The sequence below is a fragment of the Chiloscyllium punctatum genome, chromosome 8 (genome assembly GCF_047496795.1).
Source record: "Chiloscyllium punctatum isolate Juve2018m chromosome 8, sChiPun1.3, whole genome shotgun sequence".
Taxonomy (NCBI): domain Eukaryota; kingdom Metazoa; phylum Chordata; class Chondrichthyes; order Orectolobiformes; family Hemiscylliidae; genus Chiloscyllium; species Chiloscyllium punctatum.
The window spans coordinates 38843464-39131821 of record NC_092746.1 but is presented as its reverse complement, the minus strand read 5'-3'; the positions used below and the strand labels follow the sequence as shown (position 1 = coordinate 39131821).

Genomic DNA, 288358 nt, shown 5'->3' with positions numbered 1-288358 from the left:
GATGTTGTTAAACTTGAAAGGGTTCAGAAAAGATTTACAAGGATGTTGCCAGGGTTGGAGGATTTGAGCTATAGGGAGAGACTGAACAGGCTGGGGCTGTTTTCCCTGGAGCGTTGGAGGCTGAGGGGTGACCTTACAGAGGTTTACAAAATTATGAGGGGCATAGATAGGATAAATAGGCAAAGTCTTTTCCCTGGAGTCAGGGAGTCCAGAACTAGAGGGCATAGGTTTAGGGTGAGAGGGTAAAGATATAAAAGAGACCTAAGGAGTAACTTATTCACACAGAGTGTGGTACGTGTATGGAATGAGCTGCCAGAGGATGTGGTGGAGGCTGGTACAATTGTAACATTTAAGAGGTATTTGGATGGGTATATGAATAGGAAGGGCTTAGAGGGATATGGGCCGGGTGCTGGCAGGTGGGACTAGATTGGGTTGGGATATCTGGTCGGCACGGACAGGTTGGACCGAAGAGTCTGTTTCCATGCTGTACATCTCTATGATCCTGTGACTTTATTACCTTGGTACTGTTGCTAAACAAAGATACCTTGGAGTGCAGGTTCATAGGTCCTTGAAAGTGGAGTCACAGGTAGATAGGATAGTGTAAAAGGCATTTGGCATGCTTTCCTTTATTGGTCAGAGTATTGAGTACAGGAGTTGGGAGGTCATGTTGTGGCTGTACAGGACATTGGTTAAACCACTATGGGAATATTGCGTGCAGTTCTAGTCTCCTTCCTATTGGAAAGATGCTGTGAAACTTGAAAGGGTTCAGAAAATATTTAAAAGGATGTTGCCATGGTTGGTGGATTTGAGCTGTAGGAAGAGGCTGAACAGGCTGGGGCTGTTTTTCCTGGAGCATCAGAGGCTGAGGGGTGACCTTCTAGAGGTTTATAAAATTATGAGGGGCATAGATAGGATAAATAGGCAAAGTCTTTTCTCTGGGGTGGGGTAGTCCAGAACTAGAAGGCATAGGTTTAGGGTGAGAAAGAAAAGTTATAAAAGAGACCGAAGGGTTAACTTTTTCATGCAGAGGGTGGTACGCATATGGAACGAGCTGCCAGAGGAAGTGGTGGAGGCTAGTACAGTTGCAACATTTAAAAGGCATTTGGATGGGTATAAGAATAGGAAGGGTTTGGAGGGATATGGGCCGGGTGCTGGCAGGTGGGTCTAGATTGGGTTGGGATATCTGGTCGGCACAGACAGGTTGGACCGAAGAGTCTGTTTCCGTGCTGTACATCTCTACAACTCTACCCCGTGAATTAATATAAAACTAGATGCTCCCTTTTCTATGACTTGATGAACTGATTGAAGAATGAAATCTGTGATGCTGGGTATCTCTGTTGGAGGCTGAGATGGACCTGAGTGCACCTGGCACTTCTAGCTGAAGATTGTTTCAAGTGCTTCAGACTTATCTTTTGCATTGTTGTGTTATACTAATTCATCATTATGGATGGCTGGAGATGGACCCACCTCCTCCTCTTCCTGTGAGTTCTCTCATTGACCACCATCATTCATGGCTGTTATTTCAGATATTGGTGGACCTGGCATGCATTTCAACTATTTTTGTTTTTATTTCTGATACCAGCCTTTGTCATTTATTTATTTATGCGTGTTTAGTGTTGCACTTTGAGATAAACCGTGTGCAATTACTTTGCCTGAATAAAGTGCAATAGCAGTTGGTTAGCTGAGGGATTCAAGTGTGATTGAATCATTGCTTTTTAAAATTAATGTCATAACACATGTGTTGTAAATGCTTTTTGCCAAATCCATGAAAATAAACTGAGTACAGAGTTGGCCACCAGAGTCTGACTTCAATGTGTTTAAGTTCACAAAGTTAAATATCACACAACAGCAGGCTATAGATACTTGATGAAGGCGCAGCGCTCTAAAAGCTAGTGATTTCAAATAAACCTGTTGGACCATAACCTGGTGTTGTGTGATTTTTAACTTTATCCACCCATGTCCAATACCAGCAATGCCATATAAAGTTCACTCACATAGATGCAAAACCAGCCCTTGAAGTGATCCACCAGTGTGATATTTCATATCAAATCAACACTGTCCCACCTTATGCTCCTTCTTAACTAAAGTTTGGAACAGCTGATCAAATAACAATGACCATAGAATACTTTTTATGTCATGCAGTTATTGTGTTTCAGGTAATTAACATTCAAAGTTCTGACTAGGAAAGCCACATGGGGAAGTTACATTATTGTAAAATTGAATCTTAAATTCTTGAGTGTGCTGGACTTTCAAAATTGAAGAGAATAATTTGTTGGAGTACAGTTAGCAATTTTCACAAACAAGCCAAAACAAAAATTAGTCATATTCAATAATTAACAAGTAGATAATATGACACCAAAACCTATCAGAAAAATAGTGATTGATAGCAGTCCTTGCTTGGCACCACAGAGTCGGACACTCACTCTTTCCATCATCGATGCAATGTAGGACTATGTGTAATATCTATAAGATGCAGTGCACAAATTCACCAAGGCTCCTTAGACAGCACCTTCTGAACATAGGACCTCCGCCATCTGGAATGACAAAGCTGATACCATGGGAACATCAGCACCTGCAAGTTCTTCTCTAAGCCAATCACAACTCTTACTTGGGAGTGTATTGCTATTCCTTCAGTGTCATTGGGTTTAAATCCTTGATCTCCATCTCTAACAGTATTGCAGGTCTACTTACAGCAAATAAACCGCAGCAGTTTAAGAAGTCAGCTTCTCAATGGCAACTAGGGATGTGCAATAAATGATGGTCCCCAGTGAATGGTGCCTACATCTCTTGTATTTTAAAAAAAGTCATTAGTTTCTGTGTTGGAAGTAGTTATCCTTTCAAAATAGTGAAGTTACGGAAAGTGCAATGGACTATCATGAACATAGTGATATATGCCATGAAGTTTTGTAGGTCTTGGCAGATTTTCCCAGGCAGTGGAGCCATTGTTTGAGAATGGCAATGGCCTGGTCCACAGAGTCGTTGTTGGCTACATGAGTTTCATTGTACAAACACTTTCCTTGTAGAATCTGATTAGCAGCCTTTTACAGAGAGGACAGCCCTTGTCTCTAAATAGCACTCACTGATTCAAGATCGCAGGATGATAGACTGTTTCAAAGTGATGCGAACCTGACACAGGCATCCACTGGTGTGATACTTTATGAATGGTCAGATAACAATGGCACATTGATAGAATGAAAGCTTTCACAGTTCCTGTGCTTCTCCTTGTCCACATGTGGGGCCTTTACAGTTGCGTGTAAGTGGTTCTGAAGTCTGTGCAGCATTGGGAACCTTGATGAGGTGGACTACCCTTATGCTCACTTACATTGCTCCAAGAGAAAACTTTGAAAATGCCTCAATTTGCATATGAGGGCCTCTCAGATCCAGGGATCGTTGAATAGACTGGATGAGATTCACTACGTCTCCTAAGGCAAGGAAATCAAAGGAAGTATGTAAAGTATTAATTATATAAATTTGCAGAGCACTATTATACTTTGGAAGAAGTCTGTGTGTTTGTTCTCCAGGGTGTCACTGCTATCCCTTGTGTACCCACTCAAATTTACCTCCGAAGATTTATTCTGAAGGCACCCTGCAGCTTAACAGCACTTTCTGAAAAATATTTAAGGATGAGCAACAAGCCAGTGGTGTTTGCATTCCACAAAAGAATAAAAGAAAAAATGCCAGTCACGAATACTGCTTGGGTCCTGCAGAACCTTCACCCTGCCAGCAGCTGGCGTCACACTTGGCTGCAAAATAGTGCAATCACAATAAATAGGAAACAGCTGGAGGCTTGGGTCTTACCAGTCCCAAAAGGACAGAGTGCAGGGAGTTCAAAAAACACAATCCCCATACCCCAAAACAAGTACAAGCCACAAGCACAGGGTAATTTGTTGAACTAGACTTGCTGCAATTAAGGATGAGATTTTCATGAGCTCAAATTTATGGAGTGTGCAAGCTGGAAAGCTGTCTGGAGGTGTTGGACTATTTGCGTCTGGAGTTGGCAAAAGCAAGAATGGAGATTTCAATAGCAGATGGGCTGAGGCTGCAGCAGGCATACATGATAGTGCAGAGCTGGAAATAGGCAGCCTTTGTGACCGAGAGGACATGGTGTCAGAATAGCCTGCTGACAGTAAAATAGGACTCCAAGGTTGTGATGTGATGAGTTCAACTGTGGCCAAAGAAGGAAATAAAATCAGTAACTAGGGAACTGAAGTTTTGGCACTGTGAATACAATGGCTTTAGACATTTTGATATTTAAGTAGAAGGAATTGAATCTCACTCAGATCTGTACAACTGATGGGACAACATAATAGTAACAGAGGGGCTCGGGAATGTGTTGATGAGGTAGAACTGGATGTTGTCAGTGAATGTGTGAAACATAAAGTTGGCCCCAATATTAGTGTCGGGATGTGAAGGGAGAAGAAGACTGAATTTTCTCAGAAGGAAATGAGTAGAACTTATTATCAACTTGCGACTTCAATTCTAACCCTGACTTTGGTTAAATTGGCAGGCTGGTTTGGAAATCAATGGGAGGGAATGTTTGAGCATTATCCTTGGAGAAGTGGGAAGATTAGCAATTGGATGGTAAGGGAGAAATTGGCAATTGGGAGAATGAGGAACTGACGGCAGGTGGAGAAGAAGAGCTACCTACAGGCAGATGCAGATCCATAAGATAAAGCACCAGAAAGTAATTGCATTCTTCAGGCAATGAAAGCTGTAGGACAGGATTTGATGGATTTCACTACTTTAGTGAAATTTGTAATCTGCCATTGTCTTACCAATGCTGCTCCTGATTATCCTGACAATGCAAAAATAGGAGGAATGCCATTATTGCCATTTATTGTCAAGACATGGGATTAAAAGAGCTGGTGGTTGATTTTGACCAGCATGGATGAAATGGGAGGAAGGGCTTTCTTTTGTGCTGCACACCTCTATGTCTTTAAATTTATAAGTAAATAATTCCAGTAGCTGACTCACGTGTAAAATCCTTTGAACATAATCTAGCAAATAAAAACCTGAAAATAATTTTGAATATGAATCAAAAAACTATTACACTTTCAAGAATACTTCTTCAAATAGAATGCCCCTTACCAGACATCCTACTGTAGATGTCATCACAATGCATCATAATTTTAAAATGTTTCCGACAAGAGCTCCAAAACTCACTGTTGACATGGTCAATAAGCAGCAGCGATCAGTTGGACATCCAGTAAAGTGGAAAACTGCCTGATTAGTCACCACCTCAGTGTCGAATCTGCCCCTTTCTCACCAATGATGTTGAAAAGAATATTTTTCCTATTACAGAAGTCATTAAAAACGAGAATTGAATCCATATGGTGGCATTTGTGAGCTGTGTTTGAAACCTCATGTGGAACAAATTTATTTTATGCAGCAACTTAACACTAAATGCAATACATTAAGCATGAACTTGCCGAGACCTATATTATGATCAAGGACTAGAAAGTGTTATACCTGAGATTTTGCAGGAATCCCTTCACTGAACAATCCTCTGGCTGATAAACATAAGGCCACCAGTGTTTGAACCTTTGCATAAATGAAGTGACTTAATGAAAATGGAAGGTTAAGTACTTAGCTGAAGGAGTAGGTGGGTGGGATGATGAATGAGTGAATGAGTGAGTGAGTGAGCCATCATGTAAGCTAGTGAGCGATTGAGTGTGTGAAAAAGTGAGTGAATATATGAATAAGTGAATAAATAAATCAGCGAGAAAGTGGTTGAGTGATTTAATGAGAGAGTGTGTGAATGCCTGAATGGGTAATTGAATGAGCAAATGACTGGTGAAGGAATGAGTGAATAATTATGTGAGTGAATGAATGAACAAATTACGTCAGTGATTGAATTAATGACTGCAATAAACAAGTGATTGGTGGGCAAAATCTAGTTGGAGAATTCTGATAGCAGAACTCAAATTCGGAAGTTCAAATATGCTCCATCATGTTCATTCCTTCCATCCCCTTCCTTCTTACAATTTATAATGCAATTCCTCAAATGGAGTTACTTGCTTGACATTTCAGGTTCTTCCTCCCTTTAGACTAAATAGTCTTATCATGCAGCTGACAAGCAAAATTGAGATGTTTGAAGTTTCACCAAGAGGTACAACACTACTGAATGATTATTCACAAACCAACATTGTGGAGGAGGAAAAATTATTTTAAAGAGTTTTTTATTGTGCTGAACTTTCTCAGGTCGCCAAACTATAGAAATGCTTGGTTGTACAGAACTTAAACCTTGTTTAAACATTTTTTTTCAAGCCTGTTTCTTGCATCCTAACTTTATGAGTACAAGATGAAAAACGTCAATGTCTTGTCTGCTTACAGCATTAGTTACCGTGCAGCAGGAAGCCATTTAGCCGATTGTGTCGGTGCCACCTCTCCAAACAAAGAGTTTGTTAATGCCTTCTCCGATAAAGCCTGCATATTCTTCCTTTTCAAACAACTGCCTCTTTCCCTTTTGAGTGCTGTAATCAAATCTATCCCCATTGCATGCTCTGGCAGGGCATTTTAGATCCTAATTGCTTTTGAGAATATATTTTTCCTATCGTTCATTTTTCTACCAGTTACTTTAAATTTGTACCCTTTTGTTCACAATCATGGCATCCCCACAGTGTGGAAGCAGGTAATTCACCCCAACAAATCCACACCAACTCTCTAAGGAACAGCCCACCTCGACCCACCTCCTCAACCCTGTATTCCCCATGGCTAACCCACCAAGCCTTTGGACTCTATGGGCAATTGAATGTGGCCAATCCAATTGGTGTAGTTGGCAAGCAGTGATGGGAATGTTGAAGTCCCTAAGTCAGGAAGTTGTGAAAGCAAATTAAATAGACATATTGAAGGGGACATTAGAGAAACACCTAAGAGATAAAATAATCTAATGATATAATTATGTAAGGTGGGAGAAGTTGAAGGTAGAAAATAAACATCAGCAAAGACTGCTTTGGCTCTATTACCTCTCTCTATGTTGTGGAATCCAGCAAAGGTATAGAACTGCAGGCTTGGTGTAATGCTTTGCATGAGACTATAGTAAAATATATCAGGTTTTCTCATTTGCATACACTTGTCACCCACTTGTGAATAAATGGAGATACTATAACTTCAAGAGCTTTTTCTCTTGAATCAATGAACTTCCTTGTTCCTTCTTCTACTGACCGAATTGTTAGTTTACAGTTATGCTTTATCTCAGTTCCTCCCAGATCTACTGTACTACTCTCCTGAGGGAAATATGACCTGAAAATATTACAAAGGTAATCTTTTTCTCCATTCAGTCATAGGATGTGGGTGTCACAGGTTGGGACAGTATTTATTGCTCACCATAATTGCCCTGGAGAAGGTGATAGTGAGCTGTCTTTTGAATTGCTGTCGTCTTAGAGATGACAGGGCATTCACAGTAGTAAAAAGAAGGCAGTTCAAACATTTTGCCCCAGCAATAGTGAAGGATAGCAATATATTTCCAAGTCAGGATTGTTTAGGGTATGGAGGGGAGCTTGCAGATGGTGGTGTTCTCATTTACCTGCTCTTCTTGTCTTTCCAGGGGGTAGAGGTCATGGGTTTGGAAAGCATTGTTTAAAAAGCCTCAGTGAGCTTGTTGAAGTGCACCTTATTGCTGTCACACATTTCTGCCACTGTGTGTCAGTGGTGAAGGAGTGTAAATCTTGAAAGCATTAGATATTGTGCCAATCATGGGGGCTGCTTTGTCCTGATATTAAAATTCTTAAGTGTTGTTAGAGCTGCACTTATCAGGAAAGTGAGGAATATTTCATCACTTGTGAATGGTAGACAGGCTTTGGTAAGCCAAGTCATAGAGATTTACAGCAAGGAAAAAGACCCTTCAGTCCAACTCATCCATGCTAACCAGATATCCTAAAATAATCTATCTGGTTACATTTGCCAGCACTTGGCCCATATCCCTCTAAACCTTTACTATTCATATACCCATCAAGATATTTTTAAATGTTGTAATTGTACCAGCCTCTTTCACTTCCTCTGGCAGCTCATTCCATACCCGCACTACCCATGGCGTGAAAAAGTTACCCCTTAGGTCCCTTTTCAATCATTCCCCATACCTATGTCCTCTAGTTCTAGACTCCCCCAACCCAAGGAAAATACAGAGTCTATTTATCCTATCCATGCCCCTCATAATTTTATAAATCTCTGAAGTTCTAGGGAAAACAGCCCCAGCCCATTCAACCTTTCCCTATACTCTCTGTTGCCTCCAACCTTGGAAACATGCTTGTAAATATTTTCTGAGCCATTTCAAGTTTCACAACATCCTTCCTAGAGAAGGGAGACCAGAAATGCACACAATAACTCAAAAGTGGCCAAACCAATGTCCTATAAAGCTGCAATATGACCTCCCAACTCCTATACTATATTGACTTTGGCCAATAAAGGAAAGCATACTAAACACCTTCTTCACTATCCTATCTACCTGCAACTCCACTTTGAAGGAGCTATGAACTGGCACTCCACGGTCTCTGTTCAGCAACACTCCCCAGGGCCTTAACATTAAGTGTATAAGTCCTGCCCTGATTTGCCTTTCCAAAATGCAGCACCTTACATTTATCTAAATTAAACTTCATCTGCCACTCCACAGCCCATTGGCCGATCTGATCAAGATCCTGTTGTAATCTAAGGTAACCTTCTTCGCTGTCCTCTACACCTCCAATTTTGGTGTCATCTGCAACTTGTTAACTGTACCTCTTACACTCACATCCAAATCATTTATATAAATGACAAAAAGCATTGGACCATGCATGGAATGTGCTGCCAGAGGAAGTGGTGGAGGCTGCTACAATTACAGAGGAACCTCAATTATCTTTGTGCACACCACTGGTCACAAGCCTCTAGTCTGAAAAACAACCATCCACCACCAATCCTCTGTCTTCCACCTTCAAGCCAGTTCTGGATCCACATGGTTAGGTCACCCTTTATTCCATGCGATCTAACCTTGCTAACCAGTCTCCCATGGGGAACCTTGTCAAATGCCTTACTGAAGTCCATATAGATAATCTCCACTGCACTCCCCTCATTGATCCTCTTTGTTACATCTTCAAAATACTCAATCAAGTTTGTGAGACATGAGTTCCCATGCACAAAGCCAAGTTGACTATCCCTAATCAGTCTCTGCCTTCCCAAATACATGTAAATCCTGTTCCTCAGGATTCCCTCCAACAACTTGACTACCACCAATGTCAGGCTTACTGGTTTATAGTTCCTTTGCTTTTACCTACCACCTTACTTAAACAGTGGCATCACGTTAGCCAACCTCCAGTCTTCTGGCACCTCACCTATGATTATCAGTGATACAAATATCTCAGCAAGGTGCCCAGCAATCACTTCCCTAGCTTCTCAAGGAGTTCCAGGGTACACCTGATCAGGTCCTGGGTATTTATCCGCCTTTATGCATCCAGCAACTCCTCCTCTGTAATATGGACATTCTTCAAGATGTCACCACCCATTTTCCCACATTCTATATCTTCTATGTCCTTCTCCACAGTAAACAATGATGCAAAATACTCATTTAGTACCTCCCCCATCTCCTGCGTTACACACATAGGGTGCCTTGCTGATCTTTGAGGGGCCCTATTCTTTCCCTCATAACCCAGTGAATTACCGGCTGTAGAATTAGAGTCATAGAGATATACAATATAGAAACAGCCCCTTCAGTTCAACTAGTCCATGCCAACCAGATATCGTAAATTAATCTCGTTGCATCGGCCAGCATTTGGCCCATATCCATCTAAACCTTTCCTATTCATATATCCATCCAGATGCCTTTTAAATGTTGTTCAGAGGAACCTCAGTTATCCAACATTCGATTATCCGAATTTCAGATTATCCAGACAAAATACTTCTCACACATGTCGTTCGGATAATTGAAGTTCCTCTGTAATTGTAGCAGCCTCCACCACTTCCTCTGGCAGCACATTCCATACATGGACCACCCTCTGTGTAAAAACGTTACCCCTTAGATGCTTTTTAAATCTTTCCCCTCTCACCCTAAACCTATGCACCTTAGTTTTGGACTCCTCTACCCTGGGGAAAAGATCTTGACTATTCACCCTAACAATGCTCTCATGAATTTCTAATCCTCTATAAGGTCACCCTTCAGTCTCCGATGATCCAGAGACAATAGCCTTAGCCTATTCAACCTCTTCCTATAGCTTAAACCCTCCATGCCTGGCAACATGCTTGTAAATCTTTTCTGAACCCTTTCAAGTTTCACAACATCTTTCCAATAGCAAGGAGACCAAAATTGAATACAGTATTCTGAAAGTGGCCTAACCAATGTCCTGTATAGCCACAACATGGCCTCCCAACTCTTATACTGGAGGGGACTGAGAGACATCAGTCAGTATACAGATATCTCTCTGAGGGAAAGATGGACTGAGAGACACCAGTCAGTGTGCAGATACCTCAGTCACCCTGAGAAAGACAGGAGAGGCTGAGAGACATCAGTCAGTGAGCAGATATCATCCTCAGAGATAGCTGGACTGAGAAACACCAGTCAGTGTACAAATATGGGCTCTGCTGACACCTCAGCTAAAAATGTAATCGTACAGACCTGTAAATAGGAATGATTACTCTGTTTTCGGTATGCAAACAAATGGAATGTTTACATATGTATGGCATGTCCAACTGTACAGACCATTAAAGTATTTTATGAATAAAATATATTTTTGAAATAAAAAAATCTCACTGAGAGAAGGGGTACTGAGACACACCAGTCAGTGTGCAGATATCTCCCTGTGAGACAGAGAGAGAGAGAGAGAGAGAGAGATAACCCAGACAACTGAGAGGCATTAGTCAGGGTCACATATTGCCCTGAGAAGAAGAGAAAAAGGGGCGGGGGGAGGATGGTGTTGGTTACTGAGAGACATCAGTCAGAAAAAGATATTGTCCTGAGAGAGATGGGATAATAGTCAGCTTGCAAATGAGAGGAGCCAGGGAATTGAATAACAAAATGGAATTGTTTCAATTTTTTCCAACAAACTGAAACTGGAAATTCAAGTGAGTGAGCCTGAGTGAGTCGCAGTCATGAGATACTTACGTTGAAGTCACAGGCAGTATATTCCCAGATATTGTGAACAGTCAGTCTTTCAAATATTTAAGCCAGGGTCAAGCCTTTGTTTTTACCAACATGAAAGACGGCTTGAAAATGTTTCAACAGATGTTACTTAATAAATCCAGCCAGCAGTCTGACATGCCAGGTCCCAGTATCTCCTCAGGGAATGTCCCAGGGTTGGACTGGCCCTGAAACTGCAATCACACCTCCTGAAAGCTGACCCTTCACAGCACGACACGCAACAGTAAAACAGGGAGCTGTCCCGGGCCATGTGGTTACATTCAGTACCCTCCCCCCCACCCCCCACCCCCCTCAGGATACAGCCCTGGAACCAGCTCACCTTCCTACACTGTCCCACAAAAGCTGTAGATTCACAAAATAAACCACACCCTCTCTCTGCACAGCACAAGTTTAGATGCAGAGTAAATCTCCCTTTATAATGAAAGTAAAGTCTCCCTACACAGACCCATTAAACACTTCCAGGACAGGGACAGCATGGGGTTAGATACAGAGTATGAATGAATCTCATGGAAGTAGATTTTTTTTTGTTTCTGTGATGGGATTATTGGATGATGGGAAATGCTAAGTGCTGTGAACAGGTAGCTTCATGTATCAAGCATTTCCTGGGGAAGTGTTGTAAACCCTGCTGAACCCAGCTTATTGCATCAACAACAGTCAGGCAGAGAAACCAAGGGACAAATGTATGAACTTGAGACGCAGCAAAGAAAGGTGTAGCTTAGAGGATGGGAAAAGATTGGAAGGGTCAGCAAAAGGAAGATAAGGGAAAGACAGACAGAGTGTGGCACTGAATTAGAAATATTATGATCATCAGACAAAGAGTTAAACCAAGAAAATGAGAGAGTGTTCAATGGATCAAAAGATACAGGGGGAAACATCAGGCAAAAGGGACAGACTGAAAAAGGAAATATTCAAAGACAAACTACCAGCAGATTAATTAATTGATAAGAAAAGCTCATTCTGGAATTTTTTCCAACCGCACATTGTCATTAGAATCCAGAGCCTGAATCTTCCAAGGCAGACTGCTGTTGTAGTACATAAGCCACAGAGCAGTCTTACAAACTTCTTGCTTTAATTTGCAAGACACATTGACTTCCTATGCTATCTACTCTTAAAGGGGCCATGCCCTGGGCTCAGACAGTGGGACATTTGAAAAAGTACAATGACGGACCGGAGGAGGGGAGATGAGGCCTAGCTAATTCACAATAGAATCAGAGACAAGAACTGGAAAATGTAGACTAGAGGCAGATGTTTAAAGGTATATCCACATCTAACATTGGGAGCTTTTTAAAGGCCAGTTGATCAGAGATCAGGACCAGCATGTTCCTGTGAGGATGAAAGATAAGGATTACAAAATTGACGATAAAGAACGAACTCATTAGGGATTGTCAGCATGGCTTTATGTGGGGGAAGTTATGTCTCACAAATGTGATTGAGTTTTTTTTGTGGAAGTGGCGAAGATGATTGACAAGGGCAGAGCAGTGTATTTTGTCTACATTGACTTTCTAAAGCATTTGACAAGATTCCTCTGTCAGCTGGTCCAGAAGATTAAGTCACATGGGATCCATGGTGAGTTGGCAAGTTTGATACAAAATTGATTTGGTCATAGAAGGCCGAGGGTAGTTGTGGAGGGTGTTTTCTGATTGGAGGTAACTGGGAGGTCACTGGGTGACCAGTGGTGTTCTGCAAGGATCAGTACTGGGACTTCTTCCCCAGCCTCTGACCTGCTGTTTTAGTATGTATATGGCTAGTCTATTTCAATTTCTGACCAATGGTAACCCCACGGAAGGTGATAGCGGGGAGTTCCTTCTTTTGTCCTTTTCCTGCAATATTGTTTAAGTAAAATATTTCTCTACCGCATCACTTCATTTTGTGTCCTTTATTCCTCCGTGGAATGTGGTCATCACCTGCAGGACTAGCAAACCACATTTATGTGGATCTGGAGTCACATGTAGATCAGACCTGGTAAGGACAGCAGATTTCCTACTAAAATGGACATGAGCAAACCAGACTGATTTCCCCGACATCAATGATAATTAATATGGTTGCCATCATTGAGACCGATTTTTATCCCTTGTAAACTGAATTCAAATTCTACCCGCTAATGTGGTGGGATTTGAATTGCATTTACCTGGACCTCTGGATTATTGGTCCAATGATATTGCCAGTGCAGCATCGTCTCCCCTCAACTACTTTTTGTGGTAACACAGAAACTTCTTCTGAAGTTAATGTCTTCTAAAAGGCGGGATTAACTTTTTAAACAGCTGCAATCATTTTCAAATCCAAATTCCATTGTGCAATCTGTAGGGGCTGTTTGGATATTTGTCTTATTCAAGCATGGGGGAAGATGCTTAATATATCTTTGACCTTCCTGTGGACATTTACCCCTGCAACACAGGCATCTCCTCTACCACAAGCACTGTATCCCAAAAAACATCTCCTATGGCCCCCAGAGGCATTTCTGCACCCCTTTCCCCATAAGGGCTTTAACATTCATATCACCCCTCCCCCCCACCCAAGAGACAGTTCCAACCCCAGTCCAGCAGGTAAATCAACACAGAATCAATGAGGCAAACGATGGACTGCATGCAGTTTTCATCCTTGGAGCTTTGCTATCATCAAATCCTTCAAAATCCTTAAGTATGCAATCAATTAAATTTATTAACCGCCAGCTTTAGTTTCTAATAGTATGTTGTACATAAAGAGATTGTCACAGAGCATATTGCAAGGTAGATGGACATCAAAAATTAGAAACAAATACATTGGATATGAAAATTGTTGCTATTTCTGCCCTGTGGTTTATTTACAGAAGGCCGTAATCGTAATTACCTTAGGTTCACCGATTAGTTTGAGTTTTATTATTATCTGTATTCAAATCTGAAAACTCGTTTTATGTTTACTTGCAGAGAACTTGAATACTTTTCCCAAGTATTGGAAAGACCACTTTCACTCTTTGTGGGCTAAAAAATGTGAAACGATACTGCTTTATGCCAAGACGCAGAGGAAGATAATGCTGCAGTCTTAAAAAAAAATCAGAAGACATTGTGAGTTTTATTGACAATGCTGTCTTATTCAAGCATGGGGGAAGATGCTTAATATATCTTTGACCTTCCTGCAGACATTTACCCCTGCAACACAGGCATCTCCTCTACCACAAGCACTGTGTCCCAAAAAACATCTCCTATGGCCCCCAGAGGCATTTCTGCACCCCTTTCCCCATAAGGGCTTTAACATTCATATCACCCCTCCCCCCCACCCAAGAGACATTTCCAACCCCAGTCCAGCGTCTGTTTCATGCATCTCCACTCCCCCTCACCCCTCTCCATAGACTTTGCTCCTCAGGCATCTCCCCCACATTGAGAGGCAGTCCAGTTCCTCCCTCCAAAAAGTATAAAGGCATCCTGCACTGCCCCTCACTCACAGAAGCATTTCCCCCAATTCCTCTCAAAGACTCTTCTTTCTCTGTACCCCTCCCCTGCTCTTACAGGCATAGGATCTTGAAGGGAAAATGGAGTACTGCTGTAAACTATACACACAATATGTGTCCGCCAGTGTTCTTCTATATATTTCCACTGACTGTCTTAGACTGAATCTGAGTGTCTGCCTGATCTCATCTCTGGAGATGGTGCTAATCACATGCTTCCCAATAGGATCCCTTTCGGACACATATATGATGGTGGCAACAAGGTGACATCTTTGTGACTTCTCTGAATATGGGATTGTTGGGATTATTGATTGCCTTGAAGAGGAAGAGTGGGAAACTGAGGCCTTCAGTCTGCCCAGTGTAGTGGACTTCTGGTAAAGGATGCAGAGACACATTAGCACCTACTGAGAGGGGAGTAACAATGGGAAGTTGCTTCTAAGGACAATGCAAGAGAAATGGAGAGACCAGAGCGCATGGGATTCATCCTTGTAAGAGACAAAAGGTGGAGAGGGAGGAAAGACTGGGCAAAACCAATTTCACTGCACCATCTGCAGGAGCAGCAAGTTGGCAATGTTGGTTATGTTTGCATAGCAGCCATGAAGAGCCTATCCATGACAGAACACAGACCTCAAATGTTTGCAACTGCCCAAGAAATGGTATTAATGAAGACTGCAGCCTTCAAGAGAAGCCATAACTGGGTGATACACCATGATGTAGACTGAGTTACCCCTCATAGGCTTCGGTAGCCACCCAATGGACATAGTCTCGAAGATCAAAATAGCACTCAACGTTTACAGATCTAGATCTTCTCAGCAGCCTCCTGGGGTTATGTCTGGTACCTTCTAGTCTGCAGCCTGTTACTCCATCAAAGAAGTGACCATGCCTTGTTCACAATGAGCAGGGAGGAGAATGTGAGGACTGCAGATGCTGGAGATCAGAATCGAGAGTGAGGTGCTGGAAAAGCACAGCAGGTCAGGAAGCATCCTCATTCTTGATGAAGGGCTCATGCCTGAAACATTGATTCTCCTGTTCCTCGGATGCTGCCTGACGTGCTCTGCTTTTCCAGCACCACACTCACCACCAGATGTGGACAATTGAATAGAAATAACCATCGGCCTCAGGATTATCACTAAATTCGTGCCGGTTCATGCAGCTATCAAGGTTCTGCTGGACTAACCAGTGGCCTTCAATAACAAGAAAACTTTCCATTCCTTGAATGTCCAATTGTTCAGTGTACACCAAAAGGTATGTGTCTGTTTTCCAGGATGTAACCATGATATCTAAATACTTGGCCTAGTCCTGGATACTGCAGCTTTTCCAATTTCCTCCGCACCTTTATGGATGGATTCTGATTGAAGAGATGACTGCTTGTACCTGTGAGGGACACACGCAGCAGCAGAAGAGAGATACAATACCACCTGTGGGCCCACCCGATAACTATCAAGCCAGTCAGTGGGGCTACTGAATATTAGACTCAGGTACTTCAACCGATCCAGTATGCTTCAACAAAGATCTCATGCAAAGCGATGATCTCCAGTGTCCTGAATAATCTAATAATGCATGAGACAGAGGCCTTGTATAACGTTCACATCATCAATTGTCATTTTCATCCACTGAAGCCAATCTAGTTAAAGTTGCTTAAAGGTTGTTGTATGGGTCGCCACCAATATCTTTTAAATGGGTTAGTTTTTGAGGTACGTGTGTGGCCTGGTGTAATAAGATTGTAATGAATCTGACAAATACTCCACAGTAATACCCATAACAATTCTGTTCCTTATGAATTTTGAATTTATGGCACCATTGTTGTAACTCTCCACCAGTCTGTAGAGATTAATAATGAAAACATCTATGAATTCTATTGAATGTTGTATTCTTCTGTTAAACATTTTTTCAGCAAGAGTTCATGAGTTCTGAAGCTGAAATAATTGTTGGAGGCTTTTGGAGCTTTTTGAATCTGTCCAGTTCTTCTTCTACCCCGTGGTGAGCAATAACAAAACTTCCTTCCTTCAACTTGTGTGGAGAAGTATCGTTCCTTTTTTAGCTTCTTATTCTAGTTTAGAAATTGTTGAGTCTTTCTGACAATATGGTTTTAGATGTCATGGCTTCCAAATGTGAATTGATATTTAATATTCTGTAAAGATGTTTATTTTTCACTGATGGCTGTTCTCCATGCTTTGGTGCTGTCTTGGAGAACTTTAATGGAGGACTATCATTTTTTGTAACAATAAAAGAGGTTCCTCACTCTTCATTGCTTTATTGGAAGATTTCCCATCTTTTGCATCGATAATGGAATACCCAAAAGATTTCTGCATTTAACCAGAATTACTTACTTCTTTAAATTGCCCATAACTTTTCTGCTTTAAATGACTGGCCTCGCAATTTCCTGGGTTTTCCGCTCCAGGATTACACTAGTTTCTCCTTTGATCCTGTTTGTTTTTTTTTAACCTGTGCCTCATGGTCTGTGCCCACTATGGTAGCAACAGCCAATCTGAGCTGCAACTTATTTTTTAAAAATTCTCATCCTTTCTGCCTGATTTACTGTAATGGTTCCCTTTTGTAGTAGGCATTTCTAGTTTTGACTGGGCCAGACCGTCTGTTCACTTAACAGCTGAACTGGGACTGGCACTGGTCACACAGACAAGCAGCTCAGGGTACGGCTTGAACCATTGCATTGGACGGTCAGATTTCTCCTGTTCTAGTATGTCTTTGATCAGGTTTGAAAGTCTTTCTGCCAGATATTTTCAGGTACATTTCAGTGTTGTGTGTTGCCACAAGGTTTCTTCGGATGGTTTGTTGTCTTCAGCAACCAGTAGTATCTGTACTCCTAAAGGTCTTTTAAGTTACCAATTGACTTGCCCCTTTGCGATTGGTGCTGCTACATTATATCTGCAGATCCCACACTGATCACCATATTGTGCTACCATTCATATTTTCTTGGTGTGTGGGTTCTTTGGGGATTTACATAGACGAGAGTGTATGAGGGTAACCACCTTTTGGACTAGCCAGAAGAGTCTTGCAGAGTAAATGGTGAGCTGAAACTGCCAGAATATTATTGAGTCAGAGATTTTTATTAGGCAGAACAATCAATATATATTTGGGGATAGATGAAAATGTGGAATTTAAAGTGGATCAGCCACGGCCTTATTTAATAATGAAGCAGGCTTGAGGCCCCAAGTATTCTGCTTCTGCTAAATTCATATTTGTGTTTGTGTGCAAATCAGATTTAGTTTATTGTATCTCTGCTTCCATTTACAGGTCATAAAGAAAATGTTAATTCCAGTTGCTTCCTGAGGGTGCTGGACCTGGCCATCCACAGCAGACATCGACCTGTCTACGAATGCAGACAGATAATTGCAATATTGGCTGCATTTTTCCATCTTCTGGGCAGTGAGGGTGATTGCACCCAGATTGCCTGTCTGAAGTCCATTGTTGTCAACACCACATGTCCTTTCCTGCCTGGGGCAGAGGAGGCGGCTGATGCCAGTGGCCTGGTCTGTGGCCAGTAGCCAGTGGCCACTATGCTGAGTGGCCTAGTCTGTTTCCTCTTTGACCAGAGTGGAGTTTTCATAGATGGTGTTCACCAGATTGTGAACCCACACACTCTCCATGCCCACGCTTCTCATCGAGGTGTCAGTGTCTGGGCTGTTTGGTGGTGAAGGAAACAGCCAGGCTGGTGTCTTGGTATTCTCACCCACAGTGATCCCCAGGGCAGTTCTTTCAGATCCAGCATCATCTCTGCAGACATCACCAGAAGGGCTCCAGAACCTACAAGACAAATGAGAGAGAAGGTGTCATGGCTGGTGGTTAGAAGTGGTGTTCAAGACTTGAGAGAGAACTGGGGTGGACACAGACAAGGAACCTGATAAACTTGAAAGGATAGAATCCTCATTTGAGGGAAAAGGAAAGCCTCTTGATTGCTGATTCCTTGTTTTACTCATTTTTCCCAACTTTGAAATCCATGGCTGTGTTAAATTCTGTGCAGCAAGTGGAAACTTGGGAGAATTATCCCAAGAGAGTAATTCTGGCAAATTAAAACACATATTTTTAAGTTCTGAACTCACAACGATTCAATGATTCTTTCCAAAAATCTTTTCCTTTTAGCCAACGTTGTCTGAATGAAATACTGAATTACGAAAAACAATTGGTCAAAAAGAAGGAAATGAGATATTCATTATAATTCCTTGTATCTATATTGCAAAGGTAGTACACGTGCTGAATCTTTCCTTTGTCCAAGAGGATTTGTGATAGAGCTTGACTTTGGCAACAGCAATGAATATTAGACTGTTGATTAACTCTGCTTCATTTACTCTGTTAAATAATGTCAAAATTTACCCTATTGTCTTTAAGGAAATGTGTTCAGTTGATCTTATTTAGTTAGAGATGAAGAAAAGCTGGAATGATTGCATATTGTTTGTATCATGTCAACATCACTCTCAAACAAAGCAACAGTGCATTTCGGCATATTTAGCCACCATCTCATGTATGTCGACAAACTAATGCCAGTTTCCGAAACAGATTTTCTCATGGAGGCTGATAAGGGCAAAGCTGGCAGTTAGTCAGTGCTGCAAGTGAAATCATTAAGTTAAAAATCAATTACAGGCCATTCAGCCCATGAATTTGCCCATCGACTCAGATACCTACAGTAACCTACTGTACAACCCCTACTATAACCATTTTTCTGAAATGATTCCAGAAGCTTCTATTTTCACCTTCTTGTCTTAAAGATGCTTTCACATTTGAAAAATGTATTGCGAACAAGAATTCCTCAAAATGGGCCTTCTCTCGATGTGAACCCTTGTTCTATTCCAGGAGCTTAATTTAAAGTACATATCCAGGTTCCCTTGATTCTTTTTCAAAAATCATAACTACTCTTATATACTAAAACAATCAACTTTCAATTCTCTGTTCTCTAGTCTTACTTGCAACTCAGACCCCTGAGCTGAAGATAAACATTGTAGCTCTTCTCAGCATTATTCCAAGCACCTTAATGGCTCCCTTCTCAGTGAAAATGAAAATGAATGTTCAAAGAACATCTGACATGACTTAGAGTATCACTTAGCAGTGTTTTTCTGCTATCTGTTGATGCTAGATGAGATTTTCCAATGCAGACATATTTTTAGAAAATTTCATTGGAAACCTGAAATGAGAAAAATAAACAATTCCCCCACAATAATATCCTTTGCAACTATGAGTACAAAGGTTCACACCCATACACACAATAAGTTCCCTTTGATTTTATTGTTTGTTCAAGTGCATTGCTAATTGTTAAGAGATTTGGTTACATAAATCAAATCAGGACAGTCGGACAATACTGCGAACCAGAATAGAACAGAATTAATGAAGCCAGTTCTTGGAAATACTGAAATGCATAATCATAAACAATATCAAAACACATATGCCTGGAATTCTGAAGAGATTTGCACATTCCACCATTATGAATTTGATCAAATTCTGATGGAATTGTCATGGAATGTTGGCTTGCCCCATCCAGTGAATTGATTGTAGCAAAGCAGCAACAGCTCTGAGGGAACTCCTGCCACATTTCTCTGATGCCACAACAATGGAAAGGGTTGTGATGCAGATCAGTGTGATAATGTAAAGTGAAGACAGAGGTGGCTGCCATCCTATTTAAGGCAGCTTAAGGGGAGGTGGTAACCCATTGGTATTATTGCTAGACTAGTAATCCAGAGACAAAAGCAGAAATTGTTGGAGAAACCCAACAGGTCTGGCAGCATCTGTAGGAAGAAAGCAAAGTTAATGTTTTGAGTCTGATGAAGAGTCGCTCGATTCAAAACATTAACTCTGCTTTCTTCCCAGAGATGCAGCCAGTGATATACTGTCCTCACCTCGTCTAGCCTTTGTGTGACTCCAGACGCACAGCAATATTGCTGACTCTGAAATGGATCAGCAAGTTACATTAATGGTGTAGCATGATAGCTCAGGCGACTGTCCATGTGGAGTTTGCACATTCTCCCTCTGTCTGCGTGGCTTTCAGCTGGGTGCTCCAGTTTCCTCCCACAGTCCAAAGGAGTGCAGATTAAGTGGATTGGCCATGTTAAATTGCCTACAGTGTTCAGGGAGATGTAGTTTAGGTTCATTAGCCACAGGAAATGCAAGGTGATAGGGTAGGGGGATGGATTTCGGTAGGATGTTCTTGGGAGGGTCATTGTGGACTTGTTGGGCTGAATGGCCTGTTTCCACACTGTGAGGATGATTCTGCGACTCGCTAGACAGGAACAAAGGAGTGAAACCAGAAAGACCACCTGGCATTGCTTTAGGCCCTGGAAATGGGAATGGCAAACCTTCCAAGGGCACATAGGAGGCACAGGAGACACAGCATTGGAAATAGAATCTCACATCTGTAAATATATATGCACTTTAAATCAACAAAGCCACAGGACGGGGTTAGTTGGCTACTATAGCAGAGTGATACAGCCTCTTCATTGATATTGCCAAATCCATTTGAGATGGGTTCACTCATTCTAGTAGTATTGGAAATGGAATAGCTTCTCAGGGATATAATTCCTGAGCAATTGTACCACATAAAATGAGGCCATGATACAATAGGACTTGGTGGCCTCCCAGACACCAGGGTATGACTTGGTTCTATTTGAGCCTCTGGGACATTGCACTTAATGTATATACACACAACACAAGTCTACTCGCTCAAATGCATTGGGTTGTCATAACTGTGGTTAGAGTGCTATCATCTTGTCTCACATCTCTCTCCAAATCCCCCATGAAATGCAATATGAGTATTAGGGCCTGTGTTCTCAGGTACTCACAGTATACTGCGAGATGAAAGCATCTCTATGTCCTTATGTAGCTTTAGACATTTGGAAAGTGTTTGAGAATTGTCGAATCATTTCTGCTTATCAGAGATTACTAGGATTAACCTGTCATAACATATTCATGATTATCTGTCACCAGGACTGTAATATAAATCATAGAACAATGCATGAGCTATACATGCAGAATCATTTAATATATAGGCCAAATGCGGGCAAATGGGACTACCTCAGTTTAGGAAATTTGGTTAGCATGGATGAGTTGGGCCAAAGGATCTGTTTCTGTGCTGTATGACTCTACGATTCTATGACTCCATGACTCTATGATTCTATCCAAGCACTCTCCTCCTCTAACCAAAAAAAGGTTCTGTGCGCCGGATTGGTTAGGTGATTAGTTGATTTTTTTTCCAGTTTTTCAACATCTCATTGGGAATTTAGAATAGTGGGAATGGGGATTAGGGCAGTTGAATGTTCTTCCTGCAGAATGTGGGATGTAAGGGTCACCACTAGTGTCCCTGCTGACTGCATCAGTGGGAAGTCCTGACTCCAGCTTCTTGAAAACCACATTAGGGAACTGGAGCTGGAGCTGGATGAACTTCAGATCATTCGGGAGGTGGAAGGATTGAGAGGAGTTACAATGAGGTAGTCACACCTCAGGTAAAAGAAGAAGCTAGATGGGTTCCTGTCAGGAGAAGGAAAGGGAGCTAGCAGGCAGTGCAGGAATCCCTGTGGCTGTTCCCCTCAACAATAAATTGACCATCTTGGATACTGTTGGGAGGGAATGACTTATCAGGGGTAAGCAAAGAGGTACAGAGTCTATCCCTGTTGCTCAGAAGAAAAGGGGGAAGAGCAGTAGAGCATTAGTCATTGAGGACTCCATAGTTCGGGGACAGATAGGAGGTTCTGTGGGAACGAAAGAGACTCATGGTTGGTGTATTGCTTCCCAGGTACCAGGGTTTGTGATGTCTTTGATCGTGTGTTCAGGATCCTCAAGGGGAAAGGGGAGTAGCCCCAAGTTGTGGTCTACATCGGCACCAACCACAGAGGTAGGATTATTATGGTAGCAGAAAGGACATTTGAGGATTCATCTACTGAGCTGGTATAAGTTGAGGTTAGAAACAGGAAAGGAGAGGTCACACTGTTGGGAGTTTTCTATCGACCTCCAAATAGTTCCACAGATGTAGAGGATAAGATAGCAAAGATGATCCTCGATAGGAGCGAGAGTAACAGGGTAGTTGTTATGGGGGACTTTAACATTCCAAATATTGACTGTGAATACTAAAGTTCAAGTACTTTAGATGGTTCAGTTTTTGTCCAATGTGTGCAGGAGGGTTTCCTGACTCAGTATGTAGACAGGCCTACAAGGGGCGAGGCCACATTAGATTTGCTACTGGGTAATGAACCCGGCCAGGTGTTAGATTTGGAGGTAGGTGAGCACATTGGTGATAGTGACTACAATTTGGTTGTGTTTAATTTAATGATGGAAAGGGATAGGAAGATACCGCAGGGCAAGAGTCATAGCTGGGGGAAAGGCAATTATGATGTGATTAGGCAGGATTTAGGATGCATAGGATGGGAAAAGAAACTGCAGGGGATGGACACAATTGAAATGTGGAGCTTATTCAAGGAACTGTTATTATGGATCCTTGATAAGTACGTACCTGTCAGGCAGGGAGGAAGTTGCCGAGCGTGGGAGCGGTGTTTTACTGAGAAAGTTGAATCTCTTGTCAAGAGGAAGAAGCAGCTTATGTTCAGATGAGATGTAATGGCTCAGTTAGGGCACTTGAGAGTTACAAGTTAGCCAGGAAAGATCTAAAGAGAGAACTAAGAAGAGCCAGGAGGGGACATAAGAAGTTGTTAGCAGATAGGATCAAAAAAAACTCTAAGGCTTTGTATAGGTATATCAGGAATGAAAAAATGACCAGAGTAAGTTTAGGGCCAATCGAGCAGAGTAGAGGGAAGTTGTGTGTGGAGGCAGAAGAGATAAGGGAAGTGCGAAATGAATGCTTTTTGTCAGTATTTACATTAGAAAAAGACAACGTCGTCAAGGAGAATACTGAGATACAGGCTACCAGACTAGACGGGATTGCGGCTCACAAGAAGGAGGTGTTAGCAATTCTGGAAAGTATGTAAATAAATAAGTTCCCTGGGCCAGATGGGATTTATCCTAGGATTCTCTGGGAAGCCAGGGAGGAGATTGCTGAGCCTTTGGTTTTGATCTTTATGTCATCATTGTCAACAGAAATAGTGCCAGAAGACTGAAGGATAACAAATGTTGTCCCTTTGTTCAAGAAAGGGAGTAATTATAGACCAATAAGCCTTACTTTGGTTATGGGTAAAGTGCTGGAAAGGATTGTAAGAGATAGGATTTATAAACATCTAGAAAGGATTTAGTTGATTAGGGATAGTCAACACAGTTTTGTGAAGGGTAGGTCATGCCACACAAACCTTAATGAGTTCTTTGAGAAGGTGGCCAAACAGGCGGATGAGGGTAAAGCAGTTGATGTGGTGTATATGGATTTCAGTAAGGCATTTGATAAGGTTCCCCATGGTAGGCTATTGCACAAAGTACGGAGGCATGGGATTGGGGATGACTTAGTGGTTTGGATCAAATATTGGCTAGCTGAAAGAAGACATAGGGTGGTGGTTGATGGGAAATATTCATCCTGGAGTTCAGTTACAAGTGGTGTACTGCAAGAATCTGTTTTGGGTCTACTGCTGTTTGTCATCTTTATAAATGACCTCGATGAGGGCATAGAAGGATGGATTAGTAAATTTACAGATGACACTAAGGTTGGTAAGAGTTGTGGATAGTGACAAAGGATGTTGTAGGTTACAGAGGGACATAGATAAGCTGCAGAGCTGGGTTGAGAGGTTTCAAATGGAGATTAATGCAGAAAAGTGCAAGGTGATTCACTTTGGAAGGAGTAATAGGAATGCAGAATTCTGGGTTAATGGTAAGATTCTTGGTAGTGCAGATGAGAAGAGGGATCTTGGTGTCCATATACATAGATCGTTGAAAGTTCCCACCCAGGTTGATCAGGCTGTTAAGAAGGCATACGGTGTGTTAGCTTTTATTGGTAGAGCGATTGAGTTTCAGAACCATGAAATCATGCTGCAGCTGTACAAAACTCTGGTGTGGTTACACATGGAGTATTGCGTGCAGTTCTGGTCACAGCATAGGAAGGATATGGAAGCCTTGGAAAGAGTTCAGAAAGGATTTACTAGAATGTTGCCTGGCATGGAGTGAAGGTCATATGAGGAAAGACTGAAGGACTTGAGGCTGTTTTTGTTCAAGAGAAGAAGGTTAAGAGGTGATCTAGTTGAGACATATAAGATAATTGGAGGTTGGTTAGGGTGGACAGTGACAGCCTTTTTCCTCAGATGGTGATGGCTTGCATGAGGGGACATAGCTTTAAATTGAGGAGTGATAGATACATATAGTAGGACTGTGGAACGTACTGCCTGCAACAGTAGTAGACTCGCCAAATTTAAGGACATTTAAATGGTCATTGAATAGGCATATGGATGAGAATGAAGTAGTGTAGGTTAGATGGGCTCAGATTGGTTTCCACAGGTCAGTACAACATCGTGGGCCTGTATTGTGTTGTAATGTTCTAAGTTCTAGGTTTTATGTTCTGTGTCTCTATGACAGATCAAAGTCTGTTATACATCATTGAATCTATGGAAGTGACATGGGTAGGGCTCACAATACCCACCAATGTACTCAATGCCTGCAGACAAGAAATAACTCCGCCCACAGTGAAGCCACTGGCTGCTTTTCAACTTTATTATGTAATTGAGATTTGATGGAAACTGGGCAGTACCCTGACTGAGCTCTTGAGACTAATTTCCAGACTTTGTCTGAAAGTTAAGATTTCCTCCACCCTTTATGTTCACATTTATCTCGCTGTCCCTGTCAACTCCACCAGCTTTCAGGATCCTCACGTTGCCATCATGTTCCCATGTTTAACTATAACTTTCCCTCCTTCCCCCCTAAAATTAAATAAAGAACTGCAGATGCGGGAGATATAGGACAAAAACAGAAATTGCTGGCAAAGCTCAGCAGGTCTGGTCGTAACTGTGGGAGAAAGCAATGTTAACATTTTGAGTCCAGTGACTCTTCATCAGAGCTGATAGTAGCTCAGATAAAGTGCTACTTCAGCTGAACGTGAGGTTGGGGATGGGTGTGGTAGGAAGATGAGCAGATGTTTGGGGATGGAGCTGTAAGAGAGTTATAGGATAGGCAAATGAAGGGACTATTGACAATGGACCAGGACAGAAGAGAAGCTGAGTAATTAATAATGTGAACTGAGAACAGGAGAGAATAAGTAGACTGTGTTGGTGTGGAAACATGGTGGTGTGTTGAATTGGCAGGCAACTGAAAGCTGGGGTCATTTTTACAGACCGAACATAGATGTTCCACAAAGCAGTCACCCATTCCCCTGTTTCCTGATTCAGCCATGGCATAGTGCAAAGTTATGCCCACTATCATTACTTACTGCACTGTGATTGAAGTCAAAGCAATGGTGACTTTCTGCTACACCACCCCTCTAGTGCCCCTTGATTGCCCTGCTATTTCAAATCCCCCCATTATGCTTGGAGTTTCACCCACTTAACTGTCATCACCCTTGTACCATAGTGTTCTGGCTTCAAATCCCATTTGAGTTTCCGACTTTCCCTAACCAAGCAAGAACACAATGGGCTGAATAGTCTACATCTGCTCCAATGTCTTGTAGTCTTATAGTCTTAAGGTAACACACAACTTTCCACTCAGGAATTGGTGTCATCTAGTTTCTCAACAGTACCTGGGATAATTGTATACTTTAAGTGAGGTGGGATTAGCTAATAATAAATTGTAAATGAATTAAAATATGCCCTCACCACTTAGTAGTGAGAGTCTCATGTAGCTATTGAAATCTCAAAGGGAAAATTTGACTTTTTTTTCTCAAAACTGAAAATCTTATTTTTCCATTCTGGACATATTCTCTCAAATTTCATGCCATTACCCATGCCACTCAAGGCCTGGAAAAATTCTATTACATATTCTTAAATTTAAAGGAGGGTAATGATAATAGTTTAAGAAGGAGGTTGCTGTGATGTTTGGAAAAAGTACATCAAAGAGATTGGCAGTGGCTAGACAACGGATAGCATGTCAGGAACTCATGTTTGGTTGTCAAAAATACTATATTCCCACGTGGCAAAATTATCCAACAGGAAAATCAACTTAGACCCGACAAACAAAGGATGTTAAAAATAACATCAGATGAAAAGGGAATGCTGATAAAGTTGCCAAATATGTGGTCAGACTGAGGTATGGGGGAATTCAGCAAGCAAGGAACAAATAGCTGACATAGGAAGAGAAAGTAGAATGTGAATACAAACTGTCAAGAAGCACAAAAATAGATTGTAAAAACTTCTCTAGCTAGGTAAAAAGAAAAGCATTAGCAAAGACAAATAGGGATCCCTTACAGGCAGAGAGAGTGAAATTTATAATAGGAATGAGAGAAATGGCAGGGAAGCTGCATTTGTACTTTATGCCTGTCTTGACAGGGGAAGATACAAGTCTCCCCAAAACAATTGAGATTCAAGGGACCAATACAAGTGAGAATCTGAAAGCAAATACTACTACAAAACGAGTAGTTTTGGGAAATTATGGGGTTTGAAAATTGACAATTCTGTAGAACACAGTGACCTTCATCCTAGAGTGTTAAACAAGATGGCTACAGAGCTGCATTGATGACTGTCTTTCAACATTTTATTAATTCTGAATTATCTGTAGATTGTCAAGTTGTAACTTTGACCCCACTGTTGCAGGAAGTGGGAGAGAGAAAACAAGGAATGACATATCTTTTAGCTCGAGTCAGTAGTTGGGAAAATAATAAATTCTCTGATAAAGTACATGGTTACTGGAGATTTAGAAAATAATCGACTGATTGTGTAGTCAGCATTACTTTATGGTGGGAAAATAATGTTTGATAAATCTTTGAGAGTTTTATTTTGAGGATCTTATGAGTAAATTTCATGAAGGAGAACCAGTGGAGGCAGTGTATTTACATAGTCAGTAGATTATTGATAAAAGTCCATTCAAGAAGTTGATAAATGAAATTAGACTACATTGTTCTTGGTGTAATATACTGGGTGGATAGAGGATTGGTTAACATGCATAAAATAAAATAGGAAGAAATGAGTCATTCTCGGGTTAGTAAGCTGTGACCAATGCGATCAACGCTTGTGACCAAACCTTTCACAATCTGCATCGATGACTTGAATGTGGGGATCAATTGTAATATTTCCAGGTTTGTCAATGACACAAAACTTGGTGAGAATGTGAGTTGTGAGGACAATGCAATGAGACTTGAATGGATTTAGAAAGGCTGATTCCTGGGATGGAGGGATGGTCCAATGAAGAAAGATTGAGGAGACTGGGGCTGTATTCTCTGAAATTTAGAAGAATGACAGGTGATTTCATAAAAATCAACAACATTCTTAAGGGTTCAACAGGATAGATGCAGAAAGGAAGTTGCCCCTGCATTTGGGGTCAAGAGCCAGGGGACACACTGTCAGAATAAAAGGCAAGCCATTTTGAACTGAGATGAGGAGGAATTTCTACACTCAGAGCATGACATATCTTTGTAGTTCTGGTGAAAGTTCAGTCATTATGTAAGCTCAAGTTGTATATTGATATATTTCTAGTGACTAATGACATGAAGGGATAGGGAAATAGCATAGCACAGAGGTAGATGATCAGCCATGGTCTACAATGACAGAGCAGGGTTGAGAGATGAATTACCTCTCCTGCTCCTATGTTCCTTTGCAGCTCTCATTTTCATTGGACTTTTACTTAATAGAGTTATGATCATGTCATGTAGGTTCTCATCATGCCCACTATCTGTTTCTGAGTAGCAAACCCAAAAGTAAAATGCTAATGTACTGGCTGAGGTAAAATGTCACAGGTATATTGAAATTACTTCGTGCTTCTTTTGTGATATCAGAAAGCCCCAGCTCTTCTATTGCTAATAAACTTCCAAGAAATTATCAGGGACAAAGCATTTGAAATGGAAACAGTTGAGGGAAAGATCTATGAGGCGTATTGTAAAGAAGCCTACAATATCTTGACTATGCTTCTGGGATCATTGTATGTGCTGTGCAACACTGCTTAGAGAGATAAAGGCTGCACTTTCTATCTTTGCTCCTTCTGCCATATAGCTTACACACCCTCTTATGACTTTTCTGCTCACTAACTCGCAATTTGCCATTTTCAGACTCTCGGGTTTGCATCTTCTGATACAGCTGACATGTACCTTAAAGTGACCAAAATACCACATCCGTGACAATAATCTCTGCAAGCACCGCCCCAAACTTGTGACTTTTAACAAGTTGTGACAATCTGATATCCTGGTTCACGAATTGCTCATTAACATATAAGGCTCTTGTGATGGAGAACGCCCAGCATCAGGTTTTACTCTCAACAAAAAGGGTTTATATTAACAATTCCAAGAACTGTGGGTGATGTAAAAGTACAATTAAGTTTTAATGTTTGGTGACAAGAGTTTTCAGTGGTTGAGACAAATAATTTAAGTGACAAACACATACCAATTGGACAGTCTAATGTGTTTATTAATTATCTCTTGATGAACATATTGAAAATGTTACTCATTGTATTTATGTCATTTTTCAAGATTCCATGAATTCTCAGAAGCAAGTTCTGGCCAATCTCTGAATGTTGTCTTTTACATAGAATTAATACAATAGCGTCCTGTAAGCTTTTGAATATTGCCTTCTTTTAGGCCAGCTAGACGTAGTAGCAGAATTACACCATTTGGTCCATGAATCTGCTTCACATTCGATCATGACTGATATGTTTTTCAAACCCATTCTCTTGCTTTCCCCCCATAACCATTGATCCCCTTACTCAGCAAGAACCTATATACGTCCTAAATACACTCAATGTCGTGGTCTTCACAGTATTTTATAGCAATGTGTTCCACAGATTCATCACTCTCTAGCTGAAGAAATTCCTCCTTATCTCAGTTTGAAAGGGTCGTCACTTTACACTGAGGCTATGCCCTCAGGTTTCCAGCCTTTCCTACCAATGGAAGCATCTTTTCCATATCTTCTCTATGCAAGCCTCTCTGTATTTTGTAAGTTTCAATGAGGTTCCCCCTCATCCTCTTTATCTCCATTAATTATACACCCAGAGTCCTCAATTGCTCCTCATAAGACAAGCCCTTCATCCCTAGGATCATTTTTATAAACCTCCTCTGGAACCTCTCCAAGGTCAGCACATGGTCCTTAGTTATGTATCCAAACTGCTCACATTATTCAAAATATATTCTGATCATAGCATTTTATAGCCTCAGTAATACATCTCTGCTTTTGTATTCCAGACCTCAAAATGACCACATTTGCATTTCTGACAGTCAACTGAATCTGCATGTTAACCTAAAAGAATCCTGAACTAGGACTTTCAAGTCCCTTCAGATTTCTGAAACCTTTGTCCATTTCAAAAATAGTCTATGCCTCTATCCTTCCGACCAAAATACATAACCTCACACTTTCCCATATTGTAATCCATTTGCTACTACTTGGCCCACTCTCTTAGTCTGTCCAGGTCCTTCTGCAGCCTCCCCACCTCATAAACACTGCCTGTCCCTCCACCTATCCTTGTGTTATCTGAAGACTTAGAATGTATTCCAGCTGAAGGATAAACTACAATGCCATCCAGCTGCAGACCACCACTCACCTTCAGCACCCTTATTTCTCCACCCCAGAAGATGCTGCTTCAAGTATTGCAGCCATTCTCCCTCTTGCAGTCAAGTTACACTTTAACTTTTGAATGTTTAGATGTAAGCAGTGAAGGTAAAGTTTCTGTCGTTGCAGAGAACTATAAAGGTGCTCTCTCATTAGGGAGAGATGACTGATGGCGAGATTAACCTAAGGGTCACAATGTCTTCGGCAACATAAGTGGTTGAGAAAGTTAGACCTTCATGATGACATCAGCTGTACAGGAATTGAACCCCCACTGTCAACATCAGTCTATATTTTAAATGAGCCATCCAGCCAACTGAGCTAACTAACCCTCAATCTCATTATGTTAAAAGCCAAGTACAACAGATAATGAGAGAACAGAATTAGAGAACTTCTATGTCTAACCACAACAATTCTTACATTGACTGTAAGGTAATTTAAAATATCTTTAGGACATTCGTGCAAATCCTTTCATTTTTTTTTAACCTCTATGCAGAATTAAATCAAAACTTTCTATACAAAGGATTTTTTTAAAAGAATGAGTATGCAACGTGTCAGGTCTACTCATGAAAATGTAGTTGCCACACCTCAATTTGATGTCAAAGCCAGAACAGCAATGTTATACATTCCAGATACTAAACCTTACTACAAGTTATATATCAGAACACAATTTATGTCGCAGCATTACTTATCTATAAGCAAATATGAAACATTGCATGAAATTTTGTGTCTGTAGCAAGTTGGAGAAGCTGGGAGTAACTACAAAATAGTTACTTTTGTTGTTAGCTTGTGTCTATCAAGCAACTAATTGCCTGGTTTTGAAGATCCAATCTCCTGCAGTACGCATATATTGCCTCCACGACCTGTCGGCCAATTCAAAGGCTGGCAGTTTTTCAGGTTCAGAAGTGCCAGTAGAAGGGTTGGTCACCACTGGTCATGCATGTGGCCAGAACCCAGCAATATGATGGATGAAATGGAACCCATGTAATCCAGTTCAGTAGTGCCTGTCATGCAAGCTTTGGAGGAAAATGGTGGAAAGCATTATTGTTGAGGACAGGGCATTGTGCTGACACAAGGTGGGAAATCCATGAGTTCAATCAGTGGAGCACCTCCTAATTTCAATAGGAAGTGCTCAACGGCTACAGGGATTTCTGCACACATGGCATACCACATGCTGCTGGTAGAACAATATATACAGTAGAATAAGAATGGGATGAGGTCACTTAAGTGTTTGAATTGGCCACTTAGTGGGTATATCATTCTTGACCTTTTCCACTTTTGATTGGATCAGATGGCATCTGCAAGGCGATGGACGCTTCACCCCCTCAACTCCCTCCTAATTCTACAGCGCCCTTAACCCCCCAGCCTACTCCAGCAAATGCAATTATGTTCTGCCCTTTGCTTAGCCATCCATAAGCAACCAAACAATTTTCAAAAAATATTTTTATTGTGCTCTTTAAAATAATTTCTGGGTTACCATCAAGTAAATAAAAGAAATTATAGCATTATAGTTATTTTTGAAGATTGGGACTGAAATGGATAATACTTGATTGAGTGCCTTAAGCACCATCTATTGTGATGATGTCATGGAGACTTGATCAGAGTAAAGAAGGAACTTGTGGTAGACAGACCTAACAGTACTTCTAACAGTCTCCAAGCAATGGTGGTCAGTTCATGTACTTTGGAAATTATGGCAATAATGCAATGAACTCAGATTGTTTAGTCAATATGACTTTTCTACTTAGACCAGAAAGGTGGCTATCCATATTCAAACTGGACCTCTGCAGTTTGAAGGAACTCTCACAATGGTTTTGATACCAGACAAGTGAACCATGTCTGAAACAAATCATTTGGCAACATCAATTCCACATCATGTACAAAGACACGAAAGGATATTGCAAATCCTGAAAAAGCAATGTTTTCCTTTTGTTTAAAAATTGATTTTGCTGGATGTGACTGCCATGATCACATGACTTAAAAGTTGGCCTAATAGTGGGAGCTTCTAAATGTGAATTGAGGAGGGATATGGTTAAAAGTGGAATTTCTCATTTGGAAGCCATGAGAATGAATATAGCTCATAATTCCTGCCTTCAAGTCTGCATTAGCAACAAAAGACATATCTCAAAAACTCTTGTGGCTAAAACAACCGTTCATCCCCTAAGATGTTCAACAATTTGAATAAGATGAGATGTAAGCTCCTTCATTAACAGCTCATTGATAACCATCCATTATCTATTGATGGCCAGCACCACGTGATTGCATTTTTATTCAAATTTTGCATTGCTTTAATTTTGAATTATTGAATCAGTCTGCTTTTAACATTCTGTACAGAGAGCAGCATCAGACCTCTTGGCTAACATCCATGCACATTTCAAGTAACAACTGAGGGGAAAGTTAAAACCTCTTCAAAATTTGTTTCCAAAAAGGAATTCTAAATTCAACTTGAGGAACCAATTTATCCCCTGTGCACTAACCTCACAAGAAACTGATATCTTGTCTTCGTGCCATATCACCAATTCTGAAGGCATTCAACAAAAAATGATTCCAAACATGTGGCAAGGAAGACTCCTATATTACCAGGTCCAGATATACTGACCTACCAAATTTCATAGTGGGTTATGCAACCTTCCTTCATTTTGCTTTGACTAATTTTTCATTTGAGGACACATTTCATCGCCCAAAGTTTAACAATGTGGATAAATCCTCACTGTCCTCTGAAATGCCCTTGCAAAACTTACAACTGTATGAAACTATTTCAGAAAATTTGAAGAAAATTAAGACTATACAGACCACCCATCATTTGTCCAGGGAGTACAGACCATATGGCAGTTTAAGAAGAAAGCCATATCCCATAAACAACTATTTTTTAAAAAAACGTACCTTCAGGGTCATTGTTAGTAAAATTCAACCCATCAATTTGTCCCTAATTTACATCTCAACTCAAAGTTCAGTGTAAATCAGTTTTAGTTCTTGCTCAATCAGGGTGATAAGATTACTCCTTCAGGCTTCTTTTGATCTTATCTATGAGATAAACTGCTGAGATCTTCTTTTACAATAAGACAAAATAGCAGAAATACACCATTGGGCCTCAACGTGTGTACTGCCATACACTAAGATTATGTACGATCTGATAATGCTCAACTCCACTTGCCTTTCGTTCCCCATAACTCTTGATCCCTTTACTGTTTAAAAATCTATCTAGCTTTGTCATGAATATACTTAACGACCCAATCTTGACAGTCCTCTGCGGTAAAGAATACCACAGATTCAATACCCTCTGAGAGCAGAAATTCATCCTTATCATTTTTTAAATGCATCGCTCCTTAATCTGAAATTAAACTCTTTGGTGCTAGTCTCCCAAAGGGGAAACTATCTTTCCATATTTTTCCTGTCAAGTCCCAAAGAAATTTGTGCGTTTCAATAAACTCACTTATCATTCTTCTAAATTCCGTAAATGCAAGCCCAAACTACTTAAGCTGTAGAAATTTAAGAAAACATGCTTTATTTCTTTATCTCTGTGATTTTTTTTCAGTGTTTTGTGAATGGTTTTAATTTTAGCTACTGTACTTCCTTGACTAGCATGTTCTTTTCAAAGAGCATTTCTTAGTACAACACCATATTTTCAGCTTCTGGTCAAAATAACCTCCCATGGATGAAAAATTTTGTCATGATTTGGAGATGCCGGTGTTGGACTGGGGTGTACAAAATTAAAAATCACACAACACCAGGTTATAGCCCAATAGGTTTAATTGGAAGCACTAGCTTTCTGAGTGCTACTCCTTCATCAGCACTCCGAAAGCTAGTGCTTCAAATTAAACCTGTTGGACTATAGCCTGGTGTTGTGTGATTTTTAACTGTGAAAAATTTAGAATTGCATTTCAATTACATAATGTGAAAGGTGACCATTATATTTGAGTAGCTTTTGTATTTGTTTTAGCGAAGGGCTATGAGAGTTTGAACTTAACATACAGTCATCCTTGATCAGCCTGAGATTAAATGGAAGAAAGGAATGATGATACTTTAGTGAACACGAACAAGCAAATGAACATAGTGAAACAAAGATGGTGTTCAAGGAAAAGCTAGAAGTGTAAATATATTAACGTAATCAAATGCAAATCAGAAAGTATTGAATGATAAGTAATCTTAATTAGGAGCAGATATGTCTCTAATTGCTCCTGTAATGCCTTCTACTCTGTTTCTTTCTGTATGCTTACTTATTCACATTCAGGTTTTTTTTTCTAGCTCACTCTTCTCTCTCTCTTTCTCTCTCTCTCTGTCTCGGCATAGGTTTTACACACTTTTCCCATTATGGAGTCTGTATTTCTGTTTCAGTTCACTTTCGCTATCGACCTTTGTGGTTATTTATTTGTTCTAATGGTCTGGAATGACGATTATCAATTTTATGTCAGGCAAGCGATGCATTCACTTGATGGTGAGGATGAAAGACAATATGCTGTTTCAAGCTTTCCTTCCTCTACTTTCCTCTTTACTGAGTGTCCTGTGAAGTTTTATCACATGTTCCTCTAACATATTTTCATTTCTTTAAATCCCAATGAATAATGCAAAATAGTTAGAGATGGCCATTGGATTCAGGCGAGAACAGGCTTTTCTGGAAGCAAAGAAAGATAAGCAAATAAGTCAGCAACTGATCTGTGGGTAGTTATTGGTGCTGGAGGGACTGGAAGGAAAGCATACGTTGGTCATTTACATGACACATTTGTAAGTAGATCCAGCCATCACTGAATGATGAACTGAAGTTGGGTATAAATGTACAGAAACTTTCAGAATTGCCTGAAGTTTAGCATGGGCAGACAAGAACATTGCAGTAGGGGAGAATAAGAAGAGAGCTATGTTTTCACCAAGTGTGAATATGTCAGATATCTGCGAGTACATGACACTCAGTTGACCTGAAAAGCTAAAGAAAAATTAGGAGGATATGGAGATTATATGTGTGGAATAGACATTATTTATGTATTTTGTCTAAGACTTGATTATGTATATTCATAAATTGTGAGGGTTGGGTAATAGTGGCTCTTATTAATTCTCATGCAGAAGCCAAGGAGTCTTCAAGAAATATAACGTTGGTGACTAGTTTAAGAAACAAATATGTGGACAAAGGGCAGAGCTAAGACCATGAAAGAAGGAAAGTTTGTATATGCTTTGGAAAGTGTTATTCCTAAATATCATGTTTTTTTACTGAATTGTTGACGTTTAGTTTCAGGAGTGGATAAAGGTATGTTTAGCACCCCCTAGTGTTGCAATGATTCAGGTATCAGCATAAAAACTGCATGTGAGAGGAGGATAGATCATAACCGTGGATCATCTGCAGATATATCAGACTTCAATTTTTTTGGAAAGGACATACAGCCAAAGGTGGACTGCAGATCTACATTCAGTGGCTGCCTAGAGAGAGAGACTCTGGTGCAGTGTCACACCTGATGTAGTGTGAAGGAAGTTTCAAATGGAATAAATGCACAACAAATTGAATTTGCAATCTCCGGGGAGTGTCTGAGACTTGGAACATGACATTGAAAAATAGACACCAGTCTGGGAAAGACATATTTGCACTTTTTCAGGAATTGTACTGGAGGCGAGTATAATACTGGATATACTCTTGGGCAGAAATCTGGCACCAGTAGTACTTGTGCCTTCTCAGCGTGGAATCAGATGGCTGTGCACTAAACCTCATATTGCCTCTTCATGTCATCATGCATGCTTGTATAGAAAATCCATTTAAGAGTCATGTTCGTTGACACATTCGACTTTAGTTTTATTCTTAGATAGCTCCTGTGCTTCCTGACTCCCAGCATTATATCCACTGTTCCCATCTCTCCCCACCCTCACAATCCCTAACCCCCACAAGCCCCACCCCCAGCCTCTGCCCCTCCTCCTCTCCCCCATATATCCAACCTTACAGCTGGCTCTCCCCTTAGAATACCCACCCACAGCTCCTGCAATCCCATCTCCTCACCACCTCACAGTTCCTGCATTCTCCAAATTCCCCACCTTCCTATGTTTCACCATCTGACTGTCCATGTTCTCAGATCTTGCTCCTTCACTCCAAGTCTTCACAGCTCCTGCTCCACCCCAACCATACTTCACTCTTTTTCCTGAGTATAGTGTTAAACTCTTAATTAAAACCTATCCGAGCTGCATATTCATTGCTGTGTTTTCCATGTTACTGCACAATGAAGATTTAAGGAAATGTGTTGAACTGCCAACAAATCATTCACACTGTGCTGTCTTTGTGTATTCATATATATTGGTAATTATCAAAGATGGATTGATGATGCTCTCAGGATCAATAATAAAGCAATGAAGACATTGCACATCCATGACAATGATCTCAGACCTTATTTGAATCTTGGGCGTGTCCATTTACAGTGACATCCACCAATCATTCTGTGGCAATCACTGCAAGTGGGGAGATTCCAATTTAGTACATTGTCAAATCACTTTAAACTTTTTAGTCCCACAGTTATAAGGGTAACTTATTGTTTCCTAATAAAGAGCTAATGCTCGAAATGGGTCGATTCTTCTGCTCCTCGGATGCTGCCTGACCTGCTGTGCTTTTCCAGCACCACACTCTCGACTCTGATCTCCAGCATCTGCTGTCCTCACTTTCTCCTAAATTAATAGTGTGTACAGATTAGAGAAAGTGGATCCCAAGGACAGAAATCTGCAATGTCACATGCCCAGATAAAGTCATGTAATCAGAGAAATATACAATGTAGCACATACTTCTGAGTTTCATTTTGGTACAGGCGGCTACTGCTTATGCAGTAGGCATTGCCCGGATGAGATAGATGCCTGTAAAGAGTTTTAAACGTAGAAGAATACATTCTGGTTTATTATATGTTTCCATCAGGATCCGCCTGGCTCTGCTGCTTGATTCGCTGCAGCTTCAGGTTCAAATTGTGGTACATCCTGTTACTGACCATTCCCATCTTCGACCTTTGTAAGTGGCCAGGCATGTTATTCTCTGCTGCAACACGCCATCATCCTCCCTCTGCCATGCTTCACAGATTTCCTGGTGTTCTTCAACATCCAGTGGGAACTCACATTCACAGGAAATGCTTTGGCTTTTGCACTTTTCAGAGAGAATTGTTTAAGGACTTCAACCATTGTGGCCATTTAGTGGTTCTGTCCCAATTACTGACCCAGAAGCTCTAAGTTCAAGTTCCATTCTGGGACTTTAAGGTAATGGGAACACAGAGTGGTCTAAACACAGAACCCTAGCCATTCCACTCAGTCCAATGGAGACTAGGTTGTATGAAAGGATCAGGAACACATGGTGGACTCTGGACCCAAGGAATCCACTTAAAATCTTGTTAAGGTTGTATAGAGGAGATAGTGTAGCTGGGCTAGCAAATGCACAGCTTGAAACATCATAAGTTGTGGCTTGCCAGGAAAAATAGAATGTAAAAGCTGTTAATTTTTTGAGGAAAACTACCCACCCTGGTTTGGCCTCCTCAAGACTTACTAGGCTTAGATAGAGTAGATACTGAAAAGTGAAAACTAAAATTGCTGGAAGAACTCAGCATGTCTGGCAGCATCTGTGCACAGGAAGCTGAGTTAACATTTCGGGTCCAATGACCCTTCTTCAGAACATTCTGATGCCCAGCATTCACAGTCCTCTGTTTTGTTTTTGCTTGTGTAGATATTGAGAGGCTGCTTCCACTGGTCAGAAAAGGTAAAACACAGGATCGCAATCTTGGGATATAGAGTAATTGTTTAGAACTGAGATGAAGAGAAATTACTTCCTCAAAGTGTTTCAAATCTTTGTACTCCCCCACCTCCGTGGAGTATGGATGCACCATCAGTGAATTTTTTGAAGCTGGGATATACAGACATTTGCAGTTAGGACTTTAGAAGAGTGAGGAGGGATCTTATTTATAGAAACTTATAAAATTCTAAAGACCAAGACAGAGTAAATGCAGGAAGCATGTTCCTGATGGTCTGGGAGTCTAGAGCTAAGTTTCACAATCGAAGGATATGGACTGAGCCATTTAGGATTGAGGTGAGGAGAAATTTCTTCAACTAGAGAGCAGTGAGCCTATGAAATTTTCTACCACAGAAAGGAGATAGATATAGTTATTGGGACTAAAGGGATCAAAGATTACAGGGAGAAGGCAGGGACCAGGTACTGAGTTGGATGATCAACCAAGATCATTTTCAATGGTGGAGAAGGCTTGAAGAGCCAAACGGCCTACTCCTGCTCATCTCTTCAGTGCTTCTATCTAACATAACTCCCTATGTTTTAAGGGGGGAGGGATACAGCAGTGATGACTTTAAATAAAAGGCAGCTCCCCCACCCCCAGCAAAGGTGGTTGAACCTGAGTGGCAGGAAAAGCAGCCAGGACTCATACAGATCGGGGTAGAAAAGATAGTCATTGGGCAGAAAGAGAAGGCCCTGAACCATGAACCGCAGGAGGTCACAATCATGATCCATCACCTCTCGGAAAAATAGAGAACAGTTGCAGATATTCAGTTACCACCTCCATGAGTAACCCCCAGACTGCATGCAGTGTCAGCTGTTGCATTGGCACTAACATCGATTGCAACATTGACTTCTTGCTTCAGATCAGTGTGCAATATCCGGGTAAGAAGAGAATAAATGACTTTCTTTCTTTTGTCTCCTGCTGCAGCATGACCTCCACAGACCATGGATCAGTCAGTTAAGTTAGGCTCTGTCCAGATCAGTACAAGTGGCTGAGAACCCTGTGCCCCCAACGACTGGCACAGGTAGAGAATCCAGTGCCCGAGCAGAGCTCGCCCCCTCCCTCCTCCATACTCCTCCCATTGGTTAGATGATTATTATACTTACTCACATTGCACCAAGTAATGGTTTGTAAAGCACTGCAACATCGGTGGGATAAGGATAATATTGTCTCAGCCATCTTCCAGCTTTAAAGCATGTCTTCTGTCTGCATGTGCGAAAACTGCTATGTCTTTTTCTCCAACAACTGTGCTAGCAGGCTTGCATGGAGATAATGGGACCAACCGTTCTCAGTTGGAAGAATAGCTCAATGTTTGTAAACAGCCTGACGGTTACTGTAGGGAACACTGAGATGCTGTGGAGCTGATTCACCAGTAGCAGGGTTTTTTTTTGCTTGCTTCACCAATGCGACAATCCTCTGGAGCCAAAACCTGCACTTTCTCCAGTTAGGCTAAGTCTTGTTCAAGGTGAGCTTGTAATATACAAGAATAGATTTTATTTACACGTTCGCCAACATATCCTTGATCTTTTGCAACATTTTTGATTTATAAAGCAGTTCTAATGTCCCCGCCACCATGTGACTTTTCTGTGCTATGTAATTATTCTTGCCTCTGTTTTCCTTATCCACATCTTGCTCTGGCCACGAGCTACACTCCAAGATGTCCACAATTATATGTTGGTAAAGGTAATCATGCGTGTGTGTGTTCTGTGTGGGTGTGTGTGCATGCATGAGTGTGTGTGTCTGTGTGTCTGTGCATGAGTGTCCTGTGTCTGTGTGCATGTGTGTGTGTGTGTGTCGTGTGTGTACGTGTGTCTGTGTGTGTGTCTGTGTGTATGAATGTGTGCATAAAAAAGTGTAAGAAAGGTGTTGTGCAGTGCCTTCTCCTGATGCGTCAATGCTATCAGAATGGAAGTACATCCCTGCCTTTCTGACAGAGGCCTTACACCCAGTTAATGTACACAGATAACTCCAGTAGCTTAAAAATAATCAGCAGGTCAGAGTGTCTGTTCACTATCCCTGAGGCACTGTTGAACATCTTACTGCAATAATAAAGCTCATGTCGATGCTTTTGAAAATTTAGCAAGTTTGAACTCACTGAGACAAATAATCTATAAGACCGAAAATAAATCTTGAGGAAAGTGTAAAAAAAGCTCGAAATAGACAGGGAAGTATTTTAATGCAAGGGTTGACCCATTTATTTTAATTGCCTCTCACAGGGTCATTACCAGTGTTTCCCAGTCTGGCAGCAGTGAAAGCTGGAGGATACTGGATTGGCCCATCTATTGATACCTTGCGCTATTTTCTTTCCCATTTACTTGAATGATTCTCCTTGATTTTAATTATTGTCAAAAGCTAAAATTGCCTGAGCGATTCGAAGATTTAAAATGGAAAACGCTTGAACATCCAAAATGGAAACGGTGTTCTTGCTTATATCTGAGGCTATAACAGAAATTAATTCCTAACTCATTTTTTCAGCAATATTGAGACGGCGTTATCTTTTCTGAAACTCCATGAAACGAGTTTGCAGTAACTCCTGAAGTATTGACTTGTCTGTCTCTTGCAAATGCTGAGTCATTTACCAGCTGTTTCCAATATACCTTGTTCCAAATCTTCAAATAAATGATTTAATTAAAATTATAAAATGCTCATATCCTTGGTCTGGCAACTACCCAACTGCCACTCTGTTGCTGAGCAATTTAAGACAATGGCAACCAGACTTGTCAAATGCACTGCTGGTTAGGATAACTGTATCAACTTTAACTTTCTTATTTAAATGATCTTTAACCTTATGACAAAAATCATTATTTGCCTTAGAAAACAAAATTACAATGAGCAACAGAAAGCAATAGATTTCATTACAAAAGTACACAGAGATATTCCTCCAAGATCTGGACTGAACTGACAAAAGTTGTAGGAAATGCGCAGGGAATCCAGCTGACAGCTTAACACCCCAAATAGAATTCCTTTCCCCATGTTAGTACCGTCTTTGCTCATTTTCTGCCTAAGTACTGACAGAGAGGGAGGTTATGTGTTCTAGTGGGTTATCAGTTACTGGTGGCTTCCCAGTGCTAATATGCAACTGTAGGAGGCAGGAATCAGAAACGTGGTAACCATCCTGAAGAAAACCTACTGATATTACATTGGGCAACCAGCGAAGAAGTTTGCCCAAGGCGTCAATTGAAAAAAGCAGTGGGATATGATGGGTGTAGTTGCAAATTAAGTTGTCTTGCAACATATCCCACTGCCTTTTTCAATTGACGCCTTAGGCAAACTTCTTCGATGAAACCTGAATTTATTATATTGCAGGAGCATAGGAAAATCAGCATTGGAAATTTACCTGCAACGTAGCTCTTAGAGTCAGAAAATTAGCGAGCTGTATTGGAGCTGTTTAATCCTCCTGAATGCTCTATATCTACTCCACTCACATTTGATTTAAGGTCTTCTGTTAATGAAAGAAATTTACCCCATTCATGCATCATTAGATCCATATTCAGATTTTTTTTGTAGCAATATCAGCTTCTGCTAATTTAATCAGTTGGTGTGCACACCTCTGGGGACCTGATTAAATGAACTTCCTCCAGAAATTCTCACTGACAAAGCTGCTTATCAGCTATAAAATAAATTTTATAGACTTGCAGTGATCAACAAAAAACAAAAATCGAACATTGAATTCTAACCTTTGTTATCCCATCATAACTTAAGACTATTTGTTCTGTTAGGCCAGAAAAGTTGGACGTCTCATCATCCCTCAGGCCCCACCACTTTCATTTATGATGTAGAAGTAAGCTGAGACAATAGGCTTGAGACCTGATTCTCTTGATTTGACAACCCAAATTAATATTCTGGATTAGTGGTGCTGGAAGAGCACAGCAGTTCAGGCAGCATCCAAGTAGCTTTGAAATCGACGTTTCGGGCAAAAGTCCTTCATCAGGAATAGGGCTTTTGCCTGAAACGTCGATTTCGAAGCTACTTGGATGCTGCCTGAGCTGCTGTGCTCTTCCAGCACCACTAATCCAGAATCTGGTTTCCAGCATCTGCAGTCATTGTTTTTAACCCAAATTAATACATCAATCCTAATCACCACCAATGGATATATTGAACCTTTAATCCTAATATGTGGTTTTCTGTAAGAGGATTGCTGCAGCCAAAAAAAAGACTATGAATGTGAATTCAGTGCCTGTCTGGAGACAGAGAGAGAGAGAGAGACCCTGGACTATCACACCTGATGAAGTGTCAAAGGGATGGAGTTAAAGTGAGAAATCCTCTACGAATTGAGCAATAATTTCCTGCGAGTTATCACATATTGTGAACGTGACAGGAGAAAACACAACAGGTTAGGCAAGAGATAAATTTTGTGCCTTTCCCTTTCAAGAACACATAAGAACAAGGCCGAAAAGCTTACTCAAACTGAGCCTGTGCTAATGAACTAAGGTGGGTGTGCGCTGTTGGAGGTACACATGTGTGCTAGCTTGGATTTGAATGTGAGTATACAGTGAAGTTACAGCTGCAGAGTCTAATATTAGTCATTTTGCATTAAATGTAAAGGATTCTGTCGCTCTGTCAGCCAGCCACCATTAAAGAAAAACTGGAATTTTCAATGTATCTGTAATATCAAGAATCTTAAAATCAACAGCTTGACTATTAACATTTTACTTTCTTGTTATGAACAGCACAAAAACGACTTCTTCTTAATTTTTAGCTTTATCCTGGGCTATCTTCTTATTTCTAATTTGTGTGAATATATGTTGCATTTTTATTTCTTCTTGCACTTAACAATAAATAAATTCAATCTTTTATTAACTCAAGAAATCTTGGTTAAATTCTTTTAGACTACAAATACAAGGGAAGGGCAACTTTTTAAATGCAATGCTATTGAGTCTAACCAATGGGACTGATGAATCAAGGAGAGTTATTTTCTGTCTCCTCATCTGAGACCTTGTCAATTTAGGGTAAAGTACTAGAACCATTATAATGTGAATAACCTACAAGTTGTAACATACAGGTGAGAAGATTTAAACAGATAGCTGAGTTTTATGAGAATTATGACCTCTGAAAAAGCAATGTCACCAAACCTAACTTCTACCCCAATTCTTATTTTCAAATTCAAATCATTTATCTATTGTATATGATAAAACACCAATTCTTGTGAGATGCTACTTTGAATTTCTTGCCATAATACCAAAGGACAGAGTCTTACAGGAGTTTGAGTGGCATGACCCACAGTGGGATTTGTGACACATTTAGTCAAAAGGTCAGTGAGATTGATCTCAATATCAAGAGTTTCCAGATCAATATTTTATACTTTTACTGAGCAGAGTGGTGAGTTTCTCACTAGACAGTGGCAAGTTGCAATTAAAGGAGAGTATAACTTGTTAAATGTCTTATTAATAACACAAGTTGTCTTATTAATACTCAGCATTTCATGTTACAAGTGCAACAAAAAAGTTAGATTTTGAGAGATTTAACTTGGTTTGTGATGAGAGATTTGATTGCTCAAACTCTACTTCCCTGTGAATCATGGAATAGAATCATAAAATCCCTACAGTTTTGAGTCAGGCCATTCAGCCCAGTGAGTCCAAACTGACCCTCAGAACTGCATCCCTCCCAGATCCACCCCCCTACCCATCCTGTAATCCTGCATTTCCCATGGTTAAGCTACCTGGCCTACACATTCCTAGACACTATGAGCAATTTAGCATTGCCAATCGACCTAACCTGCACATCTGGGGGCTATGGAGTGGAATAGCCAACAAATATGATTCTCTGAAAGAAAAAAAAATCTTGACATCTCTGTCTCAAATGATAGACCAATTTTTACATACTTTCACTTATTTGCCGATTCCTACACAGGGGGAAACAGCCTTCCAACATCTACTGTCAAACACTCTCAGAAACTTAATTTTTTCAATAAAATCACCTCTCATTCTCTTAAACTCCAAGATGCATAGATCCAATCTTTACAACCTTTCCTCATAAGAAAGCCCATTCATCTTTTCATTCTCACATGGGTATAATCATGAATTTATGGAAAAGGAAAATTTACTTTAAAACCATATGGGGAATGGATTCTTTGCAATATTTTAGGACTACATCTTAAGGTAACAAAGGGTAGCAGTGAAAGTTTAGACTTTTAAAACCTAAATGAATGCTAATTCTCTACAAATTATTTTTCTTGTTATTTTGCATGTGCGTGTGTGCATGATTTGAAAACTGTTGTGAGTACATTCAGGTGTTGAGAATAAACTTTTGTCCTTTATTTAGAAGCTTAGGAGATCACCTGTCTTTTATCTTCTTGAGAGTTACAGTACTCGAAGAGCCAAGACTTTTTTTTTCCTTTTCAAAACACATCAATCACTGGTCAGTTAAGGTGTGGAAAAATGTGGAACCATACTATCATCTCTCCCCCACCTGTAACATTTCTCAGTGAACATTGTCTGAACTGCTTCTAATGCAATTATATTACTTCTCAACTGAGGAGGCCAGTCTCTATGCAGTGCTGCAAGCACACCACCACTCCTTTAAAACCCTCATAATCAGGTCATCAGAAGCAAGAGTCTGGTCAACTTACATTTCCATTAGTTTTCCAAATACATTTTCTCTGTGCATAGAAATTTATTTATGTTCATCCTTCCCATTTGCCCTTTGATTTCTGAAGTTTTTTTTTCTACCATTAAGACAAATAGAAAATCCTTGTTCAAACTCTCTGCCATTTACTTGTTTCCCATTATGAACACTGTCTAATGCACTAAAGGACCAACATTCACCTTAGCTACTCTATCTATTCATGACTTGGAGGTGCCAGTGTTGGACTGCGGTGATCAGAATTAAAAATCACACAACACCAGTCTATAGTCCAATAGGCTTATTTGGAAACACGAGCTTTGGAATGCCACTCTGAACCACCTGATGGACAACCACCTGATGAAGGAGCAGTGCTCTGAAAGTTACTGCTTCCAAATGAACCTGTTGGACTATAACTCTGTCTATTCATGGAATTGTGAAAGCTTTTGCTTTTAGTTTATATGTTTCTTACCAGTTTACCCTCATATTCTAACTTCCGTCATCTTTTTAAACAGTCTGCAGTCTCAAGAGCAGAAATAGAAGGTGGAGAAGCAGCAGAAGGAAGAGAAGGAAGGAGCCAGTTCCTCCATTTGCCAGACTGGCTTTTGATGAGTGCATCATTTTAGCCTCGTCCCTATGAGTAAAAACCCAGATTCCCAATGGATCATCAGAGCTGCTTTCTGGCGAAAGTACTGGAATAAAAGACAACAGAAAAGCACTAATTTTATTGACCAGAACATTTAATATTCCATACAATATTCAATGTTTTGCCCTTGTGAATTCCCTTAGTGACTGTCTTCTGGATGCTGTTACCCAGCCCAGCCCAGCATGACCCCAAAGGCTGCATCATGGCAGGTGGAAGGCTGGTAATCTATAGAGGAGGAGACTGCAGCTTGCTTTCCAATGACAACGTTGAGCAGCTCTAGCTTCAGCTTGCACGACTTCACCGTGAGTGGCCACAGTCTGTGCAACTGGCAGACAACAGTAGGTGGAGTGGGAAGCCAGCAGATTTATGCTCCAGGAAGCACCTTCCACTCCCCTGGCACTGCACTTTGTCAATTCAAGTGGCCTGCTACAGGAGTATCAGTAACTGTTGTGACACGCTGTAAGACACCACAGTATCTAACCGTCAATGTAGCAAGTTGAGCCACAAAAGGACAAATTGAGATTTCATTCACCTGAGCTTCCAATATAGCTTTCAGATATTGGGTGGTTTCTGGTTGTGCTGATGTGGAAGCTGAGATGGCAGCCATAGGCATGAAACATGTTTGGGTCTATAAGTATTCTCATTGAGTTGATCAGTTATTTCCATGCTGGTAAAAATGAGCTCCAAGCTTTGCATGAAGTCTAGTGTGAGTGATGGCCAGACTCCAACACTCGCTTTGACAGTGCCTGTAACTGTTCTGGCTAATTTGCCAATACACTCAGCATTTCGCTGAGTATATTCGCCAGCCTTTCAATCTACAGTGCCTATCAAAATCTCCATTGGAGTCCAGCATGTGCAACCTTACATGCCAGGGAGTTATTAGCCAGGTTTCCTTTCCTTTTGCTTTGTCTGGAGACTACTTATAACAATGATGTACCACAATTCTTTCCTTTCTATCTGCTATTCTCTAGTATTTGTGGTGATGAGTGTCAGATAGATCAATGATCTTTCTTCATCATCAGTATCTTGCTCCTCAGATTTTCGCCCTCCTAGTTAATTGTCTGGTCAGCGTATTGGTGCCCATGAACATAAAAGGCAGAAGGTTAGAGCCTGGATAATAAAAATAACAAACAATTGGAACTGCATGTTTCCATCATCTATAGTGTTGTAGATCAGAAGAGACTTTGGAATGATGAAGGCAGTGGGAAGAGATCAGATAAATTAGGCAGAAGCAGAGTTTCAATGGTTTAAGCACAAATTACAGCCTTGCCTTGGAGTGCAGCCACCACCAGTGATTTACAGAACCATCACCTCAATGATAATATGTACCAATCCCTGATCTTGACATGTCTTGCTGTCTTGGTTGTGCATCACCTTGTCCTGTAGGGGAGAAACAAGTGTGCGAGCAAGTGCTTTCATTCATGGGATGTGTGCTTTGCTGGCTGAGCCAGCATTTATCACCCATCCCTATTCATGGCTGAGCAGGTGGTGGTGAGCTGCCTTTTTGAACAATTGCAGTCCATTCGGTTTAGTGACACTCATTGCAAGATAAAGGAGAGAACTGCAGGATTTTGGAGCTTGGGTTTTTGTCCTCCATATATTTGACTGGTTTGCATAACATGCTCATTCTTTATTTCCTAACTCTTAATACCATTCTTACCTTTTGATAGTGTTGTCCTTTCTTGATCAGTGAAAATTGAAGTGATGTATATATGAATTATTCTTCCATTCTCCTATGAGATTATCTTGTTAATTCTTTAGTGGCCCTGTCTTAATTTTTGTCTTATTCTACATGCATTGATACTATTTGTTCTTTCATGTTCTTTAGTAGGTTCCTTTTCATATTTATTTGTATTTTTAAGCTCATTTATAAACACATAATATGTTTCTGTTATATTCTGTCGCTATGTTTTTTTTTCTGGATGTGGATGTATTTTGGTGGTGATCAATAAAGAAAGCAGTACAGTTCAGGAGAAATCATTCCCCTAAAGACAAATAACAGACTAACTAAGAATGACATGAAATAAATAACAAAAACATTTAGAATTAAATCAAGTCTAAAAAGAATAAGCATAGTCTGAATAAATCATAGCAAACAAGATATAAAAAGACATATGTGCTTAGGAAAGAGCTTAAAATATAAATAAATATGAAATGGAACTATTAAAAATATGAACAAGCAACATCAATACATAAAGCACTTTCTAAAAGCACTGTGGGTATACGTACATCAATAGATTTCAGGAATACAGCTCACCATCTTTTAGGAAACAAGCAGGAATAGGCAATAATTCTGTATTCGAAGAAAGCAAACATAAAATGGGACTTGTAGACACTATAAAAAGCTTCTCCTTTTCTCCTCTTTTGTTCACCTTGCCAGCTTTCCTGAGATAGTGCTTGAAATATTCAAAGATTAAGATTATGTATTTTTTAAGCCTTCAGGCCCTTTTCATGGCTTTGTTGTTATACCATCATATGATTGATCCCTTTTTATCCATTTTCTTTGTGTTTTTATATGTCTACTTTTAGAACATAGAACCTGGAACAATACAGCGCAGAACAGGCCCTTCGGCCCTCAATGTTGCGCTGACCTGTGAACTATTCTCAGCTCGTCCCCCTACACTATCCCATCATCATCCATGTGCTTACCTAAGGATTGTTCAAATCTCCCTAATGTGGCTGAGTTGACGACATTAGCAGGTAGGGTATTCCACGCCCTTACCATTCTCTGCGTAAAGAAAATGCCTCTGACATCTGTCTTAGGTCTATCACTCCTCAATTTGTAGTTATGCCCCCGTGTACAAGCTGACGTCATCATCCTAGAAAAAAGTCTTTCACTGCCTACCCTATCTAATCCTCTGATCATCTTGTATGTCTCTATCAAATCCCCTCCTTAGCCTTCTTCTTTCCGATGAGAACAGACCCAAGTCTCTCAGCCTTTCCAAGTAAGACCTTCCCTCCAGACCAGGCAACATCCAGGTAAATCTCCTCTGCACCTTTTCCAATGCTTCCACGTCCTTCCTGTAATGGGACGACCAGAACTGTACATAATATTCCAAGTGTGGCCGCACCAGCATTTTGTATAGTTGCAGCATGATATTGCAGTTCTGGAACTCGATCCCTCTCGGAATGAAACCGAACACACCATATGCCTTCTTAACAACACTATCCACCTGGGTGGCAACTTTCAGGGATCTATGTACACGGACTCCAAGATCCCTCTGCACATCCACACTACCAAGAATCTTTCCATTGACCCAGTAGTCTGCCTTCCTGTTATTCTTCCCAAAGAGCATCACCTCATATTTAGCTGCATTGAACTCCATTTGCCACCTATCAGCCCAATTCTGCAGTTTATCCAAGTCCCCCTGCAACTTGTAACATTCTTCACACTGTCCACTACTCCACAGATTTTAATGTCGTCTGCAAATTTACTAATCCATCCACCTATGCCTGTGTCTAAGTCATTTATAAAAATAACCAACAGCAGTGGTCCCAAAATAGATCCTTGTGGCACACCACTAGTAACTGGACTCCAGACTGAATATTTTCCATCAACCACCACTCGCTGTCTTCTTTCAGAAAGCCAGTTTCTAATCTAAACTGCTAAATCACCCTCAATTCCATGCCACTGCATTTTCTCCAACAGCCTATCATGTGGAACCTTATCAAAGGCTTTACGGAAGTCCATGTATACCACATCAACTGCCCTACCCTCATCTACATGCTTGGTCACCTTCTCAAAAAACTCAATGAGGTTTGTGAGACACAACCTGCCCTTGACGAAACCATGTTGACTATCTGAAATCAAATTGTTGTTTGCTAGATGATTATAAATGTTATCTCTTACAATCCTTTCCAAAACCTTTCCTACAACAGAAGTAAGCCTTACTGGTCTATAATTACCTGGGTCATCTCTACTGTCCTTCTTGAACAAGGGCACATTTGCAATCCTCCAGTCCTCTGGTACTAAACCTGTAGACAATGACGACTCAAATATCAAAGCCAAAGGCTCTGCTATCTCCTTCCTAGCTTCCCAGAGAATCCTCGGATAAATCCCATCCGGCCCAGGGGACTTGTCTACTTTCACTCCTTCTACAATTGATAACACCTGTTCATAACTAACCTCGATCCTTTCTCGTGTAATATCTCGTACCTCATTCTTCTCCTCTACGATATTCTCCTTTTCCTGAGTGAAAACCTACGAGAAACGTTCATTTAGCACCTCTCCAATCTCCACAGAGTCCATACTCAACTTCCCACTTCTGTCTTTGACTGGCCCTATTCCTACCCTAGTCATCCTTTTATTCCTCACATACCTAAAGAAAGCTTTGGGGTTCTCCTTTATTCGATTTGCTAAAGACTGCTCATGTCCTCTCTTTGCTCTTCTTAATTCTCTCTTTATATCCTTCCTAGCTGATCTGTAACTTGCCATGGTCTCATCTGAACAATCTTACCTCATCAACACATAAGTCTCCTTCTTCTGCTTAACAAGAGAAGCAATTTCTGTAGTAAACCACGGTTCCCTTAACTTATCACTTCCTCCCTGCCTGACATTGTTACCAATGTTTTGTTGTTTCACGATTTTATCCCATTATTGTTTCTAACAATTCTGTCTTTCTATTATGCTTTTCACAAATGAATATTAAGGCTTAACCATGGCATTAATATTTAGCAACACATCTCTTAATGGTATTCTATCTGCAAAATTTATGAGGCTTTGGTATCATGCCATAAGCCTTTGAATGACACCAGTACATCCTCATTATAGCTAGTAATAATGTTTTACCTTTCTAAACAATAATTTTCATTAGCAAACCGAATACTTTAGCAACTTGGAAAAATTGCACACAGGATAGATAAAATTGTCACTGGGGTCTGTGTCTATTTCAGATGTCTATAAAAGCTATACACTGTGATTGGCTTATTGAAAGTACTACCATTCCTGTTTCATTCTGAAACATTTCTGTTACAAGTGGGTATTGTGTAAGTGTATTAGAGTAAGTCCTTTGACAGGTATTATTATACATTTCAATTATGCAGATTATTGTTTCGATAGTACCTTGAGGAGTGCTGATCAGATAATGCATAATTGTGTACATTTGGAACATATCATTGAGTTCTGTAAAAATTATTATCTACAACTTTAATAAGATTAGTGCTTCACTCTCCCAGTGTGAATAAATTAGCATGAGTGTCAGGATATTTAAGTTAAATTAGTTAGCAGTTCCTGTACTCCAGATGGAGAGGGTGCCAATTCAGTGGGCAGGGAATCTGATAAGACAGCAGCAGCAGAAATTTAGAATTTTAAAGTTGAGGTTTTCATTTGCTGATGTTTACCAGACTGGTCTCGTGAAAGGATAAAACCAGCTTTGAAAACGTATTGGAGCTTTTTGAGGAAGCAACAAGCCATGTGGATAAAGGAAGGCATTTGGGTTTCCAAAATAAAATTTCATATGTTGCCAGAGCAAAAGTTACAACGCAGAATAAAAGCTCATGGATGGTGGGGGGGTAGGGGGGTCGTAACATGTCGAAATGGAACCAGGATTGGTTAGTTAACAGGAAGCACAGAAAAGGGATGAAAGGTTAGCAAGATGTAACTCATGGAGTGCAACAGAGATCAGTGCTGTGACCTTAACTATTTACAATATATTTAAACGATCTGTGGGATCACAATTGATCAGAACCCCAAAATAACATGGGCATTACTAACCTTTAGCTCCTAAGTATGTTTTGCAAGAGAAGTCTGCCACAGTCAAAAAATGACTGGAGATGTAAGTTTACTTGCTGTCTAGCAATGTCCTATGTGGGGTTCAGAGAATGTCACAATACAGAATGTGAGGGGAAATTTAAACAGAGAGAAAAATGTAACAGAAAGAAATAGCAAACCAAATACTTTAACAACTTAGAAAGATTGCACACAGGATGGATAAAACTGTCACTGGCTTTTGTGTGCCAGTCTAGTTCAGATGTCTACACTGTGATTGGCTTATTGAAAGTACAGTTCCTGCTTCATTATGAAACATTTCTGTTGCAAGTGGGTATTGTGTAAGCATATAGTCCCCCTCTCAGCAGTGAGCCACCTCTTGCAGATTCTCTTGCACTTAGTCCTTCCAGTTTTATAGAAAAAGGGAAGTTAAAGGTATAGGCTGCAACACTAGTCTCTGTGTGTGTTTGTGGCCTGAAATCCTAATAGTGTCACAACTTTGAGAAGAGTCATTTAAGCATAAACTTTTGCACTCCGTATGCTGCCTGTCAACCATTGTTGAAATAAATTGGGACAAAAGATTTTAAGTTGGCCTGCAAAGCCATTATTTTCAAAATTGATTGTTCAAATACTAACATCAACACGACCAATGAGATCCACAGCAAAGATTGTAATATTCAATTTTCTGCCCTTTATGAACATTTCAGAGACATATTCACATTTTTCTTCATTATTATCTTTTTGGACCTACCTCATTTCAAATCTGTGCACATATTTGTTGTGTCATTGTTTCTTCTTATGTTAAGCATTTAATAAACTTGCTTTATTTGTTAATTCAATAAAGGAAAGCTAAAAAGGTTCTTTGAAAAATGTTAAGTTCATTTGGGTCTGGGAGAAAAGTATCCACAAGGGAAATATCCTTTTAAAATTAAACTTGTTGTGTTGGGGTAATAAATGATCAAGAAAAGCCAGGGCATCCATTCTCAACTGGAATCTAACATTTTGAGATATCCCATCTGCAACTCAAATTTTAAAGCTAATACTCATCTTGCTTTTCTACACCTTCTTTGCAGCTGTAACTTGGTATTCCTCGCTCTGTTCAATCACCCTATGATCTTTGTGTCTTTGTATATTATGATTCCTTGAAAGTAGAGTCACAAGTCAATAGGACAGTGAAGAAGGCATTTGGTAATCTTTCCTTTATTGGCCAGAGCATTGAGTAAAGGAGTTGGGAGGTCATGTTGTGGCTGTACAGGACACTGGTTAGGCCACTTTTGGAATGCAATTTTGGGTCTCCTTCATATCAGAAGAATGTTGTGAAAATTGAAAGGGTTCAGAAAAGATTTACAAGGATGTTGCCAGGGTTGGAGGATCTGAGCTAAAGGAAGAGGCTGAATAGGCTGGCTGCTTTCTCTGGAGTATCGGAGGCTGAGGGGTGGCCACATAGAGGTTTATAAAATCATGAGGGGCATGGATAGGGCAAATAGGCAAAGTCTTTTCCCTGGGGTGGGGGAGTCCAGAACTAGAGGGCATAGGTTTAGGATGAAAGGGTAAAGATATAAAAGGGATCTAAGGGGCAAAGGGTGTCTGGAATGAGCTGCCAGAGGAAGTGGTGGAGGTTGGTACAATTACAGCACTTAAAAGGCATCTGAATGGGTAGATGAATAGGAAGGGTTTTAGAGGGATCTGGGCCAAGTGCTGGCAAATGGGACTAAGATATCTGGTCGGCACAGACGGGTTGGATGGAAGGATTTGTTTCTGTGCTGTACACCTCTATGACTCTATGAATCAATCTTTCAAGGAATCATAGTATACAGACACAAAGATCATAGGGTGATTGAACAGAGGAGGAATACCAAGTTACAGCTGCAAAGAAGGTGTAGAAAAGCAAGATGAGTATTAGCTTTAAAATTTGAGTTGCAGATGGGATATCACAAAATGTTAAACACAAAACAAAACTTTTCACTGACCTTAGGTGCATGTGACAATGATAAATCAAATCAAATCAACTCTAACAAATTGAGAAAGCTTGCAGGTGCACTAGCCACAAAAACGTTGGAAGGTAAAAACAAGGACAGCAAATGCTGGAAACCAGAGTCTAGATTAGAGTGGTGCTGGAAAAACCACAGCAGGTCAAGCAGCATCAGAGGAGCAGGAAAATCGACGTTTCGGGCAAAAGCCCTTCATCAGGAATAGACCAATACCGAACAACCCAGATGGCCTCCTTCTTCAAAGACTGCAATTTCCCCTCAGACATGGTTGATGATGCTCTCCACTGCATCTCCTCCACTTCCCACTCCTCCGCCCTTGAACCCCGCCCCTCCAATCGCCACCAGGACAGAACTCCACTGGTCCTCACCTACCACCACACCAACCTCTAGATACATCGTATCATCCTTCGTCATTTCCGCCACCTCCAAACAGACCCCACCATCAAGGATATATTCCCTCTCCTCCCCTATCAGCGTTCTGGAAAGACCACTCCCTCTGCGACTCCTTCGTCAGGTCCACACCCCCCACCAACCCAACCTCCACTCCCGGCACCTTCCCCTGCAACCGCAAGAAATGCAAACTTGCGCCCACACCTCCCCCCTCACTTCCCTCCAAGGCCCCAAGGGATCCTTCCATATCCATCACAAATTCACCTGCACCTCCACACACATAATTTACTGCATCCGCTGCACCAGATGTGGCCTCCTCCACATTGGGGAGACAAGCTGCCTACTTGCGGAACGTTTCAGAGAACACCTCTGGGACACCCGCACCAACCAACCCAACCGCCCTGTGGCTGAATAATTTAACTCCCCCTCCCACTCTGCCAAGGACATGCAGGTCCTTGGCTTCCTCCATTGCCAGACCATGGCAACGTGACGCCTGGAGGAAGAGCACCTCATCCTCCGCCTAGGAACCCTCCAACCACAAGGGGTGAATGTAGATTTCTCCAGCTTCATCATTTCCCCTCCCCCCACCTTTTCTCAGTCCCAACCCTCGGACTCAGCACCGCCTTCTTGACCTGCAATCTTCTTCCCTACCTCTCTGCCCCCACCTCCTCTCCGGCCTATCACCCTCACCTTAACCTCCTTCCACCTATCGCATTCCCAACGCCCCTCCCCAAGTCCCTCCTCCCTACCTTTTACCTTAGCCTGCTTGGCACACCCTCTTCATTCCTAAAGAAGGCCTTATGCTCGAAACGTCGATTCTCCTGCTGCTTGGATGCTGCCTGACCTGCTGCGCTTTTCCAGCAACACATTTTTCGGCTCTGATCTCCAGCATCTGCAGTCCTCACTTTCTCCTAGTTAATTTTTCCTGAGTAACTATTTACTTAACTGAAGCAGAACTCTTCAAATTCTCCAACTTAAATGAATACTGTTGGAGAATTCCAAACACAAGGAAATTGGGATCTTCAATTTCACGGGCAAATGCTTCAGAATCTGGTCTGTTGTGGATTCCACAGGGTCCTGATGCACAAATGCCCTCAATGCTGCAGAAATGACTTTCTGACCATTGGAGAATTCAGGCCAATATTCCTTAAAGTGGCTCAGTGTCATATCTGGATATTCTAGTGAACCCACAAAGGGGCATGTTATAACATTTAAGCTACCATGCAAACATTAGTTGTTATTTTGGCAACTGCTCACAGATAATGTGAGAAGCTAGGAAGAAAAAGGATAGAAAATACTTCAGAGAATTTAAAGAGGTGGACCTAGAAATTGCCAATGATGCACCGGTGGTCATCTTTCAAGGTTAAATAGACTCTGCACCAGTTTTTAGGGTTTGGAAGGTAGCTATTGTAACCCCACTGTATAGAAAAATGTATGTAGAGAGACAAGACAGTATTATAGATCATTTGGCTTGACATCATTTGTAACATACAAGATTTAATAGCACAAAACTTTGAAAATAGCGACAGGATCAAAACGTGAGCATGGATTTATTAAAGAGAAATCATGCTTGATAAATCTACTGGGATGTTTCAAGGATATAAAGAATAGTGTTGATAAGGAGAAAAAGTGGTTTATTTGTATTTTCAGAAGGAGTCAATAATGTCCCACATTAGTGATTAACATATAAGGTTAGAGTTCACGGTGTTGGTTGTCATGTACTGACATTGACAGAGAATCAGTTAGTAGATAGGAAACAAAGAGTAAGCCCTTTTTCCAATTAACAGACAGAGATCAGTTGGGTACCACAGGGATCAGTGCTTGGATCCCAAATATTCTCAATATGCTGTAATGATTTGATTAAGGGAACTAAATGCAATATTTCAATGTTTGTAGATAATGCACAGCTGTGGAGGGTAAAATTTAAGGGGGACGCAGAAATACTTCAATGCGATTTGGCCAAGCTGAGTGAGTGGGCAAAATACATTGCAGATGAAGTATAATGTAGATAATTGTGAGGTTATCCACTTTGATAACAAAAAAAAGGCAGACAGATTATTACCTGAATGGAAGTAAGGGGGAGGTGCAATGAGACCTGAGTGCCCTCGCACAATAGTTACTGGAAGTAAGCATGCAGGTTCAATGTAGTTCTTTGGACTAAAAGGTCAAAGGGCACGAGGAGAATGCAGAAACAGGGTACTGAGTTGAATGATCAGTTAAAATTATTTTGAATGTTGAGGCAGGGCTCGAGTAGCTGAATGGCCCAGTCCTGCCCCGATCTCCATGTTTCCATGAGAAGAATGACAATGGGAAAAAATCAGCGGTTGTTTTCTGAAGACAGCTTTCATTTTGTATAGCTCAATACTCAACTTGGGAAGTAAACTTTCTCATTCTTACACATTTCTTTCTAGTTTTTACACATCTCTTTCAGGTTTTCATGTTTAAATTTAGAGTTGTTTTCTGTTCCTTTGTATTTTAATGTATGTTGAATTGTTACATTCCATTTTGCGTTTTGTGTTGCTTTTAGAAAAACAACACATTGCACATATTTGCATGCATGCATACTTACTTTAACACGTTAGTCTCAAAAGCTGCTTCTATACTAAAAGCTTCCTTGGTATAATTGGATTTACTCTGCAGTGGAAATATTATTAAGGCATGGATCCAAATGAGTTTCTGTTGCCAGCATGAAAACAAATCACAGATGTTGCTGGTCTGACATTTGTTCTTGTTTTGAAAAGAATGATTAGATATTGCATTAGCTTTATTTACTGACCAAATAGACCTTGTTTGTAGAGATTTAAGTTAATTAAGGCAAATGTTGTATGTGAGGCGCTTCTATCTACAGGTCTAAGTTAGCACTAAATGACTAAAACTAAATCCCAATAAAGGGAGGCACTTTCACTTTGGATAGTATGTTGGTGGAATATTTGTCAATCTGTAACTGAAGCTTCCTAATTTCCATTTCCAAATAAGTCTGTTTCATTTTGAGTAGTTTCCAAATAATGAGAAATTGGTTCCAATCATTGTATGTCCAAGAAGTGAAAGCAAACAACATTTGACATATCAAGGACCACTAAACATCAGCACCAGGCAAGAAGAGATTGCGCCAGTAGACTGACCACATGACCCAATTTTTTCTCCCTTTCCACCAAGTTGCACAAGCAACCTCGATTCCATTGGAAAAGCTGTATTGGTTTTACTAAGAAATTAGAAGGAAATTGTTCATTTTAGCATTGAGCTGCACCCACTTGTCTCTTCTCAAACTTCCATTTACTATCTGGTTTTATGCATTTGAATAACCATTTCTTAACCAGATCTTCATAATTTCGTTTTTCTTCTGCCCAATCATAGACGTATTTTGTCTGCTGCTCCAGACTTGACTCTATAATGTTAACTCCCACTTTCTTTTCTTTTATAAATTGTTTTCCATCCCTTTCAACCTCTCCTTTATTGTCATACCTTTGCCCACGTTCCCTTTCGACCCTCCCAATTCTCTCCTCCAACCCTTCAGAGATCCTCAACCTCAACAGCAGGCAACAAGGGATGCAAATGGAATTTTGGCATTTATTACTAAAGGAATAGAATACAGAAGGAGGGAAGTATTGCTGCAACTGGACAAAATATCAGTGAGACCACATCCAGAGTATTACATACAATCTTGGTCCTCTTACCTGATAATTTTATAGCTGTATTGGAGAAAGTTCAAGGGAGGTTCACTAGATTAATTTGTCTCATGAAGAGAGATTGAGCATTTTAGGCCTAGCTTATAGAAGATTGAGGCATATAAGCTGCTAAAGGAATTTGACAAAATAAACATGGAGTGGATGTTTGCTCCTGTGGGCAATCTGGAATGAGAAGTCATTCTCCTGTGATAAAGGGTAGCAGACTTCAAACTTAGATGCGAAGAAATGGCTTCTCTCAAAGGATTATGTGTCTGTGGAATCAGAGTGCAGTGGATGCCTGGAAATTGAGTAAATTTAAAGGAGAAGATAGATTTTTAATTAGTCATGGGCTGAAGGGTTATGTCGAGTGGCTAAGAAAGTAGAGTTGAGGGTGAAATGAAATAAGCTATGATGGTATTAAATGGTTTGGCAGGTTTGATGGGCTGAATTGTCAACTCCTGCTCCTAGTTCTTGCGTTCTCATGTCCCTGCTCTTTTTTCTGCCATCCTTGGCTTGACCTCACCAGGAAACCTACAGAAACCCCTATGCTTTTCCAAAGGATTCATTTCGACACTTACTATTTCATCACCATAATCAGCAACATCAGTTGCCCTATCCCAACACTCTCATGGAACTTCCTGCCCGACACACCCGCTGAGTACCAATTTTGCAAATGCCTTCCTTTTCCAACTCACATTCCACAGCTGACCCTTTGGTATTTGGCATTGGATGAAATCCTGCCATCTCTACGTGCAATTCCAAAAAGAAAGTCCATTCACTTGTGGAGAAGGTTCTTGTCATCCATGAATTTATTATGGATTGAGTACTGACATAGCCTTGATGGGAACCTGATTGAGGAATAAATAAGGTATTCCCACTTGCCTTTAACCTCCACCACTTGCCTCACCCAGAGTGTCGTGGACACGCAGAGAACTAGTGTACAAGGGAGGGCATCTGATGAATGAGTCATTGGGACCCATTCTGGTAGAATACATACAAGCTGAACGGGCTACATTTTAACAGGACTGGGACTGATATTCTCACAAGGAGATTCACTAATGCATTGGATGGGTCTAAATTAGGTTGCCAAAGGATTGGGAACTTAAGGGTTGGCTCAAGTTGGAAGGGAGTCACGGAATATAGAAAATTGGTGAGGGAGAGAAAAAGGTCGGAGAAACAAAGTCGAGCATTGTGTATGCATCAAGTTCGGCAAGATGTCTAAAAGGCAAAGTTAAGGGCATTCTACCTTAATTCATGAGGCATTGCAATAAGCTCAATAATCTAAACGGACAAATCGAAGGTAATGGTTGCGATTTAATTGTTCTTACAAAAACATGGAAGCATGATGTTCAGGACTGGGAACTGAACATTTAGGAAGTTTGGACAAGGTAGAAAAGGAGGTGGAATTGCGTTGATAATATGCGATGGGATCGGGACATTAGTTAGCGAGGATTTCACATTGGGAGCAGAACATGTGGATTCTGTTTGAGTGAAACAAAGAAATAGCAAAAGGGTTGCAGACATTTTGTCAGTCTAACTAGAGGTCAGGATATTTTCTATTTAGCATTAGGAAATGAGTAAGGCTGATTAATAATTTTGTTGAGAAAGAACATTTTGAAATGAATGGCCATAATACGTCAGAATTTTACATTATATTTGAAAGTGAGGTCGTAAATTTGGAAACAAGGTTGTTAAATATGGTGTTCTGGCTCTCATTAACAGGGGGATCAAGTTTAAGAACAGTGAGGTTTTGCTACAGCTCTACAAGTCCCTGGTGAGGCCACACTTGGAATATTGTGTCCAGTTCTGGTTGCCCTACTATAGGAAAGATACAGAGGCTTTGGAGAGGGTGCAAAGAAGGTTTACCAGGATGCTGCCAGGACTGAAGGGCTTACCTTATGAAGAAAGGTTGAATAAGCTCAGACTTTTCTCTCTGGAGAGAAGGAGGAAGAGAGGAGACTTGATCGAGGTATACGACATAATGAGTGGAATAGATAGAGTCAATAGCCAGAGACTATTCCTAGGGCAGGATTGACTGGTACGAGGAGTCATAGTTTGAAGATATTAGGAGGAAGGTATAAAGGAGACATCAGAGATAGGTTCTTTTTGCAGAGAGTTGTGAATGTATGGAATGCGTTACCAGCGGTGTGGTGGAAGCAGAGTCATTAGGGATATTTAAGCGAGTGCTGGACATGCACTTGGATAGCATTGAGTTGAGGGGTGCGTAGGTTAAGTTATTATATTTTATTTACATTAGGATTAAACCTCGGCACAACATCATGGGCCAAAGGGCCTGTTCTGTGCTGTACTTTTCTATGTTCTATATTCTATGTTCTAATAAACAATAATCCCTCTTGAAACACAGGTTAGTGTTACCTGGAGTTACTTGGTCGCAACACCTGGAAACTATTTAAAGGATGAAGCAAGTTGTTTCCAGTGTTGGGATGAGTCTCGCTTCTCACATTATTCTGCCATATTTCATGCCATAGCCCACATCGTTCAGGCCCCTGTAAGATTCAATCTAATAAGATCATCTCTCATTCTTGTAAGCCCTACTGGCCCAATCTGTGTAATGTTTCCTCATAAAATAATTTCCATCGCAGGAATCAATCAAATGATGTTTCACTGAATTGCTTCTAAAGCAGATACATCCTTTCTTAAATAATAAGACCAAAACCAGATTTGATTTCACCAATACTCTTCACAACTGAAGCAAAACATTCTCCTTTTTATATTTCATTCTTCTTTTGATAAATAACAATATCCTATTTGCATTCCTAATCACTTGCTGTGTCTACATAGCAATTTTTGTGATTCATTTACCAGAATATCGAAAGCCCCCTGTAACGCAGAGCTTTGCAATTTTTCTCCAGTGAAATAATATACATCTTTCTGCCCTCCTAAAGTGGGCAATTTCATATCTTCCATATTATAATCCATTTTTTTTTTACCCATTTGCTTCAGTCTGTTTCGAGCCTCCTTATTTTTTCCACACAATCTACTTTCCTCGCAAAATGTGTGTCAACTGCAAATTGTTTCATCTTTCCAACACCAAACTGTCCTGCTATAACCGCCTTAATAAAAGATTTCAGAATTTTCCCTATGACAGACATTAAGCTAACTAGCCTATGGATGCTTGCTCCCTCCTTTCTTAAATAGAGGAGATATATTTACGATTTTCCAATCTGATTAGATTACACATCTAAAGTGTCACCACTTCTTTCAACACCAGGGGATGAAGTCCATTAAGACATGAATACTCATCAACTTTTTCTTAGGACTATAATCAGTATCAGTTCAGACTTGAGACGTGAACTGTTTCTCTCTCCACAGAAAGGATTCTGGGTAAGCCAAGATGGAGGATGGGAAAAATTTCTGGCTGTAACATCTGCTCACTTTTTGAGGTGTTTTAGATATTGGAGGTGATTTCCTCGAATTCCAGGAGCAGCAATTACTGTGTTATATGCTGTTACATTGTTTTGGAACTTTGGAGGAAAAAAAAAGTCAAAACAAAAGCATTTTGAAAAGGGAGAAGAACAGACAAAGGAAGCACATGGTGAGGTTAGTGCAGGAGAGAGAGAAAGAATCCCACATTGCTAGCTGACAGAGTTAGCAGTTACTGCCTTTGCTATTGAATTCATGTATCGCTGGACATCGGAGAGCATCTGGGAAAATTAAAAAAAACACAGTGGAATTCACAACTGACTTTGGAGGAACCTGTTGGGAGAGGTCACAACATAGAAATAGATAAGTGGATGTTTTAAGCGTGGCTGTAAAGTAAGTCTGCAGTAGTGATAAGAGTGGGTTCTTTCTTGATTATATATTTTATTGACTATGTCTCTTGATTAAAGTTAAAATATAAGCCATAAGTATTAATTTAACCTGGAGCAGTGTATTGTAGAGGATTAAGACAGTACTATTTTCTGGGTCTGTAGATTGAAAGAAGAAAAAATGGCCCTTAGTATGCTCTTCTTGTCAGATGTGGGCATTTAGGGAGAGTTTATGGGTTACTGAGGATTATATCTGCAATAAATGCCGTTGGTTGTGAATCCTATCAGATCAAATGGATCAGTTGGAGCACAGTTAATGGCAATAAGGAATTTACAAGTGCAAAGGGATGTGATGATGGCAGTTATAGGAAGGGGGGATGTCTCAGATACAGGCACATAGATGGGATAACTCCAGGAAAGGTAAGAGAGGTAGGCAGGTAGTGCAGGCATCTTCTGTGGCTATCCCTATTTCAAACAAGTATACTGTTTTGAAAAATGTAGGGGGTGATGGATTATCAGGGGAATGTAGAACGAACAGGCATGTTTCTGGTATTGAAACTGGCTCTGATGTAATGAGAGGTATGTCAGGTTCCAAGCTATCGTTTGTCTTAGTCTGAGGCACAGACAGACGTTTCTGTGGCCAGCAGCGAAAAATCAGAATGATGTGTTGCTTCCCTGGTGCCAGGATCGAGGATGTCTCAGAGAGGGTGCAGGATGTTCTCAAAGGGGAGAGCCACCAGTAGGAGGTCATTGTACACATTGGAACCAATGACATAGGAAGGGAAAAGGTTGAGATTCTGAAGGGAGGTTGCAGAGAGTTAAGAAGGAATTTAAAAAGGAGGTCCTCGAGAGTAGTAATATTTGGATAACACCCAGTGCTACGAGCTAGTGAGGGCAGGAATAGGAGAATAGAGCAGATGAATGCATGGCTGAGGAGCTGATGTATGGGAGAAGGATTCATATTTTTGGATCATTGGAAGTTGTTTTTGGGTAGAAGTGACCTGTAGAAGGATGGATTGTACCTAAGTTGGAAGGGGACGAATATACTGGCAGGGAGATTTGCTGGAGCTGCTTGGGAGGATTTAAACTAGTAAGGTGGGGGGGGGTGGGACGCAGGGAGATAGTGAGGAAAGATTTCAATCTGAGACTGGTACAGCTGAGAACAAAGGCGAGTCAAATAGTCAGGGCAGGGACAAAGCAGAGAACAAGTCAGGACTGATAAATTTAACTGCATTTATTTCAATGCAAGAGGCCTAATAGGGAGGGCAGAAGAACTCAGGGCATGGTTAGGAACATGGGACTGGGGTATCATAGCAATTACAGAGACATGGCTCAGGGATGGACAGGACTGGCAGCTTAATGTTCCAGGATATAAATGCTACAGGAAGGTTAGAAAGGGAAGCATGAGAGGAGGGAAAGTGCCGTTTTTTAAATAAGGCATAGCATTACAGCTGTACTGGGGGAGGGTATTCCCAGAAATATATATAGGGAAGTTATTTGGGTGGAACTGAAAAATAAGAAAGGGATGATCACCTTATTGGGATTGTATTATAGACTCCCTAATAGTCAGAGGGAAATTGAGATACAGATTTTCAAGGAGATCTCAGTCATCTGTAAGAATAATAGGGTGGTTGTGGTAGGGGATTTTAACTTAACAAACATAGACTGGGACTGCAATAGTGTTAAGGGTTTAGGAGAGAGGAATTTGTTAAGTGTGTACAAGAAAATTTTCTGATTGAGTATGTGGATGTACCTACGAGAGAAGGTGCAAAACTTGACTTACTCTTGGGAAATAAGGCAGGGCAGGTGACTGAGGTGTCAATGGGGAAGCACTTTGGAGCCAGCGACCATAATTCTATTCGTTTTAAAATAGTGATGGAAAAGGATAGACCAGATCTAAAAGTTGAAGTTCTAAATTGGAAGAAGGTTAATTTTGACGGTATTAGGCAAGAACTTTCAAAGGCTGATTGGGTGCAGATGTTCACAGGTAAAGTGACGGCTAGAAAATGGGAAGCCTTCAGAAATGAGATAACAAGAATCCAGAGAAAGTATATTCCTGTCAGGGTGAAAGGGAAGGCTGGTAGGTATAGGGAATGCTGGGTGACTAATGAAATTGGGGTTTTGGTGAAGAAAAAGAAGGAAGCATATGTCAGGTATAGACAGGATAGATCGAGTGAATCCTTAGAAGAGTATAGAGGCAGTAGGAATATACTTAAGAGGGAAATGAGGAGGGCAAAGAGGGGACATGAGATAGCTTTGGCAAATAGAATTAAGGAAAATCCAAAGGGTTTTTACAAATACATTAGGACAAAAGAATAACTAGGGTGAGAATAGGGTCCCTCAAAGATCAGCAAGGCGGCTTTTGTGTGGAGCCGCAGAAAATGGGAGAGATACTAAACGGGCATTTTGCATCAGTGTTTACTGTGGAACAGGACATGGAAGATATAGAATGTAGGGAAATAGATGGTGACATCTTGAAAAATGTCCATATTACAGAGAAGGAAGTGCTGGATGTTTTGAAATGCTTACAAGTGGATAAATCACCAGGACCTGATCAGATGTATCCTAGAACTCTGTGGGGAGCGAGGGAAGTGATTGCTGGGTCTCTTACTGAGATATTTGTATCATTTATAGCCACAGGTGAGGTGCTGGAAGACTGGAGGTTGATTAACATGGTGCCACTGTTTAAGAAGAGTGGTAGGGAACAAGCCAGGGAACTATAGACCAGTGAGCCCGAAGTCGCTGGTAGGCAAGTTGTTGAAGGGAATCCTGAGGGACAGGATGTAAATATATTTGGAACAGCAAAGACTGATTAGGGATAGTCAACATGGCTTTGTGTGTGGGAAATCACGTCTCACAAACTTGATTGAGTTTTTTGAAAAAGCAACAAAAATGATTGATGGGGCAGAATGGTGATCTGTATGGATTTCAGTAAGGCGTTCGACAAGTTTCCTCATGGAAGACTGGTTAACAAGGTTAGATCTCACGGAATACAGGGAGAATTAGCCATTTGGATCCAGAAATAGCTCAAAGGTAGAAGACAGAGCGTGATGGTGGAGGGTTGTTTTTCAGACTGGAGGCCTGTGACCAGTGGAGTGCCACAAGGATGGGTGCTGGGCCCACTACTTTTCATCATTTATATAAATGATTTGGATGCGAGCATAAGAGGTACAGTTAGTAAGTTTGCAGATGACACCAAAATTGGAGGTGTAGTGGACAGAGAAAAAGGTTACGTCAGAGGACAACGGGATCTTGATGAAATGGGCCAATGGGCTGAGAAGTGGCAGATGGAGTTTAATTTAGATAAATGCGAGGTGCTGCATTTTGGGAAAGTAAATCTTAGCAGGACTTATACACTTAGTGGTAAGGTCCTCGGGAGTGTTGCGGAACAAAGAGATCTTGGAGTGCAGGTTCATAGCTTCTTGAAAGTGGAGTTGCAGGTAGATAGGATAGTGAAGAAGGCAGTTGGTATGCTTATTGGTCAGAGTATTGATTATAGGAGTTGGGAGGTCATGTTGTGGCTGTACAGGACATTGGTTAGGCCGCTGTTGGAATATTGCATGCAATTCTGGTCTCCTTCCTATCAGAAAGATGTTGTCAAACTTGAAAGGGTTCAGAAAAGATTTACAAGGATGTTGTCAGGGTTTGAGGATTTGAGCTAGAGGGAGATGTTGAATAGGCTGGGGCTGCTTTCCCTGGAACTTTAGAGGCTGAGGAAGTTTACAAAATCATGAGGGGCATGGATAGGGTAAATAGAAATGCTCTCACCTTGTTCCATTCTCAGTTATCAAACTGGAACTGATCTATCACTAATCTTTCTTCTGGCATGACAGCCTTTTAGCTCCAGTTTACCCCAAGGTTCGAATCTTGTTCTCCTTCCTATTTCTCAACTGCATGGCCTTAGCTCTATATTAAGATGTGGGGATGTTCACTCTCAGTTCCACATTGTTTAACACCATTTTTAGCTCCTCAGACACTGAAACAGTTCATGTCTACTTCCACCAGACCTGGGCAACATTCAGGCTTAGGCTGATAAATGGTAACTAGCATTTGGCCCATGCAATGGCTGGACAAAGACCATTTCTAATAAAAGGAAATTTAGCCATCACTCTTTGACATTCAATTGCATTACCATTGCTGAATCCACCACTATTAATACCTTGGGAATCACCATTGACCAAAAGCTGAACTTAATTAGCCACACACATAGGGTGGTTGCACCAGCAGTTCAGAGTTAGGAAACCTGTACTGAGTAATTTACTTAATGTCTCACCAGTGCCTGTTTAGCATCTAAAAGGCACAGGTCAGGAACATCTTGGAATACACCATCTTGCTTCAACAGCACTCAAGAAGAATCCAAGACAAAGCAGCCTACTTGATTGCCACCTTATCCATCGCCTTCAATGTTCCCTTCACTACCGATGCATGAGGGCAGTAGTGTATACCATCGACAAGATTCATTGCAGAACCTCACCAGGGATCCTTTATCAACATGGTCCACACCTGTACACCTCTAACACTTAGAAGAATCAAACGGCATCTCCACTTCACTGTTCCTTCATTGTTACTGGATCAACTGATGAAATTCCTTTCCTAACTGCAGTATGGGTGTCCCTACATCTCAAAGACTATGGCATTTCATGAAGGCAGTTCACCGTCACTTACTGCAAGGTGAGACAAAAATAGGCAAACATAGTACCATCACCAGCAACATCAACATCCCACGGGATTGAAAGCTATTTACGTAATGGTATGATGAACCCATCAGTGATTATATTAAAAGCTTACCTGGTCGACTCATGTTCTTTTGCAAAGGTAACAACTAGGTCTAAAGCAAGTTGTGAGCGAATAAGCAAAACAGAAGAACATACTAAACCGTGTCCTCCTTAAATTACCCTTTGAAATACAACTGTCAATGGGATTATTTGTGGAAGCAAGCAAAAATCCCCTTGTTGACAAGAAATCCAATTTTTACAAAGTGTATAGCACATTAAAAAATGTACTGTAGAATCCACCAAGGATTCTTTGAAAATGTTCTGGAAAATAAAGCTCTTTCAAAACCTTCTTCTTCCTTCAAAACCCTGACCTCTTCCAGCTAGAAGAACAAAAGTAGCAGATGCATGGGAACACCGCCACATAACAATTTTCGTCCAAACCACACGTCATCCTAACTTGGCACACTGATTTGCTGTTCCTCACTGTTGCTAGTTCGAATACCTGGAAGCCCCTTCATGTGCATTGTGGATATACATGAATCAAATGAACTATGATCATTCAAGAAAGTTGATTATCACCAGTACCTTCTGTAGGGTGTTTGGAGATGGGCAATAAATGCTAGTCTTGTCAGTGACACCCACATCCTGTGAAAGAAAATAAAATGTGCAGGATCCTATATGTCTTATTTACTGCTTTCTTAACCTGCCCTGCCAAATTCAATAATTTCAGTAAATATCCCTCAGATCTCTTTGTTCCTGCACTCTTTCAGGATTATAGATTAGATTCCCTACAGTGTAAAAACAGGCCCTTCAGCCCAACCAGTCCACACCAACCCTCTGAAGAGTAACCCACCCAGACCCATTTCCCTCTGACTAATACAATGGGCAATTTAGTGTGGCTGATTCACCTGACCATCTTTGGACTGTAGGAGGAAACAGGAGCACCCGGAGGAAACCCACGCAGACACGGGGAGAATGTACAAACTCCACACAGACAGTCACCTGAGACTGGAATCGAACCTGGGACCCTCGTGCTGTGAGGCAGCAGTGCTGATCACTGAGCCACCATGCTGCCTTGATACTATATACTATATATAGTATATATTATACTGTGTTATTATTTTATATTGTCCTTCCCCATTTTTACAGCCAAGATAAATATTTCATATTGCTGTACATGAAATCTCATAAGTCATGTGCCTGAAAATGTGTTGCTGGAAAAGCGCAGCAGGTCAGGCAGCATCCAAGGAGCAGGAGAATCGACGTTTCGGGCATGAGCCCTTCTTTGGGCATGTGCCTGCCTATTCCACCAATCCATACACATCCTTATGAAGTTTATATCCAACCATCTTATTGTTCACAATATTTTCCAAGTTTGTGTCAACTGCAAATTTTGATATTATGTCTTTTACACTCAGGTATCCTGGTTATTAATATTGTGCCCTAATACTAATCGTTGGAAAATCATTATGCAGATTTCTCCATTTGGGAGAACAGTATTCGCTATTTCCCAGGCTTTTCTATCACTCTACTCAATTTACATCTATGCAACCTTTGACCATTTTATTCTATGGTCATTAAGTTTGCTGACACTTTACAAAATATCTTTTGGAAGTACATGCATACAACCACATTATTCTAAACAAACATTTATGTTACCTCATCAAATGACTGAAGTAAGTTAGTTAAATATAGCTTCCCTTTAGTAAATCCATATTGGCTTTTTAAATTAATTCACATTTATCCAAGTGACTGTTAATTTTTTTCAAAAGTACCACATTAAAATACTTCAGTCCAGAAAGGTTAAACTGACTGGCATGTTGTTGCTCAGTTTACCTTTAGGCCTTCTTTGTGAACAATTATATAATGTTTGCCATTCTTCAGTCTTCTGGCACTACCCTGTTTCTAAAGACAATTGGAACATTATGGCCAGTGTCTCCACTAATTTAATATTTAACTTTCTCAGTGCTGTATCCTCCTGGTCAGGTTCTGGCAAATTATGTACATTAAGTTCAGCAATCTTACTCAAACTTTCTCTTTATCATGTTTAACCCATCCAACGACTCAACTGCCTTTTCTTTCATGGTGACTTTGGACAGCATCTTATCTTCTGGGAAAGACAGGTAAGACGATGTCATTTATGACCTGAGTTTCTGCCTCCCTGGGTAAATGTCCTTTTCAGGTCATTATTGGCCCAACTCCCCCTTCCAAGGTCAAAAGATCATAAGAAGGCTACATGTGTTATCGTAAGGATAGACTGACGGGCAGAGGGGGTGGGGTGGCCTTGTTGGTAAGGGAGGATATTCAGTCCCTTGCGCGGGCGGACCTAGAGTCAGGGGATGTAGAGTCAGTGTGGATAGAGCTTCGAAACACTAAGGGTAAAAAGACCCTCATGGGAGTCATCTACAGGCCCCCAAACAGTAGTCTGGATGTTGGAGGTAAGTTGAATCAGGAGCTGAAATTGGCTTGTCGCAAAGATGTTACTACAGTTGTTATGGGGGATTTTAACATGCAGGTAGACTGGGAGAATCAGGATGGTATCGGGCCTCAAGAAAGAGACTTTGTGGAGTGCCTCAGAGATGGATTTTTAGTGCAGCTGGTGCTGGAGCCGACCAGGGATAAGGCGATTCTGGATCTGGTATTGTGTAACGAACCAGAATTGGTCAGTGACCTCGAAGTGAAGGAGCCATTGGGAAGTAGTGACCATAATACAATAAGCTTCAATCTGCAATTTGAGAGGGAGTGGGTACAATCTGAAGTGACAATATTTCAGTTGAATAAAGGGAAATATGGAGCTATGAGGGAGCAACTGGCCAAAGTTCAATGGTTTAATACCTTAACAGGGAAGACCGTGGAGGAACAATGGCAGATATTTCTGTGTATAATGCAGAAGATGCAGGATCAGTTCATTCCTAAAAGGAAGAAAGATCCCAGGAGGAGACATGGGCGGCCGTGGCTGACAAGGGAAGTAAAGAAACATATAAGGTTAAAAGAGAAAAAGTATAACTTAGCGAAGATAAGCGGGAAAACGGAGGACTGGGAAGCTTTTAAAGAACAACAGAGGATTAGTAAGAAGGAAATACGCAGAGAAAAAATGAGGTACGAAGGTAAACTGGCCAAGAATATAAAGGAGGATAGTAAAAGCTTTTTTAGGTATGTCCAAGGCAAAAAAATGGTTAGGACAAAAATTGGGCCCTTGAAGACAGAAACAGGGGAATATATTACTGGGAACGAAGAAATGGCAGAGGAATTAAATGGGTACTTCAGATCTGTGTTCACTGGGGAAGACACAAGCAATCTCCCTGAGGTAACAGTGGCTGAAGGACCTGAACTTAAGGGAATTTCTATTTGCCAGGATTTGGTGTTGGAGAGACTGTTAGGTCTGAAGGTTGATAAGTCTCCGGGACCTGATGGCCTGCATCCCAGGGTACTGAAGGAGGTGGCTCGGGAAATCGTGGATGCGCTGGTGATTATTTTCCAGAGTTCAATAGAATCGGGGTTGGTTCCTGAGGATTGGAGGGCGGCTAATGTTGTGCCACTTTTTAAGAAGGGTGGGCGGGAGAAAGCAGGAAATTATAGACCAGTTAGTCTGACCTCAGTGGTGGGAAAGATGCTGGAGTCTATTATAAAGGATGAAATTACGGCACATCTGGATAATAGTAACAGGATAGGACAGAGTCAGCATGGATTTATGAAGGGGAAATCATGCTTGACTAATCTTCTTGAATTTTTTGAGGATGTAACTCGGAAGATGGACGAGGGAGATCCAGTGGATGTAGTGTACCTGGACTTTCAGAAAGCTTTTGATAAAGTCCCACACAAGAGGTTAGTGAGTAAAATTAGGGCGCATGGGATTGGGGGCAAAGTACTAGATTGGATAGAGAATTGGTTGGCTAACAGGAAACAAAGGGTAGTGATTAACGGCTCCATTTCGAAATGGCAGGCAGTGACCAGTGGGGTACCGCAGGGATCCGTGCTGGGACCGCAGCTTTTTACAATATATGTAAATGATATAGAAGATGGTATCAGCAATAACATTAGCAAATTTGCTGATGACACAAAGCTAGGTGGTAGGGTGAAATGTGATGAGGATGTTAGGGGATTACAGGGTGACCTGGACAAGTTAGGTGAGTGGGCAGATGCATGGCAGATGCAGTTTAATGTGGATAAATGTCTGGTTATCCACTTTGGTGGCAAGAACAGGAAGGCAGATTACTACCTCAATGGTATCAAATTAGGTAAAGGGGCTGTTCAGAGAGATCTGGGTGTTCTTGTCCACCAGTCAATGAAGGCAAGCATGCAGGTACAGCAGGTCGTGAAGAAGGCTAATAGCATGCTGGCCTTCATAACAAGAGGGATTGAGTATAGAAGCAAAGAGGTGCTTCTGCAGCTGTACAGGGCCCTGGTGAGACCACACCTGGAGTACTGTGTACAGTTCTGGTCTCCAAATTTGAGGAAAGACATTCTGGCTATTGAGGGAGTGCAGCGTAGGTTCACGAGGTCAATTCCTGGAATGGCAGGATTGCCTTACACGGAAAGACTGAAGCGACTGGGCTTGTATACCCTTGAGTTTAGAAGACTGAGAGGGGATCTGATTGAAACGTATAGGCTTATGAAAGGACTGGACACTCTGGCAGGAGGGAACATATTTCCGTTGATGGGGGAGTGCCGAACCAGAGGACACAACTTAAAAATACGGGGTAGACCATTTAGGACAGAGATGAGGAGAAACTACTTCACACAGAGAGTGGTGGCTGTGTGGAATGCTCTGCCCCAGAGGGCAGTGGAGGCCCAGTCTCTGGATTCTTTTAAGAAAGAATTGGATAGAGCTCTTAAAGATAGTGGAGTCAAGGGGTATGGAGATAAGGCTGGAACAGGATACTAATTAGGAATGATCAGCCATGATCATATTGTATGGCGGTGCAGGCTCGAAGGGCAGAATGGCCTACTCCTGCATCTATTGTCTATTGTCTATTGTCTATTGTCTATTGTCTAAATATGGACAGGAGTGAGCCACTTGGTCTCTCTCAAGCTTGCCTCACCACTTAATAGAATCATGGCTGACCTGACCATCCTCACATCCACTTTCCTGCTTTTTCTCTGTAAACCTTGATTCCCCTACAGATAGATAGATAGATAGATAGATAATCAATCAATTCACCTTACCTGAACATCTTTGGACTGTGGGAGAAAATCAGAGCACCTGGAGGAAACCCACGCAGACACGGGGAGAACGTGCAAACTCGACACAGTCAGTCGCCTGAGGCGGGAATTGAACCCGGGCGCTATGAGGCAGCAGTGCTAACCACTGTGCCACCGTGCCACCCACGATCACTCATGCTAAATTCCCTTTGCTTGCTGCTGGATGTCCAGGGTACACTTTCATTATGTTTTGGTATATTTCATTGCTTATGTAAATGCCAGTTTTTATTATTGAAATTGTTTGCAAATTGCTTCAATTCAGTAATGCTCATGCAGTGTGACTGTTAAATGACAGGAAATAGGTCCACAGATGTAATTGCATATGAAAAAAAAGGAAATTAAGAATGCATTATACAGAATGCAATAACAAATTTAGCAAATGAATATCCTGGTTTCAATTAACAATAGGATTTTAATGATGTGATCTGGATGTAAAATGCCGCAAAATTACAATATAATAGATTTTCCTATCCAAGAAAGTGCACACATACAATTGGTTCCAGCAGTATGCAAATTTTCATCCAATTTGCTTTTAAAATGAGATCGAGATGCGGAAGTTATTACAAGTACTAAATATGCCTTCTTGTTGTTTTTAAATTCTGGAAATAAATGAGAATATAATCGAAATTTCAGTGCTGTACTATGTAAAATTTGGCAAGAATGATTGACTCAGCAGTGTGTGCAGTCTTCTGATGATTCATAACTATATGTTTGATTAACCAAATAGCCTCAATTAAGAAAAGCAAAGAGCTTAGGAAAAGTGCTCTGTTGGTGTACTGGAAGCCTCCTTAGCTTGAGGCTGGAAGTCTTGGGTTCAAGTCCTGACCAGTTTCAGACATATTACCATAATATATCTGAACATGTTGATTAAAAAAAAATCTACCATTTGTCTAAAACAAACTGACTTTGGCAAGTGATAATTTAATGCAAAAAATTAACTATTGGATAATGTAAATAATGAACTTTGAGCTGATAATTATGAAAATAATTAATTATAAGACCTTATTGAACTAAAGATCAGTTTGTTTGTTGTGACTGTGCTAATGCTTTAAAGGAACTGTCTCATTTAGTCACTGTTTCTCTCCACGACTCTGAAGTCAGTCATTTTCAAATTAATCTATTCACTGAAAATTCCAAAGGTGGATGATTTCACCACCCTTTCAGGCATTGTGTTCCAAATCTTAGTAAGATTTGTTGAAAACGTGTCTGCTCATTTCCACATAGGTGGGAAGGCCTTGAATATTGAGGACATGCCGCTTTTCATCTTGAAAGGACAACATGAAGAAACGTATGGAGAGGCAGCATAGAGTGTGGAATCTATTGCACTAAAGGTGAAATGAGAACAGAGGGGCAAAGGATGGCTGGGCAAGAAAATAATCTCTCCCGAGCCTGCAGGCAAGCCACCAGCAAGTGGTCATCCCTCTCTCCTGCCACTTTTGTTATGGATAAAACACCAATGACAGTGGAAAGAGCCCCTTAGTTGATCACTAAGTTCAACAGATCTAAGGTAAGCTATCTACCCACCATGTGTCCTATTGCTGGCAAAATACCAGCAGAGGCGAGTAGTTGATGTGCACGGCACCATCTGCCATTCTACCCAATTTTATGCCTTCTCAGCTATGTCTCAGCCCACTGCAGAATTGAGCAGTCAGGAGGGGTGAATACATTTTAGGTCAGATGTCTCTGAGTTATCAGATTCTTAATTGACGTCTCGGTCTGGATAAACAGAAATTTCCTCCAAGCAAATATTGGGACTATCAAATCTATTGTCTATGGTTCCTGCTACGAACTGTGCTCCCCAGCCACAATGCTTTGTCCAGCTTCAGGTCTGATCAGACCATTCTTGAACCTTGGTCTTATGTTCAAACCTTAGTCGAGCCTCTGACCACATGTTTGCTCTCTCACTCATGTCTCCTTTTTTCTCCATAATGTTAGCCAACCTGCCTGTTTTAATGCAATTGCATTAACACCTTTGCTCCCCCTAAGTCTGACTGTTTCAAATGGTGTAAAGTTGGAGTCAGCCAAAATTCTGCTGTGAATATCTGTACTCAGTTCCACTCACACATTATCCTTGTGTTCCCTGATACAATTTAAAAGAAACCTGAGGGGCAATTCTTTTCACACAGAGCGTGATGAGCATTTGGAATGAGTTGCCAGAGAAAGTGGTAGAGTACAACTAAACATTTAAAAGACATTTGGACAGATACATGACTAGGAGAGGTTTAGAAGGATATGGGCCAAATGCAGAAAAATGGGACCAGATCAGTTTAGGAAACTCAGTCTGCATGGATAGTTTAGGCCAGAGGGTCGGTTCCTCTTTATGCTGTGTGACTCTTTGACACTATGACACCCAGTAAAACAAAATGCCCATTTTCAAATCCTTCCAATACCTTCCTATTTTCTCTATCGCTGCTCTGATTTTGTTCAACAAAAATATTTGCAGCCAGCAAAGCCCAGGACAAAACAAATAATTTGCATAGTCTCGTTTCTAACTGTTCTTTCCTATCCTCTTCTACACCAACATTCTCATAGTAAACATTATTTTTAAAACCTGGTGCCAGACATTGTTAAATATTTACTTACCACGTCAGCCATGCCATCATTCCTCACAATCCATGACTAATCTTAGCCATTCTTTGACCATTCTTATATGTTTATATTTTGTCATAACCTTATTCTTATTTTATATTGTCACGCTCAGTACAGTCATAATATGCACTTGCAGTCAATACATTTTCAAAAACTGGCTATTAAGATGGCTGCTGCAAATCATGTGACTTTTGGCATTTGCATTACAGATGATATCAAGTCTCAGACAATCCTTTAATTTACTACAGGCATAGGTGATTGTACCTTGTATTCATTTTGGAACACCTCATTAAGGATAAATCAATGTCTAAAGACAGTGAAGCTTCCAGACTAACTTTAACACCTTTCGTCATTTTAATTCCTGGACACAGGGAAGGTTGAAACTCAAAGGCATCTAACAACATACTATTGTATTGTGATGGCCTCTAATATCTAAACTCGACTCTGTAAGGCCCAGAAGTTAAATCACCGTGGTTATGTCGATGACACTGTTTCAGGGACACTTGCCTGCACTACATCCAATATCATTAATCATTAGAAAATATATTAATTTATGTCTTGAACATGCTTAATGATTGAGCTGCCACAGCTCTCTGAAGTACAAAATTCCAAAGAGTCATTACCTTCTAAGTGAAGGAACTCCCCCTCATCTCAGTCTTAATTGGCCTACATGTGACCTAGGCTGATGATAATACTGGAAAAGCCAGATTGCAGAATGAAACCTGCTTTGATAATTATAATTACATTTTTGCAATTTGGTTACCAATGTAGTTTTAACAAAAGACAAAGTGTGCCACATAAAGTTTGGAGGAAGCAAAGCTATATATCTCAGACCTTTGGGAAAGATCTTATCATAAACTACAAACGGAATGATTCAGCTATCTTACCCAACAATATCTTTTACAGACACTCAACCCCAGTAAAGTATTACTCTTACCCTCACTTTAAAGTTTCTTACTTAACTTCCAAATGCAAATGTTTACTGTTGGTAATTTCTACATATTCACCAGATGTAATTCTCCCTGTTATTGTCTTTCCCTGAGACACCCAGATACAGACTAACTCATTGACTTTATCCACACTGATCTCCAAGTAAAGCTCAGGGTTATTTTCACCCATATATCATTGGAGACATGAAACATTTTAAGACTTCTACCCATCTCTAAAGGATAGCAGACTGCCAAAACCAAGCTTCCATTCTACTGGCATGATTTTTTTTTTCTTCTGAACTGAGGCCTGCTTCTAACCTCAGGTAACTTGCCCAGTTATTTACTTCAAGGGTCATGATTTCTTGTTTTACTTGACTTAAACAAAACGTTCCTAAATATTTAAGAAAAGAACACTTTCACAGAATTAAAACACAGAAACCCACATGTCTCGACTTCAATATGTTATAAACCTTCTGTACACAATTCCATATTTGCAATTATCCTCTGATTCTACAGGCACCAGGCAGGGGCTACATCCCATCTACTTCCACAGGGACAAAGTAAAATAAATCCGTTCATCATTTCTGAAGAAAGGTCACTAGACCCAAAACTTAAACTCTGCTTTATTTCTACAGATGCTGCTAGACTTCTGAGACTTCCCAGAATTTTTTTTTGTGTGTTTCAGATTTCTGGCATCCATAGTTCTTTTTTTTCCCCTATCTACATCCACCTTGTCACCCAATGTACGAATTTTAACAGTTTCAATTAGATCACCTCTCATTCTTTGAAATTTTAGGCAATACAAGCCCAGTTTCTTCAACTTCTCCTTATAAAACAATCCCAGGGATTAATCTGGTGAATTTCAGTTGAAATCCTCCTATTGCAAGTATATCCTTTCCTAGTTCAGGCAACCAAAACTGTGAACAACCTTCAAGGGGAGGTCTATAGGCTCTATACACTTCCAGCAAGACACCTTTACTTCATATTAGGGCAGCACAGTGGCTCAGTGGTTAGCACTGCTGCCTCACAGCACCAGGGCCCCAGGCTCGATTCCAGCCTCAGGCAACTGTCTGTGTGGAGTTTGCACATTCTCCCCGTGTCTGTGTAGATTTGCTCCGGTTTCCTCCCACAGTCCAAATATGTGCAGGTCAGGTGAATTGGCCATGCTAAATTGCCCATAGTGTTAGGTGCATTAGGGAAATGGGTCTGGGTGGGTTACTCATCGGTGTGGACTGGTTGGGCTGAAGGGCCTGTTTCCACACTGTAGGGAATCTAATCTAATCCCCTCAGCATGAAAGCTAACACATCATTAACCTTCCTAATTGCTTGCTGTACCTGCATATTAACGTTTAGTGACTCATGGTCAAGGCCATCTAGATCTCTTCCCAAACTCTCACCACGTAAGAAAATATTGAGTGGAAAGTAGGCAGGAAGGAAACATTTGCATCAGTACCATTTCAACCTTATCAATGAGCAATCAGCCTGTAAGCAAAATCTCAACATTTCACTAAATACAATAAAATATCATGTTTGTTTTCTACCTGCCCTCCTGCACCTTACACCTCAGCGTTCATAGATTCAGACGCATTACTTTGAATATTTCTTACAGCACAAGTTGTAATACCAATCATTTGTTGTGTGCACACAATAAACCCAGATATCACCCCCTCTTTAAGGAACAACAGCTGCCTTTTAAGAGCTGCTGGCTGGATGGACTTTGTGGCTGGTGTCCAGCAGCATCTTTGCTCATTTTTTCATGTATACAGGGACTTTATTCAAATGAAGGGAGTGATTTTCTAAATTCTAGCATGATGAACCAATCTGACTGCTGTGTACTGCCAATTCTTTCAAGGTATGGAGACTGGGGATGGATTTTATCCATCTTGGAAACCTAGGATTTATCTGTTGCAATACAAATATGCTTGAACTCTGAAAAGAAAGGCAGAAGTGAATGTTTTTTTTAAAAAAAAATGCCTTTGCCAACTTCTTTAAAAGGCCAAGTTGGCAATTAGTTCTGTTGTATTACAGGAAGATTCTACACAGTCCAGCAGAAATATTTTAGAAGTTACTCACATCACTTATTTTGAGCTGACCTTAAAGACACTAACTGAATATTCATGAGAGGAAATGAACTCTGGGCAATTGTTATGATCAGGCAGTAGGCTAAGGAGAGCTGAGTTGGCACCACTACAGAGAAACAATATAACATGAATAGACAGAACAATAAAGATATTGGTACTACTTGCATGGTTTGTCTTTCAGCCCACTAAAGCAAGAAAGTAACTATGTGTAAAGGGCTCCTCAGGAAGCCTGAATCATAGATTGATCACTCAGATTTCAGGAAATCTGGCAGCTAAAAGGAGGCAAGGACTGTTGCACAGAACAGGTACATGCTTTATCAACTGTGCCGCCCTAATATGAAGTAAAGGTGTCTTGCTGTAAGTGTATTGAACCTATAGACCTTCCCTTGAAGGTTGTTCACAGTTTTGGTTGCCTGAACTAGGAAAATTGCTTCCTCCTTTACCAACTAAGCAATTCCATTAAGCCCTCCAGGAATCCCAGGTTCCACCCGCCTGGGAACCAATGTCTTCCACGATTTGGAGATGCCTGTGTTGGACTGGGATGTACAAAGTTAAAAATCTCACAACACCAGGTTATAGTCCAACAGGTTTAATTGGAAGCACACTAGCTTTCAGAGTGCAACAACCACCTGATGAAGAAGCGATGCTCCGAAAGCTGGTGTGCTTCCAATTAAACCTGTTGGACTATAACCTGGTGTTGTGTGATTTTTAACAATGTCCTCCACAGCCATCCTGCAATTAGCACCAACCTTCACCTCCATCTCTCTGGTTTCCTGTGATCATCTTCCATAATGTCTAGAACCTTCAGGGACATCTGTCTTTTATCTTCCATTAAATCACCCGTATTTTTGATTCAATGACTAATTTTCATGCAAAGCCCATCGGGAGCAGTGGAATGGTAACAAAAGATTTTTTACAAGTAGGGGAAGACGGAGGGGGCCAGAAACTTGCCTTTAGTTGATTTTATTCATGCCGTTCCAGTGAAACAAGCCAGTGAGACCCTTATGTTCTGACTCCTGACTTAATAATATACTCAACAGTAAGTACTTGAAGTATTCAGAAAGCAAACTTCTGTGAAATGTTCCTATGGTGAATCGGATAAATTAGGATTAAAGTGTATTAGCAAGGGGTGTAGCCCCCCCCCAAAACTATTATGTCAGCAAAAGTTGGGGCTGGAGCAGAGGCACAGTTTTGTGTGTGTGTGTGTGTGTGTGTGTATGTGTGTGTGTATAGCTTTAAGGAGACTTGGTGGGGCAGGGAAGAGATATTCAGTAATGCTTAAAAGTATCTCTCGATATGAAGCAAAAAAACCAAAAAAAATATAAAAAAGGCAAGTATCTGCAGTACATTTCATGGGTGAATAGAAATTTTCTGAAGTATGATGAGAACAGTGTTAGAAGAAATGAAAGATTGGAGTTTTGAATTTGTTTGCTACCTGTGTTTGAAAATATCTTCACAAGTGTACTTCAGATACTTGTCTTTTTTACCTTTTTGGGGTTTTTCTTGCTTTACATCGAGAGATGCTTTTACGTATCACTGAACATTTTTTGCCATTACCAAATCAATCATGTTACATTTGCAAGATGGACTTGTGAAGATATTTTCAAACACAGATAGTAAGCAGGAAAAATTGAAGAATTGCTAAACAACAGTGAATGAAGCTTTATTGTTCAATAAGTAAATGTGATCAATGGACCAACAGGTTTATTTTGAAGCACTAGCTTTCAGAGCGCTGTTCCTTCATCAGGTGTTTGTGGAGATAAACTCCCACACAAACCCTCACACAGACTTAAACCCCTTTACAGTCACACTCACACACGTACACACACCCTCTCACAGGCACTCATAACTCACCGAAACGGCCCCCTCCTCGACCTCTCCCCTCCCCCCCCCCACCAACACACACACACACAAGTTTGTGGGGTGAATTTGTATTTTCAGAATTACATTTAACTTTGCTCAAAAAGTGCATGAATCCAGGTAAGATTCTGTAAATCCGTTTTTTAAATTAGAATCAGTCTGACAGACAGCCTCACAGGGAGTTAACCCTACAGTACCTTATCTGGGCCAACATGACACCAATTGTTAAAGTGCACTTGACAATGTAACTTTTAAAGAAGGTTTTGCGATTTGCATATGAAAGAACTGACACCAACATGGTCATTCTAAAAGATGAGAGACTTAATAAGCAATCCGGGTCTTTTTCAATATATAATTTCAGTTACATCACACTGGAAACTTTTGCTTAAATTTTGTGTCTTATAATCTTATTCTCCACAATCACCTGACAAAGGAGCCGAGCTCCAAAAGCTAATGCTTCCAAATAAACCTGTTGGACTATAACCTGGTGTTGTGTGATTTTTAACTTTGTACACCCCAGTCCAAAACCAGCATCTCCAAATCGTGATCAATGAAGATTAACTTCAAGTACCAAAGCGAAAAGCTAAATGTTATTGTTTTCTTACTAACCTTCATTTAATCAATTCTCTTTATTCAGAGCTGATCTACTGTCCTGGAGGTGACGCATTTCACATGTGGCCACAACCCCCTCTGGAGAGATTTCCAGCAAAGCAGCAGGAACTCTCCCTTCAGGCAGATTTCTTAACAGGGCTATCTATAAATACACGTCTGAAATCCGCTTCTGTCATCACTTTTCCAATTCCCTCACTGTGATCCAGTACGTGTGATGTGGAAGCCTTGAGAAGCCTCTGTGGAAATCTTCAGTAAGAAATCGTCCCTTAATCTTTTTGTAATATTCTCAACTAAGGCTAGTTCAGCAATAAATTATTAAGAGAGGCATATTGTACCAAAGAAAGAACTGCAATTATGCAGTGCTTTTCACAACCACCTGATCTTAAAAGCATCACAGAGCATTACATAATACAAAGTGGTCTTTAAGTATAAGCACTGTTGTAATGTACAAAATGCAGCAACTATAAGACCATAAGACCATACGATACAGGAGCAGAATCACTTAATTTGGCCTATTGAGTTTACTCTACCATTCAATCATGGCTGATATGTTTCTCCATGCCATTCTACTGCCTTATCTGCAAAACCCTTATTCCCCTTACTAAGAACCTATCTATCTCCGTCGTGAATACATTCAATAACTTGACCTCCACAGCCTTCTGTGGCAATGAGGCTCCACAGGTTAACCAGCCTCTGGCTGAAGAAATTCCTCTTCATTTCAGTTCTAAAGGGCTGTCTCTTCACTATGAGACTTTAACTCAGGTCCTAGTTTCTCCTATTACTGGAAACATCTTTTCCATGCCCAGGCCTCTCAGTGTCCTGTAAGTTGCAATCAGATTTCCCCCCAACCTTCTAAAATCCGTTGGGTACAGATCCAAAGTCCTCAACCATTCCGCATATGACAAGACCCTCATGCCCAGATCATTCCTGTAAACTTCCTCCAGACCCACTCTCATACCAGCTCATCCTTCCTTAGATACAGGGCCTAAAACTGCTCACAATACTCCAACTGTAGTCTGAGCAGAGCCTTATACAGCCTCAGCAGCATCTTTGATCTTGTATTCTAGCCTCCTTGAAATCAATACTGACATTGATTTCCTAATTGCTAACTGAGACTGCATATTGATGTTAAATGTATCCTGAACTAGGATTCCTAAGTCAGTTTGTGTTTCAGATTTCTGAAGCTCTTCCCCATTTAGAAAATAGTCTAAGCCTTTATTCTACGAACCAAAGTGCACAACCTCACACTTTCCCACATTCTATTCCATCTGCTATTCCTTTGCCCACTCTCCTAGCCTGTTCAAGTCCTTCTGTAGCCTCCCCTCTCCTCAATATTAGCTGTCCCTCCACTTATCTTTGTGTCATCTACAAACTTAGCAGAAATACTCTCTGTTCCTTCATCCAGATCGTTAATGTATGACATGAATAGTTGTGGACCCAACATTGATTCCTGTGGAACTCCACTATTCACCAGCTACCATCCTGAAAAAGTCCCCCATATCCCCACTCTCTATCTTCTGCCAGTCAGCTAATCTCTAACCATGCCAGTGCCTTGACCCAACATGATGGGTTAATATCTTACTCAGCAGCTTCCTATGTGGCATTTTGTCAAAAGCCTTCTAATTTCTGTAAGTCAAACTCATACAAGTGGAAATGTGAAAAAATGATCATGTATTCCAATGATTACGATGCAAATTGAGGGATAAATATTAGACAGCCAGGACACAGTGTTCTTGTTCAAATGATGCCATGGGAATGTTTATGCCACTTGAAAGGGCACATAAGGTTTCTGTTTATTGTTTGATTTGAAATATGGCACTTCCAACAGTGCAGCCCACTTTCAATATTGAACTACAGCATCAGCCTAAATTTTTTTGTGCTCAAGTCTTGGAGGAATCTTAAAGCCACAACTTTGTGACTCAAAGGCAGGTTTACCATCAGAGCTGCAGCCGTCAAAAGCAGAGTCTTTCCAAACATTTATAAGGTTTCATTGATCATTGACTTCAGAACGAAAGGAGGATAACACACCCCCATCCACATCAATGGAGCGGAGGTTGACAGGGTTGAGAGCACCAAGTTCTTAGGAGTGATTATAACATACAACCTGTCCTGAATTTCCCACATAGATGTGACAGTCAAGAAGGCACAACAATGCCTCTTCTTCCTCAGGCAGCTCAGGAAATTTGGCATGTCCATAAGGATCCACACCAACTTTTACAGATGTACCACTGGAAGCATATCGTCTAGGTACATAATGGCCTGGTATGGAATTGTAAGAAACTACAGAAGGTTGTGAGCATAGCCCAGACCATCGCAGAAGCCAAGCTCGCATGCACAGACTCCAGTTGCATAGCTTGTTGCCATGGAAAGGCTGCCAACATCATCAAAGACCCATCAGACCTTGGTAATGCTTTACAACAACCTCTTCCACTATGCAGAAGGTGCAGAAGCATAAACGCACACAGGTTCAAGAACAGCTGCTTCCCTACCATTAATAAACAGATTAATAGATTCCCTAAATTCGTATAATGCTGATGTTGCTAATGTTAATCTTACCTAGTGTAGGCCCTGTGTGATGTAACCTGAATGCCTTTGTCCAAGATTGTTTTACCCCGTATGATCTCTATGTCCCTGTTGACTATGATCTGCCTGTGTTGCTTGCAAACAAAGCCTTTGACTATACTTAAGTACATGTGAAAATAAATTAAATCTAAATATAATTTAATTTGTTACGACACTTTAGGAAAGATTTCAAGACCTTAGAGAGGGTGCAAAAAAGATTTATTTGAATGTACCATTCATTCAGGATTTCAGTGATGTGAAGAAGCTGGAAAAGTGGGGATTCTTCCCACTTGGAAAGAGAATGTTGAAACAAATTTGATAGTTATCAAAGATATGAAGAACATTAATGGTGTAGTTAAGGAATAGTCTACAGGTGGTCTTGTGACACAGTGGTAGTGTCCAAAGCCAGAAGCCTAGGTTCAAGTCCCATCCCTCCATAGATATGTCTGAAAAGGTTGACCTTTAGTGAATGGCTGGCAACTCAAGATGATAGATTTAAGGTGTTTGAGAAAAGAACTTTAGGCAAACTGAGTTGTTACCATTTTGAATGCATTGCTCGAAAGGGTCATGGAAGCAGATTCAATAACTAATCCAAAAGGAATTGATAAATTTGGCGAAGAAGAAAAGAAATACCCCAAGACCAGCAATAGAACAAACTGGATAGTTCTTCCTAAGTGTAAGTATAGATAGATTTGGCCAAATGGCCTTCTTCAATGTTGCATTATTTTATGATTCAATATTTTTATAAAGAATGAAGATGGATTATTCAATGCTCAATCTAACTGACAAACAGACAATGCAAGGATTAAAGTAATGTTTAAAGAAGAAGTTTATAACAAATGTCAGGGACAGGCTATATTAGAAAACAAGGCAGAGAACAGAGTACTGGGTAAAATTAAAGAAAGGATCTAAGATGGACAAAAGTAGAGCATGAGAGGAAATTCTGGAAAACATAGAAGATATCCAAAAATCTTTCAGGATGTAAGGTTAGTTAGAGAAATCGCTGGACAATTTAGGGCCCTAAAACATAATTTTGTGAAGGTAGGGGGCATGATTGTGGCAATGCACTTGCTTTCACAATGGAAGGTGAGGCAAACTTCACAATGAAGGAGAAGTAGTAAAGGTACCGGACAGGAGGATAAAAATAGATGGGGGGGTGCATAATAAATCTATTCATATCACTCAAAGGTAATGAATTACCCAGTACACATTGGATTTATCTTAGATTGATCAAGCTAAACTAGAAATAGAAAAACCTTGAATCTAACTATTCCACTTCCTTTGGATGGGAGATTGATGTCAGAAAAGCTGGAATTTTGTGAATATTAAATCCATGTTTAAAAATCTGGTAACAACACACTAATGAGTTGAAAGTTTGGGATGAGAAAAGTTCTGTCAGGGCCAGAAGGAATTCTCACTGGTGGAAACATTGATTAATATGAGCCAAGTAGTGTAGATTTCTTAAAGATAAATCAGGCCTGATTGAACTGATTGGATGCCTTGATAATGTAACAGAGAGGAATTAAGAAAGTTAGTGCAGTAGCTGCTATATGTATTGACCTTCAACAGACATTTTATAAAACAAATGTATGTGAAATTAATGAGGTATGAGACATGTAATTGGCTTAGGGAAGCAATGCAGCATGTAATGATGAATAGATGTTTTACTGACAGGATAGAAGTATGTAGTTGAATGCCTGAGCGTTAGTAAGTAAGTACTAGGACCATTTTGAGTTTTTGAAAAGACTTGTAGCTTGGATTGTGGATGAGGTAGTGGATTCATTTGCCGAGGTGGCATGTTTTTCTGCAGACATTTTGTCACCTTGTTAGGTGACATCATCAGTGCATCTTCAATAAGGTATTGGTGGTCTGTCCTTCCTGGCATTTATGTGTCTCTGTTTTATTTAGTACTTCTGGTTCTGTATCTGAGTGGTTTGTATATGGGATCCAGTACAATGTGTTTATTGACTGAGTTCCAGTTGGAGTGCCAGGCTTCAAAAGCATATCCAACAGCATGAACGTTATCTACAAGATACCTTGCAAAGACTATGAAAAACATCACATAGGACAAATACGAAGAAAACTGACCATATGAGTGCACAAACATCAGTTCGCCACTGCTAGACATGACCAGCACTCTCTCACTTCCAACCACATAGACAATGAAGGACACAAAATATTCCTGATGAAGGGCTTTTGCCCGAAATGTCAATTTCGAAGCTACTTGGATGCTGACTGAACTGCTGTGCTCTTCCAGCACCACTAATCCAGAATCTGGTTTCCAGCATCTGCAGTCATTGTTTTTACCTAAATTCAGCTGGGACAATGTGACCATCCGAGCACAGGTGAAACAGAGACACGTAAGAGAATTCCTTGAAGCCTGGCACTCCAAGCGGAACTCAATCAATAAACACATTGAACTGGACGCCATATACAAGTCACTCAGACACAGAACCGGAAGTACCCAAAAACAGAGACACATAAGTACCAGGTGGGACAGACCACCAACACCTTATCGAAGACGTGCTGATGGTGTCACTTAGCGAGGCAATGAAACATCTGCAGAAAAACACACCAGCCTGGCGAACAAATCTACAACCTTATTACAACCATTGTTTTTCATCTTATACATACACAAGCTGAATGATGATCAGGGGATTATGTGACAAAGCAACCCACTTGATTGGCACAACATCCACAAGCATCCCCTTCTTCTATCACGCTCAGTAGCAGCAGTGTGTACCATCTACAAGATGCACTGTAGAAATTCACCAAAGATCTTCAGACATCAAATTGTGCTTTGTATCATTAATAGAAGTGAAACCAATTCATTTTAACATAATAAGATATATTAATTGCATAAATGTATGAAAACACAGGAACATAGAATCATGAAATAATTACAGGAGAGGGGTTAATTGCCTTGTCATGTCCTTGCTCACTCTCTGGAAGTGCATTTCAGCTAGTCCCACTCAGCGACCTTTTTTGAAAAGCCTTTATATTTTTGTTTTATCTTCAGATAATAATCCAATTTACTTTGATTCTTTCAGCTGAAGTTTTCTCCATCTCAATCTCAAAAAATATTGAATACAAAAATTTTGTAAATATTGAATACAAAACCAAGGAAGTCATGGAAAATCTTTCCAAACCATTGATTCAGCCTCAGTTGGAATATTGCATATTCTTCAGAGTGCCACAATTTAGAAGAGATTTCAACCATTTAGCAAGAGTGCACAGGTGTTTTATCACAATGTCACCTACAACTGTTTCAATGTAGTAAACAGTGAACAGGATAATAGCAGCCATAGGGGGATGTAGGGAGGCTGGTGAAATAGACAGATAATTTCATCTGTATCAGTGTGAAATTATGCAGTTGAGAGGAACAATATGGGGAGGCAATAGAATTGAAACAATGCCAATGATTCAGGTTAATAACCTTTCAACAGCTGATGAAAAGTTAACTCTACTTTCCTCCCTCCACCAGATATGCTGGCCTGCATTTACTTTATTTGGTGCAGGTGCCCCAACATCTAGTATATTCCATGCATATAAGGTGGGGGGGGGGGGGGGTGGCGGGGAGGTGCAGGTACACAGCAGTAGGACCTGTGACTGCGTTTTCCAAATCTTTGAAAGCAGTAAATAAGTTGATAAGATGATTAAGAGATGTTTGGAAGAGTCGATTTTGTAAATATTGAATACAAAACCAAGGAAGTCATGGAAAATCTTTCCAAACCATTGATTCAGCCTCAGTTGGAATATTGCATATTCTTCAGAGTGCCACAATTTAGAAGAGATTTCAACCATTTAGCAAGGGTGCACAGGTGTTTTATCACAATGTCACATGAAACGTGGAAGTATTTTTTGAGATTGAGATGGAGAAAACTTCAGCTGAAAGAATCAAAGTAAATTGGATTATTATCTGAAGATAAAACAAAAATATAAAGGCTTTTCAAAAAAGGTCGCTGAGTGGGACTAGCTGAAATGCACTTCCAGAGAGTGAGCAAGGACATGACAAGGCAATTAACCCCTCTCCTGTAATTATTTCATGATTCTATGTTCCTGTGTTTTCATACATTTATGCAATTAATATATCTTATTATGTTAAAATGAATTGGTTTCACTTCTATTAATGATACAAAGCACAATTTGATGTCTGAAGATCTTTGGTGAATTTCTACAGTGCATCTTGTAGATGGTACACACTGCTGCTACTGAGCGTGATAGAAGGAGGGGATGCTTGTGGATGTTGTGCCAATCAAGTGGGTTGCTTTGTCCTGGATAGTGTCAATGTGAAAGAGGAAATGGTGTTGAAATTTCTTAATCCCACTTATTTACAGGTATGACCATATTGATGTATTATAATCCAGTGTTTTTCTAAATTATAATATATTGAGGTGGATCTTTCATAATTTCCATAACAGTAATGAGACAGTAAGAGGGACTAATTATACTTTCTGTTCCTGATATGCATTGGCTTTTCTTCCTCATTCTCATGACAAAGAGGGAGCACTTTATTTTCTGTACTTCAATTAGCCAAACCAATTCCTTTATCAATGTGAGCTTGTCTCAAGTTGATGTTGAAGAACTAACATTAACCTACCATTATCTTCATTTGTTTATCGTTAATCTTAGATCCCGGCACCTAGGTATCATCTAGGTCTATAACTGGAGCCATTTAATTTTCACCCGCTCAAATGCCAACTCCCTGAGCTAACATTCATTTGTTCTGGTCAAATCTCCACACCTCATGCCAATTAGAACAACTAGTCATATCACTGTTCAAAATTTATGGTTTTCATGTTCACTGTTTGACTTGTGGATCCTCGTCTGCATACTCAATAGGGTTCCTGACTTGTGGCTCAAATCAAAATACTTAAATCAGTTAACTTAATTGTGGGATGTAGGCGTCGCTAGCTAGCCAGTATTGATTGGCTTTCCCCAGCTGCCCATGAGAAGGTGGTGGTGAGCTGCCTTCTTCAACTGCTGCAGTCCATCTGCTGTGGGTTAATCCACAACACCATTACAGAGGGAATTCCAGGATTTTGACCCACTGACAGTGAAGGAACAGCGATAGATTTCCAAGGCAGGATGGTGACTATTTTGGAGGGGAACTTGAAGGTGGTGGTGTTCACAAAAATCTGCTGGTCCTTGTCCTTCTAGATGGAAGAGGTCACAGGTTGAGAAGGTGCTGTCTGAAGCTCTTTGGTGAATTTCTATAGTGCATCTTGTAGATGGTGCACACTGCTGCTACTAAGCGTCAGTGATATAGGGAGGGGATGCTTGTGGATGTTGTGCCAATCAAGCAGGCTGCTTTGTCCTGGATGGTGTCAAGCTTCTTGAGTGTTGTTGGGGCTGCAATCATCCAGGGGAGTGGGGGTGGCGGGGAGCACACTAGCCTCTAACATAGTTTGTAAGGTTTGAATTGCAGAATTTTGTGCATGGAGCATAAAGATTTTGTTTTACTAAATATCATATAATGTAATTTATGTGTGATATTACCAATATCAAACTTGGGCAAATGATAAGGCATCGACTTTACATAAATTTGTCTTTCCACTTGTTTGACCTTTCCACTGAAAATGAGAAGATTGAGAAGTCTGCAAAAATAGGTGAATTTGCAAAATTAATTAAAAAAAGCTTCTGTCATCTTCTCACAAATGTTCCTTTATACATTTCTAAGAATTATGAAGCATATAAGGTGACTGAGCATAACAGATTCTGCTCTGTCTGCATAATGCAAAATTCACCATCTACAAATATAGTCAGGCTGCTGAAATAGATTAGATTCCCTACATTGTGGAAACAGGCCTTTCGGCCCAGCCAGTCCACAGTGACCCTCCGAAGAGCAACTCACTCAGATCCGTTTCTCTCTGCCTAATGCACCTAACACTATGGGCAATTTAGCATGGCCAACTCACCTGACCAACACATCTCTGGACTGTGGGAGGAAACCCACACAGACACAGAGAGAATGTGCAAACTTCACACAGATAGTCACTTATGGCTGGAATCAAACCCGTGACCCTGCTGCTGTGAGGCAGCAGTGCTAACCACTGAGCCACCGCACCACCCCAGACATGCTAATGATTATTTATCGAGGAAGCCAGGTCTCAGCTTAACTTTTTATCAAAGATTTACCATCAGTTTAGGCCAAGATGTGAATCATGCACAAACTTGACACAGCAAAGCTGTTTTACATCAATAAACTATGTATTTGCACTTACCTTAACAACCTCAAAATAGCATGCATGCAAACTGCTGAATGAATGAACTAATCTTTTCTTGCCAAGTCAACAAACAAGTCTCAAAACAAGTCATGCACAAATGATTGTTTGCTAATTTCAAAACAGGATCAGCATCAACTAAATTTAATTTTTTACCAAGTACATACAATAAATTACACACCAGATTGGCAAGTGTAAAAAGGCAGTGGTAACACAGCAATTCAGCAATAAGCAGGTTTACGTTTATGAATGTTGAGTCAAATTTGGTTTTTGAGATGAAATCAGTGACATTAATTTGCGTTAAAATTCCTTCAACAGCTGACAACAGTGCAATCAAATATAAATATAATCCCTGCAATGATTTTGTGGCACATGACTGTCAAGATAGTAACTTTCTTTGATGGCTTTACTCTAGATTAGATTAGATTACATTACATTACATTACAGTGTGGAAACAGGCCCTTCGGCCCAACAAGTCCACACCGACCTGCCGAAGCGCAACCCATCCATACCCCTACATTTACCCCTGCACCTAACACTACGGGCAATTTAGCATGGCCAATCCACCCTGACCTGCACATCTTTGGACTGTACCTAGTTAAATGGTACAATACTATTCAAATCAACTGGCCTTAAACCTATCGCCCATCACAGCCGGCTGTCTTGGTAAATGGTATGAAGTTAAATCTAGAAGGCATGAAGTTAAATACAATGGATTTGAGGATTCAGGTGTGACACAGATCTCTAAAATATCATGACCAGGTGCAGAAAATAATCAATAAAGCTAATGGACTGCTGGCGTTTAGATCGAGAGGTTTGGAGTATAAGGATACAAATGTTAGGCTGCAGTTATACAAAACTTGGTTAGCCCCCATTTAGAGTACCGTGAGCAGATCTGGGCACCGAACCTTAGGAAGGGTATATTGACCTTGGACAGATTACAACATGTTTCCAAGAATGATACCTGGACTAGAAGGGGTAAATTATGAGGAGAGATTATACAAATTAAACCTGTTTTCTCTAGAGTTTAGAAGGTTAAGGAATGATCTGATCAAAGTCTTCAAGATATTAACAGGAAAAGTCAAAATATATAAAGATGAACTATTTCCACTGGTTGGAGATTCTATAAGTTAGAGGAAATAGCCTAAAAGTTAGGGCCAGGCCATTCAGCAGAAATATTAGGAAGCACTTCCACACACAAAGTGTGGTAGATGTTTCAAACTCTCTTCCACAAATGGAAGTTAATGCAAAATCTATTGTAAATTTTAAATCTGAGATAGGTAAACTTTTGTTTAGCAAGGGTATTAAGAGATATGGGCAAAGGGAGCATATATGGAGTTAGGCTACCCATCAGCCCTGATCTCACTGAATGGGAGAGAACATTTGAGGGGCTGAATAGCTTATTCCTGCTCCTATTTGCACCACATCCACAAACATTCACTCCCTTCACCACCAACACTCAGGTCAGGGCAGTGTGTATGGTTTGCAAGAGGTACTGCTCCTTAGACAATACGTTACAACCCAAGACCACAATCATGTCTGGAAAGTCAATGCAAATTACACAAGAACACCACCAACTTCCTGGTGCTTTCCAAGCCACTTGCCATCTTGTCTTAGAATACATTGGTGTTCCTTCAGTGTTGCTACGTCACATTCCTGGAACTCCCTCACTCGTGACATTGTGGAGATATCTGAACTAAATAGACTGCAGCAATTCAAGAAGGCAGCATACCATCACCTTCTTCAGGGCAGTTACGGATGGGCAATAAATGCTGGTCCAGCCAGCAAAAAAGCTACATCCCCTGAATGAATGGAAGAAAAGGGTGTTTGTAAAGTACCCATCAGCACTATTCCAGCAAGGCAGACACAATTAAAAGCTGACAGAGAGAAAGAAAGAGATTTTTTTTTAAAAAGCTAAAAAGTTATCTTTTAATATCTGTCCCTCAGAGAAAAACTCAAAATCGTGGATACATCCTACTAGCTGAAGGTTCTCTTTCTGTAGCATGCTACAGGTTGTGTTTTCTGGGGTGTGGTCACATCCATTCAAGACTGGGCCTGGTGGGAGGAGGGTGCAAAGCTCAGCTTGCCAACTGTGGTTGGAAATATCTCAAGAGGTTTCATCATATGACCTCTGAGTCCAAACTGAGTCAAGCAGGCTTTTTTTCTCTCGACCCATTTAAAATAGAACTAATAGATGCAGTAGTCAATAAAGGTAACAAATAAAACATTTTTATGTGATTCTGTGGCTCCTCACACATATCATTCAATAACTTGTTAATCAGACCTGAGTTGGGGAGTTGTCAAGGTGGGGAGTATTCTGCCATGGATTCTCTGCACTTGGTTACATCGGCTGACATTCTGTAGGACAGTATCTGAAGCAGCCATCCACTCTGTTCTATTTCGCCCAGAAATCAAGTGGAATATTGTACTTATACTGCCTTCATACCCACTGCAAAGCTCTGCTCCAGGTTGTTTAGTGTTTTGAGAGTGCAAATGGCATTTATCTGTTTTGTCAAAACATTAAGATAGATATGGTGCACTTTGGACAACATTGTTAATCTGACTTGATGTTACCCTGGGGCCGCCAGTTGTGTACCCCTTGGGATGAAGGCAGACCCTCCCAGGGGACCTGCCACAGCTGCCAGCCTTGAAGTTACATGGGAGCTGACTCTGGAGTTATGTGCATCTTTTCAGCTGAATACCCAGAGGAAAGGTCTTGGTGCAACAGTGTCCTAAAATAGAGTTTATGTAGAACATACTGCACACAAACAAGTCATTCCGTCCAATTCATCTGTGTCCTTGTTTGTTTTGCACACGAACCTGAATCCCCTCACTGTCACCCTGACTGCATATTCTCAGATCCGGGGGGGAAAAAAAGCCACAGAATTCGGGGGGAAAGTTGTTTCAGAAAAGTTTGTCAAACTTGACTTCAACGCTGGTGACTCGGACTGTGTGACAGTTTCCCCGGGAGGTGAAGGTGCTAACTGGGGGGGGGGGGGGGGGCGATGGCTCCCAGTGAAGGTTCCTCCAATAATTACAGACACTCTTTATTCCTCAGTAATCCAGTTCCGTATTCCACAAACCCTGACATCACTGTTGCTCTCACACGCCCCCTCGTTGCTTCTTAAAAGTCAGCCTGACGAGAGTCGCCCAGGGTTTGGCAGCAAACGTTTCTCGTTTGGTTTTTGCTCAGTCTGAGAAAGATTTCAGTCGTTGCCGGCTCCCCGCCTCAGCAGCCCACCCCCCGGAGCGAGAGAAGCATGGTGCTGTACCACAAAGAGTTTGAAAATGCTGGGAAGAAGGAAGGGGTCCAGGTCTGGAGAGTGGAGCATTTGGAGCTAGTGCCAGTTTCACAAAGTTTGCACGGCAGTTTCTACGTGGGAGACGCTTACCTGGTGATGCAAACCAGGTCGAGGGGAAATAACTTCACTTACAATATACATTACTGGTTAGGTGAGATTAAGTTGCACTGTATGGGGAGGGAGGGGTGTTGGGGGGGGATCTCATATTTTGTTCTGAAATTCGGCGCTATTAATGTGCTTGATCTTCCCCTTAGGCAAGGAATGCTCTCAGGATGAAAGTGGCGCCGCTGCGATTTTTGCAGTGCAGATGGATGACTATCTGGGAGGCAATCCCGTTCAATACCGAGAGCAGCAAGGTTACGAGTCGAATACTTTTGTCAGTTATTTCAAGGGCGGACTTAAGTACCAGGTAAATAAAACTAAAGGCGACTGCTCCCAACTCCACCGGGCATGAGTGCAGCACATTCATTTGTTTTGTCGTTCATTTTTCAACCGTTAACCACTTTGTGCTAAAACTACAGGGAGTGAGTTTTTTATTATTTGTCATGCGCCATAAAATCACTTAAACAAAACATACAAGTCATGATAAGACAAGTTAAGGGTGGACAGCGAGAAATTGTTCTCAGTTCCATAAGGTTAGCTCAGCAGCGTAAAGTGTTAATGTCCATTTCCTCCCACTGCACCTATTTTTCCTTCCGATGTGTGGTCAATTTTCATATCTGCTGGAACAGTTACTTGATTGGCTATTTGTCCGGACAGCAAACCTAAACATCTATCTCTCTCATATCCAAAGGCACTGTGATTTTTATATAAGTTAGAGTAATAATTAGTAAGAACAACCGGAATCACAAACATTTGAATCAATTTGTCTTTTAATTTTGGAATATAAACATTTAACAGATAGCAATAGTTATAACCCCAATTAGTATTGCAACTCAAAAATCAGAATTGATCATTTTATCTGAATGGTGAGGCTGATAGGTTAATAACACGTCAACATCTTTGAGCTGTTCTTCAAAAAAGTTTCTCATTAATCTTGTGGACAGCCTCCAGTCAATCTGCTGGACAGTCTGCGAGTGAGTCAGTCTCTTTGACAGCGTCAACTCAGTCTCCTGCTCTCTAATTTTAACTGTTGTTCCAATCTCATTCAACTCCCTCGATAGGTGACTTATTCAGGATTCCAACCAATCCTTCAGTTTTCATAACGTTTTCATACAGAACTGCAGAAACCTTTATACCCAGGCTACTGAAACCACCATTCAGTGAGAAACAATGTATATCTGTGTTGGGTTAGGAGAGCACTATAAGTATAATTATTAGATTAGATTACTTACAGTGTGGAAACAGGCCCTTCAGCCCAACAAGTCCACACCACCCCGCCGAAGCGCAACCCACCCATACCCCTACATTTACTCCTTACCTAACACCACGGGCAATTTAGCATGGCCAATTCACCTAACCTGCACATGTTTGGACTGTGGGAGGAAACCGGAGCACCCGGAGGAAACCCACGCAGACACGGGGAGAACGTGCAAACTCCACACAGTCAGTCGCCTGAGGCGGGAATTGAACCCGGGTCTCTGGTGCTGTGAGGCAGCAGTGCTAACCACTGTGCCACCGTGCCACCGTGCTGCCCATCCTCATGAGTGGTACTGGTCAGGGAGCTAGTTAGCTTAACTGTAGACCATCCACCATAAGCTCCCTGCTGTGTGCTGATAATGGTTGGGAGGTCATTAAAAGGTGACCTGCAAAAGACTGACAGAAACCTCTAATGGTAGGCAAGGACTGAATAATGAACATTGCTGCATGTCATCGAACACCAAGAAAGTGTCTTTGGAAAGACTTCACTCAGTTCTTCCTCAGCTTTCAGGATGATGTGTCATATTACACGATATTTTCCTTTTCTGACACATCTTCCATCCCTGACAGCACTAAAGTCACTATAGTTGGTGGGAATAATATTTCTGATAACGAAACATAGCTTCAAGTCATTGCAGCATCAAGCTAATAGATATAGACAACTCTGGAATCCAAGTGGAATAATTATGGCAAACAAACCTAAACAGGGTGGTGGCGACATTATTTGTGTGCCAGAAACCTTGGTCAGCTGCCCCAACAAAGTTTGCAACAGGCTTCAATTTTTTTGCAGTCAGTTGAAAGTATACCATCTATTGTTGTAATCTGCAATGATCCAGAATTTCCTCCAACCGTGGCTGTTTTTCTAACTGCTGGGGTTGTACTGTAGTTGAAAAATCTATTTCTAATATATAGAGATCAAAACATGCTACCAAACAATGCATTTATTGAATATTGCTCAGATAAATTTGTTTGTAGATACCGATAACTTTGCAAACTATTGAAGGCTAAACCAAAGGACAAAATCCAAAGTGGCACTTTCACTATGTGACACATTGCTTGGCTAGTAACCATTTACAATATCTTCAATGTGGACACCTTTCTACCCTACATCTGGCCCTGTCAGGATATTCACCAGCAAACCATCACCAAAGTGAAAGAGGCCATAAGGCATAGAACAAATTGAGACTCAGCACCAAAGTGCCCTTCAACAGCATGGGTCTGACTGCTGACATAGCATAACTCTAAGCATTGAACAGTAATATTTGGAAGGATCAAGTAACAGCAATACTCTGTTATGAATATGCCCCTAGATCTTGATGGAGGGCATAATAGTGGTGGAGTTTGAAACATGCTGATCACATTGCCTTGTTAATTATACCTGAGTGGTATATGTTTGTCCTTTTAACAAAAATGAAGGTTCAAAGACATAAATTGCAATGTTAAGCTTTATATCACTATTGAGATAGTGTCTGGCTGCAGTGTAAACTTATTTTAGTGATAAATACTGTAAGGTTGTGGGATAACAGAGCATTCAAAGTAGTTTGTTTGTGTGGTTACAGATTATAAGCCAATGATTATTTCTAACTAGTCAATGTATTTGTAAAGTAATTGTGTGACCAGTAAATGCAAATGAATATGTTATAGATTATGAACTGTTCTGTTAACAATAAACAATATTGCATGCTTATTTTACTACTTAATGATCCAAAGTATATCAAATAATCTCATAACAGAATCAAATAATACTTATGACTCAAGCAGCAATTTGACCCATCATAGTTTTGGTGACCAGCGAAGAGTGATGCTGCCTAATAATCCCATTCACATTGTCAATTACAACATAGAACTGTGTATCCAAGTTTTTAAGTTCCAGCCTCCTATCACCTTGGGTGAAAAATTCACCTTAAAACCCCTCCAAACCTTCTATGGTTAATTTAAATTTGGATCTATTGATCTTCCTGTTAAAGGTAATTTTACCGATATACTTGATCTAGATCCCTCATAATTTTGTACAACTCAGTTTAATTTGCCATCATCTTCATCTGTTACATAGAAAAGAAAACTTTTGTTTATCTATTCTTTCCTCCAAACTGAAGTTTTCTTGCTGTTCAACATCATTTTAATCTCTTCTGTAATCTTTCGAAACCGGTCGCATCCTTCCTGTGTTGCGCTGACCAGAATGGCAGACAGAACTCTAGCTTTCAGCATTCTCCTTTTTATTCCCTTGTTTATCTTCCCCATAGGCGTTATCTCGCACTTCTCTGATTGTACTCCATTTGCCAGTTCCTGCTCACTTGAACAGTCCATTGACATTTTCCTGGACTCTACAATTTCTTTGTTACAGTCGATGACAGCCATTTCGTCAGGAAATGTTTTGCTCCTGTCTCTTGTGTTTAGACATAAATCATTGATAAATGCCACAGACAGCAAGAGCCCTAGCACATGGCTTCAAGGAGTGCACTGGAGATAGCCATCCAAACATCAGGCAACTGTTATCTGTCACTTGCTGCCACAAGTCAGATTTGGATTCAAGGTGCCAGTTGGCCTTGGATCCTATTGGTGCTTACTTTTCTGACTGGACAGCCCTGTGGAAGCGTGTCAAAAGCCTTGTTGAAATCCATGTGGACTGCATCAAAAATATAATCTCTCATTGATCTTCCTTTTATCTTTCCTCAAAATCCCAACAAGTTACTCAGGCATTGCTTTCCCTTCACAAATCCATGCCGACTTTCTGAATTAATCCAGGTCATTAATAAATAATGACTAAAACTTTTGAATGGCTTGGCTAGCATCAAGATGAAGCAGAATGGCCTCAATTGTCACTTTACCACTTCTCAGTCAAGAATATAACATTAATAGTTCTCCAACATCACACCTGTAGTTTTGGATGACTGGAAAATGATAATTAGGGTTTCTGCAATTTCCTTCCTTCCTTCCCTCCCTTTATACTTCAGGATATGGGGGAGGCATTCCCTGAGTTGTATTATGCTGATAATAATGTGTAGTGTTGGAAAAAGCACAGCAGGTCAGGATCTACAAAAGCTGCAGTTTTTGCATTTTTTTGTGAAAAAAGATGCATGAGAAATGGATAGGGAGCTGAAGGCTGTGGGTACATAGTGTCTAAGCCATTCCTTCCTCCTGAGGAACTTTCTAGTGGTGGCTGGTTAAGAAAGTTGTCAGCCTGCTCCAATAAGATGAGCAACCTACTTAAAAGCCCAATTGGGGTGGATTTTCTGAGGGAGCTTGGAACTTGACACAGCGTGCAGAACCCACCAACTGTTTGCACCCTCCTAGTGGCAGAGTGTCCCCGGGAAGGAGTTGGCAACATGATACACAATAGTCAGAAAAATAAACCGGTGGAGACATGTCTCCACCACACTGATGACCCTGCATGCTGTAGGCCACTTCAGTCTAATATCTGCAGAGTGCAAGATTATATCCATGTTAATGTTGTTATGGACTAGGCCAGACCACTCAAAACGTTCTTAAGAAGGCAGCCCAGACTGTAACTTTGCTATTTGTTTTGGTAAGTGTACAGTGAAAATTACCCAGAGTAAGTTAGCTAGTTTGACAAAAATTTATTCACAGAATTATGGAATTAAACACAAAGAACGGAATATAGAATACCCACAGAACTCAGTCTACCCAAACTAGACTTAATTATGCTGTTCTGAAAATATACAACAGTCCCAATAAGCAAACTTCTTTAAGACAGAGTAAAAATGAAACAGAGGCTTACAAGTCGAGATTAGAAGGGCAGAAGGAGAAAGATAGAGAGAGAGAGAGAGGCTTCCAACTTTCTTCCATACACACCATTGCTGAACTGACCCAAAACTTCAGCTGCCAGACTGGCCACACCCCTTTCAGGATGCAGCTTACTTCTAAAACATGAGGCCTGAAGTCTCATTTGTTTACATATAAACAAAAGGCCTCTCAGTAAACACTTTCATTTCTGTACCAAACCAGCCAAATCGGAGCCTGGGCTGTTTTATGACCTCTCTGAAAAAAAACCAAAGACACAGTATCCCCGAGGAAAAGGAACAGCTTTTAGAAAAAGGACCAGCTTTCTATCAGTGTTCTGTCATGACTTCCTATCTATGCCACCTCTGCTGGTGGAGCCATCATCTGTCCAGAGCTGCAGATTCTCCTATTGGACCTTCCACGTAAGGAGCCCATCAGTCAGCCATATTGGATACCTCCTGGAAGATTCCTTCTGCCAGCACACAACTGACTCATGTTGGTTGGGACCCAGAATAGTGCTAACATTGGAACCATTCAGGAAAACACAACCCAAATGATTAATTAAGAGCCATTCACATGTCTTTTACTATTGCTTATAAGTTACCTCTTTAATCCACAATGGCCCTTTTCTTCCCTCACCTTGTTTCTTGCGCTTTATTTATTTGTAAAGGGTCTTTGGGTGTTTGGGTTTTCTTTGATTCTACTTGCTAGTATTTTCTCATGTACTTGCTTTCATTTCCTGGTTTCCTTTTTAATTTCGACTCTGCACTTCCAAAATTCCATTAGGTTTTATCCTCGTTTTTGGTATCTGATACAAGCTGGCCTTTTTGTCTCATCCTACTCTGTGTGTTCTTTGATAACCACTGGTCTAGATTCAGAAGTCTCCCTCCTTCTCTTGTGCTATCATATTTCTTATGAAGCCTATTTCTCTTTTCTATGAATGTTTCTCACTGTTTTGACAATGGTTTTCCCTCAAGTAGCCTTTTCCAGTTTCATTTCCATTGAGTCACAAATCCACTTAGCATAATGGGCTTTTCCCGAATTAAGAACTTTTCTACAGGTCTATTTTTGTCACTTTCCATAACTATACTAAATCTAACTCGATGATGAAAAATGCAAACAAATTGCTTCCCTCCTGAAACTTTTACCATTCTTTCAAAGTTTGTAGAAATGTTTTTGTTTTCTTGTTGGACATTTAAATATACTTTAAAACTCTGCACTGTCCACAAATTTTACAGTTAATGGTGAAGTAGTTGAAAACCATCCAAGTGCTATAAAAGCAAAATATTGCAGATGTTGGAAATCTGGAATAAAAATAGAAAGTGCTGGAGAACCTTTGCAGCACTGTCAGCATCTGTAGACAGAGAACTAGTGTTAATGTTTGGAGTCCAAAATTACACTTCACCGGAACTAAAAGGCCCTGAAAGTGGTGGTTTTAAGCTTTTGACAGAGGTATAAAAGAGCAAGTGAAATGGATTGTGCAAGTGTTTACAGCAAAGACAAAGCAGTAGGGAGTGATAGCAATGTAAAATATGTGTAAATGTTAGCGGTGAGAAGAAGATAATATATCTGCTGTGCTGAGAGCAAAGCTAGCAAGACACAAATAAGACATGGTCGGGGCTGGTGGGGGGTGAGGTGGGGTGTCTAAGAAAAAAGGAGGACAGAAATCAAAGGCTGAAATTGTGGAACTCAACATTGATTCCTAGAGATTGTAAAGTACCTAAGTGCAAAATAAAGTAATGTTCCTCCAGCTTGCATTGAGCTTCATTGGAAAAACATAGCAGGCGCAGAATGAAAATGTTACCGTGGGATCAAGGTGGTTTATTAAAATGACAAGCACCTGGAAGGTTGGAGTAACTCTTGATAGACAGACAATGGTATTCTGCAAAATAGTTACCCTCTGCATTTGGTCATGTCAGTGTAGATTCTAGTTGATTGGAAAGAAGTACAAGTAAAACACTGCTTTATTAGATGGATTGTTTGGGGCCATGGGTGGAGAAGAAGGAAAAAGTGAAAGAGCAAGAGTTACACCTTCTGCATCAGTATGGGAACATGCCACAGGAGAGTGAGGAAGTATTCGGAGTGGTGGAGGCGTGGAGCAGGGTGACAGGAGGGAACAGTCCTTGCAGAATGCTGAAAATGAAGGTGAAGGGAAGATGTACTCATCCTAATGGAGGTGTCAGAATTGACAGAGGATGCTCCTTTGGACGCAGAGACTGATGGTGTGGAAAGTGAGGACAGAAGGAACACTATTATTGCTCTGGAAGGGAGAGGAAAGGGTGAGGGCAGAAGTGTTGAAGGATGGGTTAGGCACAGTTGAGGACTGTGTCAATGGGGAGGATCTTTGATTGTGGAGAAAGAAAGACATGTCAGAAACACGACTGTGGAAGATGCAACAGATGGAAAAAATGGTCAAATTGAATGGAATACTTGCAGGAACTGGGGCTGAGGAAGTGCAGTAGAGGGAACTGTGGCAATTGGGTCAGTTTGTAATGAATATTAGTTGACAGTCTTTTCTCAGAAAAGGAAATTGTGAAATCAAGAAATAGAAGAGAAGTCAGAGATGGACCAAATGACAGTGAGAGGATGGAAATTGGAAGCAAAACTGATTAATGTTTCTAAGTCCAGACAAGAGAAGGAAGCCACATTGATTACATCATTGATGTATTGAAGAGTTTTGTGTGAAGGATCAAAATAGAATTGGAATAAGGAATGTTCCACTACCCCACTAAGAGACAGGTCTAAGTGGGACCCATGTGACTACCCATAGCTATACCTTTGACTTGGAGACAGACAAGTGAAAGGAGAAATTGTTCAAAGTGACACAGTACAAAGACACAATTGAGAAGATACTCCGTGAAAGCCAGAGGAGAAGGCTTTCACTCTAGCTTATTTGGATCCTTCAGGCATTCCAAACTGAAGAGCAAGGAACTCTATTCAGTCCTTTCAGGCATCCTGCACTGGCTGCTATTCTGGCCATATGTGTTCATTGATCTTATTAAAATATTTTGTATCTGCAGTCAGTTTGCTCCACCATAACCTTCAGGTATTTAGGTATCTGTTGTCATTGTCTGATGAACGATATGTGAAAGTACTACATTGAAGATGTAAGTTTCAGCAAAAGCAAAAGATTTTGTAACAACTGGCAAATTAGGCATAAATGAAACATACATGCCTGAAGTACCTTTGCAGTAACATTGTGTCTTATTGGAATGCAAACTTCCACCAAGGACAAACATGCTAGTATAGGAGTTCAGTTCTCACTGTTCTGTGAGCAAAGCTTAGCTGATACATAACCGGGCAAAAATGTGCTGACATTTACAGACGAGCATTAAAAATAATCATTTTTACTGATGCTTGTAGTTTTTAATACATTTATTTCCTAAATAGGTTTCTTTTTAATATCTTCTCATGTTTGCATAGCCAATGGAAAATAAAAAATGCATGATTGTTTATTTCTTTTGCTACCTTAGGCCGGTGGTGTTGCTTCTGGCTTTACACACGTCGTTACAAATGACCTCTCTGCAAAGAGATTGCTGCATATTAAAGGCAGGAGGATTGTTAGAGCAACAGAAGTTCCTCTCAGCTGGGCCAGCTTTAATAAAGGAGATTGTTTCATCATAGATCTGGGGAAGGTAAGTTGAAAGGAAATTTTATTTCATAAATACAATTCACACTGATGATCTCTTCTGGTCTACCTGATGTCTTTCACCTCCTCTGTGTCTTTCACTGTTTACTGTTGCTTACTGGAGGATTAAACATACAACAGTGCTTGAGATTGAATACTTACAATGTCTGAACACTAGATCCTGAGTGTGACTTTTTGACATTGCTCAATGCCACTATTTTACTCAGGATAAACTATATAACAGTGTAATTTTGTAGTGAAACGCATTCCAAAGAAAGTTGAATGCAAATTCTTAAATACAAGGGTAGTTGACAATGTAGCAACATTAGAAGGTCTGCTAATTATGAAAGTGCATTTGCACAAATCAATATAAATGTAGAATTATACCTAAGAAACAAAGCTGGCATGTCAAATTTCATGCATGGTGCAATCTGATGTGATTTGCTATTGTGTGATTTTTAATTTTGCAAACAGCCCTTTCGTTGTAAATGTAATCTCATCATCTCCCTACAAAAACTATGTTTTTTGACTTTTAACTGATTGAATTCCCAAGAAGAAATTTTAGGATGCAATGAATAAGGTGAGAGTATTTCTGTCAGCAAGACATGCAAAGGAAACACGATGTTACTAATGTTATTTTGCTTTGGGCCTTGGGCAAAGGCCAATCTGATCTCAAGTTGTCAATTGTGCTATTGATCTCCATTCACTTTGCTGTAAGTTCTTAGGAAGGCAGTTTTGTATTTGTCATTGACTGTTAGGTGTGTTATAGTAGCAAACAGTACCATACTTACAGATCTAATCATTAGATTTTATGTCTTATTCCCACACTAAAGCAACAGCTGCTCCTTTTTTTGAGGTATTGTAGGTGTTGGAGGTGATTTCCTCAAATTCCAGGAGCAGCAATTACTGTTTTATATGCTGTTGCATTGTTTTGGAACTTTGGAGAAAAAGGTCAAAACAACAGCAGTTTTAAAAGGGAGAAGAGCAGACAAAGGAAGCAGGAGAGGTAAGTGCAGGAGAGAGAGAGAGAAATAACTCACAGAGCTAACTGACAGAGTTAGCAGTTACTGCCTTTACTGTTCATTTCATGTATCGCTGGACATCGGAGTGTGTCTGGGAAAATCAAAAATCGGTGGAATTCACAACTGATCTTGGAGGAACCTGTTTGGGAAAGGTCACAGCATAGAAGCAGAGAAGTGGATTTAAAGCATGGCCTTATAATAAGGCTGCAGTAGTGAGTTGAGTGCATTCTTTCCTGATTATATATTTTATTGAGCCATGTCTCTTGATTAAAGTTAAAATATAAGCCATAAATATTAATTTAAACTGGAGAAGTGTTTTGTAGAGGAATAAGACGGTGCTATTTTCTGGGTCTATAGATTGAAAGAAGCAAAAATGGCCCTTAGTAGAGTGATATACTCTTCTTGTCGGATGTGGATGTTTAGGGAGGGTTTATGGGTTAATGAGGATTATATCTGCAATAAATGCCGTTGGTTGAGAATCCTATCAGATCAAGTGGATCGATTGGAGAGGCAGGTAGAGGCAATAAGGAATTTACAAGAGCAAGGGGATGTGATAGATGGCAATTATAGGAAGGGGGGGAAAGTCTCAGATACAGTCACACAGATGGGTTAATTCCAGGAAAGGTAAGAGAGGTAGGCAGGAAGTGCAGCAGTCTTCTGTGGCTATCCTCATTAAATACAAGTATTCTGTTTTGGAAAATCTAGGGGGTGATGGACACTCAGGGCTATGTAGCACGAACAGCCAAGTTTCTGGTATTGAGACTGGCTGTAATGTAATGAGAGGTACGTCGGGTTCCAAGCAATCGATTGTGTTAGGGGATTCTCTAGTCCGAGGTACAGACAGATGTTTCTGTGGCCAGCAGCGAAAAAATCAGAATGGTGTTTTGCATCCTTGGTGCCAGGATCAAGGATGTCTCAGTGAGGGTGCAAAATGTTCTCAAGGGGGAGAGGGACTAGCAGGAGGTCATTGTACACATTGGAACCAACAATATAGGAAGGGAAAAGGTTGAGATTCTGAAGATAGGTTACAGAGAGTTAGGCAGGAATGTAAAAAGGAGGTCCTCGAGAGTAGTAATATCTGGATTACTCCCAGTGCTACGAGCTAGTGAGGCCAGGATTAGGAGAATAGAGCAGATGAATGCATGGCTGAGGAGCTGGTGTATGGGAGAAAGATTCACATTTTTAGATCATTGGAAGCTGTTTTGGGGTAGAAGTGACCTGGAGAAGAAGGTTGGATTGCACCTAAAGTGGAAGGGGACTAATATACCGGCAGGGAGATTTGCTAGAGCTGCTCGGGTAGATTTAAACTAGTAAGGTGGGGGAGGAGGGGTACTCAGGGAGATAGTGAGGAAAGATTTCAATCGGAGACTGGTACAGTTGAGAACAAAGGCGAGAAACAGTCAGGGCAGGCAGGGACAAAGCAAAGAACAAGGTAGGACTGATAAACTGTATTTATTTCAATGCAAGAGGCCTAATAGGGAAGGCAGATTGAACTCAGGGCATGGTTAGGAACATGGGACTGGGATATCATAGCAATTACAGAAACATGGCTCAGGGATGGGCAGGACTGGCAGCTTAATGCTCCAAGATACAAATGCTGCAGGAAGGAGAGAAGGGGAGGCAAAAGAGGAGGGGAAGTGGCATTTTTGATAAGGGATAGAATGACAGCTGTACTAAAGGAGGATATTCCCGGAAATACGTCCAGGGAAGTTATTTATATGGAACTGAGAAATAAGAAAGGGATGATCACCTTAAAGGGATTGTATTATAGACCCCCTAACAATCAGAGGGAAATTGAGAAACAGATTTTCAAGGAGAGCTCAGTTATCTCTAAGAATAATAGGGTGGTTATGGTAGGGGATTTTAACTTCCAAATATAGACTGGGACTGCAATAGTGTTAAGGGTTTAGATGGAGAGGAATTTGTTAAGTGTGTACAAGAAAATTTTCTGATTCAGTATATGGATGTACCTACAAGAGAAGGTGCAAAACTTGACCTACTCTTGGGAAATAAGGCAGGGCAGGTGACTGAGGTGTCAGTGGGGGAGCACTTTGGGGCCAGCAACCATAATTTATTAGTTTTAAAATATTGATGGAAAAGGATAGACCAGATCTAAAAGTTGAAGTTCTAAATTGGAGGAAGGCCAATTTTGACAGTATTAGGCAAGAACTTTCAAAAGCTGATTGGAGGCAGATGTTCGCAGGTAAAGGGACGACTGGAAAATGGGAAGCCTTCAGTAATGAGATAACGAGAGTCCAGAGACAGTATATTCCTGTCAGGATGAAAGGGAAGGCTGGTAGGTATAGGGAATGCTGGATGACAGAAGAAATTGAGGTTTTAGTTATGAAAAAGAAGGAAGCATATGTCAGGTATAGACTGGATAGATTGAGTGAATCCTTAGAAGAGTATAGAGGCAGTAGGAGTATACTTAAGAGGGAAATCAGGAGGGCAAAGAGGGGACATGAGATAGCTTTGGAAAATAGAGTTAAGGAGAATCCAAATGGATTTTACAAATATATTGGGGCAAAAGGGGAACTAGGAAAAGAATAGGGCCCCTCAAAGACCAGCAAGGTGACCTTTGTGTGGAGCCACAGAAAATGGGGGAGATACTAAATGAATATTTTGCATCAGTATTTACTGAGGAAAAGGAAGTGGAAGATATAGAATGTAGGGAAAAAATGGTGACATCTTGAAAAATGTCAGTATTACAGAGGAGGAAGTGCTGGATGTTTTGAAACGCATAAATGTGGATAAATTCCAAGGACCTGATCAGATGTACCCTAGAACTCTGTGGGAAGCTAGAGAAGTGATTGCTGGGCCTCTTGCTGAGATATTTGTATCATTGATAGTCACAGGTGAGGTGCCAGAAGACTGGAGGTTGGATAACGTGGTGCTACTGTTTAAGAAAGGTGGTAAGGACAAGCCAGGGAACTATAGACCAGTGAACCTGACGTCGGTGGTGGGCAAGTTGTTGGAGGGAATCCTGAGGGACAGGATGGACATGTATTTGGAAAGGCATGGACTGATTAGGTATATCGATATTTCAGGCATGAGCCCTTCTTCAGTGCAGAACTCGAGGGCATAGGTTTCGGGTGAGAGGGGATAGATATAGAAGAGACCTAAGAGGCAACCTTTTCGCTTCGAGGGTGGTATGGGTTTGGAATGAGCTGCCAGAGAAAGTGGTGGAGGCTGGTACAATTGCAACATTTAAAAGGCATCTGGATGGGTATATGAATAGGAAGTGTTTGGAGGGATATTGTCCAAGTGCTGGCAGGTGGGACTAGATTGGATTAGGATATCTGGTCGGCATGGACAAGTTGGACCGAAGGGTCTGTTTCCATACTGTACATCTCTGTGACTGTATAATTCAAACCTAAAATCAATATGTAAACAATTTAAAGGTTGACCATCAGCTAGCTCAACAAGTAATTGACTATGCAAATGTGCCATCCAGATTGTAAAAGAAAAACCCAGACTTTGGTTGATTCATGAAGGTGAATTTTGATTCAAACAATTCTGGTAATTTCATGATTCAGAAGGGCCAATCTAAGATAATTTTGACCTTCATTTCAGTCTGACATTGGAATCATGCTCTTGATGTTTTCACTCACATATTAATTTTGTGGCAGGCATTGAATTTTTGGGGTTGTGGCAATCTTGCCCAAACTACCACCCTGGCCATTTTTTTTTTGACAAGGGAAAGGAACTCTGTATTCCTGAGAGAAGATTCTGCTCAAGGCTTCCTCAGTAATGTGGAGCTGTACTTGCATGCCGACAGTTCAATTCACATGAGTCAGCTGTGCCGAACAATCAAAGACCCAGCCACATAAGGAAATATGATGTTAGTGTGCTGGGAGGGTAATGTGTCAGACCAGTAGAGGGGACAGGTAAGTAACGTGAAGAAAAGTAGGACATGTCCTCAGAATGTCTGCTGGTAATGCCAACTGTTGGAGAGGAGGTAGTGTGCCCAGGGTAGTATGCAAGATGGGTAGGGCATGGATGAGTAGGTTGCCAGCTGGGTCAAGTGCTAGGCAGGTAAGTCAAGGGGCTGGGGTGCCAAGGTGCCAAGGTACAAAGTGGCACGATAATTGATGTAGCATTTAGGCTATGCCAGGCTGAGTAGGCAGAGGGGAAGGGGACGTTGTGTCCAGTACAGTTCAATGGTAGGGGTTACATCCAGGAGTTTGGGTTTGGTCAACTCCAGCCGAGGCATTAGTGCCAGATCAGGTCATATCCAGAAGGGGGTGGGTTTCAGGTCCAGTCCAGGGGAGGGTCAGGTCCCTGAATAGTGTTGGGTCCAGTTCTGCGAGGTGTAAGGGGTCTAGGGAGTGTAGTTGGAGTTGTATAAGGTATGTATGAATTAGTACTGTTGAATTGTTACTCAGGTGTTAAATCGTACATTAGTTGTCTAAGTTTTCCTGTGTAATTGTTTTACTTAATTTCTTCGGAACCCTCCACAGTTTCAAACTTAAATGGAAAATTTCAGAGAGATCCAGGCATAGAATAGGATATTTAAATTCCCAGGCAACTTCCATGGAGTGTGTTATGATGGGGATACAGACCATTGTGTGTACTGCATGTGTGTCCAATATCAATGATCATCTGTTCTATTAGAGCACAGTGTAAATTCCTTCTGCTAAAAGTATTGTGTAATGCCATTATGCTGCTCCAGAGACTGCACTCTGATGATGTGAACACTGGAAAAAAATTATAGCATGACATAATTGCAACTAAGTATTAATTTGATTCAGTTGATAACATATTTCATCGGAGTCAGAAAATTACAGTTATGATACACACTCCCTAAATTAAGCAGATAATTCAAGTTGATGTTTTAATACCAAAAGCTACATTTACATTGGTTTCATACTTCAAATGATATGTTGAATTCAGGTCTTGTCTATCTATTCAGTTAGACGTAACAGATCCCATGGCATATTTCAAAGAAAATGTAGACTTCCTCTGTTGTCCTGCCAACAATACCACCCAAAATCACTACTACCGAAAACAGACTAATTGGCTCTGTGCCTCATTTACTGAGAAATGCCTGCCTTACTTTCCTAAATTACAGGAATTATAACTTTGGAAGCAATTATTTGGATGTGTGATCTTGGGGACATGACAAATAACTAAGGCTGGTCTATAAACTGCAGTTTCATAGGAAATGAAAATCTAACCAGGTGGGAAACTAACTATTATTACCCATTTTACACTTCCAACCTTGTCACAAGTTGTAGTCCCTTATAAAATGATGACCCCTTTCTTTAGTTTATCAACTGGTAATGTTTAGATTAGCAGATACACAAGGGCTTTTATTTTCACCAAAGTTACACTCCCAGCACAAACCTTTAACTACCAAGACTGCATGTGACCAATCAGAGGTCAGGGTGCTCAACAGGTTTCATCTAATGGAAATTTCTCCTAATTTAGGTTGGAACTAAAATCTGCCTCCAGTTCACTGTCACTAATTTAAACTGAGGTTGCCAGGTTATTTCACATATGCTGAAATGAAACTGTGAAATGAAAGGTTCCACTAATTAGTTAATTGGTAAATGCCATTCAAACTTAACTCAGGCCCTCACTTTCAACAAGTGAGGAAATCCAACACTTTAAAATATCATGGTTGTGCGAGGCCTAATGTATATTGGCTACCTGAGGCCTTTTCAAGATTTTAGGGAGATGAAATGGATGGCTATTTTTGTAGTGAACATCCCAGTCATTACTGAAATAGTTCATTTAGCATTCAAGCACACTGTACCAGACATAATCTAACACAATCCATTAGAGGCATATTTGGTTATATGTGCAGTTAATATCGAACACGATCATTAACATGTGACATTTCTTTTGAACTATCTTCATAGTTCTCACTTGGGTGGTCAAAAAATCTATTTTTAAAACTTTTACGCTTGTCACAATGGTGAATCAGTCATTTACAGGAGTAAAACCAGAATAATTATAGCTTGAATGCAAACCACAACCATGCAAAGTGTAAGCTGTGCATGAAAACCTTGCAGCGAAAACAAAATTGACGTGTAGAATTTAATTCAGTCTGGGAGTCATGAAGGTTGGAGCTCAGGCAGATGGAATAAACTTCAGACTGTAGTGATTGCATTGAGGGCAGCCAGGTGGACCTCATAGAATATGAGTTCTCTGATTGTGGCTGTTAATCTGGTTCAATCAAGGAGCCCTGGCTGACAGATATAAACCTCCTGATCACTCTGAGAGCCTGCTCAGAGCAAACTGGATTAATATCAAGGACTCTCCACATATGAAAGAAGGTGACTTGGTGACAGGATACCAGCCTCTGTGGAGTTACTTCAGTAGCAACAAGAGTGGGATTAATGATGTAACCACGCAAAAGCACCTAATAGTTGAAGTACAGCTGGACTTCAAACAGTCACTACAACTGACTTTGTCACGGGAAGAATGTGCCAAGTGGAGCAGATGAGTTGCAGAGTATTTTGATGAAAGTGGACACCCTCACCAGTCCAACTGAGCTTGAGAATACCACTGCTGTTTCTGCCTGAACATTGAATGATGGATGGTATGGAGCTGCAGTCCAAACTTTGAAGGCAAGCTTAAAGAAACAGCCTAAAGCTTCACTAGCTACCAGGCTGTCCTAATTCCTATTTGTTTATAAGACCACCTTTAATGCAATTACAAGGATAGCTCCAGCAGAGTTCCTAATGGGGAGAAGACTCCTTATCAGGTTAAGTCTGATTTTCCCAAACCAAGGGGGGGAGGCTGAATGGCATCAGGAATACCAGTTCCAGACACAAGACTTCGCTAAGTGAGAGAGACTATTTACTTCAGGGGACGAAGTTTGTGGTAGGAACCATGGAATGGCCCTGCATGGGTAAGAGGCACATTCGATGCAAAGTCAGCTCCAGTGATGTATAAGATTTGGGTAGGTGTGAGTGGCTTGGACAAGCACATGGACCATATAAATATTGCAAATGGTGTGGGAGCAAAATGTGCCCAGCTCCTTCATTGCTTTGCTGGCTGGAACAGAACCTATGAATTCTCCCTTCTTCGTCAAGCGTTGAAGATGCCTCACATTTTGCGATGGACACGGCTGATGTCGCCGCCTTGACTCCTTTGTTGCCTGAAGAAGAGAATGAATTTTGTTCCGTGCTGCTAAATTGCCCGTAGTGTTAGGTAAGGGGTAGATGTAGGGGTATGGGTGGGTTACGCTTCGGCGGGGCAGTGTGGACTTGTTGGGCCGAAGGGCCTGTTTCCACACTGTAAGTAATCTAATCTAATCTACTCTGGGTGCAAGAGGCAAGTTACTGTGTATTACATGCCACCCATATCAAAAGTGGAGTTAGAGGAACCTGACCTGGTGCTAAAACAATCCAGGAGGAGCTACAAAAATAACAACCAGTTTATACCCTTGGACTCAGAGGGGGAGAGAGGTAGTGATTGTGACAAAGTCAGCTAGTTGGACCTTATAGAATCTGGTCCAGTCAGGGAGTCCTGGCTGACAGATAGAAACAGGAGTGTCAAAGATTCAGTTCACTGTGAGAGCTGGCTGTCAGGAAGCAGGATCAGTGTCAAGAGCTCTCCATGTGTAAATAAAGGGTGACTCGGTGATGGGATACCATCCTCTGTGGAGTTGTTTCACAGACCTCAGAAACAAACTTCAGATGCACAAGCTCCAATGGTCTTCTGCTTGAACACAACTGGAAGAGGCAGCATGTTAGTGTGGGCAAGTGCAAGGAGTTCATTCAAGGAGTTCATTCAACCAAGGACAGAAAGGAATGGCCCAGTGGTTCACAGTGATTTGAGAGTGGAGGCATGGGGAGGGATACTGTGGACAGCCTTATACAGGGAAGAGATTGGAAAATGTGGGCCAGGGGCTGGAAGGTCTAAACAGCCCTTGTAAGCCCATTCCTGTTGAAGAAAATTGAGATGGTGTTTAATATAGGAGAACGTGAGGACTGCAGATGGTGGAGATCAGAGTCGAAAAGTGTGGTGCTGGAAAAGCACAGCTGGTCAGACAGCATCAGAGGAGCAGGAGAGTCGACATTTCGAGCATAAACTCTCCATGAGGAATTGAGTATTTAACTAACCTTTTGTACTTTCTTTTCCCTTTTCCTTTCCCTTTTTCCCTCAATTCTGTTCACATCCCTCCCAATTACAGGCTGGGTAGTAGATGAATATTCAGCCCGCAGCTGAGTACTGGATGATATAAACCTGAAAGTTTCAATATCTCATAATTCTTATGACAATCCAGATGCCCTAAGCAGTCATGATCCTTATAATTTTCATCAACCATAAAGGTAAACTGACTTCATAAATGTCAGCAGCCTAAGCAGGGACTTATAATCTTTATTAAAAAAATGTTGTCATCTTCTGCGTAAAACCCGATAGAGTTGTAACTGTTATCTTTTTTTATGCTTGATGTTGCCATTGACTCAGGAGTCTTAAATTGAAGCATTCAAAAACTAATTTGTTTCACATAGCAACAAACTTTGTGCCAACTTTCCTAAACTGCAAAAAAAAGGGGATAACGACAGTCTCTACCATTTGTGAAAAAGGAAGAAAGAATGTAATTAAAAAATGTTTTCTCACTTTCTGGTTGAATGGGCTGTTTGATAATGTTTGATTTTGTGCAATAGTTTAAAACCAGCAACAATGAATGGGTAAGCAATTTTACATCACTCTCAATTGTCTATTTGCATTGAAGTCTTCATTTAACTTAATGAACTTCATTAAGTTAAATGGTGAGGAGTAATGTTAAACAAGCAGATCACTCATCACTACCAACTTACCAACTTCCACTACCACACAAAGTCAAAATCTAACCCATTGGCTGAGAAAAATCGAGGTTCGTTCCACAACTTTTAATGCACAATTCTTCGACACATGGAATTCTACCTAGTTACTGCAGTCTTGAAGCTATGCAAATTGTTCTGGTATTTGTCAAATGTGTTTGTTGTAATTTTATTTGGTGGATACTTTTGAGCATAAACCATCAACATCCATACCTCATGGCAGGACAGATTGAACAGAGATGATGGCACAGTGCTATATAGTCGGGAGGGAGTTGCTCTTGGAGTCCTCAAAATTGACAATGGATCTCATAAAGTCTCATGATGTCAGGTCAAAAATGGGTAAGGAAACCTTCTGCTGATTGTCATCTTCTGCTTCCTGATCAGCTGATGAATCTATGATGGACTGAACACCACTTGAAGGAAGCACTGAGGGCAGAAAAGACATAGAATGTACTCTGGGTAGGGGATTTCAGTGTCCACAACCAAGAATAGGTTGGCAGCGCCTCTACTGGCTGATCTGGCCAAGATCTAAAGATCATAGCTGCTGTACTGAATCTGCAGTAGATAGTGATGGAACCAATGATAGGGAAAAATATATTTGACCTTATTGTCATCAATCTGCCTGCTACAGACGCATCTGTCCACGACTGTATCAGTGAGATTGTCCACCGCACAGTCATTGTGGAGACAAAGTCCTATCTTTACATTGAGAATACTCTCCATAGAGTTGTTTAGCATTACCACTTTGCTGCAAGAGATAGACTTTCAAACAGATTGAAGAACTCATATTGGGCATCCATGAAGCACTGTGAGCTATCAGCAGCAGCAGAACTGTACTCAAACACAACCTGCAGCCTGAAAGCCTAGATTATCCCGTATTCAATCGTTACCATCAAGCCAAGGGATCAGACCCAGTTCAATGAAAAATGGAGACGGCATACCAAGAGCAGTAGCAGACATACCTAAAAATTAGGTGTCATCCTAGAGAAACTACAAAACATGATTCCCCAAACAGCCTAAGCAGCAAATGCTAGACGGGGCTAAGTGATTCCATAACTGAAGGATCAGATCTAAGTTCTGCAGTTAGCTGCAGATAAACAACACATTGAAGGAAGAGGCTGCACAGACACCCCATCCTCAATGGGGGAGCCAAGCACATCTTTTCAAAATATAATACTGAAGCGTTCACAAATGTCTTCAACAAGAGGTGCTTAGTGGATGATCCATCTCAATTACCTCTGAAGGCCCAAACATCCAGATATCAGTCTGCAGCCAATTTGTTTCAATCCATATGTTATCAAGAAACAGATGAGGATATGGGTACTGACAATGTTCTGGCATAGTATTAAAGATTCGTGTTTCAGAATTAGCTATGCCCCTAGCAAAACTGTTCTGTTAAGTACAACACTGGCATCTACCTGACAAAGCTGAAATTAAGCCCAGGTATATCCCTTTTGCAAAAGCAGGATAAATCCAATCCAACCAAATACTGGCCCATTAGGCTACTGTTGATCATCGGTAATGCAATAGAAAAGATCACAACCAGTGTTATCAAGTAACACTTGCTTCACAGTAACCTGCTCACTAATGCTGAATTTAGTCCACTAAGAACACTCAGCTGTTTACATCATTATAGCTTTAGTCCAAACATGGAGGGGGCCGGGGGGGGGGGGGGGGGGGGGGGTATGTGTGAATGACTACCTTTGACATCAAGGCACATTTGACCAAATGTGCCATCAAGGAATTCTTGCAAAATTACTGTCAATGGGAATCAAGAAAAAAACTGTCTGCTGTTTGGACCTGGCACAAATAAAGATGGTCGAAGCTGCTGAAGGTCAATTATCTCAGCTCCAGGACATCTCTGCAGGAGTTCCTTAGGATAGTGTCCTTGGCCCAGTCATCTTCAGCTATTTAATTAGTGTCCTTCCCTCAATCATAAAATCAGAAGTAGGGATGCTAGCTGATGATAGCACAATTTTCAGTACCCTTTGTAATTTTGCATATATTGAAGCAGCCCATGTCCAAATAAAGCACGATCTACATTATATCAAGGCTTGGACTGATATGTGTGACAGATAATTGCTAGACAATGACCATTTCCAATAAAAAGAATCAAAGTATTGCTTCTTCACCTTCAATAATATTACCATAGATGAATCTTGTATTATTAACATGCTGAGGGTTAACATTAACCAGAAACTAGACATATAAATACTGTAGCTCCAAGAGCAGGTCACAGGATAGGAGTCTTGCAGTGAGTAATTCACCTATTGACTCCCAAACCCTGTTCACCATCTACAAGGCACAAGTCTGGAGTATGATGGAATTCTGCCCACTTGGATGACTGCAGCAGCAATAACACTCCAAAAGCTTGACATCATGCAGTACAAAGTAGCCGCTTGATTGGCATCACATCCTCAAATATCCACTCTGTCCACCATTGATGCACAGTAGCAGCAGTGCTTTCCATCTGCATGTTGCACTGCAGAAATTCACCAAGGCTCTTTAGACAGCATCTTCCAAACTCTTGACCTCTACCATCTAGAAGGACAAGGACAGTAGATACATGGGAACACTACCACATGTTCATTCCCCTCCAAGCCTCTCACCATCCTGACTTGGAACGAAATTGCAATTCCTTCACTGCCACTGGGTCAAAATCCTGGAATTTCCACCCTACGGGCACAGTGATGGCAGTGGATCAAAGAGGAAGTTCACTTTTTTAAGAGCAACTACATATGCCCACATACCCTGGATGAATAATAAAAATAAATCTTCTGTGCCTGAAGCCAGGCTTGACCCATAGCCCTGAGACCTCCACCATGGATAAGGCAAGGGTACAGGTCCGAATCTACTCCAGCTAGAAAAATTGAAACACATTATCGTCATCAATCTCATCCCCAATGGATTCTGAATTGTTGTGATAGCATACAATTTTACATGCATGTTGCATCCTGAAGTTATGAATATGAGTCTTAAAAGTTTCCAATTCTGTTTCCATCATATGGTTGGCTGTTTGAGAAGCTGCCTTATTTTTACTGAGCCCCATTTAAATGACTTACTCATTAATATTTACTCTCTTTGTCCATATTATGAACCACCTTTCTTGGTCATCAAATTCTGGAATGGAACTGGAGCACGGAGCTTCCAGTTCAGAGACAGGGGCACAACCCATTTTCCCATAAGACCTCCTAGAAATATTCTTACCATCCAAAAATACTAAGAAGCCATTGAAGGCAAGTATGTCCAAGTTCAGTGCAATTAGTGGAATGTATTTCCCCTTTGGAAAGCAATGAAAATGTTTTTAGAATACTCTGTCTCAAAAGCATGGATTTGGAGATAAGATTGAGAATAGAAGTGCATTGTTGCATTTCTAGACTGAAATTAGGAGTACTCTACCTCAGACTCTCACAGATTGTTTACAGTACAGCAGTAGTTGCAGTTTCAAAGCCTTTGTACAACTTTTGGGCACATGCCTGAGAAATGATAATCATGTTCCTTGCAAAGTAAATTTATTTTATAGCTTCAAATGGTTTGCGACCTTTGAGCTGAGCTCTTCTTAACAGCAGTCATTGCAGCTTCAGACAAACTTTGCATACTCGCAGAAAGTTGTTTATTAATGTAGGAAGTGAATGCAGCTATATGTATAAAGGTTTAAGCAATGCGTTAATCATTATCACATTCAAAACTACATTACTGGAAGATACACTAAATTATGACAGTCTCAGGACTTAACCTTTGAAACTTAAGCACAATTATTAACTCCATATCTGATGTCTCAGTTGTGAAGTTCACAGCCATGTTATGCACTTGTCTTGTGATAAACAACAAAGCTAAGTAACAGCCTCTAATATTCTCAGGTCAAAGGGAACCACCTCATCATCCAGCTCTGACTTATTCTCTGCAAATAAAAACTGGTTTATTGTATCAAGGTTACTCTGAAAAAAACCCATTAAAACTGCCCAAATTCTAAAAGAATATGTTCTGTCATTTTGACACATCTCATCACACATTCCTTACCATATGCAGTGCAATATTGCATGCTTAGCTCAAAGATTAGGTAAATAGGATTTTGATTTCTGGATTTCCTTTTTCATTGCCATTACAAGGATTTGCATAACTTGACACATCAGAGTCAACAACTGCATCATTGACCTCAAAGCATTACACCACTACCCGCATGCATTGAATTAAGCAATTTATTTTCTCATAATATGACTATCACACAACGATGTTACAACACTAAACAGATGTTATTCAGCCCAAACAAAAAAAGCCATTTCTTGAAAGTTAATTCAAAATGAAAATGAATAGGATTATATTTGATGAAACACATGAAATACATTTTCTGAGACAGGAACACTAATTTTAAAGATATATGCACATTTCATTTTCCAACATACACAGAATAAGTCAATGACTCAAAGCTAAAATTTAATTGCTGTTGACCCAATTTTATTTGTAATGTTTATATGCAGACACAAACTTATATTCTCTTAAATTTGGGAAGATTAGCTCTTTCTCCAAGATTCCTGATATAGATTTATAGATCTCCACTGGCAATGCTTATAATTGGTCAGAGGAGGTGCTGTGTGAGAATGATAGCAGCATTATGCATTGTTAGAATTAACTCCTTCAGTCTCAAAAGTAACATTTGTGTTCCTCAAATTGAATGACTTTCAGGCCTAGACATTAGTCACAGTCTGCTGAAAAACATGGCAGTGGTGTGCAGAATAGTATCATCATCCAAATCCCTTGAAAATCAGAAGTCCCAATACCCATCAGTTTTGGGCATTATTTACACTATTTGGGATGAGTTGCTTGTGCCTTTTGCTAATTGTGATGTTGATTTTTGCCTTCAGTCAGGTATATTACCTGATGTGACAATGCTAATTTTATCACTCATAAAAGAAAAAATTAAGTGATTAACAAATTTGACATGTTTCTTCCAGATCATTAATATGTGCACAGGCATTGAAGTGCCTGGCCTAGTAGTAAGTGACAAGGAGCTACAAGGATCAGCACACTTTTGATATTTTTATGCTTCAGTGACCTGTGATAAGATGGAATCTGAAATATTTATATCATCAGTTCACATGTTATGATGTAGTGAAGATACCATGAGCGTATCTTTTAAAGGTATACTCATCATGAGATATGCAACATTCAATTGTTCCCAGAGATAAAAATGTCTCCGACAGATGTGCTGTGCATAGGCACAAGTTGTTGATTCAATAATTGTATAAACAGGCAAAATAGATTTTACAAGTTTAATATTTCAAATTTTGACTAATCTTTGGAGATTTGATAACTTATCTATTGCTTCAAAGTTGTGCTACAGAAATAACGGAAGACACTTAAAAGAATTGACTCTACATTTCATATAGAAAGAAAGATTTGCATTTAAATAGCCCTTTTCATTGTATCCCAAAATGCATTGCTGCCAGTTAAATACATTTGAAACTCAGTCAAGGTTAAGATGTAGGAAATGCAGCAATCAATTTGTGGACAACAAGGTGGTCGTAATCAGATTTTCTTTTCGTCACGCTTTTTGAGAGATTAGTACAAATTATGAAGAAATCCCAAACTTTTCTTCAGAATAGATGCATGGGATTTTTATGTCCACCTGAGAAGGCAGACACAGTTGCAGTTTCAAATTCCAGCTGAATAGTGGTATATCTGGTAATGTAATACCACAGGTGGTATTTAATGGAGGTCTCATCTAGGGGATGCTGAGCTAATGAAAGTCCTACATTGTCTCTTGGAGAAAGCCCACCACCTCAAGTGGTGTCAAGAAGAGGCACAGCAACAGTGCTAAGGAGGTGGTGTAGTGGCTGCTGATGGTTCTGGGATCAGTGCTGAATCCCACGCTAACAGGTAAGTGACAACAGGACAATAAGACAAGGTTGAGGAGGGGTTTGATCGAAAGTTGCAACTCCTCCTTGGCCCCTTCCTGTTATTGGAGCTCCTTGATCAGTTGCTGGATGTCTGACATTGAGTGCCCCACCACCTCTTGCAACTGAAAGCAACCTGCTAACATTTTCTACTTGTGCTTGCTGCCTGTTGACAAACCCATCTGATGTTGCGTTAAAATCATAATGGAGATAGGACAGGTCCTTATTAAACAGTTACGGTTCTGAATTGGCAATTGATTGAGTGAAGTTTGGAATGCCAGATTTGAGAGTAGAGTTCTTGTGACACAATGTTAGTGTCCCTACCTTTGTCAGCCAGAGGCTTTGGTTCAAGTCCTAGCTGCGCTGGAGTACCAAATCAGAGCAGTTTGATTCAAAAATATTATCTAAATCTTGGAAGTGACACAGTGCTCACCTGCTACCTTCCTGCCTGAATTAATTCACTCACTGTCACCCAACTGACCCGAGGGAGGGAGTTCAGTGCTATGCCACATTATTGTAGTGTCAGCTTGGATTTCGTGCTCAGACTTTGAGGTTTGAACCCACAAGTTTCTGACTCAGAAATGTTAGTGAACCACAACTCACGCCAAACGTTAATGCACGTGATTGTTAAGTGGAAATTCCACTTCTGAGCACAGTGTGGTCATGCTAGGGCTCTATGCATATTTGGAGTCATTATATTGCTGCTGCACAGTGTCTTCACATCTGAAAAATTAAGAGCCTACTTCTCAATTAACTGTGTGTTGAATGAATGAAATTCAAACTGATACTTGCACTTGACTGTGTTTTCTTTAGAAACTAAACATCAGTTAATTTTGTAGGCAATGAAATGTCGTGCCAGTCTGTTACTTTTCCTGGCACTGCTGTTCAAGGTTGGAATACTTTAAATAATGCTGCAGTCTCTGAGTTTAAACCATGGGGCTGATTGTACCAAAAAGACTGAGTTACATACCCAACCTGATTGATGTCCATAAAAGTCCATAGAAAGGGAGCTGGAACGGAATTTACTGAATGACTGATCTGCAAGGTTCACTTTACTGCCAGTTTGTGGAAGTTAAAATTAGTCCATGATATTCTAAAACTTCATTTTTATGAAGTAGGAACAAATTTAGCAATTTTAAAACAAGGTAGCTTATATTAGAGACCATGATAACAAAAGAAGCTTTCATAGTGGCCTCATTGGATGTGGATTGTGGTTTTGACACACGTCAGAGACATTTTGTGCATGTTTTTATTTCTGTGCTGTGAGGAAGTAAAACGCAGCTGCCTATGAATAGCTGTGTTTGTGATAAATAACCACAATGTTTTGCAGTTATCACATGGTCCATTTAAGAGGGTTAGTGTATTTTTGTGATATAATCTGTATTACTTAGTTTTGTGCAGCAGCTATTTTCTCCACAACTGAATGTTAATCGTATGCGTTTTTGGATCATGCATCCAATAGTGTCACCAATCCGGCAGTAGAAAATATAAAAAGATGGCTGCATCTCAGTACTTTGAGCTGTGAAAGTCCAGGCCAAAGAGTCTGCAACAAGACATAGATGGGTTAAGTGAGTGAGTAAAAAATTGGCAGATGCAGCATGATGATAATGTGAAGTTCCTGTGGAAGAAATAATAGAAAGGCGGGGTCATTATTTGAATGCAGAGCGACTGCAGAAACCTGTTGCACAGAGATTTGAGTGTCCCAGTACATGATTCTCAAAAAGCTTTCATGCAGGTATAGGAAGTGATTGGGAAAGCAAATGGAATGTTAGACTTTATTGCAAAGAGAACAGAAAGTAAAAGTATTGACATATTGACACCTATAGAGTGTTCAAGTTTTGTGTCAGTCGTTTGAACCTTATTTCAATTGCTTGATTAAATTACTCTGTTATCATTTCCTCTATTATCTATTCCAAATGTTTTAGCTTACCAATTTTATTAGAGTAATAAAGATCAAAGAGTAACATTAATTTATAGATTAAACCATCAATTTGCCTTGCAATAAACTGAATGTAACTCACGGTAAGTTACTAAATGATGTATTTTCAACAGTTCTGCAGCTCCATGCTGAATTCAATAGCTGTAGTCATTAAGTTAGACCCTTCTCACCTATTTATAAAGTTCCTACAATCACCTTTGCAACTTTTTGCAATGTATTTGCTTTTTCCTCACTCTGATGTTTGTTTGGTATCATCCTTTGCTTCTTCTTATCCTTCTAACTGAAATTAAAGTGCTTTTTTTAGATTTAAAATTTTACTTTTGGAAAAATTGCTTTGTATTCAGCTGGAGAGACAAATATGTAATCACTTCATCCTCTTCAGGTTGTATAGTTTGAACCTGTAACTTGCCTATTATGTTGGAATGAAGTTGCATTTTGGGAACTTCCTGACACCTGTGAAATACTATTTAGTGTTGATAATAATTATAGCAATAATATATTAGTTTCCCTTGATGTCACTGCCAGCATTGCTTAAGGAAGAAACAGATGAAAGAATATTCACTCATTAGCGGACATATCATAGAAGAACAGAGACTCTTTACATTGTGAAAGATCATTTAACTAACAGAGCCAATGGAACATGCTTCATCTTGTGCAGAAACACTGCAGAAGCTGCATACATTTGAAATCATCAAGTTCCTAATTAAGACTTTATCATTTCTGTATTCTTGCCCCAGATTTAATCCTTTTGTTCAGCAGCTTTAAGGCAAGTTAAAGGTTCACAATTATTCTATTCCTCCTAAAATATTAACATATGATATTCATTACACCAGCTGGTAGCTTAAAGATCTTAAAAAAAATGTTCTTCGAAATTGCTATGTCAGAAATGACCTCTTAACTTCGAAAATAGTCTTTTTGATTCTTCATATGTGACCTAAATAAATAAAGTTAAGAACATGGGTATAATACTGAAGTATTTATTTGCAGTAGCAAATTTGTAACTTTCCTCTTCTTGATATATGCATTAAATTGGTAAACCATTAAAGCTATCGGATCCACCAGTCTCCTGGATTTGATATCCTGCACTGAAGCGTGTAAAAAGAAGTAGAACCAAATTGATTGTCATGTTTTAAAACTCTCTGGATTCTGAAAATATCCAAGCAGATTGGAAAATTGCAATTGTAGCATGCATATTCAAAACCAGATGGAGAATTGGTTAGATAACTGAAGGTGAAAAGCCACAACAGCTTATTTTTTGGTGAGCAAATTATACCCAGTACCACCAGGATCAGTGCTGGAGCTGTAACTAATTCCAATCTATATTAATGATTTGGATAAACTTACTGAGATTATGATAACAAAATTTGCTGATAACATAAAAATAAGTTGAAAATCAAGTTGCGATGTGGATGCAAAGTGGTGAACTTGCAGGTCAGGAGAGCAGAATTAGAGTGCATCCCATCTTTATAAAACTGACCTGAGAGAGACTACTTCAGAATTTTCAGTGCATGGTGGCTTGGTTTTCTGGAAGTCAGGCCTGGTGACCCTGGAATGAGTACAGAGTCTGCAGAGGCAACCTAAGAAGAAGACCTGTCTCAGTAGTCCAGAACAGTATTGATGTTTAATTGAAAAATAGAATGAAATATAAACTGCCCTTACCGCTCTTCATCCCCACCCTCTCCTCATGCCCCATTCATGCCAACCCATAAAATTCCGTCATTTCCCATACCCTTATGTACTCTCTCATCCTATTCACCCCATGACACCTCATAACACCAATGTCAAAATTATTTTGCAACTCGGTCCATGTCTCTTTTTTGCCTTTATGCTAACCCAGGCCTCCACATATCACCGCTTAGCTTATACCTACCATTACAATTCAAATCTCAGAATAATGCTGAAATGAAATAATGTGAAGTTCTGTGTTTATTGGAGACGTGATTTTTACCACTAATAGAAAAGGTCACCTACATTAAACTTTCTTCAACTTAATAATCTATTATAGTTGTAAATATTTAATTCAAGTCCATAATATTTTATAAAACAAATATTGGAATTCATGGAATTCATAGAACCCGAACACCTTCTTCCATGTCCGTTACCTACCCCACACCCTAGGCCTTGTCATAACCTGGGCTGCTTTCAGCACACCAACCCATTTTCACCTGTTTACGGTTCTCGCCAACAGTTTTCTTTCTTCCTGACATATTATCATCCATCTCTTTGTCTCCCTAACTATCACTTTCCATCTCTCTCTCTCTCTCTCTGGGTTCTATTATCGATCATCCATTCACCCCCTTCTCCCCCTTTCTTCAGGATATTTGCCACTTTTTCCTAGCTACTATCAGTTCTGTAGAAGGGTCACTGGGTGCAAAACGTTAATTCTGCTTTCGCTCCAGATACTGCCAGACCAGCTGAATTTCTCCAGCAATTTTCATTTTTGATGTTGGGATTCGTGACCCCAATTCAATGTATCTAGTCGCATTTTGAGTTGTGAAAATCTTAGTCAAAGAGTCTGCAACAAGACGTAGAGAAGTGACATGAGTGGGTAAACCTTTGGCAGATTAGATTAGATTTCATATAGTGTGGAAACGGGCCCTTCGGCCCAACAAGTCCACACTGACCCTCTGAAGAGTAACCGACCCAGACCCATTTCCCTCTGACTAATGCACCTAACACTGTGGACAATTTAGCACAGCCAATTCACCTGACTTTCACAACTTTGGACTGTGGGTGGAAACCAGAACACCCAGAGGAAACCCACACAGAGAACTTGCAAACTCCACACAGACAGTCGCCCGAGGCTGGAATTGAACCTGGGTCCCTGGCGCTGTGAGGCAGCATACTAACCACTGAGCCACTGTGCCACCCTCAAAGGGTGGGGTGAGTGTGAGGCAAGTGTGAGATTGTCTATTTTAGAAGGAAGAATAGGAAACCAGGTTATTATTTAAATAGAGAGAGATTATAATACTCTGTTGAACAAAGAAATTTGAGTGTCCCAGTTTATGAATCAGAAAAATGCTATTATTCAGGTCTAGCAAGTGATTGGGAAAGCGAATGGAGTGTTAGCCTTTATTGCAAAGAGAATGAAAAGAGAAAGTCGTACCCATTACAATGTTAGTGGCTGATTAGAATCTCAGAGAAAGCTCACTCAGCTGAGTCTCAAGATGAAGAGATTGTCATAGCAGGAAGGGTTGAGCAGGTTAGACCTGTACTAACTGAGGTTACCATTTAAGGTTTTTGGAGACCTGACAGGGTGGATGCAGGGAGGATGTTTCTTCTTGCAGGGAAAGCTAGAACTACAGGAGCACAGTTTCAAAATAAGGGGTCTTCTATTTAAGATGGAGATGAAATGGATTTCTTTCCTCTTACAGGATTGTTAAGCTTTGAAATTCTCTTCCCCAGTGGAGGCATGCTGTCCTGAGTTGGATCCATTTTTGAGCAATGGGAAAGTCAAGGATTGTGGGAACTGGCAATAAAATGGAATTAAGGCCATAATGGGGTCAGCCATGATCTTATTGAATGGTGGTGCATGGCTGGAGGGACTAACGACCAACCCCTCTTTGTATTTCTTAAAATATTTCAATAGTTTAAATTCTAGTATTTTAATAATAAAAATGATTCTTCCAGACTCTTTAGTTTGCAATGAGTAAAAAAAATTACAAAACATTTTAGAAACAATGGCAGTTTACCTTGGCCCTGAGTAAATGTTGTAAAGTAGGAAGTATGACAGTTACAATGTCTTGCAAATAACATGACAATAATGAGATTATTTACTTCTGTTTGTGATGTTGACTAGAGGATAAATATCAGTCAGGACAATGGGGAAACCTTTGCTGCTCTTCCTCAAATTGTACAATGGGACCTTTTACTTCTGCCTTAGTAACTAGCTGCATGAGAGACCTCAAATACTCTGCTGAGGAAGTTCTGACGTCTCTTTTTTGCAGAGTTGGTGGAACTATTCTGTACTGTTATGAAGGAGCTGACAGGAGAGTGAGTCAGAAGGGAAACTTTGGAATGGGTTGTGTGGTAAATAGTTGCAGATCCCCTTATCCTGCAGCATGACATAGACATAGAAACAGGTGCCTCTGAAGAAAGAAGACAAATGCAGATAAAAGACAATCAGCTGAATGTCTTTTATTTTCCAGCTGGAGATTTTTTGACCTGAGGTCTCTTGACAGTGCTTCTCTTACCAGCACTTCAGCCAGGACAGTCCCTGTAATGTCTATACTTTATCTAGGAAGTGTTTACAGAACTGTATCACCTCCTTAAACTGGACCTGCAGGCATTGAGCAGGGTGAGGATGCCATTACCAATGTCCATCACACGCTACCTAAGGATGTTCCGGGCTACAACTGTTGACGCTGCCATCATGTCTCAGTTTGTGACCATCATTGCATCCAGTAGAGTACAAAGACCTGTTATGTTTTGTGAGGGGTTTCATAGTCTTGTAACTAAGAAGGGAAGAGCAAGAGGAGTGGGCATGTCACTTCGCCAATATAATGGCCTTCCCAAGTCATTGGCTGTAAACACATGGCTGTAGAAATGGGTAAATGTAACACAACCTTAAAGAGTTCCATTCAATGAAATACATTGGTGATAGTCCAACAGGTTTAATTGGAAGCACTTGTTTTCAGAGTGCTGCTCCTTCTTCAGGTGGTTGTGAAAGCTAGTGCTTCGAATTAAACCTGTTGGACTATAACCTGGTGTTGTGTGATTTTTAGCTTTGTACACCCCAGTCCAACACCGGCACTTCCAAATCATGACTACATTGGTGATATTTTTCTCCTGCTTGTCAGCTATTCCTGTTTTATTTGAACCAGAGGTGGCCACTCAGCAATAAAGGCTGCCTGCTGCAAACGTGGCTAATGGTTCCTCTGGATGGATCACTCAGAGGCAGCCTTCTTAGTACCTTGTGATTTATGTTGTCCACTGTATCTTCCACACCCTCCCAGTAAGATTATATACTGGGAGATCTTACAGTTATTTACATTAGCATTGTATTTACAGTTTAAATACACAGCAGGTTTCTGTGAACTGTGTATAATATGATGTTGGGCACCTTATGCTTCACAACTCAATTTATCCAGAGGCGATTCAGAGTAAATTTTTACTTTCTGCAGGATTGCACTTCACTGTAATTCACAAGAAATGAGTAATTACAGAAGAGGCATCAGAGGTTAGGTTTGATAGCAACAACAAACAAGAACACAATGCTTTTATCATCACATACTCATTGACTATATTACAAACAGCTTACCAACTTTGTGCTGTCCACTCATTTCAGTGTTTTCAATTTACTGCTAGGTATGTTAGATGTTGTAAGAGGCTTGCTGCACTTCATGCCTGAACTTCTTAAAGCTGACCCACATCTTTGAAAGGTGAGGGGCATTGCAGCTAGAGCAGTTGTTTTCAGGAACTGAATCTGGCCTTGGAAACAAGGAAGTTCAGTAACATATGGGTGGGATAAAGCTCTCAATTTTGGAAACTACAGATTTTGGGACATTGTACAGAAAGCTTTTGGTGAAGGTGAAATACAGAGAAATGTCCTGTGCCTGGAGAGGGCCAGGAGGCTTTCCACACACATGTTCGGAAGTGAATGAGAAAAAAATAAATATTGCTGTTAGAATCAATGTCAAGGGTCAAGTGCTGACAAACTGATTGCAGTATTGGAAGATGTTTAGTGACCCCACATCAGTAGTCAAGATCACGGAATACATCTTCAAATACCAAAATGCTATGAATTACTATAAACCTAAGACATTGTTACACAACATCCTCCAATCACTCCCTTACCCACTCTCTCTACTAATGAAGACTTATGCTCTCATGCGCCAGGGAGGAGAAAGTGAAGGATTCGAAAGTTCCTGATGAAAGCCTCATGCCCGAAACATTGATTCTCCTGCTCCTCGCATGTTGCCTGACCTGCTGTGTTTTTTCAGCATCAGAGTCTCGACACTGCTGTCATGCGTCACTTCATTTTACTTGTACATTTAGAACCACTGCAAGCCTCACAGCTATAGTTCAAGCTGGCATTCACTGTCAAACACCTGGTCACATAGTTCCCAATTGTTGCAGTGAAAGACAGTGCATCATTGGAGAACTCTTAAACATGTACTTCACCAGGGCTGGGATTTAAGCCCAATTTGGTAGTTGCAACACCAGTCAGATCTGAAGGATATTTGAATTTATTACACAGGGGATGGACTCCCATTGATCCAGGTAATCATTGACTACCCAAATGAGGTAAGTAAATGGCTTTGAATGTTCATTAATTAGAAAAGATTTAAGTCATTTAATATTCAAATAATATGTCACCATCAGAAGGTTATTATGCAAAATACCTGCCATGGTGCCTTCTTCGACACCAAACTTATCTCCGACAGGCCTTCATACCTCGAGGCAGAATCAGTGGATGACCTGTTGGAGGTAAGGGACATCCTCTAAGGAAGTGGCAAATTAAATATGTGAGGCACTCAACTGTTAAAATGCAGACAAGGTACAATTGGAGCCACAGAAGAATGAGGTCATTCTTTGAATAAATTAATCAGCTTGCTGAAGATGTCCTTTGTTTGCCTGGACATATCTGATGATATCCTTCAGTTTTTAACCAGCAAGACTTTACTCCTGCCCCTAATTTGGATATTAATGTATTCAGAGGGAACAAGGAAGGGCAGTTGAGGCTGTAATGAAATCAACCATATTTCAAATGGTAAAGTAAGGTCAAAGGGCTTATACAGAAAATGTCTAATCATTCATGGTTAACTAAAGGGGTTAGGGAAAACAATAAATGTAAAGAAAAAAAGCTTACAACTTCACAAATATGAGTGGAAAGTCAGATAATTGGTCAAAATATAAAGAACATCAGAAAAAAAAATGACTGAAAGGTTAATCAGGAGGGAGAATTTAGTCCATGAGAGGAAGCATAACTAGGAATGTGAAACCATATTTTAAGAATTTCTATAGATATTTGTAAAAGATAAGATTAAGTCAAGTGAGTATTGTTCCTTTGGAGAATGAGTGGTTGGTTAATAGTAGAGTATAAAGAAATAATGGATCAAATGAACAAATATTTTGATTCTGTCTTCACTATGGAAAAACAAACAAACATTCAATTAATACAACTAATAGCTGTCTGTAACAGGAGATAGAAGAGAGAGAGGAACTTGGTGAACTTACAACCATGAGGCAAGTGCAACTAAGCAAACTGAAGGACCTGTGGATTGACAAGACTGTGTCTAGACAGATTTCATCATGGGATCTTATAAGAAGTTGCTAATGATGTATAAGTGTGTTATTAGTGTTAAAACTTCCAAGGTTCAGAAAAGCTTTCATTGGATTGCCACACAATGATGTGTGTGTGAGAAATAGGCTATATGAAGAGGAGAGAAGGGCAGCATTTGTAGATGAATGTGTGGCAATAATATGAGATGGAACAAGATGGGGGTGAATATAAGTTTTGGCTGTACAGATGGGGATGGGAGAAATAGCAGTGGAGAAAGGAATGAGTGAAGCTGCAATGTTTGTTAGTTTGAGGAGTGTTATATGGAAGACTGGTAGGAAGATTAGGTTGCAGGGATTGGTTCATTTTAATGACTTCCTAGTTGTGCAAGTTTCCCTCAGTACTGTGTTAATATTATAGGGTTAAGTCATGGGACTGGGCCTTGAAGCCGTGACCTTCTCTAAAAAAAACTAGTCAGAAAGAAAAATGATGCCCCCAACTTCTTGAAATACTAGAGAGAAAAGTGTTGCTGTTAAATTACACAAAATCCATTGAACTTTGCTGTTTGTGTTTTTGTTTAGTCGGTTCCCTTGTGTTGGATAAATATGTTTCAGAGTTTCCACAACATGCTGCCTGTTTGTGTTGGAGGTATAGAAAAAAAACATAAATGAGAAACTCTTTGAACCAAGAATAGCTTGGTAAATAGTGATAACTGTGGCACTAATTCACCATGTTAATGTAATATGATGTGCAGCAACAGCCAATATTAGAGAAGATGGGTTGATTCTCCTGTATTATTCCCATGTTTTGGATGCTACATTGGCACTTTTCCCTCTAGTGCTGCTCCTTTGGGTACCAAATCATGCTGTACAGAGCCCACCACTTTGTCTAGATGTAACTGTAGACTTGTATGTTCCTACTTGTGCTGCTGCAACAGGAGATGGTCATCATAATGCCATAATCATGGTTCAGGAATTGAACCCACATTGTTGGCATTACCCTGCATTCAAACCAGCTGACCAGCCAACTGAGCTAACCAAACTCCTGTCCTAGTGTAATACTTTAAGAGTACAAATGAAAGAGAAATAACTGTCAAGATTAAGTATTCATGTTTTTGTTTGCTTTCCTTGTGAGTGCAAACTAATTGTAGAAATCATTTTGTAAATGTACTAACCCATGCAGTTTATTCATATAAACACACTCTTGTAAAATTTCATCTTAATATCTCTATTTCATTCTGTCATATGAATCTCATAGAATAATATTGTCTTAATGATGGCGCTGACTTATATTTTTTTAGATCTCTAACTTATCCTTTGGCCCATTGTCATAATGTGACTCATAGGTATGAATAATTGTACATAATCCTACAGATTTGATAGATAAGGAAACTGTGTGCACAACTTTGTCAAACAGGCTGTGTATCAGCTTATAAATCCTCCCAATAAATGCCAAAGGCAAGCAGCAAGAGTGGGAATGAATCCTGGTCAGCCAGGTGATGGAAAGAAATTGGAGACTCTATCCCCATCTGTAGCTCGAACCTACAATATGTTTCTCCAAGTCAAATGTATGTGACTGCATAAATTCAAATAACCGGGAGCTTGCATGAATACTTGTCACCTGAATTACCTGCTGAGTGCAGCAAACTGGATGGAAATTTCAATAGTTTGAACAATTCTGACAGCAAGTACAGCATTTATTGAACTAAATGAGCAGACAGCGATAGCAAATATTGACCTAATACCTTTACGATCTGCTCAACAGGTGATTTATCAGTGGTGTGGCTCCAACTGCAATAAATACGAGCGTATAAAAGCTGCCCAGGTTGCTGCCAATATTCGGGACAATGAAACGAATGGAAGAGCACAACTTACTGTGGTTGATGAAGGTCAGGAACCACCCGATATCATTGAGGTAAGGGCTTTATTGCTGCTCAAATAAATTGGCTTATTAGCTAAGTAACTATACAATGTATGCTGGGCGCTGTCATTGGAATCCAAATACCTACATGCTTCATCTCAGGGTGGCAACTACAGGTTTGGCAACATGTTTCAATCATGAACACTTGCTGTTAACTTTGTGGAATCTGAACACATGAGGGAATAGCCTACCAACCTAGTCACTGGATAGTTGGAGATTGGATATACCTCCTTTTATGTCCCAATGCAGTGATTCTGTGTAAATTGCCTGGAAAGTTTAACTTATGACGCTCAATCCCATGATTAAACTTATTGTCCAGGACAGTCCAGAAATGTCTCCAATTTTGATTTAAAGACACACACTTCCCAGGGTTCCTACTTACAAACCTTGGTAGTTACCTAGAAAATGTTAGACTGATTAAAATCGACTGTGGTTCCTATGTTCTCCAAGACAACTGCATCTATCCCCATTACTGACCCTGCTCCCACTGATCCTCTAACAATTTCTCAACCCTCCACCAACCCTGCTGACTCGAGATTCTAACCCAAATGGACTCTCACTACTCTACCCACCCTCACCCATTCAACCGGTCACTCTGTCCAGCTGGTGTGTTGCCAGCCTTCAATCCAGCGATCCTTGTCAGCTAGCACCCTACTCCTTCCCATTTGCCGAGAGGTGTGAGGGAGAAGCGAAGGACTTCTGGAAAGTCACATATTTGGTTGCGTTACCTGAAACACTACTCAGGTAGTGTCTCCCACCCATCCTCCTCCTCTAACCAAAAAAAAGGTTCTGTGCGCCAGATTGGTAAGGTAACGAGTTTATTTTTTATTCCTTATTTTTCAACAGTCTCTTTGGGAATTTAGAATAGTGGGAATGGAGATTAAGGCAGTTGAATGTTCCTCCTGAAGAATGTGGGAGGTAAGGGTCACCACTTGTATCCCTGCTGACTACATCTGCGGGAAGTGCACCCAACTCCAGCTCCTCGAAAACCATTTTCGGGAACTGGAGCTGGAGCTGGATGAACTTCGGATCATTCGCGAGGCAGAGGGGGTTATCGAGAGGAGTTACAGCGAAGTAGTCACTCCTAATGTACAAGAAAAAGGCAGATGGGTTACAGTCAGGGACGGAATGGGAACTGGCAGACAGTGCAGGGATCCCCTGTGGCCATTTCCCTCAACAATAAGTATACCGTTTTGGATACTGTTGGGGGGGGGGAGGAGGAACTTACCAGGAGAAAGTAGTGGGGCACAGGGCTCTGGCACAGAGTCTGTCCCTGCTGCTCAGAAGGGAAGGGGGAAGAGGGCAGAGGAGTAGTCATGGGGGACTCCATAGTTAGGGGGACAGATAGGAGGTTCTGTGGGGACGAGAGAGACTCACGATTGGTGGGTTGCCTCCCAGATGCCGGGGTTTGTGGTGTGTCTGATCATGTTTTTGGGATCTTTAAGGGGGAGGGGGAGCAGCCCAAGTCGTGGTCCACATAGGCATCAAAGACATAGGTATGAAGAGAGATGGGGATTTAAGACAGAAATTCAGGGAGCTAGGATGGAAGCTTAGAGCTAGGACGAACAGAGTAGTTGTCTCTGGTTTGTTGCCCGTGCCATGTGCTAGTGAGGCGAGGAATAGGGAGAGAGGAGTTGAACACATGGCTACAGGAATGGTGCAGAAAGGAGGGTTTTGGATTCTTGGATAATTGGGGCTCTTTCTGGGGTAGGTGTGACCTCTACAAGCAGGATGGTCTTCATCTGAACCAGAAGGGTACCAATATCCTGCGGGAGGTGGGGGGTGGGGGGGGGGGGGGGGAGATTCGCTAAGGCTATTGGGGTGGGTTTAAACTAATCCAGCAGGGGGATAGGAACCAAAATTGTAGTTCGAGTATAGAAAAGGTTGAGAGTAGGGAGTTCCAAAATCAAGTTTCAGGGATGCAAGATGACACCGGCAAGCAAGAAGTTGGTTTGAAGTGTGTCTACTTCAATGCCACCTTAAAAGGTGGGTGAACTTGCAGCATGGATTGGTACCTGGGACTTCGATGTTGTGGCCATTTCAGAGACATGGATAGAGCAGGATCAGGAATGGTTGTTGCAGGTTTCAGGATTTAGATGCTTCAGTAAGAACAGAGAAGATGGTAAAAGAGGGGGAGGTGTGGCATTGTTGGTCAAGGACAGTATTACAGTTGCAGAAAGAATGTTTGGGGACTCATCAACTGAGGTAGTATGGGCTGAGGATAGAAACAGGAAAGGAGAGGTCACCCTGTTGGGAGTTTTCTAAAGGCCTCCGAATAGTTCCAGAGATATAGAGGAAAGGATAGCAAAGATAATTCTGGATAGGAGCAAGAGTAACAGGGTAGTTGCTATTGGGGGACTTTAACTTTACAAATATAGACTAGGAATACTATAGTACGAGTACTATAGATGGGTCTGTTTTTGTCCAGTGTGTGCAGGAGGGCTTCCTGACACAGTATGTAGACAGGCCAACAAGGGGCAAAGCCACATTAGATTTGGTACTGGGTAATGAGCCTGGCCAGGTGTTAGACTTGGAAGTCGGTGAGCACTTTGGTGATAGCAATCACAATTCTGTTATGTTTACTTTAGTGATAGAAAGGGATAGGTGTATACCACTGGGCAAGGAAGGTATTTGATACACTTGCCTTTATTGGTCAGCGGGTTGAGTATAGGATTGGGATGTCATGCTGCGGCTGTATAGGATATTGATGAGGCCACTTTTGAAAGACTGCATTCAATTCTGGTCTCCCTCCTCTAAGAAAGCTGATGTTAAAGTTGAAAGGGTTCAGAAAAGATTTACAAGGATATTGCAAGGCTTGAAGAATTTGAGCTTTAGGGAGAGATTCAATAGGCTGGGGCTATTTTCCCTGGAGCATTGGATGCTGAAGCTTGACGTTAAAGAGGTTTATAAACTCAAGAGGAGCTTGGATAGGATGAATAGACAAGGGGTCTTTTTCCCAGGGTAAGGGAGTCCAAAACTGGAGAGCCTATCTTTGGAGGTGAGAGAGGCAAGATTTAAAAGGCACCCAAGGGGCAACCTTGTCATACAGAGGGTGATGCGTATATGGAATGAGCTACCAGAGGAAGTGGTGGAGGCTGGTACAATTACAACATTCTAAAGTCATCTGGATGGGTACATGCATCAGAAAGGTTTACAGGGTTATGGAGCAAATGCTGGCAAATGGGACTAGATTAATTAAGGATATCTGGTTGGCATGGACATATTGGACCAAAGGTCATTTTTCTGTGCTGTATAACTCTATGACTCTATAAACCTGCTCCATCACTAGAGTTGCATTTTTCCATTTGTGCATGTACATAGTGTTTCTGCCATTTGCAATAGTGAGAGAGAGAGAGAGAGAGAGATAGATGCATTCATCAGAAAAACACTAAATGACCTGAGTAACCTTGCCTTGTCAATTTACAGTTTTAAAAAATGTCTTACGCTTTTGTGGCCTTCACCCATGGACACAAGCAATTTTATTGACTCAAATTAGATACCTCATCCTTAGCATTTTAAACTGCACAACAGAAAATGCTCAAAAAAATCAACTACCATTTGTAGATATAACTTAACATTTCAACTTTGGATTTGTCATCAGAACTACACCCAAAAATAACAAATTGCTTGTCAACTTAAAATACTATCTCCCAAAGCATGCCCAGAGCTTCACCTTAGTTGACATTAGATATTAATGGCCCCTTGCATATGCTCTCCTCAGCCATTTGGTGAGGCTGGAAAGAGTTGCTTACCACACAAAGCAGCTGTTAAAGGGTTTGGTTTTGTTAGTTTTCATTTATAACTTGTTTTCATGCTTTATTTTGATAAAGAAAAGGAATATTTCTCTGGAAATGAAATTAAGCAAATGTCAACATAAAAATCATTAGCAGGTGAACTGTCCTTGAAGGATTTTGAAGAGTTAATTGGAACAGAAGGGTTTATTAAAGATAAGCAGATTGAAAGAACTCTTGAGGTGCAAACTGACACTCTTCCTTTGGTCATGAGGTGGCCTTTCACTGCTGTTTCTTCACTCCAATATTTGTACCACTCCAATTTTCTCCTCACCAGCTGGTTCTCCTTCATCAGATACCATCTTCTGAAGCTTGCTGATACCATTCACAGGGTTGTGCTGACGTTTGCAAATATTACTAAGGGCAGAGTTACTTGTGACGCTTATCTTCTGGATGATAGGTGGTAGTGGCAGGTTACACAATAAAAGACGGGTTGACATCTGTTCAGGTTGTTGAAATAGATGCACCAACTAGTATCTTAACCAGTGTGTCTTGTGCTTCACTTCCAGCTCTTAACATATTGCTCCTGCCCCAGTTGTTTTTTGCCTGGCAACTAAAAGGCAGGATACTGCCAAATGTGTGGGCTAGAGTCCCATGTGTGATCGGAACGCAGGAAGAGTGAGAGGCCATTCAGCCTGTCAAGTCTATTCAACCATTCAGTTAGATTACAATTACATTAAAAAGATTAGATAATTGATGTGTATATCAACTCTCTTTAAAAACATTGTTAATCTTCCTTTGAAAAGTCTGTCTCCATTTTAAAATTTACAACTGATTTAAAATCAGAAGTGTCTGGGGGAAGAAAGTTCCACGTTTACATTGCTTGCTGAAATCAGTTCGGGATAATGTAGCCTTAATTTGATTATGCTCATTTGTTCTGAACTTTCTCACCAGAGAAAATAGTTTCTCTCCATCACTGCTGTCATGTTTGTTAATTATTTCAAACTCCTCAGTTCATGCACCACTCTGTTTTCTGAGTAAAGAATGGTCAAGTGAGTGCAAACCTTCACCGTGCAATAACTTTAGATTAGATTACTTTTTTTTAGATTAGATTACTTACTTACGGTGTGGAAACAGGCCCTTCAGCCCAACAGGTCCACACCGACGCGCAACCCACCCAGACCCATTCCCCGACATTTACCCCTTCACCTAACACTATGGGCAATTTAGCATGGCCAATTCACCTAACCTTTTGGACTTGTGGGAGGAAACTGGAGCACCTGGAGAAAACCCATGCAGACACGGGGAGAATGTGCAAACTCCACACAGTCAGTCACCTGAGACGGGAATTAAACCTGGGTCTCTGGCGCTGTGAGGCAGCAGTGCTAACCACTGTGCCACCGTGTTAAATAACTACAGCCCATTAAATTCAGACTGCAGTAGTGCTGCTAATTTGTAGGATGTTTGCCCTTGTTCTCCATCCTTACTTTAGGTGCTTACTGTAAGAGCTGATCATGAAGACAAGCTCAATTTCGAGCACATTGGTTTATGCAACGTGAACAGCAGGATCATTAACAACTAAAAGTTTTTCTTGTTTTACTCACTCAGCCTTTTCCATGATATTGAATAATCGGGACAAAGTTAGTTTGAGAAATAATGCAAAGTTTTTGTTGCCAAATTATAGACTTCAAAAAGGGCTCATGTAAATACAATTGCAAAAAAAATTTAAAAACATAAATTAAAAGGCAAACAAAATTAACGTGCCCTCCAAATTCTAGATGAAGGCTGCAGTTTCAGCTCTAACTTTGGGTTTCCAGTAAACCAGCAACTCAGCTTCTCAGCAGGTTTATAAATAAAAACCTTCAATGAAAGGTGTACCCAATGTTGACAGCTGGCTAATTCCATATAAGTCATTGCTGATGAAGGGCTTATAGCCAAAACTTCGATTCTCCTGTTCCTTGGATGCTGCCTGACCTGCTGTGCTTTTCCAGCACCACATTCTCGACTCTGATCTCCATCATTTGCATTCCTCACTTTCTCCTAATTCCAAATAACGCCTGTTTGACAATTTAAAATTCTACTATATATTTAATTCAAGACTCTCACCCAAACATATGCCAAAATATACTGAACCAGGCATCTGTTTGGAACGTATCACCCTTGGGCCAGAGAAACAGCCCGGCCTTAAAGTATTTCTTAACAGAGTGAGACAATAGGAGCCACACTTAAACAAATTATGTTTCCATGGGAGCTTGTGTCTAGATCTGTTAAAATCAAGTAACTTATTCAACACTCAATTTTGGGATGTGCAAAAACCTAATTTGCAGTTTATCTGTCTCAGAAAAAAAACACTCAATATAATAATTAGCAATTTACATTAGTAGTACCATTTTATGGTATGCCTTATAAGGAGTTGGAAAAAGCAAAACAAAAGAGAGAGGGATTAAGAGAGAGATAAAGCAAAAGCACAGACTATGGCCTGGATTTTTACCTGTGAGTTGGGTGTGGAGATGGGAGAATTCCCAGCTCTGTGAATGCTGTGAAATGTAAAATGGCCGCCAGGCCGGCAGATTTCTATGCTGAGTGGGCTGACTCCATGAGAGCAGTGATTCTGCATTAAGTGGACATGGAGGTGGGTTGTGCCTTTGTGTATCAGCACTGTATTTCAATTTAAAAACCAAAAGATTAGAACATAACATACTTCTCCACCTCTCACCCTTCATTTCCCCTTTCACCTGTCAAACTCCTCGTGCTCCATTCCCTGTAGCAATTCCATTACCTGACAAACACCCATGCCAACTCATGCTCTGCATCAACTGTACCAACTGCCTGTGGTCCTTCATATCCACATGCCAAGATATGTCTCTCTATCCACCTCTTAAGGCTGTCTATGGCCCTTATGCCAACTTAGTGTGAATTCATATCAACCAGTGTTTCCCCACACACTATCTTTTGCCCGTATACCTACTATGCTGACTCACCTGGATTCCATTATATACGGATAACAAGATCAGAGATAGGTCTTTCATTTATAAAATGTTATTTAATTCTCTGTTGCAAAATTCACTATATTCAAAATGTAATTCATGAAAACCAGTTTACTGCATTTACATTCTTTCAACAACGTAATTCATCAGAACAACAAACATTCTATTCAAGTGCACAGTACCCAATTTGAGCAAGAATTGGAATGTATTTATATTCCTACTTAAAAAGGAGGAGGAAATATCACCAATGATTTATCCTATCCATTCGAGTCAAGAAAGCTATAGTCAAGAAAGCACACCAATGCTTCTACTTGCTCAGAAGGCTAAGGAAATTCAGCATGTCCACAGTGACTCTCACCAATTTATATAGATGCACCATAGAAAGCATTCTATCCAGGTGAATCGCAGCTTTGTATGGAAATGCTGTGCGCAAGATTGCAAGAAATTACAGAGAGTTGTGAATGCAGTCCAGTCTATCACAAAACCCAGCTTTTCTTCCATTGACTCTGTCTACATGTCCCACTGCCTCAGGAAAGCAGCCAACATAATCAAAGACCCCTCCCACCTCAATCATACTCACTTCCACCCTCTTTCATTGAGCAGAAGATACAAGAACATGAAAACATATAGCAACACATTTAAGAACAGCCTCTTTCCCGCTGTTATCAGACATATGAATGGACGTCTCGTATGTTAGAGTTGATCTTTCTCTGGGCCTTCTCTGAAACTATAACACTATATTCTGCATTTTGTTCTATTACTCTGATCTACTTAAGTAAGCTATGATTTATCTGGTTAGAATGCAATGCAACATTTTTCATTGTATTTCTCAGTTCATGTGACAATAATAAATCAAATCAAATCAAATCAAAGGTCTATAATCACTTGGAGCTGTCAATCAAAGTGGGAAGTGGTAGGCACTCCATTGTGATGATGGATAGTTATGAAATTATTCATACAGCAATAACCACTAATGGAACCCCTAACACTTAAATGAAGTGAAATGACAAGAAATTGTTATTTTTGTTTTAAAACACTGCATGGGTGAATCCCAACTCAGTACCATTCCTACCCTTACAAAAATGAAAAATGCCCAGTTCTGTGATAGGACATATATTTTCTGGACAGTGTCTCCATTATGATTGTGTAGAACACACTGCAGAATCTAGGATCTTTGTTGTCAGAATAGGTCAGTGATGCACTGACTGAAGTATTCAGCTAGTGATACATTAATTTGGAATTCAAAGGATAATGTATACCATTAAAGAACTACTTTTAAGATTGTGGATCCAAATATATTGAATAATTATTTGTCAGTTTTTATTAAACCTTTCCAGTAACTATAAATTGTAAATGGACCCGGCTTTAATACCACAAAAAGACTATCAATTCTTGCTTATCATATTTTTTCTCCAAAGTGCTTGCATCCTGTTAAATTGTATACAGGAATAATACTATGATGACTAAAATACAAATGACATGATTACAACAATTAGTTTTGAAGCTTCTTTAGACAACTTATAAATAAATGCCAAAAAGCAGCTTTAATTCCACTTTATTAATTGCCAACAGCTAAAAAGATACTGGGAATGCCTGGAAATGCAAATAAACCTGTGCTTTATTATCTATTGACTTTCCGAATATGATGTGGGGACTGACAAATCCATTTTTGTTCATTTTGACCCCAAAGACATGAATAAGAGTGCTGCTGTATTGCCCAAAAGGATATGTGGATAGAGTTCAGTGGATTGTGAAATTCTGTAAGGAAACTTTTGTGAAGCTTTGAATGTCATGAGCTGCAGTGGTGTGTTTTTTCCTCTTCAAAAACAAACAACTTTCAATGAAATACAGAAATAGCAATAGAGAACATTCCTAGAATTACCCATCTGGTAACCAGGCAACCAGATTCACTGGGGACTATGAATTTGGCAGCAGTTCACTTAATAACTATACTAATACAAAGATAAGTATACTTGGAGATATTTTTTGATTACGTTTTGACATTTGAGTAGTCTTAAGTCTCCATGCCAATTATTTCTATCCTCAGTACTGTCAGTTTCCTAATTATTATCTGAAAGGTATCTCCTACCTGATGTGCTTGGAAGAAGAGGAGGATGTATAAAAAAAACAGGCAGGTTACATGGCTTATTTTTGACAGACAACAGATGTTGGTGGGGACTCCTCTTCCCATAATGAATATAGAACAGAAAAGCTGATATAATCATAAAGATGTTATGACGCTTCGAAGAAACTGTGATTGAGGTGCTGTCAGTGATGGTGAATGAAAGGAAGCGTGCCAGGGTGAGGAATGCCACCCAATTAGTCTCAATCATCCGAAAGTATTCAGAGCCTTAAGGTTGTGAAAGTGACACAGGGAAGCTCGGAGTCAGGGTCCTCTATAAGAACAGCTGTATCAGTTACTGGACTTGAATATCCAATAATCATCAGGGTCAATTCTATCCTAGAAAGGCACTTACTTCCTTGAAGTCATCTATGCAGCAATATTGTCACTTCTGCAGCTGCTCTGAAAGAGGTCAGTTAATGTCCATCTTGTTAGATTCATGCCTGTGATCTGGTATTCCTCCTCCTTCATTTGTGTTCACCCACATTTTAATTCCCTGCCTTTTCAGTCCAAGCAAAGGCTCATAATGGAATGTTAATTGGTCTTGCCTCTAAGCTCCTGAAGGTACTGGAAACTGCAAACAGCATTAGTAAGGAAGACTTGTGCTGCAGAACGTGCTGCACCTTTAGCCAAGCTGTTCCAGTACAGCTACAACATTGGCATCTGCATGACAATGTGGAAGGTTACGCAGGTGTGTCAAATGTGTTCACAAAAAGTGGGATAAATCCGACCTGGCAAATTGCCAAACTATCAGTGTGCTCTCGATCATCAGGTTGAGGAATTAATTGACAGTACTAAGAAGCAGCACTTTCCTGACTTCTTTACAGTCTTGGTCCAAACAGAAACAAAAGAACTGAACTTCAGAGATGAGGTAAGAGTGACTGCCCTTGACTTTGAAGCCACACTTGATGGAATATGACCTCAAGGAGCTCAAGCAAAACTGGAATCGGGGAGGGAGCTCTCTGCTGATTGAAGCGACTGAGTACAAAGGGAGATGTATGTGATTGATGGAGGTCAATCATCTCAGGTGAAAGACATCCCTGCAGGGATCCAGCAGAGTACTATTCTAGGGCCATCCATCTTCAGCTACTTCACCAATGACCTTCTCTCCATCTTAAGGTCAGAAGTGGGGATGTTCACCAATGACTGTACGATGTTCAGCTCCATTCATGATGCCTCAGATACTGATGCAGCCCATGCCCAAAACAGCAAGATCTGGACAACATCTAGGCTTGGACAGATAAGTGGAAAGTAACATGCATACTACACAAGTATCAGACAATGTCCATGTGCCAAAAGTGAAAGACTTTCCTTGATGTTCAGCAATTATAATTGCTGAAATCCCCACACCCTAACTACTAATGTTCTGGTGGTCATCATTGGTCCACTCCAATTTTTGGTCAATCATACAAATATTTTCACTGCAAAAGTAGGTCAGAGGTTAGGAATTCTAAAGCAAATAATTCACCACTGGTCTCGCCAAAGCCTCCCGACTATCTACAAGGTACAAGTCAGGAGTGTGATGGAATACTCCCCTCTGTTTCACCTGTGCTCGGATGGCTACATCGTCCCAATTGAACTTGTGCCCTTCGTTGTCTTTGTGGTTGGAAATGAGAGAGTGCTGGTCGTGTCTAACAGTGGTGAGCTGATGTTCATACTCATATGGTCAGTTTTCTTCCTGTTTGCCCTATGTAGTGTTTTTCACTGTCTTCGCAGGGTATCTTGTAGATATGTTGGATGTGGGTATTGGGTCTTTAACATTTGTGAGGAGCTGATGGAAGGTGTTTACTGGTTTGTGGGCCACTAAGATTCCTAGGGGTCTGAGTAATTAGATGGTTATCTTTGCTATGTCTTTGATGCATGGTATGGTTCCTATCGTGTCTGGTCGTGTGTAGTGTTTGCTTCTTTGAGTTTGTCCCATAAATATCGGAGGGTAGTCCTCTAGGCGTATCTGTTTTGTTTAAATCCTTTGAATAAGTGTTGCTGTTCTGCCTCAGAACTCCTGAAGACAGAACAGGGAAGCCTATTCTCTCATTTCCAACCACACAGACAACAATGGAGACGAATTCAACTGGGATAATGTAACCATCCTAGCGCAGGCAACACAGAGACACTCCAGAGCATTCCTTGAAGCCTGGCACTCCAACAGGAACTCAATCAATAAATACATTGGTCTGGACCCCATATACAAATCACTCAGACACAGAACCGGAAGTACCAACAAACAGAGATACATAAATACCAGATAGGACAGAGCACCAACACCTTATTAAAGATGCATTAATGTTGTCATCTAGCAAGGCGACACAGTGTTTGCAGAATAACTCATTGGCTCGACAAACGAACCCATGACTTCATAGTATAACATATTCAGCTCTTCTTCTGTCCTGGCCTGCTATTTATCATCTCCTTGTTTACCGACCCCTTTTCTATCTCTGTCTTTCTCTCTGGGCCACCTATCAGCTCACCTCTCCCCGTCTTTCCCCTTACTTCAGCTTCAGCTTAGAAAACTTTTTTTCCCAACTGCTAACGTTTCCGATGAAGAGTCACCAGACTTGAAACATTAACTCTGCTTTCTTCCCACAAATGCTGCCATAGCTATAGAGTTTCAAATGCAATTTCTGTTTTTGTGCATTAGTAATGATGTGTTTAAATTGTTACTCTTCTTAATATGAGTTTTGTATTTTGAATATTTCCCTATTGAAGGTGTATATGTGCCTTATTATGTGTCACCTCTTTCCCTTATCCTGCCAGTAAGTAGTACTGGTGGGTACTACAAGAAGCTTTAGATGTTAAAGAAAATCTGATACATTATTTGTCATGAACTGTGCTTGGACCTTGTATGTAAAACGTCTCTGTTTATTCAATTGCTACAGACTCCCCTTGGGCCACATGATGGGACAGAAATGTCACTGCTATCTGTATCAATTAGTTGTTCCCATATAGTCCCTATTGATAACATTTATCTCATTATCATGTGTAGATTGCCTACCAATATCTGCCTCCTTAAGATAGTGTCCGTGCTTGTGTGTTTAGGGGTATTGATTCTTTATTAGGTCCTGGTTCTATAACTCTCCCATGTGTACCTCTCCCCAGAAGATCTGAAACTAGCCATGATTGCAACTTGTAATTTAGAACTAAAACCTCCTTAAGAGTGAGGTCATTAGATTAGACAGATTCCCTACAGTGTGGAAACAGGTCAATTGGCCCAATAAGTGCACACTGACCTTCCAAAGAGTAATCCACCCAGACCCATTTCCCTCTGACTAATGCGCCCAACATTATGCACAATTTAGCATGGCCAATCCGCCTGGCTTGTACATCTTTGGATGGAAACCGGAGCACCTCGACAAAACCCACGCACAAACGGGGAGAATGTGCAAACTCCACACAGTCGCCCGAGGCAGGAATCGAACCCGGGTCCCTGGCGCAGTGAGGCTGATGCCCTTCCTGATGAAGGGCTTTTGCTGCACCTTGGATGCTGCCTGACTTGCTGTGCTTTTCCAGCACCACTCTAATCTTGACTCTGATCTCCAGCATCTGCAGTCCTCACTTTTTGTAGTGCTACCTACTGAGCCACCATGCTGTTACTTCTACTGTGCCTAAGACATCCACACTGAAATCTCCAGTATAGATGTTAAAACAGATCTTGGTATTATAGTGCAGGTAATACTTAGCATCATTCACATAGGAGATAATGGCAGGTATGACTGTTAGATATTTCAAACTTACTCAGACTACAAAATTACCAACTAAATTACCTTGCAATATATAAATTCTTGCTTCCTTATTTGGAATAAGTTGCCGAAATGTCTCATTTTTTCATCATTGCCACTTGCCATTGCTTCCTGTTATGTTTCAAATCTAATTTAAAATTGAGAAATGTGGAAAATGCTGATGTGGTGTAACTAGTGTAGCTTGCGAGGTTCCAGTCTGCTCAGTTGTCATGAATTACTTTCAAAGCACTTGTGAGCATTTCCATATCCATATGCCAGTTTTTGGTCATATCTTTAACCAAAAAGGACTTTGCTTAGTTTGTTAAGATTTCAGTGGTTGATTAGCAAGCATACTGCTCTCTACAGTCATATTTATAACTTCATTTTGTGCTGTTTGTTCAATCTCACGCTTTTTGGCAGACCCTTAGCCAGATCCTCTGTAAGCGAGGCCTAATGAGGATAGATCTACCTCATGAAAATCTATCAACCAGCATTTGCGCTCCTGATGAAGGGCTAATGCCCAAAATGTCAACTCTCCTTCTCCTTGGATGTTGCCTGACCTGCTGTGCTTTTCCAGTGCTACACGTTTTGACTGTCATTTGCGTGGTGTTAGTTATTTTTTTTAGAAAATCATTGGTAGAAACAGCTCAGATAGAAAATGGGAACATTAAACGGAAAAATCTGGAAATGTACAGTACATCCGTGAAGGATAGAGAAAGGTCAATGTTTCAGGTGTCACCTATTATCAGGGTTGGGGAATAAATAAATGAGAAAACGTTTAGAAATATATGGGAAATGACCTGTTAGTATTTGGTCTAAATAAAGATTATGCACCTTCAAAACTTTAAAAATCAAATGTGAATTGAACCGACCCTTTAATACCAATGAGGAATCATTCTTGTTAGCATTCCCAAGACACTGTTTACCCATGCAGGCCTACCTGAATGTTTGTTTAAATGCTGGAGCATAGGAACCTTAGAAAAAAATAAACACTTCATTTCTAGCAACGGAGCAATGTTGCAAAATAAAATTGTAATCTAATTTATTTTCATAAAGAATAATTCGCAATTGAAGAACCATTCACATGGAACATTTTGTTGAATTTTAGTTGAAGGGAAAAATAATCACCACACTATTTTCTTATCTCATTGGAAACGTCTGATGAATGAGGTGTTCCATCAGAACATTGGCAAGAAGCTGCACATGGAGTTTCTGGTAACATGGGGAGACTGTTGTGCTGCAACAATCATGTGGTGCTGGCTGTACCAGAGACCATTTTGCTCTGATTTCCTGACACTGACACAATAGAGGAATTTTCAGACCCACAATCAACTTACTTGGTTACTTGTGGCACACATTCATTGGCCATCAGGTCCTAAGGAGAAAGTGAGGACTGCGGATGTTGGAGATTGGAGTCAAAAAGTATGGCTCTGGAAAAGTACAGCAGGTCAGGCAGTATCCGAGGAGCAGGAAAATCAATGTTTCAGGCACAAGCCCTTCATCAGAAATTAGTTTGGTCTTGAACTTGGATATTACAGTGGGAATACTCTCACTGTCCCATAAAACACTGTATCTCACTGAAAATGATGGAGCAGAAGATTGTACATAGACGTATTAACATCTGGAGCAATATATTTTTTCTCTTTGTCCTCCCATTGTTAAAGATCAATATTACAGTTCTTGAACTTAAAAAAGAGACATCTGTACCAGGCACCCCTTGATGTACTTCCATATGCACGTGTCTTTTAAATCTCGGAGCCAATAATCATATGAAACTCCCATGGAATAAAACTGGTGTTAGGCTTCTATTTAATTTACATAATAAAGGTGTAACTACTGTTATCTCCCTTGTAAAATATGTTGCTGAACAGCTTACATTGAAACCAGATGCTGTGCAGAATGTTAGCGCTATTTCACATTATGGATGGAATGTACTCATGTTCACATTCCCGCTGTAAAGAAATACCAACAAGATCCATATCATTGGCAGGAGATCATGGAAGAAATTCAGATCTTTTTAATTGAGAAAGAATGGTGATACCACAGCTCCCAGATAAGAAAAAAGAATAACTAGTGCACCATGGATCCCGGAAATGTTGATGTGTTGATCATCTAGATTTGTGTTTAACGGCCAACAGATTTTAGGGAAACATAAATATCAAGGATGGAGAACCATTTCACAGCTTAACGCTGATTCAGAGGTGTACAAACTTCGGTGAACTGGGGAAGTGGATCGATATGTAAGTGCTTTTCTTATCAGTTTGGAAGGAGCGAAGAAGAAAGTTCTCAAGGTCCTTTACCAAGCAAAAAGGTAGATAGCTGGCCCTGACTTGTTGTGCACATGAAGAGGTTGTCCATTTTTGTGGAAATAACAGCAGAGGCCTGAATCTGGCAGCTCCACCCAGCGGCATCAACCATTTTCACAGGGTGAGGGTGGGAAGGGGCAGGTTCTAATTTGTACATCCATGATTCATGGAGGCAGCTGTCCATGTTAATGTGCACTGCCCAAAGGACATCTGATTTCTGCAAGTTAGATGTGAAAAATACAACCTTGTGCACTTTAAATCTAGCAGGGCAAAGTCTAAAGCTGCAGGAATAATTTGGAGGTCAGGCATTCTTTTAGATTTGTCTTGGGACAACTTGGGGAGAGGTAAGGTATCCTTACAGAGGGGGCAGGCAGCATCCGAGGAGCAGGCGAATCGACGTTTCGGGCATAAGCCCTTCAGAAGACGTCGATTCTCCTGCTCCTCGGATGCTGCCTGGCCTGTTGTGTTTTTCCAGCACCACATTTTTCAACTCTGGTACTCCAGCATCTGCAGTCCTCACTTTCTCCTAGTTTATCCTTATAGAGAGGTAACTTACCCTTTAGCAAGAAGTTGTGCATGTGTGTAAAAAGGTGCATTGAAGCTACCAACCACATTGGTACTGTCAAGAGAACTGATAAGATAGCTTTTAAAAGGAAGTGTCATGCTGTCAAAACAATTAAGACTCTCATTATTGCTGGATTCTGGACTATTGCAGTGTGTCTGTTGACATATGTGTGAGGGTTATCATTACAAGATTAGTGTTGCATGACTAATTTTATAACCATCATTATATGGGGTCTCCATCAGATTGCAGTTTACTTGACAGCTCTAAGGGGAAATGAGTTCCTGAAGTAGGACTTCATCACCTTCAACGTACTGTCTAACTCACACCAGTTGTTACAGTTAACCTGAGAATGCAACTTTTAGAAAAAGCTTTGTCATTTACACATGAAAGAAGTGAATCTATCATGGTATTCAAACAGATGAAAGACTCAATAGACAATCAGGGTATTTTTCAATGTATAATTTCAGTTACATCACACTGTAACCTTTTGCTACAAATTCTGTGCCTTACAATTGTGTCCTCCACAACCATCTGATGGAGGAGTGTCGCTCCGAAAGCTAGTGTGCTTCCAGTTAAACCTGTTGGACTATAACGTTGTGGTGTTGTGTGATTTTTTAACTTTGTCCACCCCAGTCCAACACCAGCACCTCCACATTATGAAGTAGGACTGTTGTGGATCCAGTGCTCCACCTAATTTTAACGAATTGTACTACACCCCCAACCCTTCAATTTCATCCCTCAAGTGTTCAGTTTCATTCCCCTCCTTTTCCAGGCACCAGCTGCAACTGTTAACTTGTATTGGTACATTCTTCACTATCGCCCAGGCTGACCACTTGCAAGTTGTTGGCAGCCAGATGTTATTTTATTTTTAACTAGCATTCCACCTCTCCTCTGTAAGTAATACTTCAGAAACAAACCACATCCTGTGGTTAACTGTCTTGGAATAGTTATTCTACAGATAATCAGTACCGTTTTAATTTTAGAAATATCTTGATAAAAAGTGTTTCTTTCTCTTTTGTAGGTTCTTGGTTCCAAACCAACACTGAGTGCAGGAGATGACAATGACGATCACGTTGCAGACATATCGAACAGGAAAATGGCAAAGCTTTATATGGTATTCTACATTTACTGTAGTGCTTATTCTTACCTGTACAATATTTCGTCAAAATGTTCCCAATAGCTATTTTGGCGAACAGCAATTTTCAAAACCATATTTCAAACGTTTGCAGTTAGCAGCAGAGAACATACAATTATAACATTCAGCATATTTATATCAGAAATTTCAGTCTGCTTGCATGAGTGAGAGGAATGATTATGTAAACAGCTTAGAAAGAACTGTCAACACTGTTACTTGTAGATATTCCAGACTACTTGACTCCACCCCTTCTTCCGCACCCGAGAATCCTGTGACAGTATTTCAGAATGAAATACATATTCTACATAATTGCTGAACCAATGATAGCGGACTGCCAAACCATTCAACTCTTCAGTTTTCTTTTCCACGAAAGACAGTGGATGTGAAACTGCCGAATCACTATCATCTGTTTACATCGTCACTGAAAAGTAATTTCACCCCCATATTGAAAGTTTATTTACATCTTAGTGATAACAAAACAGAAATGTCGTTCATTAGATGGACATACAGACACCTAGAACTAATTATAATTAATTTAGTTAAATTTTAATTAATGGTAGATAAAAGTGTATTTTGAATTTAAATTTCAGTATCTATGTGAGCAAACATTAGCCACTGGCCATTACAGTTCAGCATAAACAGCTCTATTGAAAGTTATTTCATAGCAAGCTTGTTCCTGCCTTTTTATTGGGGTATGTTGCATTAGAAAGAATGGGTATTGTAGTATTATAGTAATAAGCCTTTGTTAAATAGTCTTACTGAAAAATAGTGTACTGTGTTTAACAGCAATATGGGGAGGTGTTACATCTCAAGATTAAAACAAGAAATTTCCTTGATAAATAGACTATCAGCAAAACCACCTTTCTCTCCTCTGCTATAATTGGAGTTACCACCACTTGGTTAATGAGGAAATGCATATAATTTGTGATCATAAGTTACACAACTGTGAAGATTCAGAAGTAGCTCGAAGATTTGTGCTAAATTCAGTGATTTTCTCTACAATGGCAATCAGAGTTTGGAAAATTCAGATGACAAGGTTCAAAACAATCAGGATTCCTGCTCCCGATCACAGTCTAGTGACTCTGACTAGAAAGGTCATAAATAGTCGCAATATTGCTATGAAAGGGACCAATTACTGCATGGATTTCCTTCACAGTTATAGAACATCAGGACTCCCAATGGGTAATGGCCAAATTGGCCAACTCAATGGAGTGTCCATGCCATAGAGACAGAATCATAGCTATATAATTAGTGGAGTCCACTTTTCTCGCTGCCAATAGTTATAACGTTTTTACCATTTCTTCCTTCAGGTCTCAGATGCCAGTGGCTCAATGAAGGTGTCATTGGTGTCAGCTGAAAACCCATTCTCATGTGACTTGCTCTTGACTGAAGAGTGTTTTATACTGGACAATGGAGCAGACAGAAAGATATTTGTTTGGAAGGGTAAGATTATTACTAAAGTAGGATTCACCTGCTCTTTTGTCTTTGCGGATTCCTGAGTACTTGTGTATTCCCAGTTTTATTTTAGAACCATTCAGCTGAACCTTTCGTTAATTCTGCCAAAGTCCAAGTTGCACCAAGTCTTCTGGAAGAGTGTCTGCTGTGAGGCCTAGTGAGGATTCTCCCTGTATATTAGCAAACTCGCTGCTTTGACTACCTACTGCTTCCCTATGGCATCTGTCATGTCCAATTCCAACTCCATTTTACCAGGCACCATACCTGGAACAACGTTACACTCAGTGGTTATCCACCAAAAGATTGGCACCCTCGGTGCCCACACTGTCTTTGAAAGGCTGCTGTGCACCTGAACACAGTGTTGGCCATCCAGCAATGTCCCTCATTGGCATCATCCTGGCACAGAAGCCATGCTGCCCACAGCACATAGCTGGCTGGGCCTCCAATATTCACACTTATGACCCCAGTCTCTTACCCTTACTGCTGTTTAGCCATCACAACGCGCACTTTGCTCATCTGTGGCTACCACCCTGTAAGCCAGTGTGGCTCTGTTCCCAATGCCAACCATAGACCCACATCTTGTCATTGTCCAGATGGGCAATATCACATACAGACAGACAATTAGTCAGAAATCAAACATGGAGCTTTTATGTACAGACAGCAAAAGTGAACACAAACAAAACTAATAGAGGTTGAAATTCGTTCCCACAGTGCAAATCAGATTTTAACATCGTGACCATTTGACAGGCCACAGTGATCTGCTGTAGCCAGTTCTCAGCTATTGGAAGTGGTTGCCAATGAGGTTATGTCTGGTTTGTGATGCTTTATCACGGCCAGTGTAATTTCTCCCCAGTGTCCTTGTACTCCTCACAGTGGTGTTTTATAATATTCAGGTTTATCAAACTGAAACTGACTGCACACACCTCAGGTACTGTTGCAGCCATCTTTTATGGCTCTGAGGTGTGACTGCTCTGAGCGATGGCAGCAAGTACAGATCATGGTGGACACTATCAATATCAAACTCTATCTGGTCACCAGATACCTCCCTCGAACCCTCCGTGCCTGCTACTACCTCGCACTATGCCAACAACACACTTCCACTCACCTCCCACCATGTGGAGAGCCATCACATTGAGTTTCGCCTCCAACTGTCCTCCATGCCCCAAGGACCCTGGCATTACCCCGTTAATGATGCCCAGCTTGTTCCTCTGTGCTCTCCCTGTTACAACCACGGTGGTGGTCACAGCCACTAACACCCCCCAACCATTACCTGCCATGCTCTCCAGTGCTGTTCCCATACCCCCTCCCCTATTCAACTGCAAGTGGTCAACACCTCTGCCAGTGCCATTACCCATCACCCCCAAATCCCTCCCCCAGCCAACTACCCTCTTCCTCCCAGCCCTGACGTCCACTCCTTGTGGCAGTCATACCCCACCGTCCCACTCGCATTTTTTTGAAAGTTTGACAATGAGCCCTAAGGACTGTATTTGTCCCAGACCTGAGCAGCTGTGAGACAACACTGAGCAAAGCCCTGGCCATTTGCAGCTCCCCAGTGGAGGGTATGTGATTCCCCCGATTGTTCATGCTGCCCTAAATGATGGGCTGCTGGTAGTCCCGGACTGTGGTTGGACAGATCTCCTGACTATGAGCAACCCAAGCGGATGAGGAACCATAACAAAGATCCTTGACTGTGTGTAGTCTGCGTTTGTGACTGACAGCATTGGACTGAGGACCAGCCCCACTCCTCGATTGGACTGAGGACCAGCCCCACTGTTTTCCGACAGCGCTGTCTGGTATGCCACTCATCAACATGTTCCCCCCTTCCATGGGACAGTTCCCAGCAGAGAGCAGCATGTCTCTGGGAATGTGCTAAGCAGCACCTCACTATGGCGGGAAAGTTAGCCTTTTGGCTCTGTCTGAAGTACTGACATATTAACAGGTTCAGCATAGTAAGGCAATACAAGGTATAAAAGTTGTGAGCATGCAGGTTGGCACAAAGATGACAAGCCGCCCTGAGATGCAGCCTGCTGTAACCCTTGATCTGGTTGCTTGTTCAGATGCACAAAGTCTCTCGGCTGCAGCTTGTGTATTCCAGTTGCTGATGTATGCTGCGATGCCAATCTGCCTGGGTGGCCTGTGAGTGAAACGGAGAGGTAACAGGATGGTCACAAGATGGGCACCTGGCAGATGCCAATGTCCCTGGAATTGGAAGTGGCTGATGTCCATGGCTCATACCCTGAGCTACACTTTGGTCACATACAAGGTGGAGGTTGTTAGGTTTAACCGGCAAGCGGAATCTGCCAGAGACCTGCTGTGAATTCTTGCCATCCGGCTTGTTTGGCAAGTTAGTAGCATTGCAAGATGAATATTAATGAGGCCGGGAAGGCCATCAGAAAAGTATTTGAGAAGTAGTTATTCTGCTTAATTAGCAACTCGAGGCTACCTAGTGAGAACTCAGTGCTTAGTGAGAACTCCCCGCTGCTAGTGAGAACTCCCCGCTGCCAAATGAGAACTCAGTGCTAAGAGAGAACTCCTCGCTGCCTAGTGAGAGCTCAGTGCTTAGTGAGAACTCAGTGCCTAGTGAGAACTCAGTACTTAGTGAGAACTCCCCGCTGCCGAGTGAGAACTCCAAGTGAAAGCATAAAAGTTAGAGGAAGCAACTCCCAATTCCACAAAGCTCTCCACAGGCCACGAGTTCACTCAGTTTTTACCCTGTGTTGCACAAGGCAACTGGTGTGTGCAGATCAGAGCGATAGAATTTTTGTCCAGCAGGTTCTATGACTAATGATCTCTTTTAATATTTACATGACAAAGAATTGTTGGCTATATGAAGATAGACAAAAGTGTTTAGGTGTTAGCTAACGATGTGCAGTTTCCGCAACTTTGTGAAAATAATTGATATGAAATTCCATCAATCAGGATGACCACAAGGCCAGTTTTGTTGCAGATTCCCTGTTTATCAGTATAAATTGAGAGCAAGTTCCCCAGTGTATAAACAAGCCATCTCCCATCAGTATGGTTGAGACATGTTTTGAAATTATATAATTGAATTGTGTTGGAGAGATATAAACCTTTTCCTTCAAGGCCCAGCCTATTTTTGGCTGAAGAGAAAAGTAGACTCCACCAAACTTCCATCCACTTTGCACATTGTAAATCACTGAGTCTTACCCATTTGTGCCAAAACATTAGGAAAAGTTTTTGTAGGCAACACCACCACCAACAGGGTATTAGCAGTACTACAGTTCCTTTGTTTTCCATTTCGAAAACTATTGTTAAAAAAATGATAAATATCAAACTGTGAAACCAAAAGATATGATTCGTTAACATAAACTTAACTTGACTTTAAGTTAACAAACAAGAAATAAAAATCTTTCAAATACATAGAGCTCTATTACATTCTAAGTATGCCCCAAAATCTTTTACATCTAATGAACTGCTTTTCACAGTGTTATTTCCGAGTTTGTGCAGAAAAGTTAATACAAATTTGAGCCGAGTGCATGAAATCAATCGCAAACACGTCAGACAAATTGCCTTTTTTGGTGTTGTTGGTTTGGTAACTTTTTCATGAAATGTCTTTGATCCTTTAATCTTGAGCTAATCCTCTCATTCCTGGATTATGTTTACTTCACCTTGAGTCACCCAAACCTGCACTGCCTGACATCAAATCATTATTTATAATCAATGTTACTTTCTACAAGTGGAGTAGTTACTGATGAGCTAGTTGTGATGTTGAAAACAATTGTTGCTGCTTTATGTCAGTGGGAGCAGCAGGAGTTGGAATATTCATCAATGAAATGTGGATGTTCCTGGGAGATTGGCATCTATTGACCATCCTCAGTTATCCTGAGAAAGTGCTGGTGGACCTTCATCTTGAAGTGTCCTAAAGGAAATAAAGTTCACCGATCAACTCTTAGACAAACAGCTCCACCATCCATTAGGCACAATTCAGGAATACTCCCCACCGGCCTAGATGAGGGCAAGAAATGTGACACCATCCAGGACAAAGCAGCATGCTTGATTGACACACCATCCAAAACCTTCAACATTCATTCCCTTCAACACTGATGTGCATTGGCAATAGTGTGTACCATACACAAGGTGCACTGCCACATCTCACCAAGACTCCTCTGAGAGATACTCTGATGGAAACTCTACAGCCTGCAAGGTTCATTCCAAGCCATTCAGCATCTGACTCAGAAATATATTGCCATTCTTTGTCGCTGGGTCAAAATCTTGAAACTGCCCAGCACTATGAGTATTCCTACACCATAAGGACTGCATCAGTATCAAAAGACCTTATGTTTACATTGCAGTTTGGTCTCCAGTGTAATTACACAAGGGCAATAAATGGTAGCCTAGCTAGCAATGTTTAAGGTCTACCTCCCTTGAATGATTATTACTAAAAAACCTCTGAATAACATTGCCCTCAAAATAAATGCTTCAGCAGTTTTGATTGTGGACTGCAAGGCAGGTCTTTACATTTATATTGCTCAAGACATTTTTATAGAGGCAAAAAAACTGCAGATGCTGGTATCCAAAGTAGACAAGCAGGATTCTGGGAGACGCCAGGCAGCATCTGGAGGTGGAGAAGTCAATGTTTTGGGTGTCACCCTTCTTCTGGAATAGGGTGGGGGTGAGGGGAGCTGGAGACAAAGAGAGGGGGGAAGGGTTATGGGTGGGGGGGGAGCAAAGTGCTGAAGTGCTGATAGGTGAATATAGGTGGTGGGTATGACCTGGTTGGTCAATGGGAGGAATGAGTACAGTTGGTAGCTGGAAGGAGGGGTCAGTCGGGGGGGTGGAAGGAAAGGAGAGGGGCTGGAAAGGGAGTTGGGGGAAGGAAAGTGAGGTTATTTGAAATCGGCGAACTCAATATTGAGTCCTGTGGGCTGCAGGCTGCTCAGGTGAAAGATAAAGGTGTTGTTCCTTCAATTTGTGGTCTGATTCATTGTGATTATGGAGGAGGCCAGGGATGGACATGTCAGAGAGAGAATGGAGAGAGGAATTGAAATGAGCGGGAACTGGGAGGTCAGCCTGGCCCCACGGGCCTGCATAAGATTCTCAACAAAATGTGCCCTTAGTTTACCTTTGGTCTTACCGACCTTTTTATGCCAATGCAATGTAAACATAAGGTGCCAATGCATGGATATTGTTCTCTCCACTTTCTGAAATACAGGCACGCTGAATGTAAACTGAGAGCTTAAACTGGGGATGAGTGCTGTTGCTTCCGAGAATGAATGTGTCTGACAATGTGCATCCAGAGTTTGGTTCTTAATTTGCTTGGATTTTAAGGGAGGGATGACTGTTACTGAAACTTCCAGTCTCCAGTAGGTGGAGCTACTCTACAACAAATGATGGTGTTTGCTCTTCGGCCATGAAAGCTGGTTTTTAACACTTGCTAATCTTAATGTACTGCTCATTATGGTGCTTCAGAGGGGCAACTAGTAGGAAATACAGAGTTGTTAGCTCTTTAATAACCAGCTTCTCACTGTCCACTGGAAGGAGGGGAGGGAAAACTTACAAGGCCACTGGGATTGAACTGAAATTGTTATAAAAACTGGCTCGTTGATGAGTGATAACTGTCAAGTGGGTTGATCCTTTGTGCCGAGTTCAGCCAACTCTTAACAGAGCCATACAAATCTGCAGTAAGTCAGGACAGTGTTGATATTGCCTCTCTCCTGTGGCTCAGGGATTAAAGAGAGCGGGGTGGATGCTCTATTTGAAGTGGGGAGTGAGCATGGAACAGGGCAGTGCTTGTAGGTTTGCTGAGATTCTTTTCTCTTAAGATAACATCACAACAATCTTTGACCAACTGACCAACAGCTCCACCTGCTGGTGAGTGCATGCAACAAAAGTGAGTTACACTATTGCAGTGACCACATGCACAGCTGATAATTCAACAAACCTTGACTTCTGCCAAAGACTGCTAATGTTCTCTAGCTTTAGATGGATGGATATTATCCCTGTGGTAAACACGTGCATTACATTTCAGACAACTAGGTTTGGTTTCTCAGTCAAGCATTTTGAAGGCTTATTATGTGTTATAGTCATAGAGATCTTGGGAAAAAAATTCTTCAACGTGACAATTCTATTCAGTTAAGAGAATTTAGAATTATGTCAGTCCTTAACCAGTTAGTGGTGTCAAATTTATGTGAATGGTAATTGTTTAATAATTAGTCATTCATCAGCAATGATTAACTTTGGGTTACTATATTTAAAACCATAAGATGACAAGTTATGAAGCAGATATTACAGCAAGCCAACGGAGTCATGTATTTATAAATGCAAAGCAAACTGGCGAACAGAGTCACAATATTGTGTGCATACGTTACATGATGACCTTAAGATTGGATTTTCTTAAGCGCAAGGTATACATACAACATTCCCCTCCTTTCCAGAAGAAAATGTAATTATTTTTACAATGATGAATGAACCTATGATTCTATATAATGTATAGGTAATTTACTGAAACATCCAGATCTCATGATGATGCTTTTGCCTGGAGATGGCTCTGATTTCCCATAGTCATCAGTGATATTGTCTGTTGTTCCTATTTGTGTTTGGGATCTTGTAGCTGATGCAACAGTTAGCAGTTAGCAGTTAGAAAAGCAGGAAGCAGTTAGAAAACTGGAACAGACCTACATTGTTTTCCATTCATCTAACTGTTGTGCCAACAAGAAGGAAAGAGGAGGGCACAATGTTCTCATCTTTGACCTGGGAGCTGGCACCTTTGATATATCTATTTTTTTCATTCACCATGGTATCATTGAAATGAAATGGATGATGGATAATATCCACAGAGTTTTCGAAGCTAATGCAATGAGTTTGCCTTTTTTTTAGTGTATGAGCTCCTAGACCTTTCTTTGAGATGTCTATCTCCAGGGTAATTGCCTCCATAGGGTTGTAAAATTGCAATGGTTGATGCTTCTGATGGTGACTGTTTCACTGCTTGCTTCCTGTAGTCTTGTGCCATGTGAAATGCATATCCCTTCTCAATAATTCCCTTTGAGATAAAGAATGTTGAGCAAAATCTGAAATATTTAGCAACAAGAAAGAAAAAACCTAGATATCTTGTTCATTTTGACAATATACCTTTGACTTCCTCTTACTTGCTATGAATCCAGTACACACCCTGATCATTTGCCTTTCTCACTGGGTTTAATTGGCCTCTCATTAAGGATTTGTTGCTGACCAGCAACCTGTGTTTTCAACACTCCCTGATGTTTTAACAAATAAAGACATAAAGAGTTATATCCTATAATTGTGCATGATTTAAGACTGTGGTTCAGGTTTTACACACAACGCTGACTTGCTTGCTGGCTGTTTGAGAATAGGCCTCAACAACACAATGTTTTCTATCATTGGTGTGTTACTGATAATGGTCTAATAATTGCTCTTTGAGGATTAATTAGTTCCTATCCTAAGTTACCCTGAGAAAGTGCTGGTGGACCTTCATGTTGAAATGTCCCAAAGGAAATAAAGGTTGACTGATCAACCAGTTGACATACAGCTCTTCCATCTACAAGGCACAAGTCAGGAATGTGATGGGATTCTTCCCACTGGCCTGGATGAGTACAGCTCTAACAACATGTAAGAAATGTGACAGTATCCAGAGCAAAGCAGAATGCTTTATTGGCACACCATCCACCACCTTCAACGTTCATCTCTTCACCACCGACACACAGTGGCAACAGTGTATACTGTAGACAACTCACCAAGGCTTCTCTGACACCATCTTCCAAACTGGTGACTGCTCCCTCCTAAAAGGACAAGGACAACAGATACATGGAACACAACAAACAGCAAGTTTCACTCCATGTCTTTCAGCATCTTTCACTGTTGCGAGGTCAAAACTATGAAACACATTTCCAAAGCACTATGAATATTCCTATATTGATGGGACTGCAATGGGTTAAAAAGGCAGCTTATTGATCAACAATATGTTACAATTTATCGAGCAGACATTACAGCTATTTAATTTCAATGTATGGCTTGTAAACCAAAGCAGACCAGCAGCTGAGCAGAGTCACAACATTGTATATACATACCACAAGGAGTTCTTAAAAATAAATTATCTTAAAGATAATGTACATATGCAATATGTAGGACTACCTTATTTCAAAAGACTAGCGTGGGTCATTCATCCTTTAGGCATGTGATTGATACAAGTCAAACTGAGGTCTTCACATTTAAGATGCTTGTGCATTGAATATATTTGATTTCCCTTGGTCTGAAAAGTCCTTTAGACTGGCAAAAGACCCAAGACTGCTCAATCAGGAAAATACAACCTGTATAAAAATGATTTAAACAATAAATTTGACTCAATCTAATATTGAAATGCTAAAGAAAACAAGTGAAAACTTGTATGAACTCTACTAATCATAACTTTCCACTTTACTGATTTGAAAATGCAATATTTTGGTGTTTAGGTAAAAATGCAAACCCAAATGAGAGAAAGACAGCTATGAAGACTGCCGAGGACTTTATAAAACAAATGAAGTACCCACCCACTAGCCAGGTAAGAAATTTTAAAATGTAACTACAGTATTTCATGAAATAACAGACAATATATACTAAAGGTGTGATGGGAATGTGTTCATTGTTCATTTGAAAATAATAAATTATATTAGATGCAAAGGATTTAGAAACAGGAATAAGCCAAATTGCTCAAACCAAGTTGGACCTTATCAGTGGCTTTTAGAAATATCCCATCATTGCTTACCTTGTACTGAAGATGACTATTTCACCCCTAGTCCTAGCCTTGAAAAAATTGCTATTTAATATGGTTTCAGTTAAAATAAAATAGAAGTCACCTCTGAAGTTATAAAAGGACAATCAAAAAGTCAAAACTAAAATGGCTAATTGAAAATTGGGAATATTGAGAAGCTGCAAAGATATTGGGGTCAGCACAACTTCTGCTACTACTATACAGTACGATATTTTAATCTGCCTTGAATTGACTTTAAAGCTTCGCTTTCCAATATAGATTCAAGTTCTTCCTGAAGGAGGAGAAACCCCAACCTTCAAGCAGTTCTTTAAGAATTGGAAAGACAAATGTCAAAGCGAGGGATTTGGGAAAGTGTACGTCACTGAGAGAATTGCAAAAATCAAGCAAATTGAATTCGATGCTTCAAAACTGCACACCTCTCCTCAGATGGCTGCAAAACATAACATGGTGGATGATGGTTCAGGAAAAACGGAGGTAACACGGTCCTCATGTGGAACAGAGAAAATGAAAATGTGTGTGAATGCATGAATGTATGTGCAGTGATTTTAAAAAAAAGGCTGCACATAAGACACTTGGATTATAATGGCCTGAGGAGCTACATTATAATACCATTTAGCTGCTGGGATTCTGATCGGATTTGGTCCTAAGGTTCAGTTCTCCCTCACATCATAGAGGATCTAGATCGGCGCAGGCTTGGAGGGCCAAAGGACCTGTTCCTGTGCTGTAATGTTCGTTGTTCTTTGTTACCTTCAGTCCTTTCCTGAAAGTGCTGGCTCATACTGCATTTCAACTCCAAGGGAATGCTCCATGATCACAATCTTCATAATCAACCTTGAGTCATTTCAGCTTAGCTTATCGTCATTTTAGCCAGATCTGATGTGTTTATCTTGAGTCCACATAACAGTATTTCCAACAGGACAGTTGGATTGTGCTCAGGAGTGAAAATACTGGGTGATTTGTCCTTTCCCTTGCCAGGGTATAATGAGGTTGTCCGCAATTAACCCTGTCTTAGCCGATAGCATTGATCACAGGGTCCACTCCACAATTTCATGGTCTGTATACTTTTTCAGAAGACAGTTTTGCTGCCAGCAAATACCATTTCATTGGCCTTTCCTTGTTTGTATTGGATCAGTCCACCATGCAGACCACATTCAACATGAACTGCTGGGCAGTTTCGACCATATTTTTGATTCAAGAAAAGAAATATTCAGTTAATTGACCACACACTCCCACCCCCTCCGGTTCCTTCTCTCTTTGCTATAACTTCAGTTTCGATAGAATTCCCTTTATAAGCACAAATTGTTGTTATATGAGGTCTATTGTGTATAAAAGGATTTCTCCTTGCTTGCCATACTAATGTATTGAAAAAATACTTGAGCTGGATATTCCAGTGGCCAGTGCATCATGTGAGCATTGGAGTCTGGAGTCCCAGATGCAGCTACCTTTCTGGGAATTACCATGAAAGCTGACAAATTTCTTGGGCAATTCCCCTCCGTGTGGAGCTCTCTGGGAAAGTCCTTTGAAATCAGGGATTTAAGAGAGTTATGGCTCACTTAAGAACCTAGGGAATGTTTGAGACTTTAAAACATACTCTAACCATTGGGTAACTATTAAACTGAACCCCTGACTCACCACTGAAATCTCCCAATGATAGGGGAGCCACCACCCCCACCACTGATAGTCACAGACCTCCAAACCCTCACTACGCCCGATACCCATCTCCCCAGCTGTCCTGACACAATTCCTTGGCAGGGTCCACAACCACTACCTATCATTCCTTACTGCCTGCCAACCCAATTTAACACTCACCCTCCCCAACTTGACCCACACATCTTCCTGGACCGACAGCCCACCACACCAATCCTGTACCCCATTGGACCCAATCCCAACCCATTGCTAGACCTGACAACCCTAGGGCAGTCCTGACACACATACCCAAACCTCACCCATCCTCTCATTCTCAATTCCACTTTTCCCACCCATCAATCCCTTCTCTCTGAACTAGTCTGTGCATGCATTTCTAGTACCCTGCCCCCTCATTTACCTGCTCCCTGTTTGCTCCTAACCCCGCCTTACTTACACACACCTCTCACCCAAATCTCTCATGTACCTGGCATATTTAGCCTTTCAGAGATGCTGTCAGAGTGGCTCATTTTGCTGCTGGACATTTAAACTTCAGAATACTGCACACAAACTGATGTGAAATGGGGCATGGTTTCTATGAACATCATTGCTGTGTTTGTGGATTCCTGGATGAGTCTGTAACGAGGGGCCCCTCTCCATGAATTGGTTTGGATCAGAAATAGGATTCTCAAAGCTATTTGGAATGCCTGCATTTAAAAAATGGCTCCATATAAAAAAACAGTCTTGTGTAAAGATAAAAACACGATAATCCTACTGGGCCATAGAGTTGCTGTCTCATTAGAGCGAGAGAGAGAAATACCTGTGATATTTTAATCTGAGGGTCATACAAAGTGCATTATTATGATCTAAGCTTGCTTTTTTTGTGATTGAAGTGTTTTGATCCTTTTTAGATTATTGAACCTATTGTATGAGAGGTGGACAATCTATAACATTGGAAGTGGCTTTTTTTTTATTCACAGGATGAGGGCGTCGCTGGCTAGGCTAGCATTTATTGCCTCATTCCTAATTGTCCAGAGGGCAGTTTAACACAGCCACATGTAGGCAAATTTCCCTCCGTAAAGGACATCAGTAAACCAAATGGATTTTTTTTTTCAAACGACCAGCAATGGATACGTGGTCAACATTAAAGTGCTAATTCCAGATTTTACTTGAATTCAATTTTGACTATCTGCCGTGGCAGGATTTGAACTCGGTTCCCTGGAACATTACCTGGGCCTCTGGATTAACAGTCCAGTGAGAATATAACCGGGCCATAACTTCCCCCAGGTTGGTGCTGAATATGTAATTCAATACCAGTGAATTGTGAAAAGCAATCATAATTTAAAAAAATATGTCCCATCCTTTGTAGTTTGACGATTTGACAGGAAGCTTGGTTACTCCTGTCCTTGGGTTCTCAAAATGTCACTTTGTACATTTTGCCAAAAAACGCATGATAATAACTAAATTTGATGCCTATTCTGATTATCCCTTCTGCTTTAAGGGCAAGAGGTTTTTGGGTTTCGTGAAAATATGACTATACAGCACCAGAAGACACCATTGAAGTCTAACTGGTTGATACCGTGACAATCACATAATAACTGTGAGGAAAATTGGACAGCTCATTGCTAACCATTTCCTGCCCAGTGGTAGTAGCCTTATACTATCAAGGTTGTAGGCATTGCTGGCAAGGCCAGGATTTGATGCTCATCACTTGTAGCCTTTGAGAGCAGTTAAGACTCAGCCACATTGCAGTGAGTCTGTGTTCACTGTAGGCCAAGTCGTTAAGAATGCTGGATTTTCTCTCCTAAAGAACATTAGTGAGCCAGACAGTTTTTGCAACAACTGATGATCGTTTCATGGTCACTTGTATTAGTACTAGCTTTTCAATTCCAGACTTTTAAAAATTAACAGAACATATTAATTGATTGAATTTAAATTCCACTAAATATCATGGTGGGATTTGAACTCATGCCCATAGTATTAGCCTGGGCATCTGGATTGCTATTGCCATAACTGCCACACCATAATTGTTCTGCAATTATTAAAATATATGTATCAGTAATTGCAGCTCAAAGTTAATACGTTATTTGTGAAGTATTTTGGAACATATTTTTGCAAATGCGAATTTTCATAATTTCTTATTCCATATGTCAATACCAGAACTTACTGAGCAGAGTATAGATCGTTCACAAACATTCTTCATCAACTATGTAGTAAGCTGAGACAGTTTGGAGTTGCATGATTCTTTTTATTGAGAATGTGCATTTGAATACGAGTATTAACAAACCTCTCTCCTGTTCTAGATTTGGCGAGTTGAGAGCAATGGTCGGATTCCTGTCGACCCCAGTACTTACGGACAATTCTTTGGTGGAGACTGTTATATCATTCTTTACACCTACAGATTGGGGCAAATCATTTATACTTGGTGTGTATTATCAACTCTTATATCTATGTTATCTCCTATTTTGGTAAGCTTAATATAATTATAAGATTTACATATGTTCCTTAGCCTCAGAAAAAGAGACTGAGTTGGTTTGGATGATTCCAACTATGCAATTAACTTAAACACAACCCTATTTCCACCCGCTATCAATGTGAGCTCATCCAAAGTTCTGCTGCCCACAATTCTAAATTGTACAAATGAATCTTCCTGACCTACTTTGGCTCCCAGTCTGTCGACGTCAAATTTGAAATTCTTATAGGCATTTTCAAACCCTTCCATAGCCTCACCACTCTCTATTTCTGTAATCTCCTTCACCTCCACAATTCTCTAACATTATAATGCTCCTCCAATTCCGCATTCTTGCGTATCTTCTCTTTTAATCCCTCCAGCACTGGTGCCTGTGTTTTCCCTTATCCTGGCTCTATATTCCAGATTTCTCTTATTAACACTTTTTTATTTACTGTCTTTCTTTCCTTGGGTATGCTTTTTAAAACCAACATTGTTGTCTAGGTCTTGGGTATCTGTACTGATCACTCCTAAAGAGGTGCAAGATCAAATTTTATTTGATATGTTCTGACGAATAGAGAATACCAACTAGATACCTAATGCTGCTCATTGACCACCAATCATAATGTAGTTAGGTGGCTCAGAGTTGATGCCAACCAGTATCAAGATAGGTACATAATGTCAGAGAGGTGAGGGAAAAGGACATTCCTGGAGGGAGAAGATGAACATTAATTTTATGAAACACAGAGGATCACTCCTGATTCTTGCAGTTTCTCAAAATAAGAGAGCCGACCTAATGAACCAGAAAATCTTGTTAGGTGTCCAGTGGTAGATCCTTCCAGAACAATACACCATGGGTTCTTTGACAGCACCTTCCAAATATGTAGCCATCTAAAAGGACAAGAGTGGCTGGTACATGAAAATACTGCCAAATGCAAGTTCTTCTCAAGCCACACACCATTCTCATTTGGAACTATATTGCTATTCCTTCATTGTTGCTAGGTCAAAATCCCAGTTATTTCTTACCTATCAACACTGTGTGTCTACTTATATGACAGTAGTTCAGAAACATAGCTCCATACCACGCTTTCTAGGCCCAGTGAGGATAAGTCACAAATGCTGACCTTGTCACATCCCAAGAATGCTATGGCCTCAGTCGGAAGAGGGTACAAATTATTTAGCTTTCCCTGCAGTTTTCATGTCAAGACGGTAATGTTTTCACTCAATGGTGACAGTAAAATCCTCCCCCAAATGTTTACTTGTACAATATCGAGAGGGCGAAGGGAATCCTTTGCTTATTAGAATATCCTGATTTAAGAGAATATTGATTGAATTATTTCACTCAATTACAGTTCAAATGTATTATATAAATGATACAAACTGAAAACCATATTGCTGGAAAATAAAGTTACCACAAGTCATAGTGCATAAGCATCAATAAACTAATACTTCCAGTAAACTATTATATTAAAGTGTATGAAAGCATTGGCTCTCAGGTTCTGCTGTTATACAGCTAGGCTTTGATGTTTAATTTAAGCAGGACTGCAGTATTTTTCTCTTGCAAAGTGGAGCAGCATTGCATGCTGGAGGCTGGGTCCTGTGGGAATGCTTTTGAAGAGGTTCTTACAGCAAAATACAGATGATAAGCACATGACTAACAAAGACAGAAGATAATTTTAGTGTGTAACTTGGCACAAGAATAGCAAGCTTAAGCATAAAGAAATGTTGGAATGTAATTATTCCAAATTTAAAAAAACAGCAGCATACTCTGTGATTCAACGGTCAGTCAAGGAAAAGAGAACAATTATTTGAAAGTTTAAATTTAACAGAAAAAAAACTTGAAAAGGCCAGCACATTATTGACACCCGAAAGGAAAGAACAGAATACTAACAGAGCTCATTTGGCTTAATGATGTTTAAAAAAGAGAAATTGATTATATCAGCAAATTATTTAATTCACAGAAAATCAGTTACAGAAAATAATTTGTAGATAATCATAATATCTATTTAAACTGTTATTTTTCTTATTCATTTGTACTGACAGCATGTATTTGGCTCAACACATTTGGAAAATACATAATCCGGTACAGGACTGTATTGGATAGACTTACAAACAATTGATTTCCGGGTGTGCTGATAAGCTGAGTTTAGCCAGGCTGAGGGTGGAGGTGATATATTGTTTTATTTACTGTCGCTGGGTTAAAATCCTGAGATTTGCTTCCTTAAGGGCACTGTGGGTCAACTCACAGCGTGCGGACAGCAGTGGTTCAAGAAGGCAGCTCACCATCACTTTCTCAAGGGCAATTAGGAATGGACAATAAATGTTGGCCAGCCAGTGGCACCCATGTCCCACAAGAGAATGAAAACATTTCATTCAGTGTTCCTTGGCTAGGGAGAGCAAAATCCATACAGGATTTTCACTGTAGATATTGAAGCTGAAAAATGCGTGTATCATGTGAAGACTAGATCAGCCTCAGATTTGACAGCTTGAAGATTGAAAAGCGCCCTTATGCTCAGAGTTGGAAAAAATGCTTGAGTGAAGTCTGAGTGAATACTCAACACCTGTGGAACTGCACATTAAATCAAATCAGTGCCTTCAGGCATGGAGAGAAAATTGGAGGAAATGAAAAATGTAAAGGAAAATTTTAATTCCTTGGTGGGTTTTTATTGACCAGGCCTCATTTACATCACTGGCCAGTTGTTGCAAACTGCAGGATATTAATGATTGTGATTGAACATAGGCTGTCAGCCAACAGGTGAAGCAAATAATGGGGGAGGAAATGAATTTGCAAAACATCATAGCAGGAAGCTTGGGACCAAAGAGGTCCAAACTTAATTTGTACGATTCAAAGAAACAATTCTGAATTCATAAAGTACTTACCACTGACCTAGTGGGATCCCTGTTACTTTCAAACCAGATTTCATTGAGCTACTGTGTTGGCAGTTGGAATGCCATTGCATGGTCTTTTCATCATAGGACCCCATACGACAAGGTGTGCATCTCAGCCTCATGATAACACATTTTAAAATTGCTGTATAAGGAAATCAAGCACAGAAACTGAAAATGTCCTTCTAAGTGTTAATTCTGTGGAGTGTTCTGTATAATATATTCATACAGGATGTCAACATGATGTAACGCAATACTGATTTATAACCAGTAAATGAGAATTCAATGAATGAATCATCCAGATTTAAATCACTACATTTCATACAACCACAGAAAAGTTAGCATAAACTGAACAATTATTATGTGGGTTTGTAAAAGTCAGTGGCAGAAGGTTGCAGCTTCTATCACTGGCACTGTAAAGTGCAACAGCCTGATTATAATGGGTTCTGTCAGTTCCAAGTGAGCCTACCAGATGGAATGCTTCTTCCTTGGGGCAAGAAGACTTTGACATTGTCTGTCATGTCCAATACAAGTGATCTTGTGACAGAAAGTGAAGAAATGAGCAGTGTGCACCACTTTGACATCGACCTCCATCATGCCCTCGAGCACTTAACTGAAGAAAGCACTTGGAACGGAGACAAAAGCAAACACTTAGCAAAATAATAGAAGTAACATTCGGCGCAGAATTTCGTATTCTTTCACAGATGTGGGATTTACAGACTAGGTCAAGTCGTCCATCCCTAATTGCCATTATAAAGGTGGTAATAAGCTGCCTTCTTGAACCTTTGCAGTCTGTGTGCTGCAGGTACACCTGCTGTTAGGAGGAAGTTTCCAACAACAGTGAAGGAACAGCAATATAGTTCCAAATCCGCATGGTGTGTGACTTTGAAGGGAACTTGCAGATGATGGTATTCCAATCTGCCTGCTTTCCTTATCCATCTAAATTTGTGGAAATTACATGTTTAGAAGGTGCTGTCAATGAACGTAAGAACATATGAACAGTCTGTGTGTCATTCTATGAGTCCATGATAGATCGGGCTTTTGCCCGAAACGTCGATTTCGAAGCTCCTTGGATGCTGCCTGAACTGCTGTGCTCTTCCAGCACCACTAATCCAGAATCTGGTTTCCAGCATCTGCAGTCATTGTTTTTACCTCATGATAGATCTGTGGCCTAGCTCCACATATCTGCCTTTGGCTCATATGCCTTAAAACTTCAGCTTAAATAAAATTTATCCTTCTCCATTTCAAAATTAATAACTGATCTAGCATTTGTGGAGCAAAGTTCCAAATCTCTACCACCGTTTAGGTCCAGAAGTGCTTCCAAAATCTCCCTTGAATAGCCTGGCCCTAATTTTTAGACAATTCCCCCTACTTCTAGGATCTCCAACCAGTGGAAATAATTTATTTTTATCTGCCCTGTCTTTTCCTGTTATTATCTTAAAGACTTCAGACAGATCCCCCCCTTAACCTTCTAAAAGCTGGAGAAAATAGGCCTAATTTGTATAATAAGGTGAACAAGTTGGCAGCAGAGGAGGGCTCTTGAGCCATGGCCATTTGCTCCGACTGCTTTTCCTTTGTCTTTCTTTCTTTCTTTCTCTTTTCCTCTACTTACCTCCTGTTCTGAGCTCAGACAGTATCGACAGCAGCAAGTGGGCCCAGCGTGGATCTTATAGCAGCAGCAAGTGAGCCCACAGCGGACTCGAGTGAGCCCTTTCTTCCTTCTCTGGGCTGAGCACGGAACCTGGCACCAGAATTGTTGGCTGCTACATCGGCAGAGGCGAGATCAGTGAGGTAGGCCCCGCAGCAAAAGTTGGTACCTAAAGATCAGTGACTTCATCGTGGGTTGGCTCCCACATTGGCATCGGCGAAGCAGTGGCAGAAGGGCATCACAGTGGCATGGACAAGGTAAGCCCATGATGAGAGACGCGACGTCAATGGCGGTTGGTCCGGTGGAGGCGACGGCGGGACAGTAGCAGAGAAGAATTAGCCCAGCAGCGAAAGATGGCACCTGAAGAGTGGCAACGTCAACATTGATTGGGCCCAGCAAGCAGGAGGAGGAATAGCAGTACAGGCGTCATTAGTGATCCGCTGACTCAGAATTGATAGACTCTCTTTTAGCTTTATGTTGTTTCTTCTTATTCTTAAACTATTCAAAATGTTGGAATATAGTGACAGTGGAAAAGCTTTTCATTGTACTTTACAGTTTTTCTCACTGTTTTACCTATTCACCCAATGTCCCTTGATTATCTTATGCTATTATCTACACTGCCTCACTGCTCTCTTACTCTGTGTGTTATTAACACATTTGAATATATGACTTCCAATATCATTATCCAAGTTATTAATAAATAACCTGGATAATTGAGACCTTAAGACACATGCTTGTAGGACACCACTGGTCACATCCTGCCAATTTGAGTACCTGCCCATTATCCCTATTTTCTGTCGCCTGCTACTCAACCAATTTCCCAGCCATGTTAATAATATTCACTCAATTCCAAGAGCTTCTACCTTCAATAACAGTCCCTTATGTTGGACTTTATCAAATGCCTTCTGAAGGTCCATATAAACAATATCGATAGATATTTTCCTGTCTACTACCTTCAAAAAATTTATCAAGACTTGTCAGTCATAAACTACCTTCATGAATCAATGCTGAATCTCGCAATGCATCAGTGCTTTTTGATGTATTCAGTTAATGATAGTCTCCAACAGTTTCCCCAACACACGTTCAGCTAGCAGATCTGTAATCCTTTGGTTTTCGTCTTCTGCCCTTCTTAAAAAGCAGAGTAATGTGCAATTTTCCAATCTGGAGGGACAACTCTTGCATCTAGGGAACTCTGAAAGATTATAATTTGGGTATGTACAATGTAATCCCTTACTTCCTTTAAAATTCTCAATGGAAACCAATATGTCCTGAGAAATTGTCACTCTTTAATCCCTCTTTATTGATATTTTACTCCTATTAATTTTACCTAGTACTTCTGTTCAATCCACTATTAATTTATTCAAGGCTTCCAAGCCTTCCTCCTTTTCTACTGTAAATACTGAGGCAAGGTAATTATTTAACATGCCTGTCTTTCTGCAATAGTCATTGACAATATTCCCACTTTCTTTAGTGGGTCTTTAGTAGGTCAAATTTTCTCCCGACCACCAACTTTCGCTTTGTGTAACTATAAAATTTATTCTTATTGATTTTGAAGTCCCTTGCAAGTTCCTTTCATAATGCCGTTTAATAGCTCTCATTAGATGCTTTTTAACCCTTTGCTGGTCTTTGCATCTTTCCCATTGTCAGGATTGGGTCTTTTTTTGCATTTTTGTGTGTCCTTTCTTTTAGTTGGTGGGCCATAGTGCCTGTTCCTGTGCTCTATTGAATTGTACTGAGTATAGTTTTATACTGTCCCTTAGCTCCTTAGTTGTTCATGTCTGTTTGTTCCTCTGTTATGTGGCTCTTTTGATTGTCAGAAGTATAAACTGGTTCGGTGATTTCAAACCCTTGACTGACTAGCGATATCCACAGGCTTAAGCAGTCAGGCGCTATAACAAGGATCCATGAACAGCCCAATAGAATCAAATACAGATCAACACCATTAAGCACTACAAGGAGCAAAGGACTGGTTTAATGGAATCCAAACTGAGCATTAGTGCGCAGCTTTTGTTGTGTAACTGGCACTTAATAACACTGTCAATAATATTTATTGTCACTTTGATAATTGAGAGTAGACTGACTGGACAATAGTTGGGCAGACTGTTTTTGCTCTTATTTTTCTGGAGTGGATTACCCAAGTAATTTTTATACTATTGGGTAAGCACTTGATATAGTAAAACATCTTGGCTTGGGGCATGACTACTTCTGAAACAGGAGTCTTCAAAATTACTGTCAGGATGTTTTCAGGACTCATTGCCTTTACAGTATCCAGTGACTCCAGCCATTTCTTGATACAGTGTAAAGTAAAATGAAAGAGCTGAAGTTCGACATCTGTGAAGCTGGGGTCCTTGAGAGGAAGCCAAGCTGGATCAATTCACTTGGCAATTCTGGCTTAAATTGATGGTTATACCTCATTTTCACCTTTTACAATGTTGTGTTTTATTGCCCAGTATTGAAGATTGTGATATTTGAGGTGGTGCCTCCTCTGCTTAGTTGCTGAATTGTGTACTACCATTCATGGCTGCATGTGGCAGAATTGCAGAGCTTTGATTTGATCAGTACTGTTTATAGAATCACTAAACTCGTGTAGCCTGATTCCACTGTTTTGGCTTCTGTTCTAAATTTCCCCACTTGGAGAGGCACTGGTGCCATACAACATGTTGCAGAGTATCTTTGACGTGAAGGCTGGATTTCATTTCGACAAGGACGATGTAACAGTTACTCCTACTACTTCTGTTATAGACAGACGCATCTATGTAGATATGTCACTGACAGATCGGTGAAGATTTCTCTGTTGATTCCCTCATTACTTTATCCAGTTTTGGTCTAGCAGTTGTATCCTTCAGGAATTGGCCACCTCACTCAGTAGTGGATATACTGTTGGTGACATTTAAGTTTCTGATTCAGACTATGTCCTATCCTATTATCATTCCCAATGCTACTTCCGTGGTGGGCGGCATGGTGGCACAGTGGTTAGCACTGATACCTCACAGCGCCAGTAGACCCGGGTTCAGTTCCCACCTCAGGCATCTGTCTGAGTGGAGTTTGCACATTCTCCCCGTGTCTATGTGGATTTTCTCCGGGTGCTCTGGTTTCCTCCCACAGTCCACAAACATGCAGGTTAGGTGAATTGGCCATGCTAAATTGCCCGTAGTGTTAGGTGAAGGGGTAAATGTAGGGGAGTAGGTCTGGGTGGGTTGCTGTTCGGAGGGTTGGTGTGGACTTGTTAGGCCGAAGGGCCTGTTTCCACACTGTAAGTAATCTAATTAAATTGGAGTTGCTACTTGTCATGAAATATTGTAAGATTTCCACAACTGAAAGAGTGGAAATCAATGATAAGGATGCATTTATGTGAATTAATGTTTCTAAAATGTTCAGTCTATTTCTGTCAATCTTCTTTTACTGGGAAGAAAAGTAACATTCAGCAGACCTCCTGAAACCCTTACCAACCTTTGAACACATATTGGGCCCAGTCTTCAACAGCAGGATCGAACGAGTCAAGTTTCCCAAATAATATCATGATGCCAGAAATGCTTATCCCAATGTAAAGACAAATGCTGCGAGCAAGTTTCTTCAGGGAAGTCCTTTTCATTGTCATATTAAAATACCTCCACAGAGGCTGCTTTCCCTTCACGAAGTCACCCTTTCCTTACACTTGGAGAATCTATGACAGTAATCCAGCTTCTCCCGGAGCCAGCTCCCAAAGTCAACAGGATGTCTGACACTCCTGTTCTTACCTATCAGCCAGGGCTCCCAGATTGGACCAGATTAACAGCCCCAATCAAGGAACTCATATTCTATAAATTCCCCCCCCCCCTCACCCCCAGTTGACCTCGTTATCACTGCACAGGCCATCCACATCATCAACAGCCGAAGTCGAAATGTCCCCACTGTAGTAAGCAGCAGTTTGCATGTTACTGCAAGTTTGGTCTCTCATGGACAATAAATACCATGTGGCCATCCCCTCCAAACTTTTGAAAAAATTATATTCAACCCCCGCCCCCCCCCCCCTCCATTTATAAAGAAAAGGAAAATTAATTATGTCAGTTTGGTTTATTTCAGGCAAGGAGCCCATGCAACTAAAGATGAACTCACTATGTCAGCATTCCTCACGGTCAATCTTGATCAGTCACTTGGTGGGCGAGCTGTTCAAGTAAGTGCTTCTGTTTTTAAGCAGATGTCAGTGTTGTATCAGTGAAGACTCCTGTCAATATAAAGAACTGATATAATTACAAGAGGTTGGTTCTCATGCTTGTAAAGATGTCAGGATGGAACTTCAGAAAATAATTTGATTTAATTAGACTATAAAGCTCTAAATGAAAGCGTACAGAGATGAATTGAGTGTTATGGTTGGCAAAATGCCAAAGTAAAATATAGGAAAAAGCCCAAAAGAACTGCAGTTGCTGGAAATCAGAAACAAAATCAGAAATTGCAAGAATAGCTCAGCAGGTGTGGCAGCATCTTTGGAGAGAAAACAGAGTTCATGTTCAGGTCCAGTCACCCTTCCTCAGAACTGTTCTGAAATTGGGTTGCAGGACCCGAAATGTTCACTCTGATTTCTCTCCACAGATGCAGCTAGATCTGATGAGATTTTCCAAAAATTTCTTTTCTTGGTTCTGTAAAAGGTAGGTCAGTCTGTTTTAATGCGAAAGGTTACTAGCGACATCACTTGTCATCATACAAACATCAAATAAAATACAACAATTTCCAGAAATGTAAGACATGATAAAACATATTAAGATGAATTTGTTGCTTTATAAAGAAGGTAACAGATCACATAACAGCTACAGCTGGGATTGCAGTCAAGTCTAAAGTGGACCACGTTCTAAGTATGTATTTTCAATGTCATCACTTCCACCAAGAGCAGAAATTAGAAATTGAAGTGTTTGGATTTTCTTGATTTTCTGTTTTAAAACTATCAAAGCAGCCACATTGTATGCTGGGAGTGCAATTTTATAAGATTGCTCCAGTTGTATATCAGATATGATCTGTAATTCATAGACACAAGTGACCACAGCCTGTGCTGTGCACACACTCTCAATTTGAACTGGGTAGTGAATGGACTAGACAGCAGTCCTTCAATCAACCACTAGAGGCCAGTCACAATACAGGCTGGGAAATAGGGAAATGGGAAATACAGCATATACCAAGTTTTTTCTCAGTATAATCAGTTCTAAAGAAGGAGCAGAGGATCCAAACCATTAACTTTGCTTTCTCTCCACAGATGCTGCTTACCTGATGAGTTTCCCCAGTAATTTCTGTTAGTTTCTTTCCTGTTTTGTTGTATCCACAGTTTTGTTTTTGTTTACTGGGAAAGAGCCAGTCACGTTTGGTGAGGCCAAGAGCAGCTCGAGCTAGAATGCTCCTCCTTGACTGACAAAATACTCAAAAATATTTATTTGCACCCTATTTATGACTCTTGCACTCACACCTTTGTGATCATCTTGCATATGTTCAGCTGTAAATGTTAGCTGACTCAGGGTGGAATTGACATTGGGAACATTAGCTAGGATTAGGTTTAGAATTAAGGCGGGTTCTTAAATGTTGAGGTGAAGCAGGTTGGTGGAGTGTCCATTGCTTCTTTTATGCTGTTGAATTGTATCATAGGTGGGAGGAGGACCTGTTCACCCAGGGGCTAATTGAGGCTCTTAAGGTGGCAAATACAAGATATTTAGTTTCTGTGCTTATACCAGTGATGGGGGAGGGCACTAGTGGTGCAGTGGTAATGTCCCTACCTGTAGATGAAGAGCCTAGGTTCAAGTCTCACCTTATCCAGCGGTGTGTAGTAAGATCTGTGAACAAGTTCAGAAAATATCTATACCAGTGATAGTATATTGTCACATGGGAGGATTTCTTGGAAAACCTGGACTGTTCTCAACAGGCTTGGGATGAATTCTTCTGATTGGTGAACACTGGCCCACAAAGAGCTCTTTTAGCATCAAAGGACACCGCAGTTAAAACGTGGCATGACCTCAACACTGTCAATTTCCTCCAGGAACAGTAATCCATACTGCTTTTCCTAGCTGGCTGCTATCAAAGCAGTGGCTACCATTCCTCATGGCAGTCCTGGTCCTTCAGTTGCTCTGAAGCTCCTGTATGTAGGATTTTTTCCCTGACAGAGAGAGAGAGAGAGAGAGACAGAGAGGAGCCTTGCACCTCATTTACCATTAGCAGGCTAAAGATACCAGTTGGGATTCCCCAGAATGGCTGAAGCATGTTTGTTACCCAACACTCCAGCCTAATACTGGTGTTCATACTGCCCATTAAATTTCATTTGTTAATGTGAGAGCAGGACTATTTCCAGCTTCAGAGAACTGGTGAATTGCAGCAGAGTGTCTGCAATACTCCAGCAGAATGAGGGTCTGCAGTAAAGGACTCAGATTTCACACCAGCTAAACAATTTGTGCATTTTGCCTGCTATCTCACCAATCTCTGCTGATACTTAACATAAATCCATTAAATTATCACTTTCAATAAAAAATGTTGATTCCAAACACTTGACAGATCATGCATATTATTTTCCTGTTAAATCATCTCTCCAACACTGAGTTGTAAATGTATAATACGCTTGATAACTATCCAGGCTAATTGGTAACAATATAGTAAATTAAATATTACCGTTGGACGGAAGCATTGTCCTATTATTATTTTAAGAAAGCAAAAATAACGAGTATAACATTATATATTATTAATGATAAAAATATATTGTAGACTGAATATTCCTGATTATAACTTCCTTAATAGATTATCCCTGTGGATGTTTCTCACTTAGTGTTCTGGTTATGACAGTCCTCAATTCATTACTTTCCATTAATGGGATTTAATTTTTAAATCTTCTCTGACCACAGGAGAGATGCTAGATGACTGGACGACAACTAATGTCGTATGACTATTCAAGAAGGGTAGTAAAGATAAATCAGGAGACTACAGGCCAGTGAGTCTAACATCTGTTGTAGCAAAACTATTGGGAAAAGTTCTGAGGACAGAATTGATGTCCATTTTGAGAGGCAAGGATTAATCAATGACAGTCAACATCACTTTGGAAGGGGAAGATCATTTCTAACAAGTTTGAATTTTTCCATGAGATGTAGATGTTGATAGGTATGTTGATAAGTGTAGTGCAGTTGATGTGATCTGCATGGACTTCAGGAAAGCCTTTGACAACATCGCAAATGGCAGTGTAGTTAAAAAGCTGTGAACTCATGGAAGCCAGAATAAATTGGATCAAAAGTTGAATTAGTGGCAGGAAGCAGAGCTTGTATGACTGGAATCCTGTTTGCAGTGGTGTACCACAGAGCTTAATGCTGGGTCTCTTGTTTCAGTGTGATTTAATAATTCAGACACAAGTGTAGGAGGTATGATCAGTAAATTTGTAGATTACTTGAAAATTGGTGCTGTAGTAAGTAAGAAAACCTTAGATTACAGGATGATACAGAGGGGCTGAAGAGTGGATAATATAATTTAATCCTGAAAATTGTGAGGCACAAGAGGACTATTAAGGACTAGCACATTGAAGTACAGAGGTTCAAAAGGACCTTGGGTATACATAGATCCTTTAAGGCATTAAGACAGGTGGATATGGTAATTAAAAGTGCATTTCAGATACTTGCCTTTAATTAGTTGAGACATTGAATACAAGAGCAAGGAGGTTATGATGGAGATGTTGGTTAATCCACAACTGAAGTACTGTGTATAGGAGGGACGTGACTGAACCAAAGAAGGTGCAGAAAAGATTGACCAGGATGTTGCCTGGGCTGGGGTGATTCAGCTTTGGAGAGAGACTAGATAAGCTGGGGTGTTTTACTGAGAGCAGAGAAGGTTGTGGGAAGGGTCTAATTGAGGTTTTCAAAGTTCTGAGGGGCGTTGATAGGGTAGGAGAAACGTTTCCTCTTTGCAGGAGAGTCATTAACCAATAGGCAGAGTTTTAAGATAAGGAGCAGAAGGTTTAGAGGGGCTTTGAGGAGATTGTTTTTCACCCAAAGAGTAGTGGGTAACTAGAATTCAATTCCTGAAAGGTTGGTAGAGGTCAGGGTTCTCAAGTCTTTTAAAAACTACTTAGAAGAACATTTGAAAAGCCATAGAGTAAACATGATATTTCTAATGATGAAACCCCTACTATTGGCATTCTGGGGTCTCACCATTAACTAGAAATATAACTGGAATAACCACATAAATACCCTGGGGACAAGGCCATGTGGGAAGCAAGGACTTCTACAATGAATAGCTCACCTTCTGACTTGCCAAAGCCTATCCCACGTCTGTAAGGCACAAGTAACGAGTTAAATAGAATACTCACGATTTGACTGAATGAGTGCAGCTTCAACAATACTCTATACACGACAAAGCAATCCACTTGACTGGTACCCCATCCATTATCTTCAGCAATTACTTCCTTCACCACCAATTCATAGGAGCAACATTGGGTAACTACCTCCCAAGATGCAGAGCAGTAACTCACCAAATGTCCTCTGACTGCACCTTCCAAACCTGTGACTTTTGCCACCCAGGTAGAAAGGGGCAGCAGATGAATGGAATCAGCATTACATCCAAGTTCCTCAAAAAGCCACAACCATCCTGACTTGGAACTGCATCATTTCCTCATTATAATTGCATCAAAATCCTACAGCTTCCTCTTGAACAACATCATGGGTGCTCTTACATCCAAAGGAATGCAGCAGTTCAAGATGACAGTTCACCATCACCTTCTGCAGGGCTATTAGGGATGGGTCATAAAAGGTGGTCCTGCCAGCGACACCCACATCCAATAAACAAAAAGAAAAGGGTTCGGATTGCCTGGCGCTATTAAGTTACTCATTAACACTACAACACTGCAGCCAGAGTCGAGGCTGTGTGAGTACGATAGCAAACCTCACATGAGGGATCAAATGTAACAACAATCAAATAACGCTGCTCAATCTTTTGACAATGATTTCACTGCATGTAAACTGTTAGCCTATGAAGTATGATTCAAGTCAAAGAACCTTTTTTATCAAAATAATAAATTCTATTTAGATCTGCTTGAAATTCCAAAACATTGATTTGTTTTATAACTATGTTTTGATATGCATTTGACTGATGCAAGTATTCATTGCTTAAAAAAAAGGGATTGCACATGTCCGTGCTGAAACGATCAGTAATTTTGGCTGAAAAGTGAAATCTAAATATAATGGAAAGAATGCTAGGTGGCTATTTATGTCTGTACAGTAACTTAAACAAATGATTGATGAGAAAGACAATAGTTGCACTTGTGCAGAAATTAATATTAATGTGACTGCTTCAGTATTTTAGAGCATGGCATTTATCACTTTGGATTAGTTTACTATTGTTCTTCTTTCTTCTAAAGGTTCGGGTGACACAAGGGAAGGAACCTTCTCATCTGCTAAGCTTATTTAAAGACAAGCCACTTATTATTTATAAGAATGGAACATCGCGGAAAGGAGGTCAAGCCCCTGTCTCTCCAAAGCGGCTTTTTCAAATCAGAAGGAATCTGGCCACTATTACCAGAATTGTGGAGGTAGGAAGGTCATTCCGAAATATACAGACATTAATGGGAGTCTTTGTTTTAATTACTCAGTTGTCAATGGGACCTTCATTCTATTAGTTTGAAAAATGTAGCGTACTTGTTGGAAGAAATAACTAATTGGATAAATAAATAGAATTCAATAGATATTGTGTATGGATTTTCAGAAAGCATTTGATAAAGCGAATGAAGCAAGGAAAATTCAGACACATTGCAAAAGGGAAATGTATCAGCACAGATAGCAAGTAATTGGTATATTTAGAAGACAACACAGTATTACTCAGATCAGCACTGGGTTGAAAGTATGCCTGGTGTTACTGCTGGGTACTTTTTTTTCTTGATGTACTGACAGATCATAATCATGGGATATTACATGGCCTTGCCAGGTAGGTTTTCAGTGAGAGTAAGTAAAATATGTTGGCTGGAAAGCCCACCATCTTTCTATCCACTGTTGATCTCACTCCCATGTTACGGGGCGAAGTGGGCAGTGCTGAATTCAGAATTACATCTGCCATATTTAAATAAATAAATATTGATTGCTAAAAGCATAATCCACCGACTATTACCCTGCCCAGGCCATAACAAGGTTGGCCTCCGCAGACAGTGTGGCATCAAGGAGGTCTAGAAAAACTGAAACCATTTGGGATCAGGTGAAAAACTTCCCATGAGTTGCAGTCATACCTAGCACACAGAAAGATGGTTGTGGTTATTGGACGTTAATCATCTCAGCTCCAGGACATCTTTGCAGGAGTTCCTCAGGATAGTGTCCTAGGACCAACCATCTTCAGCTACTTTAACAATGACCTTTCCTCTATCATAAGGTCAAAAGTGGGGATGGTCGCTGATAGATGTACAATGTTCAACACCATTCATGATTCCTCAGTGTTATGGACCAGGCCAGACCACTTCAAAATATTTCAAGAAAGTAGCCCAGACTCTAACTTTGCTCGTTGTTTTAAGCAGGTGTAACGTGGATGCGCAGCTGGTCAAACTATTTAGTTTTGAACAAAACAGAATTTATTTACGAGATTACCAAATGAAACATAGACAAAATAGAACAGAATACAGAGTAATTTAACCTATCCGAAAACCCAACAGATTATCCCAATTTAATGATGCTGTTCCAAATACTTGCAACAATCCCCATAAGCACCCCTTGACGCAAAATGTAAAATAAAACACAGGGTCTTACAGGAGAGAGAGAGATTGTAGCATGGGACACTCTCTTCCATGTAGCTGTTTCATTGATCAGCAGCCTCAAAATGCCTGACTACTTTCAGTGAATAGCCAGACTGCCAAAACACCAAATCAAACCAGAGAAAAGCTGAGCTGGGAGAACTGGCCACATCCCTGTCATTATATAAGTTTTTTAACTTAGAAGCCTTTTGTCTGAGGCAATATCTGTTAGCTATAATCAAATTGGCCCTACAGTCTTTCAAACGTAGCCTTTTCAGAGTCTGTGTCTTTTATGAACTCTCTGTAAAAGAATCAAGGACAACATCACCTTGTTAAAGGAGCAGTATCATCGCATCAGATACTGAAGCTGTCCTTGTCCAAACCAGCATGATCTGGACAATGTCCAGCATGGTTTGACAATTCATGCTACATAAATGTAAGGCAATGACCATCTCCAAAAAGAGAGAATCTAACATTGCCCCTTGATATTCAATGATATCGGCATCACAGAATACGAGCAACATTCTGGGTGTTAATATTGACCAAAAACTCAACTGGACTCACCACATTAACATAATGGCGATAAAAGCAGGTCAGAGGCTAGGAATAATGTCCCACATTTAACTCACCTCCTGACTCTCCAAAGCCTGTCCACTATCTGTACGGAACTAATCAGGACTGTGATGAAACACTTGACTGGCATCTCATCCACATGCATTCACTCGTTCCACTACTGACACTCAGTAGCATCAGAGTGCACCATCTTAAAAATGCACATTCCATTAGCCTTCTGTTAACTGCTGCATCTTTGTTCTAGCTTTCTGTTTTTCAAGTACACAAGTACAAGCACAGGTCCACCCAAGTGCCTTCATGTTGCAGCTTTTGGCAGTTTTTCTCTGTTTAAATAATATTCTGTTCTTTTGTTCTCCCTTCCAAAATGAATAACTTTGCATTTTCCCAATTGTACTCCATTTGCCAACTTTTTGCCCAGTTACTTTATCTAGCAATACCTCTCTGTAAACAGTTTTCCTCTCACAACCTGCCTTTCCACCTTTTCTTGTGTTATCTGCATATCTGGCTACACTTCCTACCTTCAAATCATTAAGGTATGTGGTAAATAGTTGCAGTCTTTGCATTGATCCATGTGGAATTCCGCTGGTCATGCGTCGCAAACCTGAAAAAGAACCTCTTATCCCCATTGGCTGTTCCCTGCCCGTTGGCCAATTCTCAGACCATGCCAACATACCACTTCCAACACTATGGGCTTTTTTCTTATGACTTAACCTATTGTGAGGTATCTTGTCAAATACCTTCTGAAAGTCCATCTCCTGGTTCTTCTGTATCCACTTTAATTGAGACTCCTCAAAAATACTCTAATAAATCAGTCACACATGATTTCCTTTTCACAAAGCCATGCTGATTCTGCTTGATTAGATTGTGATTTTCCAAATATTGCTTCCTTAATAATTGGTTGCAATACTTTTTCAACAGTAGATGATCAACTAATCGGACTATAATCGCTTGCTTTTTACCTCTCTTTTTGAATAGGGGTGTCACAGTAGCAGTTTTCCAATCCTCTCATACTTCTTCAGAATCCAATGATTTTTGGGAAACTGTAACCAATGCATCCATTATCTCTGTAGCTACTCTTTTAGGATCATAGGATGATTAGTTTGTTTGATACTACTTCTTGCCCAATGCTTCCAACTCACCTGGATCTGCGATCCATTGTATCTTCTCTATGGATCAGCCTGCAGTCTCAACATTGCCCACTAGGGACCTCTGCTACTTCAGCAGGGTATCTTCGAACAATTCTTCTGTTGTACATCACAACATAAGGAAAAAGACTTGGATGATATATCAGCTGAGACTGCACTGACCCGAGTGACAACCTCAGACCAGGCTGGCAAGGTCTGGTGCTGAAGGTCTCCTGTGGAAAGGGGATGTCGGCCCTCTCACCAAACCATCCAACAGGTCTCCAGGTCCCTGTTTGCAAAGCAAGTCACTGACAGCACCTTATCTGCCATGTCCAGAGCAAATATCACGCGTCATCCAGGGCAGATCCAGACTGAGAGTGCTTGACTGATTTGGAGATGCCTGTATTGGACTGGGGTGTACAAAGTTAAAAATCACACAACACCGAGTTATAGTCCAACAGGTTTAATTGGAAGCACTAGCTTTCGGAGCTATGCTCACAGAACTTACAGCCAAAGGAGTCCAGTGTCATGGAGATGCAATACAGTAAACAATCTTAGATTAAAATTTTCATCTTTTATAACGGGATATGCTGGATTCTGTTCTTTGATTTGTAAATCCCAGAACTTCTTTTAAATTACATTCTCAAGATAGCTCAGCTTTTTAAACAATAGGTCTGAAGTCTGTCTGTGTCTTAAAGCTATGTCAGACTGACAAACCTTTTGTATTGTTTTACAGTTTTACATGGATTCATGCAGTTTTTGAGCAAAATAAATGTAATTCTGCAAAATCAAATTCACCCCATAAGTTTATATGTGTGCGCATGTAGGTTGAGTCTGCATGTGAGTGTGCGCGTGTGGGTGTGAGTGCATGTGAAAGGGTATGTGTGTATATGTGTGTGTGTATGTAAACTTGGTTAAGTGTGAGCATGATGGGATATGTGTGAGAGGGTGTGTGTGTTGCTGTGAGTGTGGGAGGTGTATGTGTGCATATGAGAAAAAGCTTGTGTATGAGGGGAGGTCTGCGTGGATGTGTAATGGTACTTATGCCATGGAACGTGGGATATTCCAGAAGTGCAGTGTACTTCCAGCTGTGGCAAGTGGCGAAACTGGACTGGCATCAAAGAGAGGGGTGTAATTGGTATGACAGATAATTAATGAGACAGCTTTGGGATGATTGAACATGAAACCTGTCGGTCTGGAGAGAAGCGCGATGAAAATGACAGTTTTCTACATATGTTATGATTCAGCTCTGTCCTTTTCCCTACTGATATTATGACGATGGGCCAATGCCAGAGTTTATGCCTCTCCCTTTTTGTAAAAGGGACATTTATTTACATTGGCCCAGGTCCTCTGAAATCTTTCCTCTATTTAAGAAGAACAGGAATATTACCATTACTTCTATTCGGACTTTTTTAAGTTCTTCTTCCAGACGCATCCTTCGTACATAAAATTTGACACAGTTTATTCTCATAATTAGACATCCAAGATAACGCTGCTAACTCAATGGTTAAAATGTGCATTTTTGTCTTGTAGCCATTTTGTTTATGTTTATTAATGGCAAACTCTCTACTTAAAGTTATCTCTCAGTGATAGATCACAGGTATTAACCTGTAGCATTTATCTGATATGCAAACTTGTGAAAGATGACTGCGCAGAATTCAATGGCTTTTTTTGTCTGTTTTGCTATCAGGTTGATGCAGTTGCTCTGTCTCTGAACTCTAATGATGTTTTTGTGCTCAAACTACCACAAACCACGTATGTTTGGATTGGAAAAGGAGCCAGTGGTGAGGAAGAGAATGGAGCTAACTATCTTACATCTGTCCTGCAATACAAGCCAACCAGGATTGTTGAAGGGGAAGAACCTGGTAAGATTGTCATCTGTGAATAAACATGTATTTTTTTAAAAAAATCAGAGGGTGAAATCTTACAGGGATCTGAACAACTTGTGAGATATGTCGCAGAATTAGTCTAGCAAAGTCCGGGGATGATACAAGAGGCAGCTTTGTTGATGCCTCCTCTGAGGGCTCAATACTCTCATCCACTGAGGATGAGAAGGGTGCTTCTGGGGGATCCAGGGGCTTGTTCACTGAGGTCGTGGAGACGACAGCGGAACCTGCAAGAGAAAAGAGGCAAGAAGGCATTCTGGCCTGTGGTTAGAAGTGGTGCATACAGACTTAGAGTGACAATAGGGTTAATGAGACCATTTCTTTGGGATGGAGAGTAGTATTTGTTTAGTTGGATATTTCTGCATTTAGTCTTTCTTTCACCCATTCTGGTAAGGACCAGGATTTTCACCTTATAGGGGTAAGGACACAGATATTGGGTACCTCTCCATTTGAATGGGCTCTCTCTGCCCTGTTATGGCCTGTCTTCTCCTATAATGAGTAAAAGGGGGCCAATGAGTGAGAGTACAGTGGGTGGCACCAAGGTATGCAGGGTTAATCATATGGGAGATTGTGGGGAGGGGGAAACACGACTGTGTTTGGGAAGATGTTTGCACACAATAGTGAGAGCGGCAAAGCCCGAACCTTAGTGGGAAATGGATGCAGGAGCAGTGAAAGAGTGAGCGGGAGGTATGAAAAAACAAGTGGAGCTTTCATCTTGGTGAAGGTCATTGGCCTTCTTTCTGCATTGCTGTCCATTCCTCCACATCGTACAGATGGCACTGACCCGAATGGTGACCTCAGAATGGGCTGGCAGGATGTGGTGGCATGGCCTCCTCTGGCGTGAGCTTAAGGGAGAGGACACCTCTCCTCTGGACTATTCTATCCACCTCAATCTCCATGTCCCTGTTGAAGAACCTCTGTGCCATCTTCCCTTTCTCTGACAAGCCGAGCAGCGTCAGTGCTCATCCAGGTGCATAACAGGCTTTTAATGAAAAACAGAATGTGTTGGAGAAACCCAGCAGGTCTGGCCTCGTCTGTGGAGGGAGAAACAGAGGTAACGTTGTGAGTCTGATATGACTCATCTTTAGAACTGTGCAGGGCTTTTAAAAGTGAAACAGGTGCAAGTGATGTTGCTGTTACAACAGACAACCACTGAGTAGTAAGATGGAGGGGAAATAGGACATGGGAGATGTCGTATGGGCAGGTAAGTAATTAATGAGGCAAGTTTGGTGCGATATGAGAAGCAAACTTGCTACATTTTACAGCAAAAAATCTCTCCAAATAATTCAATACTGCTCAGACTTTGCCAATAAAAGTAAGATTTGTCTTATCAAAAATCCCATTGGGTGTAAAGCACATTCATTTCCATTTTTCCATTAAATTATTTGTGAATTTTTATGAAATATTTCCCTCACCAGATGACTTTTGGACTGGACTTGGAGGCAAGCAAGTTTACCAAACCTCAGCTCTGTTGCAAAGCAACGCAGATGACTTTCAGCCCCGTTTATTTGCTTGTTCAAATAAGACTGGACGCTTCATTGTAAGTTCTTTTTTGAATAAATTGGGTTTAGCATTCATTTTAATTTTCAGTGAAAGCCCCATTATCTAATCATACATTTTTACCTATTTCATTTTACCTTCTCAAATTTCTGTGTTTATGAAATTATAGCATGTTGATGTCTGAAATACAAGTGTTTTATTTCTCATTGCAGTCAATACAAATGACTCGTGAATGGTAGTTTAGTCCATGTTCAGCTGCTTATTGTACCAGTGAATATATAATATTAAACTGAAAGAACTAGGAGTAAGTTAATGTGAGGCCTGTAATGGTAGGAGAGTGAGAGGCCTTGCTCAAGAACAGCAGGTAGAATTTTAGTAAAAGTGTTTGAGTCCTGGCAGTGATTGGAAATGTATGTCCACAACACACTGGGCTGGCCGGCAGGATAGTCCCTTGGTGTTATGGATGGCAGATCGTGAATGATTTGTGGCAGAGAGTTGTCATCCTGTGCAAAATGGAGACTCACCCACTAGAGCTGACAATCCAATCAGGGCTTAGAAGCATCAACAGGCCTAAAACAAATGGTGACCACTGCTCAGGAAGACTACACTCAGAAGGCTAAAGAAATGCTTTAAAATCCTTAAAAATTCTAATTATGGAGAGAAAACTTGCCAAAATAATTGCTGGGGCCCCAGAGGTTGCCATCTTTTCATACAGGGGAGGCAAAGGCCTAGTGGTATTATCTCTGGACTGTTAATCTCGAGACCCAGATAATATTCTGGTCTAGGTGAAAGTGAGGACTGCAGATGCTGGAGATTAGAGTCAAGATTAGCGTGGTGCTGGAAAAGCACAACAGGTCATGAAGCATCCGAGGAGCAGGAAGATCAACGTTTCAGGCAGGAGGCCTTCATCAGGAATGATGGTGGAAGCTGCCAGGTTTTGGGGGGTGGGGGAGGTGGTTGGTGGAGAGATAAATGGGAGGGGGTACTGTGGAGAAGGTGGATGGGGAAAGGGATAAAGGTGATTAGTCGGAGAGGAGGGTGGAGTGGATAGGTGGGAAGGAAGATTGACAATTGGGACAGGTCATGAGGATGGGTGCTTAGCTGAATGTTTGGAACAGGGGTAAGGTGGGAGGAGAGGAAATGAGGAAACTGGTAAAGTCCAGTTGATGCCCTGGTGTTGAAGTTTTCCGAGGTGGAAGATAAGGCGTTCTTCCTCCAGGCGTCAGGTGGTGAGGGAGTGGCGGTGGAGGAGGCCCAAGACCTGTATGTCCTCGGCAGAGTGGGAGGGGGAGTTGAAATGTTCAGCCATGGGGCAGTGGGGTTGATTGGTGCGAGTGTCCCAGAGATGTTCCCTGAAGTGCTCTGCAAGAAGGGTCCAATCTCCCCAATGTAGAGGAGACTGCATCGGGAGCAATGGATACAATAAATGACGTGTGGAAGTGCAGGTGAAACTTTGATGGATGTGGAAAGCTCCTTTGGCGCCTTGGATGGAGGTGAGGGGGGCACATGTGTGCGCAGGTTTTGCAATTCCTGCGGTGGCAGGGACATGTGCCAGGAGGGGAGGGTGGGTTGTTGGGGGCATAGTCACAGATGGAATGGTCTTTGCGAAAAGCGGATAGGTTTGGGGAGGGAAATATACCTTTGGTGGTGGGGTCCGTTTGTAGGTGGCGGGAATGTTGGCAGATGACACGATTTATGCGGAGTTTCGTGGGGTGGAAGGTCAGGACGGTTGGAGGGGTGGGGTTTGAGGGCAGAGGTGCGGGATGTAGATGAGATGCTTTGGAGGGATGCTGCGGTTTATGCAGAGGCTACCAGCCTCATTCCTGATGAAGGATTCCTGCCCGAAATGTCGATTTTCCTGCTGCTCTAATATTCTGGGATCCCTGGTTCAAATTCCACCACACCAGATGATGGAATTGAAATTCAAAATCCAGAATTGAGAGTCTAATGATAACCATGAATCCATTGTTGACTGTCAGGGAAAATCCAGCTGGTTCATTAATGTCTTTTAGGGAAGGATATTCCCATTCTTACCTGGGTCTGGCCTAAATGTGATTCCAAATCCACAGCAATGTGACTGATTCCTAAGTGCCCTCTGGCAAATTAGGGATAGGCATTAAATAATGACCTGGCCAGTGATGCCCTCATCCCATGAATGAATTTTAAAAATCGGGGCTACTGCTGCGCGATGAACTGGATTTACCTGGTAATCTTCCAAACAGCTATGGATCAAATCACCAATGACAAAATAGGAATGTGCCTGAGAAAGTGCTATTAATGATCCATTTGTATATACATTTATTTCCCGTCTTCTGGTGGAGAGAAGACTGTCTGAAGCTGGTCTTGCCACTGGTACATTTCTTGATTGCAGGACATTATCATGGATACAATTTGTCCTGACTGCTTTGATTCTTGCCTTCTATAAACAGGCAAAAGTGATGCCCTGTAAGTCTGCTTGTAGCATATGAACTGCATGTTTCAACCAGCTACCTCATTATAGATTAATATCCAACTTGTGAGTTGTTGACTTGTATGTCTATATAATGTACCATGCAGCAAAGGTACCATTGCATTGTCAAAGGAATTTCCCACTGCAGATTTTTCTGTCATTTTGCACATACGTAAAAATCTTCAATTGCAATTTCCACTTGAAATCATCTTTACAAAGCAATACTAAACAGATGTATGTTATTGTTTCGATAGTTTACATCATTTTGTTTACCGCATTTAACAATGTCCATGCAGGAACTGGAAAGTTACCCATTTCCAAGATTTGCATGCTCTCAGTCTTTCATGTAACAATGACACCCTGTTGGAAAACCCACCACATCGAGGTAAAAGACAAGATGCCAACTAAATGTCAACATGGTTTCTGCAAATGAAATACATTTTTAAAGATTCTGCTCTGCAGAATTGCTCATTATAGCATTTCCCTGCATTTCCTTCTGTAGTGTTAATGTGAAACTTATGTTTATCCCAAAGCCTATCCTCAATGATTCTGGAGGAAATGCATAAGGAGTGGCATTGAATTCCAGCTTAGTTTTTGCTGAGTTACCTTGTTCAGCCAGAATGCTACCTATGACTTTGGTATCCTCAGACTAGCAGAGCATCAAAATAAATTATCCAACTGTAGGTAAGGATGGAAAGCCTGATTCACTGATACAGTTTCTCCTTGAGGAATTACCATTTGAGTGAGAAAGATTGCCTGTGCCTTTGGAATGATGCTGAAATACAAATCTACTTAGTATAGAAAAAATTAAGATGCAGATCTTCTTGAAGATAGCATGAAGGGGGAGGCTGGTATCTTCCTGAATTGGCAGACCCAATCCTTTAAAGTGACCCTGCTCACTGTATTATTGTTCTGGGAAGGCAGGATGATGTAGAATCAGGTTCATCACCTGTTGAGGCTGGCAGGTTGGTACACTTGCCTCTTCATACTAGGATATTGACCTGGTTTGATGGAACATTTTCTATAAAATGTGGAATGGACTGCTGAAAATTGACAGCAACACATACTTGCTACCCTTAAGCTATGGCAAAACACAAGGATGTCATCTACACAAACTGCAGAGACTATTTGTTTCCAAGACATGGTGTCAACAATCTTTCTTCCAAAGGACAATCCCTCAGTGGAACGCCTGCCAAAGTAAATAGTTACAGATCCATCACTTGAAATCTTCTACATTCATCTTTTAAATTGTTTCTATCTAATACTTTTCATTGTCAGTACTATCATTGCAGCTGATCGTTCATAATTTAACCAGTGTTATTATAAATGTTGGCTGAGTATGAATATTTGTCTGATGCAAAGCAGAAGGACCAGTTTTAAGTGATGACTATCATGCCCTTAAAGTTTCAGAGATCAATCCCTAACCCCTACCCCACATGCCCCTTAATGTCCCTGGCACCAACAAACCATTTTCATGTTACCTCCCAGTCCACCAAGGACATGCAGGTCTTTCACTCCTCCATCACCAGACCATAGCAACACGACGGCTGGAGGAAGAGGTTATAGGGAGGATATTATTAAGCTGGAGAGAGTTCAGAAGAGATTTACCAGGATATTGCCAAGGATGTAAGGTTTGATTATAAAGAAAGGCTGGATAGGCTGAGACTCTCTTCACTGGACAGTAGGAGGTTCAGAAGTGACCTGATGAAAGTTTATAAAATAATGAGAAGTATAGATAGAGTAAATGGGAATTGTCTTTTTCCCTAGGATGAGGGATTTCAAGAGTAGACACCACACGTTTTAAGTGAGAGGAGAGTGATTTGAAAAAGACATGTGGGGCAAACGTTTTACACAGAGGATGGTTCACGTATAGAATGAACTTCCTGAGGAACTGGTGGATGTGGGTACTATTACACCATTTAAAATACATTTGGCTAAATGTTTGAATAGGAAAGGTTTGGAGGTATATGATCCAGGAGCAGGCAGATGGGACTAGTGTAGTTTGGGATTATGTTTGGCATGGACTGATTGGACCAAAGGATCTGTCTCCATGCTGTATAACTCTATGACTCTTATTGAAAATGATGAATTTGGTGGTTTACGCAGAATAGGACTGCAAAGTGGGATGACTTGTCACTGGATCCGAAACATTAATTTTGCTTTCTCTCCACAGATGCTGCCAGATCTGCTGAGTTTTTCCAATAATTTCTGTTCCTGACCTCTCCGCCCCCCCCACCCCCACCCCCACTCCCACTCCGGCCGATCACACTCACCTTGACCTCCTTCCACCTATCGCATTTCCAACGCCCCTCCTCCAAGTCCCTCCTCCCTACCTTTAACCTTAGCCTGCTTGGCACACTTTCCTCATTCCTGAAGAAGGGCTCATGCCGGAAATGTCGATTCCCCTGCTCCTTGGATGCTGCCTGACCTGCTGCGCTTTTCCAGCAACACATTTTCAGCTCAGACCTCCAGCATCTGCAGTCCTCACTTTCTTCATAATCACTTATCCTAGTGCTGACTCAGAATGGACCTCCAGATATCTTTGAGATGCACATAAAAAATAGAATTTAACAATTCAAGAGAACTTGCATATTCAGAAACAGAAACTATTCCATGAAACTACTTTAAAAAAAAGTAAAACCCCCAATGTGATAGAATCATAGACTTTACTGTACAGAAAGTGGCTGTTCATCCCATCGTGTCTGTATCAGCTCCTGAAAGAGTTAACAGAAATTACTGGAAAAACTCAGCAGATCTGGCAGCATCTGTGGAGAGAAAGCAAAATTAATGTTTCGGATCCAGTGACAAGTCATCCCACTTTGCAGCCCTATTCTGCATAAACCACCAAATTCATCATTTTCAATGAGAGTCATAGAGTTATACAGCATGGAGACAGATCCTTTGGTCCAATCAGTCCATGCCAAACATAATCCCAAACTACACTAGTCCCATCTGCCTGCTCCTGGATCATATACCTCCAAACCTTTCCTATTCAAACATTTAGCCAAATGTATTTTAAATGGTGTAATAGTACTCACATCCACCAGTTCCTCAGGAAGTTCATTCTACACGTGAACCATCCTCTGTGTAAAACATTTGCCCCACATGTCTTTTTCAAATCACTCTCCTCTCACTTTAAACGTGTGGTGTCTACTCTTGAAATCCCTCATCCTAGGGAAAAAGACAATTCCCATTTACTCTATCTATACTTCTCATTATTTTATAAACTTTCATCAGGTCACCTCTGAACCTCCTACTGTCCAGTGAAGAGAGTCTCAGCATATCCAGCCTTTCTTTATAATCAAACCTTACATCCTTGGCAATATCCTGGTAAATCTCTTCTGAACTCTCTCCAGCTTAATAATATCCTCCCTATAACTGGGTAACCTGAACTGGACACAGTATTCCAGAAGAGGCCTCACCAATGTCCTGTACAACTACAACATGACTTCCCACACTATACTCAAAGGACTAAGCAATGAAGGCAAGCATGCAACATTCCTTTTTAACCACCTATCTATATAAGTAGCAAATTTCAAAGAACTATGCACCTGAACCTCTAGGTACCTTTGTTCTACAACGCTACCTAATATGATCAATCTGTGAAAACAACAAACACCTATCCACTTTCAACGCAACAACAGATATTCCTTAATAACGTTTTAAAACTATCTAACTATACTAACCATTCCAAATGTGAAAACAACCCCATATCCCTTCCTGTTGAGATAACTGTTTTCGCACTCTGGGAAATCAACCAATCATTCATAAGAGCATTAGCTATCAAAACAAGTCCTGGGAAATGTTAATAATGGAGTCTATTGAAACAGAAACCCTGTATGACCTATTTTATAAGGTGCAGACGATACCTTATTTCCATTGCATGCAGATTGTCAATTAAGTACACGCTCCTGTTTGTTTAATGTTCAACTCCAAGACTATTATTTTCAAAGCTAAAGATCATTGGATATTTAAATCTTAGTTCAAAACATGACAGGAGAGTTTCCCCAATGGAATTTCCCATAGTTTTGAATGCACTATGGCACTTCCTCATTTGGAATAAGTATGCTATTGCATGCCAACTCTGACATAACGGTCATTAATCTGATGATTGACTTACCTTTGCTGGAAAAGCTTTCAAATCAATCATTGCTGTTAAAGTATGTATAACTTAAAATATAGCTATTCAATGATCAAGGATAGGTGTTTTATGTTTTTCAAAGGTTGTTAATAAAAGAATTCCACAACCAGGTGACTATTTTTTGGTTAAGACTGGGGATTCCCCATAATTTTCTTCTCCTCCAAGGTGACATGAAGCCCACCTGCCAAAACTGGCCTGACTCCATCAAATTAGCAGACAATCTGAAATAATCCCCTGCACAATTCTGTACACAAGGGCTCACTCCGTGCACCCTTATTCCATGACCATAAAAATCCTAAACAATAAGAAAGGGGTCAGAATCCTGAATTCAGATCTCATCCACCATTTCTAATAACGATCATTCTAATATTGGTTGAGACATGAAACTCTGCAATAAGGTATTTGTGCCTCATTACTTTAAATTAAATTTGAAGAATTCCACACAGACCTGTGTGTTTATGAATTTTCTGAGCTACACTGAATGTAATACAGCTGTGATTCTCTGAAAGTGTGTGTTCTGTTTTCGTTTAATATCTTTTGGGAGTCATCTGTTTATTATCCAGGCATAAAGATCGCATTTACCTCAGATGTTGCAACTGTAAACTTCAACTTGATTATTATCTGTACAAAGACTAGAACTGACTTAGCTTCTGCAACAACTCATACAAACAAATCTGCAATAACCGTACAGTTCAAAATATAATAAATCCAGTTTGTTGTATTATAGTTCTGGCTTCTCTTGCTGGCATTATTGTCATTTTGCAAAATTTGTTTGTCAGTAATATTTTTTATGTGATGTGTTAATAAGCAATGTGACAATATTTTCCTCCTTTCAGATTGAGGAAGTTCCCGGGGAGTTTACACAAGATGATTTAGCTGAAGATGATGTCATGTTATTGGATGTTTGGGTTCAGGTCTGTTTAGAAAGTCTTTTAAATCCCTACAGTAGAATTAATATATGCGATGAATGTGATGCAGGCATAAAATTCAGCCAAGATCCCATCCCACTCCCACATAATTTATGGGTTTTGCTGGTTTTCTCTGATATGTTTGTAGTCAGGCATTAATTCCTCTGAATTAGCTTTCCACAACAAAAAAAAAGACAGCACTATTTGCTAAGCAACCTATTTGCCAACTTTGCTCCTTAGATTCATTTCTTCTGAACCTGTTTATGTGTTTCATGTGCTGGAACCAGTACAATTAAATTGAATTAAAAGCCTAAACTAAACTGAATTAGCTTAACCCTAAGATTATCTCAGAGGGTTACATCTGTGATTCCTTATTGAGTAAGTTCCTGATCTTGACTGCGGTTTTGCGAAGGGCACCTAAATTAGTCTCATTCTATGAGGCTTCACCATAGAAGATAACACGCACAGAATGAATGCAAGAAAAAGGTGTACATTTCCTGATTCACTGGATGGTAGCATAAAGTGGAGCTGAGATCCCCTTTTATTTGCGAACTGATAGACATGGCATGGAAGAAATATTGCTTCTGCTCTCTGCTCATTTACTCGGTCAGGGCACTAGCATGGATGTGAGCGGTACCGGATAATGCAGAACAGGCATATTGTGAGCAGCTGAGCAGGAAGCAGAGGAAAAAGGTGAATGAGGTTGAGTGGAGATAAGAAAATGCATCCCTTTTCAGCTGGACTGCCTAGTATGAGCTAATCTGACTACAATACCAGTGAGCCCAAGCGTACTCAACCATTGTATGACATTCAGTAGGGGTATAGAATACAAGACATAGAGATTGTGTTAAATTTTTATACAGCACTTGTATGGCCTCAGCTGATGTGTTGCATTGAGTTCTGGGTGCCATACTTTAGGAAAGATAAGATGACATTGAAGAGGGTGCAAAAGTTAACATGAGTGGTTCCAGCGATGAGGATTTTCAGTAACCATGACATAACTGAGAATTTGGCACTGTTTTCATTGAAGTGAATGCTGACAGGAGATTTAAATCCAATATTCAAGATCATGAGAAGTCTGGACACAATAACTAGGGTGAAAATATTCAGACTCATGAAAGGACCGAGCACAAGTGGGCACAGACTTGCAGTAATTAGTAAATGAAGCAAAAGTATGAGGACTGAATGAGATGCTCATTGGGAGAAGCACCACAGACACAGTCGGTCAAATGCCCTCCATCTGTGCTGCAATGATTTTATGATTCTATGATTCCGCCTCTTGTTGAAATGTTGAATAAAATCTCATCACAAACAACTATTTAAAACCAGCTTTATAAATCCATGCATTCAATATTCCATGAAAAGGTCAGCTAATTGTCCTGTGTATTCCAATAGTTCCTGCCTTGCAATTGTCTTTGCGTGTCCTAATGCTCCTATGCAATGCTAGACCAGTGGTTAAAGTATGGCTACCAGAAGACAATTGACTTCAGTGAAGAAGAAGACTACAAATAATCTTGCAGGAATTTTGGCTCTAGAAGCATGGCTTTGAGCATCACTTTATCAGCATGGGTGGGCTACTGGTTGACAGGTAACTGGAATAGTATTGGTCAAATGATACTGTACCAAGGTTAAAGGTTATCAGATTCATTTTCTATGTAACCACTACCATTTCACTGAAGTCACACATCTGTAGTCTATTGAAAGAAAACACTTTGGACTGTCATGGGATCCTGAAAACTGCTAAGAACAGTATTTTTTGCAGTCATGATGGTAGCAGTTTGACCTTTCATGGTGCCAAACTGATGTTGCACCATCTCTGTCTCAGCTTGCACTACAACACTCAGACATTGGGAATTTCTGCCCAAGTTCCATTGGAAGTTGTGACATCAGTCATCAGACTATATCATGTTTGGGGTTTGCATACTTTTTCATGGAATTTACAACCACTTTAATCCTGGAAAGGATGGGCTCCAAGCTCTGGGCAAAGCCCTGTGCCAAGTTGCTCCTTAACAACTTGTAGAGCAAGCTTTACAACAGGCTGGTTAATGTATCTAGCATTTCATTTTGTATGCCCCTCCACTTTTTCATATATGCTATCCATTAGAGCCCTCTGCAGCAGGACCTGTGTGTGTCCATAGCTTCAGGAAAGCTGGCACCCAGGTTACCCTTTTTCTATTCGCTAGCTGCAGGCCACTCACGTCCAATCAACTATCACAGGCAGATCCTGTTTCTATGTCACCCTGAATGTTGCACACTGTGCCACATCACCTGTGACTGAAAATATGAGGTCAAGTTACTGTGTTCTTTAGCATCTGTTTCTTGTTCCTTTTGGACTCCAGATTTCCCTACCATAACTAGGCCAGGTGATAATTTTTCGATATCTGAAAGAAAAAGAGCACAAAGATGGGGCTGAGGGGAGGGAAAGGAGAAAGCAGAAGATGACTGTTAACACTATTTTCAGTTTTATGTAAAGAGATGGTAATATGAAGACGATATACAGTGTCAGAATGATGACTAGGTACGAAAATACCACAATAGTCTGGTTTCAAGTCTGCCACTGGCCAGCATGATCTCTTCTATCACATCCAAGTGTTTTCACCTGTTAATTGGGTGCTAAATTACATTGTCCTGTAAGAGAAAAAGAAGTCTGTGAGTGAATGTGGTGCCATGTGTTGACATGATATGGCTGACATGGTTGAATAGCTGGCATTGTGCGATAATGGAGGCTTGATGAATGAAGCAGTATTTTAGGCTTTGGTACATTTAATGGGATTAAACATTTGAAACCACATTCAATGACATTGACCACTTTCTGAACCATATATAATGCTGTACTGAGATCCTTAAAGCTACAATGCTGGCATCAATCGCTGGCAGGAAAGCCTTGATCCTTCACTTTTCCACTACCTGCTCCCATTACTTTCTCAGTGTTTGTCTAGAGGGTCTTCTGGTCCCATTTGGTTAAGGAAGCTCTCCACCTCCTGCACCAAACCACTGACCTTGCATTGAGTCTTGGAGTATTCACTTAGTCTTTTTGTGTTATCTTCAGTCTTCTTGTAGGTTAGAGATTCTTTTCCCTAACTATTCCCACTACCTGCTGCAATCAGAATGTCTAAGAGGTAGTGTCTGGCTTTAAGTGGTCAAAACTTATAAGAACTTGGGAGCTTTTTTCCCTATTAAAGCATGCAGTAGCATGGTGAGAATCAGGATGCATTCTACTATCATTTAAGTTAGCAGGCAGAGCAAATTTCATGCAACCTATATCACAATAAACAAGAGTGTGTTAATTGTGCTCAGTGATGACCGTGCTTAGTTTTGGGCATTTTCCATTATTTTCCTCATGTTATTTTCCTTTGTAACATTGTCACTCAATGTGTCTTTCAAATGAGATTCCATCCACACAGAGTTAAAGATCTAATTCAAATTAAAACAAATCAAAACAATTGTTTTTAAATGGCATCTGGTAAATGCATTTCTATTAAATGTTATATAGTGTAACCAAACCTAATCCATATTTCTGATTGTCTGGTGAAGCAGCTGATGAAATATTAGAGCAGGTGTTTTTTGATATATATAGCCGCCAACATGCAAAGTAACTACTTAAATAATTTTGAAAGAATGAATGCAGTGCATAAAATATTTCCACTACAATCTGAGGTCAGTAAAGCAATTGTCTGTTAATAATTAGGTGTTTGTCTGGATTGGGAATGATGCCAATGAAATGGAAAAAACTGAATCAGTGAAATCAGGTAAGTGTGAATTCTCCTTATGTCTCCTACTGCAATTTTTGAAAGATAAGGATTAACAGAGAATCATTTCATGCAGCTACAATAGGAGTGATCAATAGAAAAGAGTTCACCTGACCCAGAGAATGTAAACATCAGTATTCCCCTAATTTCCTTCACCCTGATCTGTCTTCAATATTGCCTCTGGTCCAACTGCAGTTTCAGGCTTGTGTTTGGATACAATTTCACAAGAACTGGGCATTATCCTGAGGCCATTACTGCTATCCCAGCTGAGTTCAGCCAAATCAGCACAGGCCAGGGATTGAACTGGGATTATTCACTTTCATAATGCTTTACCAGTGAAGCCATGGGAAGCTCACAAATATTCATTTGTACACATGTTCCTTTTCAGCCTTGATGAATAGCATCAGACAACTTGGCATAAATCTAAACTGGTAAAAATCTACATTGGCACTGTCTTTCAGTTTCAATATCAAGAACGTATTTAATAATGCCATTTATACTGCTGTGTGCAATATTAATACACCATTTCCCTAATGAAATCTGTCTATTCCAATCAATTCCTATAGAGATGCAAGCAATTCTTCCCAATGGAACAGCAGTGTTTGCTGTGGTTATTTCTCCTACTGTAGCATGCACAGATTTAATTTTTGATTCTGCACCTGTTTTTAGTTATCTTAAATTAACAACTATAATATTATGTGATCTGGTGACACACGTATAATTACTTTGTTTGATGTTTAAAAATTAAAAGATAAAAGTAATTCAGTTCCCTTCAAGTGGAGTTTTTATGATGTTACATAAGCATAGATCTGAAATTTATGATTACATCCTTTCAGTATTATTTCCTGCATGTGAACTATTATTATTTCATCAGTACCATTGAACTATAAGAAGGTACATTGTGCACAGCTGTATCATTTTTACTTTTAGGGGCCCTTAGATCTTTAACAACCTTTTGCAACAACCATAAGCAATCCAAATAGCAACATAAAATTCATATTTATTGTTTAAGAACCACTTTAAATCTTCTACTCTGAGCCTGTAAAAATGACATGCTAAAATTCCTGGGAGGAATTTTTAAAATAGGTGAACTTGTGGGTTTGGGCTTGGTGGGAAATTAAGTCCTAGAAAAATGCAAGCCCATTAGGACTCCAACCCGGTAACTTCCTCACTTAACTTCAGTGCATTAGGTTGATAAGTCTTAAATTAACAACTATAATTTTATGTGGTCAGGTGACATACATACAATTACTTTGTTTGATGTTTAAAAATTAAAAGATAAAAGTCATTAATTTAAGAACCACTTTAAATCCTCTAATCTGAGCCTTTAAAAATGACACTGTAAAATTCCTGGGAGGAACTTTAACAAAGGTGAACTTGTGGGTGTGGGTTTGGGCTTGGTGGAAAATTAAGCCCTAGAGAAATGCAAGCCCTTTAGGACTCCAACCCACCAACTTCATCACTTAACTTCAGTGCATTAGGCTGATTCAGTGCATTCCTACATGTAATATCCTTAGGAAAAGTGGGTTGTCAACTTCAATGTGTTAATCTCTCAATTACAGTGATATTAATTTTATTTTTTGCAATTTACCATCTACGGGTGTCCCAAATTGCTTGGCACTTCTGAGTGAAAGCCAGGCAAGAATGCCACAGGTATTGAGAATATTGAAGACATGATAGAGAAATGTGATAATAAATACTGACTCTTCACAGCTGTTGGCTTGTCAGCATGTGTGAAGAGCTTTGTTAACAATATTTGTGTAAAGAAATGATTTCAAAATACCTACACTTTGGAGGATTGTATGTCTGGTCAGCACTTTGAAGCTCTGATCCATCAGAGCATGTGTCCCACTTACACTAGATTGCTTTGGACCTCAGATGAGGACCAAGAGGAGCAGCAATAACAGACGTAGCAGCAACTGAAATAGCAACAGCCCACTGTAGAGAAATTTGGCACCATAAGATAGAGGGGATTAGCAGAGAGATACAGCTTGCAGGAGGCCATGCTTGGCATACAATGATTACAGGCAGAAAATAAGCTTCTGGTAGGTGGCATGATGTATATTTATAAATATGTGTGTGTATGTGTGTGTGTGTGTGTATATATTTAATATAATATATTGTAATTTTTGTTTTTTGGTTAGTAATGTAGGTTTTCTGATTATCAGAAGTTAATAATTAACTTGTAAGTTTATCTACACCCATGATGATTTATTTCAGAACACTTTAGAGACCTGGCTTTGAATTAATGGATTCTTGTGCATCACCAATGGATATTTGTCTACATTTGATGGTTTTGCGACCTATCACCGTTAATATTGAAGCCTCAACATCTGTTAGAGATTTCTGGAACTTTTTTTTAAATTTAAGGAAAATACCCTTCCCTCAGAGAGAGAGAGAGAGAGAGAGATGGGGGGGGAAGGAAGGGGGCTGGGGGGGGGGGGGGGGGGGGGGTGGGGAGGTGGAGTTGAGGTTTCTTGACTTGGAGTTTGGAGCAGTCATTGAAAACCTTTGAAGAAGATGGCTGTACAGACTAGTGCTCCTGAGGAGGAAAGGGTGATGTAATGACATGTCCTTAAAGTAAAGAGTCAGTGTTAGTATCAGACCAGAAATGTTGGAATAAACCCTTGAAGAGGTTACTTAAAGATGAATACATTTGAATTCAATTATGTAATAGGTCCATGAAGAAGGGCTGTCACTCTTGCCTCATTTCTGAAATTCAGTTGTTTGCTCCATCTTTGATACAAGGCTATAATATAGTTAGGATCTAGTGGCTCCTGACAGAACCCAAAATGGGTGTCACTGAACAGGTTATTGGTGATCAGGTATTGCTCTTAGCATTGTTTGTGACACTTTCCATCGCTTTACTGATAATTGTGAGTGGACTGATGGTCAGTAATTGGCCTGGTTGGATTTGCCCTGCTATTTGTGTACAGGATATACCTGAGCAATTTTACAGATTGTTGGATAAGTCCCAGTCTTGTAACTGTACTAGAAGAGTTTGGCCAGGGGAGTGGTAAGTTCTGGAGCACAAGTCTTCAGTCCTATTGCTGGACAGGTGTTAGGGCTGATAGCCTTTGCACTATCCAGTGCCTGCAATCATTTGTTGATAACATGTGGAATGAATTGAATTGATTGAAGACTGCCATTTGTGATGCTGGTGACCACTGGAGCAGGCCGAGATGGATCACCCACGTGGTACTTCTGGCTGAAGATTACAGTTAATGCCTTATCTTTTGCACTGATATGCTGTGCTGTTCCATCATTGAGGATGGCCATATTTGTGAAGTCTCCTCCTTCAATGAGCTGTTTAATTGACCATCGCCGTTCACGAACAGATGTGAAAGGACTACAAAACTTAGATCTGATCTGTTAATTGTGTGATTGCTTAGCTCCATAACTTATTCCTTATGCTGTTTGGCATGTTAAGTAGTCCTGCTTTTTAGCTTCACCAGCTTGACACCTCATTTTAAGATATGCCTGGTGCTGTTCCTGGCATGCCCTCCTGAATTCTCCTTTGAACCAGGGTTCATCCCCTCATTTGATGGTAATGGTTGAGTGAGGATATGCCAGGCTATGAGGTTGCAGATTGCTGGAGAACAATTCTGCTGCTGTTGGTGGCCCTCAGTGCCTCATGGATGTCCAAGTCTTGAGTTGCTAGATCCTGTTGAAGTCTATCCCATTTAGCATGGTGAATGTGCCACATGGTGACAGTGTTTGGTTTACTCTATTGTATCTTCTTTTCATTTGTTAATTAACTTTGTTTGCCCCAAGATGCCTGGTTACCATAAAACAACCCAACCATTTTTTTATTACCTCTTAAATGGATCTAGTATCTTGACATCACATACCTTGCTGTTGTAGTGAATTGTTTAGATTTTCTCTTTAAAGACTTCTTTTAAAGGTAACCCAGGTACAACATGCAATTAAGAAGTTTAATGGAATTTTAATCTTTGTTAGGAGAGAAACTGAGCATAAAAGTAAGAATGTTCTGCTTCAGTTTTGTAGGGTAATGGGGGTGAGACCACATCACAAATATTGTGTACAATTTCAGCCTCGTTATTTAAGGAAGGATATAACTGCCTTTGAGGTGCTTCACCAGAGGTTCACTAGATTGACCCTGGAGTCAGTGAGTTTTTTTAATGAAGATAGAGGTGGACAGCCTGGGCTTGTTTCCTCTAGAATTTCAAAGAGTGAGTGGTGACTTGGTTGACAAAAGTTTGTTTCCTCTTGTGGGTAAGTCCAGAACTGGGGTCACTGTTTAAAAATTAAGGGTCTCTGTTTCAACAGAGAGATGAGGAAATTTTTCTCTCTGAGGGTTGTGTGAATTTGGAACTTTCCCTCAGAAGGTGGAGGTGGTGGGGTCATTGAATACTTTTAAAGGCAAGGGAATCAAAAGTGCTCTGGGGGTAGGTGGCAATGTAAAATTGAAAACACAAAATAATCAGCCATGATTTTGTTGACTAGTGGATCAGATTCAAGGGGCTGAATGACCAATTTCTGCTCCTAGATTGTATTTTCAGATACTCCTGCCCCTCCTTACACCTTGCACAAAATATCTCTTGTTTGTAGATTGAAGCACTTTTGTAGTATTTCATAGTATGCTTTCCTTTATTTGTCAGAGTACAGGAATTCGGAGGTCATGTTGCGGCTGTACAGGGCATTGGTTAGGCCACTCTTGGAATATTGCGTGCAATTCTGGTCTCCTTCCTATCAGAAAGATGTTGTGAAACTTGAAAGGGTTCAGAAAAGATTTACGAGGATGTTGCCAGGGTTGGAGGATTTGAGCTGTAGGAAGAGGCTGAACAGACTGGGGCTGTTTTCCCTGGAGCGTCAGAGGATGAGGGGTTTACAAAATTATGAGGGGCATGGACAGGGTAAATAGGCAAAGTCTTTTCCCTGGTGTCGGGGAGTCCAGAACTAGAGGGCATAAATTTAGGGTGAGAGGGGAAAGATGTAAAAGAGACCTAAGGGGCAATGTTTTCACACAGAGGGTGGTACGTATATGGAATAAGCTGCCAGAGGAAGTGGTGGAGGCTGGTTCCATTGCAGCATTTAAGAGGCATTTGGATGGGTATATGAATAGGAAGGGTTTGAAGGGATATGGGCTGGGTGCTGGCAGGTGGGACTAGATTGGGTTGGGATATCGAGTCGGCATGGACGGGTTGGACCGAAGGATCTGTTTCTCTGCTTTACGTCTCTATGACTCTATATTATGGTTCTTTACATTTTTGAATATGGATCTGTTACCAATGCTCCAAGTATGACTTTGGTCAGGAAATCTCCAGATATTTAAATTTATTATTGCAATTTCATAGGTTTTTTGGTTCTTTCATAAAAATATTGGAGGTGACCAAGGCAGTCACTGCAAAGCACTGAAAGTGATCAAACGTTCATTCTCAAGAACAAAATCAAATATTTCTGGAAAAGCTCAACAGGTTTGGCAGCATCTGTGAAGAGAAATTGAAGTTAATGTTTCAGGTTCAGTGACCTTTCCAGAACTGAGTTCTGAGGAAGGATCACGGGATCCGAAATATTAATTTGATTTCTCTCCACAGATGCTGCCAGACCTGCTGAGCTTTTCCATGCAAATTCTGTTTTTGTTTCTGATTTACAGCATCCACAGTTCTTGCACTTTCCATTCTCAAGGAGATGTACAGATCTTTATTAGGAAAATGCACATGAACAAAACATTCATTGTTTACTGCACAATCTATGACATTGATCTGTTTTCTTTCCCATATCAGCAAAACATTACATTGATTCAGATCCATCTGGAAGGGACAAAAGGACTCCTATTGTTATAGTGAAACAAGGGAATGAGCCCCCAACGTTCACAGGTTGGTTCCTCGCCTGGGACTCAAACAAATGGGCAGGAGACAGCATGACAAAAGTTATGGCTTCACTCAAAGTGTCATAGAGTTCCAGCCGCTGATTGTTTGGCACTTGAAGAAAAACTGCAAATGTTCTTCAAACGTATGTAGCCATAAAAAAAAAAATAATAATAATAATAATAATAATAATACAAAATGTCTGCTTAATTCCAAATTTGAAAGTATTTTTGTTGTTTTTCTAATGCTTTTGGTGTGCTTTTGTTAATTTGTAATCTGTTAAATTTTGTCACGTGTTATTTCGATTCCATGATTGCATTTAAATAATAAAAGCAGCTGTTGAGAAAGAAAAATGTTTACATCCATATTCAAGGAGCTAAATCCTACAGCTATCAACACAGCTAATGAACGAAAGTAAGCCAAATAATTTAAAGTGTCACATTTATCATTACACATTCTGCATAAAAGAAAAATCAAGGCATAAAGCCTTCATTTTCATTGTAAATCAGAGCACTAGAGAGGTGAATTTTTACAGTGGTATGCTTCAATGCGCCACAGTTTCCACAGCTCGACCTCTGAAGTTACAATGTAATTTAAAATTCACCCACTTGGTTCCTAACTAGCATATGCTCATGTTAATGGATTATTTTAAATTGATCCATTCAGTGTGAACCTGGAGTAATTGATTTCCAAGTGACAGCTTATACAATTAGTTTCACTGGAAAATGTTATGATCTCTTGTTCTGTGCAATCTGTAATTTATTGAAGATGTAACTCTCCAACTGAAGTGTTATGAAATCAAAAATACATAACACAAAGCATCCTGAGTTATTGTTGCTGTTAAAGTTTCATTACTGACCACTGGCATTTAATTTTTTTTTGTATTTTGCCAATGTTTAACATGGAAATGGGTAATTATTCCTTTTATTAAGATGGGGAATAATGGGGTAAAAATTGGGTAATGCAATTTTCGTTGAGAGGCAGACTCCACAGTTGATATAATACCATCAGTTTTATGATATTGCACACATATAGGATTCTGGGTAATCCAAGATGGAGGATGGGAAAACTTTCTGGCTGTTACAGCTGCGCCTTTTTTGAGGTATTTTAGGTACTGGAGGTGATTTCCTTGAATTCCAGTAGCAGCAATTATTGTTTTATATGCTATTGCATTGTTTTGGAACTTTGGGGAAAAAAAGTCAAAACAACAGCAGTTTTAAAAGGGAGAAGAACAGACAAAGGAAGCACATGGTGACGTCAGTGCAGGAGAAAGAGAGAAAGAAACTGACACAGCAGTGAACCTGCACAGTTACTGCCTTTGCTGTTTGAATTCATGTATCGCTGGACATCGGAGTGTGTCTGGGAAAACTAACAAACAGTAAAATTCACAACTGATCTTGGAGGAACTTGTTCTGGGAGAGGTCACAGCACAGAAGCAGATAAGTGAACAGTTTAAGTGTGGCCTACAGAAAGTCAGCAATAGTAAGTAGAGTGGGTTCATTCTTGATCACATGATTTTTTGAGATAGGTCTCTTGATTAAACTTAAATTATAAGCGATAATTATTAATTTAACCTGGAGAAGTGTTTTGTAGAGGAATAAGACATTGTTATTTTCTGGGTCTGCAGATTGTGAAGGAGCAGGAATGGGCTTTAGTAGAGTGAAATGTTCTTCCTGTTAGATGTGGGAGTTTAAAGAGAGTTTAAGGGTTACTGAGGATTCTATCTGCAATAAATGCTGTTGGTTGCAAATCTTATCAGATCGAATGGATCAGTTGGAGAGACAGAAGCAATGAGGAAGTTGCAGCAGCAACAGTATGTGATGGATGGCAGTTATAGGAAGGGGGGAAAGTCTCAGATACAGTCACATAGATGGGATAACTCCAGGAAAGGTAAGAGAGATAGGAAGCTAGTACAGGAGTCTTCTGTCGCTATACCCATTTCAAACAAGCATACTGTTTTGGAAAATGTAGGGTGTGATGGATTATCAGGGGAGCGTAGCATAAACAGCCAAGCTTCTGGTATTGAGACTGGCTCTAATGCAATGAGGGGTACGTCAGATTCCAAGAGATCAATTGTGTTAGGGGATTCACTAGTCCAAGGTAAAGACAGATGCTTCTGTGGCCAACAGCGAAAAATCGGAATGGTGTGTTGCTTCCCTGGAGCCAGGATCAAGGATGTCTCAGAGAGGGTGCAGAATGTTCTCAAAGGGAAGAGGGGCCAGCAAGAGGTGATTGTCCACATTGGAACCAATGACATAGGAAGGGAAAAGGTTGAGATTCTGAAGGGAGATTACAGAGAGTTAGGCAGGAATTTAAAAAGGAGGTCCTCGAGAGTAGTAATATCTGGATTACTCTCAGTGCTACGAGCTAGTCAGGGCAGGAATAGGAGGATAGAGCAGATGAATGCGTGGCTGAGGAGCTGATATATAGGAGAAGGATTCACATTTTTGGATCATTGGAGTAGAAGTGACCGATACAAGAAGGATGGATTGCACCTAAATTGGAAGGAGACTAATCTACTGGCAGGGAAATTTACTAGAGCTACTCAGGAGGATTTAATCTAGTAAGGTAAGGGGGGTGGGAACCACGGAGATAGTGAGGAAAGAGATCAATCTGAGACTGGTACAGTTGAGAACAGAAGCGAGTCAAACAGTCAGGGTAGGCAGAGACTAGGTAGGACTAATAAACTAAACTGCATTTATTTCAGTGCAAGGAGCCAAACCAGGAAGGCAGATGAACTCAGGGCATGGTTAGGAACATGGGACTGGGATATCATAGCAATTACGGAAACATGGCTCAGGAATGGACAGGACTGGCAGCTTAATGTTCCAGGATACAAATACTACAGGAAAGATAGAATGGGAGGCAAGAGAGAAGGGGGAGTGGTGTTCTTGATAACGGATAGCATTACAGCTGTGCTGAGGGAGGATATTCCTGGAAATACATCCAGGGATATTATTTGGGTGGAACTGAGAAATAAGAAAGGGATGATCACCTTATTGGGATTGTATTATAGACCCCCTAACAGTTAGAGGGAAATTGAGAAACAAATTTGTAAGGAGATCTTAGCTATCTGTAAGAATAATTGGGTGGTCATGGTAGGGGATATTAACTTTCCAAACATAGACAGGGACTGCCATAGTTTTAAGGGTTTAGATGGAGAGGAATTTGTTAAGTGTGTAAAAGAAAATTTTCTGATTCAGTATGTGGATGTACCTACTAGAGAAGGTGCAAACTTAACCTACTCTTGGGAAATAACGCAGGGCAGGTGACTGAGTTGTCTGTGGGGGAGCACTTTGGAGCCAGCGACCATAATTCTATTAGTTTTAAAATAGTGATGGAAAAGGACAGACCAGATCTAAAAGTTGAAGTTCTAAATTGGGGAAAGGCCAATTTTGATGGTATTTGGCAAGAACTTTCAAAAGCTATTTGGAGGCAGATGTTCGCAGGTAAAGGGACAGCTGGAAAATGGGAAACCTTCAGAAATGAGATAACAAGAATCCAGAGAAAGTATATTCCTGTAAGGGTGAAAGGAAACGCTGGTATGTATAGGGAATGCTGGATGACTAAAGAAAATGGGGGTTTGGTTAAGGAAAAGAAGGAAGCATATATCAGATATAGACAGGATAGATTGAGTGAATACTTAGAAGAATATAAAGGCAGTAGGAGTATACTTAAGAGGGAAATCAGGAGGGCAAAACGGGGACATGAGATAGCTTTGGCAAATATTATTAAAGAGAATCCAAAGGGTTTTTACAAATACATTAAGGACAAAAGGTTAACTAGGGAGAGATTAAGCCCACTGAAAGGTCAACAAGGCACCCTCTGTGTGGAGCCACAGAAAATGGGGGATATACTAAATGAATATTTTGCATCAGTATTTACTGTGGAAAAGGATATGGAAGATATAGACTGTAGGGAAATAGATGATGACACCTTGAAAAATGTCCTTTTACAGAGGAAGAGGTGCTGGATGTCTTGAAACGCACAAAGGTGGATAAATCCCCAGGACCTAATCAGGTGTACCCTAGAACTCTGTGGGAAGCTAGAGAAGTGATTGTTGGGCCACTTACTGAGATATTTGTATCATCGATAGTCACAGGTGAGGTGCCGGAAGACTGGAGGTTGGCAAACGTGGTGCCACTGTTTAAGAAGGGAGGTAAGGACAAGCCAGGGACCTATAGACCAGTGAGCCTGACGTCAGTGGTGGGCAAGTTGTTGGAGGGAATCCTGAAGGACAGGATGTACATGTATTTGGAAAGGCAAGGACTGATTAGGGGCAGTCAGCATGGCTTTGTGCGTGGGAAATCATGTCTCACAAACTTGATTGAGTTTTTTGAAGAAGTAACAAAGAGGATTGATGAGGGCGGCGCAGTAGATGTGATCTATATGGACCTCAGTAAGGCATTCGACAAGGTTCCCCATGGGAGACTGATTAGCAAGGTTAGATCTCATGGAATACAGGGAGAACTAGCCATTTGGATACAGAACTAGCTCAAAGGTAGAAGACAGAGGATGGTGGTGGACGGTTGTTTTTCAGACTGGAGGCCTGTGACCAGTGGAGTGCCACAAGGATCAGTGTTGGGCCCTCTACTTTTTGTCATTTATATAAATGATTTGGATGCGAGCATAAGAGGTACAGTTAGTAAGTTTGCAGATGACAACAAAATTGGGGGTGTAATGCACAGCGAAAAGGGTTTCCTCAGATTACAACAGATGCGCCAATGGGCTGAGAAGTGGCAGATGAAGTTTAATTTGGATAAATGTGAGGTGCTGTATTTTGGGAAAACAAATCTTAGCAGGATGTATACACTTAATGGTAAGGTCCTAGGGAGTGTTGCTGAACAAAGATTCACAGCACCTTGAAAGTGAGTTGCAGGTAGATAGGATAGTGAAGAAGGCGTTTGGTATGCTTTCTTTTATTGGTCAGAGTGTTGAGTACAGGAGTTGGGAGGTCATGTTGCGGCTGTACAGGACATTGGTTAGACCACTATCGGAATATTGCGTGCAGTTTTGGTCTCCTTCCTATTGGAAAGATGTTGTGAAACCTGAAAGGATTCAGAAAAGATTTACAAAGATGTTGCCAGGATTGGAGGATTTGAGCTTTAGGGAGAGGCTGAACAGGCTGGGGTTGTTTATCCTGGAGCTTCGGAGGCTGAGGGGTGACCTTATGGAGGTTTACAAAATTGTGAGGGGCATGGATAAGATAAATAGACAAAGTATTTTCCCTGGGTTCGGGGAGTCCAGAACTAGAGGGCATAGGTTTAGGGTGAGAGGGAAAAGATATAAAAGAAAGCTAAGGGGCAACTTTTTCACACACAGGGTGGTATGGGTATGGAATGAGCTGCCAGAGGAATTGGTAGAGGCTGGTACAATTGCAACATTTAAGAGGCATTTGGATGGCTATATGAATAGGAAGAGTTTGGAGGGATGTGGGCCAGGTGCTGGCAGGTAGGACTAGATTGGGTTGGGATATCTGGTCGGCATGGACTGGTTGGTCTGCAGGGTCTGTTTCCATGCTGTACATCTCTATGACTCTATGACTATAAATGCCAGCAGTTTGATAGGGTCCAAGGTTTCTGGTGGTTTTCCTCGCTATTGCCTGGACTTTTGTTCTCCCAGATTGTGAGAAATGATCTTATTAGGGTAGCCATTAATCATGAATGTGCAAGGAATTTCAATGACATCCAATATAGGATTGTCAGTCATACTTAATGTGGCTCTTTTGTGTGACCCCACTGCATGATACACTCTCTCTTTCACACACGCACACACTCACAAACACACACTCATCTACATACTGACACATCCACACAGACACTCACTCACACACAAGCTCTCATATGCACACACATACACCCCCCACACTCACACCAACACACACACCCTCTCACACATACTCCATCACAGTCACACACGCTCTGCTTACACACTCTCATCTATACATACACATTCTATCACGTGCACTCACACCCACACACACACTCACATGCACACTCAATCCTGTCACTCCTACATAGACACACGTATAAGCTGAGGGGTGAATTTATTTTTGCAGAATTGCATTTTATTTTGATCAAAAACTGTATGACTCCATGTAAAACTATACAGAGGGTTTGTCAGTCTGACATCGCATTGGGATACGACAGACTTCACACCTATTGTTGAAAAAGCTGAACTATCTTGAGAATGTAACTTAAAAGAAGTTCTGGGATTTACATATCACAGAACGGAAACCAGCATATCCCGTTATAAAAGATGAAAGTTTTAATCTAAGATTGTTTACTGTATTACATCTCCATGACACTGGACTCCTTTGGCTATAAATTCTGTGAACATGATATTAACTTCCACAACCACCAATGAAGGAGCAGTGCTCCGAAAGCTACTGCTTCTAAATAAACCTGTTGGACAATAACCTGGTGTTGTGTGATTTTTAATCAAGTTACTCAAGTAAGAGATTATAAGTGTGGTAAAACTCACGAATCCTTCTTCACTCCACCACCAATGCCACTTTACCCAAGAAAGGCAGGACAGGTACACAATCCTTTATCTAAAATTCCGAAATCCGAAGTTTATCTCGTGAAGTTTTTCTCTGTATAACAAGATTATTTAGTGTGCAAACAGGTGACCCAACCCCACACCCACTCGACCCACGTCACTCAAATGTGACGCGATGGCATGCTCCAGTGCTGGCAGGCATCAATTGTGTCTCAGTGTTCGTACTAGTCAGACGTGTGTCTGCTGTGCAGTTATTCTTGTTTAATTTCACTGTAAAATGTCATTTATTCTGAAATCCAAAAGTTCTGAATTCCGAAAAAAACAACTGGCCCGAATGATTTCGGATAAAGGATCACGTACCTGTATTGCATATAAGACCACTCTGTCAAATTGGAGTGAGAGGAAGTCAGCTCTATACCCTGTGCAACCATGACACCTTCAATTGTCTTTGTGAATTGTGGCCCACAGTTTATTTTCCTCATATTTCCTGAGGTTACATTTGCCTCAGAGAGATGACTTTCATACAGTTGTAGTGGCCAGTGGCATTTGCTTGTGACCAGGATTTGTATTTCACATAGTTAGTCACTGCATGTATTTCACATGCAGAATTCTGAGACTATACCAGGTACTGTGTAAATGCTTGATTATTGCAATTGACTCCTGCAGGGCATCCAATGGTTCACTAGTTGACCTTGCATGCTCAGACAAAATCAAAAACACTTACTCTGCCCATCTTTCTGACTGATACATGACCAGACCTCTGGTTGATCACTTGGAGTGTCTGACTGACTTCCCAGAGTTGTAATGGACCTATGGTAATGACGTGTTCTACTGCCTGAACTGTACTTTTTTTAAAAATTTCAAAAATATACTTTATTTATTTAAAAAAATCTTTATATACATAGTCACGAGAGCTGTTCAGTTCTTTGCAAATGGAAAACAAACATTGGAGTTTAACTCCCTGACTCTCAGATGCCCCTGGACTAGCATCAGATGTAGCTTTTGACTTTGACTGAAGGCTGTGTCCCTTGAACTGACTGAGCACTCCTTAGACTTACAGATATTCCCTTTTGACTGAAGCACATATAGTGGGTTGCCGCATAAGTTGCTGGCACGTGGTGCTGATGTGAGATTGACATAGCATGGTGCCTTATAGTAACAGATATCCCTTTGACAAATCACTGCTGGTAATCATGACAAATTGCATCGCTTTGTGCCTGCGCTAAATGGCAAGGCAAGACAGAAAAACTGTGAGCATTTAACTCTGGTTGAGGGAGTAAATCACAAAAAAAAACAGAGTATCCACCCAGGCACATAGTAAGTGAGTGCTAAGGAAACAAGCAGTGGGCTCTGAAATATACTCTGTCCAATCCAAGAGTTGGGTGTTTGTTCCAGAATGTAAAACACTCCCAGAGTGTAAAATTGGTATAATTGTAACATAAGTGGGTCAAAGGTGTGCCTTAAATGTGCAGAGTCTGATTTGTGTCCAAAGCCAATCTTTACATCGGGGGAGACAGAATGCAGGTGTTTGCTTTGCATGAAACACGCACTGAGAAGTTGATAACTATTATCCAAGATGGACATCTGGAGGAATGTGTGGCGAGCTGGAGTCAACAGGTACCTGCTCTGGCTTTCACATCAGGAATTGTTGTCATCTCGCTTCTATCTGGCAAGTGGAAAAATGGGAAATGTATACATGAGGTAGGATTAGGTAATAATAGCATGCAAATGGATGCAAATAGACAACTGTTCATTGCAGAGTTTGTCATCTTACCATTCAACACTTGGTTAGGGAATTAGACATTGAGAATCTAATTTCTTCCACTCTTGCCGACTTGCCCAAATGATTCGCCAATGATCACATCGTTCAGGGGCTTGGAAAATTCCACCATGGAATTGACATCATTGCCAAAATTTATGAATGTGAATATCAAGGAGCAAAATCATTCAGAATGAAACAGATATTTTTAGGAAATTACTTGTCCTTGAGGTAAATGGTGCTGATTACATTATACAGCAGAAAATGATTAATCAGGTTTTACATTCAGATACTGAGAGAGTTATCAAAATGCATACCTCCTAGTTAATATGAAATTTGCAGTATGCATTTAACAAACTGTGAACTACTCATTTTTGAAAATGAGCCACATTGCAAAAAAAACTCTTTCATGTTTCTCTGTAAATTAAGGTAAGCTTTTATAACTAAAATAATCAAAATTTTGCTAAATGTATATCTGCTGAATGTTAAGTATTATATGACAATTCAAATTGCTCTTCGAGAATTCAATTTCTTTTTTACTAACAAATTAAAAGCTTTTGTTTTCCCCAAAAATATGACTACACTCATATTGGGAGCACCTGACCACAGGTTTCTGATACATAAGATGCTTATAGACAAAAAAAACTGCAAATGCTGGAATCCCAGGTACATAAGCAGAAGCCTGGAAGAGCACAGCAAGCCGGGCAGCATCGGGAGGTGGGGAAGTTGACGTTTTGGGTGTAACCCTTCTTCAGGTCCTGAAGAAGGGTTACAACCGAAACGTCGACCTTTCCACCTCCGGATGCTGCCTAGCTTGCAGTGTTCTTCCAGCCTCCTGCATATATATATATAAGATGCTTAAGCAGTCACATGAGAAAAAGGAGAAGAACAGGTTCAAGGGAGGCTCTTAGTATGAGCCCTTCTTTCCTGAAGGTAGCCTCAATTAGGCACTAAGTGCCTTACCGTAAGAAGGCTCATGGTGTTTGAGATTGCCTTTTGGGCTGTCTGGGTGTCAAGTGCCCTGCCCATTAATAGTTGAATATCAGCAGTACCAGGCTAAGAAAGCTAAGAACACAGCGGTACCAGGTTTAAGCAGGCATTAACTGTCCACTTATGGATTTGCCTTGATTTCAGAGTAGAAAGGCAGTCCATGAGTCTTCTTTCCAAAACTTAATGCTTTAACCAGAATAAATACCCCCTGCCTCCAAAGGCACTTCAGGGGAGGGCAGTAAAATATCACATGGTCCACAATACAGATCATAAGAGAAACACAAGTTTTAATTCTTTATTATGATCTACACTTACGTATGAAATGTAAATTTTTGAAATTTTAAATATTCCTCCGTTCTAAACACCTGAAATTGCATTTAAGATTAAGGTAACACAATCAGTGGCTGTAGCATCTGGAGATGCAATATTTAAACTGAGGTTGAATGATTAATTAGAAAATATGACTTTGACAGTGCTGTGAGTTTGTATGTACATGCATAGAATAAAAGACTATTAATACATTGCTGCATTTTTGCCAGGCTATTCACTTCTTCTAGGATTCATATAATGCCTAGCACAGCAGTTTCAACAAAAGGATGTATAATACGTTAATTCCATAAGCACAGCTGGCTTGGATTCAGTTTCTACCTTGCTGATGTTACTGATCTTCTGATCAATATTACAGGTTCATGAAATAGTGACACAATAAAAATGCTAGGTTGCATCTTACAATTTTTTTTGGCTAGGTGCAAACTGCATCGAGGGTTTTGGAGGGTTTAAGCCATGAGGTCTCATAAGTTCTCTTGCTGTATCTTCACAAATTTACCCCATCCCTATGATATCCCTCTTGTCTGATTCTAGCTCAATTGTATTCACTGAAACACTGGCATCAGTTGTATCTGTGCCATCTTTAAAAGACCACTGTGTGCCCAAACAAATGTTGACAATCTATTGTTGTCCCCCACCAACAACAGCTACAAAGTCATTCTGCTCAAAGTTTGCATGACTGATATTTCCTTGTACATGCAGTCCCATTCTCTTACCCAAGTCACTGTTTAATCATCACACCAGTTTATCTGTCCTTTGTTACATCCTGCCTATAGACCCTCTCTATGTTACTGCTAATCTGTCCCCAGGGCCCACTGGAGAACTGCAACTTGTTATTGTCCAGTTGAGGAACATCACTGGCAATTGTAAACCAAACCTTTTGTTTATATTCAGCAACCAAGCGACACAAATGAAAGAAACAGAGCTTGCAGTTGGACCCACAATGGAAAGTGGGTGACTAATCATTATTCTATATTCATGATGGTCTGAGGTACCTAGCTCATAATTACTGGAAGAAGGTTTTGATCAGGTCCTGTCTGACCTGATGCACCTAAAGTCTGTCATGGACAAGGAGAACTTCCCTCTCTCCAATGTCCTCCTTCTTTCCTTTGGAAGACTGCTCCCATTCTCTCAGTTCTCACATCACTCATTGCCTGCTACAGTTGGTGCAGAACACAGCATGCCACAATGATGCAACACACTCTGTCTGGAATACGCAGCATGACCCTACCAGTTTAGATTAGATTAGATTACTTACAGTGTGGAAACAGGCCCTTTGGCCCAACAAGTCCACACCAACTTGCCGAAGCGCAACCCACCCAGACCCATTCCCCTACATTACCCCTTCAGCTAACACTACGGGCAATTTAGCATGGCCAATTCACCTAACCTGCACATTTTTGGACTGTGGGAGGAAACCGGAGCACCCGGAGGAAACCCATTCAGACACAGGGAGAACGTGCAAACTCCACACAGAGAGTCGCCTGAGGCGGGAATTGAACCCCGGGTCTCTGGCGCTGTGAAGCAGCAGTGCTAACCACTGTGCCACCGTGCTGCCCACAGTGCAGATCACAGCATGCCACAATGATGCAACACACTTAGTCCGGAATATGCAGCAGGACCCTACCAGCAGAGCTGGATCTTCAGCCACCATTTTATTTGCTCCAACACCTTGTCACAGATTGCAGCAACTTGGTGAAGATGTCACACTTACTCAGTAATTAACACGTTACATCAAAAAAGGAGTGGTTGCTACACTCCAAATTATCAGAATAAATTCAGAATAAATTCAGTATAATAGCTTTGAAAAGGACACCAACTTTTTTTTTATTTTTGGTACAATTTAAAGTATCACTTCATTTAAGTATTGCAGACAATTTAATGAATTGTATAATAATAATGATTATAAATAATCTTCACCATTAGATTTAGATTGAATACTATAGCATGGTGTTATTCATATTTTGCAATGGATTGGATCATGATGATACATAGTTTAATATTTTGAAATAATTTAATATACAAGAAATGCCATGAGCATTTTGTGGTATAATTTGTTACCAGACAATGTAGAGAAAAAGTAGAATGCCATCTCATAATCAATTGCTAAATAAAAACTTCCTTAATTATTTATAACATGAAGTCCATGTAAAGCTTTTAATGGGATGAGTGTTTTTTAGACTGTAAAACTTCCAGAGAAATGCTTGGGGTTTTAAAGGCATTGTATTACATGTCAAATTGTTGACTCAAACTGAATCCAGGAGTAACATCAGGGTCTGTTTTCATTGTGATATAAGTTTCAAACCTCCCATTTTATGCATTACTAAGTCTTCTATCCATCTAATATCTGCTGTTACCTTATATCTCCATGGATGAAATGTTTGCTCATGTTTCCAAACACGCAAACTGAATTTCTCAAACTCTCTTCTTCAACTTCCTGGCAGTGTCTTAAAGTCATAGAGTCCTACAGCATGTATACAGGCCCATTGGCCCAAACCGGTCCACGCCAACCATACTGTCCATCTATGCCAACTCCATTTCCCTGCACTTGGCCCATTTTCTTCAAAACCTTTCCTATCCACGTATTTATCCAATTTATCTACATTAACAAAAATCTATTCCAAACCTGCATTGTGGGTAACCTGTTACACTCTCTCAACACTACCATCTGATTGCATGCTTCCCAACCTCTAATGAATCTATTTTGCCCTGCACATTGAATTCCAAATCCTACCTCTGGAACCTCCTGTATCATTAAGTTCCAGCTGAATACTTCTGAATACTTGTGCAATACTTCTGCTCCTATGAATCTACTATCAAAGTCACGACTTCGGCCATTATTATCCTACCATCAGAAATATTCTCCCTCTAAATCCCCTTATGTAGTTTCCTGTCATCCAACTTTAAAAAGCCTTCTAAAAACATGTCCATGTTACCAAGTTCAGTTACTTCTATAAACTACTCTTTCTTTTTCTGTGCATTAGAAAGAACTCTGGGATACGGTTATGAAGATGTGCTATCTGAAGTATTAAATTTAATGTAATCAATCAGTTTAATTTTTGAAAACAACACTTTATAAAACAAAGGATACTGCACTTTGGGAGAAGCAGACTGCTTGAAGCTCCCAGACATTTGAAGACCGACCAGAAGTTTTCATTGCTGCAACCCAAGGTTTTTTGAGGGACAATTCTGATTCAACATTACTGTTTCTGATATTCAAGAAGAATAGCAAGCTAGGTATAGTTGGAGGCATAACCCTGTCAATTAAGGATGGAACTGGTTAAAAATTCAGAGGTGGTCTTAGTTCAGGAAATCAAGATGTAAAATCAAAGTGGGTGGGATTAGGAAAAGAATAACAGAATCATACAATATGTGAGCGGTCCTTCAGCCCATTGAATATGTACTGTCCAAAATACACTAAATCTACACCAGTCCCATTTTCCAGTACTAGATCCATAATCTAGAATGTTATGACTCTTCAAGTGCTTATCCAAGTACTTTTTAGAGGTTGTGAAGTTATCCCATCAACTACTCTCCCAGACAATGCATTCTGAACCCCAACAGTCTGCATGAGAAATAAAAAGTCCCCTCTAAACCTCTAGCTTTTCACCTTAAAAATGGGGGTGCCCCTTGTTATTAAGTGTTCAACTAAGAGAAAGGAAAATGTCACTAATGAGGTGGTCTACTGGCCCCTTAAAAATAACCATAATATAGGATGAAGTATCGAAGAGACATTGGGTGTTTGTGATAAAGGAAAGGCAATAATCATGGATGACGTTAAACTGTTTAATTCGTACCAAACTAGAAAAGTCAGATTGGCCTGTAACAACCTACATGAAGAATTTATAGAATGGTTTTGAGATAGTTTCTTAGAGCAGTATATTCTGAAACTGAAAGAGAACAGGTTAAATAAAATGTTTTTATTTTGTAATGTGGATTAATTTAAGACCTCAGAGTAGCAACAATCAAAATATTCTTGAATTTTATCTGAAAATGACAATATTGGGTCTGAGACTAGTATTGAAAAACTGAAGGGCAACTATCTGGGCATGAACATTGTGCAGCTAATGTGAATTGGCATACTACACCAGAGTCTGGATTAGTGGTGCTGGAAGAGCACAGCAGTTCAGGCGGCATCCAATGAGCAGCTAGAGACAAAGTGTCAGACATTTAAGGGGATAATTTTCAGTGTACTGAGAATAAGTATGTCCCAACAATAAAGAAAAATTCTAAAGGAAGGACCAATTATTCGCAGTTCATTAAAAAAAGTTAGGGGTGCGTCAAGTTTTAAGAAAACAAACTTTTCAAAGGTGAAGTGCAGGTCAATGAAACAGTACCTTCAAGCATTTTTAAGGCAGACATAGATAAATTCTTGTTAGACAAGGGAATCAAATGTTATGAGGTGAAGCTGAAATGTAGAATTCTAAATACAAGCGGATCAGCTATGATCGTATTGAACGGAGGAGCAGTCTTGAGGAGCTGAATGTTTGACTATTGTCCTTAAGTTTTATGCTCATCTGTCTCCAAGAAAACAAGCCAAGATTGGCCAAGATGGACTGTTTCAGTAAGAAATGCCAGCACCATCAGTCACTGCAAAGAAAGTAGTTCTTCAGCTCTAAGTAGGCCTCTGACAATCTGTCAGTGGTTACCCTGACTTTATTTGTTATTTGGCCAAGTTTTATGATCATATTTTATGACCAAATACACTATATTTTAAAAGACATTGCAGAGTTGTAATGTAACTTTGCTTTGCATGTTGGAGTGATTGTGGTTGTGTGTTTTTTTCTATTAATGGATAATTGGATATACGTGCATATTTTAAATTTTTGCAAATTTTTTCATCTTTGTTCGAGTATGTGTTAGAAATGGAACTAACTTTTTATTTGTTAACCTAAGAAACCTGAATGGATTATTTCTTACACTCAACTGAACACAGAAAAGTACCAATTATAAATTAGCAGCAAACTTAGGAACTGAGTAAAAACAGGAGCCAATTCACCTTACATGCTTTAGTTGTAATGCTGCGTTAAAACCATTATATAAGTGCAAGTTACTATTGAACGTAACTGAAATGTATAAATAGAAACAGCCAATCAGCAGAAAAAGCTACATTTTTGTGGCTTTGTGGGCTTCTCAGAAGTTGCATTCAACAACGTTTTGGAACAGAAAACCTATTTCTACAGATTGTAAATATTCACTCATATTTCATGGAAGAGCCCAACTAAATTTATGTTTTACGAAACCATTACTTGCTAAAGGAATATACTGAAAAGGAGTATTATTGACGATGGTAGGGGAGGACCTGGAAACAATCATTATCACAAAAGAGGTAGTGTTGAGCAAGCTAATGAGCTAAGGGAAGACAAGTATCCTGGCCCTAATGGAATGCATGATGAAATGGTGGGAGAAATAGTAAATTCATTTGTAATTTTCCAAAATTCACTGGACTCGGAGGCAGTTCCAGCAGGTGGAAAACAGCAAACGTGACACACTTTTTAAAAAAGGTGGTGGATAAAGGTGGGGAATCATTGACTAGTTAGCTTAACTTCTGTAGTGGGAAAATGCTTGAGTCTATTATCGAGGAAAAAATAGCAAGGCATCTAAGTAGAAATTATCCCGCAGCATGAGTTCATGAAAGGAAATTCGTGCTTAATTAATCTAATGGAATTCTAGGTAATCTCTTACATGATATATTAGATAGATTGAATGTTATAAGCAAGGTAAAAGGTTCACAAATATTGCAAACTGTAATTGCTTGGCTATATTGCTTGTAATATTTAACATATTCACCTTTATGTTGTGTCACAGCACTAATGAGAAGGAATGGTTCAGCTCGGGTATAACAAATTATCTATATAAATGCTTTATATCTCCTGAACCTTGAGACAATTTCTAATCAAATTAAATGTCATGGGCTACATCCATAATGTAAAACAGTTGAAATTCGTCAAAGTGGCAGATTACTATATTTTTGGACAACTGAAAATAATGTTATTTCACAAATTTAACAAATAAATGTGTATAAACAAACTGATACAATCAACCAGAGACATGATATTGGAGCGCATCAAAATGTTTTAATCAAAACAAGAGAATCATGGATAAGGCCACCAGTGACCTCAAGAGCTGATTTAATAACAGATGGGTCTGGAAAGTGGAATTGGGTTTTGCTAATTTAGTCTATTACTGAAGTGAAAACCATTCCTTCATGGTAACTTCACCTGTAGACTGGAAGTTGCTATAGTCCCGTGGTGTATGCAAATAATGATATTCAGTATTGACAGACAATAAACCTTAATAACATAATATTATCTAGAGGATGCTGACCTCAGATGTTGTTTGCATGGTAGAATATATGCTACTAAGTGACTGTTGATACGTTAGAGCAAATACTGAAGACATAGCTATGATTTCAAGGTCATTTTAAGAGATAGCTGCTGCTGAAACTCATACCAATTGAAATTTTATAGTTTATATCAGGAAATAGTGGGGACATTCATAACTATCTGATGTGTTTTATTTTACCCAGATTGTGAATAATAAAGAATAGCCCTGTAAAATAAAATGATCTTTGAAGATGAAGCCAATAAAAACAAGAGACCATAATCAAGGAGTATAAATAATGGCCCAGCTAAAGCCCAGATGAGAAAAATATTTTTAAATCTGACAAACATTTAGCTGAAATTAAGAAAAGTACATCATTATCAGATTCTTGAAATGGTAATTGCAAAGTTAATTTCAGGTCATGAGTGGCTGATCGCCAATTGGTAGTGAATTTTCCAACTAATCTAATTATTAATTTACTTCTGTAAACCTCCTACCCTACAGTAGTGCTATAGGCCGATGCCAATCTGTACTTATCATCTCCCAAATTTTGGACTTCACAAAGTTGTTGCTGGGGTTGTGGATGCCCAAAATTGTGTTCCACTTGTGTGTTCTACAGGCAATACAGTATATGTTGGAGATGAATACAAGAGCAAGGGAAATTTGTTCACAGTTAGTAACAATCATGGAATTTTTTTTCCATTCATTTGAGTCCTTACTTTTCCTGATGGCAACATTCCATCGGGAAAAAGATAAACTGAGATATCTGCTTAAACAAGACATCTGTGACTTTCTAATGAAATATTGCATAAATAATGGATAATGTTTTATTTAAGTTCTCACTGTTAATTAGCTATGATTTCAGCATAACACTTTATTTTGCAATAGTCCGCCTTGGCATGGCAATGTAAAGCAAAATGGAAATGTACTGGATAGCTAGTACAAACTCAAACTCTGAAGTTTCAACTAGTAATGTTCATGAAGAAACCATAAAAGAGGGGAAAAAATGCAAATCCCATACCTTCTCTCTGAATTCACGTGGAACATATGATTGCTCTTCTGCAACAAACATTTTTCTACATCGCACTACAGCCCTGAAAAGCCTTAGATTTTGAGATGCCATTTAATAATGTGCCATATCAAATGTTAATGCAGAAAATAAAAGCTCATGGTGTAAGGTGTTACATATTAGTATGGATAAAAAAAATGGCTAACTAACGGAAAAGATATGTAAGAGTAGACAAAGTGGACCATTTCTTGTTGGCAAGCTGTCAAGATTTGCGTGTTACAAGTATTACTTTTGGAGCGGCAATTTTTTTAATAAATGACTTGAATAAAAAAAAATTTAAGTCTCAGAAGCAATCAAGCCAACAGGCTGAATTTTACCAAATACCTGTGAGGTATCAATTTCAGGGCGTTTCATGGAGGGTTTTTTCTCCATGAGCTCTGGCAAATTATCTCACATAAATTTACTTATACCACCCACATCATTATGAATGCACTGTGCCTCTACAGTGTCTTGTTCACACTATCACGTGTTCACCAGTCACTATAGCACTCACCATTGCCAGGACCCACCAGATTTCCACTACAAATGCCATATTTAAAGCCCAACTGTATACCTAGTTTATCACTGCCAGGAATAATAGTCTTTCATAGTACATAAAGGGAGTGAAATGAAAAATAAATGCTTCTGAAGGCAAATAGGGACACAGATGACATTTAATTGGAAACAGAATCTCATGTTTGTATGTTCCTACTCATATCATTAACTGTCTTATTGATGACCATTGTAACAGCAGCTACAGGAATTGCATTACACAGGCTACCTGTCCTTAGTGTCATATCATGTTTGAACCCTTTCTAAGAGAACATTATACTTTCTCTATCACAGCAGAGCAAAGAATTTTGTTGCTGTTCAATGTGGGGGTATCATGTGCTGGAAAGCCTTTGAATGGTTGAAAACATTACTTTTAATGAACATCAGCTAAGCATGCACTGGTCTCATGTCATATAGAAAATGCATAAATTCTATCTCTGGGTATCTGAGCAACTGTTCCACAACCTATAAAATGCTTATAGCAGTTTTCATGCAAAGAGTTTGCATTTGTTCACAATCCAATTGTGTTATTGTGTTCACTTGCCTTCCAGGCCTTTGGTAGCAATGAAGCACTTCACCATCACTTTTCCCAGGCATTAAGGATGGGCAATAAATACTGGTCTTTCCAGAAATGCCCAATTGCAAAAATGAATTAATATATCAATACTCTATTCATTTGTTAATCTTCTGTTTCTTCATTTTAAGTGCAGAAACAAATATGGCAGCTTTTTTAATGGTACCCTTGAGAATGTGGAGTGGCAATCTATCTATTTCTTATCAGATAACATGGAGAGGAGGTCCATTATCTTATTTCCTTATTTTAAGATCGTAATGTTAGATTTCTTAGCCTTTTGTGAGATGGGCCATTGCTATAAGGCCACCACTTGATGTTCATCACTAATTCCCTTTGGAAAAGGTGGTCATGAGCTCCCTTCTTGAATCACTGCAGGCAATGTGTTCTATGAAACCATAAAGGGGTCATAGCTGCTGACAATTAATATTAGTAGAATGGACTGACTGGATTTTTCTACATAGAGTCTGCATGAATGTAATCAACTGAGTAGTTGCCTAGGAAATTGATATTTCCTTAGATCAATTACAGCATCCAGGACCTTTCCAGAAAGATTCTCAACTTTGAATCAGAGTCAGAAATTTAGGAAGAGGATGGGGGCGGACGGAAGGGGATAAGGGACAATAGAACCATTCAGTGCATTGAAATATTTTTTTAAAATGGAAGCTCATGGAAATTCTCAGTGTTTGGGTAGATTCTGTGAAGACAAAGCTGACAGTTCCAGACACCGGTGTTGGGTGGTGATTAATTGCACTATTTTTGGTTGGGTTTTGATACAGTCATGAATATTGCATAGCACGTTAAAAGACTCATCATATCTGCTCTGGCCACCAAGTATCTATATTCTCTAGTCTCATTTTCCAGTAGTTAGCCCATAGGCTTGTATGCTATGGAATTTAAACTGCTTGTTTAAATATTTCTTATATGTCTTGAGAGGTGCCTCTAACACCTTTTCAAGCACTGAGTTCCAGACATTCTGACAAAAATGTTTTTCCTCAAAACTGCCTGCTCTTCAACTTAAAGCTGTGTCCTCTGGTTATTAACGTCTTTACTAAGGAGAAATGTTTTCCCTAATTACACCCCTCAGAGTGCTGTACACCTTAATCAGGTTCCCCCTCAGCCTTCTGTGCTCCATGAAGAACAGCCCAAACCAATCCAGTCTTTCTTCTTGGCTAAATTGCTCCAGGCCAGGCAACATCATGGTTAATCTTCTCTGCACTCTTTCCAGTTGAACTACATACATCAAGGAGCTGTGGAGTAGGATGCTCCAACTGGAACTCTACCACTCCAACTGTTTCTTCCTCTTTTCTTCCCCCTTTGGTCTTTCGGTGGGCCACAGTCGGGTCTCCAGATGCCTTGAGGCAGGTCCCGGGTCTGTTCTCTGGCCACCGTGGCAGCTCTCAGCCTGGTTTCCTGACAGCTTGTGGCAGGGACCTGGGCATGGTCACTTGGCAGTGTGGTAGTTCTTAGGCTGATCTACCGATGGCTTGTGGCAGGGTCCCGGGACTGTTCACTCAGCAGTATGGCAGCTCTTAGCCTGTTCTCCTAACGGTTTGTGGCAGGGTCCTAGGCATGGTCTCTTGGCAGTGTGGCAGCTCTCAGGCTGGTATCTCAATGGCTTGTGGCAGGGTCCTGGGCATGGTCAGTCAGTAGTATGGCAGCTCTCAGGCTGGTCTCCTGATGGCTTGTGGCAGGTTCCTGGGCATGGTCTCTTGGCAGTGTGGCAGCTCTCGGCCTGGTCTCCTGACAGCTTGTGGCAAGGTCATGGGCCTGGTTTCTAGTGGCATGGCAGCTCTCAGGCTGGTCTCCCAATGGCTTCTAGCAGGGTGCTGGGCCTAGTCCCCCAGTGGCTCCTAGCCTGTTTTTTCAGTGGCTCATGGTGAATTGCAGGTCTGGTTTCTTGGCAGCTCATGGTGTGTCTAGGGCCTGGTCTCTCAGCGGTATTTTGGTTGATCTCTTGGCGGCTCATGGAGGTCTCTCAGCTCAGCATGCGAATGGATCCTGCCCAGGCATGGTTCCAAGGCACCAGGGAAGAATGGAGAGGCAGCAGTTTCAGCAGCAACGATGGTATCTGTGGCAGCTGCTTCAAGAACAGACAGCTGAGGTCTCCCAGAGAGCGAGATAAGCAGAGGACTTTTCAAAGACTATTGAATTTTTAGCTTATTTCTTTATTTTCCTGGTTCATGAAAGATTTTAGTGTAAACTATAACTTCATTGTTTATTTTTCTACTATTCTATGAAATAATACTTCACTTTTTAACTCTCATTTCTCTTACTACATTGTACCTAAGCATTTTTTGTACCTAGATACTTTGGTTCCTAAGGTGGCACCATGTGTGGTGAAATTATACACTTTTCACTGTACTCCTGTACTTCTGTAGTTGAACTGAAAAATGTATTGCTGGAAAAGCGCAGCAGGCCAGGCAGCATCCAAGGAGCAGCAGAATCGACGTTTCGGGCATAAGCCCTTCTGTAGTTGAGTACAAGTAACAATAAAATTGAAATTCTATAATAAATCTAAACCTAAAATCATTCCTATACCAGTGACCAGAACGGCACACAGAATTCCAACTGTTGCCTAACTACTGTTATATACAGCTCCATCATAATCTCCTTGCTCTCATATTCAGTTACTCGATTAATAAAAGCAGGTATCCCATACGCCTTCTCCATAATCTTATCAATCTGTTCAGTTGTCCGCAAGGATCTATGAAAATACACACCTACGTCTTTCTGATTCTCAGTATTTCTTGGGGTCCTTTTATTGAATATATATTATATTTGTCCTCCCAAAATATATCGACTCACAATTTTTAGGATTAATTTCTATTTGCCACTGTTCACCCCATTTGACCAGTTCAAGTCTATATTATTTTGCTGTCTAAGGCTTTCTGCTTGCTATTTACCCCACCATCAATTTCTGTGTCATCTGTAAACTACTGATCACACCTCCTACATTCTTATCTAGATCATTAATGCACACTGATTCATCAAGGGACCCAGCAGTGAACCTTGTGCTTTGCTACTGGACACAGACTCTCAGTCACAAAAAAAACATTGTTTGACCATCATCTTCTGCTCCCTCCCATTAAGTCAATTTTGGAACCATTTTGCCAAATTGCCCTGAATCTTAAGAATTTCCTTTAACCTTACATGCAAGTGATTTTTCATGTTCCCCCTTCACTCACCTAAATTTCTTTCTTCAGTAACCCTCTGCACTTTGTATGCTCCTCTATTGCATCTGCCATTTTGAGATTTGGTATCTGCCATAAGCTTCCCCTTATTTTTCTTACCCAATCCTGTAGTCCCCATTGACTTCCAGAATTAGATTAGATTAGATTAGGTTCCCTATAGTGTGGAAACAGGCCCTTCAGCCCAACAAGTCCACATCGACCCTCCGAAGAGCAACCCACCCAGATCCATTCCTCTACATTTACCCCTGACTAATGCACGTCACACTACGAAGCAATTTAGCATGGCCAATTCACCTAACCTGCACACCTTTAGACTGTGGGAGGAAATCCACTTGACACAGGGAGAATGTGCAAACTCCACACAGACAGTCACCCGAAGCAGGAATTGAACCCGGGTCCCTGGCGCCGTGAGGCAACAGTGCTAATCACTGAGCCACCATGCCACCCCAAATTCTCTGGACTTGTTGAACCCAACCTCCACATTTACAGGAACATGTTGGTCCTGCACTTTCATTATTACCATTTTGATTGACTCCCACTGCTCTGATGTGAATTTTCTTGCAAGTAGCACATCCTGGTCCACTTTGGTTAGATCTTGTCTCATCATATTAAAATCAGCCTTCCCCAATTCTGAACATTTATTTCTGGTCTATGTTTGCCTTGAACCACAGTTACCTTAAATCTTAGCTTTGGTCACTATCACTACATTGTTCCCCCACTGATACATCTACGACTCATTTGGCTTTGTTCCCTAAAATTAGATCCAGCACTGCCCCCTCTCTTGTAGGGCATTCCATGTGACACCTTAAAAAGCTCTCCTGGACACATTATAAGAATACTGCCCCCTCTAAGCATTTCATACTTGTCAACTTGTCTACCTTGGTTAATTAGATTAAATTAGACTAGATTCCCTACAGTGCGGAAACAGGCCCTTTGGCCCAATAAGTCCACACTGACCATCCAAAAAGTAACCCACCCAGACCCATTCACCTACTCCCTACTAATGCACCTATCACTATGGGCAATTTAACATGACCAATTCACCCAACCCGCACATCTTTGGACTGTGGGAGGAAACCAGAGCACCCGGAGGAAACCCACGCAGACACAGGGAGAATGTGCAAACTCCACGCAGACAGTCGCCCGAGGCTGGAATCAAACCTGGGTCCCTGGTGCTACAAGGCAACAGTGCTAGCCACTGAAAGTTGCAATCCCATTCCAATATTTCCCTATTACTTACTCAACTGAGCATTAATCTGTTCTATCCACCTATTTCTATACTCATTAGTACTTGGCACTGGAATGTATCCAGAGATAACAAACATTGACATACTGTTTTTGAATATTCTACTGAGCTACCTGAATTTTTGTTGCAGGACCCAATCTCTCTTTCTACTTTTGTGGCTGGTCACAATGTAAAGCACCATCTCAGACTGCTCCACCTCTACAACACAACAACCAACCCTACCACAAATCCGCCCACTTCAGAATGCCCAACAACAGTTCAGTGAAATCCTTGGTCCTGGTTCCAGGGATGGAATGCACCATACTGAAGTAAGGTCTAAGGTAACAGGAAATTCCTATCTGTAAAACCTCATTTTCAAATGCACCATTGTGTGTCTATCTTTCACTGTTGAATGCACTATTGTTTCACACTAACTTCTGCCTGCACCCGTCATTATTAAATACACTGTTTCACACTAACTTCTATCTGTAACACTTATGATTAAATACACAGTTGTTTCACACTAATGCCAGTCCGTACCCATCATAATAAAATATACTGTTGCTTCACATGAACTCCAGTAGATACCTTCCATTATTAAATACATAACCACCTGTCTGTAAACTCCATTATTAATGCCACTGTCAAGTCATACAAACTCCTATTTGCACCCCACATTGTTAAGTACACTTTCATTTCCCACTAACTTTTGTCAGGAACGCTCATTATTAAATACTTTAACTCCCACCTTTACGTATCATTATTAAACACATTGCCCATTCACACTAACTCATGTCTGTATGCTGCATTATTTAATACACTCCCTTTCACACTACCTCACCTGTACCCCTCATTATTTAATACACTAACTCCAGTCTGTACACTTCATTATTTAATACACTAACTCTATCTATACCCTTTAATACTTAATACACAAACACCAGTTTGTACCTTCATTTTGAACGGAATAACTCCAGTCTTCACTCTTCATTATTAAAAACACTGACTCTGGTCTGTAGCCCTCATTATTAAATACATTAACTCCACTCTGTTCTCCTCATTTTGTAATACACTAACTGTTCACTGTACTCTTTATTATTAAATACACAACACTAATCTGCACCTTTCATTATCTAACACACTACCTCCAGTCTGCACCCCTCATTGCTCAATACACTAACTCTAGTCTGTACTCTTCATTATTTAATACATGAACTCCAGTCTGTACTCATTATTTAATATACTAACTCCAGTCTGAACCCTTCATTATTCAATACACTAACTCCAGTCAGTACCCTTCATTATTTAATCAACTAACTCCATTCTGTGCCATTCATTATTTAATCCACTAAAACCAGTCTGTACACTTCAATATTTAATAAACTAACTCCAGTCTGTACCCTCATTATTTAATACAGGAACTCCTGTCTGTACCCTTCATTATTTAATCCACTAACTCCATGCTGTGCCCTTCATTATTCAATCCACTAACTCCAGTCTGTAATCCTCATTATTTAATACACTAACTCCAGTCTGTGCCCTTCATTATTGAATATACTAACTCCAGTCTGTACCCCTCATTATTTAATACACAAACTCCTGTCTGGGCCCTTCATTAATTAAAACACTAACTCGAGTCTGTACCCCCATTATTTAATCCACTAACTCCAGTCTGTGCCCTTCATTATTTAATGCCCTAACTCCCATCTGTACCCCTTATTATTTAATACACTAACTGCAGTCTGTACCCTTCATTATTTAATACACTAACTCCAGTCTGTACCCCTCATTATGTAATCCACTGACTCCAGTCTGTACCCTTCATTATTTAATACACTAACTCGAGTCTGTACCAATCATTACTTAATACATTAACTCTATCGGTGCCACTCATTATTTAATCCACTAACTCCAGTCTGTACCCTTTATTATTTAATACACTAACTCCAGTCTGTACCCCTCTATATGTAATACACTGACTCCAGTCTGTGCCCTTCATTATTTAATACACTCACTCCAGTCTGTACCAATCATTGCTTAATACATTAACTCTATCTGTACCCCTCATTATTTAATACACTATCTCCAGTCTCTACCCTTCATTATTGAATACACTAACTCCAGTCTGTACCCCTCATTATTTAAGACACAAACTCCTGCCTGGGCCCTTCATTAATTAAAACACTAACTCGAGTCTGTACCCTCATTATTTAATAGACTAACTCCAGTCTGTGCCCTTCATTATTTAATGCCCTAACTCCAATCTGTACCCTTTATTATTTAATACACTAACTTCAGTCTGTACCCTTCATTATTTAATACACTTATTCCAGTCTGTACCCTTCCTTATTTCATGCTCTATCTCCAGTTTGTTCCCTTCATCATTTAATACACTAACGCCTGTCTACACCCTTCACTTTTAATAAACTAACTCCAGTCTGTACTCCTCATTATTTACTATACTAACTCCAGTCAGTACCCATCATGATTTAATACAATAACCCGAGACTGTACCCTCATTATTTAATACACTAACTCCAGTCTGTACCCTTCAATATTTAATATAATAACTCAAGTCTGTGCTCCTCATTTTTTAATACACTAACTCCAGTCTGTACCCCACTTTATTTAACACACAAAATGCGCTTACACTGTCTGTGTCATTCTTTAATACATAAACGTCAGAATGTACAATTCATTATTTAATACATAAACTCCAGTCTGTACAGTTCATTACTTGATACACTAACTTCAGTCTGTACCTCACATTATTTAATATACGAACTGCGGTCTGTGCCCTTCATTATTTAATACTCTATCTCCAGTCTGTTCCTTTCATTATTTAATACACTAACGCCTGTCTACACCCCCCATCATTTAATACACTAACTCCTGTCTGTACCCTCCATTATTAAATGCACTAATTCCAGACTGTACCCCACATTACTTAATACACTAACTCCAGTCTGTACCCTTCATCATTTAATACACTAACTCCAGTCTGTGCTCATTATTTAAAACACTAACTCCTGTCTGTACCCTTCATTATTTAATACACTAACTCCAGTCTGTCGTCCTCATTATGTGATACACTGACTCCAGTCTATACCCTTCATTATTTAATACACTAACACCTGTCTGTACCCTTTATTATTTAAGACCCTAACTCCTGTCTGTACCCTTCATTATTTAATACAATAACTCCAGTCTGTGTTCATTATTTAATACACTAACTCCAGTCTGTACCCTTCATTATTTAATGTACTAACTCTAGTCTGTACCCATCATAACTTAATACATTTACTCTATTTGAACCCTTCATTATTTAATACACTAACTCCAGTCTGTACCCCCATGATTTAATACACTAACTCCAGTCTGTACCCCTCTTTATTGAATACACTAACTCCTGTCTGTACCCCTCATCATGTATTACACTGACTCCAGGCTGTGCCCTTTATGATTTAATACACTAACTCCAGTCCGTACCCATCATTGCTTAATACATTCTCTATCTGTTCCCCTCATTATTTAATACACTAACTCCAGTCTGTAGCCCTCATTATTTAATACACAAACTCCTGTCTGGGCCCTTCATTATTGAATACACTAACTCCAGTCTGTACCCTTCATCATTTAATACACTAACTCCTGTTTGTGCCCTTCATTATTTAATGCCCTAACTCCAGTCTGTACTCTTTATTATTTTATACACTAACTCCAGTCAGTACCCTTCATTATTTAATACCCTAACTCGTGTCTTTGCCCATCATTATTTAATACACTAACTCCTGTCTGGACCCCTCATCATGTATTACACTGTCTCCAGTCTGTACCCTTCATTATTTAATAGAATAACTCAAGTCTGTGCTCCTCATTTTTTAATACACTAACTCCAGTCTGTACCCCACTTTATTTAACAGACAAAATGCGCTTACACTGTCTGTCTCATTCTTTAATACATAAATGCCAGAATGTACAATTCATTATTTAATACATAAACTCCAGTCTGTACAGTTCATTACTTGATACACTAACTTCAGTCTGTACCTCACATTACTTAATATACGAACTGCAGTCTGTGCCCTTCATTATTTAATACCCTATCTCCAGTCTGTTTCTTTCATTATTTAATACACTAACGCCTGTCTACACCCCTCATCATTTAATACACTAACTCCTGTCTGTACCCTCCATTATTTAATGCACTAATTCCAGACTGTACCCCACATTACTTAATACACTAACTCCAGTCTGTACCCTTCATCATTTAATACACTAACTCCTGTCTGTACCCTTCATTATTTAAAACACTAACTCCTGTCTGTACCCTTCATTATTTAATACACTAACTCCAGTCTATACCCTTCATTATTTAATACACTAACTCCTGTCTGTGCCCTTTATTATTTAAGACACTAACTCCTGTCTGTACCCTCCATTATTTATACACTAACTCCAGTCTGTGCTCCTCATTATTTAATACACTAACTCCAGTCTGTACCCTTCATTATGTAATACACTGACTCCAGTCTATAACCTTCATTATTTAATGTACTAACTCTAGTCTGTACCCATCATAACTTAATACATTTACTCTATTTGCACCCTTCATTATTTAATACACTAACTCCAGTCTGTACCCTTCATTATTGAATACACTAACTCAGTCTGTACCCCCCATGATTTAATACAGTAACTCCAGTCTGTACCCTTCATTATTTAATACACTATCTCCAGTCTGTACCCTCATTATTTAATACACTAACTCCTGTCTGTACCCCCCATGATTTAATACAGTAACTCCAGTCTGTACCCTTCATTATTTAATACACTATCTCCATTCTGTAGCCTCAATATTTCAGAGACTAACTCCAGTTTGTGCCCTACATTATTTCATACACTAACTCCAGTCTGTACCCCTCTTTATTGAATACACTAACTCCTGTCTGTACCCCTCATCATGTATTACACTGACTCCAGGCTGTACCCTTCATTATTTAATACATTAACTCCAGACTGTACCCTTCATTATTTAATACACTAACTCAGTCTGTACCCCTCGATATGTAATACACTGACTCCAGTCTGTTCCCTTCATGATTTAATACACTAACTCCAGTCTGAACCCATCATTGCTTAATACATTAACTCTATCTGTTCCCCTCATCATGTATTACACTGACTCCAGGCTGTACCCTTCATTATTTAATACATTAACTCCAGACTGTACCCTTCATTATTTAATACACTAACTCCAGTCTGTACCCCTCTATATGTAATACACTGACTCCAGTCTGTTCCCTTCATTATTTAATACACTCACTCCAGTCTGTACCAATCATTGCTTAATACATTAACTCTATCTGTACCCCTCATTATTTAATACACTATCTCCAGTCTGTACCCTTCATTATTGAATACACCAACTCCAGACTGTACCCTTCATCATTTAATACACTAACTCCAGTCTGTCCCCTTCATTATTTAATACACTAATTCCAGTCTGTACCCTTCATTATTTAATACATTAACTCCAGACTGTACCCTTCATTATTTAATACACTAACTCCAGTCTGTATCCTCACTATTAAATACACTAACTCCTGTCTGTACCCCTCATCATGTATTACACTGACTCCTGTCTATACCCTTCATTATTGAATACACCAACTCCAGGCTGTACCCTTCATTTTTTATTCCACTAACTCCAGTCTATGCCCTTCTTTATTTAATGCCCTAACTCGCATCTGTACCCCTCACTATTCAATACACTAACTCCTGTCTTTACACTTCATTATTTCATACACTAACTCCAGTCTGTACCCTTCATTATTTAATACACTAACACCTGTCTGTACCCTTTATTATTTAAGACCCTAACTCCTGTCTGTACCCTCCATTATTTAATACAATAACTCCAGTCTGTGCTCATTATTTAATACACTACATCCAGTCTGTACCCTTCATTATTTAATGTACTAACTCTAGTCTGTACCCATCATAACTTAATACATTTACTCTATTTGCACCCTTCATTATTTAATACACTAACTCCAGTCTGTACCCTTCATTATTGAATACACTAACTCAGTCTGTACCCCCCATGATTTAATACAGTAACTCCAGTCTGTACCCTTCATTATTTAATACACTATCTCCAGTCCGTACCCATCATTGCTTAATACATCAACTCTATATGTTCCCCTCATTATTTAATACACTAACTCCAGTCTGTAGCCCTCATTATTTAATTCACTAACTCCTGTCTGGGCCCTTCATTATTGAATACACTAACTCCAGTCTGTACCCTTCATCATTTAATCTACTAACTCCAGTCTGTACCCATCATTATTTAATATACTAACTCCAGTCTGTGCCCTTCATTATTTAATGCCCTAAATCCCATCTGTACCCCTCATTATTCAATACACTAACTCCAGTCTTTACACTTCATTATATCACACACTAACTCCAGTCTGTACCCCTCATTATTTAATATCCAAACTCCTGTCTGGACCCCTCATCATGTATTACACTGTCTCCAGTCTGTACCCTTCATTATTTAATAGAATAACTCAAGTCTGTGCTCCTCATTTTTTAATACACTAACTCCAGTCTGTACCCCACTTTATTTAACAGACAAAATGCGCTTACACTGTCTGTCTCATTCTTTAATACATAAATGCCAGAATGTACAATTCATTATTTTATACATAAACTCCAGTCTGTACAGTTCATTACTTGATACACTAACTTCAGTCTGTACCTCACATTACTTAATATACGAACTGCAGTCTGTGCCCTTCATTATTTAATACCCTATCTCCAGTCTGTTTCTTTCATTATTTAATACACTAACGCCTGTCTACACCCCTCATCATTTAATACACTAACTCCTGTCTGTACCCTCCATTATTTAATGCACTAATTCCAGACTGTACCCCACATTACTTAATACACTAACTCCAGTCTGTACCCTTCATCATTTAATACACTAACTCCTGTCTGTACCCTTCATTATTTAAAACACTAACTCCTGTCTGTACCCTTCATTATTTAATACACTAACTCCAGTCTGTCGCCCTCATTATGTGATACACTGACTCCAGTCTATACCCTTCATTATTTAATACACTAACTCCTGTCTGTGCCCTTTATTATTTAAGACACTAACTCCTGTCTGTACCCTCCATTATTTATATACTAACTCCAGTCTTTGCTCCTCATTATTTAATACACTAACTCCAGTCTGTACCCTTCATTATGTAATACACTGACTCCAGTCTATAACCTTCATTATTTAATGTACTAACTCTAGTCTGTACCCATCATAACTTAATACATTTACTCTATTTGCACCCTTCATTATTGAATACACTAACTCAGTCTGTACCCCCCATGATTTAATACAGTAACACCAGTCTGTACCCTTCATTATTTAATACACTATCTCCAGTCTGTACCCTCATTATTTAATACACTAACTCCAGTCTGTACCCCCCATGATTTAATACAGTAACTCCAGTCTGTACCCTTCATTATTTAATACACTATCTCCAGTCTGTACCCTCATTATTTCAGAGACTAACTCCAGTTTGTGCCCTACATTATTTCATACACTAACTCCAGTCTGTACCCCTCTTTATTGAATACACTAACTCCTGTCTGTACCCCTCATCATGTATTACACTGACTCCAGGCTGTACCCTTCATTATTTAATACATTAACTCCAGGCTGTACCCTTCATTATTTAATACACTAACTCCAGTCTGTACCCCTCTATATGTAATACACTGACTCCAGTCTGTTCCCTTCATTATTTAATACACTCACTCCAGTCTGTACCAATCATTGCTTAATACATTAACTCTATCTGTACCCCTCATTATTTAATACACTATCTCCAGTCTGTACCCTTCATTATTGAATACACCAACTCCAGACTGTACCCTTCATCATTTAATACACTAACTCCAGTCTGTCCCCTTCATTATTTAATACACTAATTCCAGTCTGTACCCTTCATTATTTAGTACATTAACTCCAGACTGTACCCTTCATTATTTAATACACTAACTCCAGTCTGTACCCCCATGATTTAATACACTAACTCCAGTCTGTACCCCTCTTTATTGAATACACTAACTCCTGTCTGTACCCCTCATCATGTATTACACTGACTCCAGGCTGTGCCCTTTATGATTTAATACACTAACTCCAATCCGTACCCATCATTGCTGAATACATTCTCTATCTGTTCCCCTCATTATTTAATACACTAACTCCAGTCTGTTCCCCTCATTATTTAATACACAAACTCCTGTCTGGGCCCTTCATTATTGAATACACTAACTCCAGTCTGTACCCTTCATCATTTAATACACTAACTCCTGTTTGTGCCCTTCATTATTTAATGCCCTAACTCCAGTCTGTACTCTTTATTATTTTATACACTAACTCCAGTCTGTACCCTTCATTATTTAATACCCTAACTCGTGTCTTTGCCCATCATTATTTTATACACTAACTCCAGTCTGTGCTCCTCATTATTTAATACACTAACTGCAGTCTGTACCCCTCATTATGTAATCAACTGACTCCAGTCGAAACCCTTCATTATTTCATACACTAACTCCAGTCTGTACGCATCATTACTTACTACATTAACTCTATCTATACCCCACTTTATTTAAAGCACTAACTCCAGTCTGTACCTTTCATTATTTAATACACTAACTCCAGTCTGTACCTTTCATTATTTAATACACTTATTCCAGTCTGTACCTTCCTTATTTAATACATTAACACCAGTCTATACCCCTCATTATTTAATATACTAACTCCAGTCTGTGCTCCTCATTATTTAATACACTAACTGCAGTCTGTACCCCTCATTATGTAATCAACTGACTCCAGTCGAAACCCTTCATTATTCCATACACTAACTCCAGTCTGTACGCATCATTACTTACTACATTAACTCTATCTATACCCCATTTTATTTAAAGCACTAACTCCAGTCTGTACCTTTCATTATTTAATACACTAACTCCAGTCTGTACCTTTCATTATTTAATACACTCATTCCAGTCTGTATCCTTCCTTATTTAATACATTAACACCTGTCTATACCCCTCATTATTTAATAAACTAACTCCAGTCTGTACACCTCATTATTTAATATACTAACTCCAGTCTGTACCCTTCAAAATTTAATCTACTAACTCCAGTCTGTACCCATCATTATTTAATATACTAACTCCAGTCTGTGCCCTTCATTTTTTAATCCACTAACTCCAGTCTGTGCCCTTCATTATTTAATGCCCTAAATCCCATCTGTACCCCTCATTATTCAATACACTAACTCCAGTCTTTACACTTCATTATTTCATACACTAACTCCAGTCTGTACCCTTCATTATTTAATACACTAACTCCGGTCTGTACCCCTCATTATTTAATATACTAACTCCTGTCTGGACCCCTCATCATGTATTACACTGTCTCCAGTCTGTACCCTTCATTATTTAATAGAATAACTCAAGTCTGTGCTCCTCATTTTTTAATACACTAACTCCAGTCTGTACCCCACTTTATTTAACAGACAAAATGCGCTTACACTGTCTGTCTCATTCTTTAATACATAAATGCCAGAATGTACAATTCATTATTTTATACATAAACTCCAGTCTGTACAGTTCATTACTTGATACACTAACTTCAGTCTGTACCTCACATTACTTAATATACGAACTGCAGTCTGTGCCCTTCATTATTTAATACCCTATCTCCAGTCTGTTTCTTTCATTATTTAATACACTAACGCCTGTCTACACCCCTCATCATTTAATACACTAACTCCTGTCTGTACCCTCCATTATTTAATGCACTAATTCCAGACTGTACCCCACATTACTTAATACACTAACTCCAGTCTGTACCCTTCATCATTTAATACACTAACTCCTGTCTGTACCCTTCATTATTTAAAACACTAACTCCTGTCTGTACCCTTCATTATTTAATACACTGACTCCAGTCTGTGCTCCTCATTATTTAATACACTAACTCCTGTCGGTACCCTCCATTATTTATACACTAACTCCAGTCTGTGCTCCTCATTATTTAATACACTAACTCCAGTCTGTACCCTTCATTATGTAATACACTGACTCCAGTCTATAACCTTCATTATTTAATGTACTAACTCTAGTCTGTACCCATCATAACTTAATACATTTACTCTGTTTGCACCCTTCATTATTTAATACACTAACTCCAGTCTGTACCCTTTATTATTGAATACACTAACTTAGTCTGTACCCCCCATGATTTAATACAGTAACTCCAGTCTGTACCCTTCATTATTTAATACACTATCTCCAGTCTGTACCCTCATTATTTAATACACTAACTCCAGTCTGTACCCCCCATGATTTAATACAGTAACTCCAGTCTGTACCCTTCATTATTTAATACACTATCTCCAGTCTGTACCCTCATTATTTCAGAGACTAACTCCAGTTTGTGCCCTACATTATTTCATACACTAACTCCAGTCTGTACCCCTCTTTATTGAATACACTAACTCCTGTCTGTACCCCTCATCATGTATTACACTGACTCCAGGCTGTACCCTTCATTATTTAATACATTAACTCCAGGCTGTACCCTTCATTATTTAATACACTAACTCCAGTCTGTACCCCTCTATATGTAATACACTGACTCCAGTCTGTTCCCTTCATGATTTAATACACTAACTCCAGTCTGAACCCATCATTGCTTAATACATTAACTCTATCAGTTCCCCTCATCATGTATTACACTGACTCCAGGCTGTACCCTTCATTATTTAATACATTAACTCCAGACTGTACCCTTCATTATTTAATACATTAACTCCAGACTGTACCCTTCATTATTTAATACACTAACTCCAGTCTGTACCCCTCTATATGTAATACACTGACTCCAGTCTGTTCCCTTCATTATTTAATACACTCACTCCAGTCTGTACCAATCATTGCTTAATACATTAACTCTATCTGTACCCCTCATTATTTAATACACTATCTCCAGTCTGTACCCTTCATTATTTAATACACAAACTCCTGTCTGGGCCCTTCATTATTGAATACACTAACTCCAGGCTGTACCCTTCATCATTTAATACACTAACTCCTGTTTGTGCCCTTCATTATTTAATGCCCTAACTCCAGTCTGTACCTTTCATTATTTAATACACTCATTCCAGTCTGTACCCTTCCTTATTTAATACATTAACACCTGTTTATACCCCTCATTATTTAATATACTAACTCCAGTCTGTACACCTCATTATTTAATATACTAACTCCAGTCTGTACCCTTCATTATTTAATATACTAACTCCAGTCTGTACACCTCATTATTTAATATACTAACTCCAGTCTGTACCCTTCAAAATTTAATCTACTAACTCCAGTCTGTACCCATCATTAATTAATATACTAACTCCAGTCTGTGCCCTTCATTTTTTAATCCACTAACTCCAGTCTGTGCCCTTGATTATTTAATGCCCTAACTCCCATCTGTACCCCTCATTATTCAATACACTAACTCCTGTCTTTACACTTCATTATTTCATACACTAACTCCAGTCTGTACCCTTCATTATTTAATACACTAACATCTGTCTGTACCCTTTATTATTTAAGACCCTAACTCCTGTCTGTACCCTCCATTATTTAATACAATAACTCCAGTCTGTGCTCATTATTTAATACACTAACTCCAGTCTGTACCCTTCATTATTTAATGTACTAACTCTAGTCTGTACCCATCATAACTTAATACATTTACTCTATTTGCACCCTTCATTATTTAATACACTAACTCCAGTCTGTACCCCCATGATTTAATACACTAACTCCAGTCTGTACCCCTCTTTATTGAATACACGAACTCCTGTCTGTACCCCTCATCATGTATTACACTGACTCCAGGCTGTGCCCTTTATGATTTAATACACTAACTCCAGTCCGTACCTATCATTGCTTAATACATTAACTCTATTTGTTCCCCTCATTATTTAATACACTAACTCCAGTCTGTAGCCCTCATTATTTAATACACAAACTCCTGTCTGGGCCCTTCATTATTAAATACACTAACTCCAGTCTGTACCCTTCATCATTTAATACACTAACTCCTGTTTGTGCCCTTCATTATTTAATGCCCTAACTCCAGTCTGTACTCTTTATTATTTTATACACTAACTCCAGTCTGTACCCTTCATTATTTAATACCCTAACTCGTGTCTTTGCCCATCATTATTTAATACACTAACTCGTCTGTGCTCCTCATTATTTAACACACTAACTGCAGTCTGTACCCCTCATTATGTAATCAACTGACTCCAATCGAAACCCTTCATTATTCCATACACTAACTCCAGTCTGTACGCATCATTACTTACTACATTAACTCTATCTATACCCCATTTTATTTAAAGCACTAACTCCAGTCTGTACCTTTAATTATTTCATACACTAACTCCAGTCTGTACCTTTCATTATTTAATACACTCATTCCAGTCTGTATCCTTCCTTATTTAATACATTAACACCTGTCTATACCCCTCATTATTTAATAAACTAACTCCAGTCTGTACACCTCATTATTTAATATACTAAATCCAGTCTGTACCCTTCATTATTTAATGTACTAACTCTAGTCTGTACCCATCATAACTTAATACATTTACTCTATTTGCACCCTTCATTATTTAATACACTAACTCCAGTCTGTACCCTTCATTATTGAATACACTAACTCAGTCTGTACACCCCATGATTTAATACAGTAACTCCAGTCTGTACCCTTCATTATTTAATACACTATCTCCAGTCTGTACCCTCATTATTTAATACACTAACTCCAGTCTGTACCCCCCATGATTTAATACAGTAACTCCAGTCTGTACCCTTCATTATTTAATACACTATCTCCAGTCTGTACCCTCATTATTTCAGAGACTAACTCCAGTTTGTGCCCCCCATGATTTAATACAGTAACTCCAGTCTGTACCCTTCATTATTTAATACACTATCTCCAGTCTGTACCCTCATTATTTCAGAGACTAACTCCAGTTTGTGCCCTACATTATTTCATACACTAACTCCAGTCTGTACCCCTCTTTATTGAATACACTAACTCCTGTCTTTACCCCTCATCATGTATTACACTTACTCCAGGCTGTACCCTTCATTATTTAATACATTAACTCCAGGCTGTACCCTTCATTATTTAATACACTAACTCCAGTCTGTACCCCTCTATATGTAATACACTGACTCCAGTCTGTTCCCTTCATGATTTAATACACTAACTCCAGTCTGAACCCATCATTGCTTAATACATTAACTCTATCTGTTCCCCTCATCATGTATTACACTGACTCCAGGCTGTACCCTTCATTATTTAATACATTAACTCCAGACTGTACCCTTCATTATTTAATACACTAACTCCAGTCTGTACCCCTCTTTTTGTAATACACTGACTCCAGTCTGTTCCCTTCATTATTTATTACACTCACTCCAGTCTGTACCAATCATTGCTTAATACATTAACTCTATCTGTACCCCTCATTATTTAATACACTATCTCCAGTCTGTACCCTTCATTATTGAATACACCAACTCCAGACTGTACCCTTCATCATTTAATATACTAACTCCAGTCTGTCCCCTTCATTATTTAATACACTAATTCCAGTCTGTACCCTTCATTATTTAATACATTAACTCCAGACTGTACCCTTCATTATTTAATACACTAACTCCAGTCTGTACCCTCACTATTAAATACACTAACTCCTGTCTGTACCCCTCATCATGTATTACACTGACTCCTGTCTATCCCCTTCATTATTGAATACATCAACGCCAGGCTGTACCCTTCATTATTTAATACACTAACTCCAGTCTGTAGCCCTCGATATGTAATACACTGACTCCAGTCTGTGCCCTTCATCATTTAATGCCCTAACCGCCATCTGTACCCCTCACTATTCAATACACTAACTCCTGTCTTTACACTTCATTATTTCATACACTAACTCCAGTCTGTACCCTTAATTATTTAATACACTAACACCTGTCTGTACCCTTTATTATTTAAGACCCTAACTCCTGTCTGTACCCTCCATTATTTAATACAATAACTCCAGTCTGTGCTCATTATTTAATACACTACATCTAGTCTGTACCCTTCATTATTTAATGTACTAACTCTAGTCTGTACCCATCATAACTTAATACATTTACTCTATTTGCACCCTTCATTATTTAATACGCTAACTCCAGTCTGTACCCCCATGATTTAATACACTAACTCCAGTCTGTACCCCTCTTTATTGAATACACTAACTCCTGTCTGTACCCCTCATCATGTATTACACTGACTCCAGGCTGTGCCCTTTATGATTTAATACACTAACTCCAGTCCGTACCCATCATTGCTTAATACATTAACTCTATCTGTTCCCCTCATTATTTAATACACTAACTCCAGTCTGTAGCCCTCATTATTTAATACACAAACTCCTGTCTGGGCCCTTCATTATTGAATACACTAACTCCAGTCTGTACCCTTCATCATTTAATCTACTAACTCTAGTCTTTACCCATCATTATTTAATACACTAACTTCAGTCTGTACCTCACATTATTTAATATACGAAATGCAGTCTGTGCCCTTCATTATTTAATACCCTATCTCCAGTCTGTTTCTTTCATTATTTAATACACTAACGCCTGTCTACACCCCTCATCATTTAATACACTAACTCCTGTCTGTACCCTCCATTATTTAATGCACTAATTCCAGACTGTACCCCACATTACTTAATACACTAACTCCAGTCTGTACCCTTCATCATTCAATACACTAACTCCTGTCTGTACCCTCCATTATTTAATGCACTAATTCCAGACTGTACCCCACATTACTTAATACACTAACTTCAGTCTGTACCCTTCATCATTTAATACACTAACTCCTGTCTGTACCCTTCATTATTTAATACACTAACTCCTGTCTGTACCCTTCATTATTTAATACACTAACTCCAGTCTGTCGCCCTCATTATGTGATACACTGACTCCAGTCTATACCCTTCATTATTTAATACACTAACTCCTGTCTGTGCCCTTTATTATTTAAGACACTAACTCCTATCTGTACCCTCCATTATTTATACACTAACTCCAGTCTGTGCTCCTCATTATTTAATACACTAACTCCAGTCTGTACCCTTCATTATGTAATACACTGACTCCAGTCTATAACCTTCATTATTTAATGTACTAACTCTAGTCTGTACCCATCATAACTTAATACATTTACTCTATTTGCACCCTTCATTATTTAATACACTAACTCCAGTCTGTACCCTTCATTATTGAATACACTAACTCAGTCTGTACCCCCCATGATTTAATACAGTAACTCCAGTCTGTACCCTTCATTATTTAATACACTATCTCCAGTCTGTACCCTCATTATTTAATACACTAACTCCTGTCTGTACCCCCCATGATTTAATACAGTAACTCCAGTCTGTACCCTTCATTATTTAATACACTATCTCCAGTCTGTACCCCTCATCATGTATTACACTGACTCCAGGCTGTACCCTTCATTATTTAATACATTAACTCCAGGCTGTACCCTTCATTATTTAATACACTAACTCCAGTCTGTACCGCTCTATATGTAATACACTGACTCCAGTCTGTTCCCTTCATTATTTAATACACTCACTCCAGTCTGTACCAATCATTGCTTAATACATTAACTCTATCTGTACCCCTCATTATTTAATACACTATCTCCAGTCTGTACCCTTCATTATTGAATACACCAACTCCAGACTGTATCCTTCATCATTCAATACACTAACTCCAGTCTGTCCCCTTCATTATTTAATACACTAATTCCAGTCTGTACCCTTCATTATTTAATACATTAACTCCAGGCTGTACCCTTCATTATTTAATACACTAACTCCAGTCTGTACCCCTCTATATGTAATACACTGACTCCAGTCTGTTCCCTTCATTATTTAATACACTCACTCCAGTCTGTACCAATCATTGCTTAATACATTAACTCTATCTGTACCCCTCATTATTTAATACACTATCTCCAGTCTGTACCCTTCATTATTGAATACACCAACTCCAGACTGTACCCTTCATCATTCAATACACTAACTCCAGTCTGTCCCCTTCATTATTTAATACACTAATTCCAGTCTGTACCCTTCATTATTTAATACATTAACTCCAGGCTGTACCCTTCATTATTTAATACACTAACTCCAGTCTGTACCCCTCTATATGTAATACACTGACTCCAGTCTGTTCCCTTCATTATTTAATACACTCACTCCAGTCTGTACCAATCATTGCTTAATACATTAACTCTATCTGTACCCCTCATTATTTAATACACTATCTCCAGTCTGTACCCTTCATTATTGAATACACCAACTCCAGACTGTACCCTTCATCATTTAATACACTAACTCCAGTCTGTCCCCTTCATTATTTAATACACTAATTCCAGTCTGTACCCTTCATTATTTAATACATTAACTCCAGTCTGTGCCCTCCATTATTTAATACACTAACTCCAGTCTGTACCCTCACTATTAAATACACTAACTCCAGTCTGTACCCATCATTGCTTAAAATATTAACTCTATCTGTAACCTGCATTAATTAATACACTAACTCCAGTCTGTACCCCTCATTATTTAATACACTAACTCCTGTCTGTACCCCTCATCATGTATTACACTGACTCCAGTCTGTACCCTTCATTATTTAATACACTAACTCCAGTCTGTACCCTTCATTATTTAATACACTAACTCCAGTCTGTACCCTTCATTGTTTAATGCACTAACTCTAGTCTGTACCCCTCATTATTTAATACACTAACTCCTGTCTGTACCCCTCATCATGTATTATACTGACTCCAGTCTGTATCCTTCATTATTTAATACACTAACTCCAGTCTGTACCCTTCATTATTTAATACACTAACTCCAGTCTGTACCCTTCATTATTTAATACATTAACTCCTGTATGTGCCTTTCATTATTTAATGCACTAACTGCAGTCTGTACCCTTTATTATTTAATAATCTTACTCCAGTCTGTACCCTTCCTTATTTAATACATTAACGCCTGTCTATACCCCTCATTATTTAATAAACTAACTCCAGTCTGTACCCATCATTGTTTAATACACTAACTCCAGTCAATACCCTTCATTATTTAATACACTTACTACAGCCTGTACCCTTCATTATGTAATTCACTAACTCCGGTCTGTACCCATCATTGTTTAATACACTAACTCCAGTCTGTACCCTTCATTATTTAATAGAGTAACTCCAGTCTGGGCTCCTCATTAGTTAATGCACTAACTCCAATCTATACACTTCATTATTAAAAACACTAACTGCAGTCCGTACTCTTCATTATTTAATAGACTAACTCCAGTCTGTACTCTTTATTATTTTATACACTAACTCCAGTCTGTACCCTTCATTATTTAATACCCTAACTCGTGTCTTTGCCCATCATTATTTAATACACTAACTCCAGTCTGTGCTCCTCATTATTTAATACACTAACTGCAGTCTGTACCCCTCATTATGTAATCAACTGACTCCAGTCGAAACCCTTCATTATTCCATACACTAACTCCAGTCTGTACGCATCATTACTTACTACATTAACTCTATCTATACCCCATTTTATTTAAAGCACTAACTCCAGTCTGTACCTTTCATTATTTAATACACTAACTCCAGTCTGTACCTTTCATTATTTAATACACTCATTCCAGTCTGTATCCTTCCTTATTTAATACATTAACACCTGTCTATACCCCTCATTATTTAATAAACTAACTCCAGTCTGTACACCTCATTATTTAATATACTAACTCCAGTCTGTACCCTTCATTATTTAATGTACTAACTCTAGTCTGTACCCATCATAACTTAATACATTTACTCTATTTGCACCCTTCATTATTTAATACACTAACTCCAGTCTGTACACTTCATTATTGAATACACTAACTCAGTCTGTACCCCCCATGATTTAATACAGTAACTCCAGTCTGTACCCTTCATTATTTAATACACTATCTCCAGTCTGTACCCTCATTATTTAATACACTAACTCCAGTCTGTACCCCCCATGATTTAATACAGTAACTCCAGTCTGTACCCTTCATTATTTAATACACTATCTCCAGTCTGTACCCTCATTATTTCAGAGACTAACTCCAGTTTGTGCCCCCCATGATTTAATACAGTAACTCCAGTCTGTACCCTTCATTATTTAATACACTATCTCCAGTCTGTACCCTCATTATTTCAGAGACTAACTCCAGTTTGTGCCCTACATTATTTCATACACTAACTCCAGTCTGTACCCCTCTTTATTGAATACACTAACTCCTGTCTGTACCCCTCATCATGTATTACACTGACTCCAGGCTGTACCCTTCATTATTTAATACATTAACTCCAGGCTGTACCCTTCATTATTTAATACACTAACTCCAGTCTGTACCCCTCTATATGTAATACACTGACTCCAGTCTGTTCCCTTCATTATTTAATACACTAACTCCAGTCTGAACCCATCATTGCTTAATACATTAACTCTATCTGTTCCCCTCATCATGTATTACACTGACTCCAGGCTGTACCCTTCATTATTTAATACATTAACTCCAGACTGTACCCTTCATTATTTAATACACTAACTCCAGTCTGTACCCCTCTATATGTAATACACTGACTCCAGTCTGTTCCCTTCATTATTTAATACACTCACTCCAGTCTGTACCAATCATTGCTTAATACATTAACTCTATCTGTACCCCTCATTATTTAATACACTATCTCCAGTCTGTACCCTTCATTATTGAATACACCAACTCCAGACTGTACCCTTCATCATTTAATATACTAACTCCAGTCTGTCCCCTTCATTATTTAATACACTAATTCCAGTCTGTACCCTTCATTATTTAATACATTAACTCCAGACTGTACCCTTCATTATTTAATACACTAACTCCAGTCTGTACCCTCACTATTAAATACACTAACTCCTGTCTGTACCCCTCATCATGTATTACACTGACTCCTGTCTATACCCTTCATTATTGAATACACCAACTCCAGGCTGTACCCTTCATTATTTAATACACTAACTCCAGTCTGTAGCCCTCGATATGTAATACACTGACTCCAGTCTGTGCCCTTCATCATTTAATGCCCTAACCGCCATCTGTACCCCTCACTATTCAATACACTAACTCCTGTCTTTACACTTCATTATTTCATACACTAACTCCAGTCTGTACCCTTAATTATTTAATACACTAACACCTGTCTGTACCCTTTATTATTTAAGACCCTAACTCCTGTCTGTACCCTCCATTATTTAATACAATAACTCCAGTCTGTGCTCATTATTTAATACACTACATCCAGTCTGTACCCTTCATTATTTAATGTACTAACTCTAGTCTGTACCCATCATAACTTAATACATTTACTCTATTTGCACCCTTCATTATTTAATACGCTAACTCCAGTCTGTACCCCCATGATTTAATACACTAACTCCAGTCTGTACCCCTCTTTATTGAATACACTAACTCCTGTCTGTACCCCTCATCATGTATTACACTGACTCCAGGCTGTGCCCTTTATGATTTAATACACTAACTCCAGTCCGTACCCATCATTGCTTAATACATTAACTCTATCTGTTCCCCTCATTATTTAATACACTAACTCCAGTCTGTAGCCCTCATTATTTAATACACAAACTCCTGTCTGGGCCCTTCATTATTGAATACACTAACTCCAGTCTGTGCTCCTCATCATTTAATACACTAACTCCTGTTTGTGCCCTTCATTATTTAATGCCCTAACTCCAGTCTGTACTCTTTATTATTTTATACACTAACTCCAGTCTGTACCCTTCATTATTTAATACCCTAACTCGTGTCTTTGCCCATCATTATTTAATACACTAACTCCAGTCTGTGCTCCTCATTATTTAATACACTAACTGCAGTCTGTACCCCTCATTATGTAATCAACTGACTCCAGTCGAAACCCTTCATTATTTCATACACTAACTCCAGTCTGTACGCATCATTACTTACTACATTAACTCTATCTATACCCCATTTTATTTAAAGCACTAACTCCAGTCTGTACCTTTAATTATTTAATACACTAACTCCAGTCTGTACCTTTCATTATTTAATACACTCATTCCAGTCTGTACCCTTCCTTATTTAATACATTAACACCTGTTTATACCCCTCATTATTTAATATACTAACTCCAGTCTGTACACCTCATTATTTAATATACTAACTCCAGTCTGTACCCTTCATTATTTAATATACTAACTCCAGTCTGTACCCTTCATTATTTAATATACTAACTCCAGTCTGTACACCTCATTATTTAATATACTAACTCCAGTCTGTACCCTTCAAAATTTAATCTACTAACTCCAGTCTGTACCCATCATTAATTAATATACTAACTCCAGTCTGTGCCCTTCATTTTTTAATCCACTAACTCCAGTCTGTGCCCTTCATCATTTAATGCCCTAACCGCCATCTGTACCCCTCACTATTCAATACACTAACTCCTGTCTTTACACTTCATTATTTCATACACTAACTCCAGTCTGTACCCTTAATTATTTAATACACTAACACCTGTCTGTACCCTTTATTATTTAAGACCCTAACTCCTGTCTGTACCCTCCATTATTTAATACAATAACTCCAGTCTGTGCTCATTATTTAATACACTACATCCAGTCTGTACCCTTCATTATTTAATGTACTAACTCTCGTCTGTACCCATCATAACTTAATACATTTACTCTATTTGCACCCTTCATTATTTAATACGCTAACTCCAGTCTGTACCCCCATGATTTAATACACTAACTCCAGTCTGTACCCCTCTTTATTGAATACACTAACTCCTGTCTGTACCCCTCATCATGTATTACACTGACTCCAGGCTGTGCCCTTTATGATTTAATACACTAACTCCAGTCCGTACCCATCATTGCTTAATACATTAACTCTATCTGTTCCCCTCATTATTTAATACACTAACTCCAGTCTGTAGCCCTCATTATTTAATACACAAACTCCTGTCTGGGCCCTTCATTATTGAATACACTAACTCCAGTCTGTACCCTTCATCATTTAATCTACTAACTCCAGTCTGTACCCATCATTATTTAATACACTAACTTCAGTCTGTACCTCACATTATTTAATATACGAAATGCAGTCTGTGCCCTTCATTATTTAATACACTATCTCCAGTCTGTTTCTTTCATTATTTAATACACTAACGCCTGTCTACACCCCTCATCATTTAATACACTAACTCCTGTCTGTACCCTCCATTATTTAATGCACTAATTCCAGACTGTACCCCACATTACTTAATACACTAACTCCAGTCTGTACCCTTCATCATTCAATACACTAACTCCTGTCTGTACCCTCCATTATTTAATGCACTAATTCCAGACTGTACCCCACATTACTTAATACACTAACTCCAGTCTGTACCCTTCATCATTTAATACACTAACTCCTGTCTGTACCCTTCATTATTTAATACACTAACTCCTGTCTGTACCCTTCATTATTTAATACACTAACTCCAGTCTGTCGCCCTCATTATGTGATACACTGACTCCAGTCTATACGCTTCATTATTTAATACACTAACTCCTGTCTGTGCCCTTTATTATTTAAGACACTAACTCCTATCTGTACCCTCCATTATTTATACACTAACTCCAGTCTGTGCTCCTCATTATTTAATACACTAACTCCAGTCTGTACCCTTCATTATGTAATACACTGACTCCAGTCTATAACCTTCATTATTTAATGTACTAACTCTAGTCTGTACCCATCATAACTTAATACATTTACTCTATTTGCACCCTTCATTATTTAATACACTAACTCCAGTCTGTACCCTTCATTATTGAATACACTAACTCAGTCTGTACCCCCCATGATTTAATACAGTAACTCCAGTCTGTACCCTTCATTATTTAATACACTATCTCCAGTCTGTACCCTCATTATTTAATACACTAACTCCTGTCTGTACCCCCCATGATTTAATACAGTAACTCCAGTCTGTACCCTTCATTATTTAATACACTATCTCCAGTCTGTACCCCTCATCATGTATTACACTGACTCCAGGCTGTACCCTTCATTATTTAATACACTAACTCCTGTCTGTACCCTTCATTATTTAATACACTAACTCCAGTCTGTCGCCCTCATTATGTGATACACTGACTCCAGTCTATACCCTTCATTATTTAATACACTAACTCCTGTCTGTGCCCTTTATTATTTAAGACACTAACTCCTATCTGTACCCTCCATTATTTATACACTAACTCCAGTCTGTGCTCCTCATTATTTAATACACTAACTCCAGTCTGTACCCTTCATTATGTAATACACTGACTCCAGTCTATAACCTTCATTATTTAATGTACTAACTCTAGTCTGTACCCATCATAACTTAATACATTTACTCTATTTGCACCCTTCATTATTTAATACACTAACTCCAGTCTGTACCCTTCATTATTGAATACACTAACTCAGTCTGTACCCCCCATGATTTAATACAGTAACTCCAGTCTGTACCCTTCATTATTTAATACACTATCTCCAGTCTGTACCCTCATTATTTAATACACTAACTCCAGTCTGTACCTTTCATTATTTAATACACTCATTCCAGTCTGTACCCTTCCTTATTTAATACATTAACACCTGTTTATACCCCTCATTATTTAATATACTAACTCCAGTCTGTACCCTTCATTATTTAATATACTAACTCCAGTCTGTACACCTCATTATTTAATATACTAACTCCAGTCTGTACCCTTCAAAATTTAATCTACTAACTCCAGTCTGTACCCATCATTAATTAATATACTAACTCCAGTCTGTGCCCTTCATTTTTTAATCCACTAACTCCAGTCTGTGCCCTTCATTATTTAATGCCCTAACTCCCATCTGTACCCCTCATTATTCAATACACTAACTCCAGTCTTTACACTTCATTATTTCATACACTAACTCCAGTCTGTACCCTTCATTATTTAATACACTAACATCTGTCTGTACCCTTTATTATTTAAGACCCTAACTCCTGTCTGTACCCTCCATTATTTAATACAATAACTCCAGTCTGTGCTCATTATTTAATACACTAACTCCAGTCTGTACCCTTCATTATTTAATACACTATCTCCAGTCTGTACCCCTCATCATGTATTACACTGACTCCAGGCTGTACCCTTCATTATTTAATACACTAACTCCTGTCTGTACCCTTCATTATTTAATACACTAACTCCAGTCTGTCGCCCTCATTATGTGATACACTGACTCCAGTCTATACCCTTCATTATTTAATACACTAACTCCTGTCTGTGCCCTTTATTATTTAAGACACTAACTCCTATCTGTACCCTCCATTATTTATACACTAACTCCAGTCTGTGCTCCTCATTATTTAATACACTAACTCCAGTCTGTACCCTTCATTATGTAATACACTGACTCCAGTCTATAACCTTCATTATTTAATGTACTAACTCTAGTCTGTACCCATCATAACTTAATACATTTACTCTATTTGCACCCTTCATTATTTAATACACTAACTCCAGTCTGTACCCTTCATTATTGAATACACTAACTCAGTCTGTACCCCCCATGATTTAATACAGTAACTCCAGTCTGTACCCTTCATTATTTAATACACTATCTCCAGTCTGTACCCTCATTATTTAATACACTAACTCCAGTCTGTACCTTTCATTATTTAATACACTCATTCCAGTCTGTACCCTTCCTTATTTAATACATTAACACCTGTTTATACCCCTCATTATTTAATATACTAACTCCAGTCTGTACCCTTCATTATTTAATATACTAACTCCAGTCTGTACACCTCATTATTTAATGTACTAACTCCAGTCTGTACCCTTCAAAATTTAATCTACTAACTCCAGTCTGTACCCATCATTAATTAATATACTAACTCCAGTCTGTGCCCTTCATTTTTTAATCCACTAACTCCAGTCTGTGCCCTTCATTATTTAATGCCCTAACTCCCATCTGTACCCCTCATTATTCAATACACTAACTCCAGTCTTTACACTTCATTATTTCATACACTAACTCCAGTCTGTACCCTTCATTATTTAATACACTAACATCTGTCTGTACCCTTTATTATTTAAGACCCTAACTCCTGTCTGTACCCTCCATTATTTAATACAATAACTCCAGTCTGTGCTCATTATTTAATACACTAACTCCAGTCTGTACCCTTCATTATTTAATGTACTAACTCTAGTCTGTACCCATCATAACTTAATACATTTACTCTATTTGCACCCTTCATTATTTAATACACTAACTCCAGTCTGTACCCCCATGATTTAATACACTAACTCCAGTCTGTACCCCCATGATTTAATACACTAACTCCAGTCTGTACCCCCATGATTTAATACACTAACTCCAGTCTGTACCCCTCTTTATGGAATACACGAACTCCTGTCTGTACCCCTCATCATGTATTACACTGACTCCAGGCTGTGCCCTTTATGATTTAATACACTAACTCCATTCCGTACCTATCATTGCTTAATACATTAACTCTATTTGTTCCCCTCATTATTTAATACACTAACTCCAGTCTGTAGCCCTCATTATTTAATACACAAACTCCTGTCTGGGCCCTTCATTATTGAATACACTAACTCCAGTCTGTACCCTTCATCATTTAATACACTAACTCCTGTTTGTGCCCTTCATTATTTAATGCCCTAACTCCAGTCTGTACTCTTTATTATTTTATACACTAACTCCAGTCTGTACCCTTCATTATTTAATACCCTAACTCGTGTCTTTGCCCATCATTATTTAATACACTAACTCCAGTCTGTGCTCCTCATTATTTAATACACTAACTGCAGTCTGTACCCCTCATTATGTAATCAACTGACTCCAGTCGAAACCCTTCATTATTCCATACACTAACTCCAGTCTGTACGCATCATGACTTACTACATTAACTCTATCTATACCCCATTTTATTTAAAGCACTAACTCCAGTCTGTACCTTTAATTATTTAATACACTAACTCCAGTCTGTACCTTTCATTATTTAATACACTCATTCCAGTCTGTATCCTTCCTTATTTAATACATTAACACCTGTCTATACCCCTCATTATTTAATAAACTAACTCCAGTCTGTACACCTCATTATTTAATATACTAACTCCAGTCTGTACCCTTCATTATTTAATGTACTAACTCTAGTCTGTACCCATCATAACTTAATACATTTACTCTATTTGCACCCTTCATTATTTAATACACTAACTCCAGTCTGTACCCTTCATTATTGAATACACTAACTCAGTCTGTACCCCCCATGATTTAATACAGTAACTCCAGTCTGTACCCTTCATTATTTAATACACTATCTCCAGTCTGTACCCTCATTATTTAATACACTAACTCCAGTCTGTACCCCCCATGATTTAATACAGTAACTCCAGTCTGTACCCTTCATTATTTAATACACTATCTCCAGTCTGTACCCTCATTATTTCAGAGACTAACTCCAGTTTGTGCCCCCCATGATTTAATACAGTAACTCCAGTCTGTACCCTTCATTATTTAATACACTATCTCCAGTCTGTACCCTCATTATTTCAGAGACTAACTCCAGTTTGTGCCCTACATTATTTCATACACTAACTCCAGTCTGTACCCCTCTTTATTGAATACACTAACTCCTGTCTGTACCCCTCATCATGTATTACACTTACTCTAAACTGTACCCTTCATTATTTAATACATTAACTCCAGGCTGTACCCTTCATTATTTAATACACTAACTCCAGTCTGTACCCCTCTATATGTAATACACTGACTCCAGTCTGTTCCCTTCATGATTTAATACACTAACTCCAGTCTGAACCCATCATTGCTTAATACATTAACTCTATCTGTTCCCCTCATCATGTATTACACTGACTCCAGGCTGTACCCTTCATTATTTAATACATTAACTCCAGACTGTACCCTTCATTATTTAATACACTAACTCCAGTCTGTACCCCTCTATATGTAATACACTGACTCCAGTCTGTTCCCTTCATTATTTAATACACTCACTCCAGTCTGTACCAATCATTGCTTTATACATTAACTCTATCTGTATCCCTCATTATTTAATACACTATCTCCAGTCTGTACCCTTCATTATTGAATACACCAACTCCAGACTGTACCCTTCATCATTTAATATACTAACTCCAGTCTGTCCCCTTCATTATTTACTACACTAATTCCAGTCTGTACCCTTCATTATTTAATACATTAACTCCAGACTGTACCCTTCATTATTTAATACACTAACTCCAGTCTGTACCCTCACTATTAAATACACTAACTCCTGTCTGTACCCCTCATCATGTATTACACTGACTCCTGTCTATACCCTTCATTATTGAATACACCAACTCCAGGCTGTACCCTTCATTATTTAATACACTAACTCCAGTCTGTAGCACTCGATATGTAATACACTGACTCCAGTCTGTGCCCTTCATCATTTAATGCCCTAACCGCCATCTGTACCCCTCACTATTCAATACACTAACTCCTGTCTTTACACTTCATTATTTCATACACTAACTCCAGTCTGTACCCTTAATTATTTAATACACTAACACCTGTCTGTACCCTTTATTATTTAAGACCCTAACTCCTGTCTGTACCCTCCATTATTTAATACAATAACTCCAGTCTGTGCTCATTATTTAATACACTACATCCAGTCTGTACCCTTCATTATTTAATGTACTAACTCTAGTCTGTACCCATCATAACTTAATACATTTACTCTATTTGCACCCTTCATTATTTAATACGCTAACTCCAGTCTGTACCCCCATGATTTAATACACTAACTCCAGTCTGTACCCCTCTTTATTGAATACACTAACTCCTGTCTGTACCCCTCATCATGTATTACACTGACTCCAGGCTGTGCCCTTTATGATTTAATACACTAACTCCAGTCCGTACCCATCATTGCTTAATACATTAACTCTATCTGTTCCCCTCATTATTTAATACACTAACTCCAGTCTGTAGCCCTCATTATTTAATACACAAACTCCTGTCTGGGCCCTTCATTATTGAATACACTAACTCCAGTCTGTACCCTTCATCATTTAATCTACTAACTCCAGTCTGTACCCATCATTATTTAATACACTAACTTCAGTCTGTACCTCACATTATTTAATATACGAAATGCAGTCTGTGCCCTTCATTATTTAATACCCTATCTCCAGTCTGTTTCTTTCATTATTTAATACACTAACGCCTGTCTACACCCCTCATCATTTAATACACTAACTCCTGTCTGTACCCTCCATTATTTAATGCACTAATTCCAGACTGTACCCCACATTACTTAATACACTAACTCCAGTCTGTACCCTTCATCATTCAATACACTAACTCCTGTCTGTACCCTCCATTATTTAATGCACTAATTCCAGACTGTACCCCACATTACTTAATACACTAACTCCAGTCTGTACCCTTCATCATTTAATACACTAACTCCTGTCTGTACCCTTCATTATTTAATACACTAACTCCTGTCTGTACCCTTCATTATTTAATACACTAACTCCAGTCTGTCGCCCTCATTATGTGATACACTGACTCCAGTCTATACCCTTCATTATTTAATACACTAACTCCTGTCTGTGCCCTTTATTATTTAAGACACTAACTCCTATCTGTACCCTCCATTATTTATACACTAACTCCAGTCTGTGCTCCTCATTATTTAATACACTAACTCCAGTCTGTACCCTTCATTATGTAATACACTGACTCCAGTCTATAACCTTCATTATTTAATGTACTAACTCTAGTCTGTACCCATCATAACTTAATACATTTACTCTATTTGCACCCTTCATTATTTAATACACTAACTCCAGTCTGTACCCTTCATTATTGAATACACTAACTCAGTCTGTACCCCCATGATTTAATACAGTAACTCCAGTCTGTACCCTTCATTATTTAATACACTATCTCCAGTCTGTACCCTCATTATTTAATACACTAACTCCTGTCTGTACCCCCCATGATTTAATACAGTAACTCCAGTCTGTACCCTTCATTATTTAATACACTATCTCCAGTCTGTACCCCTCATCATGTATTACACTGCCTCCAGGCTGTACCCTTCATTATTTAATACATTAACTCCAGGCTGTACCCTTCATTATTTAATACACTAACTCCAGTCTGTACCCCTCTATATGTAATACACTGACTCCAGTCTGTTCCCTTCATTATTTAATACACTCACTCCAGTCTGTACCAATCATTGCTTAATACATTAACTCTATCTGTACCCCTCATTATTTAATACACTATCTCCAGTCTGTACCCTTCATTATTGAATACACCAATTCCAGACTGTATCCTTCATCATTCAATACACTAACTCCAGTCTGTCCCCTTCATTATTTAATACACTAATTCCAGTCTGTACCCTTCATTATTTAATACATTAACTCCAGGCTGTACCCTTCATTATTTAATACACTAACTCCAGTCTGTACCCCTCTATATGTAATACACTGACTCCAGTCTGTTCCCTTCATTATTTAATACACTAACTCCAGTCTGTACCCTCACTATTAAATACACTAACTCCTGTCTGTACCCCTCATCATGTATTACACTGACTCCAGGCTGTACCCTTCATTATTTAATACATTAACTCCAGGCTGTACCCTTCATTATTTAATACACTAACTCCAGTCTGTACCCCTCTATATGTAATACACTGACTCCAGTCTGTTCCCTTCATTATTTAATACACTCACTCCAGTCTGTACCAATCATTGCTTAATACATTAACTCTATCTGTACCCCTCATTATTTAATACACTATCTCCAGTCTGTACCCTTCATTATTGAATACACCAACTCCAGACTGTATCCTTCATCATTCAATACACTAACTCCAGTCTGTCCCCTTCATTATTTAATACACTAATTCCAGTCTGTACCCTTCATTATTTAATACATTAACTCCAGGCTGTACCCTTCATTATTTAATACACTAACTCCAGTCTGTACCCCTCTATATGTAATACACTGACTCCAGTCTGTTCCCTTCATTATTTAATACACTCACTCCAGTCTGTACCAATCATTGCTTAATACATTAACTCTATCTGTACCCCTCATTATTTAATACACTATCTCCAGTCTGTACCCTTCATTATTGAATACACCAACTCCAGACTGTACCCTTCATCATTCAATACACTAACTCCAGTCTGTCCCCTTCATTATTTAATACACTAATTCCAGTCTGTACCCTTCATTATTTAATACACTAACTCCAGTCTGTGCCCTCCATTATTTAATACACTAACTCCAGTCTGTACCCTCACTATTAAATACACTAACTCCAGGCTGTACCCATCATTGCTTAAAATATTAACTCTATCTGTAACCTGCATTAATTAATACACTAACTCCAGTCTGTACCCCTCATTATTTAATACACTAACTCCTGTCTGTACCCCTCATCATGTATTACACTGACTCCAGTCTGTACCCTTCATTATTTAATACACTAACTCCAGTCTGTACCCTTCATTATTTAATACACTAACTCCAGTCTGTACCCTTCATTGTTTAATGCACTAACTCTAGTCTGTACCCCTCATTATTTAATACACTAACTCCTGTCTGTACCCCTCATCATGTATTATACTGACTCCACTCTGTATCCTTCATTATTTAATACACTAACTCCAGTCTGTAACCTTCATTATTTAATACACTAACTCCAGTCTGTACCCTTCATTATTTAATACATTAACTCCTGTATGTGCCTTTCATTATTTAATGCACTAACTGCAGTCTGTACCCTTTATTATTTAATAATCTTACTCCAGTCTGTACCCTTCCTTATTTAATACATTAACGCCTGTCTATACCCCTCATTATTTAATAAACTAACTCCAGTCTGTACCCATCATTGTTTAATACACTAACTCCAGTCAATACCCTTCATTATTTAATACACTTACTACAGCCTGTACCCTTCATTATGTAATTCACTAACTCCGGTCTGTACCCATCATTGTTTAATACACTAACTCCAGTCTGTACCCTTCATTATTTAATAGAGTAACTCCAGTCTGGGCTCCTCATTAGTTAATGCACTAACTCCAATCTATACACTTCATTATTAAAAACACTAACTGCAGTCCGTACTCTTCATTATTTAATAGACTAACTCCAGTCTGTACTCTTTATTATTTTATACACTAACTCCAGTCTGTACCCTTCATTATTTAATACCCTAACTCGTGTCTTTGCCCATCATTATTTAATACACTAACTCCAGTCTGTGCTCCTCATTATTTAATACACTAACTGCAGTCTGTACCCCTCATTATGTAATCAACTGACTCCAGTCGAAACCCTTCATTATTCCATACACTAACTCCAGTCTGTACGCATCATTACTTACTACATTAACTCTATCTATACCCCATTTTATTTAAAGCACTAACTCCAGTCTGTACCTTTCATTATTTAATACACTAACTCCAGTCTGTACCTTTCATTATTTAATACACTCATTCCAGTCTGTATCCTTCCTTATTTAATACATTAACACCTGTCTATACCCCTCATTATTTAATAAACTAACTCCAGTCTGTACACCTCATTATTTAATATACTAACTCCAGTCTGTACCCTTCATTATTTAATGTACTAACTCTAGTCTGTACCCATCATAACTTAATACATTTACTCTATTTGCACCCTTCATTATTTAATACACTAACTCCAGTCTGTACCCTTCATTATTGAATACACTAACTCAGTCTGTACCCCCCATGATTTAATACAGTAACTCCAGTCTGTACCCTTCATTATTTAATACACTATCTCCAGTCTGTACCCTCATTATTTAATACACTAACTCCAGTCTGTACCCCCCATGATTTAATACAGTAACTCCAGTCTGTACCCTTCATTATTTAATACACTATCTCCAGTCTGTACCCTCATTATTTCAGAGACTAACTCCAGTTTGTGCCCCCCATGATTTAATACAGTAACTCCAGTCTGTACCCTTCATTATTTAATACACTATCTCCAGTCTGTACCCTCATTATTTCAGAGACTAACTCCAGTTTGTGCCCTACATTATTTCATACACTAACTCCAGTCTGTACCCCTCTTTATTGAATACATTAACTCCTGTCTGTACCCCTCATCATGTATTACACTGACTCCAGGCTGTACCCTTCATTATTTAATACATTAACTCCAGGCTGTACCCTTCATTATTTAATACACTAACTCCAGTCTGTACCCCTCTATATGTAATACACTGACTCCAGTCTGTTCCCTTCATGATTTAATACACTAACTCCAGTCTGAACCCATCATTGCTTAATACATTAACTCTATCTGTTCCCCTCATCATGTATTACACTGACTCCAGGCTGTACCCTTCATTATTTAATACATTAACTCCAGACTGTACCCTTCATTATTTAATACACTAACTCCAGTCTGTACCCCTCTATATGTAATACACTGACTCCAGTCTGTTCCCTTCATTATTTAATACACTCACTCCAGTCTGTACCCCTCTATATGTAATACACTGACTCCAGTCTGTTCCCTTCATGATTTAATACACTAACTCCAGTCTGAACCCATCATTGCTTAATACATTAACTCTATCTGTTCCCCTCATCATGTATTACACTGACTCCAGGCGGTACCCTTCATTATTTAATACATTAACTCCAGACTGTACCCTTCATTATTTAATACACTAACTCCAGTCTGTACCCCTCTATATGTAATACACTGACTCCAGTCTGTTCCCTTCATTATTTAATACACTCACTCCAGTCTGTACCAATCATTGCTTAATACATTAACTCTATCTGTACCCCTCATTATTTAATACACTATCTCCAGTCTGTACCCTTCATTATTGAATACACCAACTCCAGACTGTACCCTTCATCATTTAATATACTAACTCCAGTCTGTCCCCTTCATTATTTAATACACTAATTCCAGTCTGTACCCTTCATTATTTAATACATTAACTCCAGACTGTACCCTTCATTATTTAATACACTAACTCCAGTCTGTACCCTCACTATTAAATACACTAACTCCTGTCTGTACCCCTCATCATGTATTACACTGACTCCTGTCTATACCCTTCATTATTGAATACACCAACTCCAGGCTGTACCCTTCATTATTTAATACACTAACTCCAGTCTGTAGCCCTCGATATGTAATACACTGACTCCAGTCTGTGCCCTTCATCATTTAATGCCCTAACCGCCATCTGTACCCCTCACTATTCAATACACTAACTCCTGTCTTTACACTTCATTATTTCATACACTAACTCCAGTCTGTACCCTTAATTATTTAATACACTAACACCTGTCTGTACCCTTTATTATTTAAGACCCTAACTCCTGTCTGTACCCTCCATTATTTAATACAATAACTCCAGTCTGTGCTCATTATTTAATACACTACATCCAGTCTGTACCCTTCATTATTTAATGTACTAACTCTAGTCTGTACCCATCATAACTTAATACATTTACTCTATTTGCACCCTTCATTATTTAATACGCTAACTCCAGTCTGTACCCCCATGATTTAATACACTAACTCCAGTCTGTACCCCTCTTTATTGAATACACTAACTCCTGTCTGTACCCCTCATCATGTATTACACTGACTCCAGGCTGTGCCCTTTATGATTTAATACACTAACTCCAGTCCGTACCCATCATTGCTTAATACATTAACTCTATCTGTTCCCCTCATTATTTAATACACTAACTCCAGTCTGTAGCCCTCATTATTTAATACACAAACTCCTGTCTGGGCCCTTCATTATTGAATACACTAACTCCAGTCTGTACCCTTCATCATTTAATCTACTAACTCCAGTCTGTACCCATCATTATTTAATACACTAACTTCAGTCTGTACCTCACATTATTTAATATATGAAATGCAGTCTGTGCCCTTCATTATTTAATACCCTATCTCCAGTCTGTTTCTTTCATTATTTAATACACTAACGCCTGTCTACACCCCTCATCATTTAATACACTAACTCCTGTCTGTACCCTCCATTATTTAATGCACTAATTCCAGACTGTACCCCACATTACTTAATACACTAACTCCAGTCTGTACCCTTCATCATTCAATACACTAACTCCTGTCTGTACCCTCCATTATTTAATGCACTAATTCCAGACTGTACCCCACATTACTTAATACACTAACTCCAGTCTGTACCCTTCATCATTTAATACACTAACTCCTGTCTGTACCCTTCATTATTTAATACACTAACTCCTGTCTGTACCCTTCATTATTTAATACACTAACTCCAGTCTGTCGCCCTCATTATGTGATACACTGACTCCAGTCTATACCCTTCATTATTTAATACACTAACTCCTGTCTGTGCCCTTTATTATTTAAGACACTAACTCCTATCTGTACCCTCCATTATTTATACACTAACTCCAGTCTGTGCTCCTCATTATTTAATACACTAACTCCAGTCTGTACCCTTCATTATGTAATACACTGACTCCAGTCTATAACCTTCATTATTTAATGTACTAACTCTAGTCTGTACCCATCATAACTTAATACATTTACTCTATTTGCACCCTTCATTATTTAATACACTAACTCCAGTCTGTACCCTTCATTATTGAATACACTAACTCAGTCTGTACCCCCATGATTTAATACAGTAACTCCAGTCTGTACCCTTCATTATTTAATACACTATCTCCAGTCTGTACCCTCATTATTTAATACACTAACTCCTGTCTGTACCCCCCATGATTTAATACAGTAACTCCAGTCTGTACCCTTCATTATTTAATACACTATCTCCAGTCTGTACCCCTCATCATGTATTACACTGCCTCCAGGCTGTACCCTTCATTATTTAATACATTAACTCCAGGCTGTACCCTTCATTATTTAATACACTAACTCCAGTCTGTACCCCTCTATATGTAATACACTGACTCCAGTCTGTTCCCTTCATTATTTAATACACTCACTCCAGTCTGTACCAATCATTGCTTAATACATTAACTCTATCTGTACCCCTCATTATTTAATACACTATCTCCAGTCTGTACCCTTCATTATTGAATACACCAATTCCAGACTGTATCCTTCATCATTCAATACACTAACTCCAGTCTGTCCCCTTCATTATTTAATACACTAATTCCAGTCTGTACCCTTCATTATTTAATACATTAACTCCAGGCTGTACCCTTCATTATTTAATACACTAACTCCAGTCTGTACCCCTCTATATGTAATACACTGACTCCAGTCTGTTCCCTTCATTATTTAATACACTAACTCCAGTCTGTACCCTCACTATTAAATACACTAACTCCTGTCTGTACCCCTCATCATGTATTACACTGACTCCAGGCTGTACCCTTCATTATTTAATACATTAACTCCAGGCTGTACCCTTCATTATTTAATACACTAACTCCAGTCTGTACCCCTCTATATGTAATACACTGACTCCAGTCTGTTCCCTTCATTATTTAATACACTCACTCCAGTCTGTACCAATCATTGCTTAATACATTAACTCTATCTGTACCCCTCATTATTTAATACACTATCTCCAGTCTGTACCCTTCATTATTGAATACACCAACTCCAGACTGTACCCTTCATCATTCAATACACTAACTCCAGTCTGTCCCCTTCATTATTTAATACACTAATTCCAGTCTGTACCCTTCATTATTTAATACACTAACTCCAGTCTGTGCCCTCCATTATTTAATACACTAACTCCAGTCTGTACCCTCACTATTAAATACACTAACTCCAGGCTGTACCCATCATTGCTTAAAATATTAACTCTATCTGTAACCTGCATTAATTAATACACTAACTCCAGTCTGTACCCCTCATTATTTAATACACTAACTCCTGTCTGTACCCCTCATCATGTATTACACTGACTCCAGTCTGTACCCTTCATTATTTAAGACACTAACTCCAGTCTGTACCCTTCATTATTTAATACACTAACTCCAGTCTGTACCCTTCATTGTTTAATGCACTAACTCTAGTCTGTACCCCTCATTATTTAATACACTAACTCCTGTCTGTACCCCTCATCATGTATTATACTGACTCCAGTCTGTATCCTTCATTATTTAATACACTAACTCCAGTCTGTACCCTTCATTATTTAATACACTAACTCCAGTCTGTACCCTTCATTATTTAATACATTAACTCCTGTATGTGCCTTTCATTATTTAATGCACTAACTGCAGTCTGTACCCTTTATTATTTAATAATCTTACTCCAGTCTGTACCCTTCCTTATTTAATACATTAACGCCTGTCTATACCCCTCATTATTTAATAAACTAACTCCAGTCTGTACCCATCATTGTTTAATACACTAACTCCAGTCTGTACCCTTCATTATTTAATACACTTACTACAGCCTGTACCCTTCATTATGTAATTCACTAACTCCGGTCTGTACCCATCATTGTTTAATACACTAACTCCAGTCTGTACCCTTCATTATTTAATAGAGTAACTCCAGTCTGGGCTCCTCATTAGTTAATGCACTAACTCCAATCTATACACTTCATTATTAAAAACACTAACTGCAGTCCGTACTCTTCATTATTTAATAGACTAACTCCAGTCTGTACTCTATTATTTTATACACTAACTCCAGTCTGTACCCTTCATTATTTAATACCCTAACTCGTGTCTTTGCCCATCATTATTTAATACACTAACTCCAGTCTGTGCTCCTCATTATTTAATACACTAACTGCAGTCTGTACCCCTCATTATGTAATCAACTGACTCCAGTCGAAACCCTTCATTATTCCATACACTAACTCCAGTCTGTACGCATCATTACTTACTACATTAACTCTATCTATACCCCATTTTATTTAAAGCACTAACTCCAGTCTGTACCTTTAATTATTTAATACACTAACTCCAGTCTGTACCTTTCATTATTTAATACACTCATTCCAGTCTGTATCCTTCCTTATTTAATACATTAACACCTGTCTATACCCCTCATTATTTAATAAACTAACTCCAGTCTGTACACCTCATTATTTAATATACTAACTCCAGTCTGTACCCTTCATTATTTAATGTACTAACTCTAGTCTGTACCCATCATAACTTAATACATTTACTCTATTTGCACCCTTCATTATTTAATACACTAACTCCAGTCTGTACCCTTCATTATTGAATACACTAACTCAGTCTGTACCCCCCATGATTTAATACAGTAACTCCAGTCTGTACCCTTCATTATTTAATACACTATCTCCAGTCTGTACCCTCATTATTTAATACACTAACTCCAGTCTGTACCCCCCATGATTTAATACAGTAACTCCAGTCTGTACCCTTCATTATTTAATACACTATCTCCAGTCTGTACCCTCATTATTTCAGAGACTAACTCCAGTTTGTGCCCCCCATGATTTAATACAGTAACTCCAGTCTGTACCCTTCATTATTTAATACACTATCTCCAGTCTGTACCCTCATTATTTCAGAGACTAACTCCAGTTTGTGCCCTACATTATTTCATACACTAACTCCAGTCTGTACCCCTCTTTATTGAATACATTAACTCCTGTCTGTACCCCTCATCATGTATTACACTGACTCCAGGCTGTACCCTTCATTATTTAATACATTAACTCCAGGCTGTACCCTTCATTATTTAATACACTAACTCCAGTCTGTACCCCTCTATATGTAATACACTGACTCCAGTCTGTTCCCTTCATGATTTAATACACTAACTCCAGTCTGAACCCATCATTGCTTAATACATTAACTCTATCTGTTCCCCTCATCATGTATTACACTGACTCCAGGCTGTACCCTTCATTATTTAATACATTAACTCCAGACTGTACCCTTCATTATTTAATACACTAACTCCAGTCTGTACCCCTCTATATGTAATACACTGACTCCAGTCTGTTCCCTTCATTATTTAATACACTCACTCCAGTCTGTACCCCTCTATATGTAATACACTGACTCCAGTCTGTTCCCTTCATGATTTAATACACTAACTCCAGTCTGAACCCATCATTGCTTAATACATTAACTCTATCTGTTCCCCTCATCATGTATTACACTGACTCCAGGCGGTACCCTTCATTATTTAATACATTAACTCCAGACTGTACCCTTCATTATTTAATACACTAACTCCAGTCTGTACCCCTCTATATGTAATACACTGACTCCAGTCTGTTCCCTTCATTATTTAATACACTCACTCCAGTCTGTACCAATCATTGCTTAATACATTAACTCTATCTGTACCCCTCATTATTTAATACACTATCTCCAGTCTGTACCCTTCATTATTGAATACACCAACTCCAGACTGTACCCTTCATCATTTAATATACTAACTCCAGTCTGTCCCCTTCATTATTTAATACACTAATTCCAGTCTGTACCCTTCATTATTTAATACATTAACTCCAGACTGTACCCTTCATTATTTAATACACTAACTCCAGTCTGTACCCTCACTATTAAATACACTAACTCCTGTCTGTACCCCTCATCATGTATTACACTGACTCCTGTCTATACCCTTCATTATTGAATACACCAACTCCAGGCTGTACCCTTCATTATTTAATACACTAACTCCAGTCTATAGCCCTCGATATGTAATACACTGACTCCAGTCTGTGCCCTTCATCATTTAATGCCCTAACCGCCATCTGTACCCCTCACTATTCAATACACTAACTCCTGTCTTTACACTTCATTATTTCATACACTAACTCCAGTCTGTACCCTTAATTATTTAATACACTAACACCTGTCTGTACCCTTTATTATTTAAGACCCTAACTCCTGTCTGTACCCTCCATTATTTAATACAATAACTCCAGTCTGTGCTCATTATTTAATACACTACATCCAGTCTGTACCCTTCATTATTTAATGTACTAACTCTAGTCTGTACCCATCATAACTTAATACATTTACTCTATTTGCACCCTTCATTATTTAATACGCTAACTCCAGTCTGTACCCCCATGATTTAATACACTAACTCCAGTCTGTACCCCTCTTTATTGAATTCACTAACTCCTGTCTGTACCCCTCATCATGTATTACACTGACTCCAGGCTGTGCCCTTTATGATTTAATACACTAACTCCAGTCCGTACCCATCATTGCTTAATACATTAACTCTATCTGTTCCCCTCATTATTTAATACACTAACTCCAGTCTGTAGCCCTCATTATTTAATACACAAACTCCTGTCTGGGCCCTTCATTATTGAATACACTAACTCCAGTCTGTACCCTTCATCATTTAATCTACTAACTCCAGTCTGTACCCATCATTATTTAATACACTAACTTCAGTCTGTACCTCACATTATTTAATATACGAAATGCAGTCTGTGCCCTTCATTATTTAATACCCTATCTCCAGTCTGTTTCTTTCATTATTTAATACACTAACGCCTGTCTACACCCCTCATCATTTAATACACTAACTCCTGTCTGTACCCTCCATTATTTAATGCACTAATTCCAGACTGTACCCCACATTACTTAATACACTAACTCCAGTCTGTACCCTTCATCATTCAATACACTAACTCCTGTCTGTACCCTCCATTATTTAATGCACTAATTCCAGACTGTACCCCACATTACTTAATACACTAACTGCAGTCTGTACCCTTCATCATTTAATACACTAACTCCTGTCTGTACCCTTCATTATTTAATACACTAACTCCTGTCTGTACCCTTCATTATTTAATACACTAACTCCAGTCTGTCGCCCTCATTATGTGATACACTGACTCCAGTCTATACCCTTCATTATTTAATACACTAACTCCTGTCTGTGCCCTTTATTATTTAAGACACTAACTCCTATCTGTACCCTCCATTATTTATACACTAACTCCAGTCTGTGCTCCTCATTATTTAATACACTAACTCCAGTCTGTACCCTTCATTATGTAATACACTGACTCCAGTCTATAACCTTCATTATTTAATGTACTAACTCTAGTCTGTACCCATCATAACTTAATACATTTACTCTATTTGCACCCTTCATTATTTAATACACTAACTCCAGTCTGTACCCTTCATTATTGAATACACTAACTCAGTCTGTACCCCCTATGATTTAATACAGTAACTCCAGTCTGTACCCTTCATTATTTAATACACTATCTCCAGTCTGTACCCTCATTATTTAATACACTAACTCCAGTCTGTACCCCCCATGATTTAATACAGTAACTCCAGTCTGTACCCTTCATTATTTAATACACTATCTCCAGTCTGTACCCCTCATCATGTATTACACTGACTCCAGGCTGTACCCTTCATTATTTAATACATTAACTCCAGGCTGTACCCTTCATTATTTAATACACTAACTCCAGTCTGTACCCCTCTATATGTAATACACTGACTCCAGTCTGTTCCCTTCATTATTTAATACACTCACTCCAGTCTGTACCAATCATTGCTTAATACATTAACTCTATCTGTACCCCTCATTATTTAATACACTATCTCCAGTCTGTACCCTTCATTATTGAATACACCAACTCCAGACTGTATCCTTCATCATTCAATACACTAACTCCAGTCTGTCCCCTTCATTATTTAATACACTAATTCCAGTCTGTACCCTTCATTATTTAATACATTAACTCCAGACTGTACCCTTCATTATTTAATACACTAACTCCAGTCTGTACCCCTCTATATGTAATACACTGACTCCAGTCTGTTCCCTTCATTATTTAATACACTCACTCCAGTCTATACCAATCATTGCTTAATACATTAACTCTATCTGTACCCCTCATTATTTAATACACTATCTCCAGTCTGTACCCTTCATTATTGAATACACCAACTCCAGACTGTACCCTTCATCATTTAATACACTAACTCCAGTCTGTCCCCTTCATTATTTAATACACTAATTCCAGTCTGTACCCTTCATTATTTAATACATTAACTCCAGACTGTACCCTTCATTATTTAATACACTAACTCCAGTCTGTACCCTCACTATTAAATACACTAACTCCTGTCTGTACCCCTCATCATGTATTACACTGACTCCAGGCTGTACCCTTCATTATTTAATACATTAACTCCAGGCTGTACCCTTCATTATTTAATACACTAACACCTGTCTGTACCCTTTATTATTTAAGACCCTAACTCCTGTCTGTACCCTCCATTATTTAATACAATAACTCCAGTCTGTGCTCATTATTTAATACACTACATCCAGTCTGTACCCTTCATTATTTAATGTACTAACTCTAGTCTGTACCCATCATAACTTAATACATTTACTCTATTTGCACCCTTCATTATTTAATACGCTAACTCCAGTCTGTACCCCCATGATTTAATACACTAACTCCAGTCTGTACCCCTCTTTATTGAATACACTAACTCCTGTCTGTACCCCTCATAATGTATTACACTGACTCCAGGCTGTGCCCTTTATGATTTAATACACTAACTCCAGTCCGTACCCATCATTGCTTAATACATTAACTCTATCTGTTCCCCTCATTATTTAATACACTAACTCCAGTCTGTAGCCCTCATTATTTAATACACAAACTCCTGTCTGGGCCCTTCATTATTGAATACACTAACTCCAGTCTGTACCCTTCATCATTTAATCTACTAACTCCAGTCTGTACCCATCATTATTTAATACACTAACTTCAGTCTGTACCTCACATTATTTAATATACGAAATGCAGTCTGTGCCCTTCATTATTTAATACCCTATCTCCAGTCTGTTTCTTTCATTATTTAATACACTAACGCCTGTCTACACCCCTCATCATTTAATACACTAACTCCTGTCTGTACCCTCCATTATTTAATGCACTAATTCCAGACTGTACCCCACATTACTTAATACACTAACTCCAGTCTGTACCCTTCATCATTCAATACACTAACTCCTGTCTGTACCCTCCATTATTTAATGCACTAATTCCAGACTGTACCCCACATTACTTAATACACTAACTTCAGTCTGTACCCTTCATCATTTAATACACTAACTCCTGTCTGTACCCTTCATTATTTAATACACTAACTCCTGTCTGTACCCTTCATTATTTAATACACTAACTCCAGTCTGTCGCCCTCATTATGTGATACACTGACTCCAGTCTATACCCTTCATTATTTAATACACTAACTCCTGTCTGTGCCCTTTATTATTTAAGACACTAACTCCTGTCTGTACCCTCCATTATTTAATGCACTAATTCCAGACTGTACCCCACATTACTTAATACACTAACTCCAGTCTGTACCCTTCATCATTCAATACACTATCTCCAGTCTGTACCCTTCATTATTGAATACACCAACTCCAGACTGTACCCTTCATCATTTAATACACTAACTCCAGTCTGTCCCCTTCATTATTTAATACACTAATTCCAGTCTGTACCCTTCATTATTTAATACATTAACTCCAGACTGTACCCTTCATTATTTAATACACTAACTCCAGTCTGTACCCTCACTATTAAATACACTAACTCCTGTCTGTACCCCTCATCATGTATTACACTGACTCCAGGCTGTACCCTTCATTATTTAATACATTAACTCCAGGCTGTACCCTTCATTATTTAATACACTAACACCTGTCTGTACCCTTTATTATTTAAGACCCTAACTCCTGTCTGTACCCTCCATTATTTAATACAATAACTCCAGTCTGTGCTCATTATTTAATACACTACATCCAGTCTGTACCCTTCATTATTTAATGTACTAACTCTAGTCTGTACCCATCATAACTTAATACATTTACTCTATTTGCACCCTTCATTATTTAATACGCTAACTCCAGTCTGTACCCCCATGATTTAATACACTAACTCCAGTCTGTACCCCTCTTTATTGAATACACTAACTCCTGTCTGTACCCCTCATAATGTATTACACTGACTCCAGGCTGTGCCCTTTATGATTTAATACACTAACTCCAGTCCGTACCCATCATTGCTTAATACATTAACTCTATCTGTTCCCCTCATTATTTAATACACTAACTCCAGTCTGTAGCCCTCATTATTTAATACACAAACTCCTGTCTGGGCCCTTCATTATTGAATACACTAACTCCAGTCTGTACCCTTCATCATTTAATCTACTAACTCCAGTCTGTACCCATCATTATTTAATACACTAACTTCAGTCTGTACCTCACATTATTTAATATACGAAATGCAGTCTGTGCCCTTCATTATTTAATACCCTATCTCCAGTCTGTTTCTTTCATTATTTAATACACTAACGCCTGTCTACACCCCTCATCATTTAATACACTAACTCCTGTCTGTACCCTCCATTATTTAATGCACTAATTCCAGACTGTACCCCACATTACTTAATACACTAACTCCAGTCTGTACCCTTCATCATTCAATACACTAACTCCTGTCTGTACCCTCCATTATTTAATGCACTAATTCCAGACTGTACCCCACATTACTTAATACACTAACTTCAGTCTGTACCCTTCATCATTTAATACACTAACTCCTGTCTGTACCCTTCATTATTTAATACACTAACTCCTGTCTGTACCCTTCATTATTTAATACACTAACTCCAGTCTGTCGCCCTCATTATGTGATACACTGACTCCAGTCTATACCCTTCATTATTTAATACACTAACTCCTGTCTGTGCCCTTTATTATTTAAGACACTAACTCCTATCTGTACCCTCCATTATTTATACACTAACTCCAGTCTGTGCTCCTCATTATTTAATACACTAACTCCAGTCTGTACCCTTCATGGTTAGCACTGCTGCCTCACAGCGCCTGAGACCCGGGTTCAATTCCCGCCTCAGGCGACTGACTGTGTGGAGTTTGCACGTTCTCCCCGTGTCTGCGTGGGTTTCCTCCGGGTGCTCCGGTTTCCTCCCACACTCCAAAGATGTGCAGGCCAGGTGAATTGGCCATGCTAAATTGCCCATAGTGTTAGGTAAGGGGCAAATGTAGATGTAGGGTAAATGTAGGGGTATGGGTGGGTTACGCTTCGGCGGGGCGGTGTGGACTTGTTGGGCCGAAGGGCCTGTTTCCACACTGTAAGTAATCTAATCTAATCTAATCTAATCTAATCTAATTATGTAATACACTGACTCCAGTCTATAACCTTCATTATTTAATGTACTAACTCTAGTCTGTACCCATCATAACTTAATACATTTACTCTATTTGCACCCTTCATTATTTAATACACTAACTCCAGTCTGTACCCTTCATTATTGAATACACTAACTCAGTCTGTACCCCCTATGATTTAATACAGTAACTCCAGTCTGTACCCTTCATTATTTAATACACTATCTCCAGTCTGTACCCTCATTATTTAATACACTAACTCCAGTCTGTACCCCCCATGATTTAATACAGTAACTCCAGTCTGTACCCTTCATTATTTAATACACTATCTCCAGTCTGTACCCCTCATCATGTATTACACTGACTCCAGGCTGTACCCTTCATTATTTAATACATTAACTCCAGGCTGTACCCTTCATTATTTAATACACTAACTCCAGTCTGTACCGCTCTATATGTAATACAGTGACTCCAGTCTGTTCCCTTCATTATTTAATACACTCACTCCAGTCTGTACCAATCATTGCTTAATACATTAACTCTATCTGTACCCCTCATTATTTAATACACTATCTCCAGTCTGTACCCTTCATTATTGAATACACCAACTCCAGACTGTATCCTTCATCATTCAATACACTAACTCCAGTCTGTCCCCTTCATTATTTAATACACTAATTCCAGTCTGTACCCTTCATTATTTAATACATTAACTCCAGACTGTACCCTTCATTATTTAATACACTAACTCCAGTCTGTACCCCTCTATATGTAATACACTGACTCCAGTCTGTTCCCTTCATTATTTAATACACTCACTCCAGTCTGTACCAATCATTGCTTAATACATTAACTCTATCTGTACCCCTCATTATTTAATACACTATCTCCAGTCTGTACCCTTCATTATTGAATACACCAACTCCAGACTGTACCCTTCATCATTTAATACACTAACTCCAGTCTGTCCCCTTCATTATTTAATACACTAATTCCAGTCTGTACCCTTCATTATTTAATACATTAACTCCAGACTGTACCCTTCATTATTTAATACACTAACTCCAGTCTGTACCCTCACTATTAAATACACTAACTCCTGTCTGTACCCCTCATCATGTATTACACTGACTCCAGGCTGTACCCTTCATTATTTAATACATTAACTCCAGGCTGTACCCTTCATTATTTAATACACTAACTCCAGTCTGTACCCCTCTATATGTAATACACTGACTCCAGTCTGTTCCCTTCATTATTTAATACACTCACTCCAGTCTGTACCAATCATTGCTTAATACATTAACTCTATCTGTACCCCTCATTATTTAATACACTATCTCCAGTCTGTACCCTTCATTATTGAATACACCAACTCCAGACTGTACCCTTCATCATTCAATACACTAACTCCAGTCTGTCCCCTTCATTATTTAATACACTAATTCCAGTCTGTACCCTTCATTATTTAATACATTAACTCCAGGCTGTACCCTTCATTATTTAATACACTAACTCCAGTCTGTACCCCTCTATATGTAATACACTGACTCCAGTCTGTTCCCTTCATTATTTAATACACTCACTCCAGTCTGTACCAATCATTGCTTAATACATTAACTCTATCTGTACCCCTCATTATTTAATACACTATCTCCAGTCTGTACCCTTCATTATTGAATACACCAACTCCAGACTGTACCCTTCATTATTGAATACACCAACTCCAGACTGTACCCTTCATTATTGAATACACCAACTCCAGTCTGTCCCCTTCATTATTTAATACACTAATTCCAGTCTGTACCCTTCATTATTTCATACACTAACTCCAGTCTGTGCCCTCCATTATTTAATACACTAACTCCAGTCTGTACCCTCACTCTTAAATACACTAACTCCAGTCTGTACCCATCATTGCTTAAAATATTAACTCTATCTGTAACCTGCATTAATTAATACACTAACTCCAGTCTGTACCCCTCATTATTTAATACACTAACTCCTGTCTGTACCCCTCATCATGTATTACACTGACTCCAGTCTGTACCCTTCATTATTTAATACACTAACTCCAGTCTGTACCCTTCATTATTTAATACACTAACTCCAGTCTGTACCCTTCATTGTTTAATGCACTAACTCTAGTCTGTACCCCTCATTATTTAATACACTAACTCCTGTCTGTACCCCTCATCATGTATTAAACTGACTCCAGTCTGTATCCTTCATTATTTAATACACTAACTCCAGTCTGTACCCTTCATTATTTAATACATTAACTCCTGTCTGTGCCGTTCATTATTTAATGCACTAACTGCAGTCTGTACCCTTTATTATTCAATAATCTTACTCCAGTCTGTACCCTTCCTTATTTAATACATTAACGCCTGTCTATACCCCTCATTATTTAATAAACTAACTCCAGTCTGTACCCTTCATTATTTAATACACTTACTACAGCCTGTACCCTTCATTATGTAATTCACTAACTCCGGTCTGTACCCATCATTGTTTAATACACTAACTCCAGTCTGTACCCTTCATTATTTAATAGAGTAACTCCAGTCTGGGCTCCTCATTAGTTAATGCACTAACTCCAATCTATACACTTCATTATTAAAAACACTAACTGCAGTCCGTACTCTTCATTATTTAATAGACTAACACCAGTCTGTATCCTTCATTGTTTAATCCACTAACTCCAGTCTGTACCCTTCATTATTTAATACACTTACTCCAGTTTGTACCCTTCATTATTTAATACACTAACTCCAGTCTGTGGTCTTCATTATTTAATACACTAACTCCAGTCTGTACCCTTCATTAATTAATACACCAACTCCTGTCTGTAGCCTTCATTATTTAATACACTGACTCCAGTCTGTATCCTTCATTATTTAATACACTAACTCCAATCTGTACACCTCAGTATATAATACACTAACTCCAGTCTGTACCCCTCATTATTTAATACACTAACTCCAGTCCATATACTTCATTATTTAACACACTAACCCCAGTCTGTCGCCTTCTTTATTTAATACACGATCTCCGGTCTGTACTCATCATTATTTAATACACTAACTCCAGTCTGTACCCTTCATTATTTTATACATTTACTCCAGTCAGGACCCTTCAGTATTTAATAAACTATGTTCAGTCTGTACCCTTCATTATTTAATAGACTAACTCCAGTCTGTGCTCCTCATTATTTAATACACTAACTCCAGTCTGTACACTTCATTATTTAAAACACTAACTGCAGTCTGTACTCTTCATTATTTAATAGACTAACTCCAGTTTGGGGTCCTCATTATTTAATACACTAAATCCAGTCTGTACCCTTCATTAATTAATACACCAAATCCTGTCTGTAGCCTTCATTATATAATACACTAACTCCAGGCTGTACCCCTTATTATTTAATATACTAACTCCAGTCTATACCCCTCATTATTTAATACACTAACTCCAGTCCATATACTTCATTATTTAACACACTAACCCCAGTCTGTAGCCTTCATTATTTAATACACAATCTCCAGTCTGTACCCTTCATTATTTTATACATTTACTCCAGCCTGTACCCTTCAGTATTTAATAAACTATGTTCAGTCTGTACCCTTCATTATTTAATAGAGTAACTCCAGTCTGGGCTCCTCATTATTTAATGCACTAACTCCAGTCTGCACACTTCATTATTTAAAACACTAGCTGCAGTCCGTACTCTTCATTATTTAATAGACGAACTCCAGTTTGGGCTCCTCAGTATTTAATACATTAACTCCAGTCTGTATCCTTCATTATTTAATGCACTAACTCCAGTCTGCACCCTTCATTATATAATACACTAACTCCTGTCTGTACCCCCCATTATTTACTACACCGACTCCAGTCCGTATCCTTCATTATTTAATACACTAACTCCAGTCTTCACCCTTCATTATTTAATACACTAACTCCAGTCTTCACCCTTCATTATTTAACACACTAACTCCAGTCTGTACACCTCATTATTCAATACAGTAACTACACTCTCTATACTTCATTATTTAAGACACTAACCCCTGTCTGTACCCTTCATTATTGAATACACTAACTCCAGTCTGAAACCCTCAATACTTAATGTGCTAACTCCAGTCTGTATCCTTCATTACTTGATACACTAACTACAGACTAAACGCCTTATTATTTAATACACTAAACCCAGTCTGTAACCTTCATTATTTAACACAATAACTCCAGCCTGTACCCTTCATTATTTAATCCACTCACTCCAGTCTGTGCCCTTTATTATTTAATACGCTAACTCTTGTCTGCACCCTTCATTATTTAACACTAAATCCAGTCTGTACCATTCATTAATTAATACACTAACTCCAGTCTGTGCCCTTAATTATTTAATACTCTATCTCTAGTCTGATTCCCTTCATTATTTAATACACTAACTCCAGTCTGTACCCCCATTATTTAATACACTAACTCCAGTCTGTACCCCTATTATTTAATACACTAACTCCAGTCTGTACCCCCATTATTTAATACACTAACTCCAGTCTGTACCCCTATTATTTAATACACTAACTCCAGTCTGTACCCCCATTATTTAATACACTAACTCCAGTCTGTACCCCCATTATTTAATACACTAACTCCAGTCTGTACCCCTATTATTTAATGCTCTAATTCCTGTGTGTGCCCTTCATAATTTCATACTCTGCGCTTTCGCGTCGCTGTTGTTTTTCAAACTGCTTGTGTTTATGGTCGCCTGGTGACCAGTAAACAAACAGCCAATCAGAGTGGAGAGGCCGGGCGCTGGTCTTGCGGCAGCGCGCGTGGCCGCTAGGGGTCTCCGCTGAGCCGTTAACGGAACTGGCGAGGCAGGAGGCAGCTGTCGGTGTGGTTCTTGGGGAGAGCAGGTCACTCTGTTTTGTTTTCACATGTGTCAGGAAGAGGCGTCGATTGTCCAGTACGGTTTTTAACTCTTCTGGTATTCCTTTCTATATTGAGATATAAAAGGGAATTCGCGGGCATTCTGCGAACTGTTTGAAATTGGACACCTGCAGCAGGCGGCTTGTGTGATTAGCCGGTGGAGGCGGGGCATTGAGCGCGCGAATCCTAGTGCCGGTGCCTTAGTGAGATCCCCACACTCAGCGGCCACACAGTGTGCGGGGGCGGGGGCGGGGCGTGGGAGCGTGTCGGCATTGGGTGTGAACGTCGGCTGGAACAGCCAATGGACGCTGAGCAGGACCAGGGGGGCGTTGCCTATGTGGAATGTTGCCGCCGCCGCGTTCGGCAGGGATCGCGTTCTGCTTGTGCGTCCTCAGACTGAGTGGAGTCAGTGGTTCATGTGGATCGTGTTCGAGCGTCTGTCCGTCTGTGTGAGAGAGAGAAGTAATTACTGAGATTGAGGAGCCAGCTTTCTCCATGCACTCGGATGTTGGGGTGGGTGTTTAATCTTTCGAGTAATCAAAGCGGGGCGGCACGGTGGCCGGCGGTTTTCGTCCTCTCGGAAGTTATCAAGCGCCTTTTCCCAAAAAGAAAAATCGAATAGTTTTTGCTTCTCCTGACGGTGTGCGGGCCAGCTTCTAAATGCAGAACAGGCTTAGCAACTCACTCACCTTCAAGGGAATGGTCATATGGGGAGCTGCGGCACGTCTGCAGGATTTGCCTTCCGAGACTTGTTGAATAGTAAGCTGCAGGTTGCATTGTGTAATCGTGGAAGTGAGTTTTAAGAAGGTTGTGAGACAATTGAGTTATTGCAGTGATAATTTTGCACTATTTGAATCGGTATGAGGCGAAGAGAAATGTGTACCGGCTGAGAATGTTCATGCGGTAAAATATAAAGTTTGCTGTTTGTGGCTGACTTGGCTAACCTGAATTCAGCAAAGTGAATGAGAACCTGCGCTGAATTTATGGCTGCTCGTGAGTTCGTAAGAGAATTTTTCGTGTATGTGTGTGTTGTGGATTTGTCAGTCAGACCGGGCTGATTGTAAGTGGATAGCTATTGGAAAGTAAAGCCGCTAAAACCGCCTGGATGAGTGCACCGCTTGGGAAGTGCAGATGTTTTGCAAGAGCTGGGTTTATTTATTTTTCAACGTTGCGGTTTTGTGTGTTCGTGACTTTAGTCAGATGGTAAACGCCCTAAGTAAAGTAATTCAAGAATTTGGTTCCCAGTGTGCCAGGCTTGTCAAGGCGGACGTGTGAAGCCATTTGACTCAATTTTGCTAAATGTAAACGTATTATCATTTTCTTTCAAATCCTAATTCTGTTTTGAAACGGAGATCTGGGTTCGCCAAGTGTAGTACGAGTGACAACCAATCTAGTGGTCCTGCTGACGGTCGCACAGTCGGTCTGGATTTGGTGTGCAATTTTATTCAGGATTTGAATCAACCCACAGAATATCTACCATATGCAATAATTCAGTGTTAGAGCAGGACGTTTTAGAAAGTTTTCAAAGTCCAGAGTGGATCTTTTGACTTTAAAATGGAAGCTGAAATTCATTACCTAGTATTGAAATATAACCAACCAATTTGTGTTTTACTTGTATACTTTCCTGCTGTTGTATTTTATACATTATGTATTGAGATTTTTTATTTTTATTTAGATATTAATATTTAAACTACACTGGATTCTCGTTGTTGCAGACTGGAATGATCAGCACGATTCGGAATTAACTGTCTTTCAGTGTGGACATCTCTGCATTTTGTGTTTTGACTCCAATCCAAGATGGGTAATGGACTTTCAGATCAAACTCCTATTTTATCAAGTTTTCCATCTTTTCAGTCTCTCCACATCGTTATTCTGGGTTTAGACTGTGCTGGTAAAACTACCGTTTTGTACAGATTACAGTTCAATGAATTTGTCAACACTGTTCCAACAAAAGGATTTAATACTGAAAAAATCAGAGTGACTTTGGGTAACTCAAAAGCAGTGACTTTCCACTTCTGGGATGTAGGTGGTCAAGAGAAACTGAGACCACTGTGGAAATCTTATACACGCTGCACAGATGGTATTATTTTTGTGGTGGACTCCGTAGATGTGGAAAGAATGGAGGAAGCCAAAACTGAATTGCACAAAATAACCAGGATCTCTGAGAACCAAGGAGTGCCGGTACTTTTGATTGCCAACAAACAAGATCTCAGGAACTGCCTCTCACTCTCTGAAGTGGAAAAACTGTTAGCTTTAAGCGAAATAAGTTCTTCCACCCCCTGGCACCTTCAACCTACCTGTGCCATAATAGGAGATGGACTTAGAGAGGGACTGGAAAAACTTTATGAAATGATCATTAAAAGACGAAAAATGTTGAAACAGCAAAAAAAGAAGAGATGAATGTACAGAGGTTAAAGATATTTTGTATTTTTAAAAGCTGAAATATTGCTACACTGGTCATTACACCTTTAGCCTTTTGACAACATTTATGTTGAAAATGTGAGTCTAGTGAGATCAAAGGCAAAGTTTATTTGTGGGATCACAGAGGAAGTGGATATGATAATTAAGTATGGAGAGCAGTTATGCTGGCATAAAACTGTCAGCATCCTTTATTATTAGACCAAAACATATTCAGATCTTTAGTATTTTATTTTCTATTCATTAGCTTTCTAATGTCTGGTTGTGTTTAAGTGTGTGTGTTTGTGTGTCTTGTGTTCCATTTTTGAGGCCTGAAAGACTAGGTACCTGCACAGCACAATTTTATTTTTGGGCAAATTGGACACTAAAAATATTTGGATGTGAACTATTGCAATACAAGAAACATCTACCAAAATTACATGGAGAAGAAAATGGCTGCTACAGATTTGTAGTTTTTTTTTATCTTTGGCTAGGTAACGGTCAGAGACTAAATGAGATGCTACTAGAATTGAGGAAGGCACAAAATGCTTCACCTATGTTGTCTGTAGTGTTAGGGTTGTTGGCAAGCATGCTTCTTTTAATAAGACAGTGGAAAATGTGCAGTGTCAGAACTAGATGTCTCTGAGGAGAAAGGAGGGAAAGCCTGGAACACTGTGTTTAACTGACCTTGAACCTCGTCTACTGAGAGCTTTTTTTATAGACGGGAATGTAGCAATCACATGTTAGTCTGTTCTTGTTACTGATATTCACGTTAAAGTAGCTGCAAAGCCTCATTTCTAAGCAGTGTTAACATTTGGGAGGTAGATTTTTTACAGTATATAAGCTGTGACTTGAGATGTGGTAGAAACTTAAAACCTGTCGGTCTGTGTATGTTGCCAATTATAAAATGTTCCTATTAAAGCTATTTAGGCAAGCTTTGCCATTAATTGTAGTGTTTGGTGCCATCTTTTTATGAGTTTCTACATGTGCGGATTTTGTTATATTTTATTTTCTTTAAAAGGTTTCAAAATCTTTGTATATATTAATGTTAAAAAATAGCCACTCTTGGCTAGTGGTCTCAAGAAGAATTCGAGAACTGTTCAGTCTGGCTGGAAGTAATGTACTTGTTTACTGCCTCAAAGGGATGGTATCATTCTAATGAAACTACAATTGGCTAGCAACCCAAACCTAGCTTTTCTATTTAGGATTATTTAGATGAGTGCGCACAGATTATACAGATCTACGAAAATTCTTAAGTTATTCCAAATTCAAATGCAACTTTTTTGTTCGATTATTCTCCTCAGCATACAAGACCACAGCAGGTCATTTCTGAACTTGTACTTTACTGTAGAATTTGTCATTCTACATGTGAACATGCCAGAAGAAGTTATAGAATATTTAAATTTGTTAAGCCACCTGTTGATCTTTATAATATAAGACTACATTCCTCCTATTACAAATATGAAATCACAAAATTTTGTTATAAAATTTTCTAAAATTTCAGATAAAAATAATGATACCAATTTGACAATTGGAATGCTGATAGCAATAAATTTGTTTAAAATTGATTACTGTTAATTTTTCAACATTTAAAGTGCAGACCTGTGTGTCCTTAGATGATGATGAGCAATCTTTTCAAATGTTTAACCAAAGTTCTCCACCTAAGGAAAAACAAGGCAACATAAAGATAGCATTGTTCTTTACACAAGATGTGGATTGGATAAATTTTCCTCCTTTTCTGCAATTAAGTTACAACCTCACTATACCTATAAATTCTTAACATTTTTGTAAATATTTGTTTGATGTTTCCTCCCTTTTTTTTGAGATTTGAAAGCTATTAGAGCCCTGCACTTTGTTGTAAACAGCTGAGAAAATGTGTTGTGTATGAAGCATGGAAGCTTAAATTTTCACATTTGAAATGAATTGAAACCTAAGAGCTCTGTTGAGAGCAGACAACATGCCTGGCACAAAAAAACATTTATCACCTGCAAAGAACTGTGTAGTATCTTGCAGATTATAAAGTTTATTTACTTCCAGTATTTTCTATGATTCAAAAAAGCAGGTCAATTCACTTTAAGTTTGTTTATTATTAAACCTGATCACTTGCAGAAAAGTAGCAAAAGCAAACCAATTAGTCTGATATTGAAGTCTTAAAGGAAAAATGTATTGATGCTATTACAAGCTATTTTCTAACTTCAGTGAAGTTGCATCTGAACTTCCTTTGGATGACGTAAGGCTGTTGTCAATGTTTTACTGTACTGATTCTGATACTGTAAATATCTTCTGTTTTTGACTTGTACAGTGGCTTCAGGAAATGCACTTTAATGTTCATTAAAGATAAACAGCTTTGTGTAACATCTGTTTTAATGACTTGTTTTAAGAATGGAATATGACCTCTGTTGGGTTTGTCTTTGGTTAAGTGTTTCCACCTGCACTAGTGGCATTGCTGTCATTGATTGGAAAAATTCTTTATATTTATATGAATGTTGGAACTTAATAAATACTTCTCTGAATAAATTGTCAGTTTTCCATTCAAATCACTCAGGCAACAAAGAACACATCTCAAGTTGCTATTGTAAAATTTTTATTTTGTAACTTGTAAGAGAAGGAAACAATTCAATAAAATAGGAATTACTTTTACGTTCCAATAAGTCAAACTGAGAAAAAAGATCAGATTTATATTTTGTGAAATGTAACTGTTCGGGCAATATAGCCCTCTAATATGATACTTTGTTTTACACAAGCTTTTCATCTTAGAATTACAAGATGATGGAAACATACTTCTGAAACTGAAATGTAACAACTGACAATCTGCATTACGCTTTTAGCTTATTTAACTGTTGGTTTAAAACTGTATCATCAGGGTATATTCGTTCATGACCGTGTTCTTTAAAAATATGTATGCAGATTGGTTTGATTTTGAACATCAACAGAAAACGATTTGTTTATTGGAAAGGGTTATATGAATGTTCCTGAATATCCCAATGTTTATATTGGAGTCCAGACTGTACACACCCATGAACAGAAGGTCCCTTAAAAGAAAGCAAAAATGTGAGAAGCCAATGTAAGTTAAAACTGATGTATAAAGTTTATTTTGTTCTGAAGGATTGTGGTGCACGGTCTGACACTTGTTGTTGAAAAGTGGAAGCATTGATTTGCTGTCTGCATCCAACTACTTGTGGAAGGAAGGAAAGGAGCAACAGATTCTGGGAAAGGAGGTTGTGTAAAAAGTTGATTTGTTTAACTTATATGATATTAAAGCCACAATCAATTTAAAGTGTACTGCTTTTTGGATTCCCAAGTCATTGTTGATGCAATGCAAGAATTGTGCTGCATTCGGTGATCTGAACTGCAGTCAAATTTCTCCACAAACGTGCCACAGCAAATGGTTGTGAAGGTCCTTCAGCTTTTTTATATCTCTACCTTAATTTTCAGATAGCAAGTACAGCAAAGCCTTGTGATTTAGGCTGTGCTGCTCTTTTCATTTTGAATGTATTGTTCTATGTCAAGTTTTCCCTATTTCAGCTTTAACAGAACTTTTCTCTGCTGCTCTTTACTCTAATCCCACATCAACATATTTCTAGCTTTTTTTTGTATGAAGCCAAAGTAAAAACTGCAATTTGATCTTAATTGTGGAAATCCATATGCAGTTTTCTCATTTGTTTCTATTTAAATATGATGGCCTAAATGTTGCTTAGTTGAAAATATCTGTTATTTGGTTTCTAATAAATAATTTATTATTGCTAAAATCCTTCATACCTGGCAGTAGTCATGTAGAAACCTTGTGTATCTTCTCGTGTGATCACATTATTCCGATAAAATGGCAAGTATTTTTAGCTGTTGGCCAGTGTTTAATTCTAGAATTATCTGTCTGATTTTATATTTCCATTTTTTTTCTTCATACCATCTGTTTGTTTTCTAATTTTAATCTCGACATTCTTTGTACCCCTTCAGGATTTCTGCGCTAGTGGGATGTCGGTAAGGGTCATTCTGCCATAAATTGTGTTTTGTTAACATGAATTGGCTACAATGCAATTAACGAATAGAGATGTGTTTCTAAAGTACAAACTTTTAAAATGTATTGGCTATAACGCAATTGCATCGGCAACACTTTAAATTGCGCACTTAAACAACATTTATAGAAAGGGTGGAGTCACACAAACACAACCATTGTGTTATCAAAGAATACTTACATTTAACAAAATTCCCTTTTATTGCCTTATACTACCGTATATGACCTTTGACATCTAAGTAGGTCTAGGCTTTAGAATTTGGAGTCGCTTGTTTGTGAGAACTGATTTGTTCTAAAATGTCTCTATTTCCTTCTTGAATGGCTACTCTTACCAACCTGGTAAAGCTACACCAAGACTACTTTCATGCATCTTAGATGGGCCAAGCAATGCAATGATTAAAATATCAAATTTTAAGCTTTGAAGTTCCACGTTTCCAGTCATGATTAGCAGTCAACAATTAACTGTTTTAACACGAGGAGTCTGCACAAATATCCCAATCCTCAAGGATGGAGAAGCTCACGACAGAATGCAAAGTTGAAGTATTTGGATCCATCTTCAGCCAGAAAGGCTAAGTTGGGTGACTTGTCTTGACCTCCTCCTGGAATCCCCAGTATTATGGATGTTAGGTTTCAGCCAACTCGATCCATGTGATATCAAGAAATTGCTGAAGGCACTGAATACTACAAAGGCCCTGACAATACCAGCAATCATAGTGAAGACTTCAGCAGCGGGACTGGCTAGGCTCCTAGCTACATTATTCCAGTACAGGTAGTTCTCCTATAAGGCCTTAGCTGCGTTTGAGCGAAACCTCACTTAATAGAAATAATGGGGCCTATGGGAAAAGTGGGATTAGGTGCAGACCAGCAAAGAATATCACTTGTGACTGCTCAAAAATCATACAAAAGTCTAAAGCATAGTATAGGACAGCCTTAATGAAGTTGAAATCATGTTTATTAACAAAACCTAAGTAAATTTAACACATTCAATTTAACAAATGTAAGAAAGTTTCTGTCTGCAGTACCTCTCTCAGAAAGCTGCTCTGACAGCAGCTGACATTGGTGCATGTTCAGCACAGCACGAAGACCGGCACTGACATTGGCGCATGTGCAAACAGCTCGAAGACCAGCATTGATGTTGCACATGCGCAAAACTGCATAGAGATTTTGGTGCTGACATTGGGACATGCGCAGAATGAAGCATGTGAACCAATTCCCCAGTGGAATTGTGCAATTGCAAACTGAGGTAAGCGTTCTCGAAAATACCATTTCGAAAATACCACTTCAGTGATGTTATAGCCAAATAGTACTGTTGAAACACACATTATCCTTTAACTATTTATATAGCTACAATGGTTGTATTTACCTACCTGACTATGTTGAAAATTATCCAGCTATTGCTTGTCCATGAAGAGCAAAATAATTTCAACAAAATTCAGTTATTGGGATATCAGTCTGCTGCCAATCATTCAGCTAAGTGACCGAAGGACTTGTTTATCATATTATCAATCACAAAGGAATAAACCCACAGACATTCCATTTGGGTACCATCACTAGGATCTTAACCTCATTACAGCCTGGGTCCAAGCAAGAACAACAGAATTGATCTCCAGAGATGAGGTGAAAATGATTACTCTTGATGTCAAGATAGCAATTGACCAAGCATAGCACCCATGAATCTCAGCCAAACTGGAGTCATGGGAATTGGGACAACATTCTCTGCTCATTTGAGTTTTACATTGCACAAAGGACATTGACTCCCAACAATCACAACCAATCATATCAGGCCAATGATATCAATGGAGGAGTTCTGGGTGATGTCCTGGCCCAACAAGCTTCAGCTGCTCTATCATTAACCTTCACTCCATCATGACATCAGATATGGGCATGTTTACCGAAGATTGCAAATAGCAATACAATTTGTGGCTTTTCAAATACTAAAGCAGTCCATGTCTCCATGCAACATGACCAAGACAATATTCAGCCTTGCTTTGAAAAGTGCAAGTAACAATTATCCTACACGAGCCAAGCACTGAGCATCTCAAATGAGATAAATCTAACAATGTCTCTTGACATTCAACATACCCTGGGTTACTATTGACCAGAAACTGAACTGAACTGGACCAGGCAACGTGAAGTGAAGCTAGCCAACCATTCTATGAATTTAAAAAATTTTCAAATTACCCTCCAAAGGTCCTGCCCTTCACTATAAAGTTATCCCCTCTCACTATGAACACTTAACTAAGGAAAACAGCTGACTTTCTATCCACTCTATTCATGCCTGTCATAATCTTATACACTTAAATCAGGTCCCCCTCAGTATCTCTGCTCTCCAACCCCTGTGTCTCTTCATAGCTAAAATGCTCCAACTCAGGCAACTGTCTGATGAGCTTCCTATGCAATAACATCTCCAAAGCAATAACATCCATCCGATATTGTGTCAACCAGAACTGCACACAGTAGTCCAGCTATGGCCAAACCAAAGTCCTGTATAGCTACAATCTGATCTCTTTTAATCTATGCCATGACTAATTAAGGCAAATGTCCCATATGCATTCTTAACCACACTATTAATTTGCCTACTGCCTTCAAGAATCTGTGGACAAGCACCCCAATGTCCCTCTGTTCCTCTCAACATTCGGATGTCCTGCCATTCATTGAATACTCCTTTATCTTGTGACTTCTTCCAAAGTACATGACCTCACATTATTCACAGATAAATTCCAGCGGCCACTGATCTGACTATCTGATCAATCTATCTATTGCCACCTGTAATCCTAAAACTTTCCTCTTCCTTATTAACCCATCCGGTCAATCGTCACATCACCTGTAAACTTACTTATCCTCCCCACATTCTCATCTACAGTGTTTTTATATATATATCACGAACAGTAGGGGACCCAGCACTCACCCCGTGTATAACACTGAACACTGGCTTCCAGTGACATAAACAGCCTTCTACCACCATTCTCTGTCTCCTTCCACTAAGCTAATTTCGGATCCAATTGTCAAGTTACTCTGGGATCCCATGTGCTTTTACATTCTTTATCAGTTTCTGATGTGGGACCTTGTCAAAGCTGTTACTGAAATCCATACAAACTACATCAACTGCATTACCCTCATCTACACATCTAGTCACCTCCTCAAAAGGTTCAATTAAAGTTATTTGATATAACTTCCCTTTGACAAAGCCATGCTGACTTTCTCTGATCAAACATTGCTTCTCCAAGTGGAGATTATTTCTCTCCTTCAGAATTTCTTCAAATAGTTTCCTACTACCAATGTGAGACTCACTACTCTTTAATCCCTGGTTTAACCCTACAACCCTTCTTGAAAAGTGGAACTACATTAGCTGTCCTCCAGTCCTCTGGCATACATCTTCGTGGTCAAGTTGGAGTTAAGAATTTAGATCTTGGCTCCCGTAATTTCCTCCCTTGCCTCCATGAGCAACCTGGGATACAACTGACCAAGATCTGAGGATTTGTCTACTATTAAGCCGGCCATTACCTGCAATACCTTCTCACTCCCTATGTCAAACTGCTCAAAAACCCCATGGTCCTACTCCCTGAATTCTGTATCCACATCCTCCTCCTGGTGAAGACAGAAGTGATCTACTCATTTAATATCCTACCAATATCCCCTGGCTCCGTTGCCTTCTTGGTATCAAATGGCCCTACTCTGTCCCTGGTTATTCCCTTCCCCTTATTATAATTATAGAGTATCTTAGGATTCTCCCTAATTTTATCCACCAGTGGCTCCTCATTGCTCTCCTAAATGCTTTTTTAAGCTGCCCCTTCCACTTTCGATACTCCACTAGAGCCTCTGTTTCTTTTAGCAGGTGCAAAGGGACAAAATAAACTTTTTTCCTTCCTCGCAAGTCCTGAATATTCCTAGACATCCACAGTTATCTGGGCTTATTACTCCTGTACTGTAAAATGAACATACTGGGCCTGTTGTCTCCCCATTTTCAATTTTAACCTCCTGAAATTGTTCTGCTGTTGATTTTCCTACAGGTAGCTAGTATCCTTTTTAAAAAAAAATAAGGTTTTCTGAACTTATATTTTAACTCTTTGGGCTAGAATGTAAATCACAAAATTTTCCAACAAAATTAAGGGCAGCGAATGAGAGTACCTAAACAATAAATTCATAGCAATGCATTCAAAGATAGATATTTGATGCTCTCTGGCAATGTTTTTGCAATGAATTTGCTCTGCTCTCTGTTATTTCATTTGATATGCTTCAGGGATGATTACAGGTACTCTCTTGTCAAGTAATGTAAGTATTTGTTGTTAATTTGTCAGGCCCACACTTTGGCATACATCCTCAAAATGGACTTCAGTTTTTGTTTTATGTCATTTGAGTGTTGTATTAACATCTTTTATTCCTGTCTCATCTGACAAACATCTTAAAAATACAGCAATGGTAATGTCTTCTGAAAAAAAATTATAGACTGCTCACATTTGTTGGAAATCTGATATATATCATGTGAGCCATGGTTTGATTAGTTAATTACATGTGCAGCCTATTTTGTACTTGCTGTGAAATGGTGCTGGTGTAATACGATAATCCATTTTTTGTAAAAAGCTCAATGTTTCTGATGAGCTTTGTAAAGTATACTTTATTGTCGCTCCGACATTTAGCATTGGTAAGTACTATAGCATCGTAATTACCTTGCTTGGACAAATAATCTAGGACATGAATGTAAGAATCTTACTGCGGTTTCCTCCCACAGTCCAAAGATGTACAGGTCAGTGATTTGGGCATGGTAAATTGCCATAGTGTTAGGTGCATTAGTCAGAGGGAAATGGGTCTGGGTGGGTTACTCTTCGGCGGGTCGGTGTGGACTGGTTGGGCCGAAGGGCCTCTTTCCATACTGTAGGGAATCTAATCTAATCTAATCTAGTTTGTGAAATTTGTTCACAGTTTGCTTAGGAATGTGCACCAATATCAAGTACCACATTGCCAATATCGTCACAAATGTGAAAATGTAATTAGACTACCAAACGTTTCAATTTACCTGACTGACTGATTCAGATTAATAGAAATACATGGCATGGCTTTACCACTAACAGGAAAATAACTTGTGTAAAAAAAAAGGCCTGATTTTCTTAATCAGTGGCAAAAAAGGAAAATGAATTGACAATGTATAGCTATATAACTTAAAATTTATCCCTGTTAATTCCCTGCAGCAACATCACTACCACTCACCAGATACTGCCCGCTCGTCCCCACCCCAGCCACCCATCTGACCAACACAGAGACAAATATTATGTATTAAGGAAAGAAAAATCAGGAGAATAAAATTTCATCAGTCCAGATCACAGACTAGATGGGTTAGTCTCACAATCTTTTTGATTCTTTATTGATGCCATTATTTTGTTTTATTTACGGGGTGTGAGTGTCACTGGTTGGCCAGCATTTATTGCCCATCCCTGGTTGCCTTTGGGAGCATTTGATGGTGAGCTGCCTTTTTCAACTTCTGCAGTCCACATGCTGTAGATTGATCCACAATACCCCGAGGGAGGGAACTCCAGGATTTTGACCCAGTCACAGTGAAGGGATGGTGATATATTTCCAAGTCAGGATGATGAGTGGCTTGGCGAGCAACTTGCAAGTGTTGGTGTTCCCATGTAACTGCTGCCTTTGACATTCTAGTAGCTAGTAAGTGATCATAGGTTTGGAAGATGCTGTTTAAGAATCTTTGATGAATTTCTGTGGTGCATCTTGTAGATAGTCAACACTGCTGCTATTGAATTTCAGTTGTGGAGGGAGTGGATGCTTGTGGATGTGGTGCCAATCAAATGTGCTGTTTTGTACTGGATGGTGTCAAACTTCATAAAGTCTTACCACATGGAAACAGACCTTTCGGTCCAACCAGTCCATGCCGCACATAATCCCAAACTAAGCTACTCCCAACTACCTGCTCCTGGCCCATATCCCTCTAAACCTTTCCTATTCATGTAGCTATCCAAATGTCTTTTAAATGTTGTAATTGTATCCACATCCGCCACTTTCTCAGGAAGTTCAATCCACAAGCGAATCACCCTCTGTAAAAAAAAAAAATGCCTCTTATGTCTTTTTAAAATCTGTCACCCCTCACCATAAAATTAGGCTTGGAATCCCTCATCCTAAGAAAAAGGCAACTACCTTTAAAGCTTATCTGTACCTCTCGTTATTTTATAAACTTCTTTCAGATTGCCTCTTAACCTCCTATGCTCTAGTGAAAAAAGTCCTAGCCTATTGAGCCTCTCCTTATAACTCAAACCTTACATACCTGGCAACATTCTGGTAAATCTCTTCTGAACCCTCTCCCTCTTGATAATACCCTTCCTATAACTGAACGAACAGAACTGGACACAGTATTCCAGAAGACACCTGACCTATGTCCTATACAACCTCAACATGATTTCCCAACTCCTGTACTCAAAGGATGGAGCAATGAAGGCAAGCGTGCCAAATGCCTTTTTAACCACCCTGTTTATATGTGATGCAAGCTTCTTGTTTTGTTGGAGCTGCACCTCATCCAAGTGGGGAGTGGTGCCTTGTAGATGGTTGACAGGCTTTGGGGAGGCAGAAGGCAAGTTACTTGCTCCAGTATTCCTAACCTCTGACCTGTTGTGAAAACCACTGTGTTTTGTAGCCAGCCCAGTTGATTTGCTGGTTAATGGTAACCCCAAGGATGTTGATAGGGAGGGATTCAGTGATCGTAACACTGTTGAATGTCTAGGAACAGTGATTTGATTGTCTTTTATTGGAGATGGTCATTGCATGGCTTTTGTATGGTGTGAATGTAATTGTCAACTCAAGCCTGGATATTATCCAGATCTTATTGCTTTTGAACATGGACTACTTCAGTAACTGAGGAGTCGCAAATGGTGCAGAACATTGTGAATTATCAGCAAACATCCCCACTTCTGACCTGATGATGGAGGGAAGCTTATAGATAAAGCAGTTGAAGATGGTTGGGACTAGGACAGTGCACACCGATGATGAGTCCATTTTTTATTAGTAGATTGATTGGAACCAGGGTCTTTACTCTTCCTTTGGTTATTAAAATTATTTGTTTTGGCATCTGTGAATTAGCTTTCATACTCTTTCAACAAAGAATTGGAGACAGCAACTTTACAGAGAAAAGAGAGAGATATTGATATAGCCCTCTTCTGCAGTTTTTCTTGCTTTTTGTTTGCATTTCTCTCACAAGGATCTGTGTTATGTTGTAGCCAGGCCAGTCAGAGGGTAGATACTATGCTGAGCTCTACTGAACTCCTAACAGATTATGTCAATTTGTGTGATCACATTGCCGCTAGAATGTAACTTTGTCGCATTTACAACAGTTAGCTTCTTTTGTTTTTCCAAGCTGCAAACAACTGCCTCCGTGTTTCCCCCCCCCCCCTTTAAAAGCATCATTAAAAGTATTTCTCCCTTTTTAGTCCACAGTCCAAAATTTTTTTAAAATATGGAATTTTTCAATTTTAGTTCCATTAATTATTTAAATAAATCTGGAATTCAATTGCTAACATTAATGCGGTGCCTATGATGCTATTGCATTGCCTTTTAAGATCCCAACTGGTGCATTAATACTCATTAAGAAAGAAATCCTGTTACCTTTCTCCAGTCTTGACTACATATGGTTCCAGACCTAAAGCAGTGTTGAAGACCCTTAACATCCTTCCAAAATAGACAAGCAACCCACACTGTATGAAACCAACACATCTACAACATTGGAATCTAACCAGTAAAATGGAAAATTGCCTTGCCTAATAAAAGTTGAATAATTGTGATCTGGCAGATTACCACTGACTCACCAGCAAAGGTAATCACCAACATTTGCTAAAACAGCAATAGTCTGTTCACACATGCTCAGTTCAGGTTCCACTGTCTAAATGTGGGTTAAAGACCTGAATTCCAAGCTGTGGAATGAATAAATGCCCTTAACATTAAGATAATGCTCGACTGTGTGGCACCAAGAGCCTGAGTAAAATTGAAGTCAGTAAGGATATGGAGTCATTGCTTTCAGTCATACTTATGGGAAGCCAACATCTTATGTCCAAGTACATCTTGATAGGATTCCCTTAGAGCAGTGTTTGAGGCCCAATCATCTTCAGTTACTCCAACGCAGATAGATATATTTGCTAACCATTATAAAATGTTCAATTCTATTTGCAGTTCCTCAGATAATGAAGTAGTTTATATAAATATGCAACAACATCAGGATAACATCCAGACTTAGGCTGAATTGGAACTAATCTTCATGCTACATGAGTACCAGGCAATGACCATCTTTCACAAAAGAGAATTTGAACATCTTCTCTGGACAGTCAAAAGCATAAGCCTGGCTGATTTCAGATCAAACCACATCTACAGACACCATGACCAGGAAAATGGCTGGACTAGTCATATAGAGGTCAGCTATAGAGGTCAGAGCCGAGGAATTCTATAGTGAACAACTTGCCTCCTGAGTTTCAAAAGCGTGTCTCTTATCTATTAAACACAAATCAGAAATATTATGGTAAACTGGATATCTAGATAAATGCAGTTCCCTTGGTAACCATTAATCTCTTCCATCCCTGGTGCATCCTCACTTCTGGGAAGTCAGTGCAGACTTGTTACTCTGACTATACAGATGGTAATTGACATAATTTATGCTGAAAAATGTCTGTGTTCTGGGCACCAAATAGCACATACGTTACAGACAATAAAAATTGTGGTTTAATTGCTCACGTGTTTAGTTGGATGTGTTATCTCTAATATCCCTATAAGTTCATTAACAAATGTATAACCGTGCCAAAAATTCAGTACATATAGTATTCTCCATTCATAATTTGAATGTAACATCTTTATTTTATATTTTGGTCAGAGGTTAAATAGTTCAGGAAATTTGAATCATCTGCTCTTATATTTTAAGCATTATCTCACCTTGTCTTGTTCTCTATAGTAAATGAGAAATTTGCATTCATTGCATTGGTCATTTGAAGTGATTCCAAAGTACATTTGACATGCCTGTTATAAACAATAAATCTGCTATAAATTGTAACCAACAAAGAATCATAGTATACCAGAAATGAGACGACACCAAGATTTCACAGAATCCCAGAATTGTTACAGGGAAGAAGGAGACCATTTGCCCATCCAGCCTACATCAGCATCTCTGAATGAACATTATAACTTGCTACAATTTTCTGTCTTTTCCCCATATCCTTGTATATTTTTCCTGTTTAAATAATCATTCAATACCCTCTTGAATGCCTCAACTAAACCTGCATTCATTACACTTCTAGGCAGAGTTAAAAATCACACAACGCCAGGTTATAGTCCAACAGGTTTAATTGGAAGTACTAGCTTTTGGAGCATTGCTCATTCATCAAGTGGTTGTGAAGGAGCAGCACTCTGAAAGCTAGTGCTTCCAAATAAACCTGTTGGCCTATAACCAGATGTTGTGTGATTTTTAACTTTGTACACCCCTGTCTAAAACCAGCATCTCCAAATCACTTCTAGACAGTGTAGCCCAGATCGTGAATACTCACTGTATCTCATCTCATATTTGCTTCTTTTGCAAATCACTGAAAAATTGTTCCTTTTGGTTCTCGATATGTTTATGAGCAGGAATAGTTTCTCTGCCCAGAGATCTCAATATTTTGAAAACTTCAACCAAATCTCCTTTTAGCCTTGAACTAAAAACAAAAAATGCTGGAAATCACAGTGGGTCAGGTGACATTCATGGAAGCAGAGCTAGCTAATGTTTTGATTCTAAATGACTCTACATCAGAGCTCCTCTTAGCTTTCTGCTTTCCAAAGATAGCAGTCCCAACTTCTCCAATGTTTCCTCAGAGCTCTCGGGCTTCATCCCTGGAAGCATATTCATAAATCTCTTTGGCAGTTTCTCCAATGCATTCACATCCTTCCTATAACATAATGGCCAGAACTGTAAGTTTAACATAACATCTCTGCTTTTGTACTCTATAAGGTAAAAACAATGACTGCAGATGCTGGAAACCAGATTGTGGATTAGTGGTGCTGGAAGAGCACAGCAGTAGCTCCAAGTAGCTTCAAAATCGACGTTTTGGGCAAAAGCCCTTCATCAGGAATCATACCCTTATGAAGCTAGAATACTGTATGCTCTATTAATAGCTCTTTCTACCTGTCCTGATACCTTTAATGATTTATGCATGGATTCAGGCCGATCTCTCTGCTCCTGCACGTCCTTTATTTTATACTGTATTACCTTTTAATGTTTTTTGCATCAAAGTGCATCATCTCACATTTGTCCATGTTTTACTTCATCTGTCATGGAACAACCGACTTCACGAATATGGCAATGTCCTTCTGAATTTTTACACTTTCAGTTCACAATCCTATCACCCACAGACTTTGAAATTGTCCTCCTACACACCAAGATGCAGATCATTTATACACAAAAGGAAAAATAAGGGTCACGATTCTGACACCTGGAACATGATTGCTCACCGACTGTAGATTAAGAATTAGCAGATGAAAATAAGCAATAAGACAGGAAGTAAAATAATATCTAAATTAGTAAACAGGAGGTGGTTGCAGTTTCCTACTTGTTAAGGGGTCTTAACATCCCTGGGGACAAGCATTTGCTGCCCATTCCTAATTGGACTGGAGAAGGTGGGAGTGAGCTGCAATCTTCAACTGCTGCAATGTGTATGGTCTGGGTGCATCCTCAGTGTTGTTAGGTGGGGAGTTGCAGGATGTTGATATCTTGAACCTGAAGAAATGATGATTTATTTCCAAGTCAGAATTGTGCATGACTTGGAGTGTAATTTGCAGATGGTGCTATCCTTGTACTTCCAATTGAGTAGATTATGGTTTTGGGAGGTGCAACTGAAGGAGTTTGGTGAGTTGCTGTAATGCTTCCAGTAAACGGTACAGACTTTTACCACTGTGCAGCAGTGAATGTTTAAATTGGTTATTGGGATATCAGCTACTTTTTCTATGATTATATTTAAGAAAGGTGCTAAGGAAAATCCAGGGAATTATAGACCAGTGAGCCTGATGTCAGTGGTGTGTAAACCTTTGGAGGGAATCTGAGGGACAGAATTTGCATGTATTTGGAAAAGCAAGGACTCATTAAAGATAGTCAATGTGGCTTCATGCATGGGAGATTGTGTCTCACTAACTTGATTGAGTTTTTTTGATGTAGAGGCAAAGCAGATTGATGAAGGCAGCACAGTGGACATTATCTATAAGGACTTCAGTAAGGCATTTGCACAGTTCCACACATTAGACTGGTTTGTAAGGTTAGATCATATGGAATACAGGGAACATTAGCCATTTGGATTCAGAACTGGCTCGAAGGAAAGGTGGTGGTGGAGGATTACATTTTAGATTGGAGGCCTGTGAGGCTAGCAATGTGGTGCAAGGATCGGTACTGAGTCCACTGCTTTTTGTAATTTATATAAATGATTTGGAAGTGAATATAGAAGGTATTGTTAGTAAGTTTGCAGATGACACCAAATTGGTGGTGTCGTCGACAGAAGATTAACTCAGGCCCTGGATCAGATGGGGAAATGGGCCAAGGTGTGGCGGATGCAGTTTAATTTAGATAACTGTGAGGTGCTGCATTTTGGTAGGGTAAGTCAGAGCAGAATCTATACACTTAATGGTAATGTCTTGGGGAATGATTCTGAGCAAAGAGACCTTGGGATGCAGGTTCATAGTCCCTTGAAAGCAGAGTTTCAGGTACCCAGGGTAATAAAGAAGGCATTTGGTACACTTGCTTTTATTGGTCAGTGCATTGAGTATAGGAGTTGGGAGGTCATGATACAGCTATGCAGGACATTGGTTAGACCACTTTTGGAATACTGCATTGAATTCGGGTGTCCCTGCTATAGTAAAGATATTGTGAAACTTCTGTGCTATACATTCATAGAATCCCTACAGTGTGGAAGAAGGCCATTTCGCCCATCGAGTCCACACCGACCCTCTGAAGAGCATTCCAGCCAGACCACCCCATATCCTATTCCTGTAACACTGCAATTCCCATGGCTAACCCAGCTACTCTGCACATCTCTGGGAATTTAGCCTGGCCAATCCACCTAACCTGCCTTTGGTCTTTGAATATCTCTATGCCTCTATGTCAAGTTTCTTAATTATTTTGAGAGCTGCACTCAGCATGTGGGGAGTATTCCATCACACTGCTGACTGGAACCTGTTTGGGAAGTCAGTAGGTGAGTTATTCTTCTGAATTCCCAATCTCTGACTTGCTCTTGTAACCAAAGTATTTATGTGACTGGACCAGCCAGTTTCAGCACCCAGGATGTTGATGTGTGGAAATGGATGGTAATGATAAGATTATTATGTTTAGTTTAATATAAATATAGTTACGTTTATATAGTTAAATTCTCTCTTGTTACTCCATAAGACATAGGAGTGGAAGTAAGGCCATTCGGTCCATCGAGTCCACTCTGCCACTTAATCATGGCTGATGGGCATTTCAACTCCACTTAACCGCACTTTCCCCATAGCCCTTAATTCCTTGCGAGATCAAGAATGTATCAATCTCTGCCTTGAAGGTATTTAACGTCCCGGCCTCCACTGAGCTCTGTGGCAATGAATTCCACAGGCCCATTACTCTCTGGCTGATGAAATGTCTCCTCATTTCCATTCTAAATTGACCCCCTCTAAATCTAAGGCTGTGCCCACAAGTCCTATAATGGAACAATTTCCCAGTGCCCACCCTTTCTAAGCCATGCATTATCTTGTAAGTTTCTATTAGATCTCCCCTCAGCCTCCTAAGCTCTATTGAATACAATCCCAGGATCCTTAGCCGTTCATCGTATATTAGGCCTACCATTCCAGGATCATCCGTGTGAATCTCCGCTGGACTTGCTCCAGTGCCAGTATGTCCTTCCTGAGGTTGGGGCCCAAAGTTGGACACAGTATTCCAAATGGGGCCTGACTAGAGCTTTATAAAGTCTCAGAAGCACATCGCTGCTTTTACATTCCAACCCTCTTGAGAAAAATGACAACATTACATTTGCTTTCTTAATCACGGACTCAACCTGCAAGTCAACTTTTGGAGAATCCTGGACTAGCACTCCCAGATCCCTTTGTACTTTGGTTTTATGAATTTTCTCACCGTTTAGAAAATAATCCATGCCTGTATTCTTTTTTCCAAAGTGCAAGACGTCACATTTGCTCACGTTGAATTTTATCAGCCGTTTCCTGGACCACTCTCCTAAACTGCCTAAATCTTTCTGCAGCCTCCTCACGTCCTCAGTGCTACCTGCCTGTCCACCTAACTTCATATAATTGGCAAACTTTGCCAGAATGCCCCCAGCTTCTTCCTCCAGATCATTAATATATAAAGTGAACAGCTGCACCCCAATACTGAACCCTGCAGGACACTTGTCACCAGCTGCCATTCCGAAAAAGAACCTTTTATCCCAACTCTCTGCCTTCTGTCAAACAGCCAATCCTTAATCTATGCCAGTAGCTCATCTCGAACACCACAGGCCTTCATCTTACTCAGCAGCCTTTCGTGAGGCACCTTATCAGAGGCCTTTTGGAAGTCTAGATAGATAACATCCGCTGGGTTTCCTTGCTCTAATCTACTTGTTACCTCTTCAAAGAGTTCTAACAGGTTTATCAGGCATGACCTTCCCTTACTAAATCCATGTTGACTTGTTTTAATCTGACCCTGCACTTGCTAGAATTTAGAAATCTCATCCTTAACGATGGATTCTAGAATTTTGCCAACAACCGAGGTTAGGCTAATCAGCCTGTAATTTTCCAAGCGTTGAAGTGATATCCACATGAATCCTTAACAGGCAATAATAGAGAAATTTGAGATGTGGTTAAGGTATGAATAATTGAGGTGGCTTAGCAGGTCGAAATAGAAATAGGTAAAACAGTCAAAGTAAAAGTTGAAAACAATCAGATCAAGTGTGTAATCCACCCAATTAGCACATTGTACTGATGAAACATCTTTGTGAACAGCTGGCGTCTCCTTTTGAAGGAGATCTCATTTTACTTGAATCTCCTTATCTGGCACCAGTTTTCCAGCTTGTTAGCTGGATCAACAAATCTGCAGAGTTTGACTTAAAATTGAATTCCTTAGTTGTTATAATACCTACTTTAGCCATCACATTTGCACATTGAACTAAATGATAATGGCTAGTTGCACAGGGGAGCTGACCTGCACTGAGTCAAGTACATAGTGTGTAAACATGGATGAGGTCTCTCAAAATCCTGAAGACCATTGCATTATGAAAAAATCCTGTGCTATTTTGACAACCTCGCTTTTACTGCCATCTTTACTCGGTTACAATTTTAAATAAGTGTTCTTAAACCATTTTGGCCTGCATCCAAACAACATTGTAACATTTTTCTTTTTTTTAACAGTAAAATAGTTTGCAAGTCACTTTGCTCTTAATTAAATACTTGTGACTTTTTTTTCTTGAAAAAGGTTTATGGCATTCTGTCATGATAGTGAATTAATGAGTAACAGAACAGGCAATGTTGAAACCTGTATTTCCCATAGACCATATTTTACATTTCTGTAAAGTGAAGCAGGTTTCGTAGGGAAATATGCGTTTCAGTTCATGTTAGAAAATACAAATAATGTGTCAAAAAATACTGGAATATCTATGTGTAGAGTAAATAATTATGTACCTAAATAATCTTGAAACAATCACACTTAGCACACCAAAACTGGCTTGTCTTTCTCCAGTAAATTTTGATTTCTGTGGTGTACAAGGATTGGAAACAATGCATGTAAACTATACTGCACAAGTTTCATTTGAAGGACATACCAGTTAATGTAGGATCCCAGAATTAAGGCTTTTAAATTTCCATCATGAAGATATTGTGTCGGGGGAGTTAAAACTCTAGGGCAAAAGTGAATTCTAGATAAAGTGTAACAAATGTAGTCAGAATAGTGAATAATATAGAAATTGAGACATTTCTAGGTGTTGTCAATGCTTTTGCCTATTTTTAGTTGCTGCATCATTTCTTCGGTCAGAATTTTTAGCACTCTTGCAAATAAACCAGGAGGCACTTGGCGGGTGTAAAGTTAATTGAGATGGTAAGGGTTACTGTAGCTGCCACCTTCCACACACTTTGGAATTTTGCCAAAGACAGGATTGGTGCTGAGTGGCCCATCCACCCAACCTGAGGTCAACTCTAAACAGTAAATGAGGTAAAAACAATGACTGCAGATGCTGGAAACCGCTTTATTCCTGATGAAGGGCTTTTGCCCGAAATGTTGATTTCGAAGCTCCTTGGATGCTGCCTGAACTGCTGTGCTCTTCCAGCACCACTAATCCAGAATCTAAACAGTAAATGACCAGTTTATCATCAGTTCAAGGAATCTTCCTGTGGCTGCTGATAAAGTAGCAAGGGCAAGCATGAGAGGATATCTTGAAAACCTAAGATCCAGTCTGTGAAGTAAAGTATGGATTCCTCCTGATTCGAGTGTCTTATGCCCTATGAAGGGAGAATCTGTAGAAAACATCCAACAACCTATTGATTTAAGAGCCTGTTCTGTTGCATCCAAGTCACCAGTGCTTGAATAATTTACTCCAGCAACTTACTCCCAACCCCACTTCCCTTTACTCCAGGCCTCATTGAATGATGATCCAGCTCTTAATAGAACTGTAAGAATAGATAAGCTGCCGTTCATTGATTGGCTGGCAGCCCTTGGAGGTGGGAGATCCTGCCACAGAGGAGTGTGAAATAATTGCCTGAAACAAGTAAAATTCAGTCTTGGATTCCAGGGCCAGCTAAGGTGCACTTGCCCTCTTGTTTCTAGAGAGTGTACGATAACCACCTGAAATCCTATCCATTATGTGCATGTGCCCTTTCCTCCACTTTGCAGTCTTAATTTTTTCTGCTTCTTTTACGAGAAAGTGCAAATTCTTTTGCACTTCCTACTAGGTCCTTCTAGTTGCAGATGTAGTTTTCCCACATGCTGGTATATTGCAGTAGTCGTAATTTTTCTCAGAATGTTCCTTCACACACCTGTTTTCTTACAATGTACTTTACAATGCATGCAGGGTACCGAAAATATAATTAGCTTTTCATGCTTGTTGCTTGACTGTTTAGCAAAAATCCTTTGCACTTGCTGTTGAATTAACAGCCTTCAATTTATGAATAAATGGCTTATGGTAGCTATCTGAAAAGCCCTCCGAGATCATTGCTTACATTATTGTGATTCTGAATGCCTACCAAGCATGTGTCAATGTTGTTCTTCTGAAAACTCTGCTTCCTTGGCTTTTATAAAGTAGATCATAAAAATGATGAAACAAAGGAAAAATACGAAGTCAAAAGTGAGCAGGGGCTCCTCGATAATCTGATCATGAAGTTATCTATTTGCATGGGGCTGCACACGAATGATACTGCAAAGTGATGGGCTTGGCCGTTCAGAACCCCAGGGTGGCTCAGTTTGGTATTGAGTTGCCAAATAAAGCTGATTGCTTTCCGAAAATAAGAGCAGGAAGTAGGGCAGGTAATCCATGCAAAAGCAATGGCTTTACAAGCTGTGGTATTTGCATTTAATTAACAATGTGCTACTAGTATATGTAATACTGAAAATCTGTTAAATTTATGAGCGACACTATACTGTGCATA

General features: G+C 39.8%; 2 protein-coding genes across 5 annotated transcripts; both read left to right on the top strand.

Moving 5' to 3' along the window:
* Positions 1 to 90405: 90405 nt before the first annotated feature.
* scin (scinderin) lies at positions 90406 to 200716 on the top strand. The gene is made up of 16 exons (XM_072575393.1): positions 90406 to 90739; positions 90843 to 90997; positions 99162 to 99323; positions 125938 to 126087; positions 142542 to 142634; positions 143966 to 144098; positions 152537 to 152625; positions 153094 to 153309; positions 156762 to 156883; positions 165504 to 165594; positions 170785 to 170955; positions 175525 to 175699; positions 177139 to 177260; positions 184647 to 184724; positions 188407 to 188467; positions 194215 to 200716. The coding sequence occupies exons 1-16, from the start codon at positions 90547 to 90549 to the stop codon at positions 194385 to 194387; spliced, it is 2184 nt and encodes a 727-aa protein (XP_072431494.1). The 5' UTR covers positions 90406 to 90546; the 3' UTR covers positions 194388 to 200716.
* Positions 200717 to 265306: 64590 nt separating this feature from the next.
* arl4aa (ADP-ribosylation factor-like 4aa) lies at positions 265307 to 270273 on the top strand. 4 transcript variants are annotated; one of them, XM_072575391.1, is made up of 2 exons: positions 265307 to 265396; positions 267035 to 270273. In XM_072575391.1, exon 2 carries the CDS (start codon positions 267157 to 267159, stop codon positions 267757 to 267759), a length of 603 nt encoding a protein of 200 aa, XP_072431492.1. In that variant the 5' UTR covers positions 265307 to 265396; positions 267035 to 267156; the 3' UTR covers positions 267760 to 270273. The 4 variants fall into 4 exon arrangements, with proteins under 4 accessions (XP_072431492.1, XP_072431493.1, XP_072431490.1 ...); XM_072575392.1 differs by having other exon boundaries at positions 265318 to 265396; positions 267075 to 270273; XM_072575389.1 differs by lacking the exon at positions 265307 to 265396 and adding an exon at positions 265699 to 265872.
* The last annotated feature ends 18085 nt before the right edge of the window (positions 270274 to 288358 follow it).

Bases quoted from the DNA above. Each gene is read 5' to 3' on its own strand.
- arl4aa (XM_072575391.1), top strand. From the start codon at position 267,157: ATGGGTAATGGACTTTCAGATCAAACTCCTATTTTATCAAGTTTTCCA.
- scin (XM_072575393.1), top strand. From the start codon at position 90,547: ATGGTGCTGTACCACAAAGAGTTTGAAAATGCTGGGAAGAAGGAAGGG. The intron at 90,998-99,161 runs GTAAATAAAACT...TTGCTACCTTAG, and splicing joins AGGGCGGACTTAAGTACCAG to GCCGGTGGTGTTGCTTCTGG. The intron at 99,324-125,937 runs GTAAGTTGAAAG...TCTGCTCAACAG, and splicing joins TCATCATAGATCTGGGGAAG to GTGATTTATCAGTGGTGTGG.